Source organism: Eschscholzia californica, unplaced genomic scaffold (genome assembly GCF_041429995.1).
Source record: "Eschscholzia californica isolate CP2 unplaced genomic scaffold, dmEscCali1.0.p SCAF_3, whole genome shotgun sequence".
NCBI classification, from domain to species: domain Eukaryota; kingdom Viridiplantae; phylum Streptophyta; class Magnoliopsida; order Ranunculales; family Papaveraceae; genus Eschscholzia; species Eschscholzia californica.
In genome coordinates this window covers 55,443,837-55,725,957 of record NW_028238420.1, presented here as the reverse complement: position 1 = coordinate 55,725,957, position 282,121 = coordinate 55,443,837, and the positions used below count along the sequence as shown (strand labels likewise).

At 36.6% G+C, this 282,121-nt stretch overlaps 28 protein-coding genes, 3 long non-coding RNA genes and 3 other non-coding genes across 46 annotated transcripts; 16 read left to right on the top strand and 18 right to left on the bottom strand.

Moving 5' to 3' along the window:
- The first annotated feature begins 8,835 nt into the window (after positions 1-8,835).
- Positions 8,836-11,277, top strand: LOC147552099 (uncharacterized). The gene is made up of 3 exons (XM_086671950.1): positions 8,836-9,066; positions 9,377-9,428; positions 10,900-11,277. The coding sequence occupies exons 1-3, from the start codon at positions 8,976-8,978 to the stop codon at positions 11,057-11,059; spliced, it is 303 nt and encodes a 100-aa protein (XP_086528076.1). The 5' UTR covers positions 8,836-8,975; the 3' UTR covers positions 11,060-11,277.
- A 41,482-nt stretch (positions 11,278-52,759) lies between these two features.
- On the top strand, positions 52,760-60,247 carry LOC147552098 (B3 domain-containing protein Os07g0563300-like). 4 transcript variants are annotated; one of them, XM_086670690.1, is made up of 14 exons: positions 52,886-53,082; positions 53,358-53,483; positions 54,371-54,452; positions 54,572-54,670; positions 55,570-55,882; positions 55,973-56,399; positions 56,669-56,765; positions 56,985-57,159; positions 57,296-57,375; positions 57,594-58,004; positions 58,385-58,434; positions 58,645-58,758; positions 59,032-59,102; positions 59,196-60,247. In XM_086670690.1, exons 2-14 carry the CDS (start codon positions 53,365-53,367, stop codon positions 59,945-59,947), a joined length of 2,790 nt encoding a protein of 929 aa, XP_086526816.1. In that variant the 5' UTR covers positions 52,886-53,082; positions 53,358-53,364; the 3' UTR covers positions 59,948-60,247. The 4 variants fall into 4 exon arrangements, with proteins under 4 accessions (XP_086526814.1, XP_086526816.1, XP_086526817.1 ...); XM_086670688.1 differs by having other exon boundaries at positions 52,760-53,082; positions 55,570-56,399; XM_086670691.1 differs by lacking the exon at positions 52,886-53,082 and having other exon boundaries at positions 53,107-53,483.
- A 661-nt stretch (positions 60,248-60,908) lies between these two features.
- Positions 60,909-65,494, top strand: LOC147552096 (QWRF motif-containing protein 3-like). 2 transcript variants are annotated; one of them, XM_086670686.1, is made up of 7 exons: positions 61,207-61,425; positions 61,480-62,303; positions 62,885-63,004; positions 63,115-63,231; positions 63,321-63,410; positions 63,853-63,960; positions 65,030-65,494. In XM_086670686.1, exons 1-7 carry the CDS (start codon positions 61,218-61,220, stop codon positions 65,135-65,137), a joined length of 1,575 nt encoding a protein of 524 aa, XP_086526812.1. In that variant the 5' UTR covers positions 61,207-61,217; the 3' UTR covers positions 65,138-65,494. The 2 variants fall into 2 exon arrangements, with proteins under 2 accessions (XP_086526811.1, XP_086526812.1); XM_086670685.1 differs by having other exon boundaries at positions 60,909-62,303.
- Positions 65,238-65,395, top strand: LOC147552097 (U4 spliceosomal RNA). The gene has a single exon (XR_015239019.1). It is a non-coding gene; the product is annotated as a U4 spliceosomal RNA (small nuclear RNA).
- Positions 65,495-65,935: 441 nt separating the features above from the next.
- Positions 65,936-67,589, top strand: LOC147552095 (syntaxin-124-like). Its single transcript, XM_086670687.1, has one exon. It carries the CDS (start codon positions 66,264-66,266, stop codon positions 67,173-67,175), a length of 912 nt encoding a protein of 303 aa, XP_086526813.1. The 5' UTR covers positions 65,936-66,263; the 3' UTR covers positions 67,176-67,589.
- A 2,469-nt stretch (positions 67,590-70,058) lies between these two features.
- Positions 70,059-71,693, bottom strand: LOC147552094 (uncharacterized). Its single transcript, XM_086672082.1, has 2 exons — positions 70,735-71,693; positions 70,059-70,638 (listed from the first exon to the last, which is right to left on the bottom strand). Exons 1-2 carry the CDS (start codon positions 71,447-71,449, stop codon positions 70,265-70,267), a joined length of 1,089 nt encoding a protein of 362 aa, XP_086528208.1. The 5' UTR covers positions 71,450-71,693; the 3' UTR covers positions 70,059-70,264.
- Positions 71,694-76,040: 4,347 nt separating this feature from the next.
- LOC147552093 (uncharacterized) lies at positions 76,041-78,100 on the top strand. Its single transcript, XM_086672159.1, has 2 exons — positions 76,041-76,480; positions 77,715-78,100. Exons 1-2 carry the CDS (start codon positions 76,159-76,161, stop codon positions 77,945-77,947), a joined length of 555 nt encoding a protein of 184 aa, XP_086528285.1. The 5' UTR covers positions 76,041-76,158; the 3' UTR covers positions 77,948-78,100.
- An 800-nt stretch (positions 78,101-78,900) lies between these two features.
- Positions 78,901-80,419, top strand: LOC147552092 (uncharacterized). The gene is made up of 2 exons (XM_086672158.1): positions 78,901-79,409; positions 79,931-80,419. Exons 1-2 carry the CDS (start codon positions 79,088-79,090, stop codon positions 80,257-80,259), a joined length of 651 nt encoding a protein of 216 aa, XP_086528284.1. The 5' UTR covers positions 78,901-79,087; the 3' UTR covers positions 80,260-80,419.
- Positions 80,420-81,319: 900 nt separating this feature from the next.
- Positions 81,320-83,960, top strand: LOC147552091 (uncharacterized). The gene is made up of 4 exons (XM_086671766.1): positions 81,320-81,608; positions 82,182-82,252; positions 82,947-83,036; positions 83,651-83,960. The coding sequence occupies exons 1-4, from the start codon at positions 81,488-81,490 to the stop codon at positions 83,672-83,674; spliced, it is 306 nt and encodes a 101-aa protein (XP_086527892.1). The 5' UTR covers positions 81,320-81,487; the 3' UTR covers positions 83,675-83,960.
- Positions 83,961-86,441: 2,481 nt separating this feature from the next.
- On the top strand, positions 86,442-86,876 carry LOC147552090 (uncharacterized). The gene has a single exon (XM_086668609.1). It carries the CDS (start codon positions 86,442-86,444, stop codon positions 86,874-86,876), a length of 435 nt encoding a protein of 144 aa, XP_086524735.1.
- A 1,273-nt stretch (positions 86,877-88,149) lies between these two features.
- On the bottom strand, positions 88,150-92,613 carry LOC147552089 (beta-glucuronosyltransferase GlcAT14B-like). Of its 3 annotated transcripts, none has more exons than XM_086667171.1 (5): positions 92,311-92,613; positions 90,252-91,873; positions 89,407-89,482; positions 89,187-89,302; positions 88,150-88,770 (listed from the first exon to the last, which is right to left on the bottom strand). In XM_086667171.1, the coding sequence occupies exons 2-5, from the start codon at positions 90,853-90,855 to the stop codon at positions 88,253-88,255; spliced, it is 1,314 nt and encodes a 437-aa protein (XP_086523297.1). In that variant the 5' UTR covers positions 90,856-91,873; positions 92,311-92,613; the 3' UTR covers positions 88,150-88,252. The 3 variants fall into 3 exon arrangements, with proteins under 3 accessions (XP_086523297.1, XP_086523298.1, XP_086523299.1); XM_086667172.1 differs by lacking the exon at positions 92,311-92,613 and having other exon boundaries at positions 90,252-91,219; positions 91,543-91,873; XM_086667173.1 differs by lacking the exon at positions 92,311-92,613 and having other exon boundaries at positions 90,252-91,219; positions 91,519-91,827.
- A 385-nt stretch (positions 92,614-92,998) lies between these two features.
- On the bottom strand, positions 92,999-96,379 carry LOC147552088 (uncharacterized). The gene is made up of 7 exons (XM_086667174.1): positions 96,345-96,379; positions 95,885-96,252; positions 95,002-95,181; positions 94,489-94,570; positions 94,295-94,402; positions 93,989-94,147; positions 92,999-93,327 (listed from the first exon to the last, which is right to left on the bottom strand). The coding sequence occupies exons 2-7, from the start codon at positions 96,134-96,136 to the stop codon at positions 93,131-93,133; spliced, it is 978 nt and encodes a 325-aa protein (XP_086523300.1). The 5' UTR covers positions 96,137-96,252; positions 96,345-96,379; the 3' UTR covers positions 92,999-93,130.
- A 995-nt stretch (positions 96,380-97,374) lies between these two features.
- LOC147552087 (uncharacterized) lies at positions 97,375-98,944 on the bottom strand. The gene is made up of 2 exons (XM_086671399.1): positions 98,801-98,944; positions 97,375-98,387 (listed from the first exon to the last, which is right to left on the bottom strand). Exons 1-2 carry the CDS (start codon positions 98,868-98,870, stop codon positions 97,594-97,596), a joined length of 864 nt encoding a protein of 287 aa, XP_086527525.1. The 5' UTR covers positions 98,871-98,944; the 3' UTR covers positions 97,375-97,593.
- Positions 98,945-102,352: 3,408 nt separating this feature from the next.
- LOC147552086 (uncharacterized) lies at positions 102,353-104,557 on the bottom strand. Its single transcript, XR_015238751.1, has 3 exons — positions 104,440-104,557; positions 103,683-103,748; positions 102,353-102,616 (listed from the first exon to the last, which is right to left on the bottom strand). It is a non-coding gene; the product is annotated as an uncharacterized LOC147552086 (long non-coding RNA).
- A 1,189-nt stretch (positions 104,558-105,746) lies between these two features.
- LOC147552085 (endonuclease 4-like) lies at positions 105,747-110,672 on the top strand. Its single transcript, XM_086669952.1, has 10 exons — positions 105,747-106,166; positions 106,670-106,787; positions 107,023-107,197; positions 107,839-107,946; positions 108,060-108,115; positions 108,768-108,851; positions 109,029-109,121; positions 109,618-109,685; positions 110,013-110,086; positions 110,269-110,672. Exons 2-10 carry the CDS (start codon positions 106,674-106,676, stop codon positions 110,391-110,393), a joined length of 897 nt encoding a protein of 298 aa, XP_086526078.1. The 5' UTR covers positions 105,747-106,166; positions 106,670-106,673; the 3' UTR covers positions 110,394-110,672.
- A 937-nt stretch (positions 110,673-111,609) lies between these two features.
- On the bottom strand, positions 111,610-115,699 carry NAF1 (nuclear assembly factor 1). Its single transcript, XM_086668984.1, has 4 exons — positions 114,576-115,699; positions 113,638-113,715; positions 112,233-113,475; positions 111,610-111,881 (listed from the first exon to the last, which is right to left on the bottom strand). The coding sequence occupies exons 1-4, from the start codon at positions 115,368-115,370 to the stop codon at positions 111,874-111,876; spliced, it is 2,124 nt and encodes a 707-aa protein (XP_086525110.1). The 5' UTR covers positions 115,371-115,699; the 3' UTR covers positions 111,610-111,873.
- A 4,695-nt stretch (positions 115,700-120,394) lies between these two features.
- LOC147552083 (3',5'-bisphosphate nucleotidase AHL-like) lies at positions 120,395-123,972 on the top strand. 2 transcript variants are annotated; one of them, XM_086669913.1, is made up of 4 exons: positions 120,395-120,913; positions 121,589-122,271; positions 122,750-123,114; positions 123,643-123,972. In XM_086669913.1, exons 1-3 carry the CDS (start codon positions 120,511-120,513, stop codon positions 122,780-122,782), a joined length of 1,119 nt encoding a protein of 372 aa, XP_086526039.1. In that variant the 5' UTR covers positions 120,395-120,510; the 3' UTR covers positions 122,783-123,114; positions 123,643-123,972. The 2 variants fall into 2 exon arrangements, with proteins under 2 accessions (XP_086526039.1, XP_086526038.1); XM_086669912.1 differs by having other exon boundaries at positions 121,589-122,276.
- A 2,883-nt stretch (positions 123,973-126,855) lies between these two features.
- On the bottom strand, positions 126,856-128,575 carry LOC147552082 (uncharacterized). Its single transcript, XR_015238703.1, has 2 exons — positions 128,325-128,575; positions 126,856-127,218 (listed from the first exon to the last, which is right to left on the bottom strand). It is a non-coding gene; the product is annotated as an uncharacterized LOC147552082 (long non-coding RNA).
- A 2,498-nt stretch (positions 128,576-131,073) lies between these two features.
- LOC147552081 (uncharacterized) lies at positions 131,074-131,514 on the top strand. The gene has a single exon (XM_086668608.1). It carries the CDS (start codon positions 131,074-131,076, stop codon positions 131,512-131,514), a length of 441 nt encoding a protein of 146 aa, XP_086524734.1.
- Positions 131,515-133,088: 1,574 nt separating this feature from the next.
- On the top strand, positions 133,089-138,145 carry LOC147552080 (uncharacterized). The gene is made up of 11 exons (XM_086669370.1): positions 133,089-133,497; positions 133,583-133,705; positions 133,799-133,950; positions 134,051-134,144; positions 134,788-134,858; positions 134,938-135,044; positions 135,606-135,727; positions 136,284-136,372; positions 136,829-136,888; positions 137,088-137,192; positions 137,811-138,145. Exons 1-11 carry the CDS (start codon positions 133,320-133,322, stop codon positions 137,910-137,912), a joined length of 1,203 nt encoding a protein of 400 aa, XP_086525496.1. The 5' UTR covers positions 133,089-133,319; the 3' UTR covers positions 137,913-138,145.
- Positions 138,146-150,351: 12,206 nt separating this feature from the next.
- LOC147552079 (uncharacterized) lies at positions 150,352-152,390 on the bottom strand. The gene is made up of 2 exons (XM_086671061.1): positions 151,793-152,390; positions 150,352-150,570 (listed from the first exon to the last, which is right to left on the bottom strand). Exons 1-2 carry the CDS (start codon positions 152,102-152,104, stop codon positions 150,415-150,417), a joined length of 468 nt encoding a protein of 155 aa, XP_086527187.1. The 5' UTR covers positions 152,105-152,390; the 3' UTR covers positions 150,352-150,414.
- Positions 152,391-157,653: 5,263 nt separating this feature from the next.
- On the top strand, positions 157,654-157,725 carry TRNAQ-CUG (transfer RNA glutamine (anticodon CUG)). The gene has a single exon. It is a non-coding gene; the product is annotated as a tRNA-Gln (tRNA).
- A 793-nt stretch (positions 157,726-158,518) lies between these two features.
- On the bottom strand, positions 158,519-159,817 carry LOC147552077 (alpha/beta-Hydrolases superfamily protein). Its single transcript, XM_086666105.1, has one exon. It carries the CDS (start codon positions 159,643-159,645, stop codon positions 158,701-158,703), a length of 945 nt encoding a protein of 314 aa, XP_086522231.1. The 5' UTR covers positions 159,646-159,817; the 3' UTR covers positions 158,519-158,700.
- A 6,704-nt stretch (positions 159,818-166,521) lies between these two features.
- On the bottom strand, positions 166,522-169,724 carry LOC147552076 (cysteine-rich receptor-like protein kinase 15). The gene is made up of 7 exons (XM_086668607.1): positions 168,704-169,724; positions 167,982-168,116; positions 167,730-167,851; positions 167,438-167,648; positions 167,117-167,354; positions 166,862-167,015; positions 166,522-166,779 (listed from the first exon to the last, which is right to left on the bottom strand). The coding sequence occupies exons 1-7, from the start codon at positions 169,722-169,724 to the stop codon at positions 166,522-166,524; spliced, it is 2,139 nt and encodes a 712-aa protein (XP_086524733.1).
- A 1,648-nt stretch (positions 169,725-171,372) lies between these two features.
- Positions 171,373-175,874, bottom strand: LOC147552075 (putative protein phosphatase 2C 1). 3 transcript variants are annotated; one of them, XM_086666102.1, is made up of 6 exons: positions 175,157-175,874; positions 173,870-174,374; positions 173,443-173,787; positions 173,244-173,361; positions 172,935-173,158; positions 171,373-172,117 (listed from the first exon to the last, which is right to left on the bottom strand). In XM_086666102.1, exons 2-6 carry the CDS (start codon positions 174,110-174,112, stop codon positions 171,632-171,634), a joined length of 1,416 nt encoding a protein of 471 aa, XP_086522228.1. In that variant the 5' UTR covers positions 174,113-174,374; positions 175,157-175,874; the 3' UTR covers positions 171,373-171,631. The 3 variants fall into 3 exon arrangements, with proteins under 3 accessions (XP_086522228.1, XP_086522229.1, XP_086522230.1); XM_086666103.1 differs by having other exon boundaries at positions 175,099-175,808; XM_086666104.1 differs by having other exon boundaries at positions 174,616-175,596.
- A 29,186-nt stretch (positions 175,875-205,060) lies between these two features.
- LOC147552074 (NAC transcription factor 25-like) lies at positions 205,061-206,869 on the bottom strand. The gene is made up of 3 exons (XM_086669016.1): positions 206,565-206,869; positions 206,141-206,448; positions 205,061-206,042 (listed from the first exon to the last, which is right to left on the bottom strand). The coding sequence occupies exons 1-3, from the start codon at positions 206,749-206,751 to the stop codon at positions 205,404-205,406; spliced, it is 1,134 nt and encodes a 377-aa protein (XP_086525142.1). The 5' UTR covers positions 206,752-206,869; the 3' UTR covers positions 205,061-205,403.
- A 9,393-nt stretch (positions 206,870-216,262) lies between these two features.
- On the bottom strand, positions 216,263-217,861 carry LOC147552073 (NAC domain-containing protein 72-like). The gene is made up of 3 exons (XM_086672064.1): positions 217,570-217,861; positions 217,197-217,465; positions 216,263-217,100 (listed from the first exon to the last, which is right to left on the bottom strand). The coding sequence occupies exons 1-3, from the start codon at positions 217,748-217,750 to the stop codon at positions 216,543-216,545; spliced, it is 1,008 nt and encodes a 335-aa protein (XP_086528190.1). The 5' UTR covers positions 217,751-217,861; the 3' UTR covers positions 216,263-216,542.
- Positions 217,862-235,752: 17,891 nt separating this feature from the next.
- Positions 235,753-239,325, bottom strand: LOC147552072 (ABC transporter G family member 9-like). The gene is made up of 4 exons (XM_086669890.1): positions 238,965-239,325; positions 238,082-238,868; positions 237,672-238,003; positions 235,753-236,531 (listed from the first exon to the last, which is right to left on the bottom strand). Exons 1-4 carry the CDS (start codon positions 239,055-239,057, stop codon positions 235,878-235,880), a joined length of 1,866 nt encoding a protein of 621 aa, XP_086526016.1. The 5' UTR covers positions 239,058-239,325; the 3' UTR covers positions 235,753-235,877.
- Positions 239,326-240,482: 1,157 nt separating this feature from the next.
- LOC147552071 (ABC transporter G family member 9-like) lies at positions 240,483-245,148 on the bottom strand. 2 transcript variants are annotated; one of them, XM_086669850.1, is made up of 4 exons: positions 244,707-245,148; positions 241,795-242,584; positions 241,388-241,707; positions 240,483-241,250 (listed from the first exon to the last, which is right to left on the bottom strand). In XM_086669850.1, the coding sequence occupies exons 1-4, from the start codon at positions 244,809-244,811 to the stop codon at positions 240,597-240,599; spliced, it is 1,869 nt and encodes a 622-aa protein (XP_086525976.1). In that variant the 5' UTR covers positions 244,812-245,148; the 3' UTR covers positions 240,483-240,596. The 2 variants fall into 2 exon arrangements, with proteins under 2 accessions (XP_086525976.1, XP_086525977.1); XM_086669851.1 differs by lacking the exon at positions 244,707-245,148 and adding an exon at positions 243,171-244,009 and having other exon boundaries at positions 241,795-242,622.
- An 11,108-nt stretch (positions 245,149-256,256) lies between these two features.
- Positions 256,257-256,336, bottom strand: TRNAL-UAG (transfer RNA leucine (anticodon UAG)). Its single transcript has one exon. It is a non-coding gene; the product is annotated as a tRNA-Leu (tRNA).
- A 282-nt stretch (positions 256,337-256,618) lies between these two features.
- LOC147552069 (uncharacterized) lies at positions 256,619-261,118 on the bottom strand. Of its 2 annotated transcripts, XM_086671565.1 has the most exons (11): positions 260,901-261,117; positions 260,742-260,775; positions 259,730-259,832; positions 259,241-259,344; positions 258,592-258,660; positions 258,334-258,449; positions 258,016-258,070; positions 257,803-257,923; positions 257,671-257,718; positions 257,453-257,547; positions 256,619-257,367 (listed from the first exon to the last, which is right to left on the bottom strand). In XM_086671565.1, exons 1-11 carry the CDS (start codon positions 261,029-261,031, stop codon positions 257,266-257,268), a joined length of 978 nt encoding a protein of 325 aa, XP_086527691.1. In that variant the 5' UTR covers positions 261,032-261,117; the 3' UTR covers positions 256,619-257,265. The 2 variants fall into 2 exon arrangements, with proteins under 2 accessions (XP_086527691.1, XP_086527692.1); XM_086671566.1 differs by lacking the exon at positions 260,742-260,775 and having other exon boundaries at positions 260,901-261,118.
- Positions 261,119-261,511: 393 nt separating this feature from the next.
- Positions 261,512-262,511, bottom strand: LOC147552068 (uncharacterized). Its single transcript, XR_015238287.1, has 2 exons — positions 262,083-262,511; positions 261,512-261,967 (listed from the first exon to the last, which is right to left on the bottom strand). It is a non-coding gene; the product is annotated as an uncharacterized LOC147552068 (long non-coding RNA).
- Positions 262,512-267,232: 4,721 nt separating this feature from the next.
- On the top strand, positions 267,233-273,972 carry LOC147552067 (COP1-interacting protein 7-like). 2 transcript variants are annotated; one of them, XM_086669849.1, is made up of 10 exons: positions 267,233-267,768; positions 267,857-268,033; positions 268,164-268,294; positions 268,615-268,661; positions 268,758-268,810; positions 268,900-269,052; positions 269,715-269,941; positions 270,386-272,076; positions 272,703-273,183; positions 273,387-273,972. In XM_086669849.1, the coding sequence occupies exons 1-10, from the start codon at positions 267,710-267,712 to the stop codon at positions 273,395-273,397; spliced, it is 3,030 nt and encodes a 1,009-aa protein (XP_086525975.1). In that variant the 5' UTR covers positions 267,233-267,709; the 3' UTR covers positions 273,398-273,972. The 2 variants fall into 2 exon arrangements, with proteins under 2 accessions (XP_086525975.1, XP_086525974.1); XM_086669848.1 differs by having other exon boundaries at positions 267,302-267,768; positions 272,703-273,972.
- Positions 273,973-278,235: 4,263 nt separating this feature from the next.
- On the top strand, positions 278,236-281,708 carry LOC147552066 (NDR1/HIN1-like protein 6). Its single transcript, XM_086668606.1, has 2 exons — positions 278,236-278,641; positions 280,592-281,708. Exons 1-2 carry the CDS (start codon positions 278,236-278,238, stop codon positions 281,419-281,421), a joined length of 1,236 nt encoding a protein of 411 aa, XP_086524732.1. The 3' UTR covers positions 281,422-281,708.
- The last annotated feature ends 413 nt before the right edge of the window (positions 281,709-282,121 follow it).

Below are 282,121 nucleotides of genomic sequence, written 5' to 3'. Positions count from 1 at the left end.
AGAAGAGAGATCATCTAAACTGAGCTCAGTCCCTTTAAACAAAAATTTCATGAAGAGAATATCAATGACGTGGAAGGTCTGATAGAGCCAAATATCTAATTTTCATACATGAATTGTTATGTGTCAGAGGACATGTTAACGTCACAAAATACACACTCAATAGATATTATCCTCCAAAAGACCATAAATATGTGGATATCATCAAAATCGATGCCTTACCACCGCATCATCACAGTGTGCTCTATTACGATCATTCAAATCTATATAAGCATATCGGATTTGTCCTAAAATTGGATCGGATGACATATTCTAGATCGGGACTTTGAATTTTCAAAAGAAAAAAACCTTACTAAATTGATCCTCATCAAATATTTGGGGAAAAATTCACAATCTTATCGTTGACCTTGATCATTAGAAAGATAACCGAGAACTAACTTTTTGATATCAGTAAATACCTTATGAGGAATAATACTTCGCCTTGATGATGAAGATTCAATGAGCCAAACAGTGAACTATTTTCCGTGATTCTAGAACAGAGTCTGCAAGAAATCCAAAAACCCCTCTCGCAACCAAGTCAGTAAGTTATTTTTTGCAATTTAAAAATTAAAATTTAAAGTCTGAATTTAGAAATAGACTTGCATGATTTGATTAAGGGGAACTAGTTGCTTTATATGGGATCGGTTGGCTGATTGTTGATGAACTTTTGAAATGAGGCGCTCCGTGATTTTGGGACATAGCTAGAACATGTACAATATACATTAAATAGCTATCCTACATACACCTAAAAGATATATAATATCCAATAAATAATAAACACCACATATTAAGTATTGAATAATAATCCTTCATAAAAAAAAAAGTATTGAATAATAAAATATTTGTAGTGGTGTGCACTGTACAAAGATCTAAGGGTCTGTTTGATACGTTAACATGTTTGCGTAAGAAAATCAACCTTTTTCTGGTGGGAAAGAAAATTAATTCTTTCACATGTGAAATTAAACTTTTAAGTGTTTGGTAGGTTAATATGAAAATCTCGGTGCCTTTTAGAAGTAATGGATATTGGACTTCCGGGATTGTTTTAGACTGGTCACTTCATCTCTTGCCAAAATCGGATGATAGAGAAAGAGATGAACAACCATTCTTATGTTCTTCTCCCTAGTGCTGGAGAAGGAAGTATTGTGTATGGTGAATCAAAATCACCAAATTCATACTCAAGTCATTACTCAGGTTTTCCTCTAAAACCCATATGATTTTGTCAATCATTCATTCTTATCTCTCTCCAAAACACCTCATTGTCACCCATGTATTATTCTATAGGTATCCATCTCAATCCTCAATCCCCATCCTCTCTCTTGTGTAATCTTGGATCAAAATCATAAATTCGTCTAAGTAAGTACTTAGATTCATTTGTAGATAAGTCAAGCCATAATGGTTTAGGAGATAGATCAAGAGATTTGGAATTAAAGTAATAGGAAAAGAGAAACAATTTTCTACTACTAGATTATCTTCATCTAATGGATTCATTAACTCCCAGGCATTGATGTTCTCTTGGTTCACCTGGTTCATCGGTGTTTTAGGTTATGGTGTTTGAGTACTTCTCTTCTAGCTTAAGTTTGAGAAATCACTGTCTTGCAGAGGCGAAGCCAGGAATTAATTAAGGGACGGGCTGAAAACTAGTAATAAAGAAATAATCTCACAAAATAATGTGGTCGGGCTCGAACTTGTGACCACCAAGTTTCAAGCTAATTTTTTCAAAGCTTTTACAACTAGACTAAAGATCTTCATGTGAACAAAACTACCACTTACCTTTATTGTCATAATCTCACTCGGGCTGCAGCCCGACGGAGCCCACTAGTGGCTCCGCCCATGCTGCCATGGTTGTGATTTGTGTTATAATCATCAAGCTTCCTTTTTCTTGTGATCATGATTGGATCTGATATTCTTTTTCTTTTTTAATTTTGATTTGGTCTTTGATAGAGATATGGAGAAAGAAGATCTAAACGTTTCTCACCAACAAAGAAAGAAATTGTGAAAAGTAAAATTATGGAATTACCCTTATAGGAGGGGAGAGATTGCATGATCTAGCTAGAGTAAGAAATGGATTTTCCCATCTAATAGGTGGTAAAAAATTTTGAGGCGATTTTCCCACTTTTTTTCCATATGAATTCCATTTTCTCACTCTGAAGGACCAATCAAACAACAGAAAATTGATTTTCTTACGAAAATCAGTTTTCTTACCCATTTTTCCCACGTATCAAACGAACCCTAAAGTCTAAACCATCCAAGAAAATAAATAAATACCTGCACTCTTTTCTTTCTAAGGCTTAGGTCATTCTTGATTTCTTGAAAAAAAGGGAGAAAGAGAATATCAAGATGACCAACCTATCATCTTCTCTCCCAAAATGGCAACCCATTATGACTGAAAATCCAACTTCTTCATTTCTCAATAACCTCACTCATGGTCACAGATTCATGTTTGGGTTTAGTCTAACAACTCCCACCATGGTTGTTCTTGTTCTTGCTATATTCCTCTGTGTTCTCCTAGAGATAAGTAGAAAAATCCAAGCATCATCTTCTTCTCCACCTCCTTCATCAGATCTCGCCGGTACCGACTTAATTACAGATCGAAAAGTGGTGGTTGACCGAAAATCGAAGTATTGGGTTGAATCGAACTTGAATCTTTGGAAGAAAAGCAATAGCTCTAAGAATTATCAACAATGGAGGGAGTTCTTCACACAATTGTTTATAGTTTATAATGTAATTAGGTCTCTTGTAGTTAAAGGAGTTGTAGAATTTGAGAAAGAAGGAAAGTTTATATGATGATATTGATTCATAATAATAGTTTAAGAAGTCAATTTGAGTTTTGAGCAAGAAATGTTAACTTTTGGCCACGGTTAGAATATTAAAGGCGACGGTTTTCTAAGACCATGGTTAAATAGGTTATCTTTGGGAATTTCCTCTTGTGTAATACTTTTTTTCCCCTTTTTCTTGTCTTTAACTCTCTTTGTGGTCCAATGAATGAGAAAATTGAGAATGGAGAATTAAATATTTCGAAACTGTGTGAGATATGATTATGGTTAAGTAGTAAACTAGGTTTTATCTCATCGGCGTTTGAGGGGTTGACGTTAATGTAGAGGGTTTATTTACATGTAATTGTGTGAGATATGATTATTGTTTTTTTCAATTTTGATATTAGTTGACTGTTTCACCTTTTTCTAGATCTAGTGCTTATTTGTATGTAACTTCATTGCTCATATATAGTGTAATTGTGTTTGTAATTAAGCTTGATTAACTCCTTACTTGCTAATCTAGATCTAGGTTGTTCTGATCCAAGACTTGTTTGGGAAAACTAAACCTAAAATATAACTACTTTCCACCCAAATGCTTAAAAGAGATTCTCCCTTATTTTATTATTAAAAAAATCTCCATTTTGAGATAAACAATTTTTTGTAGGGAAATTTTAAAAGCCCCCCCGTTTTTGTTAAAAGGCCTCCCCGCTAAAAGCGCCCCTCATTATAACCCATTTGGTTATAGGGCCCCCTCTACAAAAGAGCACCTCCTTCATCAATATTTGACCTAATGGCAAAGTTAACGCCGTTAGGTCAAACTTAACCCAAGACCGGTGATGTTGACCACGCCACATCATCATCTTCTCCGGTAGGGTCGCCGGCCGGCCAAACTTCCGGCCGGCGACCTTCAAAAAATTTTTTTTTTTTTTTTTTATTCTCTCTCTTCTCTCTCTCTCTAAAAAAAACAAAAAGTTTTTTTTTTTTTTTTAAACTCTCTCTCTCTCTAGATCTAGAGATAGAGAGAGAGAAGACAAAGGGTCTGTTTCGCAGACCCTTTGGATATGCGAACAGACCCTTTGAAGGTCTGTTCGCAGACCCTTTGGATCTGCGAACAGACCCTTTGAAGGTCTGCGAACAGACCTCTAATGGGGTCTGCGAACAGACCTTCAAAGGGTCTGTTTCGCAGACCCTTTGTCTTCTCTCTCTCTCTCTAGATCTAGAGAGAGAGAGAGTTTAAAAAAAAAAAAGTTTTTTTTGTTTTTAGAGAGAGAGAGAGAAGAGAGAGAAAAAAAAAAATTTTTGAAGGTCGCCGGCCGGAAGTTTGGCCGGCCGGCGACTCTGCCGGAGAAGATGATGATGTGGCGTTGTCAAATGATGTGGGTGAAATACACCTTTAAAGGAGGTTTTTTTCACCCATTCAAAGAGGGGGGCCCTTTAACCAAGCTAAGTCAAAGGTTTTTTACTAAGTCAACGAAACCATGGGGAGGCCTTTTAACAAAAACGGGGAGGCCTTTTAAAATCTCCCTTTTTTGTAATGTATAATTACGAGGGATTAGATGTTATTCATGTCCACATAGCACAAACATTAGCAAATTACACCAAGAGTATTTACTGAGGTTTTGTAAGTTCTAAGTTGGTGCATATAATCTGTCTTAAGTGTTAAGAAAGTGTGCAACGGTCTCGACCGATCGCACGAGACTTACAAAAAGGAAAATAGAGGAAAGAAAAAAGATAAAATAACTTGTCGACAGATGGTTGGTCGGTCCTTCCCTGTTGGCTATTCAATTTCAGATGAATTTTGAAGAACAAAAATATAGGGAGAAAAGTTGTTATAAAAGAAGGAGAAACACACTACAATTTACCAACAACCTTTGGGTTCGAGGTGTTACGGGTTCATACTCTATTACTCTCTTGTAACTTGTAAGTATGTTTTTTTTGTTGTTTTTTGGAAGTAACTTGTAAGTATGTTGACTTGTAAAAAAAATGATACAAGTTAAAGGGAAATACTAAAGGGTTTAATTCCGTTTTGGCCCCCGATTTGTGACCAACTGGCCGTTTTAGCCCCCATAAGTGTCCGGCAGTTCGTTTTGGCCCCAAGGGCCAAATTTTTGACGAAATTATCCTCGGGGGCCAAAACAGAATTATTTCTGAAAAAGGGTAAAAACAAAAAAAAGTCACATCACCCCTTTCTTTATCATCCACTTCACCTTATCTCTCCTCCATCTCACCACCTCCTCTCCACCTCACCCTTCTTCTCCGGCAATAGGTTGCCGGCCGGAATAAAAAATTCCGGCCGGCCACCTTTAAAAAAAAAATAAAAAATTTCTCTTTCTCTCTCTTCTTCTTCTTTCTCTCTCTTACTCTTCTTCTTCTTTCTCTCTCTTTTCTTCTTCTTCTTCTTTCTCTCTCTCTTCCTCTTCTTTACTCTCTCCCTCTCTCTTTACAAGTCCGGCGAAGGGGAGGACCCCCTTCGCCGGACGTCTGGTTTCCAGACCTTCACGGTCTGGAAACCAGACTTTGAAGGCCTGGAAACCAGGCCGTGAAGGTCTGGTTTCCAGACCTTCGTCTGGATCTGGAACTCCAGATCCAGACGAAGGTCTGGAAACCAGACTTTGAAGGCCTGGAAACCAGACCTTCACGGCCTGGTTTCCAGGCCTTCAAAGTCTGGTTTCCAGACCGTGAAGGTCTGGAAACCAGACGTCTGGCGAAGGGGATCCTCCCCTTCGCCGGACTTGTAAAGAGAGAGGGAGAGAGTAAAGAAGAGGAAGAGAGAGAGAAAGAAGAAGAAGAAGAAAAGAGAGAGAAAGAAGAAGAAGAAAAGAGAGAGAAAGAAGAAGAAGAAGAAGAGTAAGAGAGAGAAAGAAAGAGAATTTTTTTTTTTTTTTTTTTAAAGGTGGCCGGCCGGAATAAAAATTCCGGCCGGCAACCTTTCGCCGGAGAAGAAGGGTGAGGTGGACAGAGGTGAGGTGGACAGAGGTGAGGTGGACAGAGGTGATGTAATAATTGTTATATGAGGTGGACAAAGAAAAAGAAAAAAAATAAATTACAGAAATGCCATGGGGGTAGAATTGGGAGGTTGGAAAAAATTTGGGGCCAATTAGGAAATTTTTGGGGCCAAAACGAACTGCCGGACACTTATGGGGGCTAAAACGGCTAGTTGGTCACAAATCGGGGGCTAAAACGGAATTAACCCAATACTAAATGTACAAAGAATCTTTGGTAAGATTCTTGACAAAATGTTAAGTGAACGGTCCCGATCAAAGCCAAACTTTGGTCAACTTTTGTCTTTTAGTGAAAATGAGTCGTTAAGTCAAGAATTTTGTCAAAGACTTTGAACATGTAGCACTCCCGCCGACATTCAATCCAAGGGTAATTTTGGGTAGTTGGCCATATTTGGACAGCCGTTAATGAAGAGAGATCCTTCCTGTTCCATTTAGGGCAAATAACTTCCAGTTTCTCATTTATGAATCCCAGAATCTCCAAAAGAAACATTAAAATTCTCAAAAAAATGAATTTAAACACACAAATTACAACTATTTGTATAGGCCCAAATAAATCTCAATCACTTTCTGGTTCGTGACTCTAAGAAAAGAAAGTCTAAGATAATAAGTATCAAACATTAGAGTCCTAATCTCGTTTTTCATGTAAAACTGAAATTGAATTCAATAAATTCAACTACTAGTTTAGAATTTGTTGGCATTTTAGAGTTTCAACGCGACGATTGAAACATTTGGAAGCAGGCCGGCCCAATCATTATTGAGGCCTAAAGCCAAAGCAAGAAATGAGACCCTTTTACTAAAACAAAAAATGAACAAAAAAATACTTTATAATATTTGCGGGAGGGATCGAACACTTAACCTCTACCTTATAACCAAACTTCTAACCACGGGGCCATTGCTCATCTCTTGTCAACATTTTAGTTATAATTTTATTTATTTACAAACAAATTACCCCATCATAAACTTCATGAGAGAGACCCTCAGGTAGGTTGGGGCCCAAAGCAGCCGCTTTGGTTGCTTTGGGCCTGGGCCGCCATTGTCTGGAAGATTTTGAATCGATTATGAAATTCGAATTTTACTTAGATATAATCTTTTTATATCTTTATTTGACAACATGAAATTGGACCGAAGATCCAATTTGAAACTTTTTAAGTTAAAATATTTTTTTAGTATTTTGTTTGGTTAAAAAACTCATATTCTTTGCAAAGTTGTTGTAAGGCGTTCCAAAACTGCTGCAAGGTGTTACAAAGTGTTGCAAAGCTCTCGTAAGGTGTTGCATAGCTCTTGCAAGTTGTTGTAAAAAGAGTACCTAGAGAGCCGAAAATTTAAAAAATGACAGATTCAATTTTTGTGTTCGATTTTACGAAAAATTGTCTTTTTGGTAATTTCGCCTCTAATGGACTAAACAATCATTTTGAAATTACAGTGAGTTTTTCTGTTATTTCTGAAATATTGTTGGACCAAATAGTTATGATCCCTTAAGTACTCAATTTGAGGAAAGATGAAAGTGAATCTTTAACCTATATTGGAGTCGGATTAATTCCAATTTGGGGTTGAATTTGTAATTAGTCGGAATGAACTTTATATTTGTCCCTCATTCTAATTTAGGGCCCCAAGATCATTATTTCTTTAATCAAACTTTACTGTTGACAAATTCGTTTCCATCTCACCTTTCATTTAATAGGTTTATTTCTTCGTCCTTTGTTTTTGCTATCGTTGAAAAGGTCGTCAATAGTCGCCACCAACAACCGCTGGAGTATCATTAGCGACGATCTTACACAAATTCTTTTTTTGGTCTATCATTTTCTTCTTTCTCTCACCATCACCACCACCACCACCTCATTATCGTCTTTCTTGCTAACATTTCTTTCTCCTTAAAACTTTAGAGAGAAAGCCTAAGAGAAAAAGTGATGATGATGATGTTGGTGATGATAATGGTGGTGGTTGTAGTGGTGGACGTGACAAGAACAAGAAGAGATATATTAAAAAAAATATAGTTAAAAATCACTAACAATGGCATCCCAATCCTTTCAACAAAAAAAAAACAATGGCATCCCAATCGTTGCCCTCACCATTTCCAACGATAAGAGAAAAAAAAAGATAGGGAATGAAACCTTTTGAATGAAGGGTGAAAAAGGAAAAAATTATTGTATGTTAAGCTTGACTGACAGAATCATTGTCTAGGTGGTTAAATTGAAACGTTGGACAGTAAAGGGTCTAATTTTGCAGTTGGTCACAACATGGAGGCCAACTTTGAATTAACCCAAAAAACATGACCCATTAAAAAAGTGCAAAGAAGAAAAACTGCTGTTTAGGGGTGAGCAAAAACCGAACCAATTGGCCGAACCAAACCAATTCGAACCGCACCGATCGATTTTTGGGCCGAACCGATTACCGTTCAACTTGGTTCGGCCGAAAAACCGAACAACCCAAAATCGGTCTGGTTTGGCCTCGACTTGAGTTTCTAGAAACCGCTCAGACCGAGCCGACCGAACTCCAAAGAAAAATTAAATAAAAATCTTGTACAGTTAGAAAGTGTTAAACTAAAAAAGGAAAAAAAAAATAAAAAACCCTAATCTAAGTCTTCCATACTATTATCCATCCTCCTTCCTAGTATTTGTTGTTGCCTTCATCAACCACCTATTCAACTTGATTGAAAAGTTTTAAAGGTAAGTCTTCACTGATTTTCTATTTACCACAACCTATTCTTAATTAGTAACTTAAAATTATAAATTTTTAATTTTCATTCTCGGCATATGTAATGGCAGAAAAGTATGTAATGGCAGAAAAGTATGATGGGTTCTTAATTTTTATTTTCGGCATATGTAATGAAATGAATAACATTAGTCTACAATTTTATCTAAATTGTGTTCGGCTAAACCGATCAATCGAACTCAACCGAGCCAAACCAAACCGAATCGAACCATGTCGGTCGACCGAATGATCGGCTCGACTTCGGCCGACGATTTAGTCAAACCGTCACTTATTGGTTCGGCTTCGGCTCGAGCCAAAACCGAAAAAAACCGATCGATGCTCACCCCTACTGCTGTTTATTTAGTAAGTCATCGAGTGTCTCGACGGACCGACCCAAATCGAGTCCGCCAAACATCACTTTATATAAACCCTAAATCGATCTTCAGTTCTATCTAAATACCTAGAACAGAAGAACTCTCTTCCTATTGAAACCATGGCAAAGAACAGAAACAAAAAGAAGAGCAAAACCGGGCCCGCTCCTATGGATACTTCCACACAGAAAACCCAGGAAGATCTTCCACAAGGTTTGTTCTATCTTTGTTATTCCTGATTTCTCATTGTTCTTACCACGGATTATGTGATAATAGTCAAAATTAGGTCTCTGGTATCAAACACTTATAGATGCCTAACGTTTCTAAGCTTAATGGGTGGTGGAGAGAAGAAACAAAGGGGAGGGTTTTAGGTATTGAAGTTATGTTCGAATTCTTCCAAACCCTAAAACCAGAACAACACTGAAATAAGTTGTATTCTCATATTTGTCATGTCATTTGGCTATACTGTTCTTGACTTGTTTCTATAAAATGTTTAACTTCAATTTCTGACTTGTTTTTGCAGCTATGGACACATCAGAAACAACAGCTCCTAAGGTTCTTGGTGTTATAGACAGGTGTGTACCCTAGCTAGATAATTATTTTATTTAGTGCCAATGTTATTTAACTAACCTTGGTTGTTCGAGATGGCGCTGCCACTACTCTAAAACGCTCTGCTTTATATTTTGGTGACCGGCTCTTAGATTTATCGCCTTTGATTGTACAAATGAATGTAGTAGATCATCTGTTTATTTGATTGTATGCCTAATTTATATGTAAAATGTAAGATCAAATTGACATTTCCTATCATGTGAGTTGTCATCTAAGAATATATTCATACGTCCCGGCGTCCCTCCTTCGGTAGCTTGCGTCCGTGCTAATTTTAGACTCCTCTAACTCAGTCAGGATTTGACCTATGACAACCTTGTGATAAACTTTAATACGAAACTGAGAAGACTACTGAAAAATGTGTGAGAAGAGTCCAAGACAACAAAGGTATTGTAAAGTTTTAGTTCTGCTTGAATTAGATTAGTATAAGTTAACTGAATACGATAATTCAGTGTCGATACTTTTTATGCTAATGAAATTGTACTGTCATAAATACTAGCGATGCTAAGTATTATGATGTAACTCTTGTTTTTTCGTAAGATTTAAAGTGCGTAGGCATTTGATACTATCGAGAATTCTTCATCAGGCGTGTCTAAGCTCTGAAGCCCAAACTCCGAACACATCAACAATAAGCTCGTTTATTTTTTATTTGAGTACTACTTGATCAACGATTGTCAAAAAACTATGTGAGCGGAACTTGAGTATATTGATTAACTGATGGTAATGTAATAAGATCAAACATAACCTTATAGTAACAATGTAAAATAAAGTGGAAATGATAAATGGCACCAACCGAAAGGTTTAGTACCCTAGACATAAACATCCAAGGTCCAAAATATTGCCACACAGCGGGTTCCTTACGGGCTATGATGTCAAACCGGAGCCCGAGGCTAGTTGTTGATTGGGGACTAACTATTAGAACTGAGTAGGTAGGGTATACTGGAGTGGGCACTATCCGTTGATAATGATATACTAGGTATAAACTGCTCCTTGCGGTTGTGGACAATATTGTAGTGGTAATTTTCAGACGACATGGTATATCACATTCATCAAGATGGTCAACTAGGATGACTCGGACGCCTACTCTGAGAATCAATCACTTCCAGAAATGGGTAATTGGGTATATATAAACCTCTCTTTCTTAACTCAGTAAATTAACAAGAATTAGTTTTAAGCATTGATATGTTTACTGCATTTGTACTTTGTCCTGCTTCATATAACCTTGTCGCCTCGTTTGTATTTGTTTCTCGTATACCTTGTTTACACTTGCTTGTGAAGTACATGAATGTAATCCAATGACCGATTCTTTTCCTTGATTGGATAGACAGTATGTAGATGAAACTTATTTTGCATGATTTTTATGTTTCACCTTTTCTTTTACAACCTGAAGTGGACATGCAGAAGTTTTACTGTTTCTTTTTATTTCTTCTGTTTTAATAGGAAGATCAAAAAAGGTGTTTCAGTGAGGAGATCAAAGAATATCCGAAAGATTAAAGCAATCAACAAAGCTATATCTAGAGAAGAAAAAAGTGAGACGAAAATGTCGAAGCAAGAAAAGAAAAAATTGAGAACACAGTCTGCTAAAACATTGTACGAGTAGATTTTTCATCTTAATGTCAAATAGCAGAAGATACAGATTCATATATGAGAATTTCGATTGAAATTTTGATCTTGAGGAAAACCAAGTGGTCTTTTTATTTTTATGTTCGGTTTTTCTATTATGCGCATTACAGAGAAGTTGGAAATTTTGGAATATGTACATTCAGTGATGGGAGATGAACTTGACTTGTTTGAAATTTAACTGATTTAATGACTTAATTGTGTGCTCTTTGAAGGACATATAAATGGCTATGGTTATGGCAGTGCCAAGTTAGTCTCCATAATGGTTCCGTTACCCAAGGAGAACTCTAGGATTCTGGTTCTAATTTAGGGACTCCAATCCAATATGCACCGAGGAGATTTCAGTTCATTCCATTGTTTTGGACGTTCATATTAGTCTTAAAGGCACCAATGGCAGGCTTCTTCTTTTCCTTTGGGCCCCTTAATTTGTGACCTGTTCTTTTTCTAGCCTCTAATGTTCATCAATTCAAAAATGGCCTTCTTTTAGAACCGTCAGTCAATTTTGACGGTTGATTGTTTTATTTGCTATTTTACTCTTCTTCTGAAACTTTATTCTCGTTGCCCATTTTCTCTTCTCTGACATTTGAGAAGTGGTTGCTGGCGGCAAGGGCGGAGCCAAGATACAAAATTACCCTGGACTAGCCTAAAAGTACTTAGAGAGTAAATATTTCATTTCTAACGAATATGCACTTAGAAGTAATATTTGAAAAGCAATTTTTTACCAAATATGTAACATTTCTTTAACCGTTCAAACATAAACACCTTGAGAAGAATTAACCTTAAAAATTTATAATGTGCGTGATCATTGATAATTTGGGGACAAATAAATAACTAAAAGGTAACTTGGATGACACATATAAAAGGGGTAAAACTTGACTTTAGTTACAAAAAAATGACCAAAAAAGAATTAGGTTCGTAACCAGGGGGCATGACTTGGGACTTTTAAGGGAAAATACATATAAATAAGGTCCGATGGAGAACTATTTATCAAAAAGAAATTAAAATTGGAAATGTGGGTCTTGAGGTATGAACTTGTGACCGGTTGGCTGTTAGAGCATGAACTCAACCACCTGGCTATCTCCCCAATCCTATTAATCCTTTCCCTTTACCAACTAAATAACACCCTAACTACAGCCAGGGGTAGCCTACCCCTGGCTCCGCCCTTGGCTGGCGGTCGACCGACCAACTACTAGCTACGTTTATGAAAATTTTTCTTTTTATTCTTCAGAAAGAAAAACTCATGAAGGACATCAAAGAAGAAAAAAAATATTCTCTCTTCTATTTCTTTCTGCATTTCTTTTTTAATAAATTGTCTGGTGGAAGGCGTTGGAGAAAAGAAAACAATTCATGAATGGTCGGTAGTTGACTGGTTGCTGGCTTCTGACACGTCACAGATGAGAGAAGGGATGAATGAAAATTACGAAACCAAAAAGGAAACTGGTTATAAAGGAGGGGGCCAAAATAAAGTAACATTTTTTTTGTCGAAAGAATTTACCAAATTTACAAGAGATTGGTAGTTACCTGGTTGGCGGCCACTTCTCAAACGTCGGATAAGGGAGAAGGGACGGATGAAGATCAATTTTTTGAGGAAGAGTCTTGTGGGAAAATGAAAATAAACCAAGTGTTAAAGTTAACTGATGGTTCTAAAAAATATTTATTTTAATTAATGAATAGAAAACCGAAAATGGCCACAAATCAGGAAGTCAAATAAAGAATAATCTTCTTTTGTTGGAAGAATCTGCCAAATTTACAAGAAGTTGTCACAAGGATAAATCCATTTAATTGTAACTTGCATCAAAAAAGAAAAACATATTTGGCTACACCGTGGTATATAAAGACGTTGAAAATGGAAGTAACATTAAAAATGTATTTTCTCAACAAAAATAAAGTTTGAGTCGTCATATATACATCTCCCTAAACAGCTTAATAACTATTATTTTGTATGATCAAGTGTGTTACTTCAAAAACTATTGAATACTTTCACAAAAGAAAAATGAATTAGATATTCTGTTACAGGACGAAAAGTATTGTCCCCAGCCTTCTTAAACTAAACATTTTAAACTTAATCATTTTAAAACCAACCACCCACCAACAACTCATCACATTTTTGAGTATAATTAAGCTGGTTGTATTAGTTAAATCTTTATTATCTTTCTCTAATGTGAACTTTATAAACTAGATGAGTTCATTGGTTGATGCCAACTAATAAGTTTTCAATCTCATAAAAAAAAAGGAAAATGATGCTCTTCCCGGCACGGAACCCGACCGGATGACGTGTCGGGAAGTCTATCACGGTTGAAAAAAAAAAATTAATAAGTTTTCAAACATACATGTGATGTGGCTGCTAATATAAACCAAATGTGATCGAATTTGTAATTTACTATATGTTGTGTAAATTGTTTAAATATCTAAAAAAAATTATCTTCATACTGTATATAACTACATGTGGAATAAGATTCCAATTTGTAGTTTATTTATATTGTTTATTTATGTAAAGTGTAAACTAGGGTAAATCGGGATTTTCTATAAGCATGTTGCATAAGGTTGTAGTGGTAGAATTTTGTTTGAGACAGGGCTGACTTAAGTGAACTTTTAATATAAAATATTTATCCAGAAGGTTGCTTGCACAAGATGAGGATTGGTCAGTCTGAAGGGTGAGCCATGGCTGACTTAAGTGAACTTTTTATATACAATATTTATCTAGAAGGTTGCTTGCACAAGACGAAGATCCGTCAGTTTGAAGAGAGGTGCCTAAAATTATCGGGATTTGACCACGGTCAAACCCCTTTGAAAGGCATCTTTAGCAAATTTAGGAGGCGCCTTTAGACGCTCCCTGCCTCGCCATGAATAAATCATCCCTCAAGATGTTGACAAAACACAATATTATCTAATTTGACAACAGTTATATAAACCGTAGCCCCATGATGACTCTTTGATATAACTAGGTTTTGTTTGTTTTCTCCATGCACTCTATCTAGATGAGCTCACTCCATGGCAAAATTGGCAACAATGCATAATTGAAGTCTGGTTATCTATGTATTTTTTTTTTGCTGAATAACTTATGTATTTCTTTTTTGCTGAATAACTTATGTATTTTTTTTAATAAATTTATATTGTGATATGATCCACCAGGCTTCCAATGGGCTCTTTATTCTCTTACCCGACTTAGGCGGAATTACAAACTCTTCCAGGTGTTGTTGTCCTGTAGAGAAAGAAAGAGATTTTTTTTAACTACAACGAACGAAATGTTTAAAATAAAAAAAAAATAACTTGAGCCAAAATTCCTATTGGGAGAAAATTTGGAGAACTATGGGAGATCATAATTATAAGGTTATTTTCTAAATGACCCCCAACTTTGTGACCAGCTTCCTACCTAGCCTCCTACTTTGTCAAAAATACCCAGATGACTCCCTTTTTGAGATTTCGTTATAACACCGTTAACCAGTCATCATTTCTCTCTCCTCCATCTCATAACCTCTCTCTGCCACCTCAACTTCTCACCACTTCATCATCTTCTCCGGCGAAGGTCGGTGGAGGCCAATTTTCCGACCGACAATCTTCAAACATTTAAATTTTTTTTTATCTCTCCTCTCTCTCTAAACTCCGGCGAAGGGGGTTTCCCTTCGTCGGAGGTCGGGCAGAAAAATCTGCTCGAGCAGACCTTCAAGGTCTGTTCCAGCAGACCTTGAGACCTCCGGCGAAGGGAATCCCCCTTCGCGGGAGTTTAGAGAGAGAGATAGGAGAGATAAAATTTTTAAAAAAAAAATAGAGAGAGAGAGAGAGAGAAGAGATAAAAAAAAAAATTAATGTTTGAAGGTCATCGGCCGGAAAATTGGTCGGCCGACGACCTTCGCCGGAGAAGATGATGAAGTGGCGAGAAGTTGAGGTGGCAGAAAGAGGTTATCAGATGGAGGAGAGAGAAATGATAACTGGCTAACGATGTTATAACGAAATCTCAAAAAGAGGGCCATCTGAGTATTTTTGACAAAGTAGGAGGCTAGGTAGGAAGCTGGTCACAAAATTGGGGGCCATTTGGTAAATAACTCTAATTATAACTTCCCCATCCTAAACATACAACTTCATGGTTGTTAACCATGCAAATATTTTTATATTAATATTTATTTTTATCAATTTATGTACAATTATTAGTTGATTTTCTTTATTAGTTGATACAAATTGATGAAATCTAACATAATATAGAAACAAGCAAAGCAACTAAAGTGCGTCTCAGAGTTGTATTGTTACGTATATAATTTTTAACCGATTATATTTAAGACGTTTTAGACTTAAAATATGACTTATTTGAATTTAAATGTAATAATATTTTGCGAGAAAACTCATGAGAAGTTTTGCTAAAAAAAACTAAGATAAGTTTCTGACGTGACAATAACATACATAAATTAATTAATGTATATTTTGTTGTCCCATCAAAAACTCGTGACTCATGATGATGAGTCGAAAAAATATATCCCTAACAAGATTCACATTTTTTTTCAACTAGATCTACTCACACGAGACGTACAACAATTGGAGAAACATCCTTAAATATAACACGACAATAGAAATAATAGAGTAAACCTATGGGGGACCAAAACTAGGACCCATCTAAGAAAACTATATTATGATTTCAACGGAAAAAAAAACTACATTATGACATATCCTTAATTCATAAGTTCACTTTTTTCAGTGTATTGATTATCAATTATCACAATAATATTATCTTAAACTAGTGTACCTTGACAAGTATATTTTACCTGTTATTTCCTTATACTAGGTTCCCACCGCGCCCGTAGGGCGCGGTAGATCCCTTTTGGCTAACGCCGTTAAGATAGAATGTAGCGAAACAATTTATTTATCGCGGTCGACTACATCTAAGAGGTACACATATATCGGGTCAATGGATATACCAAGATGTCAATACATCACAAAATTTATTTTCACGCCATCTATTATTATATAGAGACCTTTAATTCGCATATTCTATGCAAATTACAGTTCTCTTTGTAATCATAGATGTCCCAAAAATGAATTTTAAGATGTATGGACATCTTGGTATATGCATTGACCCGATATATCTGTACCTCTTAGATGTAGTCGACCGCGATAAATAAATTGTTTCGCTACATTCTATCTTAACGGTGTTAGCCAAAAGGGATCTACCGCGCCCGTAGGACGCGGTGGGAACCTAGTTGAAGAGAGAAAACTCATACGGAGTACTATATATGAAACAACTTCATAATATCGGTAAATCTTTTATAATAGAAAAAATATTCTAAGTTCACTATTCACTAAATTTGGAATGATGTCTCATCCTTTATTTCTGAATTTTAGTCGGTTTGTAATAGACTCTTTTGTTTAATGGTGTATGGGCAAATATCCGCCCCACGAGGTGCCCGCAGAATTTATGAACAACCGCTTCGTAAGGATAAAATCCGCGAAGCATGATAAGGAGGCCCGGTAACGGCCCAAGACGCTAGCATGATCACTAGATCCATACCCGCTTAACACTAAGCGTATCTGACAGGTGTCACGCGATAACCACCTCCTAGTACTAAGCTATCTGACGGCTAGAAGGTTATCGCGCAATCCATAACCGCACTAATGGTGAATATTCCGTATCTTCCACTTGAAGACGGACGTTACCGGCCAGTAGCTTATCGCACACGCGGTAACATCCTGACCGTCCCCCAAGAGATTCGAATACTCATCTGACGGTCGATACGTCAGATCCTCTATCTCTTAACGTACTTCCATGAGTAATGTCACAGAATAATTACGTCGGTTACGAGCTGACCGTAATCAAGACAACCCTCCTCTACCACTATAAATAGAAGAGGCTATAACCAGACCAAGGCATCCAATATTCGACAAGAATACCAAAGTAATCCTATCCATCTTCTCAAGCATTCACTCCGATAAGCCTCTCAAAGAGCTCTCTGGTCTGATATATCCCCCAACCAACGGTAACAAGCTGACGGTAACACCCATCCAGCAGTAGCTAGCTGGCCGTATCACCTTCCAAGTACCGCCACCTCCTTACTGCATCATTCATCTAGCGATAAGACGCTTGACGTATCACCGTCATTCATCCAACGATCCTCACCGTCCGATCCACTTACGACCAGCACCTTATTGCTAACCCCTTTACGACCAGCACCTTATTGCAAGTATCCTTTACGACCAGTGAGTTAACGACAACACTTCATTACCGTCACCCTCTTAATTACCGTAAGAAAATCACTACCGTGGAGATCTGTTCCGACAACTCCACGAGCCGTGACACCTAAGCACTCCGACGACGGTGACCTCCTTATCGACCACTTTCTTTTTATTTATATTTGATCGAGTGTCTGACTTGACCGTCGGAGCCCCCTTAGGCCGGCACCATCCCGGTGTCCCCGAGGCTTCACGATCTTTTCTCTCTTTTTGTGTGCAGGTTCTTTTCGACACGTAGCCGGTCCCCGAAGCATCCGACCCGACCCGACAAGACTTTTGACCGTCGACCCGTTGACTGTCAGACTTTCCGACCCGTAGACATTTTACCGTCTACAATTTGGCGCTAGAAGGAGGGGGCCAGCCACTAACTACCGAAAAGACAAGTACCATGGAAGGAGACATGTCCAACGTTTCTGTGGATTTCTCATCACAACTCGCTGCACTCACTGCCCAGATGCAAGAAAACGCCGAAAGATTGAGAGCTTTGGAGGAGGAGAACTCTACTGTCCGGGCAGAGAACATGCTACTGCAAGAAAGAATTACCGAGTTGGTGGTTCCAAGAAGACAAAGTTTGGGGGACAATCGACCACCTCCCAACGGTTCTGAAGTAGGAGGACCATCTAATCGCCCAACACCCCCTCACAACACTACCGCAGGCTTCACCACCAGCCAAGTAGGGACAGGATCCGCAAGTGCTCCATTCATAGCTCCAACACATACCTTTCAACAACCTCTCCCTCCACAGCAGACCATGGCTGCTCCTCTTTACTCATCTTCTACTATTGCTATGCCTACTATCTTCCCTATGCCTACTCAACCCACCATGGCTTCTAATCCCTTATTATTTTCACATACAGGTACCCCTTTAGAGCAAGCTTTAGCAAAGAGGCTAGCTGAAATGGAGGCTCTGATCACTAGAATTCCAGGAGTCCCGACCCCCTTCAAGAAGAGTCTTCCTCAAAGCTACGCCGATTCTCCGTTCGTCGATGCAATTGCTCTGGTAGAGATGCCCAGAAAGTTCACTTTTCCCAACATGAAGATGTATGACGGCACCTCTGACCCGGACGATCACATAGCCTCTTACAAACAGAGGATGTTTACTGCTGCGATTCCAAGGGACTTGCGGGAAGCGTGTATGTGCAAGAGTTTTGGGTCTAGTCTGATTGGCCCAGCTCTGCAATGGTACACTAACCTCCCCCATAACTCAATCGCTTCATTTGCCCAGCTGACAGACACCTTTGTCGAGCAATTTGCAAGCAGCAAGAAGCTGGAGAAACTCTCTGGTGATCTCTACCGAATCCAACAACGAAGAGGTGAACCACTCAGAGAGTATGTGGGAAGATTCAATCGGGAGAAGATGTCAATTCCTTACTGCAACCAGGAGACAGCAGTTGATGCATTCAGGAAAGGTCTACTGCCAGATGGGGAGTTGTACAAAGAACTCACCAAGTTCAATTGCACAACGATGGAGGATGTTCTTTCCAGAGCTTGGGTTGAAATTTGGTGGGAGGAAGACGAAGCCCACAGGAACAGATACTATTCACAGGAAGATAGGTCAAGAGACCGTCACTCCAGAAGATACGAACGACGGTCAGAAGCCAGGAGCAATGATCCGTACCCAACCAGACGACCAATTCCAAGGGATAACAGGAGGCCATTCAACCCTCCACCTAATCGTCAGAACGAGAAACCGCAAGGACCCATAAATACCAAGATTCCAAAATACAACCTCAACATTGAACCAAGTGAGGTGATTGCTGTAATGAAGGGGATGGGTAACACGGTAAGGTGGCTAGGGAAGACAAAGACGCCAAGCGACAAGAGGGATACTTCCAAGTGGTGTGAATTCCACTCGGACCATGGGCACACTACTGCAGATTGCATTGCCCTCAGGCTCGAAGTTGCTGAGCTCCTAAAGAGGGGGCACCTCACCGACTTACTGACAGATAAAGGCAAGAAAACCATGTCCCAAGGAGATGCCCGACCCAAAGAGCCAAAGGAGCCGATTCCAACATTGACTTGCAACATGATCACAGGTGGCTCGGAAGTAAGTGGAGTAAGCCACTCAGCAGCCAAAAGAAGTGCACGAATCATAGCAAATCCAACTGCCCACTCGACAGAGGCGTCAACCCTATCTTTCACCAACCAAACCATCAGCTTCGTTGACAACGAAGTCTCAGGGCTCGTCAACCCTCATCATGACGCTCTTGTCCTCTCTCTCACTATTGCGAATGTGTTAGTTAAACGTATACTTATTGATAACGGATCCTCCACTAATGTCTTGTTTCCTCATGCCTTGCTAGGAATGGGACTAGAGGAATCGAGCATCCGCCGACGTTCTACTGTCCTTATAGGATTTAGTGGAGAACAGAAGTATACCTTGGGAGAAATCGTATTACCGGTATATGCAGGAGGAATTAACCTTAGCACCACTTTTGTGGTACTGGACTGCCCATCAGCTTATAACATGATCCTTGGAAGACCTTGGATCCATGAGATGAGGGCAGTACCATCAACATACCACCAAGTATTGAGGTTTCCAACACCTTGGGGAGTACGAGAAATCAAAGGAGACCAAGGAGCTTCCAGGAACTGCTACAAGAACACGATGAAGGCTCCCAAGAAACCCTTGTAGCAATTACAGAACAAAGTGCCCCTTAACTCGAACCTTAACCAACCGAACATGGAGGAGTTAGACGAAGTCCAAATTAACCCCAACATCCCAGAGCACAAAGTTCAAATTGGAGCACAGCTAGCTCCTACTCTCAGAGAAAAACTCATTGAATTCCTAACCGATAACTCTGATTGTTTTGCTTGGTCTCATGCAGATATGACAGGGATAGATCCCTCTATAATAGTTCATGAATTACAGGTAGACCCTTCCCATACCCCGGTCAGACAGAAAATAAGGAAATTCGCACCAGAACGCAACAAGGTAATCAACGAGGAGATCCAGAAGCTACTTGACATCGGATCTGTAAGAGAAGTGTACTATCCAGATTGGCTCGCTAATGTGGTGGTCGTTAAAAAGAAGAATGGTAAGTGGCGGGTATGTATTGACTTTACAGACTTGAACAAAGCATGCCCGAAGGATTCCTTCCCACTACCTCACATCGACATGCTAGTAGACGCCACGGCCGGACATGAACTCTTGAGCTTCATGGATGCATTCTCGGGCTACAATCAGATCCTTATGCACCCAAACGACCAGGAGAAAACCGCCTTCGTCACGGAGAGAGGTATATTCTGTTACAAAGTCATGCCTTTTGGACTAAAAAATGCAGGTGCCACCAACCAGAGGCTCGTGAACAAAATGTTCGCCAACATGCTAGGCGACACTATGGAGGTCTACATCGATGATATGTTGGTCAAGTCATTAGTAGCAGAACAACACTTGGAACACCTCAAACAAGCATTTGAGGTACTCAGGAGGTATAATATGAAACTAAACCCCGCTAAGTGTTCTTTTGGTGTGTCCTCTGGAAAATTTTTAGGATATATGGTGACTCAAAGGGGGATCGAAGCTAACCCAGATCAGATCAATTCGGTGATGGGTATTCCTTCCCCGAAATGCATCAAGGACGTCCAGAAGCTTGCAGGTAGGGTGGCGGCACTTAGCCGATTCATTTCTAAATCTTCCGAGAGATGCTATCTGTTCTTCACCACTCTGCGAAAGGGGAAAAATTTCGAGTGGTCACCCGCATGTGAAGAAGCTCTACAACAGCTGAAGAGATACCTCACATCCCCACCACTGCTCTCTGATGGGTCATGAAAATGTCCAATCTAAGTCGTTTAATTTAGTCGAGTTAGTTCGTTTCGAGTCTTTATTATAATAAAGTGGTTGGTTTTCTTGATTAGGTGTCTTTTGGAGAGTTAGGTGTGAAAAACGGTTAAAAACGAGGTAAAGATGCATGAAGGGTATTTTGGTCATTTGGAGTCAAGGACAATCTGGAAATTTGGTCAAGGTCAGTGCATGTTTGGAAAGTAGAGGTCGAGACGAGTTCGTAGGAGAAAACGGAAGTCAAATCGGAGTCCGGATGGAGAAATAAATCAAGGTCAAAGTTTTGTCAAAGAGGGTTGACCAGGTGGGATATATTCGGTAGAAATTCGGGTACGCGGGATTTGGTGGGACACGTGGCGCGCTCTAAGGACCGGTGTATCCAATTCCCGTGTTTCCGCCTAGCAACGAAATGGGCCGTTAGAGCATTATTCCGTGCATCCCGAAGTAGCTTGAGGCACCCGAAAAGGTTGCACACCCAAGCGGAGGTATCAAGTAGTAATCCGGCAAAGCCGGGGTCGATCCAAGGATAGGAAGGTAATCCGGATATCGAAGGTCTTGTCCGTCGGTTTTAGTATTATTAGCTACTTAGACTAAAACGGAAAGAAATAAAGATAAAGATGGGGGGGTTTGATTGATTTAAGAAATAAAAGAATGAAGCAAACAAGTAAAATAAGCTAAACTAAACAATAAAAGTAAACGGGCGAGAGAGATTCGAGAGAAGAGTCGAAGGAACAAGAGTCGGGAGACGGTAAGACTCGATTCGGGCAAACATCGATCGAGAGGGATACTTCGATCCACAAGATTTAAAGTGGCAATTACTAATAATCTATTCACATGAAAATGCAATTAACTTCACCCACATTGACAATCCTAAGCATCATGTGTCTAACTAAGCATAATCGATCAAACGTCACTAAGCATCGACTATCAAACTTATACACACTATCTAATGAATTACAAATGAACAAATATGACACTAATAAGCATAATACGTCAAACTAAGCATAATCGATCAAACGTCACTAAGTATCGATTATCAAACTAAGTACGCATTATCAGACTTTGTGTCAATAGGCGATTAAGGTCAAGGCTTCTAGTTTATAAAACTAGACGAAGTCAATTAAACTCACATGTAAACAAATAATAAGTCATTCATCACATTCAAATCATGTTTCAAGAGTAAGGTGTCGAATTCGGGGAATCCATAATGATAAACCTACGACTATGTGTAGTCCGATTTGATGTGTCGAGGTACAATCGATATTCGACTCCTAAAGTAGATGTCTCTAAGTACTATGTATATCCGGAGATCATACTTAGTCAAACAAACGTCTAAATCGGTTAATCCCGAGTCATCGAAAGTGTCGTCTAGTCGCCTAACTATGTGAAGTGCATGACAAGACACATGAAATTATGACTTAGACTACGATCGATATCGAATACTTCGTTTCGTCTATTAACTATGCGAAGTGCTTGACAAGACACATGAAAATACGATCAAAACGATAATCGAAATAAATGAACATCAATTTATAATCAAAACATCAAATCATATTAGACATAGTCACGAATTCATCACATTTCATCTCATATAATCGACAAACTAAAGTTAGCTAAACATGGTGATTGAATAAGAAATGGAGAGGAAATGGTGAGAGAATCTCCCTTTTTCGATGTGGTTCGAGGCTAAGATCGTCGGAAAATATGAGTTTTTAGTTGCAGCCGATCTCCCCTTAGCAATTTCTGGGTTCCCCATAGCGACCACCATCATCTTCTCCATTTAGAACACAACCTCCATTAAAGCTAACCCTAGCTTTCTCTCTCTAGAAATTTCTTGCCCAAAATCAAATCAAACTACATGGGAAGCTAGCCAAGATGATGGGGAGCAAAAGCCCTAAGGTTTCGAACCAAGAAGGTTGCCGGAAAACTCATATAAGTCCGGCCAAAATATGAAGAAATCCGGTCAAAATCCATGGAATCCGGCCATAAGGTGTTGTCCCGGCCAAAAAACCACTGTCCCGAGCCGTGAGCTGCTTGTCCTTGCACGTCCGAGCCGTGAGCAGCTACCCGAGTGTCGTCCCGAGCTGCAGCCGTGCATCCCGTGCCGGCATGTTGAAGACCCGAGCTGCTGTGCGTGCTGTTGCTGCTGGAGCATCCCGTGTTCCGGTCGGAGCTTCTGTGCGCGTCCCGGGAAGGGTACTGTCTCGTGCTCTCCCGTGCTCCCGTGCAGCTCTCCCGTGCTCCCGTGCAGCTCTCCCGAGCAGCAGCTCGTGTGCAGCCCGAGCTGCTGCTCGGCCGGCCAAAGCTAGGCCGGCCTAGTGTGCTGGCCGGCCTATGCTTTGGCCGGATCCTCCTTCTTCTTGCTCTCTTGTTCTCTCTCTATCAAACCTTAGTGATGAAGAACAAAACCCTAGCCTCTTTTTCTCTCTCTCTCTCTCACTCTTTTCCAAGGTTGAAGATGATGAATAAGAAGATGAATAGTGTATTTGACTCAAACCCTAGACTTAGTCAACCTTGACTTTGACTCAAACTTGAGTCCATTGGGTGCCACCAAAATCTCTTCCTTCTTTCATCTTCTTTGGGCTTGGGTTTTAGACTTCACTTGGAAATCAAGAGGGTGCCTTCTAGAATTATAACCAAAGGAGGGTGCCTTCATAGAATCCTTGTTTTAAGACCGAACCTCGACTTCTTTCTTTCACAACTTCCCCGTCCGAACTCGGAATTGACTTCCGTTTTCACCGTTGGGCTCGTCTTTGACTCCTCTTCTCATATGATTTGCTTGAAGTCTTTTTCTCTCATTTTGGGCACATGAAATGATAGTGATAATTCGCCCCCTTTATTCCGAATTCCATGTTTAGCTCCAAATATGGTACCTAAACAAGAAAAACACATAAAATATTATTGATAACACTCGAAAATGACTAATTAGTCTAAGTTAGGCTCTCCAAATGTGACATTTTCGTGTCACATCAACATCCCCAAACTTAAACTTTGCTAGTCCTCGAGCAAACAAATTAAAATGAAAGCCTAACTCACTTTCGGAGGAATCCCGGTTGCATTTAGCATATGCAACAAGCCGTTAAACCCCTAGGTTACCCCTAGTGGACGAGTGTGGTCTCGTGAGGGTTTCCATTGATGATACCCACAAACATCGAGTTCAAATGCATAAGGGTTCAAAATCCAAATCATAGATAAGCATGGTTCAAATAGTAAAGGGTTTAAGCATGTCAAAACATAATGAATCAAGTAAACAAGTTCATGTGAAAGCTAAAGACCTCTTCACTAATGAACTTACCCTAAAGTGCAAGTGTTAAACCATAATAAGCAACATCTATGTTCCGAAGTCACAAAGCCTTGATCCCTAGTTTAGTACATTTCGCCTCGACTTTGGCCTCACGGACATACACTCCAAATATGAAATCACTCAAGAATGGTTCGCTCGTATGTGTGAGTGTGATCACTAAACATGGACTCAACACATAAAAAGGGGTGAGGACAACATTTTGGAACGAATGATCTCCTAGAAGGAATTAGCCACTAAATGGAGTGGGGAAGCTCACTCGCCCTTCTCACCTATTCTACCCTCTAAGGATGCCTTCCAAAGGTTGACGGATACAAAAGATGGATGAGATGGTGGATTCCCGAGAATGTCGACCTCTTCATGATGAACCTCTCAAGCATCTTCACATTTGTTTCTTGCTTCGAATACTTATTCATGAAAACAAACACCAACACATATATACACTCACATCACAACACATAAGAGCTAACACATGCTCAAACATACTCATATACAACTTTATTTCATTCATTCTTTCTTTCTCTTTTCCTTCTTTTTTTTCACTTTTTTTTTTTCTTTATTCTATTTCTTCATTCCTTTTTTTTCTTTTCTTTTTCTCATAACAAAAAATCACACAAAACAAAATAATTTCAACTCACACAATACCATATTCTTGCAATCAACTTTCTTTTCGTATTTGCTTTGGAAATTCTTCGTTATTTTCTTCTCATGTCTTCATTCTCGGGATATAAGATGATAGATGGTGATAGAGTATCCGCCTTCCTCTAGTTAGCATTCTCATTGGGTTTCATAGACTACAAGGGCAAGGTTAATTCGCTATCCTAATGTCACTCCTAATGGCTAAGGAAGTTGAGCACACGAGATCAAATGAGCTCTTTTATAAGTTACGAGGTTGAGTAGCTCTTCATTCTACTCGGAGTTAGCGCGGAAGAGTACACTCGAAGGACATTTTAGGCTTTGAGCTCTCACATGGGTTAAGTCTCCACTAATGACTACTCTAGGTCTCTTAGAGTTGTTTCTTCTTCACTAAGATGTTACTCCCATAGCATAACACAAACACTCAAGGACTCGACTTTCATGCAAAGACCATTAGCAATCACAAAACTCATCAACTCGACACATATGCATCAACATTCTTAAAACTATCACTATAATCACATGCAAATCTACTCAAAATGTTCAAAAATTTTCAAATTTTGGCTAATTGAACCCTTTTGTCTTTGAAACCCATGGTCATGCATTGGTTATGGTCATATCCCGCATCCCCAAACTTAAAACTAACATTGTCCTCAATGTTCTAAGCATACACTCACCAAAAGATAAAGAGGCACATCAATTTAAAGAGAAGAGTGGAGAGATATTACCATAACCGAAGGAGATAAAAATGGATACTACCAAGGCTCATGTATAAAGAGGTTCCAAGTTGATGCCAAGCTCGCGTCATCCCCAAACTTGGAACAAACCATGCCTTAGAAGTAAAACATATAAGAAATGCTCCTAAAGTATCCAAAAATATAATGAGAATGAAGCACAAAAGAAGACATGACCATATAAAGTCTACCACTAACGCGGGTATAGACGATTGCATCGAGCTATGCAATTAGCCTTTGATTCTCCTGTTTTCACACAAGAGCACGAGTTATGTCTCGTGGAGGGTTTCCAGAGATGATACCCACAAACATCAAAGGCCAATCTTAGTCGGCTAACGATCATATAGTAAAAGCCGGAAGATTCGGGGGTCAACCCAAAGAAAGCTATATACAAATGCTAAAAGTCTCACAATAATATCGAACCATATAATTGCACGTGAGACTAAAAGCGAAAAGAGACCATCCCCAAACTTAATGGATGCACGGTCCACTAAGTACGCATAAATGCTAGGGGCGACGACTAAAAAGTCGTCAAAAGGGTCGACATATAAGGGAAGTGGGAGGAGGTCAGTCCGAGGCAAATAATCAAACTCAAGCTTAGTGGATAAAACATCCACTAAGTCCCTAGACATGCTAGGAAAGACATCCGAAGTGTCCCATAAGGGGTCAACAACCGAGTCTGAGATCACGTGGAAGGTCGAACTAGACTCTAAGGGTAAGGCAATAGGCTCGGGGACCAAGTCAAGGTCCATAAGTTCCTTAGGTAAGTAATCCAACAAGCTATCCGTTATCTCTTCAACTACTATGTTATCGACATCCTTAAAGGCATCGGGAGCCTCAAAGTTAGGCATAACACCTTCCATTCTACATAATCCATCCAGATAATCACAAGTGGTAAAAGTTGGAAAGTTCAACATCGTGTGATCCCCAAACTTGCTCGTAGAGCTATCATCCTGAACATTCAAATTTAATGTAGTCGGATCATGGTGAGATGACAATGGTCGAGGGATTGAGCAATAAGGTTTATCGGTCAGTTCATGCTCTAAGGGTCTATCAAGAGCTTCTTCGACATTTAACTTAAGACTAGAGTTAGGTGTATTACCCTCACCATCATTCATAGTCTCCTCTTGAGTTTGGGGTGCGCGAACCCCTTCCTCGTCGATGATAGGCTCCGACTCAATTCTATCAACAATATTGAGAATCCATTTCGTGATCTCTTTTATATCTCGATTGAATCTAGTTTGATACTCTAACAATGCTTGGAGAGTTCCTTCAGACATCTCCTCGTAATAAGGCACATGAGTATAACTAGACGAAGACTCTCGCGAAATACCGATCATGGGACAATACTCGGTCAAGTGGTCTAAGCTCGCACAAATAGCACAAACCGGGCTAATGGTCTCCATGGTCCTTTCTCCACTACCTTCATGTAGATACCTAGCCTCGACTCTTTGAGTGGAATCATCGAGTCGAGAATTGTCATCAGTGAGTGAACCGTTCATATATGCTTGTCGATAGTCACGAAGACTTCGACGTGGTCGATCAATACTAATAGCACTACGGTCCTCAACAAATGACGAATTCATACATGAAGGTGTGGTCATCCCAAATTCTTGTCGATAGTCTCGAAGACTCTTACGGGGTTGATTACCCTCATGCTCATAATCCCTAAAACCATGTTCATGACGAGTCTGACCGACTCCATACATCCGTCGATATTCACCCATGGTCATCCTAGGTCGGTCAGACTCAACTCGCCTATTCCTATCACTAGTCGTAACATTCCTATATAAATTTGAGTAGTCCTGATGACTTGTAGATGGTCGACTAGTGTTGGAAAGGGTTCGCATAAGGTCATTCTCATCAAATGACCAACTTGCCATGATCTCACAATGTTCAAGGATACTAACACACAATTACAAAATGGGAGCTAACACTTAAAGAACGAAACAATCACACACAAGTAAAAAAAGGAAGAGATAGAATGTGATACTATCGAGTGCTCCTCTCGTTTCGTTCGTCTTTCTTCTTAACTTCTCGATTCCTTCCTTTTCCCTCGCCTTTATGTCGCTTTTGGCTCTTTTCTCGAAAACGATACCTAAAAAGAAGATAAAAAACTACAAAAATAAATAAAGAGAAAACGTCTAAGAAAGCAACTAACACAAGACTAATGAACAAAACAACAAACGCTATCCTAACTACTAAATCTATCCCCGGCAGCGGCGCCAAAAACTTGATGCACCCGAAAAGGTTGCACACCCAAGCGGAGGTATCAAGTAGTAATCCGGCAAAGCCGGGGTCGATCCAAGGATAGGAAGGTAATCCGGATATCGAAGGTCTTGTCCGTCGGTTTTAGTATTATTAGCTACTTAGACTAAAACGGAAAGAAATAAAGATAAAGATGGGGGGGTTTGATTGATTTAAGAAATAAAAGAATGAAGCAAACAAGTAAAATAAGCTAAACTAAACAATAAAAGTAAACGGGCGAGAGAGATTCGAGAGAAGAGTCGAAGGAACAAGAGTCGGGAGACGGTAAGACTCGATTCGGGCAAACATCGATCGAGAGGGATACTTCGATCCACAAGATTTAAAGTGACAATTACTAATAATCTATTCACATGAAAATGCAATTAACTTCACCCACATTGACAATCCTAAGCATCATGTGTCTAACTAAGCATAATCGATCAAACGTCACTAAGCATCGACTATCAAACTTATACACACTATCTAATGAATTACAAATGAACAAATATGACACTAATAAGCATAATACGTCAAACTAAGCATAATCGATCAAATGTCACTAAGTATCGATTATCAAACTAAGTACGCATTATCAGACTTTGTGTCAATAGGCGATTAAGGTCAAGGCTTCTAGTTTATAAAACTAGACGAAGTCAATTAAACTCACATGTAAACAAATAATAAGTCATTCATCACATTCAAATCATGTTTCAAGAGTAAGGTGTCGAATTCGGGGAATCCATAATGATAAACCTACGACTATGTGTAGTCCGATTTGATGTGTCGAGGTACAATCGATATTCGACTCCTAAAGTAGATGTCTCTAAGTACTATGTATATCCGGAGATCATACTTAGTCAAACAAACGTCTAAATCGGTTAATCCCGAGTCATCGAAAGTGTCGTCTAGTCGCCTAACTATGTGAAGTGCATGACAAGACACATGAAATTATGACTTACACTACGATCGATATCGAATACTTCGTTTCGTCTATTAACTATGCGAAGTGCTTGACAAGACACATGAAAATACGATCAAAACGATAATCGAAATAAATGAACATCAATTTATAATCAAAACATCAAATCATATTAGACATAGTCACGAATTCATCACATTTCATCTCATATAATCGACAAACTAAAGTTAGCTAAACATGGTGATTGAATAAGAAATGGAGAGGAAATGGTGAGAGAATCTCCCTTTTTCGATGTGGTTCGAGGCTAAGATCGTCGGAAAATATGAGTTTTTAGTTGCAGCCGATCTCCCCTTAGCAATTTCTGGGTTCCCCATAGCGACCACCATCATCTTCTCCATTTAGAACACAACCTCCATTAAAGCTAACCCTAGCTTTCTCTCTCTAGAAATTTCTTGCCCAAAATCAAATCAAACTACATGGGAAGCTAGCCAAGATGATGGGGAGCAAAAGCCCTAAGGTTTCGAACCAAGAAGGTTGCCGGAAAACTCATATAAGTCCGGCCAAAATATGAAGAAATCCGGTCAAAATCCATGGAATCCGGCCATAAGGTGTTGTCCCGGCCAAAAGACCACTGTCCCGAGCCGTGAGCTGCTTGTCCTTGCACGTCCGAGCCGTGAGCAGCTACCCGAGTGTCGTCCCGAGCTGCAGCCGTGCATCCCGTGCCGGCATGTTGAAGACCCGAGCTGCTGTGCGTGCTGTTGCTGCTGGAGCATCCCGTGTTCCGGTCGGAGCTTCTGTGCGCGTCCCGGGAAGGGTACTGTCTCGTGCTCTCCCGTGCTCCCGTGCAGCTCTCCCGTTCTCCCGTGCAGCTCTCCCGAGCAGCAGCTCGTGTGCAGCCCGAGCTGCTGCTCGGCCGGCCTAGTGTGCTGGCCGGCCTATGCTTTGGCCGGATCCTCCTTCTTCTTGCTCTCTTGTTCTCTCTCTATCAAACCTTAGTGATGAAGAACAAAACCCTAGCCTCCTTTTCTCTCTCTCTCACTCTTTTCCAAGGTTGAAGATGATGAATAAGAAGATGAATAGTGTATTTGACTCAAACCCTAGACTTAGTCAACCTTGACTTTGACTCAAACTTGAGTCCATTGGGTGCCTCCAAAATCTCTTCCTTCTTTCATCTTCTTTGGGCTTGGGTTTTAGACTTCACTTGGAAATCAAGAGGGTGCCTTCTAGAATTATAACCAAAGGAGGGTGCCTTCATAGAATCCTTGTTTTAAGACCGAACCTCGACTTCTTTCTTTCACAACTTCCCCGTCCGAACTCGGAATTGACTTCCGTTTTCACCGTTGGGCTCGTCTTTGACTCCTCTTCTCATATGATTTGCTTGAAGTCTTTTTATCTCATTTTGGGCACATGAAATGATAGTGATAATTCGCCCCCTTTATTCCGAATTCCATGTTTAGCTCCAAATATGGTACCTAAACAAGAAAAACACATAAAATATTATTGATAACACTCGAAAATGACTAATTAGTCTAAGTTAGGCTCTCCAAATGTGACATTTTCGTGTCACATCACAGCTTACTTCGGTAAATTAATCTCAGCCGCAACCTTCCGCGCAAATCAGATCCAACGGCTCCTGTGCATCTGCACCTTTAAGCTTGATTCCATAGTTCGGATGCATTTTAGTTCCGTGAACCCAGATCTTGCGTTTTAATCCTGACCGCTTCCTCCCGCGTTTTCAAGATCCGACGGCTTCGGATGGTCCCGTCGTTAATCTGTTCCCGTGTTACCCGTAACAGCTTAGCTGCCGTGCTCCCAGCCACGCGTCCCTTCCCGAACCATCCAGATCCGCGTACTGCTTTGATCCGACGGATGCTGCTGCTGCCGCACGTCAACTGCCTAGCCGCGAAGCACTGTTGCCGCGTGAACACAGACCCTAACGGCCAGATTGCTTAACCCTCTCTCCAGCCGACACATGCCCCAGTTTCAAACCCTAGCCACATGGGTTTTGTCCTTTAAACCCCCATAATTCCAAATATAACCCCCTCTTTTATTCCCTTTTACCACTTTAACCCAACAAAACCCTAATTTCACCTAAACCATCTTTCCCATTTTATCCCTTTTGTACCAAAACCCACCTATAAATAAATCATTTTCTCCTCCATTAAAACCTAGACTTCAATAACCCTCTCAAATGGCTTCCTTATCTAATTTCTAAGCCACTTCTTTTTCTATCTTCTAACCCTAATCCCCCATTTTTTTCTTCTACTTCCTCTTACCTAATCTTTCTTCTCTACTACTAAATCCATTTCTTTTCCATTTTTTTTCCATCTTCTTCTCTACTACTATTCTTTCTTCCATTAATAGTCTTCTCCTTCTTTCTTCCATATTCTTCTATCATCTTTATCCCCTTTCATCTCTTCTTTCTAACTTCTATCTACATCTAATTTCTTCCTTTTCTTTCTTTTTCTTATTTGAGTGGCAATAAAATAGCTATTACTTGGATTTTTTGGAGCAACATTCTTGAGCATAAATGGAGCAAATCTTGGACAAATTGGAGATAAATGGGGATATGGAATTTGAGCATTCTTGGTGATTTCTTTCCATTAATTTCTTAGTATTTTCATTTACTTTACAATGTCAATGAATGTTATTCTAGATTCCATGTATAGTTAATTTAGCAATCTAAGGTTGTGAATGAAACCCATTTTAGATCTTTATAATACTTGTTCTTGATTAATTAAATCCTTTGATGTGCTTTAATGCCTATTGATTGTCATTTCATGTTGATTCTATAACCTTATTATCATTCATGTATTATAATTAGATATTTCATGCTTTTATTGATTTATTAGATGAGATATGCCTTTTAGATCTTGAATGATAGTGTAGGAAATTAGTTTTATATGGTAGTCAATCATACATTCTTAATTATAAAATTGTTTTATCTAGAATATCATCCGGAATCCAAATAGTTCATTATATTGGATCCCGAGTAAATACAAAAGAGATTTAAGTAATTAAGTGCTTGTTTTATAAAGTGAAATTGTGCGGTGGATTTCATAATCTTAGATATCTTCTCACCTCTTTCTTATAGATAGTTTAGTTACTTTTATTCATTTTCTTATTTCTTTACAAATCAATCATCAAATCAATGAGTGGGGTGTGTGTGTGTGTTAGTCTAAGTTAGCTATTGACATTTTGATTATTGGGCTAAACTCGCCTTTAATATCTGAAGTTACCTACCTATCCCTTGGGACGATACTCGACTTATTATAAATACTATAACTTGACCCCGTATACTTGCGGGAATAGACCCTTTTTGGGCCTATCAAGTTTTTGGCGCCGCTGCCGGGGACAGGTTTAGTAGTTAGGATATTGTTTGCGTGTTTTGTTCATTAGTTTAGTGTTATTTGTTAACTTAGACGTTTTTCTTTCTTTATTTTCGTACTTTCTTATCTTTTCTTTTTTTTCAGGTACCACCTTAAGAGAAAAGCCAAAAAACAGGAACATAGGAGCGAAGGGGAACAAAAGAATCAGAAAGGAATCAGAAGGAAGAACGAAAAGAGAGGAGCATCCGCTAGTATCGTATTCTATCTCTTTCTTTCTTACTTTTGTGTGATTGGTTGGATGAGTTTTGATTTGCATTGATAGCTTGTTTGTTAGTTCCTTGAGCATTGTGAGATCATGACCCGTTCTTATAACTCATCAACTTGACACATATGCATCAAAATTCTTAAAACTAACACTATAATAACATGCAAATCTACTCAAAATTTTAAAAATTTTCAAATTTTGGCTAATTTGAACCCTTTTGTCTTTGAAACCCATGGTCATGCATTGGTTATGGTCATATCCCGCATCCCCAAACTTAAAACTAACATTGTCCTCAATGTTCTAAGCATATACTCACCAAAAGATAAAGAGGTACATCAATCTAAAGAGAAGAGTGGAGAGATATTACCATAACCGAAGGAGATAAAAGATGATACTACCAAGGCCCATGTATAAAGAGGTTACAAGTTGATGCCAAGCTCGCGCCATCCCCAAACTTGGAACAAACCACGCCTCGGAAGTAAAACATATAAGAAATGCTCCTAAAATATCAACAAATATCATGAGAATGAAGCACATAAAACATATGACCATATAAAACTTACCACTAACGCGGGTATACACGATTGCATTGAGCTATGCAATTAGCCTTTAGTTCTCTTGATTTCACACAAGAACACGAGTTATGTCTCGTGGAGGGTTTCCAGAGATGATACCCACAAACATCAAGACCCATTAATCGGCCTAACGATCATAAAGCAAAAGACGAAAAATTTGGGGGTCAACCCAAAGAAAGCTGTATGCAGGTGCTAATCGTCTCAAAAAAAGATAAAGAATACGAAGTGCACATGAGACGATAAAAGAAAACAAGCCATCCCCAAACTTAGTGGGTGCACAGTCCACTAAGTAGGTATAAATAGAAGGAACGACAACAAAGAAATCATCAAAAGGATCGACATACATGTGAAGAGTCAAAATATCAGTCGAAGGCAAAAAATCATCTGGAAGCTTAGCGGACAGAATATCCACTATGTCCATAGACGTCTTTGGAAAGACGTCTGAAATGTCCCAAAAGGGATCAACAACCGAGTTTGAGATCATGTGGAAAGTCGAACTAGACTCTAAGGGTAAGGCAGTATGCTCGGAGACCAAGTCAAGGTCCATGGTTTCCTTAGGTAAATAGTCTGACAAACTATCCAACATGTCTCTAACTACTACGTCATCAATATCCTCAAAGACATCTAGGGCCTCGCAGTCAGTTATAATATCATGCCTTCCTAGCATTGCATCTAAGACTGACTCCTTACAAGTGTCAAAAATTAGATAGTTCGGAATCGTGTCATCCTCAAACTTGCTCGTAGAGCCATCACCCTGAACATCAACGTCTAATGTAGTCCTATCATGGTGAGACGACAAATGGTGAGGAAACGAGACAACAAGGTTATCAGTTTGTTCAAGCTCTTGGGCCCTCTCAGTTGATTCGTCGACATTTAACTTAGTACTAGGGTATGACGTATTACCCTCGCCATCGGACCTAGTACCCTCTTGAGTTTGGGGTGGTAAAACCCCTTCCTCGTCGGCTAATAACTGTGATATCATCATCTCTAATGGACGATTTAGAGATTCTAATTGATGATTTAGAGACTCAAACCTCTGATGTAACTCTTGTTGCAGTTGAGTCTGCAGTTGAGACAGAAGGAAAGCGCTACTTCTCTCGGGGTCACGTCGTTCGAGCAGTTGGGAGATCCTCTCTTTCCAGCCACGAAGCTTCGCAACGTTCTGATTATTGAACGTACAATCTGTCAAGAAGGTGATACAACATTAGGCAACAACATACATGGCATACTCAAAATAAATGGTAACATACTTACGGGCGTCTTGCCAACGGGAAGGAATTTGACCTATCCCCCGGTCACCGAACACCAGGTCACCACGTGCAAGAAAATAATTGGTTTTCCACTTTCGATCGGTATCCGGTAAACCAGTGATCAAAAGAACATCAGGTTTTCGCGGCTTGATGCCATACCGACCCTTGTCCCTAGAGTGACTCGCCAAGTGGAAGAAGCAGAGGACATCGTTCGCTGAGAGATCTACGCTTTGTAGATAGGCCAACACTTCCAGACACAACAAAAGCCTCCACGCGCCAGGCATGAGCTGTGAAGGAGCTATCTCGTAATGATCTAAGACCCCGTGAACCAAGCGGGGGATGGGGAATCTAAATCCCATGGAGAAAGGAGTCGTGTACAGCGCGGTCCAGCCGCCATGATCTTCATCAATTAGCTCGTCGGGTTGAGGAAGCCTGAGCTCTATAGAGTCGGGAATGTTATACATGAATCTTACTTGCTGAAGTCCCTCCTCCGTAATAGTGGAGGTCGGGTTTTCAGATAAGCGCTTCAAGGATGCGCGTTTTTGCGCCAACACCCGTCTAAATTCAGAAGGTTCTGGCGCATGAGTCGGATCAGAGGAACTACCGTCCTGACGGTGACTCATCTCAGAAGGCAAGGTCTGTATGGAAAATGGACAAGGTTTCAGATCCTACAACGACTAAATGAGACTAAGGAAGTGAGCAATAGTTAGCTTGGTGTGTGCAGTCAGTTAAACGAGCTTAGTGATAACCCACTCAAGGTATCAAACCTAGCAGTAACCTACTCAAGGTATCAAACCTAGCAGTAACTCACTCAAGGTATCAAGCCTAGCACTAACTTGGTCAAAGTATCGAACATACCAACTGTAGGGATTTACACCCTTCTACTAGTGTTTATAGCGGAAATATGACATCTAATGTCTACACTAGTATTCCCAGGATCACATGCAAAACTAGTAATTAATCTAATGGAGATAGTAGATTACCTTAATCGCTTTTCCCTCGAACTAGTTGAATTGATTGAAGAAGACCAAGAGCTTCAAGTGTAGCTCCTCTACTTGGGACACGAGCAATCAATTTGATCTCCCACCTTGTTGTATAGCTAGCACACCAATGGTGGTTGGAAAAGAAGAACACCTTCTTCTTTGACTAGATTGATAGTTAATGGGAATTAGCTCACTTTCTCCTCTCTACTTGATGTGGTAGAGTAAGAAAGCTTAGAGAGAAATTCAACACCTTATTCTCTGCCCTAAGAGTGTTTATATAGAACCCTAATAAGAATCCACCTCATTTTAGGTTTCCTAAAACACCCTTTAGAATAAGATTTAGGGAAATAGTCGAAAATAGCAACTATTGGTATTTTCTCAATTTCCTAAGGAGGAGGTGTCCAAACACCACGAAAATTGGCAGATATAATGTTTATTATATCAGCAACTAACCCTCCAAATTTCAGCCCAATCCGAGTCCTAGAAGTACCCGAACCGGTCTAGGCCCAAAAACCCTGTTTTTGGCCTTTTTGTACTATCTTTGCCTAATTCCTTTTTAGGCCTATGAGATATGTTTATGGGACACTCCCATGATTATATCTCACTCCCACTAGTCATATCCTAGATCAATTTGTCACTCTTATGTGTAACCCGTTGTAGGATCCGATCGAAGTTAGCCGCGAATTACTTCGTAATTCGACGATCGTAGTTGGTCTCTAGCTACAACTCTACGATCCCTAAATCAATCGGACTTGATGATCTTCCACATCAATTGTCCTATCCGACAAATTGTTCGCATTGTCACCTTGGTCGAAGGACATCTCCTTCAACTCCTTCAGACTCCCACTTGGACTTAGAACAAGTGCAATGCCTCGATTCCCGTGTCAATTTAGTATCCCATCTGATACGTCACATCATTCAGACTTTCTTGATATCCGAGTACAACTGTAAAAGACAAACGATTAACTTTTAATCCGTTTGAGCGCGGCCACGCATTTTCAGTTGCTACTCATCAAGTGGCCTTGAGACACTTTGTACCTAATGTGATTAGGGTGACACAATCCATTCTTGCGCTCTCACTTAACTTCATGTCTATCCTGTCCTTCCCAGTATCCGCCTTTATAACCTCCTTTTACGGCGCGGCGTTTAACGGAACCAAAGTCGGGCATTCCTTACATAAGATGAGTGGAGCACTCATGTTTTGAGGAATCTCTCCAATTGTCTTTATGAGAAGTATTGACGTTCATCACGAGTGATGTACTTCTCATTTGAGGGTTATCCAGTGTATAAACCTTTTACACACCCACGTAGTCGAATAGAGTATACTATTCATATAGCCCATGAAACTGCGCTACCCCATCGACTCCCGTGCTAGTCTTCGTGAGTCATTGTTGTCCATGCAATGACCTGGACCAGGGATTTTTGATAATAATTATTCCAAGTTCACTTAATAGGGTTTCATTCATCAGATCACGTATCTGACAAACCTATTCGGAACGTTTTATTATCGATGGACTGTCGTTTAAACACTAAACCAAGTTTAGACGACTGGTGAAATAATTCTTATTATTTCTGATAACGAGAGTTGTAAATCTGAGCCTCTTCCGTAAAACTCCTTTTACCCACTCAGTTTTACTTGTCGAGGTTTAAAATTTATACCTCATGCCTTAGACTGTGTATGAATCTCATACTATGTCTTAGGTGACAGTTTAGTTTGACTACCGTGGTAGTCGGTTTTAAACTTTGCTTATTATCAATTAATTTGAAGATTACTATCTTCAACCTTGATAATATCTAGTAATCTTTACTAGAGTTAAGGCCTTTAATTCTTTGTGTAGTATTTGCAACAGTTCCCGGCTTAAAACACTTTTAGCCTACTTTCCTTCCATGTCTGGAAGTTTGCTACGATGACATGTTCAACTTTGTACTACTTCATCCTTTAGCCTTCTAGGATGTACTAAGTAGTGTTTCGGTTTTCCAATCCGAATTCGGATGTTTAAATGCTAATCATGTCCAACATGATTGACTTTATGTTTTCGAACATAAATGTCTCTCTCATGCGTGCTAGCTCATCGGTGTTTTTTAGACTCCGAGTTTTGCAACGCCCTCTGTCATGAGTTTTTGGGTCGAAATTCTTTTAGACTTTCCGAGTCTTAGATTTTCTGTTTCGGATCTCAAGCATCTCAGCGTACTGAGTCTCTCGAATCCTATCATCCTTTTGATCTATGCTTATAGATCTTCAGATGCCCAAAATGGCATTTTATCCTTTTGTGTGTGGTCCTTTATTGAGTCAGTTCGTTACTGTTATACAACACCTTATGTCGTACTCAATCTTTTGTATGTACTCTGCATACGGACCCGGAAGGTTTGTTTACTCCCACTTACCTTCTTGAAACTCGTGATTCAAGATTTTCTTCATTCTCCAGGAATCAAATTTCTCTGATTGCCTTTTGAATCGAAGATTCTAACTCTTGCGTGCTTTTAATCCGTCGATAGATTTCTGAAGCATGCTTGTGGACATAACTTGATTGGAAGAATCTTTATTCTTCTTGTCTCGTTTCGGGAAACACGAATGTTTCCATCCTTCTCAGTTTTTTATTTTGGAAAACCAATTTAGGTCTTTTGTTGACTTAAATTATCAAGCTTCATGTCTTGACGAGATATGGATTCCACGATGATTTTGGGTTCTAGCCAAAATCTAGAGTCAGTTTCCGTTTCTGCGCAGGTCTTTTATCTCTTCAGAAATAACCTTTATTTTCTGTGTCTTTGAGATTTGACCTTTTAGGGCTTTTGAACAACAATTTGGAATTTTCTCAATTACTTTAAGATATTCCTTTAGAGACACTTTCACTTGTTTTGAGAGTTCTCCGGCGAATGACATTCGCTTTTGTGCGGTGGGTTTATAAGATCATGTCTTTAACCTTTCCTTTTCCGAGGAGCCGCAGTTTGTTGCTCTTGGTCGACTTTAATCGTCTTGTACAAGTTTCATGATTGTTCTTCATGACCCTCCATGATTTTTCTCATGATCGAATTAAATCGACTTGTACTTTTCTCCCACTTATTCTTGTAATAATTAGTGTTTTTCTCCCAGACGACCAGGTGTGCTAATTATTAGAAGAATACTATCATGAGCAACAAACACTTTGTTCTCTTGATTGGTTGTGGAAGAAGCCCAAATTTCTTTCAAAAGAAATTGCGTCAGATATTAGCTAGTTTTGTAATGCTTTTACAAATTTAGCTTTAGACGGAATTTTGGTAAGTGTGAAAACAATCGTTTATAGAATATGTCCCAAAATATTCGGAAGACTGGCTTAAACCCATCTTTGATCGAATTATGCATAGCAATGTTCGATTGCTCCCACTGAATCCACCATCCGTCGGATGTGTTCCATGGAGCAGAGTTGGGAAACTGTTTCTCAACTCCTTTGATGGTTATCAAGTGTTTGACTCAAGTTTTCACTATCTTGTCAAAGTGATTCTTTACTTCGGTTTGTACTTTGTTTGAACCTTTCAAACATTCTGACTTATACTTTATGATTTGTACGTTTCCATACTTCATGAAGTTGTCAGAGTACGTATTTGAAGTTTCTCTCGTTAGCTTCTGCAAGTAAACTTATAGGTCTGCATAACACCGTATTAGTCCTAATAGATTACTAGTCTTTATGCCTTTTGAAAAGGGTGACTTTGTCAATTAGTCCTTAAGACCCAATTGACAATGCTGAAGTTTAATGAGTTTGAATCTCTTGATTTTAGCCATTATCAATGTTAACCTTCAGTTAATTTTATCACTGGTTTAAAACATCAGACGTTTCTAGAAGAACAAAATAATCACTATTAAGTTCTAAGCTAGATCAGTGTCTAAAAGAAGACTTCGATCCCTTTCAGCATCCCTAGCATTACTGCTTCTGCTCCCTCTTGGATCTTTACTTCTTTTAGTCAAGTATGTGATTTCCTTGAGCTCCCACTGAGCCGCTCATCTGGTCTTAAATACCTGATGAAGGAATTTTACGATACTTGTTTTTAACTTTGTTAACAAGGATACGGAATCGGAATTCATAATTCCATTCCTTTTGTCCTCCAGGTGCTAAAGGTAGTTTCCTTTTAAATGGTCTAGCCATTGTTCAGAAACATTCACAGTAATGAGAAATACTCTTGATCATGTACTCGGTAGCTGCTTTTCTTTGATCAAATGTTTGTCTCACTTGACTGATCCTTTTGCCCTTTTGAATCTATTTCTTAGATTCTTTGTACCAAATCTCAAGAACCTTTCTTAGACTGGATATTCCCCCGTTGCGCCCGACGCCCGAAAACGTACTGCCAGCGTCCGAAATCTCTGATTTCTTTTCCAAACGACCAATTTTCCATCAAACGAATCTTCTCGCGATTCTGTCAGACCAAGTATCTAAAACCTACCGGCACCTCAATAATACGAGAAAGACACTCAACCTCGAAACAACCATCGCTACGATGCAAAGTGGCACTCCCACTAGTAAAATATGATCGAGACGCACACTCCTCCGCTGACACGGTCGTACCTCACTACTCTCTAACTCCGCATCCGGACTTAGAGAGTGGGGGGCAAATTGTATGGGCAAATATCCGCCCCACGAGGTGCCCGCAGAATTTATGAACAACCGCTTCGTAAGGATAAAATCCGCGAAGCATGATAAGGAGGCCCGGTAACGGCCCAAGACGCTAGCATGATCACCAGATCCATACCCGCTTAACACTAAGCGTATCTGACACGTGTCACGCGATAACCACCTCCTAGTACTAAGCTATCTGACGGCTAGAAGGTTATCGCGCAATCCATAACCGCACTAATGGTGAATATTCCGTATCTTCCACTTGAAGACGGACGTTACCGGCCAGTAGCTTATCGCACACGCGGTAACATCCTGACCGTCCCCCAAGAGATTCGAATACTCATCTGACGGTCGATACGTCAGATCCTCTATCTCTTAACATACTTCCATGAGTAATGTCACAGAATAATTACGTCGGTTACGAGCTGACCGTAATCAAGACGACCCTCCTCTACCACTATAAATAGAAGAGGCTATAACCAGACCAAGGCATCCAATATTCGACAAGAATACCAAAGTAATCCTATCCATCTTCTCAAGCATTCACTCCGATAAGCCTCTCAAAGAGCTCTCTGGTCTGATATATCCCCCAACCAACGGTAACAAGCTGACGGTAACACCCATCCAGCAGTAGCTAGCTGGCCGTATCACCTTCCAAGTACCGCCACCTCCTTACCGCATCATTCATCTAGCGATAAGACGCTTGACGTATCACCGTCATTCATCCAACGATCCTCACCGTCCGATCCACTTACGACCAGCACCTTATTGCTAACCCCTTTACGACCAGCACCTTATTGCAAGTATCCTTTACGACCAGTGAGTTAACGGCAACACTTCATTACCGTCACCCTCTTAATTACCGTAAGAAAATCACTACCGTGGAGATCTGTTCCGACAACTCCACGAGCCGTGACACCTAAGCACTCCGACGACGGTGACCTCCTTATCGACTACTTTCTTTTTATTTATATTTGATCGAGTGTCTGACTTGACCGTCGGAGCCCCCTTAGGCCGGCACCATCCCGGTGTCCCCGAGGCTTCACGATCTTTTCTCTCTTTTTGTGTGCAGGTTCTTTTCGACACGTAGCCGGTCCCCGAAGCATCCGACCCGACCCGACAAGACTTTTGACCGTCGACCCGTTGACTGTCAGACTTTCCGACCCGTAGACATTTTACCGTCTACAAATGGTATTTCTCTTCATCAAAAAAAAAAATATTCACTATTCACTTTGATGTGAAATAAAAATTATTAGATTGGATGCTTGTAAGTACATTTGAGTGTGGTTTAGATAAAATTAGATTGAATGCTTATAAGTACATTTGATTGTGGTTTAGATAAATGATCAAACCAAATGAATAATAGAACAAAGAGATATAAAAAAAAATACAACAAGGAGAAAACCACAAAGAAAATTCGTGAAAAAAACACAATCTTTAAAGAGAGGAATCATTTCACTCTTTAAAGACCAAAAAACATAGTTAAATGAGAAGGTGAGACATAATAGAAATATCATTCCACTAAAAACATACAACATAAGAGAAATTAATCTAACTGTTAGGATATATGGACCAAGATCAACCGTCCAAGATATATGAAGATGAGGAGGATCGACATCAAGAGATCCGATGACCAAGATGAGTCCAAGATATTGAAGATATGAAAGATATCGAAGATATATTTAGGATATCTCTTGTAACTATTTAATAGTAATATTGAGTGGAGATTATATTGTTTCCTAGTTTAGTTAGGAGAAACTAGGAAACCCTAAACCCTATAAATAAGAGATGGGTTCTAGGAGTTTAAGCATTCGATTACTAATCAATCATTGTAACGAATTACCACAATTGTGGATAATAAAGTATGTAGCCGTTCTGGCTTTCTCCGAGGATGTAGGTCGTGATCCTCCGACCGAACCTCGTTATATATTGTGTTCTTTATTTTAGTTTATGTCTTATAGTCTATCAACTAACATAAACTTTCACATGGTATCTGAGCAGGTTTCGATTTCAGTCTTGCTTCATATTTCGCTTCCGCAATCTACGATTTTTTTTTTCGTTGTAATTAATAACGGTTCAATCTCTTAGCCGATTATTTTCAAGTATCCAAATTTTTTTTGTCATCTTCTTTTGGATTTTGAAGAAGAAATTTTATTCAAGACAGTAGCATTGTTTGGGTCGTTTAAACCTAATAATCCTTTTTCCTTCTCATGCTTCCATCAATCAAGCGGAGGGTTGCACTATACTCAAATCAAAGAGAAGCATGATTTTCATAAAATCTTTTCTGACCCTCATTCGTCAATCCGAATCACAATCCAAGTTTTTGGAATGTTCATTCCGCACTCTTCCGACGTATTTTTCTAATCGTTGTGATTCCAAGTTTCTGAAATCATATTCTTAACACCGTTATCTTGTTCACTCAAGTAATCAAGTAAGCTCTATCTCTTACTTCAATAATCTTTTTCCTTCAATGGACTTCCTATTCCAATTCAAAGAATTAGAGTTTCTGCTTCATCAACATCATCTCCTACGGTTCCGTCAACCGATTCATCAAAGTACTTTCCCGAGCAAGTTAATCATTCATCATTCAAGTTTCCGCCAATTCCAACGTTTTTCCATTCTTTCGTATCAAGAAACTGAAATTACATATTTCATTCAAACGTTTTATGTCCATTATGGAATGACAGAGAACATTATAACAACATCAAGATTGGTTCCTGACCTTTTTGCATGCGTCTTTGTATCATCAGTTCCTTGTTAATTGTCCACGTGATTCAATCATCATTCCCGTCTATTGAATTTCTTTCAAAACTCATAACAACTATCACTTCCTCTTCACATGGTTACAGGAAATTGTATCCATTTTCGGCCACTGTTAACTCCATTAATATCCCATCAGTTTTTTTCCACTTTTTAGTATACCTATCACAATATACTAGTTATTCCAGAATATTGAAGATTGGGAAAGTTCTAGTAGTTAATAAATTGAATCGATATCCCATCAAAATCTCTACTTTCTCTCTCTCTCATTAATACAAAGATGAAGATTAATTTTGTTCTAATGGCAGCAATTTCAATTGGATTTATGTTCATCATAAAACCTAGTTCCTCTTCACATGGTTTTGGGAGGCACTTCCATCTCAGGCATGGTTCATGTCCACGTGATCTAAGGAGGCACTAATAACTTCTCCCATTCAGGGGGAGCCTACTTCTAAAGCACTTGGGCATGTTTTGTCAATTTTACCTCTTTTTCTATAATCGATTTTTCCGGTCTTCACTTTCACCAACCGACCGTTCCCATCGTTTTGGACAATATCTACTAAACCACCACTGACTTTCTTTCAGTTGGGTGATGAATCAACAATCTTTTTTTTTTCTCGCTCTCAATATCGGTTGAGTTCTCTATTTGGTTGGATTTTTATCTCCATTCAAACTTTCACAATTTCCAAACATCTTTCCCAGCGATGTGCCAAGATTCCTTCAGTCGAAGAATTTTAAGTCTTCAAGCCTCTTCATATTACCAAGTTGGAAAGTCTTCAAGTTCAAGTTCAAGCTTTGAATCCGACCGTATGCAAGTAAAATCCAATTGTACACGAGCAAAGTTCATCTTTTCCAAGTTCTATCTTCAAGTTGGATACTTCACATGTTCCGCAGTCCAACTTGAGGGGGAGTGTTAGGATATATGGACCAAGATCAACCGTCCAAGATATATGAAGATGAGGAGGATCGACATCAAGAGATCCAATGACCAAGATGAGTCCAAGATATTGAAGATATGAAAGATATCGAAGATATATTTAGGATATCTCTTGTAACTATTTAATAGTAATATTGAGTGGAGATTATATTGTTTCCTAGTTTAGTTAGGAGAAACTAGGAAACCCTAAACCCTATAAATAAGAGATGGGTTCTAGGAGTTTAAGCATTCGATTACTAATCAATCATTGTAACGAATTACCACAATTGTGGATAATAAAGTATGTAGCCGTTCTGGCTTTCTCCGAGGATGTAGGTCGTGATCCTCCGACCGAACCTCGTTATATATTGTGTTCTTTATTGTGTTCTTTATTTTAGTTTATGTCTTATAGTCTATCAACTAACATAAACTTTCACACTAACTTCTAAAGGAAACACGACAATCTATTAAATAGAGAGAGAAATTATGTGAGGAGGAGATTATTTAAATTTAAAGTTACATGTAAAAGATAAAGAATATAAAAACAATAAAAAAAATTGACAAATTGTAATTGTAAAATTTCTAAAGGAGAGTAAACTTGCTAAAATTTGGTTTTTTGTTGTTCTTTCTTTGATAATGTAATACCTGTAAAAAGTAAATAAAAATCTATCAGCATAATTAACACTAACAGTGTGAGAGCATTGAAAACTAATGAGTTAAATTTAGAAAGATTTTTTTCTTATAAGAAGGAGTAAGATAATTTAAATAAGTTTCAATGTGATTCAAAATGTGGGACAAATTAAGAGATTTTGCTTCTTCATCTCAATAGGCTACTGTCCATTACTTTAAACCTCCTACACACTGAAAATTAAGCAAAATTAGCCCCAAACTATATAATTTGCGGAACCTGAAAATATAACCTGAAATCAGAAAATGAAACTTGATATCAAAAAACTTAGAAAGACACTAAATTTGCAACAAAACATTAAATTTCAAACAGTAGAAATATACATAACCTAGAGAAAAGATCCCTAAGAGAAGAGTCTTGCTTGGGTGGAGATTTTTGGATACTACTTTTTTACTTTGGGTATTGAAAGATTTTGTTGATGAAAAAATGGACGTTTGTATTTGAGAGAAAAAGAGGAGTTGCTAAAACTAATTTAGAAAGGAAGTGGGTGTAATGGGACATTATGGGAGATACAGGTGGGAGGAGAGATAGAGAGAAATGCTTGGAAAGGAATTTGGAAAGGAAGAGCCTTTAGTGGTAGTTCGTAACTTCTTATTAGTATCTAAAAACATGGGATGTAACTCCACGGTTAGATAAGAAAAAGTCAAGTTCTCTCACATTTATTATCTCAATTATAAATCATGGGAGAAAGGAATTATAAATCGTGGGAGAAAGGAGAGAAAAAATATGAGTTGTTATTGTTAGGTAAATGACTAAAATAACCTATGTTGTGGACTTAATTACACAAATTTTAAATCTCATAGATTTTGAAATAATTTCACCCGTCGGATACACAATCCACACAAAGAATGGACGGTCAGACTTATCCCTTAGATAACCGACTGACATGTTTTAATATAATAGATAGATTACTTTTATAACAAAGTCAGGAAGCTAATTTAATTTGTATAAAGAAGAAGTTGAAAATAAAATGTGAACATAAGTTGTCATTTGTATAAAAAAACAAAAAAAGATATTAACTAACCATTCTTGTAATTAGTCAAAATATAATTATTTAATTTCAGACCAAGTTTCATCCCAAAGGGTAAAACTGTCCATGCGTGTACATAAGATGTGTAAGGTTGGAAAAGTATGACTTTTCTTAAAGGGGCCGTTATTATAAGGCCCAAAAGTTGGGACCCGAGAGAGGATCAGGCCCAGTCTAAAATAATATTGAGAAAAAAACCCACTTAGTAAAAGTACGTAACTACCCTCACTTACATAAACAAGGGACATGACTATCCTGGCCCAAAATTTCCTCCCAAATTTCCCGCCCAATTTTAGAGCCAATTTTTTACCCATCCCATCAAGTTAGACTCCAGGTTAATAACCCAAGACCCACCCTTTACCCTTTCAACCAATTTCTCTTTCAGCCAAGAGATTCACTTCTCCTTTTCTCTCTCTCTCTAAAAAAATCTTCACTCTCTCTTTCCTTTTCGATTTTAAGCTCAACTCTCCATCTTCTCTCTCAAAAAACCAAATGAAATAGAGAAAAACTTAGATTATCTAACAAATTTTGTTAGGGTTCCGGATCGAAAAGGCAAACTTCATCGATTCTAACATGAAAAAACTAGGGTTTTGTCGGTTCCGGTGAGAATCACCTTTGTACTTGCCGCCGGTTGAGAAGCAACTCTCTGAAAGGTATAAAAGAGTTGTTTATATATGTTGAAATTGACAAGATTTTTGTTCGCATTTAAACCCCCAAATGTTTCGTTTCGTGTAAGTAACTTCATAGTTAGGGTTTTTTACTCGATTTTTAGGAGAAAAATAAATATTTGTTGTTGAATATTTAAGAACTTCATCATGTTTTGCTGTGTTTTTTGTGTAAACTTATCAGAGATGTATCTTTGATTTTGTATTCCTTTGTTTTTTAAATCAAGATTTTGTTCTTCAAAAGTATTTGATATGTAGAAATATTTAGGTGTTCCCAAAACACATTTGATATGTTTTAACAAATTTTTGTTTATTTTGGATGGTTTGTTCTTCAGATCTACATATAAAAATCCCTGTGATGTAAACATTTCTAGTTTTTGTGTAACTTTGTTGTAAACATTTCTGGTTTGTTGTTCAGATCTACAAATTTTGTTTCTTTTGGCTGGTTTGTTCTTCAAAACCACTATACATGTGTACACAAGTTTTACATGTGTGAACATATAAGTTGTTTACATGAAGAAAAGTCATATTTTCTAGAACACACAGAGATGTGTTATAAACAATTTCAGATTTGTTTAGACGTATGGTTTTGTGCATGTTGTTTTCTTAAGTGTTTGTAACATCTAGTTTTATGCAGAATCTTAAAAAAGATGTTTCGTTTCGTGTAAGTAACTTCATAGTTAGGGTTTTTTACTCGATTTTTAGGAGAAAAATAAATATTTGTTGTTGAATATTTAAGATCTTCATCATGTTTTGCTGTGCTTTTTGTGTAAACTTATCAGAGATGTATCTTTGATTTTGTATTCCTTTGTTTTTTAAATCTAGATTTTGTTCTACAGAAGTATTTGATATGTAGAAATATTTAGGTGTTTCCAGAACACATTTGATATGTTTTAACAAATTCTTGTTTATTTTGGATGATTTGTTCTTCAGATCTACATATAAAAATCCCTGTGATGTAAACATTTCTGGTTTTTGTGTTACTTTATGTTAGATTTATTCTTATTCTTTGTTTTCAAAACTTGAGGGTTTGTTTTTCAGAAACCACAATACATTTATAAACAAGTTTACATGTTGAAGATATTTTGGGTTCTGTATCAAACATTCCTAGTTTTGTTCATTTTGGGTTCCTTTTCAGACATTTTGGGTTATGTTAAAGACATTTTGGGTTCCGTTTCAAACATTTATGATTTCGTTGTAGTTATTTCGGGTACTGTCCCAGACATTCAGGGGTTTGTTGGTGAATTTTGGGTTCTGTCCCAGACATTTAGGTGTTTGCTGGGGAATTTTGGGTGTTTTACTGGGTAAAAAAGATTTTGTTATTCGTTTAGAATTTTGGGGGTTTTGGAAACAATTAAAATTATGTTGAAGATATTTTGGGCCCTGTTTCAGACATTTATGATTTTGTTGACGACATTTTGGGTTGTTTTTTAGATATTCGGGAGAATGTTGATGATTGTTGAGTGTTTTACTTAGTAAAAAAACTTGTGTTCTTCGTTTAACATTTTGTTTGGAAACATTTACAGTTATGTTAAAACATTTTAGGTTCTGTTTCAAACATTTACGGGTTTGTTGTTGTTATTTTGGGTTCTGTTCCAGACATTCAGTGGTTTGTTGAAGAATTTTGGATTTTTACTGTGTAAAAAAACTTTTCTTCTTCGTTTAGCATTTTGGGGGCTTTGGGAAACATTTAAAAATATGTTGAAGATATTATGGTTTCGGTTTCAAACATTTATTGGTTTTGTTGACGATTTTTTGGATTCGTTTTCAGACATTCGGGGGAATATTGATGATTTTTTAGTGTTTTACTTGGTAAAAAAAACTTTATTTATTCGTTTAGCATTTTGGGGGATTTTGGAAACATTTACAGTTATGTTAAAGACATTTTGGGTTCTGTTTCAAAGATTTACGGTTTTGTCGTACTAATCTTGGGTTATGTCCATGACATTCAGGGGTTTTATCGTACAAATGATTATATGCAGTAGGATTACGGAAAAATGCTCCAGAAATTAAAACGAATATTATCAGCATTTCTAAAAATGTTTAGAAGAAGTGGAAAATGTTGAAGATATTCTCATTCAGAATGAATCCCGAATATGAAGAGCAAAAATATACATTTAACCATTGATAAGTAAAAAAAGAATCTAAACAAACATGTTTGTGTTTGGAAAAGTGAATTCATGTTGCATGAAAAACTTAATATTTGGTTGGAGCATATACTGAAGTTGTAAATTGAGGAACTCTATTTTGAAGTTGCCAATTTGCTTCAAGCCAAAACTAATTTGTTCGGAAACATTTGTGAGGTTGTAAATTTGCTTGAAGCATATATGAATTTGTTCAGAATTAGAAAATTATTGAGAACAACCAAAGATTTGTTCAAACACATTTTTGAAGTTGTAAATTTTCTTCATGCAAAAACTAATTTGTTCGGAAATATTTCTGAGGTTGTAAATTTCCTTGGAGCATATATGAATTTGTTCGGAAATAAATAAATTATTGAGAACAAACAAAGATTTGTTGAAACAAATCTTTGAAGTTGTAAATTTTCTTCATGCAAAAAAATAATTTGTTCTGAAATATGTTTGAGGTTGAGAACTTCCTTGGAGCATATATGAATTTGTTCGGAAGTACAAAATTATTGAGAACAACCAAAGATTTGTTCCAACACATTTTTGATGTTGAAAATTTGGTTGGAACAAAACCTAATTTGTAGGGAAATAACTTTGACGTTATAATAATATACTCGAACACAAAACTAAATGTTAGAGAGTTCAGAAATAAAAGTTAAAACATCTAAAAATTAGGTAGAAGGCAAAATAGATAATATTCATAACAAAATATTGTGGACAATCACAAAGGATAATTTGTCTTCCATATTCACTTGAAGAACCAACTTTTCACTGAATTGTAACAATCTTGTCTCCTCTTCACTCTCTGGTTCCAGCTCCTCCTTAACCTTGAAGAACATATAAACGATTTTATTATCTGAACAAAGTAAAATATTTTACAAAATATATGTCATATTATCTGAACATATTAAAATATGCTTTATGCACAACAGGACAAATACTGACTAATGCAGACAAAGTTTCGTATGCAAGTAACATATTTTAGGTATTTCAAACCATATATGAATATGTTTACATCCAAAAAGAAATTGGCTCATCCAAATGGAAACATATCTGAATTTGTTGAAATCCAAAAAGAAATTGTTTCTGAAATTACCTGATTTGCTTTCAGCACATCAATTTCTTTCTTCAAACCTGCAAAGAAGTAAAATAAAACATGAAATCTGAAAAACATGAAACATCAACGAAAACATACAGATGAACAAGAAAGTTTTATCAAAACGAAATTTCAGGAAGAGATAGTTCAAAAAAAAAATGGAAAAGGTTCAATGAAAGGAAGGTGCAATGAAGATGATAGTATGAAAGGAAGGTGCAATGAAGATGAAAATGAATCTAGAAAGAGAAAGTTTAAAGAAAATATGATGAAGATGAGATGAAGAAAGAAACCAAAGAAACTTTATGTTTTCGAAAATGTGGTTGTGGAAAGAATAAACCTAACTAAGTGACAAAAACCCCACTGATTCAAATACAGTGTCCTTAAAAAGAAGAATTTTTAAGTGAAAACCCCACTGAATATTTTCTAATTCTTAACACAACAATATATGCTTCGGAAAGCATAAAAGAATCTGAACAAAAAAGTTTGTGTTTGTAGAAATGAAAATATGTTTCGTGTAATTTATGCAAAACAATAAGCAACTTTCTGAGTTCCTTAAAAAATATAAAGAAAAGTAATGTGTTTAAACTGGACACACAAAACATATATATTAGGTTTTTCTTAGGACATAACTTGGTGTGTAACGAAAGATGAGCTTAAAAACCAAACAAATATTATGAAAACAGAAAACATGAATTCACAAAAAGGAAAATGAAACATGAAATCTGAAGAAACAAAATTTTAGAGAGAGAAAGTTTAAAGAAAAAAAAATGGAAAAGAAATGAAGAACAAAGAAGGTTCAATGAACAAAACATGGTTTTGATGATAAAGATGATGAAGATGAACACAAAATGGTGTTGATGATAAAGATGATGAAGATGAACAAAAAATAATGTTGATGATGAAGATGAACAAAAAATGATTTTGATGATAAAGGTGCAATGAAGATGATAGTATGAAAGGAAAGTGCAATGAAGATGAAGATGCTTAAAATGGTTTCTACAACAAATTTAAAATGCTTAAAACATATATCAATCTTTGTAAGGCACAAAATCTAAATTTTTGTCGTAATATCTATAAAAATAAGTAAATATTTTTTAGTTTGCTCACTGTAATAACAACGTACTGACGATATATTTAAAAATGCTTAGAACAAAAGTCAATCTGTTTGTTGAAAATCAACATGTGCTAAAAACGTAATTTTTAGAGAGAGAAACTGAAAAGTAGATCTAAAAGTGTACATTTGTTTTCTTAGAAAAAAAATTTGTGGACCTTTTTCACTATGTTAGAAGAAAATTAGACAAAAAACTAAATATGTAGATAGTTTGTAGAAAGTTTAAAAAAAAAACTTTGAAAAATGATTTTGAATGCAAAAAAAATGAATAATATAGAAATTTGAAGAAGATAGATTGAAAAGAGAGAAATAGAAAAAGATGGATGATGCACAATACATCTGTTGCTTGTATGATGATGAAGATTAAAGAAGAAGAAGAAGATGAATATTAAGAAAGATGGAGATGAAGATTAAAGAAGATGGAGATTAGAGATGAGTACATCAAAGAAGATGAAACATTAAAGAAGATGAAGATGAAATCATACCGGTAGTTCAACGGTCGGACATCGTTTCCGACAAAACCAATTTCATGTCCGATCACCCAATTCCGGTAGAGAGAGAGAGTACACTGTTGAGTGTAGAGAGAGAAAGGAGAAAATAAAATTTTGGTTGAATAATAGAAAGAGAGTGAAAGAGGTTATATATATATAAGGGTAAAAGAGGGATTATCTAAATATGTGGCTTCCTAGAGATGGGAAAAAGCACATTGGGATCCGAAATTGGGTTTGATTAGGATTTATTTTTGAAAAAATGGGTTTTATAAGTAATAATAATCTATGGTGGGCCAAATCCTAGTTAGAGGCCCATTTTTTGGACTTTTGAGTAAAAAATTCTTTCTTAAATAAAGAAAGAGTTCAAAATTGGTTTTTTCTTGTTTTTTGTAAGATTAAAATATTTGAAACCTAAACTTAATTGAAAATAATTGATACATACAAATATTCCTTTTTTTTCTTTAACATAGTAGAATCCCTTTTGACTTGGGTGGTGATTGAATTATCTGAATCCTCAATAATAATGAAATGATAACAACTGTGTTCTAAATTTTGTGTAAATAGAAATTTTAAAATTGAATGTTTGAAAGAATAGTTGAACCTAAGAATATATAAAAAGAATTACTTTAAGAGTAATTTTAAAGAGACTCTTCTAAAGTGTTATTGAGGCCCCTTCGAAGCACAAAATTTAAAAGTTGTGAGAAAATGAGGTGCGGAATAACATCTCTGGGAGGCGCTTTTGAAAACGTCCCATAATTTAAAGATTAGCAACAAATAAAAGATCATTATACATTCAGAAAGATATTATGTTACAAACTAGGGGTGAGCAACGGTCGTTTTTTTTTTTGTTTTGACTCGAGCTGAAGCCGAACCAACAAGTGGCGGTTTGACTAATCATCGGCCGAAGTCGAGCCGATCATTCGGCGGGGCGACATGGTTCGACTCGGTTTGGTTTGGTTCGGTTGATCGGTTTAACCGAGCACAACTTAGAGAAAATGGTTAACTAATGTTATTCATATCTTTGCATATATCGAAAATAAAAATTAAAAATCCATCGTACTTTTCCACCATTACATATACCGAAAATTAAAATTGAAAGTTCATCGTACTTTTGCACCATTACAAACAAAAAAAGAAGTAGAATGGCGAATGCAAAATCTATAATATTAAGTTACTAACTAAGAATAGGTAGTGTTACATAGAAATCAGTGAATACTTACCTCTAAAACTTTTCAATCAAGTTGAATAGGTTGTGGTTGATAAAGCCAACAACAACTAGGAAGGAGGACAAACAGTAGTATGGAAGAGTTGATTAGGGGTATTATATTTTTTTTTTCTTTTTTGTTTAACACTTTCGAACTTTACAAAATTATTATTTCATTTTTCCTTAGGGTTCGGTCGGTTCGGTTTGGGCGGTTTCTAGAAACTCAAGTCGAAGCCAAACCAGACCGATTTAGGTTTGATCGGTTTTTTGGCCGAACCGAGTCGAACGGTGATCGGTTCGGCCCAAAAACTGATCGGTGCGGTTCGACTTAGTTTGGTTCGGCCAATTTGTTCGATTTTTGCTCACCCCTATTACAAACTATAGTCGCTTTCAACTATATTTGCATATTCATGGAAGATTACTGTACATCTTAGAATTTCAACTAAAATAGTTAATCAATAGTATTTCTTACTAAATGAATTTATTTAATGATTAATTAATGCAAAATTGAAAATTTATGAACGTCATACGCCCCTTTTAATAGTTGGGTTGTGGACATCGTCCCACAAATATATTCAAATATATTGAATGACCAAGATTCATCAAATTGATGTCATATGTATATTTCACCCTACCATCACCATAGTGGGATACAAAATTACTGAAGAAACTAGGGTAAATACCTCAAAGGCCGCCGTCGACTACATACTTCTTGAATTTAATACTTTGTTATAGTTAAAATAGAATTTGACTTCACAAATGGAATCCCTCAACCAAAAAATACACATAAAATTGATGTAACCCGTATTGACAAAAATTTAATATTAGTTTTAAAATGCATCAAAAGATATCTTAGCTTTTAATGAAATCCTACTTACCAAATATTTGACCATAAATTTGGGTTATGTTTTAATTGCGTAATCAAACCTATAGATTATTTATCTATCATCAAATGAAAACCAGAGGCAGGCTCTTGAGCTATAAAAAGTGGAATCTTATGCTACTACAACAACCACCAAGAGAGAGAGAGAGAGAAGAGGTATAAGCAAGAAAAGTAGTGAGAGAAAGTAGAGAGAGAGAGAACCAAAATTAAGGTACGCCCTCATCGTGTTTTAGAAGCCTTGATTTTATTTCTTTATTCTCTTACTACTATTATTATTTGCTAATTACTCTCTCTCTCTCTCTAAAACCCCCATTTCCGATCTTCTTCTCTCTCTAATAAAATTGCAAAGATTTCAGATCAAGACATCGTTCGTTACTATCTCCTTTTCACTTCCTCCTTCTCCCTTCCCCATTTCTCATCTTCTACTTGGTTCATCTTTAAAGCCCTATTTAGGGTTTATCTAATTGTTTTGCATCTTCATAATAGAGGTTTGATGTCGTCCTCGACAAAGATCTGCTTCAATCCAGATTGTAAGGATGCTAAACCTGAGAGGTTCAGGAAAGGATGGCGCCTTCGAACTGGAGATTCTGCTGAACTTTGTGACCGATGCGCGTATGCAATCTCTCTCTCTCTCTCTCTCTCTCTCTCTCTCTCTCTCTCTCTCTCTCTCTCTCTATCTATCTTTTTTGATGATTTAAAGCTTGGAGCTTTGACTGTGAAATTTCTGCTTTCTTATATGTGTGATTGATGTATTTGGAAGTTTGAAGAAAAATTGAACATTTTTTGTGTTCCTAGTGCTTGTTATGGAGAAACTGACTCTTTGTTGATTGTTGTCATTTTAGTGTGTTTTTTATCTGGTTCTCAATAGATGATTAGGGTTATTTATCTGGGGAGGATTTTAAATTTAGATTGGGCAAGGAGGAAAAAGGAAGAAGACATGCTTTCCATTTTTTGGTGGTTTTTAGGTTGTGGGCGCTTAAAAGGCTACTACTTGATTAGTTATTATGTTTCTCTTTCTAGTCTCATGAATAGGGATTGAAACCCCTAGATTAATTTGAACTTGTTGTGATGATTTATCAGGTCAATCTGAAATACCTAACTTGGGCACTTAGGTTCTTTACTCGCTACTAAATTTGCTTTATTCTTAATTGATTAAGCTGAGTAAATAAGGAATTATGTAATTAGATGAGTACGATTTTTTTTTTTTTTTTTCTGTATTTGTTTTGTTATTGCAAGCAAAAAACTTGAGCTCGTATTTTAGGTTATCTTCTACTGATGAGACTCACACAACGTACTGAAAAGCTCAAGTTTTACTACACGAAAATTGTGTCACTTCAAACGAGCTGAAGTCATAACTAAAACTTCGGTGCATCCATACATTATTGCATGTTTTCCTGTCCTCTGTTAGTGCCTAGGTAAATCTAAGATTAAGCATGTTTAATTGCTACAGTCACTCAGTGGTTTATTTGAAATGTGATAGTAATTTTACGTGACTATAGTTGTGCATACGAAGAAGGGAGGTTCTGCGATACGTTTCATACAGGTGCTGCAGGTTGGAGAAGTTGTGAGTCTTGTGGAAAGGTGAGGCGGAATTTTGATACATACTTCCCCTGTTTCAATCTCTAGTTTTTGTGTGTTTATTTTTATCTTTTTATTATTTGTTAATCCGGTAGTTTCTGAGATGAAATTTTCCTTTTCAGCGAGTACATTGTGGATGTATTGTTTCAGTCCATGCATTTGTACTCTTAGATGCTGGAGGAGTTGATTGCATGGGATGTGCTAGGAAGAACATTATGATGGTAAGTGTCTTTCCCAAAAAATAAATTTCGATGATAAATCAGTCTCTTAGTGGTTAGATTCTCAGATTTCCACGTTTGATTTTCCTATATGTTGATATTCCATTTATTGGTGGAAGTCAAACATTCCATTTTCTTGCTTTGTGGCCTTTCGTGCAAGATGGGCATGCTTAATTCTTATTCAGCTAAAAGTAACTATTATTTATTGGGCATGGACCATGCCTCCAGTATCATTCTATGGACTATAGAGAGATCAATGTTAAGTTGTTAATGAAACTATTAGTTTTCGAACAATCTGAAATTTAAAGATATTGAGTTATAATGGACAGTGGATGAACTTAGAGGGTTCAAATTAAGAAACTGATTTTAGATTTTTTGTTACCATTAAGACTATAGAGAGACCAATGTTAAGTTGTTCATGAATCTTTTAGTTTTCGAACAATTCATCTGAAATTTAAAGATATCGAGTTATAATGAATAGTGGATTAACTTAGAGGGTTCAAGTTAATAAACTGATTGGTTACTTTCAAGGGTTGAAGTTCTATCTAGCCAGCTGATAAGAATGAAACTTTTATGTTATTTTTAGTAACTATGTTCTTTTCCTTGTCACTTAAATCTGTTCTTGGTAGTTTGTTTTACTGGATACCAACAACAGCATGACACTTAGTACTGCCACGACCTGCGTTCATAGCTTGAGTTAATTTACTAGTCAATGTGATTGAATAAATAAAATCTGTATTTGGTGTTGGACTGGTTTGACTCACAACTTTTTCTGTTTATAAGTTACCTGATGTTCATTATAAAGTTCCTTGAGAACCCTAATGTTCACCTGCCCCCTTATTAACTCACAGCTCTACAACATTTTATACCTTCACTAACAGATATCAAGTCTTTCTGTTTAGGCTTCAAACCAGATGTGGCAATCCTCGTTAATGGCGCCCCTGCAAGAGAGACTTAAAGACTTCTCTGCAAAAAACTGGAATCCAGCAGCTGGCCCGAGTGCAGTTAACGGACAGTGGCATCAACGTCACAACATATGGACTGCTGCTGCTGCTGTTGCTTCTGCTCAGTCTGAATTGCATTCACGGAGTCCCTATGAAGTTAATAGCGAAAAAATTGGTTCTGTGGAGCACTCTACTTCTGTCGTAGAAAAGAAGAAAATTGAAGAACCATCTGAAAGAGTGACTTCTGGCAGTCTCAACCCTGCTGCATTAGGTAAGTTCGGAAATGGAAATGCTGGAATTGACACTATCAATGCATTTCATGCTTTTCATAATGGAGAAGGGAATTTTGATGGCTTGCAAGGTTCACGCCACCTCTCAGTAGCTAATCCAATGGACACAAGAAAAGGACCGATTTCTGAATCTGTCTTGAAGTCTTCTATTCTAGGAATGAACTTTGAAGCACATCCAAATTCCTGTGCAAACGTTTTACTACAGTCATCTAAGTCAAAGGACGATCCGCCTGGTCCACATTTTGGCCCGACTCTACCTGTTCCACCTAACGAGACAAATGCTCCAAATTGGATATCTGGTACTCAGCCACAACGACAACCACCACTACCTCTGCCTGTCAAGCAGTTGTTCCCTAATATGCACAACGGAGTGGAGTCATCTACTGAAACTCAAATGCGGAATGGAAGACCTCGATTGGATGCCCGTGGAAGAAATCAGCTACATTCTCGATATTGGCCAAGGATAACTGATCAAGAGCTACAACAGATCTCCGGAGAGTATCCACTAAATTTTCCTTCTCCTTTTTATAGTATTTTGATTTTTTAGTTTAAAAAGGAGCTAATTGCGTATTTGTTTTTTCAAAAAAAATATAGTAAATAATTTTACTAAGGGGAGATTTCTTATTTTTCTCCCATCTTGTTTTCCAGAAAATATTTATGAGCTAATCAGAGGTGCTTTATATTAATTTTAATTTCTTACAGAATATCTTTCTCTACTCTTCTTTTTGATTTCTAGTTAGCAGTTGAAAATCCTTGACCATTCTAAGTTCAAATGCTGTCATCACTCCTTTGTTTGAGAAGATTTTAAGTGCTAGTGATGCGGGTCGGATAGGGCGTCTGGTGCTGCCAAAAAAGTGTGCAGAGGTGATTTCGACATTCATTTGTTATACTCTTTGGTGGTCACGTCCTTATGCTGTTTCGATAGTTATTGATTTCTTGTCTTGTTTTTCTCGCTTCTTGTTCGGTGTCTAGACGAATATGGACGTTTTGTTGCATGAACATTTTATGATGATGTCCTATGCTTTTCTTCACAATTTTTTTAAGGTTCAGTGTTGTACTCATATGCACTTCTGGACTGAACAGGCTTATTTCCCTACAATATCTTCCCCCGAAGGATTACCTCTTAGAGTACAGGATGCAAAAGGCAAAGAGTGGATATTTCAGTTCCGCTTCTGGCCAAACAATAACAGCAGGATGTATGTCTTAGAAGGGGTCACACCTTGCATTCAATCGATGCAATTGCAAGCGGGTGATATAGGTAGTCCATTAGCTTATCTTTGCTTCTTCTTATTTCCCCCCCCCCCCCCCCCCCCCCCCCTGTTGGTGTTCGTTTAATTTTCCCTGAATGCAACTTTCAAATCTGAAAGTTAATTAATTTACTGTTGTTGCTTCAGTGACATTCAGTCGGATAGATCCTGAAGGGAAGCTGGTCATGGGATTCAGAAAGGCTTCAAACCTAATGCAGTCTGACCAGGTTTGGCATAGCAAAGTTATTTTCCTCAGATTTTGTTGATTAGCTCTTAATCTCGGAAGGTGCTTTCATGATTTTGTCTCTACCTATATTTTGAACGTCGAACAAATTACTCTTTCAGTGACCCAGCTGTTTCAAGATATCTGTCAACTGATCTAACTGAATAAATTTGAATCATTCACAAGGCTTATGTACAATGTTGCTAATTTCTATATGAACAGGACAACCAGGCACCTAAAGTTGGTAATGGTGTTTCAAGAAATGGGGAGGTTACAAAAAAATCTAAGACTGGTGATCTTCTTTCAACTCCTCGCCCAGTAAAGGGTAATGCAGAATCAACTAGCAACTTGCCAAATAACCTGGTTAATTCAGCAGACCCAGCAAGTGTTTGGGCTAATGTTGATAAGTCAGGCTATATCGCAAAAGAAGTGCAAGGATCTAAGTCTTCCCTCCTTCCTGGTAAAAGGAAAAGCAACGTTCTTGGTTCAAAGAGTAAACGGCTGCGGGTAGAAAATGAGGATTTAATAGAGCTCAAGCTTACCTGGGAAGAAGCTCAAGGACTGCTTCGTCCACCAAGCAACCATGTTCCCAATGTTATGGTAATTGAAGGCCATGAATTTGAGGAATACGAGGTTAGCTATCTCTGCTTGTTCATCAGAATCACTTAAATTGCTTATGACTTGTTGATACATTTGTAATAGAGACATAGGTTCCTGTTCAATACTTTTGAGTTTTGAAATGTGCTGAGGTTTATAAATCACTCAAACGTTGGAGGAAATGAAATGAGTAGAAGCTGTAGTTCATACAAATTACAACTAAAGAAACTAAATTATTGTTTCTAGAGATAATTACTTCAAATTTTCGACGTGAGTTCAGTATATTACTACTCTTTTGGAAAAAAAAAATCTTATCTTTAAAGGTCACTATTTGACTGACAACCCTACTTTATTTTTTAGTATGGTATTCACAAGTAATATTTCTTTGGGTTCTCTGACACCTTATTGTCCTACAGGAAGCACCAATACTTGGGAGGCCAACAATTTTCACTACAAACAATGTGGGGTACACACCTTTTCTTTTCTCTTAATTATCGTTGTTTTATACTTCAATTTTTTATATCAATTGAATATTTTGTGTTCAGCATGATTATATTAGGCCTGAAATGACCATATTCGTTCAAATTGTTGCAGTTTCTCCTAAGGGTTCTTTAACGTGGCTGTGTGGGTTGGATTAGAATGATGTTCTTCTAAGATTTATTTTCTCATGTTGCAGTGAAAAGATTCAGTGGGTTCAGTGTGAAGATTGTTCCAAGTGGCGTAAACTCCCTGCTGATGCACTTCTTCCATCAAAATGGACCTGTTCTGATAACTTACAGGATCCAAAAAGGTAAATTGGTTCTCAACATTTGGTTTTAGAACTCTCAATTCTTCCCACAGTTGCACAACTTTTCATATTTGAAACCAATTCCTTTTAACTTTTCCCTCGCATACTTGTTTCTCCCCCGTACTTGTTTCTTTCCCGTACTTGTTTCTCTCATTCATTTATATGTATGGTACCCTCGCTAAATGTTTCACTTCGATTAACCATAACAGTGCTTACTTAAAAAGGCAAACATAAAAATTTGTAGTTCGTGACCAATTTTCATTATCTGGTATGTAGGTCTTCTTGTTCGGCAGCTGAGGAATTGAAAATGGAACAACTTCAAGAATTGCTTTCATCAAGTAATACTGGTATGCTGCAAAATGAAGCATGAACTACGTGTAGCACCATTTAAACCTCTAACTTTTGTTTCTTCATTTAAACTACATCCGCTTTGTATGCAGTAAAAGCTTCAGAAACCAAGGCCATGGAAAAGGATAAAGATTCCCTTGAAGCATCTGATGGGCTTGATACTCTTGCCGATCTTGCGATTCTTGAAGACAAAGATGTTATCGCTCCAACCCAACAAACAACAAGGCACCCTCGCCATCGACCAGGTTGCACATGCATTGTCTGCATTCAGCCACCTAGCGGCAAAGGACCAAAGCACAAAGACTCATGCATGTGCACTCTCTGCCTTACTGTTAGACGTCGGTTCAAAACCCTCATGGAGCGACGTGAGAAGCGTCAGTTAGAGAAAGAAACAGAGACTGCACAAAAGAAGCAACAGCTATCCCAACCCTCGGAGATACTAAAACAGGAGAATGATCAACTAATGAACAGCAATAACACTTCCCCAAATTCAAAATCAGGGATGGTCAGTGATAATGTTGTTGATGATAGCGAGAAGAAAATCTCGAATTCATCACCATTTAAAGGTGGGATTGACTTGAATATGCAGCCAGAGCGAGAAGATGAACCCTCACCTTACAGAGAGGCAAGAGAGATGAACTCTCATGGGAAGCGGATGCTGGTAAGTTTGGATGGTCATATAGAACTGGTAGACAAGTGGGAGTTAGACCATCTTAAACTAAAAGTCCCAAAAACAGAGGCAGAAGAAGAGAACCATGAGAATGGTGTTCTAAAGGGGGATGGGCATATGGATGTCAATACGAGCGATCCTCCTAAACTATTGACAGCATCTGCATCGTCCTGAATCAGGGCTGAGCCTAGCCGGAATCAGGCTCAGCAGTTTAGGTTTCAGTGTAGATTCAAATGAACACCATCGTAGAAATGATAGAAGCAGTCAAATTTTGCTTGTACATAGAGAAAAGAAGATAAGTAACTAGTTCAAAGACCTGTCAACACCGAAGCAGAGAATGCATCTTTGAGTTGGAATCTGATATAGAAATTGTTGGTTAGGTGCTGATTTTTGTTGTTGCCCCCACAAAAAATGAAATGTAAGACTGTTTATCTGATAATTTATACTTATAGTTTATTCAGTTCCAATTAAAAACTTGGTAGTCTCTTATTTCAGTTTGACTATGTACCTGTTCCTGGTTGGAAAGTTATCTTTTGTTGTTGTCGTCTTAGTAACCGAATTTCAGTTAATAAACTTAATATGCTAAATGATCGATATTTATGAACGTTTCCTGATCTCTTTATTGTTTTGGTATTTCTCTTTGATCATAATTTCATATTAGAAGCTACTCGGGATTCCTTTGTAGCCAAAAGTTGTTGGGAAGTTTTATTAGCAATGCCCTTCTTTCTTGTTAGCTATGTGAATTTCAGTAACGAATCAACCAACTTCGAAACGAAACCACCAATTTGAATTCCAGCAACTAAGTGAGGTTGCTAGAGTTACAATCGGTGGCTTCATATCAAGTTTCATGATAATTTTCCACATTACCTTACCGTATTGAACTCTACTAACCAGGTGAGGTTACTGGATTTATATACGGTGGCCTCATTCCAGAATACCCTAAAATATTTTTGGCACGAGACCACCAACTTGCTAGCAAACTCACTCAACTTACTGGAACTCAAATAGGTGAGAAGCAATGTTCGATTACCTCAAAGCGGCTTTCTTCCGCTATGTCCTAAATGGCACTTCACTAGACGTAAATGACCGACATAGTCTATAAGTAGAAGATTGGAGTTGGAACGAAGAAAAAATTAACAAAATTTAGATTTTTGAAAATATAGGATTAAAGGGGTTTTACCTCTGAATCTGAGTCGAGAAATTATATAGTCATATAAAGCCAGCGAATCTTTAAATTTGTATTTGCCGCCAAATTCGTTACGTTTTCTTGTCAACGAGGTCAAATATCTTCAACAAAACAAACTCAATCTCGAAAACCTAGGGTTCATCTCCTGATCTATCGAACCGTTAAGATCCTCTGTTTCTCTCTCTCTCTCTCTCTACAATTTCTTTTTCTGTTTTCACTTTGAAAACAAAAAAAGAGAAGCAACTAAACGAATTGAATATGATCAAGAAGAATGAAACAGCTTCATCATCAGAACAATCTCCAAAACATCGAAGATCAAAATCTCGTGAAGTAAATTCTCGATTTCTTTCTCCAGCTTCATCACAACCAAGAATTTCATCTCCAAATCAAAAAACTCTCTCCTCTCCTCCTATTAGACGAAAATCTACTTCAACTACTACTAATGATGTTCTTGATAAACCTCGAGGTATATTCCCTTCTTCTTCTTCAATTTATCACTCTTCTAACAAGAAATTAGCAGATCATCTTGGAAATATGGAGCGAAAAACAGAGGAAAAACGATCTTGGAGTAATAAGTTTTTTAGCAGACAAAAAAGCTATTCTGAATTTAGTAGATTTGGAAGTAAAGAAAAAGATAACCTAAAAGAGAATCATCGTCCTATTATTGGTGGATCAATGAGATATACTCCAAATTTTAGGTTTTCAGACAAGACTAGTACTATTTCATCCAAATCGTCAATTCCTGGAAGATTATCATCTCCAAGTTCAGAATTATTGTCTGATCTTCTAGGTTTAGAATCTGAAGGTAGTAGTGAAACATTTTCTAATAGTACTGATTTCAGTTCTCCTTCAATTGGAAAAATCAATTCTAATTCAACTTCAAAGGTTGGAATTGAAGTATCTTCAAGATACTTAAATGATTCATTTTCGAAACTTGGTCGTGTTTCTTCTTCAGATTCAAATATTCAAACACCAATGGCAATGTCAGATAACTTGTCGAATTCAAATAATTCGATACGAAAGAATGTGATGAATAGAGGAAATTCATTAAAAACTTCTCAATGGGGATTATCTCCAGGGAGATCATCATTTTCTTCATCAGGTTTGAAACCTCCAAATAGTCATTCGAAATCGAAAGGTGTTGGAAATTTTTTTAGTTTAGGATTGGAGATGTTTAAGGGAAAGAAATCTTCATCTTCTTCTACTCCGACATCATCTCCGTTAGGGCGTGGGATTACTGATAATGCCCATCAACTTCGACTTCTTTATAATCGATTAATTCAATGGAGATACATCAATGCCAGAACTGTTGCCCTAAATGCTAACAAGATAACTCAAGCTGAGGTACGTAAGTTGTCCGTGTTATATACGTGTACCATGTGGTTTGTACTTTTTGCCATATTTGGGGAATACCTATTTGACTATATATGTACACAGTAGTGGTTCACAACGGGGCGGGTTGGCATGAAAATGGCATGACCTAAGTCATGTAGAAGCAACGTTAAAATGACACGGACGTTTGGTCATGGTGTGCTAAGATTTTGGCCACACTAGCCCGTCTAGCCGCGTGCCATTATTAAATTTGTGAAAAGGCCCACCACTGAACGTGCTAATGTGTTGAATTTCAGCATGGAAATGACATAAATACGTAAATAAGTTTGGATAGTTCTCCACTAGATAATCTTAGAGTGGATTTAGTTGAGTTCTTATGGAAAAAGTACAAATTTCACTTGGGCAACTGAGAGTCTGGGATAACAAATTTGGTAATATTCAAATAGTCCATTGATTAGGTTATAACGGTTAAGTTTTGTGAATTTGAAACTCTTACTTTGGACTAAAAGAGATTTTTTCCTCGACTAATATGGTGTACTTGAAAACAAAAGGTGTTTAGTGGTTAAAAATTTCATAAATATGGTGAAATGCAGAGTAGCTTGTTCGAGGTTTGGACTAGTCTGTCCGAGCTACAATCTTCTGTGGTGCGTAAGAGAATTCAGTATGAGAAAGAGAAGCTTGAGTTCAAGTTGAACTCTATCCTCCATTCTGAGGTTAGTACCGATTATTGAACCTCTTATATATGTATATATACATATATAGAAGTCTTTTAAGTTCCTAAATTTTTGGGTGTGCCTTATGGGGATATTGATATATATCATAGGTTAAGCCATTGGAAGATTGGGGAGACATGGAAAGACAACATATCTTAGCAGTTTCCATGATAAAAGATTGCTTACATTCGGTTGTATGCAAAGTTCCTTTAGTAGAAGGTGCAAAGGTAATCTATCTCTCTCATAAGGTAGGTAACTCAACACCACATTATTCACTACTTGATTGATATTTACAAGTTGAAGAGGTTATTTGCAGGTTAACCCACAGTTAGCTTCAGTTGAACTAAGACACTCCGTTGATCTTACGACATCGATTGAGACAATGTTATCAGATCTCTTTCCTACTGTGAGTCTTGGTTTCATTTTTCTTGTTGTTAAAGTGTACATGTAAACTGTATATTATGGATGTGCAAGGCATTTTAGGAAATGTTCTTGGGCTATAACATGAGACCTAGATTGTTCAGCTTGGGTGATCTGGATTCTGGGGGTAGGCCCTGTAAGGAAAATTCGTCGAACGGGAAATCCTATGGACACCCTTGTCTTGCCTATGACACCTCCAACCGTCTTTGAACTGAGGCCATGTGAGCACCCAAGTGAAGTAAGTGCCGATGTTTCACCATATGTAGCCAAGGCTCTGTTCAAATTAGAATAGGGAGCCTGAGCTCCGGAGACAAATGTTCTTCGGTGTCTTTAGTCTAGCCGTCTAAGTGGTGCCTGAACTGGAGGTGAATGGTTAGTATTGAGACCGTTGTTATATTAAATTATATGTGAATTGATTTAAATAATAGGCGGAGAAGACAGGTTCGTTGCTTTCGGAGCTAGCAGAGGTGGTGTCAAGAGAGAAGTTACTCTTGGAAGAGTGTTCTGAATATGTTGGATTAGTTTCAGCCCTTGAGGTATATAGTTCATTAAACTCATAATCATCATATGTTCAATTTTTTCTGAAAACACAAAAAGTTTATGAGATATGAACATCAATGGGAATACCATAAAATGTATTTATAGACGATAACGAACTGTTAGAAGATACGCCTCTGATATGGGAAATTTTTTTTTTTTTTTGCTTACATGAGTTTATTGTCATGGAGAAGAGAAACCTAAAACCACCTTTTCATTAATTAAAAATATTTAAAAAGTGATAAAACCTAGTTGAAGGAAATTGTAAATTATTCGAATCTTACAGAATCTAAAGAAGAGGTTCATGCTTGCCACATTGAGAGTCAATTGGTTTATTTGTTTAATTAACAAACCAATTGATAAAACCATAGAATCCCAAATTATTATGATAGAGCCGGCCTACATGGGCTTCACTTCTTAAGAGGTTGAACTAGCTATCTGTGTTTTCTTCAACAAAAAAAAAAAAAGCTATCTGTGTTTTCTTAATCTTTTTCGCTTTTCTAAATTGTTATACTTAATTAGTATTACTACTAATTATCATTGTTATATTCCCAAATACAACATTTTATGTTGGTGAGCACATAAATATCACCAAGAGGCACACATATAACATATTAGCAGGCATACCCAGACTGTACTAATGGTTCCCTTTGTAGAAGTTTACCTCGCTAGGTTTTTCGGGACATTTACTATCCATCCATTAGAGTAGCTTCTATAGACTAATTTCCTCCAAATAAATTCCTAGTTCAGTCTTCGATTACAATAGCATAAAAGAAACAGATAACGGCATAGAGAAGGGGCGAAATATGGTAGAAATAGTTGAAGGAGTACGAGTAACCATTTTTTTAAAGTAATTCTTTAGAATCCTATGTGGAAACCGTCTAGGATACCCGTCGAAATAGGACACAGTTGGGAATCATGGATATAATAGACTTTTAAAGATTGGCAGTTCGTGGTTCGTTGCTCCCACTAACTATAGACTGAAAAGCTAAATTTCATCCTCCTTTCAATTGAGTATTACACTTTTTTGTGATTGAGTCTAACATGAGTCTGGATTTTGAATGGCAGATACAAGAGAGAAGTTTGAAATGCAACATTGTTCAATTGAAATCACAACTTCAACGGCTAAATACGCAGCAGCAGTTAGAAGGTAAAGAAGAAGCTTCAGGGGAGTGATGATATCCAGTTTGGAGTTGTTTAGTCCCACATAGGTGGTTAAAGAGGAAATGAAGTGGAAGAGAGTGTATAGAAGGGCAGACGAGGGTGGAGTAAGACTATCTTTGCGCTTGGGGCAATGACGTAGCTAGTGAGGTAATAACCGAGGCGCGTCAATTGCTGGTTGAAAACTATTTCCAAACCCCCTCCTCAGCCTTGGGTTCAACCTCGGGCTGTCGAGAATTTCTGGAAGGACTCCCTCTAAACAAGGGTAAAGTCCTACAATTCCTAATTCTTTAAGAGTTTAGTATTTTAAATAAGCAGATTTGAACTTTTCAAATAAATTGAAGTATAGTCTAGTTAGTTCTTACCTAAAAATTCTGGTGGTCTCGGATATGCCATATACGAAGATTATCATATGGGAAATGTCAAAAAAATACAATAAAAGTATGAAAATTTTAGAAATATAAAATGTACGAAATTAAATGACCTAAACCCACAGAAACTACTTTATTTATACCCAAGTTCAATATTCCTGGATTTGTACTTCAACGAGATCGAACTTGGGACCTCCGCATTGCGGAGTAGATGCACTGACCGGGGCTTCCTGTTGTTGGCCAAGGGTGAAGATTTGAAGAGAGAAAAAATGGACTAGGAGGGAAAAGACAGTTATTATTGTTAGAAAAAGATGAAGACCAAGTCAAACACACTCTCAAAACTTCTCCTTTGTGGATGGTTTCTAATGGATTAGCTTTACAACTTTTTAGGTTAGTATGGTTGGTTATAATTTCTTAATTACTACAAACCTCTAACAACTCAAACCCAAATTAAAAACACTTAAACATTACCCCAAATTTCCATTTATTGAATTCAAACAATTTTCTATTGTCACCTTCTCTTTCTCTCTCTCTACATTCCTTCTCCTCCTCTAAAAACCCCAAATTCAAAAAAGAGAAGAAAAAAAATCAGGAGGAGAATTGAAAGCTGGGTTTTAGTTTCAGCTTTTGCATACCCAAAAAACAAAACAAAAAAGAAGAAAAAAATAGGAAGTAAAGAAGAAGAAAGGAGAGAAAGGAAGGAAGTAGGAAAGAAACAGAGAAAGAAAACCCCATTAAAGAAGAAAAACTCGATAAACAAGGCGGTCAAGATGAACGATCTTTTCTCAAGCTCGTTCAAAAAGTATACAGATCTGAAACAACAAACCTACCTCGATGATATGGAGGCTGGAAATGAGAGCATAAATTTGGACAAATTCTTCGAAGATGTCGAAAATGTCAAGGAAGAGATGAAGATGGTTGAGAAACTCCATAAGAAGTTACAAGATTCTAACGAGGAAACCAAAACAGCTCATAATGCTAAAACCATGAAAGAACTAAGAGCTCGAATGGATGCAGATGTTTCACAGGTCTTGAAACGGGTTAAAGTCATTAAAGGGAAGCTCGAAGCACTCGAACGATCCAACATTGCTCATCGAAATCTTCCTGGGTGTGGGCCCGGAAGCTCTGCTGATCGAACACGGACTTCTGTTGTGGGAGGATTAGGAAAGAAACTCAAGGATATGATGGATGATTTCCAATCGTTTCGAGCCAAAATGAATGCCGAATATAAAGAAACGGTGGGAAGAAGGTATTTTACCGTGACAGGAGAGAATGCGAATGAAGATTTGATTGAGAATTTAATATCAAGTGGAGAGAGTGAATCGTTCCTGCAAAAAGCAATACAAGATCAGGGTCGAGGTCAGATTCTTGATACAATATCGGAAATTCAAGAACGACATGATGCAGTTAAAGACATAGAGAAGAACCTAATTGAGCTTCACCAAGTGTTTTTAGATATGGCAGCACTGGTAGAATCACAAGGTCAACAGCTAAATGACATTGAGAGTCATGTTGCTCATGCTAGTTCTTTTGTTAGACGAGGAACCGATAACCTTCAAGAAGCAAGGGAATACCAAAAGAATTCAAGGAAATGGACCTGCATTGCCGTATTACTCGGTCTGGCTCTCATTGTTTTGCTTCTAATACCCATTTTTATTCAACTAATGCCTTATCTTTGGTAGGAAAGAAAAGAGAAAGGCATGGAAGCAATGCCCAAGCTCTATAAATCTCTCTCTAGACACGATATCATAAGCGAAGTACGCTAGAGAGTTTTCATCATTTGAAGTACATCTTTCAAGCAGATAATCATCGAGCCATAAAACACTATCAGAAGTCATCGAAGACGGAATTTCTTGAAGAATAGGAGATTTTAGGAGCTTGGATTATGTCTTTCCAATTATTCATGTAGTTATTGAGTTAACTCAAAATTGGGAAGCATTGATAGCAACAACATTGTGAGGTTGGTTAAGCCGAGTGAGGGCCGCTTGTTTTCTTTTTCGTTTCTGCATTTTTCGGGTTTAAGCTTCTTGGCTAAAAACTGTACTTGTAATTACCCATTTCTCAAATCTCAATATATTCATTTCATTCCTTTAAAACTACAAATTTTCTTCATCTTTTTTATTTCAATAAAACAGTATGAAGTTTCATATATCAAGGATCTAGTAGCCTAGTTCAACAAAAAAAAGGAGCTACTAGCCCCCCAATCACCAAATGCAGCTGCCACCACAACCACTTTCACCACCATCTATCTACTCTCTCTCATCTCAATTTTCTTTCTCTCTAACTATCTTTGGGTCCCCAATATATCTCTTCGATTTGTTGCTAATAGTGGTGATGGTATGAAGATGAAGAAGATTGAAAATCATAGAGTAATGGTTGGAAAGGTCATATGTGATATTTAGACCGAAGATCTTGACCTTAATTTTGCTGATAAAGTTTATACATGAAAAACTTTAGATCAACAACCTCATAACATCCAATTAAACTTAAAATCATGAGAGAGATGAGAGAGAAAGAAGAATCTCATGAAGGTCGCAGACGATCACTTTTCAAACGCCACATAAAAGAGATAAGATCAATGAGAAATAATTTTTTGAAGAAGGGTAATTATAGAAACCAAACAAATATCAGTTAAAGTTAACTGGCGGTTAAGAAAAAGGAGTCAGTTTTGAATCTATAAAAACTAGAGGGCTGAAAAAGAAACTGGTCACAAACTAGGCCTAGACATTATATTCTTGGTTTCTTGATACCTCTTCTCCCATGCGGGACTATTCTCACAATAACACTATATGAGTGAGATTAACTTTTAAACTCCATAAAATTCTTCACGTGAAATTCGCTCGGGAAAAACATAAATGAAGAGAAAATCAAGCCACTGTTATTAGTAACATATACCAGGACAACAATTGCTTGATATCATGGTGTCATGCCCAGCATAACTGCAAGTTCTATAGGCGCCCACACAAAGCCGGCCACAAAGGTATGTGGATCGAGCCCGAACTTTATCGGGGATAAATTGTGGTTACAACAAATACTATACAACAATCGAGCATCAACCAGCTTTCAACAAGTACTATACAAAAATCGAGCAACAACTCAGTGGTTGAGATGCATTGTGTGTGCCCATGTTGTAGCAAGACCAAAACAACTTCATGCAAGTTTTGATTATCTTTTCCTTCTACTTGTTACTTTTCCCAAGTACTATTTTTATTTAGATTTCCATCCACGGTCAGAAACCCGTCAAGTACAAACTTGAAACAAGTAGTGTTTGCAAGTTATATTGTTTTCAAGTTTTCGGCAAATAACATTTGCAAGCAAAGTTGAAAAAACTATAAAAAAGAAAAAGGACATCAATTTTCATGTTTTTTCTTTGATATACATTGTGGATCTCGTTGGGAACATAATGAGAAATTATTCTTTCTAATTATATATATATTTCGTTGAACTCCAACGGTATGGGAGAGTTAAATGTATTTAAAATAATCAACTTTTTAATATATCTAGATACTTTAATTACAGTTATATCAAATTTACCTCATTAATTCGTTTTGGATCTTATTTGTCGCTGCCCTAACTCTCTGGATAAATTATTCGCACTAAAATGACATAATTCTATATTACAAAGACCGATTAAAATTCGGGTATCAATCTTTGCTCAAGTTACGACGGTGACAGATTTTTCGTAACTAATAAAAAAAAAACTTATTAAGTCGTAAACAGAAGTGTAAGAAAATGTCCATATAGTTTAGTTAAAAATTGGATGTACCTTGCAACAAATTTGGAGTTATCATGAGCTTTCTATTTGGTCATTTGTGGGGTGATACGGCTATTCTCTAGCCTAACATGGTTCATTTAGTTTTCCATCAACACTTTAAACGCTTTTAATAGCTAATCTAGTTTTAAGTTCCAACTTCCTCCAATGACTTTAATTTTCATTTTTGCTAAATATGCTCCCTACAGATAGCTCCATTTTCCACTTTCTTACATCCATTTGGGACCCCAATTATTCATTTTCTTGATAACATATACACTATTAGGAAGACCTAATTCATTGCTTCTACCAAATCCATATTCAATTTGATCCAACCAACTCTTTCCTATTACTTCTCTTTTTCGCCCAAATTTCACTTAAAGTTGGTCAATTTAGGTGCTCTGGAGTCTCAACTTCTAGTGGCTCAAACACAAACTAGTAAATTTAACATAATTTTTTTTAAAGAGTACTTGGTAGTTTGATTCAGCCTATATCACTTTGAAGAGGGTTTGCTTTGCCCTCCTCAAACTTATAAATATCTAATGCTAACACTCAATACAATTTTTGCATTTGTCTAGTCAAATAAGCAAAATGTAGAGTTTAATCTATTCTAACCTCTAATTTGTAACCAGTCGTTTTGACTCCTATAAGTGTATGATAGTTCGTTTTAGATCCAAAAGACCGATGTTTGCAGTAGATTTGCAATATGTTTGGATTACAATTTGATTTCTTTTCGCTAGATCTGTAGTTAATTGTTTTTTCATCACTTAGTCACAAAGTTAGAGGCGAAAACAGAATTAACCCACTCCATAAATGTCACCAAAAATATCAAATTATACTCACTCCAATCCTCCATAATTAAATTGGTTTGCCCATCCACTTGGGTTTATATGTAAATACCATAATATACATCTATATATATATAAAAAAAAAAATAGCATCAAAATTAATACAAATTAAACAACCATTATATAACACACAAAAACTAAATAAAAAAAAGAATTTGTAAGTAATTCCTGATTAATAGGTTCCAGGGTTAACGATTTCCTTGTACTGATTCAAAGATTCTTGTCTTTGCAATCTCATTTCTTCATTAAATTTCTTAATAAAAGCTTCAACTCGACGATTCAAATCATCTTGACTCAGTGATGGTTCTTTCCTTAGCTTACCTGAACTTGGTGATGATTGATTGGTATGTCTTTCTTTGAATGTTTCTGATTTTTTCATTTGTTCTTCTTGATTGGGATGATGATTATGGCGACCATGAGTTTCCCATGTATCAGATTTCTTCAAATGTCTTGTTAATGGCATTCCTCTTCCTTCTGTTATTGTCTTCCATGTACTTTCTAGGGTTTCATGTTTTTTTGGTTTTGTTACTCCTAATGTCCTTGATCCTGAAATTTCACCACAAAACATCAATAAAAACTTAAAATCTAGAAAGAGAAAAAGAAACAGAAATAGAAAGAGAATTGGAGTATGCATGATAATACCTTCAGGATTTGCTTTGACGGGTTTCCGGTGATTAAACCTAGTAGAAGCCGGTGGTTTCTCCGGTGAATACGGTGGAATCTCCATTAAATCCGGTCGAATTGAAGTCCATGTTGATTTTGAAATGACAAATCCGTCATTTTCTTCACTAGAAGCAGGAATTTCTGTAATTTTACTCTCATAACCACTAGATTCTTCGTTTTCGTATAATTTTGGCCCCAAATCCTGAAATTTTATCTGATTATCCACCGGATTCTTCACAATTTCATCATAATTTCCAAAACCCAGTTTTACTTCAACCGGATTCTTAATCGGAACTACATCATAACTACCCATACCTTTAATCTGAGATTTCACCTCAATTGGGATCGAATTATTCAACATAACTGAATCATATTCCGGCGAGATTTCAAAACGAGCAGCCGCAATCTTAGCTGGAATTGGAGATTCGGATTGTTGTTCTTCGATCTTGTGATGAAATCTAGAGGAAGCAGCGATTGTGATAATGATAAAGTTAAGTACTATATAAAGATATGGAGGAGTAAGCCATGAAAGCAGAGATTTCCAAAACAGAGGAACACCAGACCTCATAAATTCTAATAAAACTGGTATAGATATCTTTAAGATCATCGCCATAGATAAAACACCACTTGATGTAAGTAAGATTTTGACAGAGAAAATCCAATTATTTGAATTGCTCCGATTGAAAGACGCCATTTTTTTTTTGTGTTGAAAGGTTTTCAAAGAGAGAAAGTGAGAAGTTCAATAGTTGAAGAGAGAGAAGTGAGAATATGAACTATATAGAGAGAGAGATTTGGGGGATGAGTTCTGAGATGATATTTTATTCGTCGATTTGAAATGGAATAACTTGTTCCGAACTTATCTTCTTCAAGGAGGAGAAGAGAAGGTGTGGGGTTAACTACTCCATTCCTTCTCAAGCTTTTTAAAGCTAGACCATACCTCTCAAAATTCCTTTTTACCCCTATGTGTAATTCACAATGACTAAAAAAACCTCATTGTTTTTCATATTCCCTAGATATCAAACGTTGTTTGACGGAGAGACTTGTCGACTTCAGGCCGAAAGTTGATGTGGTCGGCTCCTATTGATCTGGGCAGATGGAGAGAAAAACGTCTTGACTAAAGGAAGACAGCTACACTAGCTTTCGGACTGTGTTCAGTCCCTATTTTCTTGTTAAATAGCATTTATCTCCAAATATTTTGATTCAACTGTTTGACAAAATCCACGAAAAAAAAAATTAAGGTTGTTCACCAAAATAACCTCATTCTTTGGTCCGACGATCATTTTCGTTTTCGTTTTCGTTCTTGAATGTTCAAATATTTGCGAGAAAAACTCGTTTCATCTTCAAATGAAAATGTAAACCTTTTGACAAAAAATATATTATACTTTACGTTATTTTGTTTGACCGCATTATTGATAAAAAGTTTCGAAATATAATTGTTAGGTTAATTCTTCGTCAATAGAGCCTATGGTCCACAAGAAATTCGACATATGGATAGAATGATAAAGACTGCACCTAAAATGTTAATTCAATAGGATTTGTCTAGATCAGGTTCTAACCCAAAGGCTAAACTAAAGACTCTGTAAGTTTTGTTGTCCTACTAGTGAAATGAACCTGTCTCCGACACTTCCTTTGGTTACTCTTTGGCGAAAATGAACAAGTGTAACGTGCACATGGTAAATACTGACGAGAGACGTTTGTATCTCTTTCACAAGTGAAATATTATTGTATTTCACCCCTAATAAGATTCTATCCAGTTACACGAGCTTAGTTGACAAGTTTAATGATCAAGTAAGTTTTTCTGAAGTTCTACCTGACTAACCTACTATTACTAAAGAAACACAAGTTTCCTAATTGTAATGGGGAAACAACCCATATCTAAAATTATTGGGGACAACCTCATTCATAAGCCAAATTTGGATATCAAACAAGAAATTTTAAATAGAAAAAAGAAATTTTTAAATAAAAGTTAAAGAATCTTCAAACAACTAATCAATTGAGCTCTAGAACTTCAATAGAGAATATATGCATGGTGTGAGTAAGTGTGTGGCGGGTGGGAAGAGTTGTTAGAAAATTTCAAATATTTAAATACTTTTTCAACGGTCATATAATGTACCGTTAAATGAGGGATAAGTTAATACAACCTACGACTGTGGCGCCCTAGTACGTGTCTGTGGCAGCCACTGGTTGCTAGTGGTGGTGGGTGAGGGTCCACCCCATCAGCCGACCACGCTTCAAACTTTTTCTAGTCGTTTTTTTTCAATAGTGAAAAGTGAATATTACGGTACCACTGTCCCACCATTTTATAAAGTAGGAGCCAATTGAAAAGCTGAAATTATAAGGGTCTCATATTTTTTATATGGTCCCACCTGAGTCAAACACCCATCTACACGTTTCTGCTTTATCCCTCTTCATCCAAGTGATGATGATTTGCCTTTCTATGGGGAACCTGCTGGATTTCTTTTCCTAGTTTATTGATGACCTCGACCATCTCCTTACCCGTGGTAGATAAGGGTGGGAAAACGGCCCAAAGGTCCGACACCCGCTTGGGTCTGTCCAAGATGGACTGCGTACCCGATACCCGTTACAGAAATGTGCGCCACATCAAATGGGTATTTTATGGGGGAAGTAGTCGGAGGACATTGCTCGGGTAATCATATTGTTTAACCCGGGTGATAATGGTCCAATATCGAGTAGTACATGAAATATCTGTTCCAATAATACTCGATTAGATTGACTCACCTTAATCCAGTTTTTTAAAGTTAATAACTATCTTGTCAAACTTTTGATAATTTTTTTCTTACTTTATTGAAACAAAAGAACTTATGCTAGAAGTAGAATAACTTCACTTTTACTCGTCAAGTGAAATCTTAGAGTCGATCTGGCTATTCGATAATGTTTCAACTAAATTATCATGGAAGGATGTTAGTACGATAATGGTTAAAGCCATTACTACTTACTAGCACAACAACTGATATATTTTGGCAACTCCATCTAATTTATAAGCTATATTAATACAAAATTCGACATATTTAGTCATTGGTTTCTGGGAATCCTACTCCCCAACCTAACTGAGCATCCTTTGCTCTTTCATGCAACCTCTTGGGTTTCTCAGATTCTTTCCATAATTCCCCCAACACATTTTATCTCGTTATTTAGTGGGACAAATTAATGAAGTATTTTCGTCTTTGTCAAAATAAAATAAATTAGTTTAATATTTATATTATATTATTTCCATAAGATTATAAAATTTAGATAAATTCTGCCCATCAAAGAGGCAGAAGCAAGTGCATTTTCCGAGAAACAAGGAAAAAAGGAAGCAAATTAGTCGGCATGAAATTCAATAATATTACTACCTCAAAGGAGAAGGATTTTTTTAAATAGAGGTGGTTGATCAGCCCATATCTTGAACATGCATGTATTGGTATCAACTCTCTCTTTGACTTCTCCATCCTAACAAAATAATTTAAAAATACCAGAATTTTAAAATAATCTCTTACTAACTGCATAACCAACTGTTTTGATTTACCTCATCCAAGTGTCTACACAGTCAAATTAATACCACCCAATAGTGAGTTGACATGAGAGAGAAAGAAAGAGGTCAGAGAAAGAAAGAGGTCAAAATCCGAGGAGGAAAAAGAGGTGACGACTTGAGGTAAGAAGAAGGATAATGTAACTGATGACAGAAAGTCAAAAGTTTGTTATCAGTTCATCTATTTCCTAAAAATCAAAGTTCCAAGTCAAATGCATGGATGAATGCCAAATATCCACCACGTAGGACTAGTTAACTTTCTCATCTCACCTCATATATTAATAAGAGATCTTGTGACGCCAAATACTTCAACTTAAAAACTGGATAAGTTTTTCTTTATTACAGAGAGCATTTTCAATCATACTATAACAAGAATGTCACTATTGCTGAAAACATTTTTCAAGAATATAAGAATAGTCAATACAAAGATTTCAAGTTTAGGGAAGTTCTATGAAAATTCCAGAGATCAGCCTTGTTAACTTATTAGTTAGCCCACTTCTTTGGTTGTCCAAGTGGTTTAAAGTTTTGACATATACTCCAAAAATCCCTGAAGGACCCGAGTTCGATCTCCAGAGGAGGTGGAATTTTTGGGTTATTAGATTTGGGATTATTAGGATATAAGTAATGTAGTTGGGCTTTTAGGTCATAGTTTAGTTGGACTTTAGGCTTGTTTTTGTTGAAATTTGGCAGTATCGTGTTTATCACATCTTTGATGTATCAACGCATTGTAATGACTATCGTACATCGTAGTCAATTTTCAAAAATAAAAGAGTTAGCCCACTTTCTTTTCCCACACACCGGAGGGGGTCAGACGCCCTATTAAATTATCCTAAGATCTACCGTTCATGGATTTTACTTCCAATGAAAACCAAATAGAACTTCTGAGTTTCGGTGTGAGTGACCCACCACTACACTAAATAGTACTGCCCAGAAGATGATTTATAGGCTTACTTTGTTGGTGCCTATAGACCTTCCCTCAATAATGAGGTTAGTCAACTACTCCGGTTCTTCCTATCATCCATTAGTACCATAATCTATACAATAAGGGCGGAAGGTAACTTGTTCAGAGTATACCTCCATCTTCGATGACGAAAATTACACCTCCTAAACTTGTTTCTAATGGTTGAGATCTTTTCAAACTTTTTTTCAAAGTTCCTTCAATAATTAAGATTACACCTCTCAAACTTATCTCAAACAATTGAGATTATATCATTCCCTTTTAATGATTAACTTAGTGATTTAAGTTAAATTTATTTTTCACATGCACGCACTTCGTGCAACACATTTGATAGAACCGTCTGTGTCGGCGGACATGAGATATACCCTTGTAATAATAAGGGGCAAGAAATATTATATACGATTTTACAGAATTGTTATAAGCGCCCGAACAGCTACATTTTGTGGTTGGGGGTGGGGGAGGGGGGGTGTTTGTCGTGGAATAAGTCTCATTAGCTGAATCATGTAAATCTCATGTGTTTGTGTTATTGCTAACTTCCACTATTACTTTTCTTGGTTTGCTCGTTCTTAGTCATAACAGTTAGTCATAATAGTTAGTTTATAGAACTAGTACATGTGTGATGTACGTGTGCAGAATTGGTTTTTCAATCAATAAAATATTTTAAGAAAATTAATTTAAAACAAATAATTTTAAAAAAAAAAATTAAATTAAAAACATAAAACAAAAAGTAAAATAGAGTGGATCCCCTCAGCCCGGATTCCCAAATGAGAGCCCAAAAGGGTGGGGCTCCCAGCACTTGTAATAGAGCCTTTTCTTCAAAAAATTCTTCTCCTTCTCTTGTTCTGTGCAAGTGTGCAACTCTCTACCTACTTCTTCTGCAACACTCTGTAGTACTAGAAAGTTAGAGAGAGAGAAGATGGGATTTAAAGATGTGTTAGATTCAGCTGTTAATGGATTGAAACCCTCAGCTACTAACGCATGGGAAGGTTCTTGCAATCTTGGATCAGCTGCCATTAATGGAATCAAAACATCTGCAACATACGCTTGGGGAAGTTCCTGCAATATTGGATCGGCTGCCGTTAAGAAGATCGATGACACAGTCAGAGGAAACAACGGGGTTGAGAAGCTAAAGGGGTACGTTCGGATCGGTCCTGAAAGCCAAGAGAAGATCGGTCAAGCCCGTTCCGTCCTTACCCATCCTGTCAGTAAGGAACTCATCAAGGTCCTAGCACCACCAGGTCTTAATCTCTCTAACTTCTTATTTATTTTAGTTACTGTTAATAAGATCATCCCAATTTAGTGAATTAATTTTGACATCCATCACAATTTATTTTATCAATCTATACATGCAAATTTAAGCTATGGGTTTTGATCTATTTGACAAATTAGAGATAAAAAGGCATAATTTAGTGCTAAATATCTTTTTTAAGCTGCAATTTTATGACAACTAGGTGTTCTAGCACAAATTGTAATACCATTTTGTTCCATGGGTATCTCTATTGATTAATGGGATAATCTCATAGAATAGGGGTGTGTTGTCCATTATAAGTCTCGCATCTTTAGATAGCTTTGGGAGTGAGATAGGTCCAAGACCACGCAACACTGGTATGAGATCCCAAAAAATAACAAGTCTCGATCCAATAATATATGGAAGTTAAATTCCTACTTCAGAAGGGAGATTATTGGGTTAATCACGCATGAGTTGTGTTAGGGGCATGACATTAGTTTATGGGTCTAAGGGGGTATCCTCACTGCTTGAGCTAGCTTTTGGGGTGAGAGAGGAGGCTCACACCACTCGACACGTTTTAACTATTGAAGATATTAATCTTGTTTATTCTGCATCACATTCTTCACCCCTTTGTGTAACTTGTGAACACCATTACCTGGTTATTAACTTTAATAAGCTTTAGAAATGTTTGAATCCCCTATTCCCTAAAGCATTGTTTTGGGAATTCCTATCACGTTCTTTTAGCAAGAGTATTTCTTTAGGCAAGAGTGAAGTAAATAGCTAATATTGCCCGACTTCATCCGTGATCTTCTCTTAACTCTTCCATGATTTATGGTAGTTTGACTTCGTTTTGTGATCTTCTTTCAACTCTTCCTCCATGATTTGGTGCAGTTTATTTTGTCATTGAATACTTGAATGTCTATATATCATGAAGCTTTGGATTTTTTGAAACGATTGAGTTAATATCTTTAATTATTGGATTGAAGTCTAACTTAATTCACATATAGCTAGAGAGTAGAGATAAGACATTTATTCTTCCTGATGGTCACGGGCAGGGATGGGATTTGTAGCCGTGAACCCACAATCCTATCGGTTTGTCCATAACCATTGCGATTATAATCTCACAAATTTGATCATTAAACATGGCATAAATTTATATTGAGAATTTAGGTTTTCAAGTTAACTCCTAACTCATCTTTCATGAAAAAATTAAGCAATATCTCCTTCTGTCCCTGCATTTCTAGGTGGAGCGCAAGCCCTCAACATCGTATCCGCATTACTAAATAACCCACCAAGTACAACAGCTACTCAGTCTTTTTCCGACAATAAGAGGTATGAACAAGTTATGGAACAGCTGAAAGTGTTGAGAGATGAGAATGAGCGGATTCGTGCAGATCTCGAAAGCATTAAGGAATCAGATCCTCCAAACAAACTAAGAAGTGATCCAATTAGATTAAAGATGAGAAGTAAGTTGTAGCTTCACTTGTATAGCTCCAATGCTTTGTATCAATAGAGAGTAACACTGAATCATTTCCTTGTATGGTTGTTAAGTGTAACACTGTAACTAACTTTTCTAACTCTATAAATACAGTTGCAATACCTAATTTCAGTAATGAATTCTTTCACTTCTGATATGGTATCAGAGCCATGACTCTTCTCCTCGAAAAACCCTAAAGTTCTTCTACTACTACTACTACTACGACTTTCTCTCTCTAGAATTCTTTCAAAACCACTCTAAATTCTCTCAAAATGGAAGTATCTAGCTGCGTATCTAGCTGCGATCAAGAAGATCGGTAATGCTTTTGCAGCAGTTGGAAGTCCAACAACAAAGAAAGAGATCAGTGTAACAATTCTGAGAGGATTACCTCCTGAATTCGAATCCTTTGTCACTGCTATAAGAGTAAGAAATCCTCCTGTTACAGTTAATGAATTACGTAGTTTACTTACGAGTAAGAATAAACAGAAAGCAACAGATTCTCATGTTTTCTTAGCACCTCAAATTTCTCAATTCAAGAATAAGTCAAATCAGAATTTCTACCAGAATTCCCAGTTTAATGGAGGTCGGGGACAATATTATGGGTGAGGAAGAACTTCCCATAATCAACACTATACTAACAACAACAGTTACAATAATCAATCAATTTGTCAACAAGGCAGGAAAATTTTCCCTCAACAAAAAAAAAAAAAAACAAGGCAGGAAAATTTGCCTATTTGGGCCTGATAAACATGAACCAATAGTTTGAAATAGTGACTACAATGGTCACTACAAACGATGTGACTGTCGAATTACTACTGGTCTAAAACCCTCCGAAACTAACAACATAAAGTCCGGCGAAATTAATAGCCTAAAGCCCAAAGATATTATTTAATATATACCCAAGAAAATGTTCATTGTGGGTTAACAATCTTTCCTAGACATGGTAGTTAACAAAGTTGGCAAGGCCTTTTTGAATTACAAACAGTGATTGACGAGCCTAACTGGTTGTTAATTGGGTCAATTAGTAAAGAGCATTTTTTTCTCCAAAAAGTTATTCTCCCCCTCTTGTTCACTCCAACTCTCTACCTACTTCTTTCTTCTGCAACACTCTGTAATACTAGAAAGTTAGAGAGAGAGAAGATGGGATTTAAAGATGTGTTAGATTCAGCTGTTAATGGATTGAAACCCTCAGCTACTAACGCATGGGAAGGTTCTTACAATCTGGGATCAGCTGCCATTAATGGAATCAAAACATCTGCTTCAGACGCTTGGGGAAGTTCCTACGATATTGGATCGGCTGCCGTCAAGAAGATCGATGACACAGTCAGAGGAAATAACGGAATCGAGAAGCTGAAGGGGTATGTTCAGATAGGTCCTGAAAGCCAAGTGAAGATCGGTCAAGCTCGTTCCATCCTTACCCATCCTGCCAGTAAGGAACTCTTCAAGGCCCTCGCACCACCAGGTCTTCATCTCTCTCTAACTTCTTATTTCTTTTAGTAACTGTTAAGACCATCATCATAATTTAGTGAATTAAATATCTTTTTTAAGCTGCAATTTTATGGCAATTAATCAGGTGTTCAGTGTTCTAGCACAATTTTGTTCCATGGATATATCAGTTGTTTTGGAATTTAACCCTCTACTATGTTGGAATAATCTCAAATAAGTGGTGGTAGGGGTGGGTGGTCCGTTATAAGTTTCACTTCTTTAGATAGCTTTTGGAGTGAGAGAGGTCCAAGACCAGCCAACAACCCTTGGTTAGAGAGTGGTAAGAGGTATAATCTTCCATCTTAGAGGTCAAAGGTTCGAGTCACACGCTGAACAATTCGAAAAAAAAGGTCCAAGACCATCCAACACTGGTATCATATCCATGAAATAACTAGTGTCAGTTTTATAATCTATTGAAGTTAAATACCGACTTGTGAAGGGAGATTATTGTTCCATGAAAAAATTAAGCAATATCTTCTCCTGTCCCTGCATTTCTAGGTGGAGCGCAAGCATTCAACATCGTATCCACATTACTAAATAACCCACCTAGTACGGAAGCTACTCAGTCTTTTTCCGACAATAGGAGGTATGAACAAGTTATGGAACAGCTGAAAGTGTTGAGAGATGAGAATGAGCGGATTCGTGCAGATCTCAAAAGCTTTAAGGAAACTGAGTCTCCTAACAAACTAACAAGTACGCCATTGACAGATGAAGAAAAGCCGGAGAATGTCATAAGTGTTTTCATGATGAAGGGTCTGAAAGTTACAGATTTCATGGATGATCAAGTAGTTCCTCTTCCTGTAACAGGACAGTTCCACAAGTCATAAATAACCAATGAAAGTTGTGAATGGGAGGATGCATTGTCTGTTTGTATTTTGCAAAATTACTACTACATTGTGATGCTTGAAACTTGGGAGGTGTCTTACATATGCAATTAAATTATGTACCGTTTGAATATGTATAAGGAGTTTGGGTAGGTTTGGTTAAGTTTGTGTATTTCAAAACTATCAGTATACACCATTGTAAAATTTGAAACAACTAGAATTTTCTAATCCGGAACACAAAGAGAAAGGGGCGCCACTCAGTTGTGAGAAAAACTGCGAAAAAACCAATCAATTCTGCCAAAAACTGTGAAAAAAACCAAAATAATCTTGTAACTGTGAGGAGGAGTACACCTGGGAGTATGCCCAGAGAGTCCCCCTATCATCATTGTTATTCAAATTTGAGCCCCATGACCATGAAGTCATTAGTCAAACAATGGATATCTTATTTCTCTTTATATTTTTTGTTTCCAAAAGGTTTCTCTCCCTGATTCTTTTCTTTCTTAGTCATCCGAAAAAAAAAAACTTGTCTTGATCATTGATGAGTTGTTGGCAACAGTCGGTTGTTGCCCGCGACTTTTAACAAAAAAATGTTATTAAATTCTTTTCTTACTCTCGTCACCCATCACCACCACCATCATCAAGACCATCACATCCCTCTCTCTCTCTCTCTCTTATTTCCGTTGATTGAAGCTTCCATCTTAAACTTCAAAGGAAGCTAGAAAAAGAGATGATGCTGGATTGCTGGTGGTGGTGGGTTGGTTGGTGAAAAGAAGAAGAGAGAGACTTAAAAAAAATTTGTTGAAGGTCGTTGGCAACAACCGACCGATTACTCATTTCGACAAGTTTTTTCGACTAAAAAAGACAAAAGTCAGGATGGAAAATCTTTTGAAAGGAAGAGTAAGAAGGAAAATAATATTGAATTATAAATTTAACTAATGAAATCACGGTCTTGTGAAGAAATTAAAACAAGAAATTAGAACAACAAAAAAAAAAAAGAACGATGGACAAATATGAAGGCACGATTTGGGCCCGATAAATCTAACTGTCACATTACCTAGTACCTACAGTCCCGGCCCAATCGAAGGCTTACGTATCCACGGGCTTCGACCCGGCCCTATTCTGGTATGATCGCCGCCGCCGATGAAGGCGATTGGAGGTAATTGGGGCGCCTCAATTTCTTCCCTGGCGTCTACTCTCAAGTTATTCCAGTTTCTCACTCTAACCTGTAAAAATGGCAGCATGGATGGCAGTTGCTCGTCAAGCAGCATCTGTAACTAGAGTTTCATCTCGAACCCTAGCAGCAAATCAAGCTTCAAAGCTCATCCAGAGACGTGGTCTTGCCGGTGGTGGAGGTGAAAACAAATCCAAACCCCCCATTCTTTTTTTAGAAAAATATTTCACTTTCACGTGGTTCTTGAATTTCCCTGATGTTTTCCCGCAAAAAAAAATGGATTCATGTTTCTTAATGTTTGAATTATCATATCATAGAAGCAGAAAGTTGAATCTAAATCAGGAATGTTGGGTTCAGATCTAGGGTTTCATTTTCTGGTACAATCAGTAAATGGTACAACTTTAGGAAGGATTTTGTTAGTAGCCAAATCAGAAAAAAAAAAGTGGGTTTTAAGGCTAATCCGGATGCTGAATTATTTGCCATGATTGGTCATTGAGCAAATGAAAAGAATTATGACCCCCAAATTATAATGCCCCTCTCAAATTACTTAATGAACTTGGCCAAGATTGTAATAATTCATGGTGTTCGAAAATGAGTTCAATGGAATCATAATACCTTGTTGACATGGATTTTGTAATGAATTTAACCATAGATTTGCTCCTCTTGGCTATTAGCTTACCGGAATATCATATATCGGAATGTTAGCTTAAAAATATTTGGTTATGAATCATGGACTTGAACATTTACATTACAGATCATCATGGACCACCAAAGGTGAACTTCTGGCAGGACCCGATGAGCCCATCTAAATGGAAGGAAGAGCATGTAAGTCATACTTCAGAGTTCCAATTTCGAACAGGCTAATCATTCATCTTATACACATAGTTATATTGAAACCCCTTTATTTTTCTTAGGATATAAAAATCTATTTTATTAGCAACATTATTGAGCTGTATTTTCGAAATTTGCGTGAGTCTATTTATCCGAAACACAACTCGTTCTGATTTTTGTTTATTAGTTGCATAATTGTATCACTAAAGTAATGGTAAAAGTTGGTTGCCTCTGGATTCCCGTGAACGTATTTTTCATTCATTGAATTGGAAATGGTCTAGGATTAATGTACTTGCTGAAAGATCATTACGAGTGGCTTGCACTGGAAAGATCTACGAAGTGCTGGGGTGGATAAATTATATTGTTGATCTCTTCTATCATAAAATATACGACTTCTAACCCTTACAAAGATTTCAAATGATATATTAATACAATATAATAGTTAGTAAAAGAATAAAAAATTGTCATGAGCTAAACAAATATGAAATATCAATGGACAGTGTAGTTCTTACGTACTTTGGGGACGTAGAAACTTGTAGCATTTTCTTTACAGTTCTTAGTTTCTTGTGGAATTGCCCCTTCATTTGCGAATGAGTAATGTTCATACCAAGTGATTTATCTCATACTACTACTGTGTTGATTTGGAGCCATTGGGACCTGGAAGTTGAGCAATTGTTTGTATTTGCAGTTTGTGATTGTTTCATTAACTGGGTGGGGAGTACTCTTCTATAGTGGCTACAAATTCTTCACTGGGGGCAAGAAAGAGAAGAAGGAAGAGGTATGTGAACAATTAGCTCCGTTACTAAATGCTTATTGGCTTTAACTTAATTCATAAATAACATCAGGATAAAGACATCGCTTTAAAGTATGTTAGTGGTTACTCGAAGTGCCTTGATCATACTCATCTAACTTAATTCCCGTTTCAATATAATAACCGAGTGGAGTTGTTTCTTATTTATTTGTTGGCCCGTTTGAGGCCTCTTTTTCATCCTTTTCTCACAATTGACAAAGATAAACTCTAGCATGATCAGCAATCACTTGTCTCTTCTACCAACGGGTATTTGAGTAACAGAGTTGATAACTGTGATACTGTCTAAATATGTTTGACAATTCTACCTCTCCAATGAACTCTTTAACTTCTCTCATCTTTGAGTGGTTAGGATTGTCCAATAAGGAATCACTACAATGTACAACCCAAGTAATTCTATCGTTAGCATCTGATTTTTGCGTTCATTTCTCTCTCTCTCTTTTTGTTTGCTTGACCATTTTATGTGCAGATGGTTTACATATTGTAATCTTGTGTATATAACGGAGTTTTTCTCTTAGTTCTCAATTTGGGCATCATCCATACTTGGTTAATTCTGATACTACGGGTACTCTTATTCTCTGCAGAAATCAGCCGAAACATCTCACTAAGGTTGAGTTTTGAGAGTGGTTTTTAATCTCTTGATGCCGCTGGAAATAAAGCAATTGAGAACTTCACAACTCTAGTAGAGGATAGGTTTTTTCTTTCTTTATTTTCTTTTGTTGAGACAACAGAAGTTTGGGTATTTCTTCCCCGAGGCCTGCTTTGCGGTGATTATGAGTGAAAATATTATTGATGATCACTTTGCTATGATGAACTACTTCTTTGCTGTATTCTGATGGTAAATATTTTGCTCAGTTAACCAAGTAAAGAGGGCTGGCTTCATTTGTGTGCTCAGACGGATTTTATGGATTATAGAATTTCTTTCAACAGATTTTGGATAGTTATAATTGGGGAAGGTAAGGTAGACAGGCTTTTGAACTTCTGAAAAAGCATTACTATAATGCGTATGTTAAGGTGGCATAAGAAGCCAAGACTTTCTCAACAAACAAAAAACAAAAGCCAAGTTCTATCACCAAACTAGGGTTGGGAATATAAATCTAGATGTATTTACCTATCTAGGAAAATTAGATCTTAAATAATTTTCTTCTCAAATTTGAAAGTTATAGCTCACAGTTGCACTTTAGTGGGTGATAAGATGGGGGCTTAGGGAATACAGGTATGGCTTGGCCGTGCAGACTTTGGTCAAATTTATCTTCTACCCAGTAATCTTTATGTTCACCAACACCTCCTACTACGAGTCTACGTCCAACACTTTCTACCATCACCACGATGAGACGATTCTTCGTCTGGAAAACTAGACGAGGGTTCTGGCAAAGGGCCCTCCCCTTCCCCGTAACATAGAGGAAAGAGAAGTAGAAGGAGAGAGAGATCACTCGACAACTCTCGAAGAACTCGTTCGAATTTAAAAAATCACAGTATTGGCTAAGGAGAACTACGGAAAAGACATCCTCAATACAAAATGATTTAGCCACAGGTATGCCCTTATGAACTTAGGGTAACTATTGCAAATTGTTTACTCATTTTGAACAGGAAAGAGACAACAAACTCTTCTACTCTTAAGTCTTTCACTATTCGACTACGGAGGTGGGGGAGTCCTGAAGATCCAAATATTTGTTATCTGTGATCGGGTCAAGAAGTCAACGAAACGACTAAGAAGCAAGCGATTCAACTGGTATTCAATCATTAGGGAGGTGAACCCGAAAGGGTTGTCACCTAAACGAAGAACTAGGGGTAGGAACGAGTGAGTCTCTTAGGAACCTTAAGCCATGCTCTGGCTCTAAAACCAACGAGATCAGCCTTGATCAGAACTCTGCTCTGGGTCCTGGAGCAGTAAGGAGCGGAAGTCATCTCGACCCTTAAGCCCATCTTGCCTCAAAAAAACGGGAAGGCGAATCCAAGTCAAGGTTTGCCCAACCTAGCCCCGACCTGAACTAAGGTCTGTGGCAGAGAAATTAACATATCTAGGTAACTTGAAAGGCTAAAACGCGTTCAAAAGCCAACTTTATGTATACAATTACAAAACCTGCAGAAGATCTATCGAATACGAAGGATAAACAAACGAGAAAACTTATCCTTTTTACAGTCGTCAGAGCATGGTCTCATCTAAGTCGGTGTTTCACTACTACATCATCTCTGCCGCTACAATTGGTCAACTGAGTCTATCTGAAGACAACAAGTTCGCCCAAATCAATCATGCAAGTTTTTACTTCTAAAATCATACTTCAAATTCAATTCTTTCACTCCAAAAACACCTTACTAACTTGATCGTCTAAAAAGTTTCGTAGTTTTTTTTGCAGGTTTTGTCCCTAGAATTACAAAGAAAAGTTCACCGTTTGGTTCATTGAGTTTTCATTACTTGAGTGATAATCTAAAGTCAATTTTAAACATCATCAAGATTCTGTTTGATCGAAAACATTAGAATATTGAGATGTGTTCGATCAAACAGATCGAAGACATATCTGCTAAATAAAAGAAACAGATTCAGAAGAATATAACATTGTTTTTAAAATAGATGGTCTGATTTGTTTGATCATAGACCCAAGGTCATATCTATTTGATCAAACAGATCAACAAACACATTTGTTGTTTCAACAAAAAAAAAAAAAAAAAAAAAAACAAACACATTTGTTTGAATGGACACATTACAAGATAAAGATGCATTTGATCAAATACATCAAAGACAGATTTGTTCGATAAAAGTTTTTTTTTTTTTAGAAAAATGACAGTTTTTTAAAAAAAATAGAAAGAAAACTAAATAGAAATTTTTTATTTAATTGGTTGAACTTTAAAATTCTTTAAACGAATCACTTGATCTAACGATTATCGACGTTTAGATTAGAAGCTTCAAATTTGTGTTAGAGTTTGAAACAGATAAACCCAACGACAAAGACGAGAGGTGATAGGAGAGATACCATTTCTGAAAATGGATTAATAGCGGAAGGGTCTTTGGTTGAGGATTTGAAGAGAATATGACGGCTTGCAGAGGCTCGTTGCAACAGATTATTCATAGATTATATCCAAGTCGTTGGATGGATATGTCGGGCAGGTCCGTAGTCGGGCAAGTAGTAAATGGGTGTCACACGGTGGGAGCCGAACGTGAGATCCTATCCGTCTCCCGGCTATGAATTGCCAACCTCACGAGACAGCCTTGCGTGAGTCTGGTATCGGGCACCCACGAACCCCTTTAGGGACGGGAGGGTCTGTGCAGGTTGGGGGCTCTAGTGCCCTTTTCTCAGCCCGGTACATATAGGCTTGTTCACTAAATCTACTGAAGAACTGCCGTTCTCTCCCTGTCTCTAACCTCATTGTGTAGCTATGGAAAATCTATCTCTGAATCCAACTCATATAGAAGACATATTCGATTCTTCACTAAATCTAGAAGAATCCCACTTTCAGGAAGGTTTTAACGAAGGATATAATGATGGTTTGGTTTCAGGAAAAGAAGAGGGAAAAGAAGTGGGTCTAAAACTAGGGTTTGAGGTTGGTGAGGAACTAGGGTTTTATAAGGGTTGTATAGACGTTTGGAATTCGGCAATTAAATTTGAACCAAACTATTTCTCTTCTAGGGTTCAGAAAAGCATCAAACAGATGGAAGAACTAATAGAAAAATACCCAATTTTGGATCCTGAGAATGAGTCTGTACAAGAAATTATGGGTGGTTTGAGATTGAAATTTAGAGCTATATCTGCCACTCTATCAATGAAATTGGAGTATGATGGATATCCCAAATCATCTGAGGTTGAATTTTGAAGAGATTATCTTTTTTGTTCTTTTATGACATCTAATTCTTTTTCTTGTCTGTAACTTGAGAAGGAACTGCATCTTTTATGCAAGTCATTTTGATTCCATATTCTTACTTAGATATGAATTGTGACTTTAATAGGTTGGTCATTTAGCTGCAATGGTTTATGTATGAAATTTTGCAGATTCTTTATTGTTCTTGAATTTTTTTTCTGCATTACTAATTCTTGAACTGATAATGGCATCCTTCACAAGGATATTTAGGGAAGAAGAAGACCAATTATTTCATTTAGAATGTACCACATCCCATCGGGAATGCTCATACTGATCAAGTCCACCAATGTCTCAAAGAATGATCACATAGAATGTACCTGATCATGTCCACCAATGTGTCAACCACATGAAGGATCACTTGTACCATTCATGTTCATTAATGTCTCAACCCATGAAGGGTCACCTATAATGTCTGTTAATGTCTCAACCACATAGAGGAATGGTGAGTTCCTGAGGTTGTCGACTGCCCACAGTCCACAAACCCTATGTCTTGTTCACGACCAAACTCACCTGAAATCACTTGAATGCTTATCAAACAAATTGAACTTCTCGGAGCTAAGGAGATAATACTGACTATTTATCAATAAAGCGACATTGTTTACGAGGGTACTTATGAAAGCGCAATCCAAAAGTTCGAGCAGCAGCGCCAGATTGGTTTTGACCTTGCTCCAAAGCTAAGCTCACCCATTACACTCCCCTTCTTGAGAGCATCTCCAATGCAAAACTCAAAAAAAACTCTAATTGGCTTATGTGTTGAGTCTCAATTGAGATTCTCTTTTCTATGTGGCTAACTTGAGTGTTTCTAATCCAAGTTATTCTCCAATGCAACACTCTAAAAAACTCTAATAGATACACATGTCACACATACATTTAATAGGAAAAAGTGGTTGAGAAAGAAAGGCTTTCCATTAGTCTAAAAATTAAATTTGATGACTAGGACACTTAAGACTCTTAAAAGAGATCTCAAAAATAGAGTTTCTAGTTGAGACATCTTAAAACTTAATGCTTCCACATCATCTTAAGATCTCAATTGAGTTTTGCATTGGAGAGGTTTTTTCACAAAAAAAACTCTTAAGTCCTAGGTGGCACTTAAGATTTTAAGATTGAGTCTTGCATTGGAGATGCTCTGATGCTTGTTGATGTTGAACTTTTAAACTCCTATAGGCGGCTGTTACTTTTTTCGCAGACGGGTGGGGAGAACAATATATTTTATACAAGGAAACAACAATCAAAAATCAACTTATGCTGGAAATCATATGAAATACTCAACATTTTACATCTAGTAGTTGATCCCTTTTCGGTCAAATTCGTAGAACTTTGTACATCAAATATCAATTAGACATGCATCGTTTGTCATCAGAATTTTCAGATAAGATTTCCTGAACCAGGCCCTTCAGTCTTTCAGCACCCGGGCCTGGTTGAAACATTGATACATTCCCTCGCAAAGAACAACTATCTTCCCCATTGTTTAACCTTCCAATGCACCAAGCACCAGGAACAAATCCTTCTTCAGTTCGACCCAGTAGTTCTCGATCTATCTTGTCTAGTACTGGATCGTTTTTGGCGAATTTCCTAGCAAAAGGGGCCCCACTTTTAACCATGTTGTTAAAATCTTTTATTGTTAACATACGTGGGTGCTGCTTTGGAGGAATATCCCAGGCTATATAATGAAGGTCATGGCTAACAGCGGTTTTCTGGAATTCTTCAGTGTTGCAGATAACAGTATGGAAGTAGCCTTCTGGCGACGATATAAAGTTTGTGTAATACATTAGAAGTGTCCGAGGAAGGTTATCCCATCCCCATATACAGAATTCAAGAAAATGTCGTGTGAGCATTACCCATGCTGAACCTATATAGAGAAAGAGAAAAAAGATCAAACATCGCAAATTCAAACACATTTGAACTGCGGCCAAAAATAGTTGGGAGGATTGCTTCTGAAATTCAGGAACACCAATGTGTTCCTTATTAAATTCGGGTCTAGCGTGATCCAGCTTAATACAGGTCTATACTTAGATGGGCTGGGTGGGTATTACCCACCTTCAGAGTTCGGGTGCCCATGAGCTTGTTCATACTGGAGTGAATGGTTTGGCCTTCGGGTGTTACTCCCACCCTAACTAACCTTGAGCTATGATATTCCACTAGAGTCACGTTGGAAACCACGTTATAGGCATCTCAACATACAACATAAATTTCGGAAGCTTAAAGTGAATTACATTTTAATTTAGATTAGAGAATAATAAAAGACACAAAATTAAGAAAATGTACCTGTGAATAACTTGAAAGACGTTGGAACCGCTCTACGTTGAGTAGTGAAAAATATATCGGCCTTCTTGGATAAATAAAGACCCGGATCAACGATGATTTGTTTGGCTCTTAGATTACTGTATTAGCATTTTTAATTAGTTTATGCAGAGAATAATTTTAAAGGTGATATTTACAGATCACTAGCAGCAGTAAATGTCTGGCTTTCATACAATGAACTTACACTTTCCAACCCTTAAGTTCGCTATGCTCAATAAAATTGATATCTCTTGATAAATTTGAAAAAACATGAAGCAGATCTGCATCAAAATCAGTCATATTTTCAGTGTGCAGAAAAAAAATATAATGGAGCCATTGAGCATAATAACAGAATTACCCAGGCAAATAGAATGAGCAACCTAGGTTTTACACTTGAGACTACTGGAAATGACTGTTAAAATCGACAATATCTATAATCAAATATCATTATACACCCAAGTTCAATTCCTGGTGAGTATGCAGCTAATACAGTTGTGCATGGCTTGGGCCAAAAGTAAGAGGGCAGGTTCTGAAATCAATTGGATTCGGTTCCTAGTCTACGATGTCAACAATAGCATTACCATCCATTTAACAATGTCATCTTGGTCTGGCGTGCAATTAAAACACTTATCAAATATAACAACAAAGTCACTCACAGAACACAATGAAGAAGTTATGTAGTGTTTTGTATTTGGTCTTAACTCCTAAGTCACGGTCTTCAAAAAAATAATAGTACATAGTAAAGAATCTAAAGATGATATACGTTTTCCTCAGTAGGGCATCATATAGCCAATTCTGAAGTCGGAACAAAGTGATATACAAGGAATCTACATATCTATTTCTATATTCCAGTGGAAAATAAGAAACAGGCTGAAGAACAACAAAATGCAATGAAAACAGTCAACTTATGGGCAACTTCCTACTCGAACCATTTTTAAGTTTCATTTTAAAGGTGAGTTTGTTCTCTAAAACATATAAAAAAAATTAACAGAATGAAAGATATACCATTTAAAGCATAATGCTATACAAATCACCTGTTCAATTACTTACCATCTTGTGTGACAAGAGGATAATCCGAAGCACTGAGATTTATAAACCAGTCCCACTCTGCACTTTCCTTCAATAGAAGTGAAACAGCTTGAAGAGTAGAAGCAATCATAGTAGGTCCCCTATATGTAACCAAGTTTGATTGTGCCATCACACGCACATTTTCCATTTCCCGAAACATAGGATCAACCTTAATGGACATTGTCAAATTTATTCGCTCACGAGGAGGAGCTTCAAGATCCAAATGCAAAATATATTGATTCCTAGGATGGTATACCGCCTTCAAGGTCCTTTTCATTCTCTGGCTATCCCCCTTCGTCCCCGAAATAAGATAAGCTATCTTTGGAGCTTCCTTTCTTGAATCTTCGTTTGACTTAAATGATGACTTAAAATCCGATTCTACAAAATAATCACTAGAATCCTCTCTTCTACCAAATTGGGAATACTCGGCGGACATTGGGTCCCCACTATATGGCGATGAGAAAATACCAAAAAAGACCGCGAAAAACAGAGACACTGAAACGAGCAAGCTCCCAAAAAATGGAAGAATCCACCTTCTATCACTAAAAGGCCTTACTGGATGAGGATAATATCCATTTCTCCTCATCTTATTTTTCTTTTCTAATTACTCAATATCAAGGTTTTCCCCGGTCAACAGAAAAGAAGCAAGGAGCTTCGGTAACAAAACCAAAGCCGCTTCTTTTTAGGGATAAATAACATTTATAAGCCAATAGGCTGAATTGCTTTTACGAAAAGAAACAAGTTTTCGGTAAATTCAACATATCAGAATAAAATTCTTGAGATCAAAATGACTTCAATCAAGTACTATAGATGCCCTAACTCAAAAGCAGATAAAGCAACAAAATGCCCAAACCATCAAATTCATTAAACAAACACCCAAGACCAAATTTCAAATCTTCCAGATCTAGAACAGTACCTTATTGAAAAAAGTTGCAGAACAAGAACATGACCTAAAACAGGAAGGAAGAAATTCAGATATCGAGAATAGACAAACAGTTTCGATTCTAATCTTGAAAATACTTAAAGCAACAGCAACAATTAACAACTAATGCTTGCATTACAAGCTATTAAACTCTTAATTTAATACTAGTATTTAACTACAAAAACAAAAGCAGTTAGGTCAAATAAAAGACATTATCTACATTAAAATCCTTCCATGTGGAGTTTCAGATCTCATTCGTATAACTGAAGATTTCAAATGACACAAACAAATTTCTTAATACTAAAACATTAAGAATTTGATGAAAACCTTTACTAAAAAGAGGGGGGAAACCTGCTGATCTTCAAGAAACGAGATAATCAATGGTGATAATTTAGGAAAATCGATGCAATTTGTTCATATTGAATCCAGAGTAGTACTAAAATGAAAAATTAGGGCAACAGAAGGTTGAGTTTTGGTGGAGAAACTTGGGTTGAGTTCATAAATGATGAAGAAGGAGAAAAGGAAGTTGATAATGACATAAATTTAGTACTAAAAAGAGATAGCTTTTAATGAGTATTTTATTACAGTTGAGTTTTCTAGGGTTCACTGTGAACCTGATGAACACTTTTGACTTCTGAAAAATACTGTCTGTTTTGTTTCTCTCCATTATGTATAGTTCCAACTCCTGAGAGCATCTCCAATACAAAACTCAATCTTAGAAACTCGGGCCACATAGGATTTTCTGAGTTTTCTTAAAAAATCATCTCCAATGCAAAACTCAACTAAGATCTCAAAGATGATGTGTCGAGAGTGGAATAGAGATATCTCAAGAGGACACTCTATTTTCAGAGTGTCCTCTTGAGATATCTCTAATTGTCCAACTCATCAATATTTAAATTTCAACCAATAGAAATCAAGTCTTCGTATATTTCTAAAATAACTAATTATTTTTTTACAAAAATAACCATGACACGTAAGTAAAATAAAAGAGTTTAGAGTGTTGCATTGGAGACATACAAGAATTGAGGATCTCTATTTTCGACACATATGAGTGAAAATCTCAATTGGAACTCGACAAATAGGACGAATAGAGATTTTTTTGAGTTTTGCATTGGAGACGCTCTAACGGGTTCTCTCTCTCTGGTGATTTTAGTTGACAGCTACTGAGGTTTTAATTGCCCTTCTTGTAAAAATAAAAGGGGGTAAGTTGTTGATTTTATCAAACTTTTTGAGTCAACAAATTTTTTTCTTATTTGGGTTACAAAAGTGTTAACATAAACTCAAAAAATCTTGGATATTTCAGGTTTTATTCTCAAAGAAGGTGGAATCCACGGTTTAATCATATTTATCACATCTAATGATGTATCAGTAAATTGTAGCGACTAACGTAGATCGAAGTCGATTTCTCAAAAGAAAAAAAAATTCTTATTTCTCATTTCCACCCATTTTCTACACCTACCTCCGACCACTACCCTCAACCTCTAACCACCACTATTGTTTCTCTCTTTTGTCACTCCATTAGGCGCCCACTGATGAACTTTTAACCCATAATTTCAAATTATCTTTCAAGTTAGGCTACTATTAATTTTTAGCCCATAAATCTTTCAGTTGATTCAAATTGACTAGAGTCAGAAAATGTAGTCGATAGGTCTCTAGCACTTCCTTACTAATACAATACGGTTATTCTTTTCCCGTCTAACTCTAAGAGGACCCCCATAATTATAAAGTACATGAAGCAAAATAAAGACGATCACTCTGGTCAACATCAATTCCACCATCTATATAAACAGACAAAAAAAAAATGGAATTTGTTCAAACAGCAGCAGATGCATTTCTGTTTTATGAAGGTACATTTTCTGTTAAAATATATGTTTATTAGAAAGAAAGCAGTTGACATACCCAAGCCTATATCGAAACTAATGCTATTATAAGTGTGGGCTTAAGCATCGAGAAGTATCTTTCCGATATGGTTGCTACTTTCCATCAATTGATGAGCTTCAGCTGCTTTAGACATGGGAAAGGATTTGTAAATCACAGGCTTCACTTTTCCTGCAGCAATTGCTGGCCAAACATTCTTTTCAACTTCGCTCACAATTGCTGCTTTGTTCTCAGCGCTTCTGGATCGCAAGCCCGCTCCTATATAAACAGAATTTCATTGACAAAATGTCTAAATCAGCTAATTATACATGCTCTTTTCTTTAGCTAATTTTTATGGTGTTGATTATGAAAGGAAGATGGTACAATCTTGTCATTTACCCACTTCATAATTCACATGCTTTTTATCGCGGATCGGTGCTTCTCTATTTCAGCTAGGCGTGTAATGTTAACTTTGTCGAAATTGAACTCAAAACTAATTGGCAATGACTCACCTAAATATTAATATATTTTTTGTTACAAGTGTACCGTGTGTGCATGTGGGATTGTTCTTATATGCCTCTTCATGTTTGTCGTTCTTTGAGCCTAACACATGTCTTTTGTCGGGTTATGTGGATCACACTTGGCCGTTGAAACTGTCACATGTGGACCTAGCTCAGGTACCTTGTTAAGTTTGTGGACATTTAACTCAAAAGTAATTGGCAATGAGTGGATAGAAACTAGATATTACATACTTGGGTAAAATGACAAAATGTGGTTATTATTTATTAAATGAGTGAATAGAACCTAGATGTTCATGTGGGACTATTTTTATCAGCCTTAGACTGAACACAGAACCTCATTTGTTCTGATAGAAGATGTGAACTCGTTTAATATGAGATATTTGATTTAGTGCGAAAACTGAAGTTCCAGATATGCATACCAAGCACTGTAAGACGTCTTACGAGCACAGATGCAAGATTGACCTCTGTAACTGTACCACCCTGGAATCCGAGGAGAAAGAGTCGGCCATCAACATTTAAGCTATTAAGATTTCGTTGGAAGTAAGGTGCTCCAATACTATCCAGTATAACATCAACTCCTGCCATTGATCATTTTCAAGTTTGAGCATAGCTACTAGAAGTAGTAAAAAAATGAGAAACATTCTGCATAAGCTCCACAAAATGTGTTATTTGAGATAAATCCTCATTCAAGGGTTATTTTTAAAAACTAAATATCTGGAGTACACCTTTGCCTCCCGTTTCCTCCTTCACCCGAGTAACGAAGTCTTCGGTCTTATAATTGATGCAAACATCAGCTCCAAGGTCCCTGCAAAAAGCTAACTTCTCCTCGCTCCCTGAATTAATTTTATAAACTAAATCAGTATGAAGATTCAGGTGGGTAGCAAAGACTGTTGTTATGCAGCAGTAGAGCTAAGCGAACCTGCTGTGACAAATACTTTTACTCCTTGATGTTTAGCTATCTGAATAGCAAAGGTGCCAATTCCACTAGATCCACCATGAACCTACATTCAGTAGTTTTTAGTTCAACTTGTTTAGCTTTCCACTTATACATCACCCCATGTTATAAACCACGATTTGATAAACTTTGAAGCAACTACGGATTGTAGAAACTATAAATAAATGAGTAATGACACATAAATACATGCAAGTCCAGCATCATTTGATGCTCAGGAAAAATATTTTTCAAACAACAGCTTTCAAGCATACTGATTGTTTATATACATTCACTGTAAACAGTTGATGGCATAAGAGAGAAGGCAGGGTGAATTATAAAGTTCGGTCTTTTCTGAAATTCAATTAGCTAAACGAAATAGTAATACCGTTTACTGTTATAGCATTAGGTAGGAAACTATTGGATTCATTCTCTTTTTAAGTGGTGGGATTATCACAATCAAAATAAGGAGAGAAGTCAGAGACAGCAAGAAGGTTTTACAAGGAAAGTTTCTCCTGGAGATAGCTTGCTCATCATGAAAACGGTGGACCAAACAGTACATGTAACCTCAGGAAAGCTAGCTGCATCCTTCAGAGAAATACCAGGTGGAACAGGAAGAACTTGCCCGGCCGGAACAGCTACTTTTTCAGCATACCCTCCTCCACTAAGAAGAGCACACACCTGAAAATACCATAATCTTTCAGGAATAAACAGATAGCAGACTTAGACCTAGAATCAAAGTGGGGAATCAGGAAAACACAGATAAACGTAAAAGAGCATCGTGGGTATCTGCAGAAAGCAAGCCTGATGGTGATTTCTTGCTCTGGAATTGAAGTATTTTTTTCCTTTTAACGAAGTGGTCTAGATTTATTCAGTGCTTTCAAGCCTCATCCAAGTACAAATCCATCCATGAAGTTTGCCCTAATTGATCATCTAATCAAATAATCCAATCTTGTCTATATCCTTGGTTGTTAGACCCCCTTCTCCCATGCGGGACTATTCTCACGCGGTTAGGTTCGTTGAGCCTAACACGTGACTTTTTTCTTTTTCGGGTGACATGGAGCACGTGTGGCGTTTAAGCCGATAACGTGGAGGACATAGACATTATGTTCTCCATTGTCGGATGGCCCTTCTCCCATGTGGGACTACTCTCACAATTTATTCTATAATTTCGATACGTACACCTAGTTTCTATCTACTAAATTGAAGTAATTAATGAACAACTTAAGGTAATTTCCCCATTCCTGACCTCTAAATAATACTCCTATTAAACAAAATTTCAGAAAAGAACATCAAACAAATCAGATTTTCTCCCCAAAAACTACTTTGAAAAGCTCAGAATCAAAATTCAATTATAACACAAATTTAACAAATGTTATATCACCTGATCTCCAACTTTCCACCTGGTAACATCTTTTCCAACTTGTTCTATGATTCCAGAACATTCTAAACCAGGATACGGACTTGCACCTTGAGGTGGTGGATACGATCCTTTCCTCTGAAGTGTATCGGCTCTGTTAAGTGCCGATGCTTCGATCTTTATCAGAACTTCATCATCTTTGATTTTAGGGTTTTCAACTTCTTGAAGCTGAAGTACTTCCGGACCACCGGGACTAGTGATTACTACTGCTTTCATTGTTGCCGGAAATTCGAAAACAGCCGGGTATTCTGCCGGAAAAGGGTTTTGGTACTCTGAAGTAGACAAAGTCCTTGGTGAAATGGTTAGTTATGGGAACTGTGAATTCGGATTAACTCATGGGAGTTTTTTTTTTTAGAAAACTCATGGGAGTTGAATTCGGATTAACTCATGGGAGTTTTTTTTTTTTTTTTTTTGTTGAGAAAACTCATGGGAGTTGGGTGCATAGAAATTGTAAACGGGTACTTTAGAGTCCAGAGACCACTTACCAATATAGGAGTCCGGATCCCTCATATAAATCAGAACTGTAGGCTCTGTGATTCGGGTACTTTAGAGTCCAGAGACCACCTCTTTGGAGAGTGTCCTTTGTATCATCGATTACTCCAGAAATTAGCCATAGAGGACCTACAGTTTATCAAACAAGATCCTGTAAATACTCTTAAAGTAATACTTAATGATAAAAATTCTAGAATGGAAAATTGGTACAAGGTTACTTACATGATGTGGTTCTGGTGGAAATTAAGAAATAACCTTCATTTTCAAAGTATATCACCAGATCTGAACAGATGTTGCTGGAGTATTCGAGAAGAATTAAGGTATGTTCATCTACAAACTCCTCCTTCTTCTACTAACCAGCAGGAACAAGATGATAGATGGAGGCCTCCTCCGGTAGGTGTCCTGAAGATCAACTTTGATGGATCTTTCAAAGAAGATCATGCTTCTTGTGCTGCCTTGCTAAGAAACTCGGATGGAGTTATCTTGAGTTCCAGAGCGAGCTTGATCGAACCAATATCACCTATTCACAGTGAAATTGCAGGGTTTGAGATGGGATTAACCCTAGCGAATGAACGGCAGCTTACCTCTTTTATAATCGAAGGGGATTGTAGGGTTTTATTGGAGTTAATCGGGGCCGCTGATCCGGAAATCCCATGGAGAATCTCGGACAAAATCAACGGCATTCGGTCAAGTATACAAAATCTACGGTTGGATATTAGCTTTTGCCCCAGAATCAATAATAAGGACGCGCACATGTTGGCGGCATCAGTTTTACCCTCCGTTAGTTAAAATTTATGTTTTAGCCCTTCTCAGTTGATAATTAGTTACATTTCACCCTTTATTGAACTTTTTAAGTTTGTATTGGATCTGAATATTGTAACCTGGTTTATTTATAGAGAAATTCAAAAAAAAAAAAAAAAAAAAAAGAAATTGTAAACGGGGTGTATGAAGAAATCACAATATATATGTACACATTTTCATAACACTTTTTTTTTTTTTTTTTTTTTTTTTTACGGTGGGGCTTGTGGCCCAATTACAATTTACAGATAAACAAAGACGTAAAATAACATTGCCAAAATTGGCATATGAAAAAAAAACGTCGAATATACATCTACGAGTTACGAAATGTGCTATAAATGATGCGAGGTACTAGAGAACCAACTTTCGAAATGGAACAATATTCACTTTTTGCAAACTATACCATTCCCGCCGTTGGCACCACGAGAGCAATCCAATGTGCCATAATCCATCACTAATAAGTCATCTTTCGCAGGCAGAACTACCCCGGCAGGAGAAAATATACAAGACTTACAGTCTGATGAAAGAAGCGACGTCGTCCTGTATTTTTCCTCACCATCAACTACTGGCATTGCAACTCCTGGTTTGGCTGGATTCTTGAAATCTGGCCTGTAAGTTCTTCCAATAACACCTTCAACATCAGGTGAAAGACTAAAGAACTTGAATTGTACTTCCAAATGAGCAAAACAGTCATTTGAAGGTAACTTATAGTTATGAATCTTGTTATCTTCTTTACTGATTGGGACCAACTTAATCGATATCTCCGCGAATTCTGGCAGTGTTACTTTAATGTTGTTCTTGTTGGAAATTCTTTCTACTTTAAGATCTTGCTCTGGTGATTTCCATTCAGAGAGATGACCTTCTGGTATGATCAATGGATTCCCATTGTAATTGAGTTCGAGTTGATCTACTTCGTTATCCCATTTGGCGAGTCCTTTCTTGGCTTCAAGAGTGAAGGTATGAGAATCAAACATGATTCCTAAAGCTTGAATCCATGTATAGTCACGATTTCTTCCATCGGGTCGATGGCCAATGAACCGAGCATTGATTTGAAGGTTGGGATCAGAGAGTAAACTAAAATGCTCGTTGCTTTTACCATGAAAATAGAAGACCATATTATCTCCACCGATAAACCGAGGATCTAAACAAGCAGCTCCATTGCAATCTGGCATCCTTTCTGCAAGTAACAAGTAAAATTGAAAGTTCATTAGTACTATAGCCTTACAAAAACGTCGATCTCTCTACTTTAGTGTCACTTGGTGTATGCTTCTGTCACGTGGTGGTTTTGTTCTTGGCGAAGGCTTCACGAGCCCACCTCAAAAGGCGTCGACACAAATTTGAGTTACAAAATGTAAAGCAAGATTTAGATTAACTCGATGCCATTTTTAGAACGACTATTTTTTATTCTACTCGTTTGAATGACTGACTAAATCTGATTTTGAGTCCATTTGAGAAAAACGTAAAATAAATCTAAATTAAGAGTCGATCGTATGAAATAACAATGACTAATGTGGTCTTACCAAAGTAAGTGCTATACAGACTAATCGTATTCAAACGAAAAAACACAAAAGTTATTTTTCAATTACTTACTTCTACAAACAACCCCAGACACAATAAATAATAGATAGATCACCATGAATTGGTTTCTGAAAAGCTTCATATTTCTGATATCTCTGTTTCTTTAGGGAGAACTCAAAAGAATTAGCTAGATGATGAAGCTAAAAAAAAAGTGGTGAATGAAAATGAACATCTCTAAATCAATTTATATTAGTTTGGAAGAGTGGGTTTGTTTCATTTTGATTTGTTAATGAAGGTTTAGATTTGAACACTGATTTGAAGGTATAAATCACATGGGAGAGTTTGATGTTTACTGAATCTTTATCGTTGCTTTCGGATTAATGGAAGAAGAGGTAACATTTGAAAAAGCAGAAACAAAAAAGTAGCCGTTGACTGTAATTTAGCATTCTGGTTTCCAAATAGGAGGAAATAGATAGTAGGAATTACTTGTTACTTTTGTAAGTCTTATTAAAAGAATGTTTACTTGTAAATGTTGTTTGGTGGGCTGCCTCTACCTTTTGAAGACTTCTTGCTGGTCTAGTTGTCCTTGGTAGAGAATACTAATGTGATTATGTGAAGTAGTTTGATTGATTCATGTGTAATTAATCTAATTAGAATGTTAATTGCAATTAGAGCATCTATAATGCAACACTAATTTGTTTTTAAATCGTAGGTGTCAAGTGTGAGAAGTAGATTTTTAAATTGTGTATTTCCTATTTTATTATTTAGTTCTATTTGAAAGATTTCTTCAATGAGACATTCATCAAAACCCCTCAAATTTATATTTTGACTAAAGAATTAATTGAATAACCTTGTTGGCACATACAGACCCTCAAGAGAACTCTTCAGATTTTCAAGAGAACTCTTCAGATTTAGAAATAATGTCCTTGTAATCATCTCTATAACGAATGTTGCTACACAATTTAAGAGATTCAAATTGAGTTTTGCATTGGAGAAGATTTTAAAGAAATTTTTTTAAAAAAATCCGTATTCTAAAGTTTGGAGGTAGTGTTGCATTGAAGATGCTCTTAGGGATGTAGTTAGCATCTCCAATGCAATACTCAAATTCTAAGTGCCACTTTAGATTTTTTTAGTTTTAAATCAAAAATTCCAACCCCTCAAATTTTTTGCAAGAACTTCTAAGTATTTTTTAAAGTTTTTAGAGCGTAATGTATGAGATGTCTTTTGAATTGAAGATCAGGATAGCGTCATCTGCGAGGAAGAATTGAAGATCACGATAGCGTCATCTGCGAGGAAGAATCTCAACTAAGATTTGACACATAAGACAAAAACCGCATCATATTTGAATAATAGATGGAAAATCAAGTGATGTTCAAATAACAATTGGGAAATTTTAAAAGGCCCCCCCGTTTTTGTTAAAAGGCCTCCCCGCTAAATGCGCCCCTCATTATAACCCATTTGGTTATAGGGCCCCCTCTACAAAAGAGCACCTCCTTCATCAATATTTGACCTAACGGCAAAGTTAACGCCGTTAGGTCAAACTTAACCCAAGACCAGAGATGTTGACCACGCCACATCATCATCTTCTCCGGTAGGTCGCCGGCCGGCCAAACTTCCGGCCGGCGACCTTCAATTTTTTTTTTTTTTTATTCTCTCTCTTCTCTCTCTCTCTCCAAAAATTTTTTTTTTTTTTTTTTTTTTTATTCTCTTCTCTTTCCCTCTCTCAGACTCTCTCCTCTTTGTTTCTAAGTTGACAAGAACATAGGCTGGAGGTAAGGCAATTAATCAGCAAAGACCAGCAAAGAGTCTTCTAAAACCAAACTCAACCCACCACCACTACTCAACATTAATAATTGTAGCAGGAATAAGCACTTGAAAGGTGAAAGCTACAAATCCCTATGAGCTCTGACCAAGCTTTAGAAAACAGCAAAGAATTACCTTAACCTGACCCAAGTACAGTATTATATTTCAAAATCAAAACAAAATTCAAACCCACTCTTTGAAATCTATAAATTGCATTAGAAGATCGTTCGTTTTCATCTGCCACGACTAAAATGAAACCAATTTTTATTTCTTGTTTTACCAGACCGAGGTTTCCTTAGTATCAGAACTCCTATCATCTCATCCTTAAACGCCGACCGAGATCTTACTATTTTCCCAGGGAGAAATCCCTTCAGATGGTGATGCTAATTAGAGTTGTCTAATTATCTAAATTAATCATAACTGCTGCATTATAATCGCCTTCTTCATTGTCACCATCTTCTAAACTTTCATCCATACTTTCTCCTCCTCCTCCTCTCAATCTACACCCATGAATTCTTTTTGTTTTTACTCTATCTCTATGAGGAAAAAAAAAATTGACCATTACATATTTAACGGTATGATACAAATAGATATCTTTAAAATGTGAATAGAATATAAACGTGGGCAATGGGATTTGAACCCAGAACGGCTGATGCGCGAAACGCAACTTCATACCAACTTGACAGCTTCTACGACTTGTTATAGATATACACTTACGCCTATTTGACTATTTCTTAATGTTACTAAAAAGGACCCCACGTGGTCGCACCTGTGACACTTCCTCACCCACGCAGCCTGTAGTGGAAGTCAGGAGAAGAGATAGACAGATGAAAAAAAGTAGATGATGATAGAGAAGAAAGATGGAGAAGAAAGTTAGAAATAAAATAAACAAGAGTATCTTTGGAAATAAGCAAAAGGTTAACAGTCGACTAATAGGCAATCACCGAAAACATTAAAAAGAGGGTCATATCGGTATTTGTATAAATCAGGGGACTAGACGGGAGACTTCCCATAAATTAAGGGACCATTTGAAAAATGACCATTCTTTGTTCTATACTAGGTTCCCACCGCGTCCGTAGGACGCGGTAGATCCCTTTTGGCTGCGCCGTCGTGTTAAGAATATCGTAACAGTTGAATAGCCATTTTACATTTAGAGAAAACAATAATTATACATTAAACAACCAAGAGGAGCAATCAAATACTAAGCTATTTACATTTAAAAAAAAGAGAATTACATTTAAAAAAGAAAAATAATATTTCATTGTACATTTAATAAAAGAGAATTACATTTAAAAAAGAAAAAAATATTTCAGTGAAGCCTGAACTATAAAATAGATGTGAGAGATTGTTTTTTTCTTACAGTGAAAAGATACCAGTCTGGCAAGAGTCCTATTTATATATTTTTCGAAGTAGTTACTTTGGAAAGTTTTTCATAAAAAAACCGATCAAGAATGTGTATTAGAGAATTTCTCCCCACTAATTTCTCAACCTCCCACGTTTTTCTACTGAATAGGAAAAAAAGGGGAGAAATATATGGGTAGTAGTTACTCTAACCAATTTTAGTTGATTTACATAGATACCCTTCTTTTTGTAGTCTATTTACATAAAAAAAAAATTATACCATCCGTCGGATGTGTTCCCTGTGACGCCCCGTGTCCCAAAATAGACACGACCACGCCCCGGCAATTCACAGACGAGACAGAAATCCGACAGAGTCTCCTCTGTAAATCGAACCGGTCGCACCTGTAAACCTGTCATGCAAACCATACATTCGCATAAACAAGAAAAAATAAACTAAAGCGGAAGCTAAACAAACTCAACTCAGTTTCGGGTCGAAACCCGAACCACAAAAAGAACTATAAAAGCCTCTTACACAACGATACAACCTATAAACAACTCTAAGTGTTATATATATACATTTTAGAGTTTGGTTTCTGCAATAAATACATAACTTGGAAATAACGAAAAACCATATAAGCAAAAACCAAAGAAAACGACGCAACACCTCTAGCCTCGTTAGACAAGATCACTGGCTGGAAAACAACTCCGCCTCGAGGCTACAACCAAGAACCTGCACACTAACAACTGGTAGGGGGTCAGAATACTCACCGACACGAGTTATTCTGGTAGAAGACCAATCCAAAACCCATCACGTTTTCAAAAGTTCACTTAATAAGTTGTAAACATCATGACAAATCGAGTTATCAAACCAGTTACCATATATACTATATACAAAACCATTTTCCTTAATCTAGCAAGCAATAGCAGTGATTAGCTGCCCACCCATGGTGCCCTCCCAATAAGAGGAGAGTTCCTCAGGAGAACCTAGAGTGCGTTAGATAGTACCAGCCCATTTATGGCACTAGCTAATGCACTACGTCTCCTCGAGAAAGAGACTTACCCCTAGCCGGTAAGTCCCTCTCCCACTAAGGGACTCCGCAATCATTGAAGAGTTTACCTCATGATACATATATACCTTAAGTATCTAAATACGTTTTTGATCACCGAGTTCGAATAAGAGAGCCGTCCCCCAATACCCATGGAAGGACCTGAACCTCATTCTCTTCGGTACCCTGTCATGCATCTAATGCGATCTTTCAAAATCAGTTTCATTCGTATATCAAAACCAATATTCATATTCAATTCATTATCTTATCAAACACGGAAGTGGAACAACCAATAGCCATATCACACACAAAGCAGAGGGATTCCCAATCAATGTCACCTCCCAGACGAGCGGTCAGGAGTACGTCCCTGAGCCTCGAACTGGAGGCACGAGCACCAATGGCCAGCAAGTGAAGCACTCTACTCCCACAGGTCTCATGACTAGTGTCGCCCACCTCACCGGTCTCACACGGGTCACACCCGTGTCCACATGTCCTCCTACCCTCAATGGCTACATGCCCGTAGGTTGACATAATCCGCAGTCGGGTACATACAAGAAAATCCCAAGTAGTTTGCAATCACAGTAAAAACAGTTCAAAAACATTTCTCGTATCACAGCAAACCATTTCAAGCATATTTCAGTTCATCACATAAATCGAGTTTCATGCTACCTGAACTCTAGTTATAATGGTGCATATATAACTATGGAATCTAGCATATTCATTATCTATAAAACCATGCTGGATAAAGGATTCAGAACCCCTACCTCAGTCCTTGCTCACCAAAGACCTCCCGCCTACCAGACGACCTTATTCCTCCTCATTCGCATACTCTGGGATAAGGAAGAATAACCAAAAACACCGAATAGAAACATTAGGTTCTAAACGAAGAACCTTGCACGACAAAAACGATAAATAAAACAAAACAATGAAAACTCATAACATAAAAACAAAACGATAACTTTGGAAGACTTCGACTTAACCGAATCTCGATCGATCTTCTATCTTTCATACCATGCCCACTTAAGGTCCACCAATCAGTGTTTGAACTTACTTATGTCCCTAACATTTAGTTATTAAATGTATTCCTCAAAATCCAAGTGAGTCACCTTTGAAATTCATAAAAATACGAACAACAACAAAGCAGAATTTTCCTAACTGCGCATTGTTCGTTAAAATAGCCATAACTCTCTCGTCCGAGATCGAAACGACTTGTACCATACCTTTCTGGAAAGCTAAGATCCTAAGCTACGACTCTCGTGTTTCGGGAAAACACATCCGAGTGCTGTACAAGGCCAGTTTATCTGACAACAGTAGACTAAATTTCAGTCTCCCGAATCGTTGTTCGATCGATAAATTATATTAACTAATCTCTCTATAGTTGCTTAAATACCAAAATTACTTAATTCCCATCAACATAAACCCTAGGATTTCATGAACTACAAAAATCCCCAAATTTCACAATCATAAACCCTAGAATTTAGAACAAGTTAATTAAATCATGAAGATTGTTGAATTTCTTACCTTGATTTAGATGTTTGGCTTCTCCTATAATGAAACCCATTCCAATTCCTCTAAATTCGAAAGCAAAGACTCCATTAAACCATTTACAAAATTCGTTCTAGAGAGAAAAACCAAAATCTCTTACCACAAAATTAACAAACCCTAGGTTGAATCATTCCTTCATGCTCGAATTAGACCAAAAACAAGATTTCCCCTTGAAACCACTCGAAACTCTCTCTCCAATCGATCTTTTGTTGAAATAAACCCTAACCCTTGTTCTGTCGAGCAAACCAGACATAGAAAATCTGATTTTCTTTCTTCTTATCCATTCTCACGAAATTCTTGTTTAGTCCCTAGTTTTGGAAGGATTGCAAAATACCCCCTATTTTGCACTCTTTGCTGATTTAGCCCCTCCTTTGATTTGACCCAAATGTCAAATAGTCCCTCAACTAACCTTAAAAGCACGGGATGTTACATTCCCAACCAAATTTCTAAAATAAAATGGACGGTCAGACTTATCCCCTGGATAACCGACTGTCCTGTTTTAATATAATAGATTTTTTTTTAACATAAACTAGGTTTCGTCTTGATGCGACTGACCCCTCTTAACTAACGTAGGTTGATCACATTTTAATTCTGATCTACGCCAAAAGAAGAAGATGAGGACGATGACGATTATTAGTTCCCTCGTAAAAAATAAAAAACATAATATAAATTATTAAGGAAGTCGTGTGACATATTCTTATAAATATTTTGAAGAAATCAGGTGGTTAACAAAGTGAAATTGAACTTAAACTACCGTTTACGAAAAGTTGATGACGATTTTCATTGTCGTTGAGTATGAAATCTATGAAGTCAAATTTTTTTGCACAAACAATTCATGAAACCGTTGTATATATTCTTTTAAATAGCGACTACAAGTCTACAATGGTCATTACAAAGGCATTGGTACATCGATACGATGTGATAACACATAAATGTCGAATTACGACTGGCCTAAAGCCTGACGAAAAAATGGTCTAAAGCTCGCATAAACTATTTTATTTATACCAAAAATTCAATATTCTCAGATTTGCATTTTGATCGAATTTGAAACTCCGCATTGCGAAGTAAATGCACTTATTAGCAATTCTTGTATATATTTAGTTAAATAAGAAACCAAGAGAAATTTGACCAAAACTCTTTACGGACTTTGGTTTAAAAGAATCAGTCAATTTTTTTTAGTATTCAGCTCTCTGAGTACTTTTTTAATTTGCAACACCTTGCAATAGCTTTGCAGCATCTCGCGACAGCTTTGCAATGCCTTGTGACAATTTTACAATTGATTTGGAGCGCATTGCAGCACTTTACAATAGCTTTGCGACACCTTCCAACACCTTACAATAACTTCGCAACCCCTTTGTAAAAGATAATGAATTTTTAGCCAAATTCTTAACAATAAAAAATAATAATAATCTTTTGTCTTTTTAACTCAAAAAAAGGTTTGAAATTTTCACCCCAATTTCATGACAAAGAAAACTAGCTGACCGTTAGTTTACCAGCATGAAATGAAACTACCAACTTTGCCAGATCAGGTCAACGATCTTCTCTTGCACTGGCAGTATGCCTCCTTAAGCAACCAGGGACGGGGAGAGAGAGAAAGAGAGAGGGAGAGCGAGAAAATTACCTGGTCGTTTCGAACCCTAGATGTTGCATCAATTCATTCATTGTTTCTGAATTTGTATCCATTTATTATTATTATTTCTCTGGTAAGTTCAGCGTATCAGTTTTTGTTACCGTCATGATGTGTAGGTAGTCAACTTCTCGTCACTGAAATTTCTTTAGGTTTAGTATTTGATTTTGTAGTAATAATTACATGAGTGAATGTTTTCATTTATTCTGAGCTCTTAGTTGCTGAAGGATTACCAATCAGCCCTAAAACCTTTTTTTAGGGTTTCTATCTTTATTACCAATCTAGCAGCCTAAAACCACTTTTGAAACTGAAACTAATTGTTTTATTTGAATGGACCAATTCAGAATGTTGGGTACTTGGGTATCAAATTTCTTCTTGCTTCTTCCAGAAATTAGTGAAGAAGAATCCTAATTACTGATTTGTTAGAGTTTTCCATATTGTCTGAATAGGAGTTACGGTAATACTAATAAGAGTTGATAGAATGATAGGGCAGTAGTGCTTGATCTTTCCTAGTAATTTAGAAATTTCTTTTGGGTTTGGGGTTTTAATTTTTAATTTTAGATTTGGATTTTTTGCCAGTGAAATGGTTCGTCCAGGATTGTTCGTTATCTGGACGACATTTATTTTACTACAGTTGCTTCCAGGAATTTCGGGTTGGGGAAAGGAAGGGCATTATGCAGTTTGTAAGATAGCAGAGGTGAGTATTTTGTATCATAAGATACATTGATCGAGTAACAATGAAAGCAGTAACCATTATGTTTGAACTATTAGTTATATTAACTTCTGGCCTATATAATGTCCGCATGTTTAACTTTATACTCTTTTTTGATCGTCCGAAGCAGACCACTTAAATGAAGATGGGAGAGACCATTAGTTGTAAGTCATTTGTCTAGTGAATCGATCTTGATGAAAAATTGATTGTGCTGATACAGGGGTTACTTACTGAAGATGCTGCAGCTGCCGTGAAAGTGTTGCTGCCAGAGACTGCTGAAGGTGAGCTTGCTGCTGTGTGTTCCTGGCCTGATCAGGTTCGCTTCCATTACCATTGGAGTGGGCCTCTGCACTACGTTGACACACCAGATTTCAGGTGTAACTATGAGTACTGCCGTAAGTTTGTTGTTTCTATTGTCTTTCTATTTTCTCTTGTTATCTTGTGCTCTATTTATGCAATCTTCTGATTCTTAAAGTACCCATCAGCATGTCTAAGCCTTTGGTCTAAGTAGTTGGTATTGGTCGATCCACTAGAGTACCTCAGAGATTAGGATTAGGATGGGGTGGCCCGAGTCAGTCCTATGTCGAACCTCCGAGTTAGTTGTTAGATATGAAATTTTGAATCATTGGAGTTTATCATTAGAGTGGAGTTTGTGGCCATTGCATAGAAAAGTGTCATATATGTGCATATTTTATGTGTACATGTACATAAGAATTAGCAAAAACATGGCCAAGCTAATCGGTACTGATTGCTGGGGATCGAAATTTGGGCATGTCCGATCCAAGCCGATCGCGTTCCCAACTTCTTAGCTTGGGGTAACATTTTGCACCATCCCCTGATACATTAAATTGACATGTTTTTCTGAAGAATATGAGAAATATTATTGTTATTCTTCTTCACGTAATGACTTTTGCATATTATCCGTGCATTGAAACCTGATAAAGAATGAACTCTTCTTACCTTTTGCTGTTCATCCTTCTGTGAGAGGATTCTGTCTTTCTCGAAACATGAAAAGTGATACTATTACTTTATACAGGAGACTGCCATGATTCAGGTGGACATAAAGACAGGTGTGTCACTGGAGCAATTTACAACTATTCAATGCAGCTCGAGACATATCAGAGTTCTGTGTCAGAATGGAAATGTACTGATCATTTTGTCACTGTCATTTATATAATTAGTTCTCAACTGTTACAATTCTTGTATCTCTTCTGTTTGACTGCAATTTAAACAGAAGACTTCTCTTATTGAATACAGATAATTTGACGGAAGCACTCATGTTCATATCACATTTCATTGGAGATGTTCATCAGGTTTGGTAAAGAGAAATATTTGTTATTTGCTATTCAATTCAGCAGCTGAGTCATTTTGTATTTTCTCGGTTTAGAAACTGTGTTCTTGGAAATAACGTTAACCTCTTAGCAGGCCTATGTGCCTGCATTTCTGAAATCTTAGCACATAGTTGGTGAGCACAGGCAAAAAATATCAATCAGTATGATTAATCCTCCGATAGTTGAGGAATAACATCTAAAATTATGAGGTGGTAACTTTTCAAGAAACCCGGTACTTTGGAGAATATTGATATTAGCCTATCTCTTTGTCCATCATTTTATACACCTGAAACCTGTTATTTTGTAGTATTTGTCTCTATAAATTTTAAAGTAATCTTGGCACGCAATTATAGTTCTTTTTATATTTAATGGCATGAAAATACCCATGGCTTTAGTTCTGTCTAAAACGTTCTGTTTCGTGCAATAATCCTTTAGCTATAATACCAGTTGTGTATCTGTTTTAGTGGTAATTTTTTGGTCCATATATGACATGATGCTTAGTTTTTGCTTCAAGATTGTGTTCTAGAAGTACGGTGACATAATAAGCTTGCTTTAACCTTCAATTGCATATCCGAACGTGCTCTAGTTAACTAAAAACATTTCTATCATTGTACTTGTTGCTTTGTGATGACAGCCTCTACATTGTGGTTTCATTGGGGATTTAGGTGGGAACACAATACCAATTCGTTGGTTTCGTCGGAAAACCAACTTACACCATGTAAGTTTTCAGCATTTTCTTTTATCACGGATCTATTATTTATTCCTGTATTTCCTGGTTTTTAGTGTACAAAAACGGTTTAACTTCATGATTGGGCACTAAAATTATGAACGGCGATAATCACTTTTGTATTTGGATTTATTTCCTTATTCACTTGGATTACCGTTTTCTTTCCAGATCTGGGATACGATGATTATTGAGTCTGCCATGAAAACATTCTACAATCATGATCTTCATACCATGATACAAGCTATTCAAAGGAACATCACGGTACAATTAGTTTTTCTCATTTTGTGAGATAGTTATTAATATCATTACAGAACTTGAAAATGCTGCCGTGCAATAGTTTGAGACTGAGCTACTGATGACTTATTATAATCGATAACACAATCTCCAATATCATGGGAGAGAATCAACACATAAATTTCAGGTTCTAGGTATCCATTTCAATCTCTTAATCTAGCCTAGGTATCTCCGGAAATATAAAATTTTGGATCCGTTTGAAAGTTCTGACACTGGAAGAAAGATCTGGTCTTCTAAGAACGATACATTTACCCCGGGAGAGTAGATATTACTGCCAACCAATAGGTGGGAAGAACAGAGGGTGTCATTAGCGTAGTTCTTGATACTTAAAATAGCCTGAAACTATTTTTAAAATAGGAGTTGGTCAAATGCTAGAAATCGTCGAAATCTTTTTGGATATTTCTTTACATGTTGTATGTTTGTCTTATTCTTGGTTGTTGTTCTCTTGACATCTTATAAACAGGATAATTGGTCCGCGGACGTCGCAGCATGGGAAAATTGTGCCTCAGCTAAGATTGTTTGTCCGGACCCGTAAGCATTTTCTTGTTTTTCTGTATCTAAATTTTGTTCATGATTAAAAATATTTAGATGCTACTTGACGGCATAGTATTAGAAGATAAACAGAACCCAAGATATAGAAGTGAAACAATGAAAACCGCTATAAAGGTGCTTATTTTTGGTTTTCGGGTTACTAACTTGTGCTTCTAAAGCTTCATGCAAGAAATAAAATTGTCTTATGGATCAAGTTTCCCAGATTCCTTCTCTAATTTGAAACTGTATCCGAAGGTTATGGGTCGATCTGAATTGGAAATATTCTAGAGATTGAATGAATAATCAAGTAAGCTGATGATGTTTCAGGTATGCTTCGGAAAGTATTAACTTGGCTTGTAAATATGCATATAGAAATGCAACACCAGGAAGCACTTTAACAGGTAATGCTTTTAGTTTACCTTCTCATGAATAAAACACTTCTCTTTCTCTCTTTCTCATAATGTTATTCGGGGTAAACATTGACACCGCTAGGTGTAGCCAACTGAGATAGTAGTCGTGACTGAAATGATTCTCTAAAGAGAAAATAATGCTGATGTTTTTCTACTCCGGTTACCTTTTGTAGACGATTACTTCCTATCGAGGTTACCGATTGTAGAAAGAAGACTAGCTCAAGCTGGGGTACGATTAGCAAGCACACTTAATCGTATCTTCAAGTTCAAATCCCAGTCATCAATATCATCGATCTGAAACATAAGGATCATTCAAATGCGGGAGCGAATTAGAGGCGTCACTGTTGATAAATAAGAGAAGAATCTGCATTAGGTTGAACTTCCTCAAACGCCAAACTCACAAACCTAAGACTGTAATCCATTGACTGTTTGTTTATTTGAAGAGAAAGCATTTGACGTTGTAATATATGTATAGTATCTTTGTCATTTGTTATGCTTCCAAAGTTTGATGTTTCAAGTATCTTCTTGTATATCGAGTACATATTCTTGGGTTATTTGAAACAGTGGGTTTTCCTTATTCCATTCTTTAGAAAAGCTCGGATCTTATATTAAAGATAGTGAAAAACTTGTGTGATTTGGTGCATAAACTCCATTATATGTAATATATACCCAATTGCTACGTACTGTTAGCTGGATTATGCATCGACATTATGCGCTTTACACTGTAAACAATCTTGTTTATAGACAATATGGTCAACATTTTCTACTTTTTGTTTTTCAAAAGCTGTCGGTTGTGCATAAAAGTGGATGGACAAGCGAGAAATGTCATTGCATTCGGACAAACTGAATGGAGTCGTGTGGTATTGTTTTGTTTGACAAACCCATATGCGCCTAATTAAAACACATTAACTAGCTCCCGAGATGATAATTATAACACATCAGCTAGCGCCCCAGATGTGACATTTTTACACCCAGACCCTACCTTAACCACCATTTTCTCGTCTCAAACTTGGACTAATTTTGCTTCTTCTTGCCTTCGGATTAATTTCAGATTAGTAAAATAAAAGCACTTCTAGGCGAATTTATATTTTTGATATTTTCTTTCTGGCTCAAGTATCCCTAATTTATCTAATGTTACTGCCCATCGGTCTTTCTTTTTTTTGTTTGACTACGATCTACGATAGTTCATCACAATGGCATTAATACATCAAAGATGTGATAAGCACGATAACGTCATTCAAACTCTTACAAGAACATACCTATAGTCCAACTAAACTATGACCTAAAGCTTTCAAAAAAAAAACTATGGCCTAAAGCCCAACAACATAATAATCCAAATTCAATAAATCATACAATCCACCTCCTCTGGAAAACGAACCTAGAACCTCCAGAGATTTGGAGTTTATGTCAACATTATCCACCACTTGGGCAACCAAATATTGACCCACCCAATCTTTATAACCTCACAAAAATTATGAAATCTTCTAACAAAAGGGGCCAAAATACACCAAAAAGACAAATTAACTTCCGAGTTTTCATTAGTTTAAACTTTAAAGTAAACCAAAAAATCGTCACATATAAAAAGGTAATATTAAAATACAAAACTCCCCCAAGTTTATTTGACCACAGTATCTAAAATTTGTATAAATTACAGAAACTGATAGAGTATGTCCACATTGTGGAGGTTGTGATTTTCCATCCTAGTCCCAGTTGAAGCTTCCCCTTCTGCTTTTGTTTTCTCCACCGCACCCTATTAGCTCAGCTGTAGCTTCGCCCTCTTAGTTTTCTGAAACAAAAAAGGGGACATACAAAGGTTGCACTATATTAGGCATTGATACGTTATTACATTGCTAAACGAGTAAAGGAGTCGGCTAATAATGTAAAACGTCATATAGGAAGTTCGAAGGTGATTCAACTAGGGTTCTAGTATAGTATGAATACTCCTAAAATGCTCGGATGGAATAGAGTAAATCAGGGCAATAGTTTTTCGTATGGACAGGTTACTCTTTGCACCGAGTAAGACCAAAGGTGCGGTGTTGTGCTTCTTCGCTTAGTTGTGCAATTTCAGACCTATATCATGATTAAATTAGATGAGGGAGCATAGCTAAGATGAGTACTATAACAAGTGAGAAAATACCTTGATTACCACGACCCCTTCCACCATTTGGATGACGACCTCCTCGATTGAATGATCTTCCTCCTCGCGTTGGTATTCCTCCCCTATTAAATCGATTCTGAGCTGAAAAATTGACGCGAGGAGTAGGTGGACGCTGTGTTCCGTGACTCTGTTCATTAAAATGTCCTTGAAATTGAACTCCATGCCCTCCTTCGTTCAAGTGAGTTGGGTTCAATGGCCCAGGGTTCAGAATTCCTTGCTCTCCTGGATTGATTTGTGGGTGTGAATGAAAACCCTGAAAACCCATCCCATATGGTCCAGGGTTGAATCCTGGCTGGCCCATGAACATTGGCATAGCTGCAGGTATTCCGGGAGGAAAATTTGGCTGTCCATATGGCATAGTTGGTGGCTCTAACATTGCTCTTTGACTAGGATCAAATGGCTGTGGCATTGGCATTCCAGTGAAACCGCCAAACACCTGATGTGGATACTGATATAATGATGGAGGTTGCTGAAATGGCATCCCATTCATTGGAAATCCATTCGGAAAAGCCATGTTCTGTTGAAATTGGGGGCCGTTTGTCCAACCCATGTTGGAAGGAATTGGAAACGGTGGTGGTGCAGGACCGCTGTGGGCCTGTGGAACCTGAGAAGCAGATGGGCGAAAGGGTGAACCACCGGAGCCGCTTTGGGCCTGTGGAACCTGCAAACTAGATGGGCCGAAAGTAGAACTACCAGAACCAGAGTGGGCTGCAACAGGTGGTGGTGATACATGGGGCTGGTTAGGAGGAACCTTTGATGGTGGGACTGAAGACTGATTGTTGTTCCTTGCTCTAGACTTATGCTGGAACTTCTTATCGAAACTTTCTCGATTTTCCTTCTTACCATCTGAAGATCCCCTCTTTGCCAGTTTCTGCATCCGCTTGTACTCAGCTTCTTTCTCGTCATCCGAAAATTCAGCCTCAGTGTCTGCCTCCTCGTCATTCTCACCAGATGCATCATATCCTTTCTTGTAAACATTCTTGTCATTAAGAACATGCTCCGCAAACTTCGCGACAAAGGAGATAGGTGTACCTTGACTAATTCCAGCTGGAACTTCCTCCTCAGAATTGTATCGGACAATATAGTAAGGGTTCTTAACGGGCCCAAAGATTTCATCGATCAAACCCAGCACTGATCTGGTTTCTGTTATCCAGAGAATAGAGCCTTCATTGAGAGGATTGTGCTTCTCAACTCCTTCTACAATAACTTTATTATCCATAATCTGGAATTTGAAAAGAGAATCATTGGTAAGAAAGTGAGCCAAATTGAGAACGAATTCATTCTCTCACAAATGGAACCAAAACTCTTTCCTGTGAATTTTGACGAACGTTCAAGATATACCACATTCACAAGACCAAAGGTTTTTATGAATCTACGAACTTACAGAAAGAACAACTCCCACAGGCAAAGTCTGATGATGTGGCTCCAATGCAACATCCACTTTAGGAACTGGAGGAAGATTCTGCAAGATAGTACCACCATGAATTCAATTGTAGTTTTAAATTTAATATCCACTTATCTAATTAATCTAGACACAAAATCAGCTACTAACAACATAAAGAAACATATTCAATCAAGAAAGAAACTACATACAAATAAGAAGTTTACGAGGTATTAAAACACAAGACACTGCAAGTTACTAATACCTAGTTCTTTGTCATCATATACATATATATCCATACGCGGAAAACTACATGTAGATCATCCAGGGCTATAGCCCAGGCTGGTCTACTGTCATTTGAAAAGAGAAATTAGGTTGGTATGTTATCTAAATTACGCATCGTGGGTGGCAAGTTCGAGTCACGCTTTCTTGTTTTTGTCTATCAATAAGTTTTTGCCATTTTCTATAAGTTCCCTACCTACGGATCTTGCATTAGATCCATGGTTCAACTACCTCTATAACATTTTTTATGTTTCTTCTATTCGATTCTAGTAGAGTCTATAAACCTTCTCAACTAGTATAATAATATTGTTTAGACCCACGTAGCGCGTTATACAGAATATATTATACTCGCTAAAAATTAGGAGTATACATATATAGGAGTTAATAAATAAGATACTATATTTGAAAAAATTGTCTTCAAACCATAGTTCGCAAGTACTAAATGCGTTCTACGTAGAAATTTAGTTTCTAGTCATTTTTGGCTAGCCCGGCTCAATTAAACTCATGCTTCCGCCCCCGTACACATCTAACTAGTCGATATCTAAATGCAGCAAAATCACGATAAAACTAACTACTCAAAGATCATAATTAGAAAAACCTAAAACTAGAAAACCAAGAACGATATAACGATAAAGACCAAGTATAACACAATAGTTTACCTGAACCTCATTTTTGGACTTAATGGGTCCTTTAGGCTCTTCATCATCACTATCGCCAAAATCCTGTATTTCCCCTTCTTCTATTTCTGCAGCCTCACCCAACTCCTCTTCCTCCTCATCTTCATCACTAGACTCTGAAGATGACGACTCCGACGAAGAAGTTGAAGAGTCGTCTTTTTCATTACCATCCTCAGACTCTGAATCACTACTATCCTCATCTTTGTTACCTTTTACAATCTCAGTACTTTCTTTCTCTCCCCTATCCTCAACAATGTCATTCTTTTCTGAATTCATTGGCAAATCAACCCCTTTTTCCTTTTCTTCCTCCATCTTGGGACTCAACTCACCAAGATCACAACCTTCAGAACCTTCTTCCAAACTAACTTTCTCCATTGCTTCAGTAACTTCAACTTTTGTTGTATCTTCCACTACCTTAGAACCCAAACCTGATTCTTTCGTAACTTTCACATTTTGGATCTCAATACCAACTTCACTACTAGTTTCTTGATCAAGAACCTCACCAGAAGATAAAAGTTCAATCCTTTCCGAGTTAGAACAATCCAAAACTGGTGTTACATCAATGGGTCTTCCATCACCGGCTGCTTCCTTGCAATTTTCTTGAGAAGTTTGCATAATCCACTTGTCGATGAAGTCAAAATCGGGAATAGAAAGTGATGGTAGTGAGAAATCGGGGATACCAGGGACTGGTGAAGAATCAGAAAAATCGTCTGGGTTGATTGTGTTCTTGGAAGACTTACGTTGGTTTTCTTTAATGGCAGGATCAAACCCCACCATTTCACAACAAATAAATGAGGGGATTGTGTTTTGGGTTTGCAAATAGGGTTTAATGAGAGAAGATAATGAGATGATACATCGGAGGGTTTATATTGGCTTTGTTTTCCGGAAAGAGGCTTTGCTTAAACCCTAGCAGGTTGACGTTAGTTAGGGTTTTGAAGTTTAAGTGAATGGCAAAATGGAAAATTTGATAGTCAATATCGGTTCGGGCAATCGGGCAACAGGCAACAGGCAACCCCATTGGGTATCCGGTTTGTTGGTATTTCTTTTCTTTTTTGAATATTGACTACATTGTTCATTACAGAGGCATTGCTACATCTATAGGATGTGCTAAGCACGACAACTGTCAAATTACTAATGATCTAAAGTCCGGCAAAATTAAATGGTCTAAAACTCACATAAATTACTTTATTTTTACCCATGTTCAATATTCATGGATTTGTACTTTCATATGATCGAACGTGCGACCTCTGCATTGCGAAGTAGATGTACTTACCAACTGGGCTACCAGTTGTTGGATTTCTTGGTGTTTCTAACAGGTAGAGTTTTCGATGAGGAGGCATCGAGACTTTGGTGAGTCATATTCGACCTCTAACCTGATTTTGAGTCCAAAAAATTCAACTTTGGGTTTTCTCCCTTGTCAAAAAGAAGAAGAAAGAAAAGGGGATAAGGGAGCCGACCGAGCGAAGAGCAAATCCAATAGGAACTCCCAAATGAGGGGCTCACCATCCCATTTTGGGACCCTCTAAACTTTTGAGAGCATCTAAAATTTTCACTCCCAATAGAGGTTCCTATTCCAAATTTAATTTGTTTTGTGTGGGTGATATACGTCTGTGAGATTTTAATTATAATTTTCAACTATAAATTTATTATTCAAAATTTTAAATTTAATCTAATTCTGGAGTTGGAGAATTTAAAAAAGATAAATAACAAAAAAAAAACTTAAAAAGATTTAAGCAATAAGTTAAAAAAGTCGAATGACTAGTTGGATCAATAGAGTTTGGGGTCGGGCCCAACCCTTGCCATATTGAGTTCGCTCTAAGCAGAAGGTGTCTCGCAGGATTGGTACAAGAGTTTGGTTAGAAAACACAGGATTTAGGAGGCGTCTGACTTCATGTGTGCAACAACATGAACAACCGAAACTAGATGACTCCACATTGTCAGCAGTTGCTCCTGCTCGGGCCAGGAAGGCAACTGCCACTTTTGGTCGATCCCTAGGGTATGTGTTATGGCAAAATTTCGTCTAGATCTCAAGGGTCTATCTAGGTGGTCTTCTTAGGGTAATAGGCTTGGTTTTACTTTGTCTGGTTGATACTTCAGCAAGAAAAAGCTTAATTGGAGTTTTCATGGTGGTTTCACTTTGAGAGGAGGAAAAAGAAGCTTCATTGTGGAGAAATCAATTTCAGTCATTGGCAGAGCATCTACTCGTTGTTAAAGGGACTCTAAGACTTGGGGGATGGGCGGGTACTACCCGAGATAAGCATCAACATCCATGGTCTCTTCTGGGCTCGGGTACTCGTGGACAGGTTCGGGCTCACGAGCACAATTCCTACCCTAATAGAAATCAAGGAATTTGTTGATGTCAAAAATTTCTTATTGAAATCAATCAGAACCATGAGACTGCTATGCTGAATCTTGCTTTTGTTTCTCTCGATCTGGGGGCGAAACTTGCAAAAAACTTTCGACGCTCAAAACAATCAGATTGTTCTTGCAGTTAAATATTGAGTATTTATAGTGACCCCGAGTTTATGGAGTTGAAAGTTACTCATAAATTGAGATAATTGGTCCGCTCGTTGTGATTGTGTCTTGTTCCAGACTATTAGATTGCCTTTTATAGGTTGCTTTGACCGGCTGCAGAGAGGCGATGATGATGAGGCGGTTAAGATCCACCGTGTTGGATTGAAACTACTATTTCGTAGTTTGATGATATTAGGATTCTTCTTTGGGATTACCCTGTAACTTTGATATATAAACGTTACCTTGTTCAAGAATACTTGATAGATTATGTTTCCGAGCTTGTAAATTCTTTACAAGAAGTTTCCTCCTTGAGGGACTCTTCAAGCCAAGTTTAATAAATACTTAAGATCCTCACCGACTGAGATCTTTGATAGGATTTTGGGATTAAGTCGGTAAGCATTAGGCATGCTTCTACCTCCATGTTTCGAGATTGAGGTATTGGCCCCACTTACGCAGATCCTTTTAGTCTTTTCTTAAATCCCAAAGCAGACCTGGTTGTACTTAAGTCAAGGCAGAGCTTAAGGTGCTTAAGACAATCGTATCGACCTCCTAATTCTGGGCTTACGTGGCAGACCTCCTTTCGGATGCAACCTCCATGTTGACTTGATACGGGTTGACCCACTGAATTTTTTGTCATTTCTTGACTTATTGACCGTAGTCAACTAATGGTCATTTTTTGGATCATCAGAATCGATCAGTGGTCTTGAATATACGATGATCAGCATTAGGGCATACTAACTCGAACGTCAGGTCCACGGAACGACGTCCATGAAATCAAGAACATGACATGGAGGATTGGGAAAAAAGCTTTAACAAGGACTCGCCCGAAGATGGAGCCTCAGTCGGAGAAAATTCGAATGATCAAGATAATGAGAAAGAACTAAAGCAGAGTGCTCGAGTACAAAAAGTGGTTGTGATGATGGTGGCAGTCTGGGAACAATGAAGCAAGAACAACTGAGAAAATCATAATTGGGGTGCATGAGGCGTGTTATCTGTCGTCGATGGTAACTTTGAAATCTTAGAGAGACATAACGACTATTTTTGAGAATAAGAACACCGACGAGTAGCAGGCCAGCCACAATGAGTAACTGGCCAGCCACGACGAGAAGATGGAGAAACCTGACCACAAAAACTCGAATCAGAGTTGAATGTTCCCCGCAAAACCAATAAAGAAGAGGATAAAAAGGAACACCATACATAAAATGTAAAAAAGCCGGAAGGGCGTGGAAGAAGATTTTTGAAAAATATTATGCATAAAAAGAAAGAATGGGAAATCAGGAGAATACTTATAAGTGAGAAGAATAGAGGATCTGTTGCAATAATGAGTACGGATCTCAATCACATACAACTACTGAGTCATATGACCCTTTTGGATACGTATTAACTTCAAAATCACCTAATCTCCACAAAATATTCTCGATAACATAACATTTCTTCTTAATACTACATACTTTTGCCACACGTCGTTCTATGCTTTTTTAAGAAACCTAGTCCTTGGCTGCTCTAACTGAGGAAGAAGAATATGATATGATTTTTTTTTTTTGAGAAATCGACTATGATCTACGTTAGTCGTTACAAGACATTGATACATCATGAAGAATATGATATGATTGTAAGGTTTTTACCCCTAATTTTTCTAATTCTTTTCCAATGACAAGAACCCCCTCTGTCCATCATTTTTCTTCGAAGTATGTCCAACTGTCTTGGTAGACCCCTTATTTCGAATCTCATTAGACCTTCATAAGTACCTACTATGGATCTCATAAGACCCATCCTTTCTTGCCTTTTACTTTTTTTTTTTTTTTTGATGAGACTTGCCTTTTACTTTTTATCTATAGAAATAGACTTTCCCTTGAAAATTATCTTAGTCGGACACGAAAAACCTCATGTATTAACCTAATGACCTATCCTTACTTTTTTTTTTTGTTGAAATAATGACCTATCCTTACTTGCCTTCTACCGCTCACAATCTTCAAATCTTTATCATCTTCTCTTTCCCTTTCTTTCTCTTTTATTCTCCTTCTCCATCTCTCACTCTCTATCTCGATCTTTCTTTATCATTGCGGGAGGGAATCCCCCTACAAATGACAAGTACGGTTCTTTTTTTTTTTTTTTCTCTTTTCTATTTGATAGTCCAATTTTAGACTTATTTTAGTTGTAAAAATGAAGAGGCTGCCGTTTGTAAAAAATTTGTCCCTTTATAATATTCCTTCGGATTTTTATTTGTTTATTGTGTGTCTTCGTCCCAAAATCATGAGAATCATAACCATTACAAATTAATAATGAGAAAGACAAATGCTAAACGAAGCTGCATAATTGCTTCATAAAGCTATTTGCTAGACACAACCATTTATTTTTTGTTAAATTGCTAAACAACACCAAAGATCGATTTATTGGTTTTATATAGCAAATAATTTTTTGAATCTTAGATTGCTAAATACAACTATGTTTTAACTTCCCAAAATTATTTACTAGACACCATTTTTTCTTTTATTAACTTATTACACAAAAATAAAATTGGTTGTATTAATGTTATCTAATATTTTTTTTAAAAAAAATACTTAAACGTGTTATAGGTTTTAAAAAGTATACATTATTTTTATGTAGTATGATTTTATGTAATATGATTTTATGAAATATACATTATTAAGGTTTAAACGAAGCTTAAAAATATACATAGTGATTTTATGTAATATGATTTTTACAACATGAAATGCTCTGATTGGAATATAATATTTTTTAGTTATTTGTTTATATTTGGTTAACTTTTTAGTTTAATGTTCGAATAAATTTTATTTATGCATAATTAATTATGGTAATAGAAATTTGAACCCAAGTTTTTTGAGAAAAAATTCGGTTATATTTGATTTTTTTTTCTTTGGATTTTACCTCAAATTACAGCATGGAATGCTCTGATTGGAATATAATATTTTTTTTATTTGTTAATATTTGGTTAACTTTTTAGTTTAATGCTCGAATAAAATTTATTTATGAATTATCAATTATGGTAATAGAAATTTGAATTTTGAGAAAAAATTCGATTACATTTGATATTTTTTCTTTTAGTGTTGGATTTAGCAATTTAAGACAAAATTCAATTAATTTTATTTAGTTATTTTGTGTAATAATTTTTTTAAAGTTGTGTATAGTATGGAGGAGAGATTCAATTATACTTGATTTTTGGTGTTGGTTAGCAATTTAGGACATAATTTTAGTTTGTTTTATTTAGTTATTTTTGTCTAATAGTTGTCCTTAGCAAAACTGAAGTTGCATATAGTAACATCCACGAGAAATGCGAATTGACCGGAAAACTGATAGAGAGAAACTAGAGAGAGAGAGTGTGTGTGTGTGAGGTTTGTTTTTGCCCAAAAAGGGAAAAGAAAAAAAAAAACTAGAGGCTTTAATGCCTTCGATTTGTTCAATTCACGCGACCCAATTCCCACATACATTGGGTAGGAATTCTAAATCAATGAGTGTACGAGTTTTTCCCATCTTCTCCTCCATTACTACTCTTAAAAGTTTAAACTCTCAATTTAAGACGGTGGTGGGTCTCACTCTCAACTCTGTTTCTTCCCCTCCTTCACTCTCACGGTGTACTCGAAAACCTTGTTCGTCGGTAATGGCGGACAAGAACATCGGAACTTTTAAACCATTAGAATCCGATAAATACTGTAAAGAATTAGATGTTGCTGTTAGAGTTGTTCAGATGGCTTGTTTACTCTGTCAAAGGGTACAAGAAAACTTGGTTTGTAAGACTAATGATCAGGTTAGATCAAAAGACGATGATTCACCTGTTACTGTTGCAGGTATTTAGATTTCTTCATTAAAAACATTTGTGGGTTTTTCTTCAATTTGATAATGGATAGTGATTTTGCTTTGCTTTTGTGGGTTTTGATTCTTTCCTAATTGGGGAAATGGGTAATTTAGGTTTTTTGTTCTCTACTGATGGTTAAATGCATTTCTTTTGATTTCATTTGAAAATCGAATTAATTGAATTGGGTGCATTTTGTTGTTGCTTATGAAGAAGAACATAAATTGGAGCTTATCCAAATAACAAAAACTATATTGAAATGCTTGAATTCTAGGGCAGGAAATAACCTTTCAGGTTGGTTTCTTGGTATCTAGGCTATGAAGAAGTTGCATTTAAGAAAGATTAATCTCCTCCTTTCAATTTACAGATTTTATTCATTTTCTCTTACCTCATCAAGCACTTGATTAAGTGAAATACTAATTTCATTCTCTCATTGTTATGGGTGTAAAGCTTTGGTATGCATTCAAGTTGTTTTCTAATTTTAAGTTGGTTGGTAAATGGGATTTGGAATGACTACGAAAATTTGATTTTCGAGAAACAAGCAATTAAGCAGTATGTCTTTTTAACATCTGAGGGTATCGGTGTTGGTAAAGAGAGACTTTATCCCTTCGATGAAGTTTGTTTCTTATGTGCTTGTTTTGCTGATTACCTTGATTTTGTTGTCTAACAGATTGGAGTGTGCAAGCAATTGTTAGCTGGGTATTGTCCGAGTGCTTTGGGAGAGAAAACTTATCAATTATTGCCGAAGAAGATGTTCTCGCTCTTTCCCGGTCTGATTCAGTTGGCTTATTAGAATCTGTAGTGAAAGCTGTGAATGAATCCTTAGCTGAAGCACCAAAATTTGGACTTAAGGGCCTCGATAAAGTTCTCGACACTTCAGAGGTTCTTGAGTCTATTAGCCGATGCAACTCAAAAGGTGCTTCTATAGGAAGGCATTGGGTATTGGATCCTGTTGATGGCACACTAGGATTTGTTCGTGGTGATCAATATGCTGTAGCACTAGCCATGATTGAGGACGGAGAAGTTGTCCTTGGAGTTCTGGGGTGCCCTAATTACCCGATGAAGAAAGAGTGGCTAAAGTATCATAATAGTGATTATCAGAAGATGTCTAAGTTGTCCCCTTCTACTTCTGAATCTTGGCACAAGGGTTGCGTGATTTATGCAAAGAGAGGTAGTGGGAAATCATGGATGCAACCATTAGTTCACAGTAATGAGGGTCTTGTATGGCCAAACTCAGCAAGGGAAATTAGGGTTTCGTCTATTGATGATCCAGCATTGGCAACCTTCTGTGAACCAGTTGAGAAGGCTAATTCAAGTCACTCGTTTACAGCAGGATTGGCACACGCCGTTGGAGTTAGGTGCATTTACAATTTATTATGTTCTTTTTTTCAATCTCCATTTTGGTTTATTTCATGTTCTCTCTACTATTGACATCGTCTGTGTCGATGTTTTCGTTGAACATTTAGGACCCAAAACCTAGTGAAATATATAAACACATAGTAAGTGTGAGATTTCACTTTAATGACATCCATAGAGTAAGTTGATAATAGTGAACTGATACAAGATCAGAGAAGCTACGGTAATAGTGAACATGTATGCCCATTGGGCCTATCACGTATTGATCTAGCTCAGACACCATATTAAGTTTGTAGATATCCAACTAAAAATCAAATGGCAATGAGAGTAGGACCTCTAAACATTATACCGGTTGGCCGTGAGATTTCCTTGGTTTCATGTTGGACAATTCCCAAACTGTGCTTTAACATTTTCTTTTCAAATCATATTAGTGGATTTTCGTAGATTGTTTCTCACTCTGTCACTTAAATGGCAGAAAGCAACCATTACGTGTCTACAGCATGGTTAAATATGCAGCCATAGCTCGAGGAGATGCTGAGATATTCATGAAGTTTGCTAGAGCTGGTTACAAAGAAAAAATTTGGGATCATGCAGCTGGTGTTCTCATCATACAAGAAGCTGGAGGCGTGGTAACTGATGCCGGGGGACGCCCATTAGACTTTTCAAAAGGTATATTCCTGGAGGGTCTTGATCGAGGCATAATTGCCTGCTCCGGAGCCACTCTTCTTGACAAGATTGTTAGAGCAGTTGATGCTAGTTGGGACTCTTCAAGTCTATGACAAATTTTTATCTCATACCAAGCCCATCGGTGGAAGACTTAACAACTTACAAATTATCCGGGTAAGGAAGATCTTGGGGATGTCTTTTCTTTTTCCTTTTTTCATTTAATCATGGAAGTCATAAAATTTGCGTATGAAAAATATTATGTAAAGCTTTAACTTGACTAGACTTGAAAAACTTGCTTACCATATTCACGTTCTTGTTTATGGTCGGCTGCCCGCAATGACTTCTCTATGTGGTCGGAGATACACCACATTAATTTTTTAATAAATTGTCTTGGGTTATTATTTTTTTGACTTCTTGAGTGTCAATATGAAGAGGCACGGATAAACAGAAAGTCGATGTTCACATCTGGTCAATCTACTCGCCTTTCAATTAAGAGAAAAAAAGGATGGGGCACAAGCCAAGCGTTCTGTTTTCTCGAAATAGAAATTGAAGAATCTTTCTGCAGATATTTCCATTATAAGTTATATACGTTTTTTCACTAAAAAAAAAGTTATATACGTTTTCTGTGCTTTTAGCTTATCCAGTACCTACATCTACTGCTCAACATTGTCAAAATGTTCTGAACTTCTAGTGTTCTTACAGAATTGCAGGAAAAAGAGAAGCAGGTGAAAAGGGGGTTGCAGATGAAGTTCGGTAGCATCTCATCTCCCATGGCACTCTTCATGTACTTGAAAAGGAGTGAGAAAGATAGATGATCTAATCATGGATTCGGCTCATCTTCGCGAGAAAGAAATATGTTGCTTCTTGGATATACTCTCCTCTTATTTGTGAGAAGAGTATCATTGCAGTGCAAAGTTACCCCTACTCATTAATAACAAAATTGGCACGATACCATTGTCTATGCTCTTTAATCATGAAGTTCATGTATGTTTCACATGCTTTGATAACTATAATCTATTAGTATTTGACATCTAAGATACGGTTACTAGAGTGACAGTAAAGGTGACTTATCTGATGTCCTCGCCTGATGTTTAGGGCGTCAATCAGGAAATGCCATGTCAAGAATATTTTACCAAACTTATGTCAAGATATGAATACAAAGAATGCATAATATACTAGGTGCAAACTTTTGGTCACCCATTTGTTCAAGTAAAGGTTCATAATAATGGGTAATGTGAAGCCAATCCAAGGGCTGGTAATGGACTAGCACAATGGGTCACTGATTCAGTAGATGTTCCCTAAATCTATGGTACAAATATAATGAAGAATTTTTTATTTAAAAGCCCAAAAAATGGGATCAAATACCAAATTTGGCCCACCATAGATTAATGATACTTACAAAACCCATTTTTTAAAAAATAAACCAATATCAAACCCAATTTCGAATCCCTAGGTGCATTTTCCCATCTTTAGGAACCCATTATTTTAAGTAATCCCTAATTTACCCTTTATATATAAAGTCTAAGTTTCCCTCAAAATATCATTATAAATTTTATTTCCCTCCACACAAAATTAGGTTCCTTCCTCTCTCATCTCTCTCTGGAATTTTAAGGCAATCGGGAATATTTGCTTTCGCCGGAAATCGTACCCTTTCATTTCGCCGGAAATCTCTCACCTTCCATCTACAGGTAATTTTTTCCTTTCCATCTCAATCTCTCTTCCATTGTTCTTTTATTGTCATTTGGCTTCATGTTTATGTTCATTCATTACTCTGTTTTTATCTTCATGATTTCTTTTTATCTTTTAGCTTCATCATGAACACCAACATAATCTCTGTTGGTTCATAAAATTTCTTCATCATCCAATATAATTTCAAAGTTCTAAGAAACCAAAAAAGTACAAACTTAGATCTCTCTTGGTTCATAAAATTTATTCATCAAGCAACATAATTTCAAAGTTCTAAGCAACAAAATCTTTTAGCTTTAACAAGGTGAAAACCCATTACACAGTTTTTTGTTCTAATAAACCAAAAAGTACAAACTTAGATCTATTTTTCGGTTTCTCTCTCTAGAAATTACGTTTTAGCAGATGTTGATGTTTAACAGACAAATTGTCATGTGTTTTAAGCATTTTAGAATGTGTTGTTAGCACGATGTTAATACAACGAGCAAACTGAAAAATGTTTTATTTATTTTTATAGATGTTACCACTAAACCCCAGATTTTTCCCTTCTACTAATTGATTGGTGTTTTAAGCTTTCTTAAATTTGTTGTAGAAACAATGTTTATGCAACGAGCAAACTGGAAAATGCTTCCTTTCAACAAAAATAAAAATAAATGGAAAATGCTTTATATATTTCGTCATTTTTATTGACATTTTTTATTTTGTGCGGATTAGTCGTAAACCCGGACAAATAGAAACATTCGTAAGCATAATTGCTCGTGTTTGCTGCACAAATCACACCTTCGTGACTACTATTACTTATGTTGTAAGCATAAACGAAATTGTTCAACGTAACTTTAACCACGATACTGTTCTTTTTATTAATGTTTACATTACGTTTAATGTTTCAAGCAGATCTTCTTTGTTCACTGCATAAATCACTATTGGTATGACATATTCGTACTAGTTTATGGTAATAATATAAATTTCCTTTATGTTCAAAAAGTTTTTGACATTTTGTTGCAACAAAATTCTTTGTTCGTGCAATTCTAATATATATGAGAAAACGTACATAATTGTTCTGAGATCAACCATTATATTTTATAGCATTCACAATATTGGTATTGACATGCATACATATGTTTAGTACATTTTTCTTACTTCTCTGCATATAATGATTTGTAATCAAAATCATTTTCTTTTTTGTTACTGAGTTTCTTTTTTGTTACTGATTTTTAACCAGCGGTAGTGAAAGCTTTTCGAGAGGCTCACGGGCTATATATACAATAGCTACAAAGAATAATAATAAATTTATCAAGAACGAACCATTCCGTGTAATAACCATATGCCAAAAATTCCGTTGTAATTAGAAAGTTCATGGACGCACACCAATTATCCAGTATGGTTTGTATATTTTTTGTTTGGTCTCGACAATTATTTTTTGTTTGGGGACATTCTATCTTTTGTAATAGATACAAAGCTTTTGTTATTAATACTTGAATTTTTGTTGTTTACTCAACTCATCTATGTTGTCAACACTAACGAAGTTGTAGATAACATTAAATGAAATGCTACGAGAAAAACAACGCTTCTTATATTCATATACTAAATTTCATCAAAAAGTTGTTTTCACAATAAATATTGATTATATATAAAACATATCGAAATAATTCAGACAAATATCAAATTGCTCTAAGCAAAATATAAATTACAAAACAAAATAGTTTTTTTTGTTTTTATGGAACAAATTCTTGTAGACAATTTGATATTCTTTTTTTGGTTTCTCTCTCATCTCTCCGTTTTAGCCACATTTTCAGTTATATGGTTGCACAAATCAATGTTTTTAAAGAAGAATATGACGTGCAAAAAACACAATTGAATAATTTTGAACATAAACTTTTATGTTCCCAAATTCATACATTTGTTAACAATCTTTAGAGAAAAAGATATTTACTATGTTTCAAAATTTAACTGTTGGAAACATAATGTCACATATAACAACATTTACACATGTATTTGCCGCAGTAACTTTTTTTTCCTTTGCATAACCTTTTATGTTTGGAGAATTTATTGTTGTGTCATATTCAGACTTTATTAAGATTAGACATATTTCTATATGTTCATATGGGTTTCTCAAATTTTGTTATTATAATTTTCAATATTTTTCCCAATTTTTTTATATTCATATATCTACTTTTCTTTCAAACATCATAGTAAAAGTCATTGGCAATAATTTCTCGACATTCCTATATATGTTGAAAGAACTTTTCAAAATTTTCTAAACAAACCATTTATTGTTATGCCCCAAAATGATTTTAGAATTCCCATACAACACATTGTCAAATACTTACGACAATACACAAAATGCTTTAAGCAAATTCAAAATTGCTCTGTTAATTTTTAGTTACGTAAAGAACAGTAGCAATATTCTTCAGAGCACTTTCAAATTTTCTTAAGGTAACATAAAAAATCTCCTTACATGTAGCATTAACACAGTTTTCTGAACAAAAGTACAAGAACATGGTTACTTCTCGAAATTATTGCTCCAATCTCCATTGAATCGAATTGCATATCATTTCTTCCGTGCGAAGAATGACAAAGAGTCCACAGTCAAGACTGTCAAGGAGAAAAACAAATAATATCAGAACATTCATACGTATGTCTCAGACACATTTTAAAATTTTGTAAACATACTAAGAAATATCCTGATAATAATAGATAATTCTTATGTATTGAAGATGCAAAGTTCAGAATACTTACTTGGGACCTACTTAACAGAGTACTCAAATAGCATTTCGGTAGAGATATAAACACATCAAAGCATGGAGACAACACATGTTGATATGTTTAGAACAAATGAAATTATGTGTTTTAGAAAAATTGTTGATTACATATCATTGAATATATAAAGCAAATCAACCATGGTCATAAATCCGTCTTAAATGTAGAAAAAAAAGTGTTTCAAACACAAATAATCTTCAACAGAACCATAAAAATCCATATTTAAAATATATTTTCCACTTTTATAGAATAAGAAACCCTAGCTTTTTTTCCAAACAAAAACCTAAAAATCTTCAAGATATTGCACCTTTTAACTAAAAACCCCTAATAATTCTTCTCTTACCTAAAACCAAACATTTACTAGCAAACCCCTAACTATTATATACTTACATAAAACCAAATATTTGGGGAATTGTTTATAACACATCTCAATGTGTTCTAGAGAAGATGACATAAAACCAACTTTTTTTTTATGATCCAACTTTTCCTTTTCCCATCTTTGTTAATCTTTTGCATAAAATCAGATGTTAAAAACACTCGAGAAAACAACAAGCACAAACCCATATATCTAAATAAATCTCAAATTGTTTATAACACATCTCGATGTGTTCTAGAAAAGATGTATGTTCTACTTATAAATAACTTAAATGTTTACACATGTAAACTTGTTTACAAATGTATTGTGGTTTTGAAAAACAAACCCTCAAGTTTTGAAAACAAAGAATAGGAAATAAATCACACATAAAGTTACACAAAAACCAGAAATGTTTACAACACATGAATATTTTAGGTAAATCTGAAGAACAAACCATCCAAAATAAACAAAATTTGTTAAAACATATCAAAATGTGTTCTGGTAAGACCTAAATGTTTCTACATATCAAATTTTTCTGAAGAACAAAATCTCATTTTTTGAAAACAACGAACAAGACATTTCTTACCTTCTCAATTGGTTCTTCTCCATATGAAATAATGTCAAGTCTTTGGTTTTTTTGCCCTTTTGGAGGCAATTCCGTTGAAGCCGAGGATGCCCTTTTCCTTGGGCTAGCTCTAATTTTATCTTCCTTGACTTTGGAAGAACCCACCTTTTTTGGAGGATTGTTAACTGGACTTTTTTCCTTTCCCCATCCTAGTTACGCTTCTGCATAAAACCTGATGTTAAAAACACTCAAGAAACAACATACACGAAACCAGTTGTCTAAAAAAATATGAAAATTGTTTATAACAAATCTCAATGTGTTCAAGAAGAGATGACTGTGTTTTACCTATAAATAACTTAGATATTTACACATGTAAAATTTTTTACAAATGTATATAAATGTTTGTGGTTTTGAAGAACAAACCCTCGTTTGAAAACAAACAATAGGAAATGAAATCTCACATATGGTTACACAAATACCAGAAATGTTTACAACACATGAAAAATGTATGTACATCTGAAGAAAACCATTCAATACTAACAAAAATTGTTTAAAACACATCAAAATGTGTTCTGGAAAGATATAAATGTTTCTAAACATAAGAAACTTAAAGGTTCACACATGTAGATGTTTATATATATATATATATATATATATATATATGTTTTTGGTTCTGAAGAACAAACCCTCAATTTTTGAAAACCAAGAATACAAAATCAAACATACATCAAGTTTGCCCAAAAACACAGAAATGTTTAAAACACATCAAAACATGATGAAGCTTTAAGAACCACCCACATGAAATCGTGGTGTATTCAACAACAAAACTTTATTTTTCACCTAAAAATCGACTAACAAAACCCTAACTATTATCTTACTTACATGAAACCAAACATTTGAGGGTTTAAAAGCCAACAAAAATCTTTTCTTTTTTCTTGAATATAAGCATCTCTTTTATACCTTTCCAACAGGTGTTTCTCAACCGGCGGTAAGTAACGATTATTTCTTTCACCGGAATCAACACAACCTAGCTTTTTCAAGAGAAATTTGTCTTTTCAAACAAAAACCCTAACAAAAGAAGTGAGATGCCCTAACTTCCTATGGATTTCACTCGAAATTTTAAAGAGAAGGACTAACCTAAAGAAAGATTTGCAGAGAGATTTAGTTTTTGTAGAGAGAGAGAGAGAGAGAGAGAGAGAATGAGAATATGAATGGGTTTTTCGGCTGCTTAATGAAGGAGTAATTTTGGGTCTTGGGTTATTAACCCACCTGACTTGATGGGATGGATTGGAATCTCTTTGGGCGGGAAAGTATGGGAGGATAGGATTGTCTCTAGTTTGATTAAGGGAGGGTAATAAGGTATTTTCATAGAGTGGGTTTTTTTTGAAATAATATTCATGAATGGGCCTGGATTCCTATTATCACCCATATTTTGGGCTTGATAATTACCGCCCCAATAATGAATGTGGAGAGGTTATGGAAGTCTTCAACTTTCTCCCTATTTGAGGATAGAAAGGGGTGCTCTTTTGACTTTTTAGTGACTGATGTTAACGCGTCCCTTGCACTTGCCCTCCAAGTGGATATTATTTAAGACTATTAATTAGCATAATATACCCTCTAATAAATGGTCCACATCATCATAGAGTGTCTAGTTAAATGTATCATTGTAGAAGGTTTTTTAACAACTCTCTATAAATCCTAAGTGACACTCTAAGGTTTAGAGTTTGAGTGTCCCATTAGAGATGCTATAAAGGACCGAGGAAGTATGTGTTCGCGGACTACCCGTCCGACCTGTTTCCCGCGCCTTACTTTAGAGTGTCTCCAATCAGACACTGGAGAAAGATTCTAAAAATCGTTGTTGTCACTCTTTCTTAAGTGGTAAAATAAAGACACTCTAAAAAAATTTTGCGATGAAATTTTTAACTCTATTTGATACGCATGACACTTTTATTTTCTTTTGCATTAATATAAATTTCAGAGTGTCATGATGTCGCACTTAGAAAACTTAAGAAGACACCCCCCTAATTTTATAATGTCTCTATAATAAATCTCTCTACATCATCATGGGTGTCTAATAGAGTGTCTCAGCCAAAAATAACAAAAATTCTAAAAATTTAAAGTGACACTCTAAATTTTAGAATTTTGAGTGTTTTATTGGAGATGTTCTTATTACACGGAGAGAGTATCATCATACAAACCATTGAAAGTTCAATTATGTCAACATATACTTACTAGTTAATTTACATATTGTACATAATTCACATGCCTAAATCATCTCCTTAATTTGCGGAGTCCAACATTTTCCTCAACTGTCATCCAACCCTGCCTCCCTAATTACTTTTCCCACTATAACTGTCCACCCAAAGGACATACCCTCTACAGTCTACAACCATGGCAAGTAGATCTCAACCGTTAGATTTCAAATCTCTTCACCATATCACAAGCAAAGTTTTCCTAGGGGATATGAAAAATTCTAGGAACAAGAAAAACCAAACTCTAAGCAGAAATTGTATGTAGATTGTCGTGATTCGCGCTTCGATAACTCTGATTCACTAAACAACGAAATCACAACAAACCACCTAAGATTTCGACTTAGAGTCAGCCCTGTTTTTTTTGTTCTTTAGCATTACTCCTCGGGAGGAGTCAGGCATACACCAAAGTTGCTTCCTACCTTCAAATCCCAACTAGGCAACAACTATACTTATAAATACCCCATCAACCATATTTCACTCTTTACTCTAAAACCCACACATATTAGTTTGAAAAAGACATGAACACTAATAGTGGTTTTCTGATAGGAGTTTTACTCACAACCATAGTCTTCTCCACCACCTTGGGCCTGGGTGGTAGGATAGAGCCTGAAACAACTTCTAACCCCAAATGGGTTAGCAACTCGAAAGATAGTAGTAATGGCGGTGGGATGGGTGGTTTCTTTAGTCCAGGAGGGGGTTTTGGAATACCAGGGTTAGGAAATGGTTGGGAAGGTGGATACGGTGGTGGTTATGGTGGTCCTTCAGGTGGGTACTCTAAAGGTGGAACTATAAAACCATCTGTTGTTTGTCAGGAAAAAGGTCCTTGTTACAAGAAGAAGCTGACATGTCCGGCTAAGTGCTTCAGTTCTTACAGTAATTCCGGCAAGAATTTTGGTGGAGGTGGTGGTGGTGGAGGCTGTACTATAGATTGTATGAAGAACTGTAATGCTTACTGTTAGAGCGAGAGAGAGAGAGAGAATGAGTAGCACTATTGCAATAGTGATCATGAAATTCTCTGTAATGGCATTCCATTTCCGCTTGTGGTTTCAATTGTGTGTTCGGAACGGGTTCATATGAGTAAGCAATAGTAAATCATATGAGTAAGCAATAGTAAAGTTTTAGAGCATGTATTGTTTTGCTTTATTTTTCTTTATAAATTATGTACTAATCTATCGTTTAATGTTAATAATAATCGATATTATGATGTGATGATATTAAAAATAATGTTGAGAATTTTCCTTTCTTTGTTCAAAAGTTACTAATCTGTTAAGATGCAAGAACTTCTCATAATAGAAGAGTGTTAGATTAATCCCACATTGGTTGTGGAAGGGGCAGGGGGTGCGTTAGTAAGTGTGTGAGAAGCCTTACCTCTTGAGCTAGTTTTTTGGGTAAGAGAGACCCAAGAGTCCAAGACCACCCAACACCCACATTGGTTGTGGAAGGGGTAGGGGATGTGTCAATAAGTGTGAGAGACATCATTTTTATGCTGAATCAAACCCTAACTGAGCCTTGTTCTCTTCTAAAGAAGTCAAAGTTGATGATGCCCCAAAATGGGTGTTTTAAGAATTACCTATTTAAAATTACCTACTCTACATAGTGTTATGAACCCAACGTGAATCCAACTAAAGCAAATGCAACCACTACTATTGAGAGCCAAGATGCACATCCCAACCATCCCAACAATCGCAAAAGAAAATGCAAACAACAAAAAATTGGGGAAACAGATTACAGGAAAACCAATATCACAAAAGTATTGTATCTCTAATACGAACTTTGAAGTTAGAAAAATGATAGAAGAAGCTACAAAATATACCTACTCCGGGACTAAATAGGAATCTACCGTCTATCTAGAGCGAAAAAAGTCTATTAAGATAGGGAAAGAGAGTAGATTCAGAAATAGGGACCGTTGTTTAAGTGTAGGTCTAAAGTAAGCCTGGGAGTTATTTCACCGTTGTGTTGATGGTTAAGGGTGAAAATAGCTTAATCTATTGGTATTGTATGTTACGCTTGAATGTGATTAATATGCAGCCTTTACGACTCCCCTACCCACATCATGTTTCATCTCGACAACTTTACCACTACCTCGGAAGTACATGTTTGTTTGCCGTATACACCACAACCAACAAGAATTACGATGAGAGAGGGATATTATAAAAATGAGATTGAAAGTAATGAGAAAGATTAAACTAAAATTGGATTTGTTGATAGAGAAATTAAAGAGATTGAGCAAGGGAGACACCTTTGTTGTTAAATGCGCCCCCAAACGCTTAAGAAGCCAGGTTTCGAAGGGGGTCACCTCTTTTGGAGACGGATTCCTCTCATTTCTTCGGTTGGCGACTTGGCGCCCCTAGCCGAGGGGAACTCCAACGCCAAGAAAAGCGGCTAGGTTGTGCCTTGGTAATATTTGAGAAGTTAACTCCATCCCCCAGCCCAGCTGGATCAAAAGATAAAAATCAGTCTTTCTCTTTACTACTGCCCTAGTGGCAATTCTAAAGGCGCCCATATACAATTGCTCTTGGTGTCCCAATAATACATAAATGAAATTTGCCTGTGAAGGGCGCCAAAAGCAATAATTGGGGGCGCTATAGAGCCACCCTTGCCCTAATCGTTCAAAGAGTAGAGAGGGAGATCTTCAACGACCAGTATCAAGTATCAAAGCTCCCAAATCAATTCTCCAACTTCACTGGTAATTGTTCTTCGTTTTCTTCAAGGAAGAGGTGGTATCATCAAGGAGTGATAAAAATTTCCTCCATTTGCAGCGGAAATGCAAGTCGTTTCAAATGCTGGAAAAATTTCTAGGGTTTTAAGAACTCCACTATTTCTCTACTCAGATAGAGTTATCGCTTCTGATATTGAAGAAATTAATCATTCACATAGGAACTCTTCTCAATGGCAGAATCAGAGAAACTTCTCCTCAAATCTCTCTAACACTCTAGCTTCAGGTACTACTACTACTACTAGTCTCTTCAATCTTAAAACATTTTCCTTTGATTAGTTCATTACTTAATACTGGAAATATGAATACAGGGAATAGTAATGGAACTGGATTCTCCGTCAAACCAAGTAATCAACATCTAGGGCATCATTTTTTGATTCATAAAGCTAGTTATGCTACCGAAGTAAATGCACAGGATGTTGTTTTACCTACAGGTCATTTTCTTTAGGGTTGTTTGATTTTATTAGGTTTTAATTTGTTTAAATGTTGTTGATGAATGCTTTTTTTATTGAAATTTCGAATTGCAGAGGCTGTTAAAGAGATTTATGATAAAATGGCTAAGTCTGTTGAAGGACAAACAATGCCTCCAAATGCTTGGATGTGGTCATTGGTTGAGAATTGTTCGAATCGAGAAGACATTAAGCTTCTATTTCAAATATTGCAAAACCTTCGAAGATTTGTTAGTTAAACTCTTCATAATAATAGATCATTATTTTGGTTTAGAACTATGATTTTTTAGTTTTTGATGACTAAAAAATGTATCGTTCAATTGGTTGCAGAGGCTGTCTAACCTTCGAATTCATGCAAATTTTAATAATAATCTTTGCCTTAAAGTTACAGAGGCATGTACACGTGTAGGAGCTATTGATTTTGGTATGTATTTCGAAGTCTTTTATATTTGGGTTTTCGTTGTTTACCTTCAAATATCTGGTAAAAGGTTTTTATAATGGGAGAATGATTGGTTATGAAGGTCTTATATGGGGATATTGTATTAATAGTTCTTTAGCATCAGCACTGACCAACTGTTTTACCTGTACCCAAATTCTTTTTTTTATAGAACATTAAAACTTGCGTATGATGAAATAATACATGCATAGAAAGCCTATTTTCGTTGAACATATAGTTTATGTGAGCGCCAAAGATCCGTAGGAATATAGGATTACCTCACCAAGGCAACAAATTTCAGTATTCACATTGGTTTATTCACACACCTCTTCCTTGAGATCTACCTTTCAATCTAAGTCATTTCTTGACATTAAAAAAAGCTTGAAGATGCCAGGATCCCGTTAATATGGTTACGTTATTGTTTCAGTTCATTCGTGGCTACTGTTTAATTTTTGTTTGCAAATGCATTCATATTGATAGGCATCCTGCTACTCTTGCAGCCAAATATTTCATTGTTGCAGCATAGCCTTTAAATTTGACTCTCTCTCTCAAAAACATATCCACTAGGACCTATTACAATGGAAAGAAAAACCTTTCATCTGAGGTTCTTAAATTTGTGTCGCGTATGCAGGCAAGAAGACACTATGGGAACATAATGTATATGGATTGACTCCAACCGTTGCATGTGCTCATAATATGCTGGTAGAAAAGACTTTGAGCTTTTTTATTTCAATTACTGGCAAAATGTTTATGTTAAATCTTTTCATTTATCAAACTGCAGTTGTACGCCAAGGAGCAAAATAATGCTACACTCATGGTCGAAATCATGAAGCTCCTTAAAAAGAATCATTTTCCAATGCAACCTGGCACTGCAGATATTGTATTCAGGTGATAGAGCTGCTCCATGCTCGTTTTTGCTTGGCCCTGTTTCCGTTAGGGAAGGTATCTTATTGCTGTAGAGTGTAGATGGATAATCAAAAATATCTGTCTGGTAGTACATATAAGTAGAATAGTTTGTCCTTCCAAAAGTTGACTTAATATTAATGAGTTATTCGAGATCTGAATCAATTTGCAGAACCCTTTCCCTTCTCCACAAGCTCTGACAAATCCCAGCTTTCATATTAAGTGCAAAATTAGCGATCCCCTTGCTGATGTATATCATCAAATTGTAGAGTTGCATTTCGGGTGGTCCTATCTTTCAATTCTTTAGAGATATGTACCGACTACTTTTTAGTTTTGATCATTCATTGCTTATAGTAATAAACATCAGCTTTTTCTTTGCAATTGGCTTGGTTACCTCTAGGACTTTCTATTTTTCTTCTTTTAGTGATTTTCCTGCTTGTGCTCCTTTTTCTGTTCTTCCTTTTAATAATATAATCTTCAGCTTTTGTTTTATAACTTCTATATTGTACAATAATTAGATTTGTATTTTGCCTTTATGAATGGCAGTATATGTTACAATACTGATAACTGGGAGCTGATATCGAAATACTCAAAAAAGTTTCTCAAGGCTGGAATTAAACTTCGTAGGACTACGTTCGGTACTTGGATGGAATTTGCTGCCAAGAGAGGTATCTACATCCTTCTATTTCCTTATTACGATTGTAATGATACACTAGAATAATAAAACGACAAAATTCCTTTGGAGATTTCATTGGAATGGCTATACACTTGGTTCTCTTGGGCATTTTAGTCAATAGGTGTAATAAATTTCTAGTACTGTTTAGACATTTGAGCAGACATGGAATTTTATGCCTTTATCATTCTTTGAGCAGTTCATTCCCCACCTTGACTTTTATCTGCTTTGTCTGGTTCACTTCACTGTTATTTTGTTGGACACTGCATCGTTCAGTTTTTTCTCACATTCTTTTCAAGTAGGAAACAAATGTTTTGGGCAAAAAAAAATTGGTATCTTTTTAGATCTATTTCATATCTAGATGTTATAGTCAATTGGGAGGCTTGGATATCGTAAGAGATTCCATGACCTAACCAATCCTCTTATTTACATATTCTTTTCTTCAATATATTCATTCTAAGTTTTCAAAAAACAAAAAAAAAAATCTGATGATAGGCACATTTCCTATCTCATATAACTTGGCGCAAGTTGTAAACATGTTCAATTTTTAGGAGATGTTGAATCACTATGGAAGATAGAAAAGCTGAGATCGGGTGTGACAAACAAGCACAATCTTGCAACTGCATTTTCATGTGCAAAGGTAACTTCTATCATCAATCAATAATATTTTTAATGTAATCACATGTCTTCAAGTCGCATGAGGTTTAAACACTAGTTGTCAGTTTATAGACCATGAGTGAAGTTATTGAAAAAAGGAAATTTAGCTTTGATGTGTCACTGCAGTTCTAAATTCAAATTAATTAATAGTAGTTTAATCATAACGAGATCTCAAATCTTTCAGCTCATAAGCTATATTCTTGAATCTTGATTAGTTGGAAAACTTAGAAGTGGTCTCTGTACAGTAGCAGTACAACTAAAGCTATTGGTTGGTGAAACACAGTGATCGATACTTTAACTCCCACAAAAGTTAGTAGAGCATTTCTTACTTGGCTAAGGTGGTGAACTAGTGAGATAGAGGAAGGAAAAAATCCTGGTTTTCTTCTCAAATGTTAGTGTTCTGAATATAAAATTTCTCTTTTCTGTGTTTCCTCATCAGGGGTTTCTGCTTGAAGGCAAGCCCGAGAATTCTGCGGCCGTCATTCATGCTCTCTATCAGGTGCAGATTATTTATTTTGTTACCTCAGTTTAACATGTGATTTATTTCTTCTTCTTGATCAAAATGCAGTAACCTTCATTTGAACCTAAGCTTGAATAAGAAATTTGCCAGAAGAATCCCTAACTCTGAACTTGTCCATATCTTATAGTAATGTTGTTGGTTGTCAACCTTAAACCGATATGTTTTATACTTGGAACAGAATCTGCCAGATGAGAAGAGACAGGGTATCAAGGTTGAACTTGAGAAATTGGTCAGCGAGTGGCCTGCTGAAGTTGTAAAGCATCAAAAAGAAGAAGACAGAAAGGTAACCTGTTTAGCTTGTATTGTTTTTGCAGTTTTAGAACAAATTTCAGAACGAAAGTTTAAATGGTAAATGGCTTAGTGGTGCAACCTATTATGCCCAAGTTATCATTATTTGTTTATACTTGATTTGAAACACTTTTCATCTGGTTATTTCCCGATTAGTCATTGAGCGAACAAAATTTCTCATTCAAATGTTGGCCTACTGCTTTTCTGATACGAAAAATCCTGAGATTTATTTCCAATTTTTGGAGTTCTCATGAAGGCAGTCGGTATAACTCTATGATCAAAATTGTTGTGGGATGAAATTGCTCTATATATTTCATTATTTCACTGTTCTTCCATTTTGAACAGTCCTGTAAACAATACTTTCAGGCTAAGCTAGTGTATTTTTTTCTTAGTTCTGAAATCTGATCCAAGGTCTGAATTGTCTCATGTCAGATTATAGGACGGTAGTTCTTGTTTTACTCGCCTGGATGGCTGATTTGGGCTGACTTTCGGTTCATATGAGTTAGACAAGTTGGATAAAGACAACGAGAAATAGAGAAACACCCCCAAGATTACTTTAGTATTTGGTTACTTTTACTAGACTTCAACACTAATTTCTGCTGCTTTTGTTCAGGCACTGGCTAGTTCCTTGAAGAATGGGATTCCCACAATGGTTAGCAACTTATTGAATATGGGTTTGAAGGTCAGTGTTGATTTAGAAGCAATCCCATGCTGATGTATTAAACCAGAAAATGCTGAATCCGAACAAGTAAAGAACATCAGAGCTGTACGTTAAACATAAAACCTAAGAACCATAAAGCAACAAAGGTGATTGCTACTTTCACAATTTTTTCAGCTGATCTACTTTTTTATTACTATAAAATTTTGTTAGTTGTAAGACTTAAAGCTATAAACATGTAAAATAATTAATTTAAATTTGATCGCTTTTGACAGCGAGTTTTTGGATCATCTGTCTTGTTAAAGATTTGTTTGTGCTTATTTGTCCAAGACGGAGTGATCCTTGTTGCAGCAATTCTATTAAGCCCAAGCAAACAATAACTTGTATGAATGGTGTATGTGGGACAGTGGGAGGATTATAGCTGTCCTAGTCTAAGTATTGGAAGAAATGGAACTGACCACTGCCATTTGGATGATTCTAATGAATTAGATATCACGAGTCAGACAAACATTTTGCGTTTAACAAGAGTTACATTTTAGGGAAATTTAATTCTAAGTCAAGTTTCACCCACACTCACTACTTGGTCAATAGAGTCAAACTGATAAAAACCCATCAAAATCTTTAACCACTCTAAGGACCTAGGAATTCATCCCATAACCAAACTCCACACTTCAAATATCTAAGTTGGTAGGAATACCAAGGTCACTCTAATCTTCATTTTATATCATTTATTAGTTTTAAGTTTTGTTTCAGTGTTTTAATGGGTAAAAATTGTGGGAAAAAGAAACAATTCAAATTATTAAATTGAGGAGGAAGGGTTTGAAAGTTGGGAGAAACTTGAAACACAGTGTGGAAAATTGGTGGACAACACAAGTTCGTCCTTTGTTTATCAATAATAAAAAGTCTGGACTAAAACGTAGTTATGGAAGCAGTCGTTCCTCCACCCATATGCTCTAGCTTTTTTAAAATGGTGAGACTTCATTTGTTGCCCAAATCGTCAAAAGAAAATGTGAACCTTTTTGTGTTCTTTTGTCTATATCAACCTTATATATAGACAAATGTTCTACTACTAACTAACCAATATGAATGGAAAGTTTACACATTTTGAACTGCACTTTTTTTTTTCTTCTCACATTGCTCTCGCTTTTCTGACGATACGAGTAGCGACGAACAAAAACATAATCGAAGGCATCTTTCCAATTTAGTTCAACTTGCGTTGGTAATCATTTTACCCACGGAAATCAACAACTACCCATATAGAATTTCTTTTGAATTGTAGCGTGACTCGAACCCTTAACCTCTAATGAGGAAGACTGTAACTCTTATCTTTCCAACTAAGGATTGTTGGCTGGCTACCCATACAGAGTTGACTGTGTGAGAATAGTCCCACATGGGAGAATGAGTAACTAGCAACCAAGAATATAAAGTATAGGTCCTCTCCACTCATTGCCAATTGGTTTTGAGTTGGATGGCCACAAACTTAACATGGTATCAGAGCTAGGCCCACACGTGATAGGCTTAAAAGCCACTCGTGCTCCACGTCACCCGTAAGGAAAAAAAAACACACGTGTTAGGCTCAAAGAACGCCACACGTGAGGGGGCGTGTGAGAATAGTCCCACATGGGAGAATGAGTAACTAGCAACCAAGAATATAAAGTATAGGTCCTCTCCACTCATTGCCAATTGGTTTTGAGTTGGATGGCCACAAACTTAACAGACTGGCCATACATGGTATGTCACGATTCTTTTAATTTTGCATAATCAAAACTTCAAAAGCATCGGGCAGTTACCCGCCATTTTAGAATTTAATTTGAACTCTCGATCCTTATCTCCTCCTTTTTCCTACGAAAGGAACTCAAAAATAGAAGTAAGGTCCCGCGTGGCAACTATCATGTATGCGTAGACGGTAGACGCAAATAGAATTCTTCCTCATTCTTAACAGTATGTGTTTGTAATTGTATACAAATATAAATAATGAGTTTTACATACCGATATTTTAGATTAAATGTTACAAGAAGGTACAATTTTGTTGGACCGCGTTGATCAATAGTTTCGCTTCAATTGTCAAATCAATTTATAGCGACAGACCGACAGTTGACATGAATGTTTAGACTAATAGTTTACTCGAAAATTGTATGTTATGGATTGTTTAGTTGAATCAGAATGACTGCTGATTAAACTATGTTCTATTACGTAGCATCGGTCGCCATTAATCCCTATTTCTTTGTAAATTATGACTAGGGTTTTTATTAGGTAGCATCGGTCCGGTGGTTAGATCTTCATACGAATATGGAGAATTGTACATCAAATCCGTTATAGATGCAGATCGATCGAGCCAAATCTTCATCTCCACTCCTCACTCCATAAAGGAAAAAAAGGAGATGAGGTTCTTAATTACCTAACATTACCATGATATCTGATTTTTCTGTTATCTATCTACCTCTGCTCTGTTCCAATTTTACATTCAATTCAAATGTTTTTAATTTTTCTTGGATGTGTCTCATTTAATTGAGAAAATGCCAATTGAGTTAGATCATCTCCAACTTCTCCATCACCTTTTACCATTCCTATGTAAAATTGTTTCGTTTTTCGTGTATATTGATTACATTTAATTAGTATTAAATAGTTAGATCCAAATCTAGCATCAAAATGTATGTGCTTTTCCTTACCAACTATTAATATAATTTGTTGCAACAGGAAACAAATTCTATTATCAAACAAAGAATAATCCCATTTCATTTATGTCTTCTGTCTTGTTTATCCACATGCGGGCTTTCTTGTGTTTTTTTTTTTGTTCTTTATTTGTTAGACCATTTGCTGTTTGGACTCCCTTTCGTATAATTAATTTGCTGTTTGGACCCACTTTTTCCAAAGTTGCATTTTGGACTCCCTTTTGACGGAATCTGCCGAGAATATTCCATCTCTAACATTATACTGATAAAAATACCAACTCTACCCTTACCTAATTAATTGCAATTTGGAACCCTATGTCCCTCTCTCTCTCTCCCGTTCACTTTCTCTCTAAAAAAATGTCCCTCTCTCTCCTGTTCACTTTCTCTCTTTAAAACCACCATTTCAATCATGATTGAATGGTGAGTTTGGATGCTTCTTAAGGTGTTTTGGGAGAGAGGTTTATTGTATCAATATATATATATATATATATATATATATATATATATATATATATATAAGTGGCGTTCTCTGATCGAAAGTCTGAAACTATTAATAAAAATCCATCACTTTTCCTTCATAGCAATTCACTGTTAACTAAATTGTCTTCTTACAGAAGAACTGTTGCAAGCACCTCAAACCACTTAAGGTGTCACTTTGAAATCACCTCTCACATTGCTTTTTGAAATCAAACCAGTGAGTAACCATCTCAATTAATTGGTATACCAAATCAGTGGGTGTCAATCAAGTTAAATTGGAGTCAATAGTAGGTACCTTAGAACCAAGAGGAAACTCGGTCTTTAGAGGCCAAAGTCCAGCACGAGTAAAACGATCCGCCGATGAGATTCGTCTGAGAACGTCAATCAAAAGACCAACAGCCAAATCAGCTACGTTTTCAGAGTGAACATTCCCGGCATTACGGACAATATGTCTCCCATGACACTCATTCAAATTAATATGATCAACACCAGAACTAATTGTCAAAACGCAACCTAAAAACGGCAAACAATTTAGGATTTCGACCGTGACTGGTAAATTTGGACTGCAAATTAGGGCTTTTACAGCTTCCCCTCCTCTGTCTTTAGGAATTGATTCATGGCCAAATCGTTTTCATTTCTCTTCTTGACTTTGAATTTCTTGGAAAATTGTTCTTCAAATCTCTCTCTCTCTCTCTCTCTCTCTCCCATCATCTCCCTCTCTCTCTCTCCCATCATCTCCCTCTCTCTCTCTACACACTCTCTGTCTGCACTGTTTATGGCAAACTAAAAAAAACTTGGGAGGCTTAATTGTATTAATCGTTATTAAGATGAAGAACACCCATGGGAAGGAAGATTTAGGGAGTCTAAATTGCAATTAATTTGGGGAGTCTAAATTTTTAGTCGAAGAACTCCAAACTAGTTGAAATAAATAATTTGGGAGTCTAAATTGCAATTAATTAGGTAAGGGTAGAGTTGGTATTTTTATAAGTATAATGTTAGAGATGGAATATTCTCGGTAGATTCCGTCAAAAGGGAGTCCAAAATGCAACTTTAGAAAAAGGGAGTCCAAACAGCAAGTCAATTATACGAAAAGGAGTCCAAACAGCAAATCTCCCTTATTTGTTTACTCTTTTATAGTTTCAGTATTAACTTAATCCTCTACTAGACTTCTTACTTAATTGTTTTGAATAATCTTATCGTCGTCCTTGAGTTCGGATCTATAAAGAAGCAAGTAACCATACTGATGTAAGTAATACTGGTTTTAGCATTATAGTGCTCTGGAATATTGGAACCCATATGTTGTTCGATAATTATATCGCGTCTAGAACTCGACCCCTTATTTGACCCTGAAATTTGATCTAGCGACAAGTGTGATGAGTTTTTTATAAGCATTATTCAAATTCTGGTCTCCCCTGTCGAGATACCTATTACCACCCAAATGAGACATAGGATTAAATTGTATGTTGTATTCTTCAATTGTTCTCTTAATCAGGCACAAGCTGGAAGATTGTACCAAAACCCAAAATTGCAAGTAAAAGCAGATCTGACAATACATTTGAGCACTCCACCATCTATCTAACTTCTGAATATTATCACCCAAAAAAGGACCAAACTTTATAACCATGAAAGAGTGAGTATTTAAAATCTTCTTGTAGTGATTTTATAATGCACATGTTTGAGTAGTACATTTTGTCATAGACTCATGGACCATTAGGCTCTCAATAAGCAAAATTAATTGAGTTTTTTTTTACTTCAAACTGACCTCCATCACTAATAGAGTTTGATGGTTGTGTCAATTGTATTTGTTTGATGATCCACATGTCTTTTATCTTTTATGTTCTCAAATATGGAAAAGGTTGGGTTCAATATATATATTGTTATTAGATGATGTGGACAGTGGCGAAGCCAGAAATTTTCTTCTGTGGGGGCACTTTTAAAAAGAGAAACTCACATAAAATAATAAATCAAACAATATGTATTAGCCCGTTACATTTTAATTTACTATATTGAATACTTTTTGGATCAACTTAGTATAAAAGTGGTCCGTCCTGCACTATAGTTATCATATTTAGAAAACGACAAACTCTGGCGAATTTTTTTTCCAATCAACCTATTGCTATTTAATCTTCTTTGAGTGATATAAGAAATACGTCGGTGAATTACATTATATTCTTAATTATATTTTTAGGGTAATTTAGTTCAATTTTTTAAGAAAAAAGAATTACACAATTTAATTTAGAAATATATACAAAGGAAACCAAAAAAACAACACTTGTTTTTTCGTGGAAGAACTTTACACGCAATCAAAATTCTGAAAGTAAATAAATTATATATATTCATGTTTTTATCTTATTTGATTTCTAAGGAAACTGATTATATACGGTCACGTTTTTTACTAAAATATTTTACGATTTATTTTGATTGTAATTTAATGGTTACACTTTTATTTATGTAAATAGTCAAACTAGGTAATTAATCTAACACACTAAAAGAAAATGTATATTTTATGCCAAAAAATAATTTTATTGTGAAAGAGGAGATGATTAGGAAAAAATCGTGTTACTCATTAGACTAGGTTTACCAAGAAATTAAATTACAAAATAATCGATATATTTCACTTCACGGCTAAAGAATCATATTATAGTGCGATGGGTTTTACACTATTTTTCCGTAGAGTTGAAATAAACAACGGGTTTGCTACCTAGAAAAGAAATACAAAAAATCATTTAAGAATAAATCTTTTTGTTTAGGGATAGTGTTAAGGGGAGGTCTTGGGAGCATGTGGGGGCATGCGCCCCCACATGCCCCTTACTAGCCCCGCCCCTGGATGTGGACCAATCTTCAGGCTTGTAATAATATTGTCTGCTTTGTATTTTTGGATCTCACGATTTTTGAAAGGTCTGATTAAGGAATGATGCTTAACCTCTTAAGAGGAGCACCACACTTCGTCTCACTATCGATATGATTATATACAAAACACCCTCCCAAAACCATATCATAGTAGAGGGAATTGAACTGATAACATGTTATGGAGTGATGTAGACCAGCCTTTTGAGTTGTTAATGATTCTGTCAACTTTGGTACTTCTGGACCTCACGATTTTAGAGGACCTCATTAAAAAAAAAGTGTTTAATCTCGTAAAGGGGAACATCATACTTCGTCTCACTAACAATACGAAGTTATACGGTTAGGTTATATACCACATGTATCATTTTTTGTAACAAAATTGTGTGTTTTTATACATGGACAGTCTTTCCCAAGGCATTAATAATTAGGTAGGTGTCTATTGTTGAAGAAGAATTGGACCAAATGATGGAACCATAAAGATGAGTCTCACAACAAGGAGATGGTACACTAACATGTTGATGTATAAATGTTAGAGGGGGTGTATTTGGACCCACCCAGTTTGACTTTGACTGGACTTAATAAATTAATTTCTTGACTGACTAAACCTGCTAGCTACTAAGATGAAGAAAGTATGGGTGGTAATTTTGTTAGGTTTGTTTGATGGGAAGATCCCACAGATATAGCCAATATGGTACCCCATATCACATGTTATGCCAGGTAGAGGGATTCATCACATTACTGAAAATCCTATAATATTAAGTCCTTCTGATAAAGCTTATTAATCAATTGGTTGGTCCCACATGTAAAACCATTAATTAACTCCAAGAACTTCTAAACTAAGTACCTATTCCTCTCTCTCTCTCTCTCTCTCTCTCTCTCTATCTATCTACATTGGATTCTCTCTGATGTAGTTATCAAATTTTAAATGTTTAAGCTTATTAGAGCCCCACTTCATAACTGTGGATCTCATTGGTTATCCACCAGCCAATGGAACAAAGAAATAGAAAAGAACATGTTGTGTTTATCTCATTGCTAAATTTTAGGTGCTGTTGTTCCAAGTCATAGTACAACAAATCTACTAATAATTGAATGTCTTTTTGGTGCTTAAAATATTATATCCTCATGTTATATAAATGACTAATGTGTTAGTGTTTGTTTTAGGGGTACGAGGATACAGATACTTGTGACATATTAGCAAATGAAAAGTCAAATGTCTTCAACAAAAAAAAAAATGAAAAGTCAAATGACTATGTGTGAAGTGGTGTTATATGATCAATTGTTGGCTATCGTCAATAAGTCAAAGAAAAATCAAAAGTCTGAAGGTTCAACTCGTCTCAAAGCAACATGATCGCTGAGCCCAAACAGGTCTGCCACCTAAGCCGGAATCGGGAGGTCGGCAAGATCATTTAAGGAGTTTCAGTCTTGTCTTGCCTCAAACACAACCAAGTATGTTTTGGTTCGAAAGAAGTACAGGGGGATCCACGTAAACAAAGGCGATGCCTTACACCCTGACCATGGGAAAGTAGAAGCGTGCCGCACGCTTACCGACTTAATTCTGAATCTTCCTAAAGATCCCAATCGGTCAAGATCTTAAGTGTTTGATTAACTTGGGTTTCAAGAGTCTCAAAGGAGGAAACATCTTCTAAAAGATCTAGCAACTCAGCAAGATATTTAACAAGGATCCTTAAATATAGGAACTTCTAAGTATCTAAGATACGAGATAAACACAAAGAGAAAATCCTAACTACGAAATAATAGTTTTAATACAACACGGTGGATCTCAACCGCCTCAATCCACCGTCTATCACAGTCGGTCCAAAACAACCTATAAAAGGGCATCTCACCGCCTTCAACAAGGTACGTTCCGAAAGGTTCAATCAATACTCAATACTTCAACTGCAAAAGGAAATCTGACTTTCTTGAGCGTTAGAGAGGTTCCCGAACTCTCTGTAGGTATTTTTCCCTAGATTTCCAGGAGCATGAGCGGGAATCGAAGGAACAGTATCGTTCATTCAAACGTAATCCATCATGAAGTCTCATTATTTCAGACTGATAACAAGATTGTCATTTTTTTGACATTAATAGTTATCTAAGACCAGCTAATAGGACTGTCATGTCTCGTTAGGTCAAAGCAAGTAGGAATTATCATCTTAGTGGTTAGTTAACAATTTTAAGCGATAATTACAAGATTAGTACATTTCGATCATTTTGTGTTGGTCTCTCTGCCCTGTCATAGTTATGTGAAAAGAACACGATATAGAATAGTTACTGTTAAATTAGAGAAACTAATAATAATGTTGACTGTTTTCTGATCTTATTTGCTACCATTGAACAACCGCCTCTTTAAAACATGTCAACAAAAGAAAAAATCATTTGATGTGTGCCTTAGTAATTAGTTTTTTTTTTTACTTATACTGTGGGAGTATTTTTCCATAGAAAGTGTCTAAAATGGAAAGATAAATCTTCTATTTCCCCAATTCATTCACTCTGAACATCAAATTTGTTCTGAATGGGAAGCTCCCAAAAGAACAGAGAGAGCAATGGCAAGTCTGTAATAACTTCCCAACTAAATTCTTTACTTTTTTCTCTTTTTCTCTCTAGCTCTGAAGAGCCACACAGTGTTGTTAAAAGGTACCTTACATGTAACTCTCTCTGTACCAGATCTCCATCTTCCCCTCTTAAATACTCTCTCTCTCTACTCATTCATCCCCAAAAATCTTCCATCAGCTCACCTCCTCCTCCTCTTACCCACCCACCTCTCTCTCTCTCTCTCTCTCTCTCTCTCTCTCTAGAGCCTAGAGACTCCCACTGAATCCATGGTGACGCCTCTCCAAATCACTCCCCATTTTCTTATTTAAGGGTTTATTTGAAAATTAACACCACCCATTAACACACTATCATCCAACAAACAAAAATCTCCCAAATGGGTTGTTGTTTCAGCCAAATGAATGAATCTGGCCGGAACCACCCATCTCTTTCTCTTCCTCCGGTACCGGATTCTGACTTTCCACCTCAACTTGAAGAAGAAACTGTTAAAGAAGTCCTCTCTGAAACACCCACACTACTAAAGCAAAATCAACCCACTTTTCCCAACAAAATTGAAGAACAGAGGAAGTCGAATCGTTACCCGATTCTACATTTATTTCCAAAGGTTGAAGAAGAACCTAATAAGAAGATGAAAAAGGAAGTTCCTTCTTAAATGTAGCAGCAACCCAGGAAGTTTCTGAAGTTTCAGACACCACTGATTCAACAGCTACATTTACAGAGAAGAAAGAAAATGAAGAAGGTGAAGTTCGTCAGAGAATCAATAGATCTCCGTCTAAAATCCATGGAAGACGATCAACAAATACTCGTGATTTAAGTTACGGAACACCTGATAGAGAAAGGAAATCACCGGCGCGTAGATCAGAACAACCGTCACCTAACCGGAGAAATGATAATTTCGGCAGAGTGGGGTATAATAATGGTCACCATAATAATAACACGGAAGTGGGTCAGGTTGGAAGAAGACGGACGACGGTAGCGGGTAATAACAGAACATGGCGAGATCCAGGTGAGAGTTCGGGTCGGAGGTCAAGGTCACCATCAACCCGGATAGAAATGGGTCAAAATAATTCGGGTTTGGGTCGTAGCCCGTCAACGAGGAATTCCCGAAGGTCTCCTGCCCGTATTCCTTCTGTGGCACCAGAGAATAGCCCTAAGTCAGATGATGAAAATGGGTTGACAAATGAATCTCTTGAAAACCCACTTGTTTCTTTAGAATGTTTCATCTTTCTCTAATCGATTCAAATCACAAATTATGGAGTATATATATTTGTACTACTAAGAAATGGGTAAGATGTCATAATCGAAAAGTTAGATAGAATTACATCTACCACAATTTAGTTGGTTAATTTCGCTTTATTGTTGTCATTGTCTGTAAATAATTAGATGAGTTAATGCCGAGAAGATAGAGATGCGACTTTGTGGTTTAGTAATCATATATAGTGACCTCTTGAATCCGTAAAGAAAAATCAAAAGGGGCCTATTTTACCTGGCCCAACCTCCAAGCTCTCTTGACTTGGTTGACTCTAGCGTTAGCCGCATAACTATTTCGAAATAATGAGAAGCACCATTAGAGGCACAACAAACAAAATCAAATTTTACAAAAACATGCATTACCTGCAAGAGCATTAATCGCCGACCACGGCTTTTCTCTTGCTCAGTTGTCCCTTAATGAGCTGATGTCCAGGGCTGAAAATCCTTTTTTTTTTTTTTATCCCCCTCTGTCTCATGTCCCTCCCGTGGCTCCATCACCTTTTCCCCGTAGCCCCCTCGTGTTTTGACCTCCACACAGACGAGAGAATGTCAAATAGAGATGGTGTGGGGAGATGGTGGCGCAGAGAAAGAGGTGCGAGAGGAATAGAAGAAAAAAATGATGGTGGTGATCGGGTTACCGTGGTGATGGTGGTGGTGAAGATGAAGATTGGGGTACTTGTTAGAAAAGATTGGGTAGCGCCTTTCTAATTTCCCTTGACAGACAAGTGGGCTAACCTCTTGGGTTTTGGGCTTTGTGATTCTGTTGGTGTTTATAAATGGAAGTTAAATAGGCACTCCAAATTACTACATTGCATTAGGGGTGGGAAAAAGATCCGGAAGACCGTTATCCGACCCGTTCGACCGAGATAAAAAGTGTCCATGGACACCCGATGGTCATAACGGTCAGTGTCCGACCGGCCCGAAAGAATTGGCGGACGGTCACGATCAAAATTCTATGTCGAAGGACCGACCGCTGACCGACCGGTACGAGTGACCGAATAGGTTGACCGACTAAACTGTCCTCATTTTTAGAAGTTGACCGTTGAATTTTATAGACATATGAATATATGATGATCGTTGGCTATAGTCATATAGTCCTCTGGAAGACTAAACATTAGTGCATGGCTTAATTATATCTTGTCAAATGATAATCCACTGTGTTTTTTCTTTTTTATATTTACTTTTGATTTCTTGGCTAAACATCTTCATTTGTAAGTAATTTTGTTTGTGGTAATAAAAATAAAGTTCTGAATTAAAGTAAATTTATTGGAAAGTCCGGACCGAGACCGTCCGGTGTCCGACTGGACCGGTAAAATAAACGGTCTTGGACGGTCAATGGACAAAGAATTCTTGAGAGTGACCGTCCGAGTCCGCCCGAGTAAATAGGTGGTCACCAACAGTTTATGTCCGAGTCGACCGGTTCGATGAAGTTAGAGTCCGATACCGATCGGTCCGAACCGATTCCCACCCCTAGGAATTAGGACCTATTGCTAAGCTATTTGTTAGAGGCAATGCCCAATTTTCTCACCTCTTCTTTTTCTCTTCTGCGGACAAAAGGTCGCTGATCGAAGTTTGGCGGGCAACTCCAACATGCGACCTTAATTTGTTTTAGTTCCTTCCCTCCGCCCGAGAGTATAGACAGAGAGAGTAAAGAGAAGAGGAGAAGGAAGAACAGTAGAAGAAGAAAAAATTAAGGTTGTTAACCGTATACGGGCCGGCGACTTTTGCCGAAAGAAGAGAGAAGAAGGAAGAAATGTTTTTTTGTATGGTCGCCCGCCAGAGATCGCCGGTTGACGACGTCCTAACGGCGTCATTTGTGCAGCTAGGTCAAACATTGACCGAGGCATTGCCTTCAACCATTTTAGAAATTGCCTTTAGCAAGTTTGTCTTCAACAACTTTGGGCATTTTCTACAAAATCATAACTTAAGCTTCCTTCTATAGGACCCGGATAAATCAGGACTATTGAACTAATTGAAATATTTGAATTTATCATATTCCATTTAATTTGATGACATATTAAATAAATCAACAAGTTGGCCTGAAACATTTAGTGTATTAACATATTTTACGTTTTACTTCTAAACATATTTTAGGTTTTGGCATTAACTTATGTAAAGGTTGAATGAAGAAAGCTCAAGAATCCAAAGTTAAAAAAAATAAGTTTAATTAAGTTTAATGTAATCTGTTTTGAACTAATCTGTACATTATGAGGGATTGTGGAGTTAATGTCGTCTGTATAGCTCGGCTTTTCAAGTAAAAAATGAAGCACCAAATGTTAAGTTTGGTGTAATCTGTGTCTAAATGAGTACTACGTTGCTATTTAGTGAATGGTGTCTGATTAAGTTCGAATGATGGTAAAAGGATGATTCGGATAGGGGATGTTGGGGTTTAATTTGGATCGTTTTTGTTTTGACCATTAATCTATTTCAACAACCTAGATAAAAAAGAACAGGAGGACCGACGTGCAAATTGAGGTTTGCTGGAGGACCCAAAAATAATACAACTTTCCTTCCAACAAGGCGCCATCTCACGTACAAAGCAGACGTGGGCTGCCATTTGCGTTTTACGTGAGGGTAAGCTTACTTTTTTGCCCTTTGAAGATCAGATGTTCCCAACTGATGATGCCTAATCTTATTGTAGTAGATCTCCATTGGAGACAAAAAAACAGATCTTTGCTGGGATGGAATTTATACACAAATCATGAAATCAAACTTGATCTTTGTGTAAACATAAAAATGGGATTCAATTAAACAGAATAGAATGGTTAGTTCGAGCTTGAACTTGATCGAGGATGATGTTGGTGTAGAGGAAATACCATGGGTTCAGGAGGGCAAGGTGAAGGAGGAGCCGGATATGCAATGTAGGTTGGTATCTCATCTCCGGGCATCAGTACCGACACACCTCTCGAGTATATAGGTATCTGCATAAACAACAATGTATCAATTACGGGCCATATTGCATTAGCTAACCACTGCGTGACAAAGAAAAGGTAAATGTTACTACTCAACCAAACTAAATTTCACATATTCATCAATCAGGAGTTAATAATTTGAGTTAATATCATTTGAATCTAGTTGTGTATGATCAAGTGCAAGCTTTGTGATAAATTCAACAAATTTGGTATGGGTATTCGTAACCTCGAGTTCAAGGTTTTGATTACATAAAGAAGTAAAAATATTGAAAAAGGGAATTGTGGATTATTTTAAATAAAGAACACCAAAATTAGTCGTTGAGTAAGAAAGAGGAAAATTAGAATCCTATCAAAAAGTAGAAATACTTTTCTAGTAATCTATGCTTTTTCACTTATAAGGATGTTAGATTTGTGGTTTATTTCAACTTACAAATCCACAAAATTAAGGATTTGACTTTACCTTCTACTAGGAATAATGTTAATTAATTACTCCTTATTAAGAACTGAATGTTCTCATTATGAGTAGAAATTACTACCCTCCTTGTCTTTACTTGTCTATGATCCCTAAGATAAGGGATTTGCTAAAAATATCTTGTGAGTAAATTGTACACATAACTTCTCCATTTTCCTAACTATGCTTTATATAATTGTTCAACTATGACCCATCACTACTTTCCAAGTGGTAAGTGTATGAACTGCCAAGTGGCAAACACTAAGGCATGACTGTGATTACTACTGGTCATCAAGCTCACCAAAAGATTAAGACAGTCTATTACATGGGATAAAATGAAAATAACCCAAAAACGAGAGGGTCCTCTTGCTTAGTCCCTCTCTTGGGACTCTCTGTGGGCCTCGGACCGAGTTGTCCAAAGTCCACAGATCAGGGCAGACCGAGGCCCACGCCCCAGACTGGTTTGAATCTGTACTGTTCAAGTCCAGCACATTAGGTCCAGTCTGATTTGCCCTCGGACAGTCCCAGTCCGGGGCGAAGAGGGAGATGGGGCCTATAGACGCTCCTAAAGAAAATTAAGGTTAGATAATCCTATTTGAGTCAAGAACTCATTAGAAATCTAAGATTAACGGATTAATAAACCTAAATTTAGAACTTTTTTCTAAGTAATTGAGATTCTAGAGAGATAACCTAAAAGTACAGATATTGAAGAGAGAGACAAACAAAATAATGTAATTGATCTGTATTTCAGAAAAGAGAGAGAGAGAGAGAGATTATTACTTTGTGAGAAGGGTAATCGATTTTTCCACTGAAACCCATCTGAGCTTCAAGATTATGATGAGTTTGGGTAACAGAGGAAGAAGAAAGAGGAGAAGATCTGGGTCTGATTAGGAATCTCTCAAAGATAGCCATAATGAAGAACATTGATATAAGAATAGCAGTAGCAACAAACCCAAATGAAACTTCATTTACAGAGTCATTAAAATGTCTCCAATGTTCTTCTCTCTCTATAAACAACTGTGTTGATCCTGATCCTCCATTATTCACTATCAGTGATGATGGTGGCATACCCCAGTCACTTCCTCTTCCCATTTAATAACTTAATTAATGGCTCCACTTGAAATTTGACACCAATCTGCTTTTACAAACAAATTGGAGAACTACCACAATGACCCAACAATGGTAGAGCAAGAGAGAGAGAGAGAGAAAAAAAAACCTTGTTTATGATGTTTTAGTTTTGGGTTAGTTGAAGAGAAAGAGTCATGGCTGATTTTGACTGAAACAGATTAACAGAGTTTAGAGAGAGACTGTGAAGAAATGATGACTTCTTTCCGAGGCTTTTTCATGGCATTACCGAGGATTTATAAAGCACAATATCTTCTCTAGAGAGAGAGAGAGATTTCATCCTTTTCAAGGTGGTTCACTAGGTTATTGGGCTCTTAACTCAAGTGGACCACTTTCAAGATTTAGCCCATATTGGTGAGGCCCATTTTACCATTTCATTTGCAAATATTTTTTTTTTTTTGAAACCAAGCGAGACCATTTTTCATTTATAAGTGATACAATCACAATGTTACATGCATGATAATTCTTAATTCTCTGAGAACTACATGAGACTTACATACCTTCAAATGTAAAGTGCCTCATAAATGGAGAGAAATTGACTAGACACAAACTCGGTGAAATGACCTTAGACACAAACTCGGTGAAATGACCCTAGAGGTCGAAAGATGAAACGATCCTTCAGATCAAGAATGAAAAGACCCTAAAGGTCAACAAAAATATAACTAAGACTAAAAGTACCACAACCGAGTGAACCACCACCGCCATTACCAGGAAGTCGTCGCCGCCACTGAAGAACCGTCAATTTTATTTTACTAAATATATAGAATTACTAAATACTCTCTCTTTTCCATTGTAGGTTGTTTCTTATAAGTTCTTCGGATCTAAAAGTTTGCATTCATGGAGAAATCAGTTGTCAACCCCCATTTAGATTCAAGACCTACAAAATCCAATCCCTCACCCGATCTGTGACTTATCGTTGGATAAGTTGCATAAATCATGTCCTAGACAGAAATAGTAAGCAGCAAAGACAAGATCAAGAAGAAACTTAGTAGAAACCCTCTTGAAGGTTGGACATACCATTTCCTCCAAACAAAAGATCAAGACACAGAAGTCCACTGGAACCAAACTTGAAACAGAAACAATCTTGATAATGAAGAAGTATGAAACGATTGTTGAGAAAGATGAGTCAGAACCATCAACGAGATGCACCCTTTCACCGTCGATTGCTTCCAAAAATTGATTTTCCAGGAAGAGCAATCTAGATATACTTTTTCTCTCTAGAAGTTAGAGAAAGAAAAGTTTCTCTGATAGTTCAAACTCGGTCCGTTATGGATGTCTTTTTCATTTGCAACTTTAATCCATCACTTAAAGTCGAGGGGCTTGTGCTGTATACCATTCAGACGAGAGCTTGGTTGTTTAACAAGAAAAAGGAAAGATGAAAGCTTGTTGTTATATTAGATGGATACTAGGTTTCCTCCCCGTCCTACGGACGGGGAAGATCCCTCTTGGCTAACGCCTGAGAAAATAAATAAATTTAGATTACAACATTCTTGGAAAGAGAATAAAGAAGATAATGGAGAATAAATTTAGATTACAACATTCTTGGAAAGAGAATAAAGAAGATAATGGAGAATAAATAGGGAGAAATACGTGGGAAGGAAGTTAAATGGTGAGGGAGAGAAATACGTGGGTAGTTATGTAGGGATATCCTAACCACTTTTGGTCGTTTTATACTATTACCCTTCTATTTTGAAGGGATTTACACGAAAAGGGATTTTATAACAACCATTAAATGTGATCTTTATGAAAATCCCAATAAAAATAGACGGTCAGACTTATCCCCTGGATAACCGACTTAGCTGTTTTAATATAATAAATTTATTAATAGCATTTAAGTATATTGATATATTGTATTTTGTTACATAAGATAATTGTATGAAAGTGATTAGAGTTGCAACACAACAAATAAGATATATTGAAGATGAGATATACCTATACGTAAGAATTAAGAAAAAAAAAGACTTAAATAAGTAGACAACACCGAGTCGTTACTAGGAACAATGTGATGTATTGCCTCAAGTGATTTTAAATTTCGTCGATGAAAAAGGAAACAATTTATTTATCATTTTGAAGTAAGTTGGGAGAAATCAGGTTCATTAATTTTTTTACAAAAATTTTGAATGATTTTTCATTCAGTTGAATATTTGCATCTCTTTTGTACCTTACTTACCTTCTCCCGATTTTATACTGGCAGACAACATGTAGTGGTGTGTCGAGACAATAAGGATACAGTAAGAAATTGTATCGTTTTGAGCCGTGTTGCGTGTCTAGAGAGATGAGTTGGTTGCCCAGTCATATATCTTTTTCACAGAAAATTGTCTCTATTTTTTTACAGAGAAATGAGCATTATGGAACTTTAGACGTGTAAGGTTATGTATGCAGTATGCGTATACAAGTTTATAAATTTTACTTAATGATTCCTGAGGTAGATAAATCATTTACAAGAAGACACACCTAGAGTGATTTACTTTTTGGCTCTTAGGTGTCGTTTGGCAACACTAAAATAAGTTACTTTTTTGCTTATTTAAGAAGAAAAGTCGAAAAGTTAGTTTGGTACGCAAAAATTGTCGACTTCATTTAAGTTAAAATTTGACTTTCTTTTAAAGTTAAAATTTTTAGCTTTTGACTTCAAAGTAAAGTAACTTTTTTTTGAGACATGCATGAATTTTACTTGACGATTTTTTTTTGTCTATCTCCGTTCCACTACCACAACTAAACTTCTACCATACCATTATACCCCCACCACCACCACCATACACCACCATACCTCGACAACAACCACCTCGTAGCTCCACCACCACCACCACCGTACCTTCACCACCACCATACCTCCATCATTACCACCTATATATCTTATCCACCACTTTTACCACCATCACCATACCACCACCACCATAACCATACCACCACCACCACAATCACCATATCACCACCGCCATAACTGCGTCAATATCACTCGCACACCTTATCCGCCACCACCGTACTTCCACCACCACTATTCCACCACCAGCGCCACCATCATACCTCCACCACAATCACCACCGCTCCCACCATCATACCTCTACCACCACCACCATCAAATCTCAACCACCACACACCCCATAACCATACCTTGATGGAACCACCACTACCACCAATATCACCACTACTTCGTATACGAGAGTAGCCGTGGAAATCATAAACAAATTCAATTTAAATGAAGTATCTATATGAGAAAGAAAAATAAAATTATCGAAAGTAAATTGAGTTACCAAACTAATTTTTTGACTTTTTTACTTATAAGTAACATTTTTGCCAAATATACTTTTGAATTTTTTTTACTTTTTTTAAAGCAAAAGAACTTATACTGCAAGCAAAAGTACTTCTATTTTTGGTTGCCAAACGACACCTTAATGTTACTTTTAGTGGGTGAAATTTGGGTTATTTAATTACTCATTGAGTTTGATAATTCTTGTGTATACCGGAACAACTTATGAAGAATTGGAGATATAATCCTGTCCCCAAGGACCAAGACCTTGTTTAGCTTGTGTCTTATGTAAATGGGCACATGGGCTGATTTTTGGGCTTAGGAGAAGCCCAATAGAGTTCACAATTTTCCCCTTTCTCAGAATGAGTACGTAGAGGAACACCAGAGCTTGACGTGACTCTGTGTCATTAATCTGTACCCATTTTATTACTGGTCAAAAAAGGTCCCCACAATCCAACGTCTGAGATGTTTCTCAGTAGGAAATTCACTGTTAACCGTCAGATCACACTGAAAAGCAAGCATAAGTCAAAAGAAGTCATCAAAGAAAGAAAATGAGAAATGTCAGGTATTCGGAATGTGTCATGCGTGCAGGTGCAGGTGCAGCAGGCAGCAAATCAACTCAAATTCATAAAAACAGAGGGTTGGTTGCGTGTTTCAGACAAGAGATTTTAGAGAGAGAGAGAAAGAGACGGGAGAGAGAAGAGATGGTTGTGGGTCAATGACTCGTGTGAGCCAAGTGGGGCACGTGAATTGAGAGAGAAGAGGAGCTTTCCTTTCCTTGTTCATCACTTTCTCTTCTTTTTATGGGGGGTTTTTAGTGTTAAATCATTGTACAAGTTAGAACGTTTCAACAGGCGTGGGGAGCCTTCTTCAATCTACCTGAAATGTGACCATCACACCCTACTCCATTGCCCTATTTGTCTCAAATTTTGGGTGATGAAGTAATGGACTAGGCTCCTCCTATATGAGACTCAAGTAAAGTTACATATAAAAACAACAGACTGCCGGGAGGGGAGCGGAGGCGAGTAGAATTAGCATAGCCCCGTAACGGATAGATAGTCCAACGCTAATCATTTATACCTTCCATCTTAGACATTTAAATGTACCCACAAATGACTTTCTTCTACCCATTCAATATTGTGTTATTGTGTTGATGGTTTGGCTAGCAACAATTCTACTCCACTAGAATTTTAGGTCCGAGTCTCACTCGACTAACTCAAAAGTGCACCTAACTTCTACACCGAACACCTGCGTATATATATGCCTTCTCATCACTCGGGCCAAACTCGCTCCAAGTAACAATTTTCTTTGGATAATTTAGACGTGATAAAAATGGGATGTGTATTCGCTCTCTCTCTCCAGACTATGCAATATACTTTTGGAGAAACTCTCATTGGAAAAATCCCTCTCTAGATTTGTACGACAATCACGATTAGTTTTTAAGTTATCAGTTACTAATTTTTCACGAGTACTGAAATTTATATCATACTGTAAAAGGTTTTGGATCAACGTGAATTAATTTAGGTGTATGTAAACTAGTCTTAGTTACCGTGATTGTAAATCATATATTTTATCCTTAATGTGGATACAGACAAGAGCACGAGCTTTTCCAATGTAGAGCACCAATTCCAATTTCAACAACCTTGGAGTAGGTTTTAAAGAATGATGTAGTTTCCAAGGGCGGACCTATTTGGAGACCATCCCCTAACGTAGTTGGGGATAGATTTTACAAGTACTTTGAACGATAACAAGAAGAAAACAACATATCAAAGAAGAGGAATCAAGAAAAATTGTTCTTAGCAACACGTCAATGACGCAGAAGAGAGAAAGAGAGAATGGAGTCGGCCGGTAGAGCTTTGCCCAAACGAGAAAATGACAACAAATACCTTAGTTTTACTACATTATATAAAAATGTATTTATACCATACCGAGAGAAAGATTTTGTTCACTCATATGGATGGACAAAATAATAGCTCAAAGTCTCAAACTACCATTTAGTATAGGCTTAAACTTCAATTTTATACAACTATTTACGCCTAACTGCTTTTTAATCATATTACTTTGGATGTAATAACAATATTGATATCGTAGTGTTTCTTTTTTTGCAACTAAGCCTAATTATTTTAGACTAAACAACCATTTTACCATATTGATAATTTGAAATCCTTTACTCACCTTCTTTCTCACTTTTAGGGCGAAATGAGGCTATAAGTGCAATACAGTCTTAAATACGACTAAATGTCCCTGCGTCAGTCTTTGTTCACAACACGGTCCTATGGTCTAGTGGTCAGGACATTGGACTCTGAATCCAGTAACCCGAGTTCAAGTCTCGGTAGGACCTAAAATTTTAGTTTTTACTGCTTTTCTATTTTTGGGCTTTTACTTGGGTGGAAGTTCATTTCTTGTTGCATACGAGTTTTGTTTTTACACAAATAGTTCACAGGACTTCAATCATTAATGTCGTTTGATGATCTAGAACTCTGGCCTTACCCATGTGCTGCTGTTATCCGAAATAATTGCATCTGGAAGAGTTGATCGTGATCGATGGTATAAAACAACCCTCAGCCTGTAAGTTAGCTTATGGTTGGCCTATATGCAAAGAAATTTTCTGGCACGAGCGAAACAATATATACAAATAACGAAGGAACAGAGCAATAACAAGCCAAATAGGGCTCTAACGCAAGAGACTTATTACTTCACGAGAAAGTAGGCAACTAAACAGCAAAAAGATAATACAAAAGTCAAAAGGAATGAAAGAAAAACAAACTTAGATGTGAAGATGAGAGCCTCCCGAGTAGAAGTACAGTCCCAATAAGTCAAGGTGTGAAGGATTTAGCCCACTCCTTCCTTCTATGCAGCTGAGAGATTCATGACTCCGAGTTGAGTTTACCAAGCTGATTGGCTATCTAGTTTGTTTCACAGAAACTATGAGAACTCTAAAGTTGCATGTTTCGAAGCAGTTTGAGGCGAAATGAGCTCTCGATCCTTTTAAGAGAAACGAGCTCGGGATCGAATACGGGTGAATCCCGATTCCTATCGAGCCAAGGTGAGTAACTCGGCCGAGTTCTCGACTAGTTAGGCATGTTATCAAGCCGAAACACATAAAATTATAGACAATTGAGATAACAAAATGATTTACAGTGACAAACAATATCTGCTTCATAAATAACTAATTCTTCCTTTAAACTAATTAGAAACAAGAACACCGACAACTACAAAGTTCAACGTATACTATTGCAGTTATAACCACAACGATACCAATAGAGCAATCATTCATACATACTTCTAAAGAAAAAGAAACAAGATATTACTCTCTTTAGCACCTTTCTTTCAACCACGAAATGATATCACTTCGAATAATTTCAACATTTTCATCAGTTTCTCCAAACAATAGCGAATGCATCATCCCATCATATATCTTTAAACTCTTGTCTTCACTTTTAGACTCTTTATAAAGTGTTCTACTAACATCTGGATCAGTAACAACATCGGCACTTCCATGTAACACAATAAACGGAAGACTCACGTCACATAACTTACTATTCAGATAATCAGTAACCCTTAAAAGTTCAACTACAGTACCTAATCTTGGTTTCCCCCTATATCTCAATGGATTCTTGCCTCCTATAATCTTCTTCTCATCAACCTTAATAGATTTATCTAAAAGATCAGCAGTAGGAACAATGGGTAAAGTAGGCAAGAATTTTGAAAAAAATGTAAGAACTTCAGGAATTGGCCATCTAGGTTTAACATTATCAGATATTTTGCACATTGGGGCAACCAAAATTGCACCATTAAATGCATTTGGATCTTTAAAATGGATCAAAAGACAAATTGCTCCACCCATTGATTCCCCATAAAGAAAACAAGGTAATCCCTTAAATTCAGGTTTTTGTTTAATTGAATTGAAGAAAGAGAAACAATCATCAACAACTAGGTCAACATTTGGGACAAAAGCTCTGGTACCTTGAGAAAGACCATGACCTTCAAGATCTAGGGCAAAACAAGCAAAACCCATTTGAGCAAAGAAGATTGCTGTATATTGGAAAGTCCAGCTGATGTCGTTTCCATATCCATGGATCATAAAGATGATGCCTTGTAGAGGAGAAGAGAGAGGAACCCATGATCTAGTAAAGAGAGAGAGACCTCTAGGAGAGACGTAGAAGGATTTTGAGGATTTGATGTTTTGGGTTTTGTGGAAATCTTCCTCTGAATCAGGTGAGTTTCCCCAAAAATTGAGGCGTTCGTCAGAGCCCCTCATTTTTTGGAGAAGAAGCAAAGTTTGCTTTGGTACTGTTTTCAGTTGTCTATGTGGTTGAGGAACTGTGAGGTGTGTGGGTTTACACCTCCATTTATTTTGGGGGTTGGGAAATGATGGATCGAAATAAGAATCCAATCCAACTAATCGGTCTATATTTTGTTTTGTTTCTTTCAAGTCTAAACATTACTCACTTTTAATGTTTTTATTTCCTTCTTCCTCCATCTTCTTTCCCACCAGTCCACCACTATCACCTCGGGCGACACTAACTCCAACCATAATGTTAGGTTAATTGTACTTACTCGATTTGGTCCCTTGCTTTGACCAAATTTTTGTTTGCTCTCTTTGTAACTTCTTGCTGTACTCATTTGCGTTCCTTGGCTTTAATGAAGTTACGAGATTCCAAGAAAAACTCCAGCATCCTTTCTCTCTATTCCCCCCCCCCCCCCCCTCTCTCTCTCTCTCTCTCTCGTCTCTTCTCTTTCCCTCTCTTTCTACTATCTTCAATGGTTCTGGCGAAGGGGAGGTCTCTTCGTCAAAACCCTCGTCTGGTAGATACAGACTGCTTCACAGAACTTAGAGAGAAGGGAGAAAGAGAGAGGAGAGGGAGAAGACAACGATTTGTCGCCCGTAGTCGCCCATTTCTGACTAACGACTGTAGGGTGTTTTTTTTTTTTTAAAGTTTTCCACCTTTTCCCCGTAATTTTTTCTTGTTTCTTCGAAACACCAACGTTGACATTTTAGTCGAACCAAACCAAGTAAAACAAAAATTGGTTTGATTTCAACTTAGATACATAGTAACTGTGAAACTAAACTGACAGATCTTACGTCGAATTTTCATAAAAACAGGCATAGTTTTGGCTTGAGGGTAGAAGCTCAGTTGAATTAACACTTCGCTAAAAGTAAACGACTCTTCGCTCACACAAATTCTGCTTTGGCTTACCGTAGTTTAACTGCACCTTCCCTTTAGCCTAATTTACCCTCTCAATTAAGAGAGGATCAACGGGAAAAACGTCTCTCCAATTGATATCTCTTATTGAAATAGTTATAAGATGTCCCTATTTTTTTTAAGAAGAAGATGGTATGTTTATTAGTTTAAGGAGTACTGGACAATCCAGCATTTTCAACCTAGTACGCGGACAAGTACAACTGAAGCACAAAATGCACGACCTAGATTCTTACAAGTTTTCATTTCTTTTTCCAAGTGTGTTCCAGTTGTACTTGTCCACTTACTGGGTTGAAAATGTTGAATTATCTAGCATTTCTGATTAGTTTATAATATAGGCTCTAAGGGCAATTTCAAGATGACATTCCAATGTCTATTTGAAAAGCTAACATCTTTTCTTAAACAGAAGATAAATACACCATGAGAATTACAAAGTGGAACGCTCACAATAATCAAAAAGCAGAAACACATAATCAAAAGCCCAAACACAAATCCATGCGCAAACAGAAAACCCAAGCTCAAATCTAAGGCGAAAAGGCGAAAACGCAGGAGTAGGAAGACCGAGGTCGATAGTAAACTTTAAATCCCAACAGGATATAAATCAGACTTCTCTGAGTCTATTGCAGTTGAACTGAGTGGGAGGGTCGACTTAGTTCCATCATAAAATGCAGGTGTAAGAGGCAGTTTCTAAAAATTGAAGAGGAGGTTTAAGAGGCAGCAATAGGCAGTTTCCAAATTGGGATGGTTTCCAATTTTTTGGCTCAATAGGCAGTTTCCAATTTTTTGGCTTATAATATATATAAATAGGGGTTGAGTGCTTTGTAATCAACACACCAATACAAGCAACAACAACTCTTCTTTAGAGAGCTAGAGAGAGAGCAAGAGTGAGAAAAATTTTTCATAGTTTTTTAGCGGTGTTAAATTTCTCGGTCGTCGAAGATTTAGTATAGAAGGTTATTACTATGCGGTACCATCTTGGGACGAACTTGCGGATTGTGTTAGTCGTCTTCATCTATCCTTCAATAAAGATTTCTTGTTCACCCGAGGACGTAGGCTTTAAAGCCGAACCTCGTTAAATTCTGTTCGCATATTTGATTTTGACTTAGCTTTTCGATTAATCTTCATAATCGGATCAATTTCTAGGATAGGTTCGATAGCTTCCGCGACTTTTAGTTCTAACAATTGGTACCAGAGCCTTGTTGAGATTGAACGAAGAGAAGATGGGATCGAGAAGTGGTACGGTCAAATCAGGGAAATATGAGATAGAGAAGTTCAATGGGAAAAACGATTTTTCTTATTGGCGGATGCAGATGAAGAATCTGTTAATCTCGCAGAAATTACACAAGACGTTGACGGGAAAGAAACCAGGAGATATGTCAGATGAGGATTGGGAGGAGTTAGATCTCGAAGCACGGGCTACCATTATGTTGTGTCTTGAGAGGGACGTGGCGTTCCTAGTAGACGGAGAAACAACGGCGGCGGGTGTGTGGTTAAAGCTGGAAAGCAGTTTCATGACGAAAACTTTAACGAATCGGGTCTACTTAAAATCCAAATTATTCACATGTAGAATGGAAGAGGGTTCTTCTATTCAGGAATATGTGAATAGGTTTGACAGGATTATCTCAGATTTGAAGGATATTGATGTTAAGGTTGAGGATGAGGACCAAGCCCTCATATTGTTACTTTCATTGCCTAAATCCTATGAGAACCTTGTTCAAACTTTGATGCTTGTTGGTGATAGTCTAAGCATGGAAGAGACGAGAAATTCGCTATTAGCGGATGACCTTCGTAAGGTTGCTACTAGCAGTATGGCGTCGGGTGGAGTAGACAAAGAACAAGCACAAGGGTTGTTTGTAACGAGGGGGAGGAGTAATGAAAGGGGAAAGGGAAAGGGCGGGAAATCTAGATCCAAATCTAGAGGCTCTTTCAAGAAAACGTGCTTTAGTTGTGGTGAGCTTGGCCACTTTAAAGCGGCTTGTCCAAAGAGAAAGTTGAAGCAAAAGAACGAAGGCTACAAGGAGAAACAAGAGATGCAAGAGGCGGGATATGTGTCAGAAGAAGCGGATGAATGTTTCTCGGTGACAGAGGTGTCTGAGAAAATCTTCGATAAGTGGATGCTTGATTCAGGGGCGTCACACCATATGTGTCCAAATAGGGAGTTGTTTACTACCTATAGGAGTATAGATGGTGGTACAGTTATACTGGGTGATGATAGTATATGTAAAACTGTGGGACTCGGAACAATACGTATCAAGATGCACGATGGAGTGGTGAGAACATTGACGGACGTAAGACACATACCCGATTTGCGGAAAAATCTAATTTCCCTTGGTGTGTTGGAGCGAAACGGCTGTAAGATAATTATAGAGAATGGCTCCATAAAAGTCGTTAAGGGTTCTTTGGTGGTAATGAGAGGTACTCGTTACGGTAATTTATACAAACTTTTGGGGACAACAATTACGGGAGATGTAACAGTAGGAATCAATGGAAGGGATCCAACGGCTAGTACGAGGCTTTGGCATATGCGCCTTGGGCATATGTCAGAAAAGGGTCTATCTTTGATGTGCGGGAAAGGCTTGTTGAAGGACATGAAGAAGCCTTGCATGGAGTTTTGTGAGCATTGTGTGTTCGGGAAGGCACACAGGGTGACGTTCTCTACAAGCAAGCACAGGAGCAAAGAGGTGTTAGACTACGTACATACCGATGTCTGGGGACCGGCAAAGTTACCTTCCAAGGGTGGTTCCAGGTATTTTGTTACATTCGTTGATGATCATTCGAGATTTGTCTGGCTTTATTTTCTGAAGCATAAGAATGAGGTATTCAACACATTCCTGGTGTGGAAAGCAATGGTTGAGAACAAAACTGGTCGAAAGCTGAAGACGTTAAGGTCGGATAATGGGACCGAGTACACGGATGGGGCATTCAAGGAGTTTTGTAATCAGGAAGGCATTGTGAGGCACTGGACAGTAGTAAACACACCTCAACAGAATGGAGTCGTAGAGAGATTGAACCTTACACTACTTGAGAAGGCTAGATGTATGCGCTCCAATTCGGGACTAGGCGTAGAATGGTGGGCAGAATCTGTTGCTACAGCTTGTTATATTGTGAACAGGTCTCCACATTCTTCTTTAGATGGCGGCATACCTTACGAGGTGTGGTCAGGTGAACATGCAGATTACGAGAGACTTAAGGTTTTCGGTTGTACGGCCTATTACCATGTTAAAGGTAACAAACTTGACAATAGAGCAAAGAAGGCAATTTTCTTAGGATATGCTACAGGAGTCAAGGGTTATCGGCTATGGTGTACGGAAGACAAGAAGTTTGTAATCAGCAGAGATGTGGTGTTTGATGAGTCATCTATGGTAGCTATGGCGAAAGCTACGGTGCCTAGTTGTGGTGATGTTGGGTCTACTAAAGCTCAAGTAGTGGAAGTAGAAGCCGAAGACCAACGGGTTTCTAGGAATCATGATCAGGTGGAGCATCAGGATAATACTCAGGATGAGGAAATTGATGAACCCGATCATGAGGAGGTTCAAGGGGAAGGTACACAAGTTTTACAACAACAACAGCAGGATGTTTCGGTACACACTAGGCCGAAACGGTTACATAAGCCGGTACAGAGGTTAGGGTCAGACAAACCTCTTAGGCATTACGGGCAGGCAAATCTGGTTGAATATGCACTCTCGGTGGAAGACGACGAGCCGGTCACCTTCAAACAAGCTATTACCGCGGCAGAAAGAGAGAGTTGGTTGGTTGCTATGCAAGAAGAGATGGAGTCTCTTCACAAGAACAAGACATGGGAGGTTGTCCCATTGCCCGAAGGTAAGTCTGTTATTGGTTGTAAATGGGTGTACAAGAAGAAAGAGGATTCTTCCCAGATCAAGGGTACAAGGTATAAGGCAAGACTAGTGGCCAAGGGTTATGCACAGAAAGAAGGGGTCGACTACAATGAGATTTTCTCACCGGTCGTGAAACATACTTCTATTCGGGTGCTATTGAGTATTGTTGCTCATAGTGATCTTGAGCTGGAACAACTCGATGTTAAAACCGCCTTCTTGCACGGTGATTTGGAAGAAGAAATTTATATGGCTCAACCTGAGGGATACAAGGTTGAGGGCAAAGAAAATCAAGTATGTCGTTTGAGGAAATCTCTTTACGGATTGAAACAATCCCCTCGCCAATGGTACAAACGATTTGATTTTTTCATGCTAAAGCATGGTTTTCGCAGAAGTGACTACGATTGTTGTGTATACATCAAGAAGCTTCGCGAAGGTGACTTTATTTATCTCCTTTTGTATGTGGATGACATGCTTATTGCTTCTCGAAGCATGGTGGAGATAAATAAGTTGAAATCTCAACTCAGTCAAGAGTTTGAGATGAAAGACATGGGCGCTGCAAAGAAGATACTGGGAATGGAGATTAAGAGAGAGCGGTCAAGTAAGAAACTGTACTTGAATCAGAAAGGTTACATCGAACGAGTAGTTTCTCGGTTCGGGATGCAGAATGCGAAGGCGGTGTCAACACCTTTGGCACCACACTTCAGGCTCTCGGGAAAACAATCTCCCACTACTACGGTGGAGAAGGATCATATGGATCGTATACCGTATGCTAGTGCAGTTGACAGTTTGATGTACGCTATGGTGTGTACTCGTCCGGATATTTCACAAGCGGTCAGTGTGGTTAGTAGGTTTATGGCGAATCCGGGGAAGACACATTGGGAAGCTGTGAAGTGGGTCTTGATGTACTTGAAGGGTACCGTTGATACGGGTTTGTGCTTTGGTGGAGACACATGTCAGGTAAGCGGTTATGTTGACTCGGATTATGCTGGCGATCTAGATAGAAGACGATCTACTACTGGTTATGTATTTAGGGTACATGGTGCTCCAGTTAGTTGGCGATCGATGTTACAATCTACAGTTGCGTTATTTACTACGGAGGCCGAGTATATGGCTATGGTCGAGGGTGTGAAGGAAGCATTGTGGTTGTGGGGTCTTCTGGATGATCTAGGGATTAAGCAGGAGTGCGTGGATGTATGGTGTGATAGTCAAAGTGCGATCCACTTGGCGAAGAATCAGGTCCATCATGCTCGTACTAAGCATATCGATGTCAGGTATCACTTTGTACGAGATGTCATAGAGGAAGGTGATGTTTCTCTCATGAAGGTACACACAGATGAGAATCCCGCGGACATGTTGACTAAAGTGGTGACGTGTAGCAAGTTTCAGCATTGTCTGGAATTGCTGCAAATCGGCTCGTGTTAAGTTGCCCGAAAGGGCGTAATGGCGACAAGGTTTTCTTTATGTGAAGGGTTGGTAGAACTACGGTAGGCTTGATCCTGTAAAAGGGTACGTAGGCAGCCATGGTCATGTGGCGCAGCCGGATGAAGTCACAAAAAGAAGATATATCTTACAAGGAGTATCCTGGTGTTCGTCCAAAATTTGAAGTATATCAAATTGTGTACGAGGTGGAGAATTGTAAGAGGCAGTTTCTAAAAATTGAAGAGGAGGTTTAAGAGGCAGCAATAGGCAGTTTCCAAATTGGGATGGTTTCCAATTTTTTGGCTCAATAGGCAGTTTCCAATTTTTTGGCTTATAATATATATAAATAGGGGTTGAGTGCTTTGTAATCAACACACCAATACAAGCAACAACAACTCTTCTTTAGAGAGCTAGAGAGAGAGCAAGAGTGAGAGAAATTTTTCATAGTTTTTTAGCGGTGTTAAATTTCTCGGTCGTCGAAGATTTAGTATAGAAGGTTATTACTATACGGTACCATCTTGGGACGAACTTGCGGATTGTGTTAGTCGTCTTCATCTATCCTTCAATAAAGATTTCTTGTTCACCCGAGGACGTAGGCTTTAAAGCCGAACCTCGTTAAATTCTGTTCGCATATTTGATTTTGACTTAGCTTTTCGATTAATCTTCATAATCGGATCAATTTCTAGGATAGGTTCGATAGCTTCCGCGACTTTTAGTTCTAACAGCAGGTTTAGAAGGAAGTGGGAGAGTGAGGGAGTAACTGTTAAGCATTAAAACAACAGAAGACATTGAGGGCCTATCTTCAACCTTGTCTTGAACACTTAGTAATCCTATGTGGATGCTTCTCATTACTTCATTTCTTTGAATTCTATCTCCTAAACTCTGATCCATCAAGTACTCTAATGCACTACCTTCTCTCCAATGTTGCCATGCCTGCAATATACATATTATGTATATATCATAGTTTTAATTAGATCGAAAAAAAACTTTTCTAATGTTTAATTTTTATACTTACATAGGTTAAAAAGTTTTGGGATGGAGAAGAGGGATCATGAAAGTTGTTAATCTTCCGACCACTTATAATCTCCAAAAGCAACACTCCAAAACTATACACATCCGATTTCGCTGAGAATTCACCATTCATTGCATACTTTGGAGCCATATAACCGCTGCATTATTCCACAATCAATATATTGTTTAGCAACAGGAGGAAAACATCTCAGTGAATTTGTTGTTAAGCAACTACAATAGTGTGAAAATATTGACTTACAATGTACCAGCTATTCTACTTGTATTTCCTCGTGTTTGGTCATCTCCAAAGAGTTTAGCCGTGCCAAAATCTGAAATTTTAGGGTTCATCTCTTCATCTAACAAAATATTTCCGGCTTTGAGATCCCTGTGAATAATTGTAAGCCGAGAATCTTCATGAAGATAAAGAAGACCGCGAGCAATCCCCTTAATGATTTTGTAGCGTATCACCCAATCCAACTCCGCTCTTCTAGTGGCATCTATGCATAAAAAGACTAAATATAATAAGACTCTATTTCGCAGCTTTGATTATTCGAAAAATAATATAAAGAGAAGTATGAACCAAATATGTAGCGATCAAGGCTTCCACATGACAAATATTCATAGATGAGTATCCTTTCTTCGCCTTCTAGACAGAAACCCAGAAGCCTAACAAGATTTCTATGTTGAAGCTTGTTCAATAACACCACTTCATTTTTAAATTCTTGAGAACCTTGTATAGAACTCGTTGATAGCCGCTTCACAGCTATTTCTTGCCCACTTAGAAGTTGACCCTGTAAAACGAAGTCGCTTAATTAATTATTAACATCTTTGAAGTATTTTTTTTAAAGATTATTGACATTTATGCAGCTTACCTTGTAAACTCCACCAAATCCACCTTCACCAAGTTTATTAGAATCACAGAAATTTTCAGTTGCATTTTTTATTGTGACAGAGTCAAACTGCAATGGCTGATCCTCTTCAATGTTGTCCACATCTAACAAAAGAAAAGTAATTATTAGAGAGATAGTTCTAAAGCCGTGGTCAACCTAAATATTTAGCGACAGTTTCCTAATGTGACAACAGACAGTTAAAGAGTAGGCGATTGTTCTCTATTGTGTTCCAACCTGTACCAGATTTAGTAGTCTTCTTCCTCAGGAAATAACCAAATACTGCTGTCAATAATAACAGGGCTCCCAAAATGGTAGGAACAGCTATTTTGAGGATCTTTGGAGAAGATGATGCTGAACCTTTAGTGCTTCCTGTAAATATGAAGTCCAAAAAAACCCTCAGTTATACTTCACCACAAATATGAAAAACCTTAAAAAATAGTATAAGGTATAGGCCAATTCGTGATCGACCCAGTGCCAACATGTGTTGTGACGCCCAAGCCCTAACAGTTGTCGATATTGTCCCCGCTTTAACCACCTCACACAGGTACGAGGTTTTGTTCTTGGCGAAGGCTCCACGAGCCCCCCCAAAAGGTCTCCGTACTTACCAAACTTGAGCGTACACCTATAGTCCAGGTTGCGGACACTCTCGTGAGTAATGTGGGACTATCACATGTCGAGGCCTCCACTGTGTGGAACAAAACCTCATACTACGGTAGGTGATGACTAAAGTGAGGACAAAGTTGTGCATGTGGGGAGGGGGGGGGGGGTCCACGATGTCGCTGCAGACTCTAATGGTCGGGCGAATCGTGTGTCGTCGCCAATCGAGGCCTCCTCTGGGAAACAAAACCTCATATCACGGTGGGTGGTGGCTAAAGTGAGGACAATATTGTTGTGGGAGGTCCATGGTATCGTTGCGTACTCTGATGGTCGGGCGAATCGTGTGTCGTCGTCCATACCGAGGCCTTTTTTAGGGGCTCGTTGAGCCTTCGTCAAGAACAAAATCTCGTACCGGTGTGAGGTGGTTAAAGCAAGGACAATATTGACAACTGCTAGGGCTTGGGTCGTCACAAGTGCGCCAGGTTGATCTAACAAAAAAACAGGTGGTAGGCTTAAAAGAACCTTTTTCATACCGCGAGTATTCTCCGTAGGTGGTGGAAGTGTGGGTGATGGTGGAAACAGTAGAGAAGATGATGACATTCCATAGAATTGTGTCTCTTCAAATCTAATATTACAACTTATTCTAAATACCCATGCTCCTGTATTTCCACTACAACAACTATTGAGTTGCTTGATCAAGCTCTGTAAACAAGATGAACAATCAAAACTTGATAAATCTTGAGTGCATTCCACCAAACCATATATAGTATTAAAGTCATTAAACTTGGTATTCCCCGTCTCAAACCTCGACGATTTTGCTTTAGCAGAAGAAGAAAGATTGTTAAAAAGAACTTCTAATTTAAGTAGAAACTTTACAGGATCGATCGAACTGTTCTTAGTAAACCAAACTGATCCAATATCTCCTTTATCAACTTGAGAGAAGAATCTAAGGTTGGAGTAATATAAAAGGCATTGATCCAAAATGAGTTTGATTTCGTTACTATTGGGACAGAGTCTCTCAGTTACCATAACCCTGGAAACATTTAAGCAAGATAGGCATTCACTAATTAAAACATCAGGTCTGCATTGAACAAGACCATAAATAGTATTTGGGTCGAACCCGACAGAGGTATTATAAAAACCGTTACGAATAGAAACATTAGAAATGAGAGAAGGGAGGAGGAGGTTCTTGAGGTTGTAATCATATGTGCTGCCGGAAGGGAAGGTACCATCAGAACAGGAGTAGAGGGGACGAGTATTAATTTGATTAGCTAAACAAGTAGTAGTAATATTGGGGTAGGTTTCATGAACAATTATCGTCAACATAAGAAGAAATGTAAGCAAAACCTCTACATAATACTGAAACACAAAGATACCCATATCTCAAGATTGCTAATGAATATGCAAACACACACACACACACAGATATATATACACGAATGCGTGTGGGTTTCAACAAAAAAAGAAAAAAAAAAAAAAAGAAAATGTGTGTGGGTGGGCTTTTGTGTCTGGAAGAGCTAGGGCTACTCAGAAATATTGTTTAAACGGGTGGTTTTCCAAACTAATAAAGCTAAAGCATCTACTCGACTTAACTGAACCTTAGATCGCCATAGCACCATTTCGGTATTTCTTTTTCTTAGATTGAACATGCTCATATATAAAACAAAAAGTATACTCAACTCGCTTTCCGGGACTTCCACTTGAACTGCATGTGAGAGAAACATAGATTTCTCTCCCCTCTCACATGTTCAGTCACGTAGAGAACAAATGGTACCGTGACCCCACACGTCTAATCGGATGATGGGACAAAACTTATCACTAACTTTTGTTGACGGGGCATCTGATTGGTGAAAATATATTAATACAGTGGATAATTGGTTATTCTTAAAAAATTTATTTTTAATCTGGTTATCATGTAGGGTCTTATTGCATCACAATGAAGGGTTTACTCCTATTTACTTTCATTTCTTATTATTATATGAACTGGTCGCCTAGTTGTATAGCTACAATTCTACAAAGATGAAGCAGTTTTGGTCGAGAAAATGAAATGGACTTGTTAGTTGACCTATATGGTGATATTGACAATGAGGAATTCATGTTTAGTGATATCATAAATAATTTCCACCCAAAAATAATGTGACGATAAACACAATTTTTCTTATAGGAAATTACTTTTCTAATGATCCCTGCTCTATGTTTTTAGATGTGAAAATATACTATCAGTTAATACTCATTTATCAATGTGATTATTTGATTTTCTATTCTACTTTAGTAATTTTATTCTACATATTCTACACATTGTAAGGGTATAAATATATTGCTGATCATTTCAACAAACCTAACTTTTACTTTAGTAAAACTTTATTGGGCAAGATCTTGCGGCTCATTGAAGCCTATTTGCTCCATTGTCGACCCACAATTTACCTGAGGCATTAACTCATGAACTAATACACAGTCGTCTCCTGTTCCACATAGCCCGTGCTTTACGCACAAAATAAGAGAAAATATGTTTTACATGTGGCCAATGGAAAGCTCACACCCAAGGCATGAGGGCAAGAAGTTTGTCCTGCACTTGACACGCCGCGTGGGGCTAAGACCTGTGTAGATCATAACATCAGTGCGAACAAATATCACAGAGTTTTGGTAGCTCATTCATTGTTGGGCTTGCAAGCGTGGCGAGAACATAGACGTCACCAAGAATCCAAGATTACTTTAAATCGTAGCTTTAATACACTTGAAATCCAGGTTTGGATGTTTGACACGTCGCAATAAACATCTGAATTGTTTGGTACTAACTCCAATCCTAGAGTGTAAGGGAGCATGTCCCTGACCGGATCAATGCCACCCGTGAAACTGACTTGACCAGAGCATCTCCAAAATAACTACTAGATATTTATCTAAAAAAAAAATAATCATTTCGCATAAGTAAATAAAACGAGTGTAGAATTTTGCACCGGAGACACAAAAAGATTTGAGTATCTCTATTTTTGCCTCCTAAGAATGAAAATCTCAACTAAAACTTCACACATAGGACGAACCAAGATTTTTTTGAGTTTTGCATTGGAGATGCTCTTAGAAGCAACCCTAAGTAAAAAAGAGAATCATCAAAACAATGCCTATACAAGGAAAAAGTTTCAAAAAGTGAAAATCCCAAACAAGAGTAATGAGAACACGGAGTTGGATTAAAAGCAATACAGAACGATTCTCACACTTAACTCTGAATTCAGCTGCTCCCAATACTATCACAACAAGAACAACAACAATTCCCCCATAAGAACGACTCAATATTATGAATCCTTTTGTTTCTCACCAGAAAATCTGGGAAGTTGAACTAGTGAATTGACTCGGGTTACACCTTCTAAACCAGACCAGTTTTGATCTTCACCAGTTCCTGCACTATTTCTTTTCTCTTCGATTTCAATTTGTACATTACTATCTAGATCACCTTCCTCTTCAGACGGACCAGACCTGACAGTGTAGTTTCTTCGTAAAGATGGTTCTGGGTTTTGGTTTTCATCAGATTCTGCAGCAGTGCTAGAATTGTAGTTCTGATTCGTAGCCGTGGATGAACCTAGATCTTCTGGATCTGATTCTGCATCTATTTTTCCATCCAAATATAGGCAAACTACGGCACAGTCGTCCATTTTTGATGTTGGGTATTTCAGTTTCCACTCTCGAGCAGCTGTATCGACAAGGATTCGTGCAGCTGAAGATCGCGTTGGAGCGGCTGAAACAATCTCGACAACTTCTTCATTACTTAGTACATCCCAAACCTACAAATGGACAATAACAAGTTTAATAACAATTGCATATATAAACTTTTGTTTAGCTAGGAAGTAATTAAGCAACTGAGTAAGGCTAGATTCAAAGCAATAACATCTAAAAATATCGATGAAAAGTTACTCTTGCGTTAAGCTAATCTATGGAGTTTTAGGTTGTTCCTCCCAACTCAAGAGTTCTAGGTCAGGAAAAGTCGGAGGTACAAAATCGTGAGTTTTGTGATGAAGGTTCTAGAATGACATGCACATTTTACAAGGAGGTTAAATACTTAAATGGTTGGGGACTTGGGAGCTTCTAAATCTTCATTATCCCCAATGACAAAATTGATGCATACCCTTTTCCATAAGTATTAAATGCACCAAAATGGCATATGTATCATATTAACACAAACCCCTCTCTGGGTAATACTCTGAGCTTAATTTTCAGAAAACTCAGATTGAAACTCTCCTCCATGCAATAAGAAATGTTACAAATAAATATAAAATGCAACATTTATTAACTCTGAGATGGATGTTTTCTTAACTTCTTATAAATAAATCATCTCATCATCTTCTTTCTAACATTTTAATTGACAACCAGAAGCACAAGTTTGTCTAAATTCGGCATTTCTTCGGTCTCATGGACTAGGGACAAAACCACGACTAACTAATTAAATAACAAGTCAATATAGAATGACTGTAGGAGCATAGGACAAGTTGCAATTAAGGTAAGGGGATTCAACATTGAATATTTCCTAGACATGGTTCTGTGCGCATCAAACATTTTATGGTTGGATATTTATGCATGCTATAACCAGATACAGAAACGTACCCCGTCTGATGCTAGAACAATGAATTGATCCATTTCTGTGAGAACCCTATGGGAGAACTCAGGCATAGAAATCACCCCGTAATCCTTCAAACAGAAGTCTCCAAATGCTCTAGCCATTGCTAATCCTGGGGCATCATCAAACGGCAACCAAACCCTAGGCACTTCAGGTTCATCTTGTAGTGCAAAAACCCTTCCTTTGCACTTTTTAATTCGTTCAGCTTCCTCTGAAATAGATTATGATAGCAATAGGTAAGTTTGAAATACATACATTACGACATTAAAAAGAAACTGCCTCAAATCAAGATATACTTGGCAAATCAGGCTTCAGATCAACTGTCAATTGTACTGCAACCATGTCGTTGTTGCTATCCCTAGATCCCAAAATTGCCCTAGAATCCCCGATACTTCCCATGAAAAGATTTAACCCCTACAATCACCAAAGCAGAAGTAAGAAAGGGCAAGTGTTGGAAGAATAGGAAGAAATTTGGAGGATGGTTATGTTGAAAACCTGTTTTACAATAGTGACAGCGGTACTGCCACTGCAGAAGCAATCCAAGGTAGGATGAGACCTGAGCTCCTTGTCCATGGATTTGTACGATTTAAGAAAGGATTCTCTCCACAGATTACTCAATTGATCCTCAGATGAGCTAAACTTGTTTGAATCTACTTCACTCAGTTTACTTTTCCTACTAAAACAGTTAAAATTCGATCCATTTCGTTTTGACTCTTGAGATTGCAACGATGAAAGCAACTTCAATGGCAATGTATCTCTCACTTTTCGAGAGACGAGATGACCGTGTGGTCCATGTCCATCAAAAACACCACAAAATATTGCATCTTCTGCATCGAAATCCTATACGGATCATATACATATTATTTACAAAACAAAAATAGCATCGATTAGAGTAAAAGCTTGATAGATTTAGAAAACTTACTTCCCACACCAACATAGCATCCTGGTTTATGCCTTTTCGCCCTTGCTGTGTGAAGATACAAGAAGTTCTGCTCTTCCCATTAGTGAAAATCCGGTTAGGTATATAAGGTAAATGCTGTAACGTGGTAACTCGTCCTGAGAGTGATCCCTTCTTTCTCCTAGACCCATCTGATCTAGAACCCAAACACGAGGAAGAAATCTTCTCTTCAGTACTCCTACTACTGATTGAAACACAGCCCCCCATTTGCTTAGTCCCAATTCAAAGACATCCGGGAGATAAGAGAGGATAATGTTCCTATTTAATTATCAAAACAGATCTCAAACTTCCAAACTGGTGGCGGAGTAGTCAACCACCCAAGTTCTGGTTGGGGAGATTCTCACAACACATGAATCAATGTACTTCAAATCTGGGTATCTATATAAAAGAAAATCCTTAATTGGTGTTGGATTATAATAGTCAAATGTGGATCCAGCACACGATTCGCAAAGACCGACAAGAAAACCAGCTGACCAAGAAAACATCAGATCATTAGTGAATCTTAAATTAAGGTAAACATATCAAGTAGATGATAATTTATAAGGAAGAAACCCAAAACAGAAAAAGTGACATATGAAGATAGAGGAATAAAATATTGTCAACAAGTGAGACATTTTAAAATGGTAGTACTAGAAAATGGAGAATACACAACAAAGCAGGGAATATCATAATAAATCTTCCAAGAATCAACCAGAAAAATGAGACATTACTTTTCTTCCAAGACTTGATGGATTTGAATGAACTTAGAGCTAAACCCTAATTTAGGAATAGAACTGGTCGAATCAAGCTCATATAACAACTAAATCAACAAATCTTCACACAGAAACTAAAAAAAAATGAACGGAAGGTAACGGATTTGAAGAAAGGGAAAGTGCAGGTAATCCCTTAAATCTCATCCAACGAATCGGACACAAAGAAGGTAAAACTGGTTTTTAGGGTTTGGGAGAAGCATATCTGTTGCACTTGGTAATAATCATAAAAGGGGGGGATTGATGAGAAAAGTGAAACAAAAAAGCGAATTGGAGGACAGACAAGCATGATTTCAGCGATCCACTATCACATAAACCGATAAAGGTTTGAATTTATCAGTCAAATAAACTCAATTTTGTTTTGAGAAAGAAAAGCGAAACGAGAAATGACTAATAAAAAGAGGAGTCGACAGAACGAATCTGAATCAAAACCTTGAAAATTACCAATATTAAGTTCAAATGAAAGGGGAGAAGTAGAGAGAGATATAGAGAGAGAGTAAACCTGATGACTTGATCTGTGAAGAGAAAGGGGAAGTAGAACAGTATGAAGAGGTGGAAATAACAGATCACGTAGATAATTCGTCTGCTTCAACTACTCTAATAGAGTATCCAAGTTGAAACTCATAAATGAGATGGAAATGGCGGTGGGTCACGTTATTCTACACGGGGAAACAACTTAACAAGTTGCAGAAGAAGAAGAGTGAAAAAATCTTGGAAGATGATTATTTAATAAGAAGATGGAGAAGATGACTTGTGCATTTAATTTCAAAAACAAGGTAAACCAAAACCGGTAAGTTCCGTAAGGTAGAGAGAATAGCCAGAGAAAGAGAGACGTAGGAAAGAGATATGAAGTGGAAGTTAATTTCCCAAGGAACCACCAATTTTAGAGCATATCCATCACTCAAACTCTAAAACTTAAAGAGAGTATGTTTAGTAGTTTAATATCCAAACCGACTAAACCATTTACATTCAAATATATTTGGGCACTTTGGATACCGATCCAATTGTTATCTTAAGGTTCAGATGCTAAAAGTTCAAAATCAAGAGGTTTTATTAGGTTCATGAATTTGTTTGACGGATAAGCGAAAAAATCAAACGAACTCTTTATTACTCCCTTCGTCCCATTCTATTTGTAGTTTTGGGAAATTCAACTTATTAAGGATATGTTATTTATTGTTGACAAATATAATTTTTTTTCCTACACTACCTTATTTAATATAGAGTATTTCATTGAATACAACATTGGTATAGGTGTAGACCCAATTAAATTTTTTTAATAGTATCTAACTATAAGGTAGTTTTAAAAGTTTCATCATGTTTGGAAGCTCAACCCCAACCCTCCAACCCGGGAGCCCTGAGGCTGGGCTCCTGGTGGGACTGAGAGCTCCATACTCCCAGGCTTCCAGCCCCCAACATATCCGTTGGGAGCTCGCATCGGCCAGGTTAAATGGGGGTGGTCCCCTATCCCATTTAATATATTTATTTATTTTTTGTAATCTTTTATTTTAGTTTAAAGTTTAATTATTTTGACTTTTTTTTAAAAGTTTTTTTCCATTATCCATCTTTTTCTAATCTTTTCAAAATTCTCCATTTCTCTCTAAAATAATATCAAATCTAATAATTTCAATTAATAATTTATAGTTGAAAATTGAAATCTAAATTTCACATACACACGTTACACACGCATGTTGCACACGTTCATAATGGGAGCCCGACGTTAGAGTTGAGAAAAATCTCGGGGCTCCCAAAATTAGGAGCCCGAGCCCCACGTTGGATTTGTCCTTAGTAATTAAATAAATGTTATAAAAAATAAGTGAACACACATTTTGGGACATCCATATAAGGAATAACAACCAAACAAAATGGGACGGAAAGAGTATGTAAGAATATATGATTGGACATGATGAATGTTGGAGATTCAATTTTTATCATTTTTATCTTATTCGAAAGTTTATAAACGATGTCGAAACAATCACGTACATGTAGACTTAATGGATTGCGAGATAATACTAATTTTTAGCACGTTCTAAATATAGTTGTAGCAGGTTTTATATTCGAAAACTCGAAATTTTGTTCTTGGCAAAATTTTAACCTTTGGTTCGGTTATCCAATCGAACCAAACCGTTCATGCAGAGTTTGCTCCGGTTTCCCATGAACAGATTAGTTCGGATTGAGATTTACAATAACCGAACCCTTTGGATCGAACTAAATATAGTTGTAGCAGGTTTTATATTCGAAAACTCGAAATTTTGTTATTGGCAAAATTTTAACCTTTGGTTCGGTTATCCAATCGAACCAAACCGTTCATGCAGAGTTTGCTCCGGTTTCCCATGAACAGATTAGTTCGGATTGAGATTTACAATAACCGAACCCTTTGGATCGAACTACGGAGAGGCTCAAAAAGTCGATTATCTAACCGATGTTCACCCCTACTAGTAAAACTTAGAGTGCCAGATGAGATTTTTTTAATTTTTTTTGTTTAAAATCCATCTCTGTACAAAACTAACACGAATCTCTAAAATGATGGGACAAGATTTATTTTATAGATCTTTATGAGGACACTCTAAATTTAAAACGTCTTCTTGAGGGTCTCTAAGTGCCACTTTAACATATCTCATCATCTCCATTAACAACCTAAGATGGAAGATCAAAGAGAGAGACGGTTGAGAGAGAGAGAGTGTTAACAGCGACATGATGGTGTAGTTCCTCCAAGTTTATTTTATGTAACTGTAATGGTGTAGTTCCTCCAGGTTTATTTTATGTAACTGTAATGGTGTAGTTCCTCCATGTTTATGTTATTTTATGAAGAAGAAGAAGAAGAAGAAGAAGAAGAAGAAGAAGAAGAAGAAGAAGAAGAAGAACAGGAAGAAGAAGAAGAAGAAGAAGAAGAAGAAGAATCAGTAGAAGCCAAAAGATCCGAAGGAAGCGTAGAAGAACGAAACGAAGAGAAGAAGAACAAAAGGACGATTGATGGGGCAGAAGATGAAGAAAATCATCAGGAAGACCAATATGATGATGATCCTACTGAAGAAGAAGAAGAAGAACAGGAAGAAGAAGAAGAAGAAGAACCAGTGGATGCCAATCCCATCGGTGAAGTCATCAAGGTTTTTAGTTATTTTCGTCGGATCTTTAGGATCCTTTTGTCAGATCTTTAGGGTCTCTTTTCTCGGATCTTTAGGATCCCAATAGTGTCTGTGTCTAGTCCAATTTCTCCCCCTTTAGGAGGCATTTGCATTTACAGGTTTGTAAATAGCATGACGCATCCGACAGAGAGAAATAATTATTGTTATCCTTGTATCATTGTGATTTTATCACTATTAATGGATATGTTTCCCTTGGATTCAAAAAAAAACATATCTCATCAAAAAAAAAAAAAAAAAAAAGTGCCACTTTAACAAATCAATTAATTTCGTTGTCAAAATATAAGTTTTAGGTTTTCTAATATAATATCTCAAAATGAACATGTAGAAAATAGATCATTTAAATATCCACTTTTAACACTTGACACCTAAAGTTTTTAGAGCTTTTGTTGAGTCTTGCATTGAAGATGCTCTAAAGGAGTGCCCGTTAGTTTTCCTCGTAGTACCTCTCTCCTATTGAATAAGTTGAATAACTACCATCATTTATTACTTTATTACTCCACAACTTTTAACAAAAGCAATAAATGATAAATTCTACTTCTACCGTGATTTCAGGATTTTCAGAGTAGATGCACAACTAACTGACCAAACAGTTATCAACCATATTAATTGATTTGAACGAGTCAAAATATTGTACATAATTATAAAAGTAAAAGGGAAATATTAGTCAAGTGAGCACAACTCTTCAAAGACAATTATTTCTTTACAAAAAAACTATGTAATATAAGTAAACAAAACAAGTTTAGGGTTTTACATTGAAGACACAAAAGAATTGAAGATCTCTATCTTCATCACGTAGGAGTGAGAATCTCAATCGAACATATAAGACACAAATGGAAATTTTCTTGAGTTTTGCATTGGAGATGCTTTAGACTATTCAATTTCTAAAATAGTATGACTATTATTTGGGTTGTTATTCACAAACAACTGAATTTGTGCGTGTGTACGGGGAAGGGGCTGCGAGTGCGAGTAGATTATTTGAGGTCTACCTTTTATGATAGGAGCATACCTTATTCCCCTGGCAGGAAAGTTTTGTGAGCACGAGATGTTGGTAGTGCAATTAACAATGCACGAGAAAAAAGTTTTTTTTTTTTTGGAAAATACACGAGAAAAAAGTTGATTCCATCAATTCTTTCAATTGGTTTTCTTCTTTACCATGTTACTTTATTAGTCAGTTTAAACAACTTGTCAGTAATTGGTTTTATTCTTTCAGTCTTTCTCCCTGGCTATCATTTCAGTTCTCATTGTAAACATATTTATCGAGGTATGCAACCTGTGGGTGTAGTTCATATGCTCGAGCCCAAGAAAGTAGTGGTGACCTAGCATCTTACAATTTGTCGATGTCGTCATCAACCAGAAGTAGAAAGGTATCAACTGTAATTAGTTTAGAGAATTGAGTTGGTGCTAATTTTGTACTATTCTTTATGTTAAGAGAAAGGAATGACTTGGAATTACCCATTATTATTTTCTTTCTTTTGGAACGTGTGATGTTCATTCCGTCATCATAAGGATTAAGGTTGACCACACTTACCTAGCTTAATTTGTTTACTGTGAAAGAGGAAAGAAATAAGGCAATGATTCAAAGTTGGATCAATAGAAAACCCATTTTTTCTCATCTTTTATATTGCATTATTTCTTCCCCCTTTTTTTCTCTCTTTATTTTCCTTTTCATCTTTCTCCTGCTCGAGGGAGTGGACGCGAAGAGATCTTTAGCCACGGATTTTAGCTATTTGAATCTAAGTAATGCTCTAAAAGGTAAAAGACAACAAACATTTCATAATTAATATTTAGGTCAACATATTTATAAGGACTAAACTACTTTTTTGTGCAACCACTTTCTTAAATTTTAAATATATATAATTCTCATTACATGTCTGATTCGATAAAATTTATGTATTTAGAAAGGATTTTAAAATATCTTCCTCACAAGATGCACTTCCAATATTTTTTTTTTCAAAAAAGAAAATTAAAAAAGGAAGGCCATTTTTTTTCTATTTGGTTTGCAAACTGGATTTGCAAATCTTGCAAACTCTCTTTGCAGAATGCAAACTCAATTTGGAGGTCTTGCAGACTCGGTTTCAAAGATGCAAACTCGACCTACTAATCTTGCAAACTGGGCTTGTAGAGTGCAAATTCGGTTGTAGATATTGCAAACTCTGTTTGCACAAACGCAAACTACAGTTTATAGATCTTGTAAATTCGGTTTGCATAGTGCAAATAAGCTTTGCAGATTTCACAAACTCGGTTTGCAAAATTTGCCACGTGTCCAATTGAGTTTCTTCTCTTAATCTTCTCTTCTCACTCGATATATTGTAACTTGTATCTTACTGAGTTTGTTATCTGATTTTTTTGCAAATTTCGTTGGATTTGATGAGTCCAAGTGATTTTGATATGTAATTACGAGAGATTAGTGATGAATGAGTTTTTCTAGTTCATTAATGGAGTTTCAGAGTGAGACAAAAGTTTGATCTTTGGATTAATGGAGTTTAAGCTTTAATGACAGGTTTTGAATTGTTGATCCTAACTACTCTTTGTACTTGTTTATGCACATTTAGAGTGATTTTGAAGAATGAATTCCTAACATAATTTTGATAAAATTTGAAGAACTTTGCTTCACTGCTCGATCTTCTTCTCTTTACATTTTACAAAAGCTTTTTACGATATTTGACTTTTTTCTTTTGCTTTCCTTCTTTTACTGTGTATTTCAATGGCAAACAATACTGTGATTGCTGCATCTCTATTCTTCCCTTGTGGATTACAGATAACATAACTCTATCAGAAAATCAAAGAGAAAAAAATTGAAAAAGAAAAGAAGAATAACCCTAAGATTTCAAAAAAATTTAAGAGAGAAAATATTAAATTTTAACGGGTAAGGATATTTAGAAATAAAAAATATAGAACAATTTGATTACTTGATGGAGACCATCCAGATGGGCCTCATGGCCGAACCAGTTAGAGGGCCTCATGGCCGAGCCCATTAGGGTTAGAGTTTAGGAGTTTCCATGTTTTAGTATTTCCTACTAAGTCTAGGTTTAGAAGTTTCTATGTTTGAGTATCTTTGATATTTAGGAATCCTAATTTGAGTCTATCTAGAAGTTTCTAAGTTCCTATAAAAGGAAGTCAGGTCTGTCCTTGTTATTCAGATCAGAGAATATTATGAATCAAGTTTATTGTTAATCAAGTTTATCGTTTTGTTCTTTACTTTATCAGTTTATTTACATATTTTATCAGTTTATTTACGTATTTTATCATTGTTATAATGGTGGATTCCATTACTTTTACGCTTCCGAAACAATCTACATCAGCTGGTATTCAGAGCTTTAAGAATCTGGGAACAGATAATTTTTTTTTAAATACTTCTCATCTTGAATGTTGGAATAATCTTCCGCGTTTAGGTTGGGATCCTTTAAGAGATGCACAACAACTCTATGTTAATCGAAAAGATCAAAACAAAATTAATGTCGATTCCAAAATTCCTATGTTTGATTATCAATATCATATAGATTTTTGGATTCAACAGATGGAAGATTGGTTTATAAACCAAGAAGTCCATGACGAAGATAAGGTTTTTGTCATTGAACAACACTTGTCTAAAAGAGTCTATGAAAAATTCAACGAGATGCAATGGAGACTCATTGATCAAGAAAAAAAATTCGTCGACGATTGGACTACACTGAAAAGCATCTTTAGGTATGTTTTTCTTCCTTTAGATGAATATTTTTCATATGTGGAGACAAAGATTGAATCCAGTAGACAGTTCTCGAATGTTACTTCGGTCACCGTGTTCGATGGTATTGAAGAAGTTCTTGACAAAAAAAATAAAATTTTCTCAATGACGGAGGAACAAGAAGAACAAAGTGAATTATCCTCTTTTAGCTTGAAAAGGTCAGTTCATTCTAGTTTAGATTTGATTAAGCCATATTCGAGTTTGGTTTATAAGCAACACGAAGATGCACGTGGGAAGATCGTTCAAGTGAAGCAATTCAAAGTTGATTTTTCCATAAAATATTATGTGGTGTTTGTGGTCTTCTTCATCAAATTAAAAGATGATGGGAGATGTTGCAATTTGTTGGAAGTTTCTTTCATACATTTATTTTTGCAAGATTCTTTGCACTATGAGATTGAAGCTAGTGATTTCATCCAAGTGGGTGTCCTTCAACCCCAATGCACTGTTCGCTCGAAGTGGGAATTAAGGATTGCATTGTTGAGTCTCACTTGAGGGCAAGTTCGTTCTCGGTCGGGGAGTATGATGGAGACCATCCAGATGGGCCTCATGGCCGAACCAGTTAGAGGGCCTCATGGCCGAGCCCATTAGGGTTAGAGTTTAGGAGTTTCCATGTTTTAGTATTTCCTACTAAGTCTAGGTTTAGAAGTTTCTATGTTTGAGTATCTTTGATATTTAGGAATCCTAATTTGAGTCTATCTAGAAGTTTCTAAGTTCCTATAAAAGGAAGTCAGGTCTGTCCTTGTTATTCAGATCAGAGAATATTATGAACCAAGTTTATTGTTAATCAAGTTTATCGTTTTGTTCTTTACTTTATCAGTTTATTTACATATTTTATCAGTTTATTTACGTATTTTATCATTGTTATAATGGTGGATTCCATTACTTTTACGCTTCCGAAACAATCTACATCATTACTAATCAGTGATATTAGTATTATTAAATGATACGGAAGTGCTAAAATCACAAACGATTTTGACAATAGAAGTTACACAACTGATATGACGGTTGTGATATGAGAATGTTGAAGGCAAGATGCCTTAATGAGGGCAAATCACTTGTATTTATAGAGAGGTCTCATGTACATAATTACAATACTAGACATTGAGAAAGAAGATAATTACAAGTATAAAATGTATGTTTACACCCCCCCCTCAAGCCGAACCACGGGTACCGAGTGAAAGCTTGAAACATAAATCTTGAAATCTTGATGTTGAAAGGCCCTTAGTAAAGATATCCTCTAGTTGAGACTCGCTTGGAAGATATTGCACACGTAATTTGCCATCATTTACTTGTTCACGTACAAAGTGAAAATCAATAGCCGAGTGACGAGTTTTTGAATGTAATATAGGATTTACCGCCAAGTATGTGGTGCTTAAGTTATCGCAATGAATAATAGGTGAACTAGAAGACACATAACCCAATTCACCCAACAAATTTCGTAGCCAAATGATGTCAGCAGCCGTGTGAGCCACGACCCGATACTCGGCCTCAGTCGACGACCGAGCCACGGTTGGCTGAGTCTTTGAGGTCCACATTATTAAATTAGGGCCAAGAAAGATACACGAGCCGGTAATGGATCGTCTGTCATCGGGTGACCCGGCCCAGTCCGCATCCGAGAAGCCTAACAATGGCAGAGAAGAAGATGATCGAAGTCTAATACCAGTTGTAATTGATCCTTTAAGAAATCAAAGGATTCGTTTAGCTGCTTTCCAGTGAATTGTGGTGGGATGATGCATAAATTTAGAAACCTGATTGACTGAATAAGCTATGTCCGGCCGAGTGAGAGTGAGGTATTGTAATGCTCCGACGAGACTTCGATATTCTTGGGGATTTGACAGAGGTTCACCATCAAGCTTAGATAACTTCTTACCAGTTAGAGATGGTGTAGACACAGACTTCGAATGTAATAGACCAAACTTATTTAACAAATCAAGTGTATATTTCTGCTGAGTAAGAAGAAGAGAGGAGGAATCACGAATTGCCTCCATACCCAAGAAGTAACTTAATGATCCCAAATCAGTAATATCAAATTGGGACTTTCATTTTGAAATCAGAGACTGTAAAATTTCAGATGAAGAACCAGTGACAATAATGTCATCCACATAAAGCAATAAAATGGTAATACTTGAAGAAGATCGAATGGAGAACATTGAGGGATCTGAAATCGACTGATTGAACCCTAATTCAAACAAAAACGAACTAAAACGATGATGCCAAGCCCTTGGTGCTTGCTTGAGACCATAAATCGCTTTTTGGAGTTTACAAACATAATCAAGATGACATTGATCTTCAAAACCCTTTGGCTGAGACATAAAAACAGTTTCTTGAAGATCCCCATTCAAAAAAGCACTCTTAACATCCAATTGACGAATTAACCAATTTCCATTAACAACAAGAGAAAGAACTGTTCGAATTGTGGCCGGACGAACAACTGGACTAAAAGTTTCGTTGTAATCAATTCCTTGCTGTTGAGTGAACCCACGAGCAACAAGCCGAGCCTTATGACGAGCTATTGATGCATCCGAATTTTGTTTGACTCGAAAAACCCACTTGCAATCAACCAAGTTCATATCTGAATTTTTAGGAACCAATTTCCATGTTTTGTTTTTATGAAGAACATTAATTTCTTCTGCCATAGCTGCACGCCAATGTTCATGCTTTGAGGCTTGAAGTAACGTCGAGGGTTCTTCAAGCAATGATGAATTTGTCGAAAGAGGATACTGATACAGACTGTTTGTAAAAAGGACTTTTGCCTTTCTTGTGCCATCACGACTGCGAGTGATCATGTGGTGCTTAAAGGAAGAAACAAAGATGTCGGTGATTGAGGAAGGAGGTGGTAAAGGATTTGCAGTGGAGAGAGAAGGTGGTGCAGATGTATGGTCCTCTGAATTAGGGCTGAGAGACGAAGGAGAATCAAAGGAGTGGGAGGTAGGAGACGACAACCGTTGGACCACAGGGACAGGTGGAAGAGAGACAGAAGAAGGAGCAGACGAACGATCAGGATTTGATAATCGTTGAACCACAGGAACAGATGAAGGGTTGATAGATTATATAAGAGATGAACGGCTAAGATTAAAAGAAGAAACAATTTGTCGCTGAAGGGATGAGATGGATGATGGGATGGACCCATCAGAGGTGGGACAGACACGGTGGAAAGGGATAAGGGGTACAACTCGGCGTGTGACCGTTGGAGTGATAGAATTTGAATTAACAGTCCAATTTAGGTTACAGGAAGAGAAGAAGACGAACAAATTGGGGATTTCTGATTTTGAAGTAGAAATGGGAAAATTGATTCATCAAAAATCACATTTCGAGAAATATAAACCCTACTAGAAGATTCATCTAAGCAACGATAGCCTTTATGGTCCGGACTGTAACCTATGAAGATACAAGGTTTCGTTTTCGATTCAAGCTTAGAAGATCGATAGGGAGTAAGAAGAGGATAGCATCGACATCCGAACACACGAAGAAACGAATAATTTGGAGATTTTCCTGTAAGCTTCTGATATGGAGAGATATTGCCAAGAACACGAGATGGAAGTCTGTTAATGGTGTAAATTACAGTGGAGAATGTATCAGGCCAAAGAGTGAGAGAGGAACAGAGGCACGGTTAATTAAACAGAGAGAAGTTTCTACTAGATGACGAATCTTTCTCTCAGCCACCCCATTTTGTTGGGGTGTATGAGGACAAGATTTCCTATGAATAATGCCATGATTGTGAAGGAAGGAAGAAAAGGAGTTGCTAATGAATTCACCTCCACCATCTGTTTGAAAAATTTTAATGGGCTTAGAAAATTGCTTTTCAACCATGGCTTTGAAATTTTTAAAATGATATTCAACTTCGGATTTGTTTTTAAGAAAATACAACCATGTAAATCTTGAATAATCATCCACAAGAAGAAGAACATAACGAAAATTAGAGATAGAAGAGACAGGAGATGGTCCCCATAAGTCAGCATGTATTAATTCATTTGGAGAAGAAGAAAGATGATGAACAGTACCAAAGGGAAATTGATGATGTTTTCCATTAATACAACTAACACATTTAGTTTTGGACATTGAAGAAGTTGTTAATGGTAACAATTGATTGTTAACTAAGAAATTTAAAAATTGCAGATGAGGATGACCCAGACGAGTATGCCATGTATCTGCAGATGTACGAACACCAGGAGAAAGTGATTGAGCAAAGAGAGTGAAAGGTGGAGTTGATACTGGGGATAGGCGAAACAATCCATCTCTAATCGTTCCTTGAAGAAGTATCTTCCCTGTGGGAAGATCCTGAATGACAAAACCATATCGATGGAAGATAACAAGACAGTCAAAATCATGAAGAAGTCTAGAAACAGAGATTAAGTTCTTTTTGAAGGAGGGTACAATTAAGACATTTTTTAGAGTAATAGAAGAAGAAAGAGGAAGATTACCAACTCCAGAGACTGAAGCAGTATGACCATTGCCCACCATTACTTGATCTGGAGCTTGAGTATCAGTTCTTGAAGCAATAGAAACATTATCAGAAGCAATGTGAGAGGTAGCACCAGAGTCTATATACCAATTTGGATCAGAAGAGACAGAATCAATTCCCAAAGCAGCAAAGGATTGAGAGATTTCTTGTTGTCATTGGAGAGAGAAGCATTGCCTAGCTGTATGCCCTGGACGACCACAATATTGACATATGATGACAGAACGATCAGGAGGAGGACCAAGAACAGAGTGAGAGTTTGAAAAAGATCGAGAAGAACCCCCTCTGTTTGAATATGAACCACGACCACCTCTGTGACCTCCTCTGTTTCTGGGAGAATAAGACCCTCGACCACCTCTGGAAGAGTAATTCGAAAAACGAGGAGGTGGAGAAGGCATTTGGGTGAGAAGAGCAGAGGGTTGAGGAGCTGGGGGTTGAAGAAGCTGAAGACGACATTCATGAGTTAAGAGGTGAGAATGTAATTCAGAGGAGGTTGGTGGAGTGAGTCTGGTGGTCATGGAGGTTACAAAACCTTCATAAGAGGGACCAAGACCAGAGAGAGTGATTAAGACCAATTCATCATCAGCCACTGGATGACCAATGGCAGCTAGGGAGTCAGATAGGGTTTTGAGACGAAGGAGATACTCAGAGACAACCCTTTCTTGGTTGTTTGTAGCTGAAGCTTGAGGTTCATAAGACGAGCTGAGTTTAGAGAAGAAAAGGTATGCTCAAGGGACTCCCAAACAACTCGAGAAGAAGTGAGACCTAGTACCTGAAGAAGGATAGGTTCTGTGAGAGTTGCATTTAACCATGAGAGTAGCATTTGATCTACTCGATACCAATAAACATAGTCTGGATTGGGAGTTAGCTCAGAAGAGCCTTCAGCTGAAGCAGGAAGAAACTCATTGGGAGGAGGAAAGCTGCCATTAACAAACTTGTAGAGGTCCTGGGAATGAAGAATAGGGAGAAGTTGGCTGCGCCAAAGGAGATAGGTCGAAGCATCCAATCTAATGGAGATAAGATTGGAGATATTTGTTAGAGAAGGAAGAGTGGAGACAAAGTGAGTAGTGAGAGAAGGAGATGCAGGTTGAGAGGTAGGAGAAGGAGGGATTTGAGTTTGTGGTTGATGAGTTGGATCTGCCATTGGAGAGGAAATGAAGAAGAAGATGACGCTGAAAACTAGGGAGGGAGGGAGGGAAAGATTTTTAGAAGTTAGTGGCTGGCTCTGATACCATGAGAATGTTGAAGGCAAGATGCCCTAATGAGGGCAAATCACTTGTATTTATAGAGAGGTCTCATGTTCATAATTACAATACTAGACATTGAGAAAGAAGATAATTACAAGTATAAAATGTATGTTTACATGATATTCATCTCTCAACGACTCAGATTTAGTAAAACTTTCAAACCATAACCGCCACATCAACTCGGTAATTTTTTTTGTCAAAATCCTTTAGGATTTTAGTATTTCCCTAAATAAATGATAAATACATAGTAATTATCTTTACACTCTTAGGGATATAAAAAAGTATCTTATTTGTTTCCTTATTAAGTATCACAATTTTGACTCATTTAACCATTTTCTACTTTTTTTTTTTTTTTGTTGAAAGTTGAAAGGCCATTTTCTACTTGTTAATATCACATTTTCATTCCTCCTAGGCACATACATATCATATTTATTGAGTAAAACTTCCATTTATGAAAAAAAGTGATTTTCACATGCTATTGGCCCCATTTACAGAAGTAGCTAGCATGAAGTAGGTCCTTTAATATTAAAACCCATAAAGTACATATGTGCCCAAACAATAACTTCTAACCATTTCAAACGGCATAATCAGTGTCGGGTCCTATTTTCTTTTCTTATCTTGTATGATCTGTAGAAAATGATACTCCAACAACCGAGACAAGAAGATATTGTCTAAAAGGTGGGCCTTTAGGAATAAGGATGCCAAACCAAATAAAAGGATTAAATGTTGGAGAGTTCTTAGAATTCATGGTGTTAGTTTTCACATTGAGGTGGTCAAGTTCACCAAAGTTTTATTGAAGTCCCTTGTAGAGAAGAAGAAAGCTTTCCATGTCTAATGTGTGAGTGTCAGTCTCATACAGGCCGTGTCTTGCCCAGTGCGGGTTGGGCACTCACACAACCCACACCACGTAGGGGTCCACTCCCCACACCACGTAGGGGCCGGTCATGTTAACCAACATGATTGGCTATAATAGCTAGTAACTGTAAGATGAATAGCAGTGTTGTATATGGCACAACAGAGACACTCTTAACCCAAACACCAAAGATCACGGGTTCAATTCCCACATGTGACAGTTTCTTTTAACTTCCTATCGTGCATAATGTGATTTCAGTATTGTAAGGGTTAGATGGTTTTTGAACATGAATCACTCCTTTAATTTTCGGATATTTCCTATCTTATTTTTAAATTAGTATAAATCAGATTTGGATAGCAAATTAGACTTTGTGAACATGAATCACTCCTTTAATTTTCCATTTTTTATATCGAAGTATTTATATAATTTTCAGTTTTATGTTAAAATAATTTTTCTATTTATTGAATTTTCAAATCAGTCCTAATTGAGCTATTCTGGTTTGAAGTTAATTAAATTCCAAATTAACTTTGATTTAACAAAGTTGGTTAACTAGTAATTTGAAGAACCAAACCTCCAAAGTTCAATTCACATTTTTTAGTTTGTTCTATCTCAATTGTTATATTTTTAGAGATATTTGAATTTTAAGATAAAGTGAAAAGTTGTATTCTTATAATTAAAAATGGAAAGATATCAAGATTAATAATTCTGTAATGATTTCTATAACGTTAGAATTAATTTCTAAATTTTAACTTTCTAACAGTTTCATTGACGATTGAAGAATAAAAAAAAAAATATGTAAGGGTATATCTTTAGCTCTGACTGACCTTCTGAGTCATTGGCGTGCTTTTCATGCAGATATAAGCTTAAGTTGTCGAGTTGACTTCTGCCGTCCTCGTAATGTTATCTTTCTGATTAAAGCAAAGCTTAGGCTAGAGTTGGATCTACCTTCCCTTTTGCCTTCAGTCAGTACAACGGTCAAGGTGTCGAGTTGACTGTTGCAGACTCCCTACCTTGTTTCGAGAGTCAAGCAATACTTATTGACAAACCTTACTTGGATCCGCCTATTTGTGTTCATCTCTTCCAGCGTATGGTTCAAGGTGCCTGAGAGACTCATGCCGACCTCCTATCTCAGGACCAGGGGCGGTCCGGTCCAAAAGCAACCAAAGCGGTCGCTTTGGGCTCCAACGCAAGGACCTCAAATTTCGAATTTTGTATGATATTTTCGAAATAATAATTATGTTTCAACTAGATTTAAGACATAAGTTAAGTTGTAACTTAGTGGATAAGAGCATGAGTTTTATGTAAGAGGTCAAGAGTTCGTTCCCTCTTCGAAACATAATTGTAGCTTAGTGAATTTATTTATTTTTTCAAATATGCACTATATTAGAGCCCCAAATTATAATTTCGCTCGGGGCCTCCAAATGTTTGGGCCGACCTTGATCAGGACTCACCTGGTAAGGTTCTACCACATCCACCTCATTGATGGTTTCTGCGAGGGTCTGCTCTTATTCAATCTTGGTCAATTTGTTACCTTTTTGATTTGGTCAAAGCTGGACAATATTTGGCTCAACACATTCAACAATGAAAACCGAATTGTTCATCCAAAAACCAATTCAACTTATTTCAATATTATGTGACAGGAAAGCCACATTAGCATGTGCACATAGTGGAGATTCTAATGAAGCATCTAGACATATTACTCTACAATATAAATATGGGAAACACTTCATAACGAAAATATTCTATCACATTAGTGAGCGCAATCCAAAACTTAGTGTCGAAGACTCAATTTTAAACTTTTTTAAAGTTAAAAAGACAAGTTATATTTTTTTTTTGTCAAAAATTCAAATTTTGTATTTTTTTTTTATTAAAAACTCAAACATTTGTATTTTTTCTTGTTAAAAACCCAAATATTTATATTTTGTGTGGTTAAAAACCCAATATTTTTTACAAAGGTGTTGCAAGGTGTTTGCAAGGCATTGCAAAGTTATTGCAAGGCGTTGCAAAGCTGTTGCAAAGTGCTCTAAAGCTGTTGCAGAGCAGTTGTAAAGTTGTTGCAAGACGTTACAAAGCTGTCGCAAAGCGTTCCAAAGCTGCCGCAAGGCGTTGCAAAGTTGTCGCAAGACATTACAAAGTTGTCGCAAGGCATTATAAAGCTTTCGCAAGGTGTTACAAAGTCAAAAAGTACTCTATCTATAACGTAAACACTAAAGGACAGTCAAAGTCAGTTGGAAGTTCATATAGTACCTTAGACATTATTCCAAAAATCAAGCTATTTCTTAGGGAAATTTTGTAGTGGGGCCTTGTTTGTTCTGAAAAGAATAACTAATACATTGGTAAGCCCTTCAACAAAAAAAAAAAATACATTTGTAAGCCGAATTTATGTTCAATAGCTACAAGGACATAGAATCAACCGAACATGCGTTGCTCCATTGGGATTATGCTGATTAGTAACAAATAGCTATTTAACAAGTCAAAGTTGTAAGAATAAGTGTTAAGTTTGGCATTAGCTGTGCCTGCTATTGGAACACACATGTTATTGCTAACCAGGACAGAATCAGATCCTTTGTATTCTTGTTGATTTGTAATAGTAGATGCATCATTAGTCATATGACTGGTAACACCAGTGTCTGCCAACCGAACTTTTGTTTTAATGTTGTTATTCTTCGTGCGGTTAGACTCTTTGTCCAAGTAAACACCTTCATTCTCTTGTGTTTGAATGACTAGAACCAGGGACAGGTGTGAGGGGGCACGACCACACCCCGTGTATCCTCAAAAAAATAAAAATAAATATATAGCAGTTGGCGTTAAAAAAAATTTGAATGGTTGTTATTACGGTCGACATCCATAGCAAATTCATAGAAGTCAATTGCGTTTATAATCCTTGATGTATTAATATAATTAATGAGTACAAGTATTTTGTTAGTTACTGTATTTGCAAAAAAAATATCTGGGTGTATAATTTCACACCTTAAGTCCAAATTCTGAATCTGTCTCTTCCTAGAATCATATTTACTACTTCAAAGTCATATATTCTTCTGAAGTGAAACCAAAATTCCTTTCATAAAGGTCTTCTTCTGAGAGAGGAGTTATATCAGTTTGTCTTCTTTTTCTTCTTCTTCAGTTTCTTCATAAAGATGCAAACCTACAAATATCTATCTGAATTGTTTGTACTGTTGGTTGTATTTCCTTGTATAATTGTTACTGCTATTTGAATTAGCTTGAATTCTATTGTTTTCATCAGAAAAAAAAGAAAGCACATTCGCTCTTACCAAGTTAGAAACTGAATTTCAAGAGAGAAAGCTTCATTTCATTAAGAGAAGAATTTGGAAATACGCATCATTCAAGCTATTTATAGCTTGATGTAGTTAGTTATATAGAGAGAAAGAGATTTAACAAAAAAAATGTTACAACTAACATTAGTTATAAAAAGAAAAATCTCAGGGGCATAAAGACTTTGGTCAACAATACTTAAGCAAATCTTTATTTTTAGTACAAAAATTGTTTTTTTTTTTCACCCCTTAATCTTCATTTCCTCTTTCTCTCACGATCTCTCTCTCTCTTACTGTCTTCGTTGTTGATTCATTCCTGATGGTTCTGCAACTAACCGGCACCTACCCGTTTCTAACTGTTTTTCATCGATGGTGCGTTTGGTTGCAGAATTCCTAAGTAGGATTCTTATTAAAAGTGGGATTTGATAGGAATCAAGAATCCTTGGTCTATTTGGCTACAAAAAATCCTAGGACTCTTGAATCCTAAGAATTCCTAATTCTAAAATTTGTATTGGAACAAAATCCCACCCTACCCCGTAGGATTTGCTAGGATTTTGGATTAATAAACCTAAATTTCAAACTTAAAATCAACAAAAATAGATTTCCTTCTACAAAATAATTTTTTTCAAAAATCGTTTTTTTTTCCACCAAAAAATGTTTTTCGCGAAAATCCTTATTTTCTTCAAAAAATCGTTTTTTCTCCCCGAAAATCGTTTTTTCGCAAAACCCGATTTTTCCGACAACCGTATTTTCCGCAAAACCTGATTTTTCCAACAACCGTTTGATTCCCTCTGAAAACCAATTCTGCCCCAAATATCTTTTTTTTTCTTGAAAACAATTTTTTGTCCAAACCCCTTCTTTTTGTTACCGGGAAATAATTTTTTTGTCGAAAACCGTTTTTCCAATAAATAAAATTTTCTAGAAACTTTTTTGCTTTATGAAGACCGTTTTTTCCTTGGTTTTCGAAAATAAAAAAAATTTAGTGGAAAAAAAGTTTCATGAAATTTCGGTTACCGAAAAAAATGAAAAAATTAGTTTCGGGAAAAAAATTATGAAGAAATAGAGGGTTTTCGAGTAAAAAGATATTTGAAAAAACGAGTTGCGAGAACAAAGTTTCTTCAATAATTTTCAAAGAAGTGTTTAAAAATACTCAAATAACAATAAATCATAGGATAATTACTTGCCAAACAAACCAAAAATTATTTCTTGAATTCATGAATCCGCGGATTCATGATTCCGTCAACCAAACAAACCATGAGTTCCTTCAACCCTAAACGTTGTCCACTTGATGATTTTATGAACCCCAATCTTAGAAATTTAACTTCACGATTGACATATCTCACTATCATGAACTTCTTGTTCTTCCTCTACTTCTACTCGTGAAATCCAACACAACTTGTTTCTTATTATAGTAATACTTCTCTTCAAAACTCTAATTTTGATTCATCAAACCCAATCCACTCTTTTATCTTCGGGATATTTGCTGTTTGGATTCCCTTTCATATAATGCACTTGCTGTTTGGACTCCCTTTTTTCAGAGTTGCGCTTTGGACTTTCTTTTTTAAAAAAAAAGTGTTAAATATAATATTTAAAAACCCATGACAGGAGAAAATACTGTTTTACCCTTTACTTGACCAACCAACCTAAGTGTTATGCCCACGGGTTAGAACCCTAAGAGGTGACCCGTTTCATTTTCTTGACATCAGAGTTGAGAGAAAGAAATAGAAATTAGAGAGAGAAAGTGAAAAAAAAACGAATAGATCAAAGTGAAAGAGAAAGGCATCACGGATCAACTGTGATTGTGATCCCTGATAAAAAAAGATTACGGCGATGACGGTGATGAAATTAGGATGGTGGAGAAGAAGAAAAAGAAGAAAGAGAATGGCATCTGATGTGAAATCTAGTGAACCTAAATACTAGGCTAACTAGACTAAATTAAAACTCGCAAGTGCACGAACCGTATGTGAATATGGTATGTGTTACGAAGTCGATCCCACGAGGATTTGTTTGGAATTAAACCTAAACCTAAACCTAAAATTAACTAATAAAGTAGGAAAAATAATAGTTGGTTTTTGAGAAATTATTTGAAGACTTAAAAAGTAAACTTAAAGAAACAAGATAAAATTGTTGGAAAACTATTAGGTTGTAAATCTAGGATATTAGAATTCACCACTAACAATCCTATTCGAATTTAATATCTAATTCAAATTATTATCCCTCTTTGATAACTCAAAAATTGTTAGAAATCTATCTTCAATTTTCGGAAGATAAAACAATAAAAGACCTTTCTCAATTAACTAAACCCATAACCCACTTCACTTAAAATATATTGCAATTCAAATCCAAGTTGTTAGTTTATTAGACTAACCGAAGTACGATTAATTATGAAATATTAAGGCACATTAAAAGAGATAATAAAATAAATATGATACTAGAATTCCAATACTCTTGTTAGGGTTTCATCCTCTATCCTAGTGGAAGAGTTAGAAACCCATGGATATTAAATACATGGTTCAATTAATGATAAACAAGTAAAGGAAAAGAGTGAATAAGATAAAACCGAATTGATATTTGATGAAGGCCCGTTACTCCCGTCTTTCTTCAAAACTTGTCTTCGATATAGCCCTTGAATCTCCCAAATTCTTGCACCCAAAGAAGCTAATTTATCTCTAATGTTGCTCCTCTAAACTTGCTCTTTTCACTAATGTGTGGAGGTGTGTTTTTCTTCATTGATATTTGATGGGTCATGAAAATGTCCCATCTAAGTCGTTTAATTTAGACAAGTTAGTCGGTTTCGAGTCTTTATTATAATAAAATGGTTGGTTTTCTTGATTAGGTGTCTTTTGCGGAGTTAGATGTGAAAATCGGTTAAAAACGAGGAAAAGATGCATGAAGGGTATTTTGGTCATTTGGAGTCAAGGACATTCTGGAAATTTGGCCAAGGTCAGTGCGTGGTTGAAAAGTAGAGGTCGAGACGAGTCCGTAGGAGAAAACGGAAGTCAAATCGGAGTCCGGACGAAGGAATTAGCCAAAGTCAAAGTTGGGTCAAATGTTGTTGACCAAGTGGGACACCTTCGGGCATGGTTCTGGAGCGCGGTATACATGAAGACACGTGGCGGGACGTGGAAGCTGTCCTATCTAAGTTATGTAGACCCGCTGAGCATCGAAGTGAAGCTAAAGAGCATGATCCGGTGGATCCCGTTTCAATTTAATCCGGTAGTTCCTTCCAACGTTTTAATCTGGTACGTTGGCTTCCGCGTTTTCAAGATCGCACGGCTGCTGTGAGTCCCGACCCTTATTCTTGTTCTGTGTTGCCCGAAGCTTCTTAGCTTCCGTGCTCCCGACTACGTGGCCTAGTATTAGCTGTCCAGATCCGTGCTCCCTCTCATCTGACGGATTTTGTTGCTGCCGGTCACCTCTTTATACGCCGCGAAGCATTTTAGCCGCAGGCTCCCAAGCATCAACAACCAAATTGCCTTGCGATATACCGGATCATGCTCGTAGGGTCCATTTCGTTGCTAAGCGGAAACACGGGAATTGGATACACCGGTCCTTAGAGCGCGCCACGTGTTCCACCGAATCCCGCGTACCCGAATGTCCACCGAATGTGTCCCACCTAGTCAACAACAATTGACTAAACTTTGACTTTGCATATTTCACTCATCCGAACTCCGATTTGACTTCCGTTTTCTCCTACGGGCTCGTCTCGACCTCTACTTTTCAACCACGCACTAACCTTGGCCAAATTACCAGAATGTCCTTGACTCCAAATGACCAAAATACCCTTCATGCATCTTTTCCTCGTTTTTAACCGTTTTTCACATCTAACTCCGCAAAAGACACCTAATCAAGAAAACCAACCATTTTATTATAATAAAGACTCGAAACCGACTAACTTGGCTAAATTAAACGACTTAGATGGGACATTTTCATGACCCATCAATATTGGTTGGCTTTTATAATGTCCTAGTAGCTAAAAATTTGGAAACAATTAAAAAGAATAGGAAATCATTGAATTTAGGAAACTTGTCAAATTCCGGAAACAACACCACCGCCTATGTAATTTTAGTTGTTAGTGGATGCTGACATCATGCTGCGTCATGCTGACGTCATCGTCACTTTTAATTTAATTCTCACGTGGGCAGCAATGCCATTTCTACTTAATTCAAATTTCAGTCCCTCGAAATCCAAAATTGACCCCTATAATCTGACTGTCTGCAAAATCCCCCTATATCAACTTTGAACTATTCCTTCAATCTTCCATACAATCCAAGACCAAATATATATTTTTGCCAACTTCGCCCAATTAATAGCTTCCTTGTATTTTTTGAGAATTCCTGCAAGAACCATGTAAATTTAAATATTTACCAAAATTTATACGTAAAGACTATAAAATAAAACCCCAAAATAGAGTACTTAACATACTCATCAGCATCACGGATCAACTGTAAATTTTAACCCACGAGCTAGAAGCGTGGAAGAAGCTGGTGATTGTGAATAGCAATGCTTGGGTCTGATTATACCTAGATGAATAGGATATTGAAAGAAGAAAAAAACTTCATTTTTAGTATGAGAAAATTGAACCTAAGGGTTGTAATGTTCTATTGCTTCAAAAGAGAATCTTAAGAGATGAAGTTACTGATATTTCATTATAATATCTTTCCAAAGCTAAGATTTTGGTGGTTCAAGATGTCCAACCGGATGAAATTGAGTTCACTACTAATACAAACCATTGCTTACAAATTGCGAATATTGAGCATTTTCTTGAGCAGAATTTAGGGCGAGCGGATCTCTGACGAGGTTTCTCGTGGTGATGGGGGCAAACTAGTGAAGATAACATGAATTAAAGATATGTGTAGGACCACAAATCTACTAGTTCGTGGTTCGAAACAGTCGGTTCTTCACGAGGTTGAAAAGAGTTCGCACGATGCCCTTTGTGTTAGATGTTTAGTGTTCTATAGTGTGTGTTTTTGGTTATTATTCTGAGTAAGAAATAAAATTCAACCATCCTCATTGTCGGCGTGAGGAGCTTCACCAGCAACAGTAACAGGTGGAGTAGGGTTCGTCATTCTGCAGTTACGCTCTGCCATTAAAACGAGAAAAGAGAGAGTTGGAGGAGTGTCTATGGTCCAGGGAGCTTCAAGAGGACTTGGTCTTGAATTTGTTGAGTATTATTATTCTCCTCAATCTCTTACCTATACTCATTGTAAGAAATTCTCCAACCCTAATTTTATTTCAATCAATCTAAAATGTTGATTATAACTTGTATTTATACTAGTAAAGAAGAAAAAGAAGAAGAAGAAGAGAAAGAGAAGATCTGTTATTATAACAGAATTAGTTATAATAACAGATTTAGTTTTAACAAACTAATTCAGTTTAGTAACTAATCTTTATTATTTGTATTTCAGCTGACTCGTGAGTGCCTTCAGACAATTGTGACTTGCTGACTTGTGGCTGCCTTCAGACATGGATTGACTTGACCAAGAAGACCATGACCAGTGTTTGACTAATAGTCAAAATGTCTTGACTGGTCCACATATAAAAGGATAGTAGAGAAAACCCTAACTCATTTTCTCTCTATGCGAAACCCTAGCCTCTCTTCTGTTCGAAACCCTTCTTTTCTTCTGTTCGAAAACCTAGCATCTTCTTCATGTAATACATTCTGTTAACAGCCCCCCTCAAACTGATGGAGAAGATGAAAGATGATCCATGAGTTTGTCACGTAGACGAGCAAAAACCTCGAGTGATAATCCTTTGTAAAAATATCCGCAAGTTGATCAGTAGTGGAGATGTGAAGAACTTGAACCGATCCATCAGCCACTAGATCTCGAACATAATGGAAGTCAACCTCAATATGCTTGGTGCGAGCATGGAAAATGGGATTCGAAGCGAGGTATTTTGCACTTATGTTGTCACAGAACAACTGAAAGGGCTTTAGTAATGAACACTGTAGTTCATTCATCAGGTATGAAATCCAGACCAATTCTGTTGCTGTTGTAGATAGAGATTTATACTCTGCTTCTGTAGATGATTTTTCAACAGTTTCTTGTTTCTTAGAACTCCAAGATATTAGACTAGAATCAAGGAAAACACAGAACCCACCTGTAGACTTTCGAGAGTCTGGACATCCAGCCCAGTCTGAGTCTGAGTAAGCAATGAGTTGAGTAATATTACCAGGAGACAATCGAATACCTGAACCCATAGACCCTTTTAAGTATCTCAAAATCTTTTTGACTAGAACCATATGAGATGAAGTGGGTTTATGCATAAACTGAGCTGTGTAGTTTACTGCATAGGAAATATCAGGTCTTGTTAAAGTAAGGTATTGAAGAGCTCCAACTAAGCTCCTATACTCAGTAGGGCTAGGTAGCTCATCACCATCTGAGATTGAGAGCCTTTGACCACTAGAAACAGGTAGCTTAGATGATTTTGAATCCAGTAAAGATGCTTTTTGGAGTAGTTGTAATGTGTATTTCTGTTGTGTTAATAGTATACCTGGTTTAGCAGAACCTTGAGTGACCTCAATTCCCAAAAAATAAGCCAGAGGTCCTAAGTCCTTCATTTTGAATGAAACACTAAGATCACTGATTAACTTGTTGATGAGAGGCAGTGAGCTGCCTGTAAGAATAATGTCATCAACATATAGTAATAGTACTAGCATCTCTGAATCTTTATGAAGTATGAACATGGAATGGTCTGTTTTACTCTTATGAAAGCCATAATGATAGAGAAAAGAGGCAAATCTATTGAACCATGCCCTAGGAGCCTGCTTAAGTCCATATAAGGCTTTGTGAAGATGACAAACATAAGATTCTTTATCTGGTTGTACAAAACCAGGAGGCTGAACCATAAACACTGCTTCATCCAAAATTCCATGCAGGAATGCATTTGACACATCTAACTGTCTGATATGCCATGATTTTGTTACTGCCAAAGTGAGAATCAATCTTATAGTAGTAGCCTTGACAACAGGGCTAAATGTCTCTGAGACATCCACACCTTCTTGTTGATGGAATCCTTTTGCAACTAATCTTGCTTTATATCTCTAAATAGTACCATCACTTTTCTGTTTGAGTTTGTATACCCATTTGCAGCCTAATACATTCATTGAACTTTGATAGGGAACTAATGACCAAGTCTTATTTTCCTGCAATGCCAAGTATTCTTCCTGCATAGCCTCACACCATTCTTTCTGTTTTGCTGCCTCTTTATATGTAGTTGGTTCAGTAGGTAGTTTTAGAATGGAAAGATAGGCTACATTAAGAATGTGAGATGATGAGTAGTGAGCCACAAAGTCAGTGGGTAGGTGTTTGCTTGATAATACCATTTCTACCTCTAGTTATTATCTGCTCAGTTTGTGGTTGAACTTGAGAGATAGCTGGTGTACTAACAGTAATGTTAGGTGTCCATGTCTCAGAAACAGACAACTCCCTTGAGTTTGAATTAGCTGGTGAGCTAGTACTAGGACTAGATGTACCTAATTCAGGCTGTAAGGACTGAGTAGTCATAGGAGAGGGCAGAGGTAATGAAATGAAAGGCTCTGAACTCTGATCACAACTAGACTTGTTCTTATGGATGTTGGTGTATGGAAAACTACCTTCATCAAAAGTAACATGTCTAGAAATGTATAATCTTTTGGTGGTAGGATCAAAGCACCTATAACCCTTGTGCTCATGGCTATACCCCAAAAAGACACATCTGACACTCTTAGGACTGAGCTTATCTTTTCTAAGCTCACCTAAATGAGGGTAACAAGCACACCCAAAGATTCTCAAGTTGGAATAATCAGGAACAACATGAAATAATACTTCAAATGGTGACGCACCTTGAAGAGTTGGTGTTGGTAGTCTGTTTATGATGTAAACAGCAGTGTTGAATGCATCAAACCAAAGAGATTTAGGTAAAGAACAATGAAAAGACAGAGTATTACCTAACTCTGTTATGTGTCTATGTTTTCTTTCTGCTTTCCCATTCTGTTGGGGAGTGTAAGGACAGGAGCTCCTAAAGATAATACCATTGGAATCTAAGAAAGATCTGAAATCCCCTTTCTGTAATTCAGGGGCTCCATCAGATTGAAAGTAAACAATCTTTACCTTAAGTAGATTCTCATTTGTGGATTTGAAGTGTTGAAAACACTTGATACTGTCAGATCTTAGTTTCATAGCATAAATCCAACTATACTTGCTGAAATCATCCAAGAATAATATATAATATCTAGCACCATTTGGAGTAGTAATAGGAGAAGGCCCCCAAATATCACAATGAACTAAATGAAGAGGTGTATTAGTGGTGGTATGAGATGTGTCAAAGGGTAAACACTTACTCTTTCCTAGTTCACATGAGTTACAATATGTCTTGTCACTATTTGTAGATAGCTGAATTTTGTTTTCCTTATGAAGTTGTTTCACAATACCATGATGAGAATGGCCTAATCTAGCAGGCCAGGTATCAAAAGTTGTGGCAGTTTGAGCCATATGTGCCTCTATTGACTTATGTTGAATCATATTCTGTTGGGCCTCTATAGGATATATACTATTTTTAACTGGCCCTTCAGCTAGAATTTTCTTTGACCAAATGTCCTTAATACTATACCCCCAAGGCATAAATTCCACTGAAACAGAATTATCCTTAGTGAATTTTGAGATGGATAGAAGATTTCTTTTGAGGTTAGGCACACATAGAACTTTATTTAGGTCAAAAACACAATTAGAAGTTGATAATTTTAATGTACCTGTACTTGCAATTGGTAAGAATTTACCACTACCCACCATAACTGCTTCAGTTCCTTGATAAAGTTGAGGAGATAAGATATTTTCAGAAGTATGGGTCATATGACTACTAGCTCCTGTGTCAGCTAGCCAAGACTGTTCTTTGATAGCAGTAGTGTTGGTCAAATTACTAGTTGTATAGCATGTTTCAGAAGATAATTCCATGTCTATATCAAAATTTTCACAATCATGAAATTCATCTGCATTCTCATCAGAAACTATAGCTGTATGACATTCTTGGAACTCATCATCTTCATCACTGAAAATATGATTTTGGACTGCTGCATTATTACATTCTAGCAATGATTCTTCCTCATATGGATAGGACTTAGAATCAGTTTGTATATTTTCAGCATCCTGAGTTATTTGTTGATTTTCTTACTCAGAAAATCAAATTCATATATATAATTTTTATTCCTTCATTAAATTTTGGTTAATAAGATGAATTTGGAATATTGTGTTCTATAGTGTGTTTTTTTCCTGTTGAAAGCTATGGTATGTGTTGGTAAATGGAGGAAAAAAGATGAATTTAATAGAAGAAGAAGATAATGGATCCAAACAACTTAAATTAGATAAATTAGGAGTCCTAAGTGCAATATCAATTATATAAGGTTAATCTGGGAATTATTTAAAATCTAACTACAAAGACGGAATATTCTTTTTTGATTCCGTCAAAAGGGAGTCCAAAGTGCAACTCTGGAAAAAGGGAGTCCAAACAGCAAGTGTATTATACGAAAGGGGATCCAAACAACAAATCTCCCTTTATCTTCTTCCTCATTTGATATCCCAATGTCAAAAGTTGCAATTTTGGGTACTGCCAAGGTAAAACTCATAATGAACCTTCATAGTCAAGTACCCAAATTAATGAAATGGAGTTCTTTCAAATTGTGTTGAGTACTGATTCGGGGTATCTGGGTGAAGTGATTCATGAGTACATTCCAAAACCCAGTTCTACCAATCCCTTATCTTCTATTATTACTAAGGTTAGGTCACAGGAGTTTGCTTTAGGGAATGCACCATTTTTGGCTAATCAAAGCTTGTTGAGTGAGATTGATGATTTTACCAGAGCTTATACTTTGATATTCATCAGACAAGAGAGATAGAGAGAGATATCTAGGGAGAAGGAGTAGGGAAAAACAGTGAGAGAGAGAGAGAGAGAGAGAGATAGAGAGAAGTGGTGGTGGTCGGAATGGTAGTGGTGGGAAGTTGTGGTGGTGAAGGTGATAGAGAAGATGAAAATTTGGGGACAATGTTTGATCAATTGACCTTTTGGACTAAAATAAAATATGCCCTCGAAAATGTACAAAAAAACATGGATTCTCTGGAGAATTTATTCTCCGCAAATTATTCTTCATGCTCCAAAGCCGCGACCAACATTAACTAACTTTTCTGTTAGGTATGTTACAGAAGTCTGTAGGCATCTCCCTTGGAACCTTAAAGGCACCACTCCTTATTTCATTACACCTCTGTTACACCACCTTCTATATTCTCTGTCAGTATTATTTTTATGTCACTACTTGTTCGATAAAATGTCTCTCAGGAAATTTTGTTATATTGTTGATTTCATCCAGCTTCATTTCAGGATAAATGAAATATTACTAAAATAAGATCCTGATATTGTATTAACAGAATTAGGTAATCAAATACAATTTTAGGAAACAGTAAAGGAATCTAGAATCTGTAAGAAAAGAGAATTTGTATTGATTGTATTTATTTCCTAAGCTATTACATAAGTCTTTATAAGGAGTTACATAAGAGAGAAGTTTTATCTATTGGCCAATGTGGTACTAAATATTCTAACACTCATATATTCGAACATTCCCCCTCAAACTAATGACTTTTGCTAGTGAAAAATTCATGAGTTTGCTAAAATTTGTAGATGTTGACTTGGTATTGATATGGAGACATCATTGTGAGGTTGCTAAGTTGTTGTTCTTTGTTGTTGTTGTTGTTGTTGTTGTTCTTTGTTGTTGTTCTTTGTTGTTGTTGTTGTTGTTGTTGTTGTTGTTCTTTGTTGTTGTTCTTTGTTGTTGTTCTTTGTTGTTGTTTTTCTTTTCTCCATTGGAAGACCATTTGAAGAAAAGTTGGCGCCATTGCCAGGTATTTTCCCTTTTTAAAGAGAAAGCGGACAATTATAACCCATTGTCCGGTTGTGGGCGGAGATATACTCCTTGCTATCTTGTTTGTTTTGAATATTGTTGAATGTTGTTGTTGAATGTCTTTTCTCCCTTCTCCATTTGAGGAAAAGTTGGCACCATTGCCTAGGTATGTTCTCTTTTTAAAGAGAAAGTTGACAATTATAAACCATTGTCAAGGTTTTGTTTGGAGTTCTTACTCCATTGATTTTAATAGCCCTCACACATGATTATTACTCCAACATCATCAATGTAATATAATGCAAACCCTTGATCTTATGATTTTATCATTTTTCAACCCCTTGATCTTATGATTTTATCATTTTTCAACCACTAGCAATTACCATTCTTGATTTTTCCCACTTCAATTATTCTTTATAATCTTCTCTTATCTCCTCTTCATTTGATCTTATGAAAAAACTAAGGAACAATAGTTTGAGAGTTCTCAACTTTGATATAAGAAGTATGAGCAAATCAACTAAGAGAATAAACTCTTTGCCATAAAGGAACCCACAAACATGTTTTCAAACATCAAAAGAAAACCATCTTTGAGAATAAGCATGATTTCTTTGATACATTCTATCAAACACTTCATGTGCATCATATTGGAAATCAAGATTTTGGACAACTATAAGTATAGTTTCAAGATAAACATGGGGTATATAACTATTCTAACAAGAAATCCATGAATTATTTTCCCCCTCTCTAATAGCTTTCCAATGTCTCTCAAAATATAACTTCATGGACCATGGATACACATAGATTTGATGTTGTGGAGGACTTGACATTTGAAATGCTTGAGATCATTGAAGAGTATATCATGTGATTTCTTCAACAAATCACTCTTGTTTGGATCTTTCATCTTCTTGTTAATCTTCATCATCTTCAAATACTATTGAGAAAAGTATTGAAGAATGATTAGATCTCAACAATAGAAAAGAACTACTCTTATTGGAAAGGAAAAAAAAACACTAAACTTGAACTAAAAACCGATAAAAGCCCGGCGAACGGTAGCCATTAATGGGACTACCGCCGCCGGCAAGCGGAAGACTCTATTGACTAACCCAAGAAAGAAACCTAGAAGCTCTGATACCATGTAAGAAAAGAGAATTTGTATTGATTGTATTTATTTCCTAAGCTATTACATAAGTCTTTATAAGGAGTTACATAAGAGAGAAGTTTTATCTATTGGCCAATGTGGTACTAAATATTCTAACACTCATATATTCTAACAGAATCATAGATAAAGAATTACAATCCTAAATATATTTGTTTTTTTTCTCAAAAACAAAAGATAATAAAACAAGAGATCTTATAAAACAACATAGAATCCTAAATCAGAAAGATCCAAAATCTTAAGGGGACAAAAACTAGGATAAATAGATTCTTCACTACCCTTTTGTCGGTTATCGATACTGATAACATTATAACAGAACAAATCCATCAGCATAAATTAAATACTTCAATCAATCAAAACACCTATATTTTCTAATATTAGTTCTAAATTTAATTTTTAAAGAAGATAAGATAAGAATCAAAATGAATGAAAGCAAATTTAGACCATTAATTTCTTTGACACTGTTAGTTTAACTAAGCTAAAAATATTTTTTTTGTATCCAACAAGTAAATCCCACTCTTTCATCAAAAAAAAAAAAAACAAGTAAATCCCACTAGAGATTTTTGAGTTGTGATGATAATACTTTCCTTTTGAATCCAATCTAATGTTCCAAAATCTAGTAATTCAAAAAAGATTTTATGTGTGAATTCATGTGAAAAAAGTCATTTTGTTCATTTCTTTGAAAAGGAAAGTGATTAAGAGGGCATTGGGATTCCTTTTGATGGAGAGATTGGGTCCCAAAATCACAAATGGACAACGTTGTTGATGTAAACTTTGTTGTTATATATGTGACCTAGGTCTTGGAATATACTATGTGAGGTTCTTTCACTCTATTTAGTGTCTTAGTGATATGACAACCCTCAGAAATATGTGAAATATTTTAGATAACAAACAGCATCAATGCTTTTATATTGGTGGAGATTATTATTTAAAGACCTCTACGACATATTATATATGGGTGCTGGCAAGCGAATGTCTCATGCACGTGACGGGGTTGGCCAGACCTGACAGGGTGACACTTTTTAGAGGTCTTGGTTTAGGCGCCTACCAAAACTTTGGTGTTGATCATCCATGGGCTATATATATAATAATTCTTACGACAAAGAACTTGTATGGTTTATCAAAAGGATTAGTGAGGAAAATGGATTAGATGTCAATAAATAGTGCTTATGCTTATCTAGTCTTTTTGTATCCTTTTCTTTTATAATGAAAAGGTTGTAAAAAATTTTAAAGATAATTAAACTTTATTAGTGTCAAAAAGGAATAAAGGAATGGTTACGTGGGCGAAAATCAACCGAAAATAAAGACATTAGTCTTTGATAGAACCAATAGTAATACGACACGTTTTAATCGATAATGTTGACAAAACATAACGATTAGGTTTAACGTATTATCAAACTCCATTTGCATAACAATACTAATGCCAGGTGAAGATGACTATTCATCATTCATTAGCATCCATATTCGTTGTGCCGATACTTTTTATGACTTGATACCCTTTTTGTGTGGGACAAAAAATAATGTAAGATAGAAGATCTAATCCAATAGTATTAATAAGAAATACGTCTCTTATCCGTTTTCCTATAATGATAATACATCTTTTAAGATCAAGTTAATAGACCTAATTAAATAATAATTAAAATTAACTATACTAGTATAAGTTTAATTACTCACTACAATAATCTAAGTTGATAAAAGAAAAAAAAATGTATATATAATCAAATCGAACGATTAACAATATTATTTGTATCAATTCTATAGAATTATAATGACTAAAACAATATAATATTTGCCAGTAACTACAAAGCTTCATCTATATTTTGACACTAAATATATTAACAAATATATATAACTAAAAATAAACTAATGCAAATCTTAACTATCTAAACAGATATTGAAATCTCACCTGAAATAATTGCTTTAATTCCTTTCATTTGATTATTCTTCCCTGCACTTTTTCTTTAATAAGCAGAATATCTTGTACTTAAACCATATATCCTTGAAAGAAGGTACCCATGGTTTGATGATTGATTAAGGATTCCAATTCATGCCAGATATATGATATGGTTGGCGGAAAAAGCCATCGCCATCGCCGAGTGACCCAAGAAGTGGGTGGTGGTGCATAGGAGTAGCCTGAGTTGGTGTCTGAGTAAACAAAGTTTCCATTGTACTACTAAGACATCCATCATTCAAGATATTGTTACATCCACTTATACTACTATCATTTTCAGGACTAGCATGGAATTTCTTTGCCGATTGAGGCGATATAATTCCGGGTTCTGACCAATGATAAGGTGATGAAAGTCCGCGTTTATGTGTGTGGGTACTCTCAGTAGTAGAAGTTGGAAGCATAGATGAGAATAATGGCTTTAAGCTAGAAGAACTTGGGTAACAAGAAGAAGAAGACGGTTGAGGTCCGAAGTTGCCCACGTTAATACCATTTGTAGAACTACTTAGAAACCCGTCGAATAAAAATTCGTTATTTTGAAGCATGGAACCATCACAAGTTATTGATTTTGATGCAAGCTTTGGCTCTAAATCTCTTTGGAAGTAGAATTTTGAAGGAGTTGGTTGCATGGATCCAAGCATATCATCCATGGAATCATCCTTATCGACTGATCTCTGGGAGTTATTCTTCTTGTAAATTCGGCATAAAACCCAATCATCTAACTGCATATTATTAGTACACAAATTTGAAAATTTAAACGGGACGAGTCTGAAGTAAGAAACATAAATATATATATAATATAAAGATCTTCATTACTTACTCGTAACGATGTATTCTTAGCTGCAGGATTGATAAATGGATGTTTATTGATTGTATCATTATCGACGAGTCGATATTCATGCATGATCCAATTTGTTTTAACTCCTTTTGGGGGTTTTCCTCCATAAAAAACTAGTGCTTTCTTCACTCCAACCTTTTGACTTCCATCAGAACTTAAGATTGGTTTATCAGTTCCAGTTGCTTTCCAATACCCAGATGTTGCAGCTCGATTAGGCCGAGCACCGTTCGGATATTTCCGATCTCTTGGACTAAAGAAATACCATTCTTGGTCGCCGAAATTCGCCTTACCTAAAAATTCAACAATAAACTAAACTCAGACTTGCATGCATGCATGCACACTTAACTAACTAGATATACATGCCTGTCTATATAAATTTACAGGATATATATGTTATCTGCCCTACCTGGGAGCTCCCATGGGTCGAACTTGTACAGATCAATTTCTGCGATAATCGTAACAGGAAGTGGGGATGAGGAAGCTTTCTTTTTGAGGTAGTGAACCACGAGTTCTTCGACGGTTGGGTGGAAACGAAAACCCGGAGGAAGTTGAGGGTGTTGTGAGGTAGAAGATGAATCTGTATTAACCTCCATGAATTTGTTTCTTGACTCAAAATCTTTTTCTTTCTATCTTTTTTAAGTTCTCTTTATTTTTAGGGGTTCTTAGTATGAGAGTTGAATTGATCCTAAATGTATGGTAGAATTGAAGTTAGAAGATTTGGGTAATGAAATTTTTGGGCTTTAATAAGTTTCTGAGTTGAAAAGGAATGGGTGAGGGAGGTTGGTAGAATGTTGACATACTATTGGGTGTGGATAAAGTTGAAGTATGGAATCTGAACCGTTTGTAGAACACCACGTGTTAGTAAACGGGTCATCCTGAGGCCAACACATGTGGAGGCACTGTACCAGGCTAATAGACCCTACCATAAAATTGATTGTTGTTACGAGAGAATAAGCAACCAAGAAAAATAATAAACGGTCACACAAAACAGAAGAGATTTACGTGATTCGATTTTTTAGACTTACTTGACGGCGAGATAATTTTTACAATGAACGAAGGACAAATTACATAGATATCTCTAGAGTTTGAGTTTATATAACTCACTTACAAACTATAATCTCACTGTTCCCACCACCCCTCTTTGTAATACCGAAATACATGGAAACGTTTTACTTTGATACCCTCTCTATAAGACTAGGGCAAACATAAGTTAAGCGGGTCGGGCCAAAAAATTTTGGCGGGGTCTTGAAAGCAGTTTCACGAGTCGCAAACTGGATTGCATATCAATCCATATTCAAGACACTTTAACAACCACTATATCTGGCTTTATTCAGTTTCTTCGAACTGTACAATTCAACTGCTTTATCACATCCCAACTGCTAATTGGACTTGTTCTGGTATCTGAAAAATATTAATGTTATAGAACTAAAGTTGGAAAATTATCCCTAGTAGATCACTCTGTTGTTTAGGGTTTACCGACTGAAGTGAGTTAATTTCTCCCAGAGATCGACTATTTATTTTACTCGAGGCCGCATATTATATTAAATTTGACATACTTTATTTTGCATGTTTTTATTGAATTATAAAGCCAATGTTATATAGTCTATGGGTTGGATTAGGGCATCAAAGTAAAGCCAATTTTACTTCTCTAAAAAGAAGACACCCAAATTAACATCAAGGGCGCCCGAAGTAAAATTAGGCCATTTTATTGGTGGGCAAATGGGGTCGCCACTAAAATCCAGGACAAGACAAGACAGCAGTCCACCCGTTATTTCAAGTTAGATGATGACATGGTAACTCAACATGAAACTGTAATAACAACTTGCTTAATCCTCAGCATGAAATGACAAACGGGAGATGCTACTATTACTTACAAGAATAGTTAGATGATGACATGGTGACTCATTTTCACCAAACATAAATTTGATTACGATCTGGATCGTTCTTTTACCCGGATGACTCAACAAGTCATCCTCAGAAATTCTAACTAACTCTATCATTTTCCCATGACAATAATGAACCCTTAGGAGACTCTATCAACCTAGTAGGCGACCTGCAAAATCTCCCTTGTATTGTGCCAGTCTTCTATTTCTTTGGAGGGGTGAGTCTGTTTTAGTATGAGACCATCAATTTGATGTGAAGAAATGCAAAAATAGAACATAAACAATAAAAAGAGGAGACCCGTGCAATTAGTTAAGCTTCAGACGGATACACAAAATTTCATTCTCATTCGTGAAAACCCTAACTCCTAAAAAACGTTTTTGACTTAGACACCATAAGGTACTTATTTTTGGTTCAAGTATCCTTAACTATCACTATCAAATGGGACCCTTCCTAAAAAAATAAGCTTGCCATTTCAAGGCGATTACACAGATACAATGCACTCAGATATTCATCTAAAGATTATGTATTTCGTATTCAAATTTCATTCACATTAGACTCTCTCGTCTCAATTTTGAACTTATTTGACGTACACAAGGTGCCCTTAGAGAAGAGCACCACTGAAGTCGCCCCAACCGGCCACAAGAGAGGGTAATCATCAGTCCAGATCCAACGGTCTAGACCCTAACTATTAAAAAAAGTTTTTGACTTAGACACCATATGGTACTTATGCTTGGTTCATATCTTCTTAACTATCACAATCAAATGAGATCCTTCCTGAAAAAAAAATAAGCTTACCATTCTAAGGTGAGTACACAGATACAATGCACTCAGATATTCATCTGAAAATTTTGTATTTTGTATTTCGAATTTGAATTTCATTCGCATCAGACTCTCTAGTTTTGGTTTTAACTTTATTAGGCGTGCACAAGTTGTCCTTAGACAAGGGCACCACCGAAGTCGCCCCAACCTGCCACAAGAGAGGGTAACCCTGGTCCAAACAACTGCTCAATATCCGGTGGTTAAGATATAATATAATTAGGTTCAGTTTTTTTTTTGGAATTTGACTTCGATGTACGGTAGTCATTACAATGGCGTTGGTACATCAAAGATGTGATAAGCTCGGTAACTGCCAGATTAAACAAGAACAGACCTAAAGCCCAACTACACTATGGCCTAAAGCCCAACTAACAATGGCCTAAAACCCATCTACATTGTTTATGTCCTAATAATCTCAAATTCAATAATCCAGAGATTCCACCTCCTCTAGGGATCGAACCCGTGACCTCCAGAGACCTTTGGAGTATATGTGCTGTATTTTTAACACATCTAAGGAGAGACGAACTACTAGTTGGCTACCTACAAGCTATCATTCGGATCGGTAGTAACATATGAAATTCATTCAACAATCTGGTCTCAGGTCTGAATGTAAAACACATACATGCACGAGTATCGTGGTATCTACGTATCTAATTTCTATTGGGATATGTATATATCACACTAATATTTTATAAATTTTGAATGGTAACGGTAACATGATGTCATTATCCAGATACTAGTTAGGTGTAACAAACTTAGCTTGATCATGCTTTTAATTAACTAGAAAAACTTAGTTTCAAAATTTTGGTTATTTCCCAAATTAACAAATTCTTATCCATTTACTCTGAATAGTTATGATGGTAATGGCTATGATTAAGTTTTTGCTCGTGGTTAATTGCAGGGGCAGAACCAATGAATCTTCTTCTTTTACGCTAAACTCCATATTAGCAATAATTAATTACATGTCAATTTCTTTTAATTAGGATTTGTAACAAAGGGCTTAACTATTCACTTCGTAGTTTATGTTATTATGTAAATTTAAATTTGGTTCAAACACGTATGCTTTGCCGAAGTAAATTTTCAGTCAAATGCGTAATCTTTTAGACATTGTGATTGTTGTTTTTGTCATTGTTATCGTCATGATTACGAAAGTTATTATCTGTTTTAATTTATCTAACATATGACTAAGAACTGTAAAAGTGTAGTATATTAGTCCTTGAGACCTTCATTAGTTGTGTGGAGGTGCACATACGTAATTATATCAAACAAAAGCATAGTAGAAAACCATTTCTTCAATTTAACCTAGCTATTTCTTAGATTGAGACGAAGTGAACAGATTCGTAGAAAGTTGAGTAGGTAAGCCCTTAATTTCTTTCGATGTACGGCACAAGCGCATTAGTAGAGATCCACGTTTATAACTGCACTAAAAGGCTGCCCATATTATTGGACGCGAGAGACATGAGAGTGCGAAAGAACGAGCAGGAGAGAGAGAGAGAGAGAAACACACGAAGAGATGAAGATGAAGAGACAAAAATAAAAAAATTGAAGTTTTGGACGCAAAATAAAGATACCTTACATGTCAAATCTTGTTGACCAAAGAACGAGTGAGAGACAACAACAAGAGAGAGAGAGAGAGAGAGAGAGAGAGAGAGAGAGAGAGAAAGAGAGAAACGCACGAAGAGATGAAGATGAAGAGGCAAAAGACAAAAAAATCAAGTTCGGCGCAAAATAAAGATATCCTACATGTCAAATCTTGTTGACCAAAGTCTTTATGCTCCATAGACTTTTCTTTATGTCTCAATGTCGTAACCTTTTCATTTTTTTTTGATGAGAGATCGTAACCTTTTCATTTGGATGCTAAAATTTCTTAATAACTAACTTGCACAAAGTTTAACAAAGAAAAAGAAAACTAACTTGCACTAAGTTTAACAAAAAAGAAACTAACTTGCACTAATAGACGGCCCATATGTCCACCATTCTTTTGAGAAGTGGCTGGGCACCCCTCTTAAACTTGAGATACTAGAATCAAATTTTGATAGAAAGGATTTATCATTAAGATTTATCTCATGTAATTAAGACAATAAATAAGGTAAAAGTAGAAATAAATGAGTTTTCGGTCCCATACGATAATTTTACGACGCAATAAGGTGAGGAACATTTTAGAGTTCATTATTTTATTTTATTACTTGATCAAGCTAATAGTTATTTGGAGAAAAGATTTGAACAGTATATTGAATATAAGAAAAATTGTAGATTTTTTTGAGTCCGAAAAAGTTAAGTAGATATAATGGCGATGACTTATAAGATTGTTGTCATAATCTTTCGAATAGTCTGGGAAAATGCGAACAATCTGATATTGAAGGAGATGAATTATTTGAAGAGTTGAAACTCTTGCAAAATATTTCGCCAGATAAAATTGTAAATGCCATTGTTGTAATGAATTTCTTGAAGATATTAATTGTTTTCCAGCTACTAGCATTGGTTATAGAGCTCTATTGACTATACCCGTTGCATCGGAAGAAAGAAGTTTTTCGATGTTAAAATATTTTAAAATCATACTTGAGATCAACTACGTTGTAGGACAAGCTAAATGGATTAGTTTTGGTATTATTAAAAGTGAACTTTTAGACAAACTATGAAGGTTTAATTGGCGATTGTAATTCAAAAATGGAAATTTGGTCAAAACTTCCTATAAATTTTTTTGTTTTGGTGAAAAAGGATCACCTGTTCCTTTTTAGTCTTCAACTCCCTATGCACTTTCGGAATTTGCACCAACTGTGCAATAGGTTAGCAACGACTTGCTACAAATTTGCAGTTCATCAAAAAAAAAAATTTGCAGTTGCAAGAGCTTTACAACAACTTGCGAAAAAGTTTCAAAAGATACTGAGTTTTAGCTAAACAAATTACGAGTTTTTAACCAAACAAAATACAAATTTTGGATTTTTAACTCAAACAAAATATAACATGTCGTGTTCACCTACCTGAAATGAGCACCAGGGTAGAGGGGGACTCGGTGTAGCGACCTTTTCACCTACGCCTATGGGTGGCCATAGAGAAGAAGAAGAACCAGTCGGGCGCATTTTATCTGAAAGGACACTAGTCGACTAAGGCCGTTATGGTTCCCAATAGATAGGGGGGCTTGGTTATTTAGTAGGATGCCTACAGAGAAAGTTGAAATGGGTCGGCCCCTCCCCCTTCACGAAGAGCCACTAAGCCCGGTGCCAAAAGCAGCTCCCCTTTAAAATATGATGGATGACTTAAATATGACTTGACAATCTCAATTTTACACCTCATCATACTTGTGAAGTCATTGCATGCGTTATGTTTTCGTCCCTAAAGATCTTGTGGACGTTTTGGAGCTCCAAATAAAGTTAGAATTAAAGTGGTCAAAATGAAAAGTCACTGAATTTGTAGAACTTGGCCAAAGAAGAATGATTTTCTAGGTTTAAGGAATAATCTGTCTAAAATATAGACACGAATAGAATGAAATGAACCATGATGACGACCTAAAGTAGGTTTAGATCATTATTAAGTGTGATTAATTAATTAATTAATTAGGTTTTTACTTATTGGGTAAGTTAAATATGTATTTGAAAGAGGAGATAAACATGGTGACTAATCTAATCTACATAGATTTACCTGTGCTTATCCCTGAATCTTGAGTGGATCCTAATCTAATTAATAAGCTAGTACATATCCCTTAATCTTGGATCCATCACAATCTAATTACTATAGCATCTCCCAATCTCCAATGAGACACACAAATTGTACATCTTAGATTGTCACATATGTTTTTTAGGATTTTTGTTAAAAAACTATCTCTAGTAAGACACAAATGATGATGTGAAGGTGGTTATTTTAGAGATCCGACATTCGAAATTTAGAGTAACTTCTTCGGTGTCTCTAAATGCCCATTCATCTAGTTTTTTTTGTCTAAACCAATAGAAAAATCTTATTTTATAACTACTTTTTCCTACTAGATTTAGGATTTGTCACATGTATATTAATTAGATTTATCTTAGAGATCTTTATGAAGTTAAATATTTTGTAATACATTGCAAACAGGGCCGTGCCTGAGAATTTGGGGGCCCTGTGCCAAATTTGAATACAGACTTTTCGTACAATAAAAAACTACAAGTAGAAGTTAATGAGAGTGCAAGATAATTTATCATCTATATGAAAACTATAGATGACTCCAAATATATTTCGAAAAAAGATTTACAAGGAAAAAATTCTTTCAATTTCTTTTATATAGAAAATCTAGTCTAAAAATCGACAAACACTTGTGAACAAAAAAGAAATCAGTGTATTATATATTAAATTAAACGTTTATAACTACATATAACACAATGAAATTTCATACTCTTATAGATTGTTTGCACTTTAATGTAATATCATATTAAATATTTTGTGTTATTAAATATGACTAGGGTGAAAACAATTTATTCACAAAAAAAAGTGTTATTGAGCAGAAATTAGGAGTTAGTTAATAATCATATTACCAAAAAAAAAAGGAACTCGGAGATGACGGGAATTGAACCCGAGCTACTAACAAGGAATTGAGAATGACCTTCCAATTGATCTAAGAGATTTAAACATGTCACCTTCATAGCTCTGCCCCTACCATGTTATATTATTCAGAACTCTAATACAAATGGGCCATTAATGGTGGGGGGCCCAGTGCGGCCGCCCTGTCCGCACTGGGCCTTGCACGGGCCTGATTGCAAATAGTTGTGAAAGCATGTATTTATAGACTTAAAAGAATGTAATTTTATGTGCTGAATTGAGATAAAGTGTGTAAGATATCGGGGTACGTTTTTCTTGAAGACTGTAATTTTATGTGTTGAATTGAGATAAAGTGTGTAAGTGGGTAAGGAATCTGTCAAACTGAAAGACATCGGGAAACGTTTTCTTGAAGTCTGTAATTTTATGTGCTTAAAATCCATCACAACTTGTAGAGTAAAATCACATACTTCTTCAACACCTTATTTGCAGTAAAATAATGCATTCTTACACAGGCTCATCAAGTTACCATAACTCGGATTCCAAACTCGAAGAATTAGAAAACCAGCAAAATATGGCCGCATTTATGCCCATCAACGACTACATGATAATACATCATTTATCAGATGAAGATGATGAACCACATCATAAGGGTTAAGTTCCTGGACATATAACGATTAATCGTAAAAGAGAAAAAGGACACAAGCAAATCTGGAACGACCATTCGAAAAAAATCCATCATTCACTGATTCTCAGTTTCGTAGACATTTTAGAATGGGGAAGAATCTCTTCCTACGGATTTACAATGTTGTCGAAGCGCATGATAAGTATTTTGTTCAATCCAGAAATGCAGCAAAGAAACTTGGATTATCTCTTTTGCAAAAATGACAACTGTTATGCGGATGTTAGCATATGGAGTAGCGGCAGATGCAATCACGAATTATGTAAGAATTGCTGAATCAACTGTTATAGATTATTTAAAAAGATTTTGTCGTGCAATCGTCAAAAATTTTGGTACGGAATATCTGGGAACTTTAATGCTAATGATATTGCAAGATTCTTACAAAACAGAGAAGAAATAAATTTTTCTCACATGTTGGGGAGGCTTGATTGCATGCACTGGGTTTGCAAGAATTGTCTTGCGGCTTGGACATGACACTAGACATAATGGCCATCCAACTATAATTTTAGAGGCAGTTGCCTCTTACGATCTCTGGATGTGGCATACATACTTTAGACTAACGGTTCTAACAATGATATTAATGTGCTACAATCTTCTAATTTATTTGCAGATTTAGCAGAAGGTAACACTCGCCGAGCAAAATATAATATCACAGGAAAAGAATATGATACATGATATTATCTGGCTGATAGTATATATCCGAAATGGTCGACTCTTGTTCACACTATATCCTAGCCTCGGGTTTGAAGAAACAACATTTTGCAATGATGCAATAAGCATGTCGCAAAGATGTTGAACATGAATTTGGAGTTCTTTAAGCTCAATTCAAAATTATTAAGGGTCCAACGCGTTTTGGGATACACATGTCCTCCGTAATATAATGTTTGTTTGCATTATAATGCATAACATCATTGTAGAGGATGAATATAGCGATCGTACAATACCCAACATTTTCTCTGAAATTCCAACTGTAGAAATTGCTGAAAATGAAGCAGAACATTTCAAACAAGTCTTATCTAGATACAAGCAAATTAAAGATAAACAAGCTCATTTTGCACAACGAGATGCTCTCTGTTTGGTCATCTATGAGAAAAAAAGGTAATGATGGACATTATTGATTCTTCAATAAGTTGTTCACTTGGGATTAATAGTACTATAATTAAGGGTGTACATTTAGTATCTGAACTGACCAAACCAATGGTTATCCAGATTAATTTGAATGCTAAAAGATCAAAACCAAGCGATTTGGTTAGGTTCATGTATATGTTTGAAAAAACCCGAACCAAACCATTTATTATTATCTTTTATATATTATATATGTAAGAATTTATAATTAGGCATGATGGACGGTGGAGATTCAATTGTTTATCGTTTTTTATCTATGTCAAATTAATTAATTACATATAGACTTAACGATTTGCGAAATAATACTAATTTTTAACACGTTCGAAGTATAATTGTAGCAGGTTTTAAAGTAGAAAACTCGAAATTTTGTTCTTGGTAAAATTTTAATCTTTGGTTCGGTTATCTAACTGAACTTCATGCATAGACAAAATTTTATTGAGTTGCTAACATAAGATTGAGTTAGCAATGTTGCATGCTTGAATAAAATAAGAAAATAAGAAATTTACGATCAATATACAATGGATAATGACGAAGAGAAAATTAAAACAAGACTAATATGAAATGATAAGTGCAGACGCTAAAATATATTGAGCGACTACACGCAAATAGATATCTACTTTCTTCTTTTCAATAAGTCTCTCTCTCAATGTCACTTTCTCCTTCACTGCAGGTTTGAAGAGTCCAATGATACCCTGTATTTTTTGTATAACATATTGGAGGAGACTGGAGATGAATGATTTCCCTTTTTGTGGGAAAGCAGTTCAATCCACATTTGGTACTCCACTGTGCTCAACTTAATTCGACCATGAGAACTTCGCCATCGATGGAGACACCCAAGTGATAGTCCAATACTCTTAACTACTTGGAGGGAGATTTTCCCATGGTGGAACCATTCCATAATCTCATATGTCAAAGCTCTGGCGTTTCTCATTTTATAATCGATAATGTAATGATGTAGCTCATAAGTTTGTAATATTTCAGTACAACAAAATGTGCGACGAATTTGGCATTAATGGAATTATTAGTTAATGGAATAACGTTTGTTGCAATTTTTCTTTTTTAGTTTTATCTGCATCCTGAATAGCAGAAGTCAATGCACGGAACGTTCAAATTGATTTACACCACGTCTGCGTGGATATAAATGAACATTAACATGATCACACATTACTAATAATCTAACTCCAAAGATATAGCCCATTTTGACATTGAATTCTCTTTACACCCAAAACTAACCCTAGAAAATATAATTTCTAGGCTTCTATCTTCCTATCATTTGGATCACGTCAAAGAGTTAAAGAATTTGCCCCCAAAGATTTGCAAATATTTACAGAGTACTAACTACCCTGTCACCATACCAATGTTGATCTTCGTCTCTCACATATTGTACCCAAACATCCCGGGTACCGACAAATTATTGTGCCTTATACCAAACGAGTCAAGCGACTCGTTATGCAGAGTTAAGAACGAGTTTGTGTTGAAGTAAGTCGTCGAGTTAGTATCAACTCCTAGTTCAGTTTCAACTCCGCTTTCCACTTCTTCTTCAATCCAACTACCAAATTTCTCTGAATATAATGATGGAACTGAATTGTTGAATGATTGATTTTGATTGTTTGTGCGCTGTTTGATTTTATGGGATTCTTCTGATGATGAAGTCATAGCAGCTAAACTACTCCAATCAAATTTCTCAGTATCAAGATTTTGGAAATTGATTAGTTTCCCTTCTTGAAGATTCTTTATAGAATTTATTCGTGGTAGAGCGAAAACTTGATTGTCGATATCTGGGAAATAATCAAGAATATCTTCATCAAACTGAGACGAAGATGAAGATGATGAAGTTGCATTGAAACTATTTTCTTTTGTTGATGTATTTGAAATTGTCTTTTCTGCACTTGAATGTTTCTTATAGATTCGACATAATACCCAATCATCCAACTGCATAAATCAAATTCACCCATTAATAAAAAATGTCTAATCAAAATTATATGTTGATTAACTACATACGTGTAATATTAATGGTTATATACTTACACGAGAGCTTCCGTTTTTCTTAGAATTCCCCAAAAGGCGGTATTCGTGCATAATCCAGTTGGTTTTAGTTCCTTTAGGGGCTTTTCCGACATAAAACACTAAAGCTTTTTTAATTCCAACTTTTCGTCCATCATTTGTTATAATTTTATCAGTTCCAGTAGCTTTCCAATAACCAGAACCGGCAACTCTGTTTGGCCTTGAACCATTTGGATACTTTCTTTCTCTAGGACTAAAGAAATACCATTCTTTCTCCCCAAATATTGCTTTACCTACACATTTAATTATAATCCAATAAGCTCAAATTAACACTAAATACTTAATTACTAAACACTTTAATTATGAAAAAAGATAAACAAAACTTCCAAGTACTTACTTGGAAGAATCCATGGATCAAACTTGTAAAGATCAATTTCTCCAATAATTTGTAGAGAAAATTGATATCCTGCAACTTTTTTGCATAAATACTTAACCAACAATTCTTCATCAGTTGGATAAAATCGAAACCCAGGAGGTAATTCTAGTTGAGAAATAAGATCTTGATTAACAATACCCATAATCTAGTTTTGATATCTTTTGAGTTAGGAGATAAGAAAAGTTAGATCAAATTGAGGAGGAGGGATGAGAAAAAACTCTTTTTTTTTTCAAACTTTAATCTCGGAATGTGTATTTATAGAGAGAGAAAATAACGGTGGTGGGTTTGAGTGATGAGCTGACATCAGATGGTCCAAACTGAAATTTGTTAGTTAGCCGTTTATTGAGTGACACGTGCAGCAATGGGTTTGTATTTATCATTGTCGCCGACCTTATCCATATCAGCTTTGATTCATGAACCCTAGGAGAGTAGGAGATATAGGTGCTGAGTCAGCAAATCATTGGAGACACGTAGTAGGTATGGGGACAAAGATTCTAGAAAGTATGGTAAAACGAAGATGTTTTAATGCGTGTTTATGTGGATTTAAACACGTGGTTAAATTGTGTAGACCAAATTGTGGTACAGTTGTCTCACAGGGTGACACGTACGTGTGTTTACTAAATAAAAAAGTCGGCATTTCTGCCGAACTTTCTTCTTTTAAATGTACGAGAGATAAAGTTTGTAGTTCTTTCCGAGCCAAAATACTTTACTGTTTGAATCCACTTGGATCGAGTTTTACCACGCATTATTTGGAGGTATTGATGAACCATCAATCAAAACGAAAATTACAGTGCTTGCAACATTGACACATGAGTATCTTTACTTTTTGTTGCAAGTGACACATGAGTCTTTGATAATTGATATAATTACGGCAAAAGAAGGTGATCTTTAAGAATAACAATCTCACCATGTAAAATGTGATAAATGATAAATCGAAAAAATTTAATTTGTTGGTTCTGGAAACTACTAGCTTGAGATTGTATCTCCCTCCCTCCCTCTCTCTCTCTCTCTCTCTCTCTCTCCCTCTCTCTCTCTGTCTCTCGCCAAGGTAAGACGGATGAAACAAAGAAAATGGGGATTCTAATGGCGAACATGTAAAGCAACTAATGTTTTAAGAGATTTAGGTTTGGTGATGAATTTTAGAGATGGGAAGAAAAAAGAATGATTGGAACAAGATAAGTGGAGACTGTTGGTGGGGAAGCAGGGGATTGTGATTTGTGGATGGTGGAAGGAATTGACTAAATGAGGGGAAGAGACCTGTAAATTCCATCCTTTCCATAGCCAGATTTCTTCATTAATGTCGCAAGAATGTGGAAGAACAAGAATGTTTTAAAGAATCAAGACATTTTAGGAGCACAGGTCTAAAAATTATTCCTAAGCAATGTGACACAAAGCAACACACAGTTCTGGCTCATGTTAGTATTTACTATTACTACAAATATATTGTTTTCACATATTAAACTAGTTTGCTGGTAGAAGTCCAAACTCGGACTCATATTTTTCTCTGCAATGTCTGATAAGGAGAGATGAGAGGAAAGAAGAAGGAATGAGAAGAAGATGAAGAAAGAAGGAAGAAGAGAGAGAAACAAAAAAAAAAATCAATCGTTAGATCAAACATTCGATGAGACATTGCCTTTAACCAAATTAGGGATTGCCTCTAGCAAGATTGCTTATTGTAACTTTGGGCATTGCCTATAAAATCACCGAAGTTTTATGCCCTACAACCATTTATGTAAGGTGCGACTCTGGGGATCTAAAATAGTCTTCCGGAGCATAAAGATTTGGTCAATAAAAAAAGAAGATTTGGTCAATAAAGCTTAACTTTAGGCACCATTTTTTTAGTCAAAAAAATACTTGATTGTGTGGTTACCTCGTAAGCTCCATCTTCACCTCACCTCCACTACCACAACTTTTGACTACCGCCATCATTTTTGACTATAGACTCTATTGTTTCTCTCTTTCACTGTCTCTCACTTTCTCTCTCAGACAAAATAGAGGAACACAGAAGGTCTGTTGTCGTACTGTAGCGATGAAGGTGAACGGGTGTTCCCTTCGTCTTCATCAGCTCCCAACAGATATTTGTTGGGGTTCTATAGAAGGAGAGAGAGGGAGAGGAAGGTAAGAAGCAGGGCCGGTCCTGAGATTTCGGAGACCCGAAGCGAGTTTTAAGAATGTGGCCTACACGCGTTTTACAAGAAAAATTTTGTGTATCGGACCTTTATACATTATTTTTTGCACATACGTGAAGTTCACGCATGAAACTTGTGTCCATAAATTAGTTTGAATAGAACGATCAGATTGAGTTACTCGGAAAGCGGTTCGAGTTCAGGAAAACCTTCGTTAGTCCTTAGTCGATCTCCCAATCAAGTGGTTCAGCGAGTTCGGAACTCGACGAGTCATAACTTGTTCAGTTTCTTTCTTTTTTAAACCAAAAAAGAAAATTATTAGAAAATGATTCTCTGAGAAAAGAACCACATAAATTTCAACCTTATTTTTTTTTTTGCTTATGGTGATAGGCTGGTTGTGTTGACTGTGGTGGTACTAGTAGTGGTGGAGGTTTAGTAAAGGTGGTGGTAGTGATGTTGAGGTTTAGTATTGTTGGTGGTCGTGGTGATGATGGTGGTGGTAGTGGAGGAGCAAAGATAAAAGTTTAGTAATTATAGTGGTGGTATTGGAGGTAAAACGGTGGAGGTCTAGTAATCGTGGCGGTGGTAGAATTGTAAACTAAAGTAACTAATGGTGGTGGTTGTGGTGTTGAAGTTTAGTAATCGTGGTGGTAGTGTAGGTACAGTGTGGAATTTGAAAAAAAAAGTAAAATAAAAAAAAAACACTTGTTGGTGAGGTCGAACTTGAGTTGTTTGGTCTCTTGAATATGCTTACTACCAATTGAACTAAATTAGATCACAAGTTACTATTGGTAATTTTTTTATATAGATAAAATAAATCGGGACCCTCTTGATTCTTTATTTGTCATCTTTGTGAGGCCCTAGGGGCCGAAGCGAGGCTTTGTCTGCTTTCCCCTCAAGGCCGGTCCTGGTAAGAAGAAGAGGAAAAAGAAAAAGAAAGAAAAAAGATGAGAGATCGAGGAGAAAAAATGGTGATAGTGGTGTTCGATGGTCAGAAGTTATAGCAGTCTAGGTGTGGTAAACATGCAAATTAAAAAGTAAAATACTGTAAACAACTGGTAACCCAGTTGGTCAGTGCATCTATTCGCATTGCGGAGGTTCCAGGTTTGATCTCATGAAAGTGCAATTCCAGGAGTATTTAACTTGGGTATAACTATAATAGTTTCTGTGGGTTTTAGAGGCCATTTTATTTCGTCGGCTTTAAGCCAGTGTATTTCGGCAGTTATTGTGTTTATCACATCGTATCGATGTATCAATGCCTTTATAATGACAATTGTAGTCAATACTAAAAAAAAACTATCACGTTAAATTTCGGACCCAAAACAAAGATGTTCCCAAATCAATCTTGGTTAACCATGTGGCAGCAAAAACTATTTGGATGCCTCTAAGGGCAACTCCAATGTGGGGCTCGGGCTCCCAATTTTGGGAGCCCCTGAATTTTGGGAGCCCCGGGGCTTAGAGCAACTCCAATGTTGGGCTCCCAAATCTAAATTTTGTACATGTGTGGTGTAAGTGTGTGAGGTTTGTGTTTTAATTTTCACCCATTAAATTTTGGCTCTAATATTTGAAATTTCAAATTTTACCAAAATTTTGGGGGAAATTTGAATTTCAAATTTTACCAAAATTTAGGGGGGAATTTGAATTTCAAATTTTACAAAAATTTTGGGGGGAATTTGAATTTCGATTTTTTTTACTTTTTGTTCACCTATAAATACAACAACTTATCCATTAAGTTTTCTACATCTTGTTTCTATATTCTCTACATTTTCTTTCTACATTCTTTCCATCTTCTCTTTCCCTTCAATGGATGATAGTTATGAGTTAGCAAATTTGATCATTCAACAAGAGTTAGAAGATAGGGAAGATGATGAATTTTTATTTGGAGTGTATCTAGAAGAGTTACAAGAAAGGGATCAACGACCACGTTCTCGTCATGTTGGTTCTATTCCGGGTCATCGTACGATAAATCGTAACAGAAAAGAGGGTCATGAACGACTGATGCGTGACTATTTTGTTGAGAATCCACTTTATGATGCTGCTACATTCCGAAATCGATATCGCATGAGTCGTGATTTATTTCTTCATATCCTAAATACGTTGGTTGCTCATAATCACTATTTTGCACAAGAGCCAGACGCCTTCGGCAGAATGTGTTTATCGCCACATCAAAAGATAACTGCGGCTTTGAGAATGCTTGCTTATGCGACACCAGCAGATGCAATTGACGAATACCTTCGATTTGGAAAGACGACTACAATCGATTCACTACGAGAATTTGTATCAACGATCGTCAATGTGTTTGGCCCTCGTTACTTAAGGTCTCCTAATGAATCTGATATTTGTAGGCTTTTAACACTTGGTGAAAAACAAGGATTTCCTGGAATGCTCGGTAGTATAAATTGTATGCATTGGGCGTGGAAAAATTGTCCGACCTCATGGCACGGATAGTATACTGGCCATTGCCATAATCCAACAGTCATACTAGAAGCTGTTGCATCGTCGGATCTTTGGATTTGGCATGCATTTTTTGGGTTGCCTGGATCATTGAATGACATCAATGTGTTGGAGCGTTCTCCGGTGTTCGATGCAATTGCCACAGGTAAGGCTCCAACTGTTAATTTTGAGATTAATGGTAATCAACATGATACGGGTTATTATCTCGCTGATGGGATATATCCACAATGGGGTTGTTTTGTTAAAAGCATACAAAATCCGTTAGCTCCGCAAAAACAATATTTTACGAGACGTCAAGAATCGGTAAGAAAAGATGTTGAACGAGCCTTTGGTGTATTGCAAGCTCGTTTTGCTATCATCCGAGAACCGGCACGTCTTTGGGATGTAGAAACACTAGGTGATATCATGAAGGCATGTATTATATTGCATAACATGATAATCGAAGATGAAGGACCTAATGCGACTAATGATTTTGACGGAAGAATTCCAGAAGAAGTGGTTGTTGGGGGAAATGAAGAAATGTTCAATCGTCTTGGTCGAGTTACAAGCAAAGATTTGCATACACGATTAAGGGCAGATCTTGTACAACACTTGTGGAATACTAAAGATCGCAACGACTAAACGGAACTATTTCCGTTATTTTACTTGTTTTTATGTATTTCGATTATGTGTTTGTAGGGAGTTATTATGTATTTCGATTATGTGTTTGTAGGGAGTTATTATGTATTTCGATTATGTGTTTGTAGGGAGTTATTATGTATTTCGATTATGTGTTTGTAGGAAGTTATTATGTATTTGGTTTTCAATCAATAAAGTGCTATTTAAAAAAAATACATAAATTCCGGGTTTAATAAAAAACAACTAAAATTCATACATAATCAAAACAACTAAAATTCATACATAATCAAAACAACTAAAATTCAAACATAATCAAAACAACTAAAAATCATACATAATCAAATCAACTAAAATTCATAGATTTTCCTTTTGCCAATTTGAGAGCAATATCCTATGAATAGCAAGTTGTTCGGGATCCATTTTTGAAGTATCTTTGCCCGCCAAGTCTATCCCCATTTTCATCCGTTCAACCTTGTTGTTATCTAGTTGCACGTCTAATTTTTTTGCTTCCACCTCTAATTCTTTATGTTTGTAGTCTATTTGTTTCTCTTGAAGGAGCATACTTCCATTGATAAGTTTATCTCTACTATCTTGTTTCTCCATTTTCTCTTTCCAAAATTCAAGCACCGCGGAAATTTCACTACCTTTGGATTTATCTCTAGCCTCCTTGCTTGCTTTTCTTCCAAGTGGTCTTTGTTGGGTTATTGAGGGAGATCCTTCGTCTTGGTCAAAAGAATTTTTTCTTTTGTGTGACGAAGATTGAGATAAATTTAATGACCATTTGGGATGGTCTTTCAAAATTTTATAACAATGTTCGAACTTAAATTCTTTGTTGTCGTTTTGTTTAAACATCGCCATTGCGGATTTTATCTACAAAAATAAAATTTTAAAATTTCAAATATGTGTCAAAAATAAATCATAATGTTCTCAAATGTAATAAGAGTAATTACCCGATCATTATCATTTTCTCCGCTTTTTGGGTTCCTTTGCAACAATGCCAAATACCCACAAAACTTCGCGCATTGCTTGTTAATTTCGCCCCAACGACATTTAAGACCTTTTGGTACACGATTTTGATTTGTACGTTCGTTGAAGTGTTCGGCAATTTTGCTCCAAAAAGTACCCGCTCTTTGATCATTACCAATAATCGCATCGGTGGCAATATGAAAATAAGCATGAACGAGCACAATATCATCATCATTAGTATAACGCTTACTAGAAACCGACAACATTGGCGTTTCATTACAATCAAGACTTTCTCCGACCCTTTCTTCGATCCCATCATTGGATAAATTTACTTCATCGACATAATTGGAATCGGAGTTCAACATTTCCATATAGCCTAAAATTATGCAAATTGGCATTTGGATCCATTGAAAAAAAAATTAATGGAGGAGAAATTGATAGAGAGAGAGAGGAGATGAAATAGAGAGAGAGAGATAAAAGAGAAAGAGAGAGATAAAATAGAGAGAGAGAAAGAGAGGGAATGAGATTAAAAAAAAAATTGGGGTGGATCCCCTTTAACCCCAATATTGCCGTTGGGAGCTCCCAACGGTAATTTTATTGGGGCTGGGATCCCCCAGCCCGGGCTAGGGCGGGGAAAACGGTCCGGGAACCCGGGGTCCGGCCCGGACCGTTTTGACCCGCAGCCCGAGTCCTACCCGAGCCGGGCATACCCGACCCGATGGCTCGGGCTTATTGGGTCGGGACTCGGACAGACCCTCAATTCCGAGTCCCGTCCCGTTAGGTCCGTCCGCCACCCGCCCGCGTCAACCCGCCCGCGTGAACCCGCCCGCGTCAACCCGCCCGCGTCAACCCGCCCGAATCTATTATAAAAACCCTCTTCTCTTCAACAAAGAAACCCTAATATTAACCTAATTTTCTCTCTGCCTCTCTCTCTTAGCCGCCTCCTCTCTCTACTCTCTCTCCCCTTCTCATCTATTCAACACCATATAGTGATGTTGGTTGATGAAGTTGATAAAATTCATGAAACCCTTGTTCTTGTTGATGAAGGTGAAGATGTGGGTGTTGATGAGTTAGATCTTCTTCTTCTTCTTCGTTTTCTTCTTGATGGGGATGGGTCTGATGATGATGATGATGAAGCTGATGATGATATTGATGATTCCTCTGAGGATCCAGACTCAGATTTTTGTTGTCCTCTTCCAGTTTTTGATGATTTCTTAATGAGAATAAATTTTCTCTCTCTTCTTCTCTTTCCTTTGTTGTTGTCCTTGTTGATTGTTGTTCTTTGTCTTCTGTTGTTTTTGAAACCATACTGAAACTTGTTCTGAAAAGACCTTGCCATTCAAGTCTTCCCCAAATTCCATTACTCATAAAAACCTAATAAACACTAAAACCTAATCAAGAGATGAAGAAGGTAAACATGTAATGTATGATGGGTAGGGGTGGGAATCTAGGGTTTCAGAAATATTTAGGTTAATTAATAAAAAATCTTCTCAAAAAAAAAAAGAAAGGAAAAAAAAAAAGAAATCTCAAAAACCCGAGCCCGTCCGACCCGAGCCCGTTGGAACCCGCTCGGGCAGCCGGGCTCGGACGGGCTACGGGCACTTCAATTCCATGATTCGCCCGACCCGATCCGCCCGGCTCACTACCTCGAGCTCGGCTTATCCGAGCCCGATCCGCCCGAGCCCGGCACTTTGTAGCCCGAGCCCGACCGCGCCCGCCCGATTCCCACCCCTAGCCCGGGCTCCCATTTGGGAGCCAGGGAGCATGGGGATCCCAGCCCCACCGGGAGCCCAGCCCCGGGGCTGGGGCTCCCAAATTTTGAATTTGGGAACCCCATCCCCCCCACATTGGAATTGCTCTAAGCTAGTGACTTCATGTATTCCCAAAACAGCAGATGGGTGGGTACACAGAATTTTTTTTTTTTTTTTTGAACTAATTGGGTTTGTTTCAACAAAAAAAAAAGTAATTGGGTTTGTTTGGAAATGTTGTTAAAGCGAGAAGAAACAATTAAATATTTCCAAGAGTACTACACGTAGCACACCTTATTGTTTGTGTATGGAAGGTAGCGATTTCACTAATTTAAAATATTTTAGATGGTAAACACATGTATTCCTTATATTAGTTCGGTTTTGCTTTATAATAAAAAGTGTATTTCATCATTAAAATACTATTTAATTATAATATAATGTTCTATTATTGGTAGCTTATTAAATTATTAAGCGTACGTGTTGTCATTCTTCTTAAGGTAACATGCTGGCATAAATTTATTTTAAAACAAGAAGTGAAGTACAAGTCATTCTTTAAATGGATAATTAATTAACACAGTCATTATAAAAATTGAATTGTTTAAGTCGATTACCAGAAAGGGGCAATAAATCATAGATAATTAATGAGTTAATTCCTATATGGCCCCCTACTTTCTGACCAGCTTCCTTTATGGTCCCCAAATTTCTGTAAATTCAAATATGACCCCTATTTTCATGGAAATGTCATAACTATCCTTCCCAATTAATATATTTTCAAAATAAAATTAAAAACAAAATCCTAAATTTTCCGGCCGGCGACCTTCAAACTTAAATTTTTTTTTTTTCACTCATCTCTCTCTCTCTCTAAAAATTCCGGCGAAGGGGGTTTCCCTTCGCCGGAATCTGGTCTGTTCTTCAACAGACCAGATCGGCCTGTTCTTCAACAGACCAGTTCGGTCTGTTCTGTTGAAGAACAGACGGTCTGTTCTTCAACAGAACAGACCGGATCTGTTGAAGAACAGACCGAACTGGTCTGTTGAAGAACAGGCCGATCTGGTCTGTTCTTCAATAGACCAGATTCCGGCGAAGGGAAACCCCCTTCGCCGGAATTTTTAGAGAGAGAGAGATGAGTGAAAAAAAAAAAAAAAAAATTTAAGTTTGAAGGTCGCCGGCCGGAAAATTTTCCGGCCGGCGACCTTCATGTGAGTGCTGACTTGGAGAGAGAGAGAGAGAGGTGAGTGAAATTTTTTTTTTTTAAGTTTGAAGGTCGCTGCCGGAAAATTTTCCGGCCGGCGACCTTCATGAGAGTGCTGAATTGGAGAGAGAGAGAGGTGAGTTGGAGAGATAGGTGACGTGGAGAGAGATGAGTGGTGGAGAGGGAAGTGAGGCGGAATTTAGGATTTTGTTTTTAATTTTATTTTGAAAATATATTAATTGGGAAGGGTAGTTATGACATTTCCATGAAAATAGGGGGCCATATTTGAATTTACAGAAATTTGGGGGCCATAAAGGAAGCTGGTCACAAAATAGGGGGCCATATAGGAATTAACTCATAATTAATTAACTCGAAGTCATTATAAAGTTGAATTATTTTAGGGGGGGGGGGGGGGCGATAAGGGTTTAGGCCATCACTATTTATAGAATGGTGGAGAAAACCACTGCAATTGTAAAATAGCAAAACAAATCACTAGGAGTCAATACAAAAATGGAGACTTTTAGCGTCGGCTTAAAACCGTCGGTAATGTAAAAAAACCATCGCAGAAACTATTTAGTGACGGATCGGAATCAGTCATGGAAGCCTCCACAGAGATACTTTTCGCGACAGTTGGTAGCGACGGAGTTGTGAACCGCCGCTTAAGGGATTATTAGCGACGGTTTGTGTACAGAAAAACCGTCGCTACTGCAGAGTAGCGACGAAATGAAAACCGTCGGTGATATGTTTTGATTCTCCTAAAAAAAAAAATTGTATTTCAAAACAATAAATTGACCCTTCGATTTGGAATCAATATCTAAATCATTTACAAATCTGTCAAAATACTATAATACCATTAAATATATCATTTTGTTGTTTGAGTTGATTTTTCAGTCGAACGACCTCTTGTCTTAGTTCAACAACCTCAGCTTTAGTTTTCTGACCAGAATTTTATGTCTCTCCGATCCAACATCGTTTTGGCTTTACCGGACCATAACCTCGCACTCTACCTGCTCGATCAGGTCTCATTACTTGGGAGAAAATATCGTTTGGACCTAAATCGATAAATTTTTCATCGGGTTGAATATCTTGAGTCAGTTGTCTTTCCAATTTTTTCATTTGATCCTGGCAAATACCATTAAATTGAGTTCAATATTTATTAAGACTTCAAACAGTTCCCAAAACAGTTTATACCAATCAAACCTAACCTCCTTCAAACTTCTTTATCCACTTCAATCACTAGCAACACAATCACCATAAAAAATACAGTAAGGAAAACATAAAAGAAATTGATAAGTTAATTATATACCATCTTTTCCCCAACTAATGAATTCACCGGAGCAAGATTTTTGCGTGTATAAGTCTTTCTATACAACATCTTACGAGAGGGGGACTTGTTATGCTCTTTCCTCAACTATGAAGGAAAAGTACAGTAAGGTCTAAGCACATAGCAAATTTAATCATTCGTATTAAACATGGGAAAAGACAAAAGTAACCTCTTCCGCATGGTTAGCAAACGACTTTGAACCACCTGTGTGTGGAATCTGGTTACAAGCCCTATTTCGTGCATTTTTAAGGCTTTCTTCTTACATTATAAGTATCAAATTTTTTACAAAATATAATTTAATAGATATAGTATGTAAGTTCTTAGCATCAGTACCTTCACTATATCTTTGTTCCAGTAATTGACCATCTCCACCCATTGACTTGGGACAACTCCGTCAGGTCGATTAGCGTATTGATCTTCTATTTTGTTAAATGGAGTGAACCCTTCTCTTTTAATCTTACATTAAAAATCTCTCCATCTAGAACTTAGCCTCTCAGATAACCATTCGTCGAAATTAGGAGGAGTCTCGAATATTTCCTTGTAAAAAAAAAGACCAATTAGAATTGATATCATGTAAACTTTGATAGAAGGTATTCATATATATACCTAGATTTGGGTTATTGCATTATCTATGAGATCCCTATGCAACTTCTCCATATCCTTCCAATTATATATAGTAAGCGGAAACATATTTCTATCCTTCGCTAAATATCTGATATAGCTCGATAAGTGGATCGCATTGACCCCTAAAGGCTGCAATTTATTATCAAGTTCTATTTTGAATTTTCCCTCAATTGGTAGTTGATCTATTCATGTAAGCTTAGTTGACCCCCTTCTTTTCTTTCTACGCACTTGGTTATCTTCATCCATTACCCTGCAATTACAATGCCCAAACTTTGTTGAGTCAAGAGAATGTATAGTAATAAGTGATGAATGCAATAAGTGACCTGATCCACATATAAAAAGTTATATAAGAAGGAACAAACATATAAAAAGTTATATAAGAATACAAGGAACAAACAATGCGTGACAACCACAATAATAATAATAATAATAATATTTCAACATAAGAACGATGCAAAATAAAATGCTCAACTTGAGATCGTACAGAAACTTTAATGTGGCAGAAATGGTTAAACAAAACATAAGAGACATTGCAAAATATCGTGTCATATAGGACTTAGATTTAGAATTCAACGTAACATTTTCACACTTAATGTATCTAATAGCCTAAGATTCACCGTCTTCCATTTCACTATTGCTTCTAGAGAAGATCATGCCTTATTTTGTTTACTTTTCGAAATCATCCATTTGAAATTTATAATATAAAGTCGAGTATATGTGGGTCGAATGACTCAATAACTCTTTTGTTCTCCGAAAAATTGAATAAAAGGCACCCAAGAATGCATGAAACACAATCCATATTTCCTCGAAGCTCGAGCATATATACTGACTTCATTTCATCATTTGCATATAAAAGGGAGTAACTACTAAGGAATAATAGGGCAATTGCGCAAAAAGAAAACACAATGCACGAAGAACATAAAGTGCTAAATAAGTTTGTTTCTATATAGACGTAAACATAAGCATTAGCTGCCCCATTTTCCCCAATAATACCCAAAACCCTAAAAGCACTAACCCCATTAAAATTTACCCCAGACCTTGTTCCTAAATTCCCAACTAAATGCTGCTTAACTCAAACATAAGACGAATAAAATTAAGGGTAAAGTCAACTTTGTGTGGTTATTACCGGAACGTGGCGAAATTTCTTCCGAGGAGGCTCCGACGGTGAATTATAGCCCTTGAGGGAAGTCTTTATACAAAACTAAAATCAACACTTTCTAAAGCAAAAAACAACATAGTCGATTTCTCAACAAATAAGAAATCGAAGAATAAGAAAAAAAAACTGAAACCATCTTAATGCCCCGTTTTCTAAAGCAAAGCAACATTACATACCATAGTAAGAGAAAGAACACTAGCAACAAAAGATACACCAAGTTTACCCAACAGTGTTGTGATTTCTATTAGAAACTAAACTAAACTAATAGAGAGTTTAAAGTTCTGCAAGTCAGAGAACTACTACATAATTCCATCCAAGTAATTGAAATTTTGAACAAAAAAGAAACCTAACTAAAACCAAGAGGATTTGGAACTTTCTCTTATCATATTTGATAGTAATAAACAACTTGGAAAATTCAAACTCAGATTCAATCTAATATGATTCATTTGATACAAAGAGTAAATGGTTTTATATAAATTTAAACTCAGATTCTAGCTAACACAGTCACATTAGATACAAAGAGGAATGAAGAATCTAGAGTGAGAAACAACAAACTTCGGTTGCTTTTCTAGGGTTTACATTGTTGAAAGGTGGCTTTTATACCAAATTTGAGTTTGGGCCAACATAAAATGTGGGCTTGACTAAATGGTTTTATCAAACTACAAGGAGTAAATAAGTAAAATTACCTCATGATATTAATTAAAAGGGTGTAGAGTCTTTTGTTTGACAAGGTAAAGAACAATCTAGAGAGAGAAAGTAAAATGACAATAGTATAGAAGAAACTTGAAGAAGAAGTAGAAATAGATCTAGTATGAATATTGTGTTTGAGGTAAGAACTAACTTCAAATCTAGTTAAATATTGTGACAAAACTTTGTGTGTTATGTTTATGAGATTGTGTAGATCTAAAGAAACTTTATTATATGAAAGTATGTTGATGTGAATCTCTTGAGTTTATTTGAGTTTATCGAAGTATCTATACCTCTAATCTCCAACAAATGTTATCAGAGCCATATTAGTTTATCATTTCAAGCTTTTATTCAACATTTTGAGATCTAGGATTTATGATTTTTTTTTGAGAATCTTGTAAGAAAATGTCAAATATGATACAACCTCAAGTACCTAGGTTAACTAAAGAGAACTATGAACATTGGTGTATCCAAATGAGTGTAATATTAGGCTCTCAAGACTTATGGGATTTGTTCAAAATGGCTATGTAGAACCAACTCAACAAGAAGAGATTGTTATGAATGATGTACAAAAGTGTGTTCTTAAACACTCAAGAAAAATGGATAAAAAAGCTTTATTTCTTATCTATCAAGGAATTGATGGCCCTACATTTGAAAAAGTGTCCGAAGCAAAATCATCGAAAGAGGCTTGAAATATTCTCAAGAATTCATTTAGAGGAGTTGATAAAGTGGTAAAGGTTCGTCTCCAAATTTGCGTGGTGAATTTGAAAAGTTGAGCATGAATGAAGGGGAACTTATCTCCGATTATATTTCAAGAGTATTGTCGAATGTTAAAGAAATGAAAAGGTGTGGTGAAAAATGTGATGAAGTTAGGGTGATGGAGAAGATTCTACGTTCTTTGACACCTAAATTTGATAATGTGGTTATTGTTATTGAAGAGTCAAAAGATTTGGAATCTATGACGGTGGATGAGTTGACGGGAACATTGCAAATTCACGAACAAAGGGTTAGTAGAAATAGTGGAAGCACTTCAAATTATTCGGTGAATCAAGTACTTCAAGCAAAACTCACTCTAGAAGAAAAACAATACGCACCCCAAAGAGAAAGAGACTATAAGAGCTATGGTAGAGATTATGATAATAGTAAAAGTGGCTTTGAAAGCCAAAGAAGAAGAAATTTCTTTAATAAAGGAAGAACAAATGAACCAAGAGAAAGGGAAAACTTTACTAGACCTTATAATAGGCAAGGTAGAGATAAAAGGGATATTGAATGCTATAATTGTCACAAACTTGGACATTATAGTAATGAATGTTGGTATAACAAAAGAAATGAGGTGCGTGAAGATGCAAATCTTGTTGAGAATGATGTAGAAATTAATGTAGATCCTACATTGCTTTTTTCTTGTGATGGACTTGAAGAATCACAAACAAATACTTGGTATTTCGACACCGGTGCAAGTAATCATATTGGTGGGAAAAGAGAATTATTTGTCGAAGTGAATCGATTCCGGGAAGATGAGAAAATCGTGTTCCTTTAGGGTCTGTTTGGTTTGTCGATAAAATTATTTTTCCGTCTGCTGGAAAATACTTCCCTAAGACCCTGTTTGGTTGCAAATCATCAAGAAAGTTAATTCTCTTCCCACTTTACTCTCGTACTTTAAATTGTTTAAATATTTATCTCTCCCACCATGAATAACTAAAATATCTTGCTAGGATTTGTGATGAAGTTTTGACATATAATTTTGATATCTTCTTTATGCTTTAATATCTTGATGTGGTTTAAATGTAGAAATATTGAATTCTTAGTTTCGATAGATGACGATTTCTTCATTGACTATGCTTTCGATTTGATACACTATACTTACGTTTAGTTCTTTGATAGTGTATGCTTATAGATTGATAGTCAATAGTTGAAACTTTAATATATCAAGACTTTAGAATTTAGACTTTAATTATTTTCGGCGTTAATTAGACTATTTTCCGGGGATCGGTACATTCGGTTACCAAAACTCGAGTGATAAAAAGATATGCATGATTAGGTTTTCATGAGAATGTGTTAAAATGGATTCTAAAATCCTAGGCTCTCTCTAACCATTTAACTTCTCCCCATTTGAGTTCACCTTTTTAATCGTTTTAATATTTTATTTATTTTATTTCAAACACCGAAAACCAATTTTGAAAAGAAAAACCGTGATACTTCCAAGTCTTAGAAGAGGTTTAACTAGTCTCTGAGGAACGAACCGGTCTTACCGGAATTTATTACAACTTGACACCCGTGCACTTGCGGGTGTAGACCTATTTAGGAAACTTTCTAGGCTCATCACCTATCTATTCTAATCTTCTTCTTACCTTTCTATTCTAACCCTAAAATCAATCTTCTTCTATTTTCTCTAGCCACCTTCATCTCTTCTTCCTAATTTCTTTCTACTTCTAATTTCTACATCTAATTTATATTTCTAAACTATTTTTTCTCGCATTTCTTTTCTATAACCTATTTCGCTATAATTTCTCTTCTAAATCTCTCTTCTCTCATCTCCTCGAAGAGGTTACTACTTGGATTTTGGAGGTATTCTTGAGCATAATTGGAGCAAACATTGGACAATATGGAGGCACATGGAGCTATGAAATGAAATACACTTTGGTGATTTCTTTTCCTTTCTCATTTGTAATTTCATTTATTTTGTAATTTGAATTTATATTTCCTTAAATTCCGTGTATAACTAATTTAAATCTAGGGGTATAAACCCTTTTTGGCTTATCAGGCGGCCGCCATAAGTCTCCTGGGCATATTGAACCCTGAGTTGGACACGAGGCAAACAAAGAGGTGGATCAGAGTCAACTTTCCCTTGAGCCCTACTTTAGTCTTGAGATAGAGTGGGAAGGTTTGCAGAAGTCTGATTGGCACGTTAATCTCTGCTTTGTCTCGAGGCAAGTAAAAAGGTAGATTTGAATCAGGTGGGCATCTGGGCCCTTCTTTAATTAGAGAGATAAAGTAAGGAGGACGGAAGAAGTCAACTCGACACCTTAAATTTTTGCCCCGGCTGAAGAAAACGATAGTTATGTTGAAGGCCATATGACGTCAAAGATTCGCCTTTTGTCCACAAATCGTTGGTGTAAGGAGATTTGTCAGTGTCAGAAGTACGCACTCGACTAAGATAATATCTTCTAACGACCATAACACGTTGTTCACATAAAGTCGGTGTCTTACCGCCACATCATGTTAGTCATGTCCTGCCACCGCTCTCCAAACCAACATTAGCTTATCAAGTTTGTTCTAAAAATTGATGATTCTTCAACACTCTTAATAAATTACTTCATTACATAAAGCAATCGACTGAATTGAGCGTCAGAGTGTTTGTTATGAAAGTTCTGACCATTTTCGATTACATTTAGCAAAGCAACGACGTTCAATAAAGTGTATAAGGATCAATTTTCTAGGAGATACTCAAAAAGTCTCTTACCGACATCATCAGTTTGGAACAAACACTTGTATCTATCAATCAAACACTTGTTTATATCAAAACACTAGGGCCAAATGTCGGCAAACATTGACCAATTCAAGAAGTCAAAAGACTGACCGAGACCGCACAAAAGCAAACCCTCTTTAAAGTGATTAGGGAGGTGGATACGACAAAACCCCACCACCTGAAATCGCAAGCATCCTAAGCACCTTGAACCACACAGTGGCTTAGAGGCAGACAAAAAGGTGAATCAGAGCTAACTGTAGTAAGAGTGTTACTTTATTCTCTGAACAGTGGAGGGAGGTCTACAGAAGTCGGCTCGACACCTTGAGCCCTACTTTGCCTCTAGGCCAGAGGGAAGGTGGATCCGAGTCAGATTTGTAACCTCAACCCTACTTTGGTCAGAGCCACAAACTTAGATCTCCTTATAGAAATAATAGTGACACAAAGGCCAAATAAAGCCAAAGGTTCTCTTTTCACACACGATCCGTCATGTGTTAAAAGATCTGTCAGTGTTAAAAGATGCGTACTCAATAGACATTAAAGGCGGCGCCTTACACCGCATCATCTATGTTGTCGATCGCCTCAACTCTTCAAACCTATATAAGCATATCAACTTTTCCATAAAAAGAGATCAAATGTCATTTTCTCCACTCCCACTCATTGAATTATCTTCTTAAACTGCAAAAATATTCCACTGGCTTGGGCGTTGAAGTGTTTTTTCTTATTCTTGTTCCATCTGAGTCAAATTTGAGCAAGGAAAAAGTTCACTAATGAAATCAAGATGACGGTTTCTCAGGATGATACCTTGAAAACCACTTTCCGACATCATCAGAAACAAATGTTGTATTTATTAATTTCTGACCTTCCAAAATGTTGTTACTATTTATTTCTGGAATGTTTTATCTTCATATAAAATCAAACTACATTTTATCACCCCCAAACACTTGTTTGTATCGAACATTTCGGTCATCTTTTTCAACTACAAGTTAAACAAAATCAGATTAGAACTGAACCTAATTGATGAAGATCGAATAACTCTATCCGATAAAAAAAAACTTGAACAAATAAGAAGAAATCATTGAAATAATATATAAAAAAATCCCCATAGATCTGGATTCATCAAAACACATGGAGCACCGGAAAATAAATCGTCATCAGAAAGCAAATCTGGTTTTTGGATTTGAAAATTGATTGTCATTAATTGTCATCAAAACCCACAAATAGATAAAAGTTATTTCAAATAAAAAACTCAAAAATAAACTCAAACAATACCTACAAAATATATTGAAACATATATCAACGAACCGAAAATAGGATCGAGCTAGAATCTGATTGTTTTATTCTACATGCTCATCGTTTTGTGTGAGAATGGTCCTACACAACAGAAATGTGATCTAGCAACCAAGAACATAATGTCTAGGTTCTTTTCACTCATTACCAATTGGTTTTGAGTTGGATGGCTACAAAGTTAACGTGGTATCAGAGCTAGGACTACGCGTGATAGGCTTAAAAGCCACACGTGCTCCATTTCAGCCGTAAAAAACAAAAACAAGTATTGGACTAAAAAAACCTCACAAGTGAGGGGGCGTGTGGGAATGTTCACCCATGGGAGAAAAACGATCTAGCAACCAAAAAGATAACGCCTAGATCTTCTCCACTCATTGCCAGTTGATTTTGAGTCGGATGACCACAAACTTAACATCTCATCTCTTTTTGCATTTGAGATTTTCTTTTTGTAATCTTTATTATCCACTAAAAACTGAGAGAAAAAGAGGGTGAGATGGAATTTTAGAGAGAAAATGAAGAATTCATTCATGGATCCCTTATAAAAAGGAAATCTGAATATCACCTTTATAGCTACAATATTTCTATTTTCAATCAACTCCATATGGATCCCTGAATCTTTGCATATCAACGAACAACCCCAACCTTCATAAGAGAAACATAAGCTATAATTCTATAAACCAAAATCATTATGGTAAGAGCACCAAATGACAATGCTTCATCTCCAAGTCCCATCTTCCCTATAGTAGGGTTACTCTCAACTCTACAACTAACACCTTCACGACACCGATATATTTCGTCTTTCTTGTATTGTGAGCTCAACAACAACTTGAAGCTATAATGAGTAGGAGAAATGTACTTGGCCCATGAGATAAAACTTGGTACGCGTCGAACGTAAAACCCACCGACGAGAAGGGAAGATTGAATAAGTACTGCTGCAACTGTTGTTCCAGACCTAATGTTCATGATAACAGCACCAATTGAGAGTCCAATCCCATGAAAAACTAGTACAGAATATAGGACAACAATTAGGGTTTTGAAGAAGTGTAGTGGTGTTGGTTTTAATCCTCCCATCCAATAAGTAATGGTTACAGATAAGGTTGGAAGTGTGAGCTCTAATGGAAGATCACCTAAGGTTTTTGCCATGAAGTAGGATGAAAGTCTGTACATACTTGAAGATCTTTCCTTACCAAGGATTAGACGTTCTTGAGGGAAGGTAAAGACTGCTTGGAATAGTGGAAGTAGACCCCAAAACATGCAGTAGTAAAACAATAAACCTACCTGCAAAAAAACAAAATTTACCATTTAACAAGAAGTTAAAGTTATAAAGATACATTCAATTATACCAAAGTTATAGTGCTCATTCAATTTTTGATTTTTTATGTTTCTTTGTATTGTCATTTCATACTGTATCAGTTTCTTATAATGATGATTCTCGTAGTCCATTTCAAAAAGAATATTAGCTCTATTGCGGTCATATACTTTTTTCGTTGTATATATGCACTTAAATCGAATGTGTTTTTTGTTTAAGAAATGTAAGTGCATATAACAAAAATCGTGAGTGCACATAACATTTTCCTTGATTGAACCCTGTTCTAGTCCATGACCTGAGCAGACCTGTAAGCCCATTGGTTGAATAGTTTACTCTTTTTTTTTTTTTTTGAAAGGGTTGAATCGTTTCCTTGATCTAGAAAATAAATATTTGACTAAGGAAATGTGGAAAGATAACTCTCAATTTATAAATAATTGGATCGGGACATGTTATTTTTTTTTTTGTTGCAATAAGGACATGTTATTTTATTAGTTAACAAATAACAACTTTGTCGGTACAACACTTAAAATAATCAAAATTCATGACTCTTTTCGAAAAATTCATAAAATTAAAGTAAAGACTTTGGAGTCTTCCCAATTGACATTAAGTATGCTAATATTTTATATAAGAAATTATCTCCAAGACTTTTGAAAAAAAAAGTACAACCAAAAATATGACTTCGGGAACAAGAAGACTAGCATAAAACAACAATAGATGATGAAAATGGAGATAATCACTCAATTATATGAAAATGGAGATAATCACTCAATTATATGAAAGTCTTGTTTTTTTGTTTTCGAAGTTCCACCTTATTTTATAAATGCTTATGAGGCACCAATTGCATATGAGGCACCAATTGTGCATTTGTGAAAAAGAAGAAAAATGACTCTCTCCCGAATGGCCCGACACATACCCCAGCAGAGGATATGTCATATGTCCGCAAAATAAACACTGCGAAAGTTGCACAATAAGATCTAATTCCCGTAAATTCACTTAATAGGGAGCGCACCCGTAATTTAGCACATTATTTTTGGAATGGGTCGTATACTGTAAGATAGAAGCAAGTAAAGATAGGTAAGACCGTAAGAGAAATATCCATGAAATAATACCTGGTCTTGTATGTTAGCAATACTAGAATGCCACCAAAGGATTCCCGAAATGGATGAAATCGTAAGAACTTGAATAATCTTAATCTGGGAAAATGATTCACTCCTTCTTGCTTTAAGATCTCTTCTAAGCAAAACTTTAAATTGTTCAAACCAACTTGTGCTCCATTTACCAAATAGTTTGTCATCCATTTTAGAATCTTCAATTAATCGACCATTATCGATATCTCTAATCTCCTCCTTCAATCTATCAGCAAGATTGTTCTTATAAGCAGACACAAGATCTAGCTTCACTTCTTTTCTTCTTTCCATGTCTAAATCATCCATATTTACACCTACTCAAACATGAAAATATACAACCAACTTTAACATTTTATCAAACTTGAAAATGACCAATATATCGAAAGACTTACCATTTGCAAGATCGACAAGAAAATCTGAAGGATTCATAGCGACGGATGGAGTATAACCAATGCTTGAGAAGTAGTCCATGATAGTTTCTTCTCCCTTTCCAAAATACAAAGGATGTCCATCTGATAATAACAAAACCTTATGAAACATGTAAAATAGTCTACTTGAAGGTTGGTGAATCGACATTAAAATCGTTTTTCCACCGTTAGCTAACTCCCATAACATAGACACAACTTGTTGAGCCGATGTTGAATCGAGACCAGAAGTGGGTTCATCAAGAAATAGTAAACTTGGGTTTATTATTATTTCTTGTCCAATACTAACTCTCTTCCTTTCTCCTCCTGAAACCCCTCTAAGAAATGGGCCTCCCATAATAGAGTTTTTACACTTTGTTAGCCCTAGTTGAGTTATAATTGTTTCTGCCTCCATGATCTTCTCTTGTTTGGATAGAGTTCTGGGTAACCGAAGAAGTGCCGTAAAGGTTAGTGTTTCGGTTACTGTAAGGTAAGAATGAAACTTATCATCTTGAGTAACGAAACCAGTGTTTCGGTTCATGGCGTTTGAGAAAGATTTTCCATTATATGTGATGCTTCCATTTAGATCTCCGCCAAGACGGCCACCCAAAGCACTCAAGAGAGTTGTTTTGCCACTACCAGATGGGCCTAATAGGGCTAGTATCTCACCAGGCAATACTGCACCTGTGATCCCCTTCAGGATGACTCGTTCGTCGATTTTTAAGCTACCAGATCCACTGTTCTTGTTTTTTATCTTGTAAACAACATCATGAAACTGCATCGAAGACCACAAACAGTTACATTATAAAAGAGAGGGGGAGATCTAGAGAAGAGAGAGTAGAGTAAGCATAGAATATGGATCTTAATATACCTTTAATGTTACAGGACGTTTAGATTTCTTAAAGATGGCTGAAACTTGATCTTCTTGACGATCCAAGCTCCCAATATCAATACTCTTCACCATTGAGCTACAACTAATAATTACTAAGATATGGTGTAAGAGAGAGCCTGAAATTCTGGCTATGTACTTAACTGGAGCTGAGATTTATATTTGTTAGAACTAAAAGGGTCAGGTAAAGGAGATACTGAAAACTCTTTTTATTTACTATTAGATTTCTCACTTCTTGCTTTAGAAAAATAAAAATTTGGTCCCAAACCTGTATTTGTAAGTTATCACTGTAATTATTAATCAAAAATTTTATTTCTCCCTCCAATTTCTCTCTTCCCCCGCCAACTGACAACACCTAACTTAAGTATTTTTCTCTCCATTTGCTCGACTTTTTTTGTGGTGTTGCCAGATCAGTTGGAGGGACGGGGGAGGGAGCAAATGGAGGGAGGAATAGAATTTCTCTTTTTTATTGCAAATTCTCATTATAGATTAGGGCTAATTGTAATTTGTGACTGATTGACCGACCGATTTGGCTCCCAACTATGTCTTCGAATTCAATTTGGCCCCAATTGTGGTCTTGAGTTCATTTGACCCCCAATCTTTATCAACCCTTCCAATTCTACCCTCATCGCATTTTTGTAATTATAAATTTTCTTTTATATATCCCACTCATGTTTATTCTTTTTCCACCTCATCCTTCTCTTTCCTCCACCTCACCATCTTCAACCTAAGAAGATCCGCAGTAGAAGGTCTTTGGTCGGTGACTTTCTCTTAAAATGCTTTCTTTAATCCATCTTCCCTCTATTGTTATCTTCTCCTTAATTTCTCTGTAATTTCTCCACTAATCTAGTTGATCTCTTACTTTCTCTTAAAATGCTTTCTTTAATTCATCTTCTTCTTCACTCAAATGTGATCTCAGCTCAAAGTAGCTAAAGTAGTTGTGCTCCAATTTAATTAAGATTGTATACTTTAAATTTTATATGTCATTTTTAAAATAATTATATTCTAAAAAGATTTATGACATAATCTACGTTGTAGTTTAGTAGTTAAGACTTCAGATCTTCAACAAAAAAAAAAAAAGTTAAGACTTCACATCATTTGGGGAGCATCCAAAATGTTTGGGTCCAGTCTTCACTCAAAAATAACAATTGGTAATGATAAAAATTTGGGAGGGAGAAGATGACATTTTTTTTGGAAACAAAAAATCTAGATATAGCGAACCGCACATAATTTTTTAGGGAAATTTTAAAGGCACCTCCCTCAATGTAAATTGGGGATGTTGAATTCAAGATACAATTCATTATTTGAAAACTATGGTAAAATGCTTGTACACGAGTATACCATGATACCATCTTTTAGGTGATTTAATTTTGCACCCTAAAAGAAGTATGTACCATTGTGAAGCTTAGTTCAAACTCGAATTTTTGCACTTAGCATAATAATTCAAACTAAACATAAACCAACATAATTGTCAATTTTTGTGTTAAAAAGACACCAAAATTATTGAAGCTCACTGAACTTGTAAAACTATATTTTATATATTTCTATGAGCATCAAAACATTAGCTCGCTACAAGTTTAAACTCTTAATTCCACAAACTACAAAAGCTAGTCTTTAAGGAGTTACTCCAACCCTCATGAGAGCTACATAAGCAATTAGTCTATAACCAACAACCATGATACCTAAAGCAATGATAGATAAGGTTTTATGATCGAGACCAACCATCGCCACCATCGGGAAGTCACCAACCTTGCAACTTACGTTTTCTCCACATGGGTATATCTCATCAATGTCATATTGTGAACCCAGTAAAAGCTTGTAAGCGTAATGGCTAAGAGAGATGTACTTAATCCAAGATATGAAAGCCGGAACATGTTGCACATAGTACCCACCAGCGAGAAGGAATGTCAACATGATGACCGATCCAAATGTGGTTGCGGATTTGAGATCCATGACTAAAGCACCAACGGCGAGACCAAGGCCTTGAGAAACTAGAACACTATAAAGGAGAACAAATAGGGTTTCGAAGAAGTGCCCAGCCGTGGCCTTCAGACCTCCCATCCAATAGGCTATAGTCACAAAGATTGTGGGAAGAACAAGTTCCATTGGAAGATCACCCATAACTCTAGCCATGAAATAAGATGAGAGTCTGTACATTCCGGATGATCGTTCTTTTATGAGCATCAATCGTTCCTGTGGGAAGGTGAAAATAGCTTGAAATAGAGGGAAGAAGCCCCAAAATCCAGAGATGAAGAATAGTAGTCCAACCTGCAGCACAAGTATAGAAAACAACATGATGATATATTCTAGTCATGTATAATGTATATATTGAACTCGTAACTAACAAGAATTTCTATTTGTATCATCTATCGATCTAGTCGTTTTAGTTATTAGAGGAAATATACCTGATCTTGAATGTGAGAGATACTAGATTGCCACCATAGAAGTCCAGCAAGAATAGAAACAACAAACACTTGACCTATCTTCAAACCCGAAAATGAATCGTGCCTCCTTTCTTTGACACCTCTTTGAAGTAACACCATAAATTGTTGTCCCCAAGTTGTGCTCCATCTCCCAAACCTCTTGTCTTCTCCACCATCTACAAATTGATCACCATTTTCCTGCAATTGTTCCTTCAATCTGCAAGCTAGGTTTGTCTTGTATGCTGAGACTAATTCTTGCTTCACAGTTGCTTGGTCCTCGTCAGAGTCATCCGTATATATACCTACAAACATATTGATAGTCAGTTCAACAAGAAGCGACAAAATTCATGAGTAGGCCAATAACAACTGGTATATATGAATTTTTTTACCGTTTGCAAGGTCCAAAAGGAAATCAGAAGGATTCATGGCAACTGAAGGAGTATAACCGATGCTCCCGAAGTAATCCATGGCATCTGCTCCCTTACCAAAATATAAAGGGTTTCCGTCTGATAAGAGTATGACCTTATGAAACATGTAAAATAGTTTGCTTGAAGGTTGGTGAATTGTCATCGCAATTGTCCGTCCACCATTAGCTAACCCCCACAACAAGGAGACTATCCGTTGGGCTGTAGTTGAGTCAAGGCCCGACGTGGGTTCGTCGAGAAAGAGTAGACTTGGATTAATAAGCATTTCTTGTCCAATACTAACCCTCTTCCTTTCTCCACCTGAGACTCCCCTAAGTAAACCACCACCTATAATACTATTCTTGCATTTCGCTAAACCAAGTTGAGTAATCACTGCTTCAGCTTGCATTATCTTCTGTTCTTTAGTGAAAGTGTTTGGTAATCGTAATAAAGCTGTATATACTAGGGTTTCAGTGACAGTAAGGTGAGGGTAGAGGACATCGTCTTGAGTAACAAACCCCGTATTTCGTTTCATTCGGTTAGAAAAGGGTTTCCCATTGTAAGTTATTTTTCCTTTAAGCTTACCACCGAGTCGTCCTCCTAATGCTGTTAAGAGAGTTGTTTTTCCACTTCCTGATGGACCTAGCATAGCTAGTATCTCACCAGGAAAAACTGCACCTGTAACTCCTTTCAAGATAGTTCTCTCCTCAGTTTTTGAGTTGCTACCGAAAAATCCACTCTTAGTGGTCTTGATTTTGTAGACAACTTCCTCAAACTGCATCCAATATCAACACAAGTTTAGTTAGTAAATTCCTAGTTAGGGGTGTACTCGAGTCGAGCCGAGCCGAGTAGTAAGATGTTCAAGCTCGGTTCGTGTATTTGACTGTCGAGCTCGAGCTCGAGCTCGAGCTCGTTCGAGTAGTTGTCCACTTGTTCAAGCTCGGTTCGTATAAGTTTGACGAGCTCGAGCTCGAACTCGAGCTCGCATTGTTTTAAGCTCGTTTATCAAAATACTTCAAATTAAAACTTTCTAAATCATCAAAATACTTCAATGATCATTTGTCACATACAATAATAATGATTAATGATTCATATTCCGATAATTTTTTAATGGTTGATATTTCATGTACAAGTTTCAATACTAATACGTAATTATGTACTATACTATTATAAGAGTATGTTAAACGAGCTGTTCACGAGTAGCTCGTGATACACTAAAGAATGTTCAAGCTCGGCTCGTTTATGTAAACGAGCTTGATTTTGAGCTCGTGTTAAGCTCGGGCTCGTTAATATTCGAGTCGAGCACGAGCAATAGTCAAGCCGAGCTCGAGCAGCTCGTGAAGAGCTCTGCTCGTGGACACCCCTATTCCTAGTTAATTAGCTAGCAATAATGGAGTACAATGGATTTCAAGATTTGGGAAGCTTTAAGCCCCTCTCATCACATCAACAACAGTACTAGTACACAATCAATCTCCCAACTCTTGATGGAATGAAACCCAAGAAGGTTACAAATAGGAAGTCCTTCCTTCACCTTTGTACCCCTCCTGCAATCATATGGTTAGAGCGCAATAACAGAGTTATGGAGAACGACCGTTATAAAGAATAAGTTTTTCATAAAATAAGTCCCCATATCATGGGAATGATCTTTACCAAATAATATCATTTTAAATTGTGTAAGCACATAGATTATCAAGTGATAAATTAGAGGATAAATAAAAATTTAGGGCATTAGACGAAAATGATGATTTTCCGTAAATGAGTCCTAAACATAAGAGAGTCCCATACATACTACCAACATTAATTTCTCCTGAAGTGATAAAGACTCTTGACAAAAAGTGTTGAAGGGACTAATTACTCTTAGACGTGATTTTATGAAACGACACCAACTAGTGGTTCGTGTACGTCTCTCTTCAAACCATATCATTTGGCCCCAATATGTTTGACTCTTTTTCAGATACGCCAACGAAATCTTTTCTATGGAAAAGTAACATACGAAAATTCCACCCTCGACAGGACATTAAAAAAAAAATGCTAGATTAAGGTACACATCACTAGTACGGACTCCTAGTGGGCTCCTCCAGGTGGATTTGTCTCTTTCCATGTATTTTTTTTCTTTTTGGACTCTAACGGATTTATAGTCAAACCTTTAAAATTCCTAATTCATAATGTGTAACGCTCAGATTTTACAAATATTCTATCTGAGGGTTGAATCTCAACAAACAAAATATTAATTAATTTATGTGGCCCGCTGAAATTTAGGGAGAAAAGGCTAAGTACTTTCTCTCTCTAAATCTAAGCCAGCCACATACCCGGGCCGGGATTGGACCGGAATTATGGCAGGGTATTTGATCATTTTCCAAAAATAAAATGTAAAAGAGCTCCAAACAAAACCAAAAAACTAAATATTATCTTCTTTTTCTTGTTACCACATTAGTTGAAACATTTTCAAACTTCAAACCCTAATAAATTCATCCAACAGAAAAAAAAAAATTGTGAAGTGTGAATACAACATTTCTTTCTTGAGAAAGACAAAATAAATCTCAAATGATATGAATAATGTAAAGGAAACAAACAGATAAGATGATAATCCAAACCCTAAATCTAATAAAGCTGATTAAATACAAATCAGGAGAATTTTTGACATTTCAGATTAATATGGTACCATGCGACCTTTCTAAACTATCAATATTAGGGTTGGATTCTTAGTGGGGGAAACTTATTGGCAAAAAGGAGGTGGGCGCAGGAGGTGGTGGTGGCCATAGTAGATCATGGCGGTTGTCTCTATGCTACCCAAATTCTTGATTTTGATTAGCTTTAAGGATAAATAATAATTAAAAATTAAATATTGTTATAAATATATTAAGAAAATAAAATACTTAAAAAGAATTGAATATTACCTTCAAAGTGACAGGATTATTTGCTTTCTTGAAGATGGATGTTGTTTCTTGATTATTTTCATCATTATTACCTTGACATTCCAAATCATTCATCTCTCTCTCCATTTTCTTTTATATCTTCTCTCTCTTCCTCTATACTTAGCTAGCTTCCCCAAACACAAACACACACTCTCTGTCTCTCTCTCTCTCTCTCTCTCTCTCTCGATATATATCTCTTTCTTGTTCTCTCTACTTATGTAATCTCTGTCTCTCTCTCTCTCCCTAGGGTAAGAAGAAGAAACAGAAGGAGGTGATGGAATTTATTAAGAAGAAGAAGAAGACTATATTAATTAATGAGAAAGTAAAGGAAGAAAGAAGGAATAGGGTTGTAGTTTGACATGAGAATAAGGTGAGCGAGTATGTTGGGTGATTTTGTTTTTATAGAGTTTGAGATTTACTAAAACTAGAGTAGTTTTAAAATACTCAAATAAAATTAACAAAAAAATATTTCCTTCTACAAAATATTTTTTTTAAAAAAATATCAATTTTTTTCCCAAAAATTATATTTTTTTCGAAAATAATTTTTTTCTTCAAAAAATCGTATTTTCTCAAAACCCTATTTTTCCAACAACCGTTTTTTTCTTAAAGAAATGTTTAAAAATACTCAAATAATAATAAATCATAGGATTTTTATGATTTGCCAAAAAAACCAAAAAATAATACTTGGATTCATGAATCCGCGGAATCATGAATCCCAAAGACTCATGAATCCACGGATTCATGATTCCGTCATCCAAACACACCATAACTTTTAGCCTTTTTCAAAAGATTTTTTGTTTTTGTTTTTTTGTTAAAAGAGATTTTATCATTTTTTTTTTTTTTTGTTATTTAGCTACCCTTTTTTTACTAGTTTCATTTAACTTGGTCACTCCCCCCGCTTTCACCTTACACGTAATTCTACTCTCCCCCTACATTTGTTTTAGGCCTATGTATTCATCCTTTCTTCCATTCACACCATTGTGATTTATGATAGTGTGTCAACTTTATTTGACACCTCTTTCCAATACATTATACATGTCAAGAGACAGAATCAAAGAATTTCATAACTTTTCTTTATGATCGACAGAGTCAACATCTTTTTAAAAAGTTTTGTTGGATTACGCTATCTGCCATATGGAGAAAATCTGCATCGGATCTAGTTGGTTGTGGCTTGACTACAATGGCATATGGAGGAAATCTGCATTGGGTTCTATTTGGTTGTGTCTCAGACTAGAATAATAGTCATGGCTAGACAACCCAAACCTTTCGTCTCTAGCTAACCAGTCGTAGTCCTGACTTATTTGATCATTGTGGAAAACTAGTTCGTGTTGTGGGCGACAATACCCACGGGTTATCTATGATTGTCGGGAACTCATTGTGAACATCTATAAAGTAGTTAAATACCCTAAGAGCGTGTAATATGGCTTGGTAATCCACCAATAATTTACGACCTACGCCTTTATTTTTCAACTCATCACATCATCTGAATTTGTCTTTTAGACCGCGGAAAAATCTCGACAGTTGATTTGTGTTTTTCTCTATCACTACTGCTACCACGTCTTCACTCATTGCTAATTAGTGTTGAATTGGGTGATTACAAATAAGTTACTTATTGCAACCTTAGTTTAGGGAGATGGCTATAACTCCCAAAGGTACGATGGGATTGCCTTTTGTTTGGATATTTTCACAGTTGAGAAAGACACTTGTCCACAAAAGGTAAGAAACACCATAAAGTTTTTAGAAGTGCAAATTTCGATACAAGGTATATTAATTCTCTCTGCTCTTTCCCTGCATTTTGATCTTTAAATTCGATTTTGCTTTCTCCTGTTTTGTTCTGGTCTAAGGGTACCCTAATTACTAGGGGGGCTCATTTATCTATATGCTTGAAAAAAAGGAGCAAACAATTTCCAATGCAATAAATATTAAACACCCCATGGTCCTAACTTGGTAATAAAATAAAATATTGGATAACAAATAAACATTTTTTACAAACAAATAGAACTAGGAAATTAGATGTAGGAATTGACTTTATCTGGTAATGCGGATCACGAGGATCTAACGCCTTGTGAATTGACATTGTTAGTGGTTGTGAGTGGCGACAGAACAAAACAAAGAGTTTGTCGTTTGTCATATTCTTTTGTGTGTTGAGATCAAAGATTGAACGGACTATAGTTAATTGGGTTCTTGTTTTCTTTGGTACTTAATTAGAAGCTTTTTATTTTTCACTAAAAGTTCAATGATAGTATTTATGTCAAGTGACTATTTCAAGTAATAAAAGTGTGGCATGAGACACCAAAAAGAGAGATGGGAAAAAAAAAAGTTGCACGATCTAGTGGTAGGAGAGATAGTGGTGGGATCAATAGTATTATTGGTGTAAATGCTTTCCAAATTGGACAAATTTGTATTGAGTTTACATATCAACAAAATCTTAAAGCTTAAAGTTGTAAAGTGTTAAAGTTTGGACTCATCCAAACTCAAAACTAATTGCTTATAGGGTTATAATTATTTTCTTGATTATTAGAGTATATCTTTTTTATAGTCGAGTTGACTTACACGCCCTTTCAAGTATGGTGTTATTTGAGTCAAACATATCTCTTGTTTGTGACTTAGAACATATGTACCTGTTTTTTTTTTTTTTTTAAACGGAAATAACATTAAACCCAAAGAGATTACAGCGTTATCCATACAAGAATAAAAAACATAAATGGGATCAAACTGTAAAAAAGTTAACATCAGGGACTAATCAAAGAAGCTATATTCTCGGGGGATCAAACCAAGAAGCAGCCAAGTCATGGGCCAGCTGGTTATGTAAACGTGGGCAGTGCCTAATTTCCACGTGCTCTGCAGAGAAAGATTCTCTTAACTTCATCACAGCCGTCCACATTCGCCAAGGGATCGTCGGATCATCGGTGGATATTAGTTCCACCATAACCCTAGAATCCGTCTCCACTATATATTCCTCTAATCTCATCTCGGCTGCTACTTCCAACCCTAGAAAGATGGCCTCCATTTCGCTTTCTAAGGCAGTTAATGGTGTGATTAGCTTTGATTTTTGCTTGAGGATGTTGCCTGTACTATCCCTAGCCACCGCTGCGCATGATCCACCATTGAAACGAAAAGATCCATCACAGTTGATCTTTATTTCGTTTTCTGGTGGTGGGATCCATTGCGAATCCTGCAAAACTTGATTAGGGTTAGTTGAAACAGGGGTATAAGTAACATACCTCAGAGATTCCTTCGTTCGGTTCCAGCATCCTATTATATCAATGGTGTTATCGTTGAAGATGACATCATTCCTGGTTTTCCACCATGTCCAAAGAAGGTAAGTTGCCTCTATCCACAATTTATTTTCATTAGCCTTCAGTAGGAACTTCTTAAGAGTACCGAGGAGATCATTAGTGAGATTCATAAGATCTGGATTGTTGATGTAGCTTATAAGTTCTTTAAATCTGCTGCAGGTGCTAAATAAATGATCCCTAGTCTCTATTTCCTGTCTATCACAAAGTTGGCAGTAATTAGGTATGTTGTCAACCCTACTGCTAATGTTTGTTAAGGTTGGGAGCCCATCATGAACCAATTTCCATATAAACAGTTGGATATTAGGAGCCATGTTATTTTGTTTCCAGAAAATAGACCAAGGAAAATTATATGCTTCTTCTGAGATAATCGGATTCGATTTAATTTGCTGATAGTAAGACTTTGTAGAAAATTTTCCACTCTCAACACAGCTCCATATTAGTTTATCATTTTGTTGATGGTTTGGTATGATAATAGTCAAGATAGCCTGAACTGTTTCATTATCAAAATATGTTTTCAGAATGTCTTCATCCCACTTATATATGCCTGAATTAGTGATGATAAGATCCGCAACCCAAAAGATATTAGCAGGTAGCTCCTGAATGCAATGTGGTTTATGGCCTTGAATATTAGGAATCCAAGGATCCTTCATTATTTTAACCTTTGTACCATCGCCTATAATCCACATAACATTATTATACATAACTTCTCTTGTGCTCAAAATACCTTTCCAAAAATTTGAAGTTGATTTTGGGCATTGAGAGTCCCAAAAGTTATCTTCTTGTACATATTTTGATTTTACTAATTTAACCCAAGTACTTCCTGGTTTGTTAATTAGATTCCAAGTCATCTTTGCAAGTAGAGATTCATTTACATCTCTAAGTGATCTGAAACCAAGTCCTCCCTTCTTCTTTGGACTGCATAATATATCCCATCTTATGAAATGGAGCTTCCTCTCATTTATGTCGTGGCCCCACCAAAAATTTCTTTCCACTTTTTCTAGTCTATTTAAAACTGTTTGGGGCACAATTTGGAAACTAAAAGGGTATGTACAAAAGGAAGAGAGGATAGATTTTATAAGTACCGTTCTTCCCGCTTGAGTGATGAACTTTTGTTTCCAATTTGATAATGAGTTGATATATTTATCTTCTAACCATTGATGACTCTTGATTTTGTTTCCTGGCTTGAGTATAAAGGATCCAAGGTATTTGGATTGATCATTCATTTGAGGTGCCTGGAGCCGAGATGTGTACACGTTTCTCACATTTATAGGCACTCCTTTACTGAAGTGGATGGAGGATTTACTGAAGTTGACACTCTGACCCGAAAATTTGGAGTAAGTCTCCATGATATGTAATATAGCTTCCAAATTTTCATTATTTGCTTTCCCGAAAATAATCAGGTCATCTGCAAATAAGAGATGAGAAATAGTAGGGGATGCCTGATTAACCTTGTATCCTGTAAATGTACCTTCTGATTCATAATGAGAAATCAAGAGAGAGAGGGATTGGGAGGCTAGGATGAAAAGATAGGGGGAAAGAGGGCATCCTTGCCTAAGGCCTCTAGAGGCCGTAAAATCCCCAACCAGATTACCATTAAGCTGGATCTTAAAATGTGTGGAAGTAACACACGACAGTATAAGAGACAAGATGGTGCCATTAAAGCCCGTAGCTCTAAGGACGGACTCCAGAAAAGTCCAACTAATCCTATCATAGGCTTTAGCCATATCCATCTTGAGGGAGAAGATACCATTTTTAGCAGTAGATTTATTCATGGAATGGAGCAGTTCTTGGGTAATAATTATATTCTCCATAATTTGCCTACCCGGAACGAAGGCATTTTGAGTCCACATAATACACTCTTCTAAAAAAGGACCGATTCTATTGGCAATGATTTTTGTGATGAATTTGTAGACCGAATTACAAAGAGAAATCGGTCTATAGTCAGAGGCCATACTCGGGTTTCTGATTTTGGGAATTAAAGCAATAGTAGTAAAATTTAGAGAAGGAGAGATATGACTTGATTGGAAAACTGATTGAATGTATGCCACCACCTCCGACCCTATCGTGTCCCAGTTATGCTGAAAAAAGAAATGTGGCAAACCATCAGGTCCTGGGCTCTTAATCGAAGCCATGTCCATAACTACTTGCTTTATTTCTTCCTCTGACGGAACCCTTAAGATGTAGCCCAACTGTTCGACCGTTAGTATCTTGTAAGAGTTGAGAATCTCATTTGGTGGCGACTCAACTAGTTCCGCCTTAAACAAATTCTGAAAATAGCCAATAAATTCTTTTTCGATCTCTTCTTGAGAAACTGTTCTATTACCATTTGCTAGAGTAAGATGCTGTATTTTATTTTTGTGCCTCCTAGTTGACATTGCCAAATGGAATGCCTTTGTATTCCGATCTCCATTATGTACCCATTTTGACCTAGCTCTTTGTTCTGCTCTTATTCTCTGAATTTCTTCCAAGTGAATAATTTGTTCTTGTATCTCGCTTTCAGTAGTTAAAGAGGCTTCGGTTGGAGTAATTGTCTGAATATCACTAAGCCTTTTCTTAAGGATGATAAGTCTGTTTTTGATGATGCCAAAAGCTTTCTTGCTCCATCTATGAATGTTAGAGTTAACTTGGTCCAGTTTCTCTAAAAGCGACCCCGAACTATGTTCCCAAGAGGTCTTGAAAGTGTCATTATATTCTTCATGTTTTGTCCAAAAGTTTTCAAACTTTGCAATCGTTTTTAGAACTTGACCCTGGACTTTGAATTTAAGAAGGATTGGGGCATGGTCACTATTATATCGAGGCAAGTGAAAAACCCCGGAGTCCGGAAATTGAATAAGCCAGTCCGAGTTACATAGTACTCTGTCCAAACGTTCCTTTGTAAGGTGATGTGTTGACTGGTTATTTGTCCATGTGTACCCGGGACCATTAAACCCTAGATCAATCAAATTAGCATTCCGGATGAAGAACTGAAATTGAGACAAGAAAGGAATATTAGTAGTACCTCCCCACTTATCAACCCGTGAGGATAGGGCATTGAGATCGCCAATGCAAATAAAAGGACGACTAATAAGTTGGATTCTATTAAGAATATTATTCCAAAAAGGGGTTCTATCGTGCACCCTAGGTGGTCCATAAATACAAAGGATATCCCAATAATCTATATCGGTTGGTCTCTTAATAGAGATGTGAATCAAATTATTGTCAGAAAAATTAACAATAACATCAATAGAGGTAGACCAATGAAGGAGAAGTCCTCCACTTCTACCAATGGCAGGAACATGGTGGTAGTGATCAAGATCAAACGTACTAAATAAATGAGAAAAATCATAATTAATAATACGAGTTTCAGAAAGGAAAACCAAGTCTGGTTTGGTGGAAATGAGGAACTGTTTTAGAGTTTCTTTTGTCGGGGTGTTCCTAATTCCCCGACAATTCCACGCCAAGATACTCATTGAGTGGGCGGCATTTGGGTTGTCGGGACCCTTTCATCATTGTTGTTCAAAAAATCTTGTTTACTCGATCTCTTGTAATGGCGTTTTGGACGACCATCTCTGTCATCGGTCATGGTATGATCCCCGTCCGACTGCTCCCCCATGATAATGTTAGCAGGGTGAGTTTCCTGTTGAGTAATCTTTATACTTCCTGTGTTAACCGACTTCGTAGTTCCATCCAAACTTGTAACTTTACTGCGTTTTGCCTGTGTCAAACTGGTTAGTAAAATACCAAAATTTGTTGAGATAGGATGCTTACCCGGATTCTTCCCTACAAATGTGGACTGATCTTGTTCATTATTAACTTCAATTCCCAGAGAAATTGCTCTGTCTAAACCAAAAGAGTTTACTTCTCGACCTTGATTACGGAGATTGATAGGAACCTTGTAGTGTTCCTTGTAATTTGGCGTCATAGCCTTAATGACCTTGAATCTTTGCGCGTCGGATAGATGATGCTTTAATAGATCTCCTAGCGCAAGCATTGCAGGACAAAATTTCACCGTGTGCCCCAAAAAACCACAATTTATGCAAAACCGTGGTAATTTCTCTACCCTAACCTCGATAGTAATAAGTTGTGTATTAGAAAGTTTAAGGTTGACTCTAGGAGTCATACGTTCCAGAAGTGAATGTTCAACCCTAACCCTGCCGTAGGTGCTCCATTTCATTGAGTCTTCTATTGTTGTAGGGACGTAATTTCCAATTGAAGCCGCTAACCTGTTGACTACTACATTGTTCATGTGACTAAGTGGGATACCATGGAATTGGGTCCAAAACCATGCCTTTTCGAATTTATGATCAGCGGGAGATATATCCCTCTGACATGATTGAAGAACGACCAATTCTTCTTGGATAACCCACGGTTGGCTTTTCATAGCCAAATCCAACTCGGTAGAAGTCATAAATTTAATAAGAAAAACATTATCTTGTACTTCTGTCAACGTAAAACGGTTAGGACCGTGTATAACTCGTGATAATCGAAGCATGGCTTGACCAATCTCTATTTTCTTTGAACTCTGAATCCATGCCACCCCTGTTTTTATCACGTCATTACCCCACGGTTGTAAGTCCTCTCCTTCCACAGTGATGGGCGTTTGATCTTCGGTGGTAAGAGAGGCAAATTGTTGCAAAAAGCTATCGTCTGATGAATCCATTAGAACAGTGAATGAAATAAAACTGAAGAAGAGATAAAACTCTTGACGTAAGGAATCCCTAAAGGAAAGAGAAGGGAGATAACAGCCTATACAAAGACTTTATCTGAGAAAATTAGGATAAAATGGGAAGGGAACCGACGAAAACCGTCAGTAACCGTCCAATAAAGTAGCCGAAACTACCTAAAACCGTTAAAGTAGCCGGAATAAAGTGGTGGCGCCACCAGCACAAAAAAATCTCCGCTCCAGAGCAATAGGTAACTGTTGGAATCGGTACCTAGCTCAAAAGTAGCTGGACCGGTTTTTTGGTTAATTTGATGTACCTATATTCGTTAGAATTTCGAGCAAGATGTCTCGTTGGATTCGTCTCGTCGAGCTCTTGAATTTAGACTCAAATTTTGTCCAAATCCGATTCCTTATGAGTGAGTTATTACAAAATTCGTTTGGTATGGAAACCATTAACTCAAAACCGAGATTTTGATTTAGTACCACATTTATGAAAGAGGAAATGATTTATTTCCTTTTATAGAACCTTCCATATATTTATGGTATGTTCTTTAGAATAGAAAGGTGACTCACGTGGTTTGCACCACGCAAACCGCGCGGCGTGGGCGAATGGGCGTTTAGGGCGCATTGGGCGCTTTTGAGGCGCCCGCACGCACTTTGCACTTCGCACGTACGCATCGTCGCGAGGAGCGTTAAGATCTTAACGGTGGGCGTTCAATGCGCGAGATCTTAATAGATCCGTTAAGATCTGACGGTCAACATGGCACCCGAAAACCAACAGACAAATATGACTGTTGGGAAGCATCCATTCTTTTCAAGGCACCTGTCTGAAGTGTCACCAATACTTCTATAAATACCAAACAAAATCCAGCAAACAAAACACGAAAATTTTTAGCATTTAGAGTTTAAGAAGTCAATTCATCTGTCGTTCTTACTGCTTGTTCTAAGTTCGCACGCTTTCAGAGAAACGAAGTACTCTCGTCGTCATGCATACTGAAAGGTACAGCCGTTGTATCCTGGGAGACAAACATCTTATTGGTTCTAGTACTAATACCAGGGTGTTCACTGTCTTAAGGAAAGAGACAACTCGACTCGGTTTTTTTCTCTCTAACCTTTTTTTTTTTTTATTAATCTTTGTTTGATTATACTGGTTTTACTTTTTAAGTTTTAGACATAAAAGTGTTATCTCTGAATTTATTTCAGAAAGAACACATGAAGGTATATCCGTGTTTTTATTAAAACAGGAAGACATAACCCTGGTTTTTCATAATACCAGAGAAACAACAGTAACTTGACTTTATTAGAGAAGACCTCAATGATAAATTCATGGCACAAAAAAGTGAAGAAGAAATCAAACCGTGAACAAATGAAAAGGAATAGATCAAACTTCCTTCAACTTAACTATCCATGAGTGTTGTAGTTTAGGGTTTTTAACTAATGTACACATTATATATGTAATCTCTATAATACAATGTTAATAAATCAATATGATCAACACCGGAACTAATTGTCAAAACGCAACCTAAAGACGGCAAACAATTTAGGATTTCGACGGTGACAGGTAAATTTGGACTCCAAATTAGGGCTTTTATAGACTTTCCCTCCTCTGTCTTTAGGAATTGATTCATGGGCAAATCGTTTTCGTTTCTCTTCAGGACTTTGAATTTCTTGGAAAATTGTTCTTCAAATCTCTTACTCTCTCTAGACTCCATATCTCTCTACTCTCTCTCCAATGGAGGAAAATTCGAGTAAACAATTTTTAGTCGAAGATGTTACTCGGGTTCACTTGTAGTAGTTCACGTCTCTTTTCTCTCTCTAGCAACCTACGACTCTCTCTCTCCCATCATCTCCCTCTCTCTCTCTCTCTCTACACACACTCTCTGTCTACACTGTTTATGGCAAACTAAAAAAACTTGGGAGACTTAATTGTATTAATCGTTATTAGGATGAATTTAGATTATTGTTTGTGTGGCGAGTGTTGTTAAATGAAAGAAAAAGATGAGTTAAGAAGAAAGTGACTCCAAACTAGTTGAGATAAATAATTTGGGGAGTCTAAATTGCAATTACTTAGATAAGGGTAGGGTTGGTATATTTATAAGTATAATGTTAGAGATGGAATATTCTGGGCAGATTCCGTTAAAAGAGAGTCCAAAATGCAACTCTGGAAAAAGGGAGTCCAAACAACAAGTCAATTATACGAAAGGGGGTCCAAACAACAAATCTCCCATTCTTGTACAAGCTTTTGAAATGTTACCATTACTCTAACTAATTTATTTTATTTTTATTCTTTATAATTATTTCTCAAAAGTGATTCTCCTTTATATTGAACCTTTGCTTCAATCTCCCTCATGCTTGACCTCACATGTCATTTTTACCTAGTACACAGGGTGATTTGGTTTGTTTTTCTACAATTTACATCAAGGAATCTCAAACAGATCTCACAAGTCTATTCTTCTTCGGACTGAGAGACACGTGTTTGTATCTAATAGTGGTGTGGCCGAGATTTTGGAGGTCCGGAGTGAACTTATAATTGGGCCCATGCATATGATAATTTAAAAGTAAAAATTTGCTTGATCAATATTCAAACTAAATTGCTTGTTGATATTATTCAATAGAACATTATCACGTGAATTTGTTATGTAAAGGTATATCTATACATACATTATTTACCGAACTAATTTTACTGGAGCATACTTCATATCTATAAATAGAAAAACAAATTTATTAAATATTTAAATACTGTAATTCAATAAATCCAAAAATCATAACAAAATTGGTATGTGAGAACAAAAACACGTACCATAAAAATAATTACGTTTTTCATAAAATGGCTTTATTTGATTTTTTTTTTTTATGAAATAGCCTTATTGGATGAATAAAACATGTGAAACTTGGGGGCACTTGAAGTTGAGGGTCTCACAAGGGCAACCTAAGTTGGGAACCAGTTGATCTATTGCTATTTCATTGATTTTCAATAAAGCTCTCTCAAGTCTTTCAATCTGTCTTCATCAAAAAAAAAAAAAGTCTTTCAATCTGTAACAAGAAGGGGCCCTTAGGAGAGGGGGCTAGTGTGGTGGCACCCCCAGCACGGTAGCACCCTTCTGCCACGGCCCTGGTATCTTAAAGCGTGGGGGACAAACCCACGTGATATGATTCTGGTGTTAGTAACGATTTTCTGATATGATCGCGAGTATCTCTATGCGCATACCTGTCATCTCGGTGAAACTGAGCTTTGATGTCCCGAGGTCGTCCTTGTCACTTGTCGCCCTCTAAACTCTACTTTCGGAGCTGATATTAAGAACAGGATAGCTCACATCCACCTTGTTCTTTTCTCTCAGCCATAGCAAAGCTCAAATGTCCAAGAGACTCGGAGTCAATCTCCCTCCAGTCTTTTGGGTGAGGCCTAGGTGCAGTCACGGATTCATTTTTAATAGTGTAGAATAATGACAAAAAAAAAAACCTAAAATAAAACTTCATTGCTTCCACATGGTGTGACCCAATGCTTAATAAAACTGTAATCTTTTAAGCCATCTTTTAATAGAGAGTAACAAATAATGAAAACAAAGAAAGTAAAAAAAATAAAAAAATAATTGACAGCTGTGGGATTTGAACCCACGCCCTTTCGGACCAGAGCCTAAATCTGGCGCCTTAGACCACTCGGCCAAACTGTCTCAAGTGCTATATTATGAATTGATAAGATATATGAAACCGATTATTCCTTCCACAATTGAGGTAAAATATATATGTAACAAGGTATGGAAATTGATACAGATTAAGCTTCTCTCTCATATATTTTGTGACATCTCATGCATATTATGTCGGATGAACCTTCAAGATTATAGCTAATAAAGCGATTGTTATGAAGATATCGCATAAGCATAACAGAAGGTGTGCAAAAGATCAGTAGAAAAGCCTCACAATGCGTTGTCCCAAAATGATTATGAAAATGTGGGTACTAAAAAAGCGTATCATTTGTATATATTCTCCTTACTTGAGCCTTCTTCAAAGTATATATATCATCTAACCAAGAACTCTAACAGTACACTTGGTGATGGCGATGATGATAAATATCATAATTCTTTACCTCCTTTACAAGAACAAAGAAAAAAGTTCTGATTACAAGTACATTTGTGTGTCGAAACTACCCAATAAGAACTGACCTGGGTCCAGACACAGACACATTATCGGCCGGCCTCCTGATCTTGTCGAGCTGAGGTGATTACAAGCTGTAGAGTTTTTGCCATCTCCAATTGCTAACAACATGATTTTAAAATAACAACAATTTCACGCCTTCTATTGCTGGTTTTGCTCCCATTGATCAAGTTCACTGTGTTCTTCACTTGACTAATAACCAGAAAGCTAAGCGCAGCAGAGTAATCCTGATATCTAGTGATAAGTAGGTTTACTTCAGTCAAGTAATTTGACTATTAGGTCATATCCCATATCCTCTTATCTTGAATCGATAATCAGGATGTCCCTCGCGTTGGTAGAAATCTACTGTCATAATAGCTAGTGTTGGCACCAGAGTTTTTCGTATTGTTTGCATAAACGGGGCACTGATGAGGAACTCACCGAGTTTACATCCTGAGGATATTCATCTCTACTGGTATAAGAGATTATAGGCTGGTATGTCTCGAATTTTATGTATATCTTCCAAGGAAAGTTCTCTTTCCAATTGAGCGCGGGTTACTTGTAACACCTCCTGAACCAAATAGAACGACAGAACCGAATCAAAATCCCGATTTTGAACGCATAAGGTGAGCAAGAGAGAGAGAAAGAGAGCATACATTAAATTCCATATAAGAAGCATGCATTGCAAGCCATTGAGCATCCATCATTTCAAACGCTATGCAGTACAACACGTCGAAAGCCTCTTCATCTTCTGCAATCAGATTCATATCTCATACGAACCGTTTTTAACATAAACATTGGAAAGTTGATTTGGTATCTCTACTTCATATGTCTAAGTAGGCATTCGTGTTCAATAGTTTACAAGTGAGTTTACCCGATAAGAGTTTAATGAAGTTCACTCCCGGAAGACATTTTGGTTTTGCTGCAAATAACGGACAACTGAAAAATCATTGAGGAAATAAAGAGATTACTTAACTAACAATCTAAAAGCATAGATGCTTCTAACCTGAATACAAATCAAGCATTTGAATCAACATAAATGATACATTAATGCCTGCAACAGCAAAAGGATATTCCCAATTGGCTCTCTTACCGTATCGCTTGAATAATAACCTATTAAAAGAAGCCTTCATTTGAATTTCAAGTTCAATCAGTATAAATCATTATCCACCATACCCTCTAAGGGTAGTAACTTAATAAGTAAACGAATCGAACATACCGGATAAGTCCTGGCGAAGAAAAGTAGATTTTCGAGTGAAATAAATCCGCAACCCCTATGAAAAGAAAAATACTTACTGTGAAACATCGTATCTTGTATACTGAGCAAAAAGGACAAGTTGATCTTAGATAAATACAATTCCATCTTTCACTTAAACAAATCGAGAAGAATCTTAAAAGAAATGTTCATCCCGAGTCCGGACCTAATCAAATCTCTATAACTTCCTCAACAGAGAGTACGATTCATCTTTAAAACAATTTGCCTTACTTCTAATGGGATAAAATAAAGTTCTAGTAGCATTGAAAATGAGAAGCACACCTAAAATCAGTTGACGGATTCGGACCTTGCCATCCCATGTCTTTCCACTGCTCCGATATCAAACCTGTAAGTTCAACATCTGGAAAAGAAGCACGCCATAATTCTCTTAAAGCTTCCTGTCAATGAGAATAGTAAACTGAGAAAAGATCATTTATCCTACATTTATGGTAAGATATATAGATTGATGCTTTGCTAAGGTATTTATCACCTTATCAAAACTCCAAAAAAGTAGGACAGTATTCTGATTTTTGGAGTTACCTGATGGTCTGGCCGAGTCTCATCGAAAGGTATTTGTAATCGTTCTTGGAGCTTTTGCAGTCTTTGTTCCTTATGGATAAAAAGACTTTGTCAACAGTTCTATGAGATAGAGACCAACATACAGTATTGTCTGAATTCTAATACAAACTAAAGGACACTAGGCAGAAGAACAAATTTCATGTTAGTTTTTTTTTCTAAGACGTGTGCAAACCTCTACAAACCAATTACCAATGCAAACCTTACTAGGGAGTTGAAGCCTAAAAAGATTGTCCTTTTTAATTTAGAGGTTTAAGCATTTTGGCTAGAGTTAATCAATTCTTCGAGTTATAGCCGAAGTTGTAAAACTTTCCTTAAGTTTTGCGCTGTGTCACTTTTTGGCTAGAGTTAATCAATTCTTCGAGTTATAGCCGAAGTTGTAAAACTTTCCTTAAGTTTTGCGCTGTGTCACTTTTTGGCTAGAGTTAATCAATTCTTCGAGTTATAGCCGAAGTTGTAAAACTTTCCTTAAGTTCTGCGCTGTGTCACTTTTTGACAAAAAAAACTTGGCCTAGGAGTTTTGACCAATACTCTCAAACAAAATATCATATAGAAGCACCAAGACAAAGGAATATTTTTCAAGATTTCAGATGGGTACTGATTATCTATCTACCTGAAGAGGGCTCATATTAAAGTTAAGAATCTTGTCATTTTGCCGTTTATTGCTATTACGAAATAGTGATCCTATCCATGACCGTGATCCAACCATAGCATTACCTGCAATCACCAATTACCCAAGAGTCGCTTGAGTGGTTTGCTATCTAAAACATATTATTCATCCTACCAGGTATTTGTGACTTAAGATTTGAAAAACATAATGGGTTACTTCTATATATTTGTAGGTAGATATTGTTCACAATTGACATCTTAAAGGTGTAGTTTCAAAAGAAAACAACTTCTATTTGTTTCCAAATAAACTAATAAATTCGACGAAGAAAGTGAATATGGGTGATTGTAGCTTCTACTTGTTCCTAAAAAAAAAATTTGTACGTGGAATACTGAAGAGACAACATCGAACATAATACCGTTCAAAAGACGATTTTTTTCAGAACGGAGGACTTCAAAATATTTGTAAGTGAAAGTGAAAGAAAGGGTGACTCACTACAAGTTCGAGTCCATTGAGATATTACATCAGTAAAATTGTTCGCCCATGCTGATTCTTCACTTGCATTCTCTTGCTTCCAGTCAGTCTCATTATCAGTAATCTGCTATGAGTTATCAACCACTAATTACCAAAATACAGCAATGTGAACTTGGGACAGTACTATAATTTGAACAACTGCCAAGAAATGAACCGAAAACTTAAGATTTCAGCCATGTTTTCAAATCACATTCTACAAGTTCAATGTGCTTCTCTGAAAAATAGACGTGACGAAGTGAGGATCAGAATGAGATTCAGCCCAAGAAACATAATACCAATACTTGGCCGTTTTCTTCTACAATGTTCAAAGCAAGAAATAGAAAAGGTGAATTTCCATACTAATTAGAAAAAAATATTGAAGATTTGGGGAAGAACAATGTATGATTTTCTAATTGAATTTGTTACCCTGTTTACAATGAGCAAGAAGGATTACATGGGTAAGCTCTTGTTAAGTTTGTGGTCACTGGTCACCGAACTTAAAACTAATTGGCAACGAGCAGAGAGAACCTAAACATTATATTTTTAGTTGCTAGATAGCCCTTCTCTCATGTGGGATTATTCTCACTCACCTCCTCACGTGCGGTGTGGTTAGCCTAACCCGTATTTTTTTGTTTGTTTGTGGTGACGTGGAGCACGTGTGGCTTTTAAACCTATCACCTCATTCCAACTCAAAACCAATTGACAATAAGTGGAGAGGACCCAGATATTACATTCTTGGTTGCTACGTAGCGTTTCTCCCATGTGGGGCCATTCTCACAGCTCTTACTCAGACAAGTAACCAATATAATGAGATTCATTATATTATCTATCTAACCTACAAACCCTAAATTTTGAAAAAAAAGAAAAGAAAGAAGATAGAAGGAATTGGAATAGTAAAAAATTTAACAAATACTAGTAATTAACAGTAAGACACGCTAATCCTCCTCTTTAAAACAGAATTTGTATATATATATACAGAGAGAGAGAGAGGTACGTAAGTAGGTAGATCTCTGGTCCATCTCCAGTACCTAAAATTCCCGACAATCAATTAAAGGGGGTTTTTTTTTAATGATTTAACTAGTTGACATTTAGAAAACAAAAGAACAGAGATTGTAGAGAGAGAGAGAGAGAAAAAGTTAGAAAGAGAGATTACCCAAAAGCTGATCCGATTTTACGAGTAGTTGAAGAGAGGAGACGAGTAGAAAGGAATTCTTTACGATGAATAGTTTGACGAAGGTGGCGACGGTGGTGGTGGTGGTGGCGGGAAAGAAGGTGGTGGAGCATCTGAGTTCTTTCCCTCCTCCCCCTGGTAACATCCCTTTAGAGAGAGACACGAGAGGAAAGAAGCTTTGGTGACTCATGCTTTACCACGCATTTAAGTTTAACCGTTGGAAACGGATCAAAAATCAACTTCCATTTACTAGTATTTCTTTTGCAACATCCAAATCCTACTTTCACCAATAGTTTAGTCCCACATTTTATGTAAACACAAATGTCATTTAGTCTGATTTTTTAATTCGATCCAAGGTTGATCGGTGATAGGGCGGACTCTAATTAGTCAATCTATGTTGAGAGAGCAATGAGTTGACCAATCGGAGTCGGCTACATGACCATTCGGTTTTCTCGGCTCAAAATAGTAATTCATATAGGTAATTCAAATAGTAAGTCTTATAAACAATTGGCATAGTGTTTTGTGTCATTTTGATTACTTTGCTTTCGACAAGATTCGATAAACAATAATGTAGTATTAAGAATCACATAAAATTAGCACTTAACACATTTTCAATTAATATTAAGGATCGATCAAAAGGAATAAAAAAAACTCTCACAGACAAAAGATACTAAGAAAAATCTCTAGTACTATAATACAATATGGTTGGTATAATGGTGAAGGAGGCAAAAAGAGTGTGACATTTAGGTTATAACAACATTATGGGACAGGGTAAGATTTGTTATTACACATACACTTATATGCCATAGGACATGTTTCTGCCTCCTCAAGTGTTGCACATACAAAGCTCACCATTACTAATCTACATGGTCTACATGAACCACAAGCATGGGAACAATCCGGTAAGCTTGATCCTGCCATTTGTAGTGTGTCTGGTCTACGATGAATGGTTTTCTTTGCCACCCTTTTCTTCTCGACCGAAAAATCAGGCTTTATCGTCATGATACTGTTTCCTGTTCTTGATTGTGTAAGATGATGATGACCGTGATCTACAACATTTCAAATAATAATATTTAGAACGAAATAATAGCTCCCCTTTATCGTGTTAATGCTTTCAAGTGATAATTTAACAAGTATATATAACTATGTAGAAATAAGACGTACATGATCTTCCGATGCGCCTAGCCAATATGATTGATGGTGCAATGAGTAGAAAAGTAACAAACACGACCAAAAGAGATAGAGAAATCTTCTTCATGTCTTTAGATTACAAACTAGAGGTAGAATAAAAGTAAGGTAATTGCAAGTGCAGTTAATGAAGATTGTGTGTAATGGAGAGGAAAGATTTGTTTGGTTGGGAAAAAGAGAAAAAAAGATGGTTTATATTTGAAGGGAGAGAAGATGAAAAGAAAGTGGGTATTGAAGCAAATCACAGACAGAGTAAGGTAAGAAGTCATAAATTACAAAAATCACATGATAGAGAAGGGGGGAAGGGAAATAGGGAAGGAGGAAGATTCACAAAATTGGGCATGGGATTATTTAGATTTTTTTTTTCTAGAGATAGGAAAATGTTGTAGCAAATGGGGTTTGTGTGTGTTTTTGTGGTACTAGGGCATGCTTTTTAGGTTGTTGGGGATGATGGGAAGAGGGTAGTAAAATGTGAGGAATTTGAAAGCTGAATTTCAGACTAAATTTTGCTTTAAATTTACTTGTTTAGTTGGCATGAGTGATGTGATATTATGATGAGGTCTCATGAGGATACTACTTCAAGGTTTAACTTGTGACATAAGTTGGCAACTGAAAATTTAATGTGACCATTCATAAATGCTCTCTCTCTCTCTCTCTCTCTCTCTCTCTCTCTCGCTGGGGTGCCTATAAAACTTCCACACGAAAATCTCATTGGACCATTACTTGTCATTGCAAGTTCTGTGACAGTCCTATTACTGCTAAAACCGCCCCCAGACCGCCTTCACTCCAGTCAATCTGGTTTGACCCCTAAAGTCTATTAGCCCCCCTTTATGTGATTTTTCTTTCACCCCAAGTTTGAAGAACAAGAAGAAAGAGGTTATTCAATTGGTGATCTATTTTTGTATTATGAGTTTGTGGTGTAGTGGTTGAACACTGGTTTTGAATATCCCGTAGCCATAGTTTCGACTCACGATATAAATAGAAATTCATCATTCATTGAAGAAGATATCAATGAACTAGAGATGTGAATAAAGTGTGCTTTAGTAAGGCCTCATAGGATGACCTACAGGGTTTACATGACTTTTAAAGCTCAAAATGTCTTTCAAGATAACAATTATAGGGCTAATTCAATTCATGATCTATCTCTATACATTATATTAATTACGTCTCTATGTCATGTAATGAATGTAATACCTCTTATAGTCCATGTCCGAAAGAGAAAGAAGAAAAAATAGACGATCAAGATGATGAAAACGATGAACAATTAAGAAGAGGAAAAGAAGAAGACTAGAATAATTATATCTAGGAAAATTTTATAGGCAATGCAGTTTTAAAGACAATGTATTTCACAATGCCCTTTATTGTTAAAAGAAGAACAAGCGGGTTTTTTTTTTGTTAAGATAAAGAACAAGCGGGTTGGAACTAGGAAGAAGACACCTCTAAGATTGCGTCGTTACTTGCAAGAATAGCAATGGAGAAAATGGATTTATAGATATCTTTAGGATGTATTTACAATAGAGCACTTTAGGGTTACAAGAGATAGTTAGACTATTAGAGTACTTACAAATAAGGAAACATAGGAATTTAGGAAACTAAACCTAAAATAAATCAGGATCATCATCTTGATCCTCCTTTGGCCGGCTAGGAGCCTCACAGTCACGGTACGTCAATAAACAAGATATGTAGAATCTTGTCTTGCAAACCCTTTCAATAATATCTGAAGTGGATTATTCAGTCCTGGAGCTAACCTAATTCGTAGTTTTATTCCAATGAAGAGTGAATTATTTTGTAAGAATGTAACAATACGAACGTGGTTACAACAATATTAATGCGCAAGCCCAGTATAGTTTTTTGTAAGAAGCAAAACTATATGAATGATAGTCTTCTTGGTATTAGGTTGGATTTGAGAAGACTAGCAATATTTGAAGAAATGGAAGGATTTATTAGGTTTGTTAAAGTTGAGTTTCAATTGGTAACAGAGTGGAGTCGGTTGTAATGTCAAATTAACTTTTTTAAACATGTCCATAACACCTTTTTTTTTAATTTTTGGAGTGGCCTACTTTGATTCCATATTGGATATGGTAAGTACCCAATCACTTTCCTAAAGTAAAATAATGTTCTTATGTTATATCTAATAAAGCAAACTAGATTGATATTAATTTCATTTAAGTTCAACCATAATCATCATCTTATCATCTTTAGTACTTTAGCCAACATATACTTGAATACAATTTCTAAAAGGTAAGGAATATATATTTTAGTCTCGTTGGAATGTTTTCTCTTATATATTTTGGAGCAACGGAAAAAGTTGAGTTGTTGATGGTTGATTTAGGTTTGCATTTGCTCATGAAATCAATCTAAACCATTGATTTTATGTGTCTTCTTCAGTATTACAAGTGACAATAGATTATAGTCAAATAACATATATTTTAAAGAAGTGCATTCAGTAGAGGGTAATAACAATAAACTTTTTCTTATCTCTCGATCTAAGTGAAAAATATATAGTTCAACAAAAAAAAAAGTGAAAAATATATCCTTATCCTAAGTACTTGTATCTTCAACAGAAAAAGAAAAGAAAAACAATAAACTCTTTTTCTTTGGATCTAAGTGAAAAATATATTCCAAGTACTTGTATTTTACAAAATATGTCCATTCATGTGGTACCAGTGGATCATCTCAGAATTTAAAACAATTTTTTAACACTGTCATTGTTTTTTTCTAAATCTATAAAAATTTATATATGGAAAACGAATACATTTTGTAATACACAATATCTACTTTTTTAGCGAGTGGATGAATAGATCTACCACAATTCATGATGTTGCTACATCAATATGCTATTATATATCTTTCACTGAAAAATCTAAAAAGGATATATGTCATGTAATGATCAGTGTCTCCAGAGTTGTCTGTTGATGATAAGCCAATTCAGAGAAATCATGTCAATGAGGTTTTTAGTAGAACTTGAATTTCAAGCCTTTTAACTTTGTTGATGAAATATAATGAAGGAAAGAAGGGTTGCTTGTGAATTACCTGTGATCCCAACCAAACTTTGAAGAAAAGGTTATGTGAGGACCCTAGAAGATCACATCTTTTCACCTACAAGATAATAAAGGCAAATATGAATGCTTGTTTGAAGTTATTTTTTCTAGTTTTTGCCCCTCATGTGATGGAGATGTGTCGATTAAGACATTGTTTTAGTGAAATTTTATGATATTTTATGCCTGAAAAAAGTTTTCACTTTAAACACTGTGAATATAAGACAATAGAAAAAATAATATCTGTAAATAGACGTAATAGGAAAAAACAAAAAAGATACTCGTATACAATATTTTTGCGGAAAAGAAGTAAAAAAGATATAATGTTAGCATATGGTTGCTCAAATCATTGATAAGTAAAGAAAATTACAAAAGAAATGTTATACATATAAAATTGAAATTTTTTGTCTAAATTCATAGAATTATTTACAAGTTTTTTTTTTTTAAAGAATTATTTACAAGTTTTCAAATCTCAAAATAGAGAAACAAAATACTTCCTAGTCAAATAATGGGATTATGGATGCAAAGGACATGTGAAGAATTAGTCAACACGATCCAACAATCAGATGAAGAACGTGGGGCTCACAAAGCTTAGGAAGCATATCAATGTTATCAGATTTGCTATAGGAACATCCAAGAACTATAAGTGTCTTCATTACTCATTGGGATATTTCCTGTTTTCCTCTCACATGTGACCACCTCGCCATATTAGCCCTCACACTGTTCAACATCTTATTTGGCTTCCTAGCTAAATGTAACTGTTAGAAGAAAGAAAGAGGGAGGGAGGGAGGGAGAAGAGGAAGACAAGGGCTTTGTCTTCAAATGGAGCGTTAACACCTCTTATTTCTTTGGGAGGGCCCATATCAGCCCTTTTCTTCACAAATAGAGAGGAGAGAAAAAACAGGAGACAAAGAAACGAAATGAGGAGACAGATGAAGGAGATTTGTCAGATAGGTGAATGATGAAGATCATCAAACCTGTTATTTTAGGAAGCACAACGTTTAGCTAGAAACCAACTACGATCTGTGGGTTACTTGGATGACTCGCGGTTAACGACGACCACATCCTACAACGGGTTACAAAAAAGAGTTTTGACTCGATTGGAAGATTTGATTAGAGGGAATAGAAAAAAAGACGCGAGTTAGATCCGCCTAAAAATATCCAAAGGGGCCCGGCTAAGAGCCGGTCAAAGGTAACCAAAAGGCGCCCAAGTGCATGCCAAAATGGTGGCATGTGCCCGGGCCATGCGAAGGCGGACCCTATGTGGCGCGATCAGAAGCATGGGTCGGGCAGGCAGTCTTGTAGGGATGTGACTCTTGGTGGACCACATAAAGAGGAGTCCCAGATGAGACAAATTCCCATATGGAGATTCTTTTTAGAATGAGATTCTGTGTCTTTCTGATTTGTAATTCTTGGAGAAATTATATTTCGAACAGGATTCTGACTTTAGAAGTCTTCGTAAAAGGACTTCATTACAACATAAATAAGTTTAGAAATTGGGAAGTTTTATAAGGCCTCCCCAATTTTGTTAAAAGGCCTCCCCATGAACCATTTTACTTGCTAAATTATCACTGAGGGGAGGCCTTTTAACAAAAATGAGGGGGCCCTTTAAAATCTCCCTTAGAAATTTATCATCAAGTTTTCTGTCTCACTGGCTACATTAAGCAGAAGATAGAAAAGAAAAAGTTCTTAGGCTATTCTCAGGCTACCTATCTAGTCTAAAGCGAAAGAGTTCTCATCTTCACTGCTCAAGAATGTTTTAGCTAACTCGAAAGGTAGAAGATCAAGTCCATTACTTGATGTCTCAAGTAGAGGAACTACACAAGCAGAGCTCTAGGTCTTCGAAAGAAAGCAATCAGTTTAGTCCGAGGGAAAACGATTTAAGACAAATCTCTAAACTTCTAGTTCATTTTTAGTTTTGACATGAGATCTGGTCATCCCAATATTAAACTTACAGACGTCTCAGATTTCGCTTTGAACATTAGGGGACACAATAATCTAACAACAAAATAGTTTGGTCAAATAAGAAAGGTAAATTTTGAACAAAAAGTATAAGATAACTTGTTTCTAACAGAATTGTTAGGTTAGGGGGGCCACATATTCGAATAGAGACAATATGGGGATGAAACATGAATTTAGTTCTTATTCTTTACCCACTAGTACACTCTACAAATGGGGAGGAGAAACAAGGAAACCATTTTCTCTCTCTAAAAAACTCCATTAAAAAGGAGTGAAAGAGTTTTTATAGATCAATCGAGAAAATAACAAATGAGTAGGAGGAAGGAAGAAGAATGGACCTTTCTTTATTAATGGTGGACCCCCATTTTTATAAATCGTCAAAAATGAGACAGCTTCACTCAATCGCATGTGCTTAGCTTCATCACCTCTGGCTGGCAAATCCACCCCCTTCTTCTTCTTCTTCCTCTCTCTCTCTCTACCCACAACAGATTTCTAGAGAGAGAAACAAGACAGATGATGATGTATTAGTGGAAATGCTGAAATCTTATTAATTTTAACAACTAAACTTTCTCTCTCTCTATCACTCATTAATCCGTTTCTTTAGTAATGGATTCAAGTGCTCGTCTTGATTATGCTCTATTTCAACTCACTCCAACCAGAACCAGGTAATTTTGGTGATGGGTTTTGTTTTTCTGATTAAATTTCTTCATATTTTGATTGAATTTCTCTGTTTGTTTGTTTGGGAATTTGAAGGTGTGAACTGGTTATCTTCACTAAAAATTCGAATGAAAAACTTGCATCTGGATTAGTCGATCCATTCATTTCTCATCTTAGATGTGCAAAAGAGCAGATTCCAAAGGGTGGGTACTCCATTACTCTTCGTCCTCCCACCTCCAATGCCTCATGGTTCACTAAAGGAACCCTAGAAAGGTAATTCTCCATTACCAATTCACTCTTTCCGACTACTTCATTAGGAATTTTAAGGAGATGATAATTTGATGGAATGGGTTTGATCTTGATTTTGTTAATCTGAGAAATTTTTGTGTGTTTCTTGGAGCAGATTTGTGAGGTTTGTTAGCACTCCTGAAGTTCTTGAGAGATTTGTCACAATTGAAAAAGAGATCTCTCAGATTGAGATCTCAATTTCGATCTCAAATCAATCCAGTGATAGCACACTTCACACAGATGAAGGTATAATTGGGATTTCATCTGACTGAAATATCTTTCTTCATTTCTTTACCAATTAACCTGAGATTCCATTAATATATGTTCTTATATCTAATAAATTCTTGTACTTCCAAATAAACTGCTTTTTTAGAAATCTTTAATTTAGTACTCTGCTGAATTTGGAAAATAATTAATTAAACCCATGAAATTGTACTTGATTTCATTGATCTTATTAATAGTACTCGTTTATGTCATGTAAAAAAAATCTTAAGCTTTAGTACTTTTTCATATCTACCGCATTGAAATTATCTGATTTATAGTCAATTTCGGCTTGGATTCAACAGGTAGTGTAGCAACAGCCAATGCTAAGACAGCAATTGTTCCCTATAAGGTGATCTACTATTTAGAAAACGTTCGAAAATATGAAGTTTAACGATGATTACTTAGAACTTCTTATTTAAATTTGATATATTTGTGGTGTTTTCAGCCAAAAGGTGAATCGAATGAAAAGAATGAGGCTCATCAAGGAGATAACTCTAAGTAAGTTATAGTTTTCTTAGCGACTTTGTTTTATTATCGAGTTAAATCGTTTTCTCAAGTGTGGGGTGTTTGTTTTTTTGGTAATGTAGGCTTAGGCTACAAAAGGTCTTGGAGACACGAAAAGTGGTGCTTCGTAAAGAACAAGCTATGGCTTATGCTCGTGCTTTTGTTGCGGGATTTGATATCCACTGTTTAGATGATCTTATATCATTCTCTGATGCCTTTGGAGCTTCCCGATTAAGGTATGAAATGTGATATTTAGATCAGGGTAAGAACCAATTCGATATGGACGGCTCTAGAAGGTTGAGAAGTTATATTAGTTATTAAGTCACTTTATGTATTGCGATATTCTTACGAAAAAAATTCATTTTCGACTGCCACATTTATCACTTCTTAGTTTGCAGTTTGCAGTTTGCTGTTCTAAGTTTTCCTTATTTCTGTTCACTCTGTATACTACACATAATGTGGTTGTTCAAGGATTTCTGTTATTTAACCTCTGAAGTTTTAGCAACAGATTCCTAATAAGGCGAATCTAACCATCTATTATTAATTTAGAATTAACTCGTCTCACGTTTTGCTAACTCATCTCTTCACTACAAAGCAATATGAGCGAGAATTAACTCGTGTCACGTTATCGAAATTACCTCTTCACGTCGCCTTCGCTAATGAATTTTTATTTGATTTCTACATTCTTTTTGTAGTATTTCACAAAATGCTGTTTTATTTTGTTATAAGCTTTTCACATGTACTTGATTTCAACTATAGTTTCAGAAACTTCATAAAAAGTAGCATCTATCAGCTTCTGCATTGTAATTCTGTATATATGTTAGAAGCTCTGGTCCAATTGAATTTCAGTCCTCAATGTTGTGTGTCTGAGTTCATCATAGCTTTGGTGTTAATGCAGGGAAGCATGCATAAATTTCAAGGAACTCTGCCATAAAAAGCACAACGATGGTCTGTGGATGGATGAGTTAGCTGCAGTACAGGCTTTCGCTCAGCCTGAGCTACCATACCTGGCAACATCGGGAATTGTACTCGCGGGTGATGGTGGTCTATCCAATGGTCAATTCGACCCAAATGCTTCTATTTCTGATTCAACTCCAAGTCCTGCAAATTCAGACAGTAACCAAGGTATTTTAAGTGTTCCCATACAACACAAAACTTATCGCTTGTTTGCCTATACTCTATTAATGGGGTAAATTATTGTCATTGTTAGAGGCCATTGGGCCTCACTCTCCGTGAACACCGGAATGCAAGGAAATGATCGCCCAAGAGTTATCTAGTTTACAAATTCTAACACCCAAGCGATGTGGGATATTGGTAATACGTCTCCTCAACGCCCCGGCGTGAGTCACTCGACACTACCCCCCCTTCATGGAAGGCTAACATTAAAAAGTGCCGAACCACCCCTGAGACGTTAGCTGGTACCATGTTAGAATCCATTGGATCTAACTCTCCTTGTAAAACAGCTTACAAGGAAAGGATTGCCCAAGACTTGCCTAGTTCACAAATTCTACTGCCCAGACAATGAGGATAGTGCTAATAGTAATGTTGATAAGTGTCTTAAAATTTCAGGTAACGTGCCACCAACAAATGCACAAGCTCAAGGGTCCATGCCATGGCCGAACCATCTTCCTCCATTTATGTACAATTTCCAACAAATGCCACCATATCAAGGCTATCCTTTTCCCGGTATGCAGGGTGTTTCTCCATATTATCCGGGAAACATGCAATGGCCTCCAAATGGGGAAGAGTCTGGTCGTGATTCAAGGGAAGTAGATAACCGCCGAAATCGGAAGTCCTCATCTCGGAAAAAAGAGAAATTGCGTAAGGAGAAAGAATCTGAGACTTCAGAAGGTGAAGATACCGACGCAAGTGATTCACCATCAAGTAGTGAGGTAGAGAATGATAAGAAGCATTCTTCAACTGATCAGCATCGGAAGAAAAGAAATGGGAAAAAATCATCACGAACAGTTGTTATCCGCAACATTAATTACATAACGTCTAACAAGAAAGATGGAGAGGAAACTGGCTTATCTAATGAATCTTCTTCAGATGAGGATGACTTTATAGATGGTACTTCCCTCAAACAGAAGGTAGAGGATGCAGTTGGATCCTTGGAGAAACATCATAAGTCACGTCGATCCAAGAAAAGAGGTGGAAACAAGAATCATACCGTTATCAATGGTGAAGCTGATCATGATTTAGAGGATGACTTAGTTTCGGTGAATGGGAAAACAAACAATAACTGGGACACTTTCCAGAACATTTTGATGAGAGATGACAAGAATGACGTAGAAAAACATCAAGCTCTGGACGTTCGGGACGAATATTTTGCAATAAAGGGTTCCGACTCCATGGAACCTGCATTCATTAATAGCCATTCAATGGACCCGGAATCAGAAAACAGGACAAAGCAACGAATGGTTGCAACTGATTCTCTTATTATGACTGAGAGAGATGAAGGTAATAATAGAAGCAACCACTTGGAAAATTTCGAAAGGAATGGAGGTTTTCGTCCAAGTATGATAAAAAGGGATTCTGGAAATGAAGAACTGTTATTCTCACACAGAACTGACAATTCTCAGAGGATTATGCACGATAGTTTTGTTGATAGCAACAGTGAATATTCTCGACTTAAGACGCAAAAAGGAGAAGATTGGTTTATTGCTAACCAATCTGATAAAACAATGGGCAGAGATTCAACCAAAGATAGCTCAATCTTTGATGCTGATCAGGGCTTAACAATAGAGAAGCACAATAAAGATTCTTTTGTCGATTATTCCATCATGGTACAATCTCGAACATTTGAGGATCAACCTGATTCCCAGTGGAAGACAGATATAAGCATGATTTCGGACCTTACTGGGCATTCTCAGATTGAAACTAACATTCCAGATGTTTCAGAAGATAAGCAAGGAGTATCTGGAAAGTATGAGGCGGATGATCTCTGTATGATGCTTGAACGAGATGTCCGCGTCGAGCCCACTGGACCATCTTGGACACCAGAAATTGACTATGCAATTGACCTTTCATTTACAGAAGCTGATAAACGTCAGTCCATTGTCGAAACATCTGAGGTAGATGACAATAAGCTTCCCTCTAATGGTAAGAACACCAAAAAGAAGGAGACTAAACCTTCAAGTAAAGATATAAAATCTAAACCACGTACACCTCTTTGGCAAAGTAAGCATGAGATAATATCAAGACCAAAGAAACCATTCACTGCAAGCCGAGCAGGAATTCAGAAGAGCAAAACGGAGAAGGTAATAATAGTTAACTTCGATCATTCATGTTTGATCTTTCGTTGTCTTTTCTTTTGGTCACACGGCACTTAAGTTTTTTAGGGTTGTAGGATTCCAACTCAAAACCAATTCGCTCTACGAGGGAGGCCTGACTCCCAGTTATTATATCCCGGGTCATGTTACCCTTTGTCCATGAGGGACTATTCTTACACGCCTTCTCTTGTACGGCGTTCTTTGAGCCTAACACGTGTCTATACTATGGCGTAACGTAGAGCACGATGGGCTTACCTCTGTTACAACATTAAATTTGTGGGCGTACAACTCAAAACTAATTAACGACCAGTTGGGACTTGGGAGACACTAAATGTTATATTTTTGTCTCGAGACTTCTCTTTGTCCATGTGGGACTATCCTTACTGGTCTCATTATGTGTGGCATTATTTGAGCATGACACGTGTCTTTTGTTGGGTGATGTGGAAGACTTCTTGGCCTATTACATGGAGACCTAGCTCTGAAACCATATTAAGTTTGAGGACATCCGACTCAAAACCAATTTGCAAAGAGTTGAGAGGCCACGGTTATTACATTCTAGTTCATTATATTACCCTTTATCCATATGGGATATTCTAAGAAGATTGTAAATACAGGAAGAAGAGACTCGAAAGAGAATGGAGGAGATAGTGATTGAACGTCAAAAGAGGATTGCTGAAAGAAGTGCTGCCAGAGGTCTTACTGCAGCAGCACCGAAAGCTTCCCCGCCTGAGAAGCAACCACCTAAATCAACAACCCAAGAGGCAAAAAGATTAAGTTTGCCTAAACCAGGAATTTCAAGCTCAACTATTGATCGTCTCGCATCTCCGCAGATAAAAAATAAGGGTCTGTCTACTCCCACACCAAAATCAACTCCACCAAAAAAACCTAGCTCAAAGATGAGCTTATCACCAAAGGTTTCGGATGATGAGAACAAAAATGTATCGAGCTCTGAAAACAAAGTAGTAGACGGGAGTCCCTCTTTGCCATCAGAAAGCACCAGTATCTCTACCGATCAGAAGGAGCTACATGATCGATCATCTATGATCATGAAGAATAACCAAGAAAAGATTCACGACGATCCATCCTTACTGGTTGGTAAGTCTTCACCCCCTGAAAAACTTCATTACATAAAGATGCAAAATGAGAATGGACAAATATCTAAAGTGACATCGACCCTTAATGAAGAGAAAACTATTGATCATGATTCACATATGAATGGATTCAGTAGTATAAAAGTGGAAGATCATTTACCAACAGAACCTGAGAAATCTTTGAATTCTACTGCTGAAAACTTTCAGGTGGTTACTGATGCAACAGTTGCACTTCCACTCACATCTGAAATCTCAGAAGAAGTACTCGAATCTGATCAAGTTGAATCTGTTTCACCTACCACAAATGAAGTGATTCCAGACTCAACCCACACGAGGAAGAAATGGAGCAGCAATGAGAGCTCTACACCAGTTGCCAAAGGTTTGAAGAAGCTTCTTATGTTTGGTCGGAAAACCAACATCTCAGCTACTAGTTGATCAAACGATTAATGTTCGATGCTTTAATACGTAAAATAATATCTCAACCTCAGAAACTGTATGATCTCGCAGTTTCCGATTATTCTAGATATCGAAAGAGCAGGAGGTGGCTGCTCTTATTGAGTGCTTTGGATTTTGCATATAGGGATTGGATCTGTGATTTTGAATAAGGCCTAGTAGAGTTTTGGCCATTTTGAATGTTGAAATCTTGTTTACTTCTCCCAGTTTAGAAAGTTACTTTTGTACACTATGAACTTCATTCTATTTAGTCCTAAAAGCTCAGTTTGTATGTATTTTTATAGCTCATTGTAACAAACATTTATCTGTTTTAATCTATTCTTTGTATTGGGGTGATTCATTTTTCTTTTTTTTGGATTTAACTACGAAGAAGATGTTCCTTTTCTTTTTTTTTTTCGTTAATTTATTTGTTAAGAAATAGTTTGGTTTGAATTTGACTCATCTAAATAAGACTTGTTTTATTCAAGAGTTCATTTTAAGTTATTTGAAAATGTGCCCTTACTCCTCACTTATTTCATGTGTGACTTGGACAGATTTAAAATCAACTCAAATCATCTATCCAGAAGAACTAGACCCACAATTCAAATAAATATATATAAATTTTTCAGAAATACCCCGAACTCTCTCCATATAAAGTTGTTGACCTTTGAGTCTTTGTTGAAGACCAATGAACTAGTTCATAGTCTTAGAAGTCTTAGATACAAAAAAGTATCGTTGCTTGAACTGGAAATTCTTAGCCGTGTCATTTATTTTCTCAGATTCTATGGAGATTAAAATATCCCGATCTTTTTGTAAAAACATCCCCTCTATCTCCATCTTTATCTTCTTTCCTTCGCCACCACCACTCGTACTGTCCCACTTCCATAGCCTCCCACCCTTCACCGCTCATAGAAGTACCACAATGAAGAAGATGAACATGCGTAAGGAAGGCGAGAGACAAAAAAATAAATCAATTTTATTTTCATATAATAAGCTTCTCTTTAATAATGTCAATTACCACTAACTAGATAAATAGACAGAGAAGAAAAAGTCTTTGAACCATTTCTAGTTGGAACATACTTACCCTAATGTCCCACACAGGACAAACATAAGTCTTAAAAACGTAAATTAGATACACCATTACGGATGCCCTAAACCTAGTTACTTTCAATTTGGTTGTCAAAATCAAAACCTTCATACACTAACCTTTTACATACGACGAAAAAATCTTCTTTAGAAAATTTCCCATCATTTCCTAATACAAAGAAAAGAAAAAGATCCTTCTCAATGATATTGACAAATCAATTTTGGGGTAAGTACATAACATTTTAGCTAAGACACAACTACCACAACTCAAATCCAACCGCTAGTTAGCAAATTTAGAAGATCAGATGGTCAAGTTTTACTTATGTACAAAATAAACAAACTATTATTCATAAAAATTCTTTTATTATTTTACTGAAAGTGTATATCTGGAAAGAAGATTCTAACAGATGTATAAATCACTTCCTTTAGTTTTTTTTTATGAAGGGATCACTTCCTTTAGTTGTGCTCAAAAAGCAATTACTAATTTAATATAGAGAAAGTAGTTATGGGCATCCTTCTTTGTTAGTCAGACACCAAAAAGTTTTATGTCCTTGGTGACACCATTAGGTGTAATTTACACATAAGAAAATGTTTCAGTTTTTTTATTTGTATTGAAAATGTTTCAGTTTTACATTTGATGAGAAAATAACTAATGAAGCCAACAACTGCTAGTTCACATGGTAGTGACATCCATCATTCATTTGATGAGTATTTTTTTTTACATAAAAAAAATGTTCTTATTTTACTCTAAAACTCCGGAAGTTACAGGTTCATTGACAGAAGAAGTGACATTCATGATTTATTAAATTTAGGTTATTAAGAGTATAAATAATAAGAGTTATTTCCTTAAAATAGCCCCTAACTTTGTGGCCGGTTTTCTGTCTAGCTCCCTACTTTGTCAAAAATACTTAAATGACCCCCTTTTTCAGATTCCGTTATAACACCGTTAACTAGTCATCCTCTCTCTCTAAAAAATTTTTTTTTAAAAAAAAAAGTCTCTCTCTCTAGATCTAGTGAACCAAATCTAGAGAGCGATTTTTTTGGGATATTTTGCAAAAGGGGCAAAGTAATGTTCCAAGTGGTGAGTTTGGAGCACAAATTTGAAATTTTTTGAGTTTTGAGAATTGACTTAATTTTCCATCCAAAGATAACAAAAACTAACATTTTAACTTAACTTTCCATCCAAAGTTAACGGAGGCTAACAGATGTTACTGTCAATTTTTCATTACTGTTAGATTATACCATCGACGACTCACATTATTTTGCATCAAATGGTCGGAATTAACTCATAGTTTAGGACCAAAACTTTTTCTTCTGTAGAAGAAGTCCACTTTTGAACCAATGCAAACTCCATTATTTTCATATAAACTTTTATAAACTAGTTAAGTTTAGTACAAAACAATAAAAAAATTACATGATTCATCCAAATGTAGCATTCATCAATTCATTAACATGAACATAACCTTCATTCAAAAATATTGAAATATTTATATAATGTTCCCAACACTTTGTTCATATTCATCCATTTAGGAATTTAGTTTTGTCAAAAAATTACAACCGTAAACCGTTAAATCAAAGTAACTTAGCTCGTCCAAAAAATAACAATCTTTAAATCAATTAAGTATCTTTATGCTATCCAAAATATCAAAAAATATAAGAGTTATTAATCTAGTTCAATCATCGATCATAACAATTTTTCTCAGCAAGTCAGGGTTGAATCCACCTTAACTACTAACTTTGGGGTCACTTCTTAATGAATTGATGAACTGATGGAGTTTGCATTGGTTTAGAAGTGGAATTCTTCTACAAAAGAAAAAGTTTTGGTCGTAAACTATGAGTTAATTCCGACCATTTGATGCAAAATAATGTGAGTCGTCGATGCTAGAACTAACAGTGATAAAAAATTGACAGTAACATCCGTTAGTCTCCGTTAACTTTGGATAGAAAGTTAAGTTAAAAAATTGGTTTTTGTGAACTTTGGATGGAAAATTAAGTCAAAGTTAGTCAATGCTCCGAACTCAAAAAAATCAAATCTGTGCTCCAAACTCATCACTTGGAACATTACTTTGCCCCTTTTGCAAAATATCAAAAAAAAAATTTTAATTTTTTTTTTTAGAGAGAGAGAGAGGAGATTTTAGATTTTTTTTTAATGTTTGAAGGTCGCCGGTGAAGATGATGATGTGACAGAGAGAGGCGATAAGTTGGATGAGAGAGAAGTGATGACTAGTTAACGATGTTATAACGGAATCTGAAAAAGGAAGATATCTGGGTATTTTTGACAAAGTACGAAGTTAGGCGGAAAACCGGTCACAAAATTGGGGGCTATTAGGGAAAAAACCCAAACAATAATAGATAGGGTAGTTCGTAACACCTTTAAGGAGTTTGGTTAAGATAGTTAATAAAAGTTACAAGCATATAAATAAATGTAAGCATGTTCTTGTTAAATTTCTTTTGGAAAGAAGTTTTTTGTTGTCTCTCTTATACAGGTAACAGGTGTACTAGTTTGAGTTGTTTCAACAAAAAAAAAAAGGTGTACTAGTTTGAGTAGCTTTCACAACCCGTCAAAAATTTTGAAGTTTCAAAATTTGATCGAAGCTCTAAACGATGGCTTGTTGGAAATTTAAGTCGATGAATTTGATTAGAAGCACAATAGTCCATCAATGCTTAGGATAGAAACCGTTCGAAACCCGAATCGTGCAGATGACGTCAAGTTTGGTAAGTGTCGAAGTCATTTTCTTTTTTGTTGAGGAAGTGTCGAAGTCATTTGGAAGACTCTATTTAGCCTTCTCTAACAAAAAGATCGGGCAAAATTGAAGTTGGTCATGGAGGCAAATTGACTGATAACATTATTAAATGTCGAGGTTTACAAATTAATGGTCTAACATCCAAGGAGGACTTGTCTCTAAAGTTGGAGTCGATGGGACAGTCCACTAGCTTGAAAATTGTCTTGTATTTGCGGACTCAAGCTCCATTGGTTAGATATTTCGATGATAACAGTCGCACATTAAGCTTTAGCCAGGATAAAGACGGTTGACTAGTTGGGCTAGGTCGCAAACATATGTACATAGATAAATGCATATTGTTCAGATATAGGCTGGTTATAAAATACTCAGAACGAAAACAAGTAGTAAACAACTAAAATGCAACTATTAAAATTTAACAATTTAGAAAAACATTGTACAAATAAGTGATTTACAAATTCCATATAAAAAAAAGTTTCAATTAGAGAGAGAGAACAAAAAAAAAAAGTCCTATATATCATGCCTATATGGCTCCACATGTTTGATGTAGCACTGTACATAAATTATTTGTGTCCCTTTAACAAAATATTATGGTACTCATCCGCCCACCAAGAAAGAATATAAGGTAGGGCAGTCAAAATGTTGATTTCTTTTAAAAACAATTCTCTTGAAGACTACTTATATACCTCAAATTACATGTCTCTTCTGAAACTAAAAACCTAACTATCTACTTCAACTACCCCTAGTTCCTTTTCCCCTAAATCTTCATCAACACTTCAAAATTTTCAGCCATGAACATGAATACCTTATTGAGAAACACAACCTTGGGATTTAGTCGTCGAAGAAGAATAGAAGATTACGCATACGAAATCTTGGATCAAAACAGTGATAAGAACAATGAGGAGAATGATATAGTTTTTCGTGTTCGAAGAGCATCCTCGAAACGAAAGAAAGATCAACCATACTTAGTCAACTCAGTTAGCTATAGAAGGGAAAGAGCAAAGAAAAGGCAAATATTTCTAAAGAGCTACCAATTATCATCTATAGGGAATAGTGAAAGTCATCCTGTCAAGTCCAAAACAACATCAAAGATATTCAAGAAAGTGTTCTTGAAAGTAAAATCAGCTGTTATAACAATGGTAGCTAATGCAAGATTTGATTCTTTAAGATCTTGTGCTGTCAGTGGGCCTCAAGCTATTTGTGGTGCCTCGCCGGGGTCAGTTATTCAGCCCGTTAATCGTCGTGTTTATGGGTCCTAATTTAGTGGTTAAATTGATCTAGAGTTTGGGTGATTGGTTAATGAAGATCAAATTGAGCTTTCTTGTATTTGGAGATGATTAAAAGCATAGTATTATTTATGAAAAGCAATGGAATTGATGACCAAATCAAGAATTTACTTTGTGAAATTTCGGTTACTTTCATTTAGTTATAAAATGAAATGTCATTATTCTCTTTGAGGTATAGACATCAAACTGAAGTTTGAATTTATCGTGAATAAATGTATTTTGGACTAATTCTCCAGAGAGACTTCGCATTTATTTATCAGAGGTGATGCTATGCTCGACATTTACCCCGGCCAGAGTACGTGTGTTAATAAGATTTAGAGAGAAAACAATTTTGCTCTCTAAATTCTGTCAGGGCAAATACCCCGATCGTCATTCAGCCGAACAGAGAGATATTTTCCTTTATTTAGAGAAGATCAAATTCTCGATAAGGCCATTCGTTCATTGGGTTGTTTTCATCCAACAGATGAGAGTAGACTTCAATCTTAATCGGCAAAAGGAGAGTTTTGATTGGGCTCAGTTAGTGGGCTTAAAACAAACTTAAGTGAGGCTGGACCATGTTTTGTGGAACTAGAGGCTCTATAAGCACCAGGTTTCGACAATTCACACAGAATGTTAAACATAACAATCAAAGACATTTTGCTACTCACACGTACCACCTCTAACTGACAGCACCTTATTTGTCTTATGAATGTCTAGACAAACACCAGACCGACGATCTTCATTACGAAAAACAGAATTTGGTGGAGGAGAGACTAAGAGGAAAAGAAAAATTTTCTTTTCTTATTTTCCTGAAGATCGCCAGCCAATTAACCAAGTCGAGTGCAATATGTGTGTCATACCAAAAAGGCGTGTCTTTAATATTTCCCTACCAAACATAGATAACTTTAAAGGCAAGTCTCCTTTCAAAGAGACCCCCAATATTTTGGAAAAGATAATTCAGAAATTTTATATCCACTCACAGTTTCCACTTGTCACACTCACACTTTGACTTGGTCAAGTTAATTTGACCGAGTCAAGTTTTATTTACACTCACCACTTGGTCTCCACCACTTCCAAAACCTAGGGATTTTCCTCCATTAACCACAATCTACACCACCATTTCAAGTTTTCAACCATTTTTGTTGGTAGAAACATCCAGCCCAAAATCACACAACTATGTTCCTCCCTATCATCTACAATGTTATAGTTTTGCATTCAGAATGTAAAGATTCGCTGCATCTAACATCACGAAAAATGGAGAAAGTTCAAATTCTTATTGATGATGTCTAAAAATGATTCTAAGTTATCATTTAGAATGTGAAGATTCGCTGCATCAAACATCCCATAGACAATCCTTGGAAGTATCTTTTGATATATAGTTTCACAAAATTTTGTTTATCTCTCGATCGAGACGATCATATTATTTTTTAGGATTTTTCTTCTCTCTGTAGAACAGTAGAAATCTCGAATTTTTCATAGCATATTATGAACTATCATACTACTTTAATAGTTTTTCAGTATACATTATGTCCCCGTAATCCATTTTTTCCCGCACGTTATCTTGAAAAGGCTGAAGGATACTTCTGTTATTTTCGCTAATTTGGATCTACGGTCTATTTTTTTCAAGCCAGGATCTCCAACCCGTTTCAAGACTATGAATCTTAAATTGTGTTACCTAAAGAAAACAAACGGTACATGTGAAATCTATATTTGGGTAATTTGGTAAAGAAAACAAACAACCACCTTAGTACCACCCACATGTAAGGAATGCCTTTCTCCTCGGACAATCTCCCTAATCCTAAACCCTAACCAACTAACATGTTAACAACCTTAGCTGTCTCACACATCACCTCCTCCTCCTCCTCCTCTATAGCCTCTGGCTGAGGAGAAAACTCCATTCCTCTCTCCTCTCTCCTCTCTCTCTATTTCTTCATTCTAATTCTCACATTTGATGGTTTAATTAATCATCACCAGTGTGTCCACCCCATGGACGTGCAAACAAATTCCGGTGGACCTCCATATGCACCCAAGTATGTTATGCTAAACGAATATGGCGACCCAAACGCCGTCCATCCACCGCCTTATCGTAGAAATATCCCTAGATATCATTCAACTCCACATACCCACAAGAAAGGAAATTGTTGTCTAAAATGCATTTGTTGTTTCTATTGTTTTCTCTTTTTCTTTATCTTCGCGGTTTCGGCTTTTGGTTACTACGTTTACGCACTTTACCAACCCAAACTCCCAACTTACAAGATACAACATATTGGTATTGGAGCTTTTGATGTTCAAGTTGATTTCTCTCTATACACGGAGATAACTGTTACTATAGTAGCTGAAAACCCTAATGAAGGAATTAGTATATTTTATGCAGATGAAAATGAAGTTGTGGTTGATTATATGGGTATGACACTTTGTTCTGGATCCATTCCTGCATTCTATCAAGGGAAAAAGAACATAACAAATATACATCTTGTTTTGAAAGGGAAGAGTGAATTTGGAACAAATCTTCAAAAATCATTAATGGACAATCAAAAATCAGGACAGATTCCATTAACTGTTAGGGTTAAGGTACCTTTTGTTGTGGAAATTATAGATATTCCATTAAAAAAAGTTACAGGTTTGGTTAATTGTTCTATTGTAATTGATAGTTTGACACCAAAGAAGAAGGTTTCCATTCTTTCGACTAAATATCGTGCAACTGTTGATCTTTCATGATCCCTTCATGTGTATATATATGGTGGATATTTGGTTTGATATGAAACATTGGGATGAAGACGAGCAAATTAATTAAGCTGGTCATGTAGTATCATTTTGGAGAGAGAAAGAGAGAGAGAGAGACCATAAACTCATGATTTATATTTCTCATTATATTGGATATATTTTAGGTGTTTAGAGTACTATTGTGAGAGAATTATGGGTAGCTTCCTTTTTTCTTGAATTTGTAAGTAGTAGTAAATATAATGTATTCTTTTTGAAGATAATATAATGTACTTTTGTTTCAAGATGCTTCAAGATCCCTTACAAACCTTTATGAAAGAAAGAAAGAAAGATTATTTATAAGAACAAGTTTGTGTTCGATCTCTTTATTTTCATGCATGATCTTCATCTTCTGTCTCACTTCTTTATTTTCCTTTCTCTAAGAGGCACAAACAAAATTGAGGTTACATCAGCCTTTTGGTAGAGAAGTCTAACAAACTTTGTAAGTAGCTCTAACAAGGAAGAGAGATAATTATTTTGTGTTACAAAGCTGGACCAAGTATATACAGCCCTAACTAACTTACCTAACTATAAGCGAGTCTGATTCAGTGAATCAGTTGTAGAATAGCTTTCATGCACCCATTCTTTAAATTTGAAGATTATACTCTGTTACCCTCCCTCAAGCTAAAAGTGTTGAAAATTGTTTTAGCTTGGACCA

Bases quoted from the DNA above. Each gene is read 5' to 3' on its own strand.
- LOC147552099 (XM_086671950.1), top strand. From the start codon at position 8,976: ATGGCAAAGAACAGAAACAAAAAGAAGAGCAAAACCGGGCCCGCTCCT. The intron at 9,067-9,376 runs GTTTGTTCTATC...TTGTTTTTGCAG, and splicing joins CCAGGAAGATCTTCCACAAG to CTATGGACACATCAGAAACA. The intron at 9,429-10,899 runs GTGTGTACCCTA...CTGTTTTAATAG, and splicing joins GTTCTTGGTGTTATAGACAG to GAAGATCAAAAAAGGTGTTT.
- LOC147552098 (XM_086670688.1), top strand. From the start codon at position 53,365: ATGTCGTCCTCGACAAAGATCTGCTTCAATCCAGATTGTAAGGATGCT. The intron at 54,671-55,569 runs GTAAGTGTCTTT...CTTTCTGTTTAG, and splicing joins CTAGGAAGAACATTATGATG to GCTTCAAACCAGATGTGGCA. The intron at 57,160-57,295 runs GTAGTCCATTAG...TTGTTGCTTCAG, and splicing joins ATTGCAAGCGGGTGATATAG to TGACATTCAGTCGGATAGAT.
- LOC147552096 (XM_086670685.1), top strand. From the start codon at position 61,218: ATGATCAAGAAGAATGAAACAGCTTCATCATCAGAACAATCTCCAAAA. The intron at 63,232-63,320 runs GTAATCTATCTC...GGTTATTTGCAG, and splicing joins CTTTAGTAGAAGGTGCAAAG to GTTAACCCACAGTTAGCTTC. The intron at 63,961-65,029 runs GTATATAGTTCA...TTTGAATGGCAG, and splicing joins GATTAGTTTCAGCCCTTGAG to ATACAAGAGAGAAGTTTGAA.
- LOC147552095 (XM_086670687.1), top strand. From the start codon at position 66,264: ATGAACGATCTTTTCTCAAGCTCGTTCAAAAAGTATACAGATCTGAAA.
- LOC147552094 (XM_086672082.1), bottom strand. From the start codon at position 71,449: ATGGCGTCTTTCAATCGGAGCAATTCAAATAATTGGATTTTCTCTGTC. The intron at 70,639-70,734 runs GTATTATCATGC...GTGAAATTTCAG, and splicing joins CGTCAAAGCAAATCCTGAAG to GATCAAGGACATTAGGAGTA.
- LOC147552093 (XM_086672159.1), top strand. From the start codon at position 76,159: ATGGGATTTAAAGATGTGTTAGATTCAGCTGTTAATGGATTGAAACCC. The intron at 76,481-77,714 runs GTCTTAATCTCT...CTGCATTTCTAG, and splicing joins CAAGGTCCTAGCACCACCAG to GTGGAGCGCAAGCCCTCAAC.
- LOC147552092 (XM_086672158.1), top strand. From the start codon at position 79,088: ATGGGATTTAAAGATGTGTTAGATTCAGCTGTTAATGGATTGAAACCC. The intron at 79,410-79,930 runs GTCTTCATCTCT...CTGCATTTCTAG, and splicing joins CAAGGCCCTCGCACCACCAG to GTGGAGCGCAAGCATTCAAC.
- LOC147552091 (XM_086671766.1), top strand. From the start codon at position 81,488: ATGGCAGCATGGATGGCAGTTGCTCGTCAAGCAGCATCTGTAACTAGA. The intron at 81,609-82,181 runs GTGAAAACAAAT...TTTACATTACAG, and splicing joins TGGTCTTGCCGGTGGTGGAG to ATCATCATGGACCACCAAAG. The intron at 83,037-83,650 runs GTATGTGAACAA...TATTCTCTGCAG, and splicing joins AGAAAGAGAAGAAGGAAGAG to AAATCAGCCGAAACATCTCA.
- LOC147552090 (XM_086668609.1), top strand. From the start codon at position 86,442: ATGGAAAATCTATCTCTGAATCCAACTCATATAGAAGACATATTCGAT.
- LOC147552089 (XM_086667171.1), bottom strand. From the start codon at position 90,855: ATGAGGAGAAATGGATATTATCCTCATCCAGTAAGGCCTTTTAGTGAT. The intron at 89,303-89,406 runs GTAAGTTCATTG...ATGCTAATACAG, and splicing joins GAACTTAAGGGTTGGAAAGT to TAATCTAAGAGCCAAACAAA. The intron at 88,771-89,186 runs GTACATTTTCTT...TTCTCTATATAG, and splicing joins GTCTTTCAAGTTATTCACAG to GTTCAGCATGGGTAATGCTC.
- LOC147552088 (XM_086667174.1), bottom strand. From the start codon at position 96,136: ATGAAAGCAGTAGTAATCACTAGTCCCGGTGGTCCGGAAGTACTTCAG. The intron at 95,182-95,884 runs GTGATATAACAT...TGGTATTTTCAG, and splicing joins GGTGGAAAGTTGGAGATCAG to GTGTGTGCTCTTCTTAGTGG. The intron at 93,328-93,988 runs GTATGCATATCT...CTGTTTATATAG, and splicing joins AAGACGTCTTACAGTGCTTG to GAGCGGGCTTGCGATCCAGA.
- LOC147552087 (XM_086671399.1), bottom strand. From the start codon at position 98,870: ATGAAGCTTTTCAGAAACCAATTCATGGTGATCTATCTATTATTTATT. The intron at 98,388-98,800 runs GTAAGTAATTGA...TGTTACTTGCAG, and splicing joins GTCTGGGGTTGTTTGTAGAA to AAAGGATGCCAGATTGCAAT.
- LOC147552085 (XM_086669952.1), top strand. From the start codon at position 106,674: ATGGTTCGTCCAGGATTGTTCGTTATCTGGACGACATTTATTTTACTA. The intron at 107,947-108,059 runs GTACTGATCATT...TATTGAATACAG, and splicing joins TTCTGTGTCAGAATGGAAAT to ATAATTTGACGGAAGCACTC. The intron at 108,116-108,767 runs GTTTGGTAAAGA...TTGTGATGACAG, and splicing joins TCATTGGAGATGTTCATCAG to CCTCTACATTGTGGTTTCAT.
- NAF1 (XM_086668984.1), bottom strand. From the start codon at position 115,370: ATGGTGGGGTTTGATCCTGCCATTAAAGAAAACCAACGTAAGTCTTCC. The intron at 113,716-114,575 runs GTAAACTATTGT...ACTATCTTGCAG, and splicing joins AGTCCAAAAATGAGGTTCAG to AATCTTCCTCCAGTTCCTAA. The intron at 113,476-113,637 runs GTAAGTTCGTAG...TTCAAATTCCAG, and splicing joins CTGTGGGAGTTGTTCTTTCT to ATTATGGATAATAAAGTTAT.
- LOC147552083 (XM_086669912.1), top strand. From the start codon at position 120,511: ATGCCTTCGATTTGTTCAATTCACGCGACCCAATTCCCACATACATTG. The intron at 120,914-121,588 runs GTATTTAGATTT...GTTGTCTAACAG, and splicing joins TTCACCTGTTACTGTTGCAG to ATTGGAGTGTGCAAGCAATT. The intron at 122,277-122,749 runs GTGCATTTACAA...CTTAAATGGCAG, and splicing joins GCACACGCCGTTGGAGTTAG to AAAGCAACCATTACGTGTCT.
- LOC147552081 (XM_086668608.1), top strand. From the start codon at position 131,074: ATGAACACTAATAGTGGTTTTCTGATAGGAGTTTTACTCACAACCATA.
- LOC147552080 (XM_086669370.1), top strand. From the start codon at position 133,320: ATGCAAGTCGTTTCAAATGCTGGAAAAATTTCTAGGGTTTTAAGAACT. The intron at 133,951-134,050 runs GTTAGTTAAACT...AATTGGTTGCAG, and splicing joins TGCAAAACCTTCGAAGATTT to AGGCTGTCTAACCTTCGAAT. The intron at 136,889-137,087 runs GTGCAGATTATT...TACTTGGAACAG, and splicing joins TCATTCATGCTCTCTATCAG to AATCTGCCAGATGAGAAGAG.
- LOC147552079 (XM_086671061.1), bottom strand. From the start codon at position 152,104: ATGGGAAGAGGAAGTGACTGGGGTATGCCACCATCATCACTGATAGTG. The intron at 150,571-151,792 runs GTAATAATCTCT...TTGTTTATGCAG, and splicing joins TCGATTACCCTTCTCACAAA to ATACCTATATACTCGAGAGG.
- LOC147552077 (XM_086666105.1), bottom strand. From the start codon at position 159,645: ATGAGGGGCTCTGACGAACGCCTCAATTTTTGGGGAAACTCACCTGAT.
- LOC147552076 (XM_086668607.1), bottom strand. From the start codon at position 169,724: ATGGGTATCTTTGTGTTTCAGTATTATGTAGAGGTTTTGCTTACATTT. The intron at 167,355-167,437 runs GTTCATACTTCT...TTTTATGCATAG, and splicing joins CCTTGATCGCTACATATTTG to ATGCCACTAGAAGAGCGGAG. The intron at 166,780-166,861 runs GTAAGTATAAAA...TGTATATTGCAG, and splicing joins CCCAAAACTTTTTAACCTAT to GCATGGCAACATTGGAGAGA.
- LOC147552075 (XM_086666102.1), bottom strand. From the start codon at position 174,112: ATGGGGGGCTGTGTTTCAATCAGTAGTAGGAGTACTGAAGAGAAGATT. The intron at 173,788-173,869 runs GTAAGTTTTCTA...TGATCCGTATAG, and splicing joins ATGCTATGTTGGTGTGGGAA to GATTTCGATGCAGAAGATGC. The intron at 172,118-172,934 runs GTACGTTTCTGT...GTCCATTTGTAG, and splicing joins TTGTTCTAGCATCAGACGGG to GTTTGGGATGTACTAAGTAA.
- LOC147552074 (XM_086669016.1), bottom strand. From the start codon at position 206,751: ATGGAGGTTAATACAGATTCATCTTCTACCTCACAACACCCTCAACTT. The intron at 206,449-206,564 runs GTAGGGCAGATA...TTGAATTTTTAG, and splicing joins CGACCCATGGGAGCTCCCAG to GTAAGGCGAATTTCGGCGAC. The intron at 206,043-206,140 runs GTAAGTAATGAA...AATAATATGCAG, and splicing joins CTAAGAATACATCGTTACGA to TTAGATGATTGGGTTTTATG.
- LOC147552073 (XM_086672064.1), bottom strand. From the start codon at position 217,750: ATGGGTATTGTTAATCAAGATCTTATTTCTCAACTAGAATTACCTCCT. The intron at 217,466-217,569 runs GTAAGTACTTGG...TTAAATGTGTAG, and splicing joins TGATCCATGGATTCTTCCAA to GTAAAGCAATATTTGGGGAG. The intron at 217,101-217,196 runs GTAAGTATATAA...TGATTTATGCAG, and splicing joins AGAAAAACGGAAGCTCTCGT to TTGGATGATTGGGTATTATG.
- LOC147552072 (XM_086669890.1), bottom strand. From the start codon at position 239,057: ATGGTGAAGAGTATTGATATTGGGAGCTTGGATCGTCAAGAAGATCAA. The intron at 238,004-238,081 runs GTAAGTCTTTCG...ATGTTTGAGTAG, and splicing joins TCTTGTCGATCTTGCAAATG to GTGTAAATATGGATGATTTA. The intron at 236,532-237,671 runs GTATTATTTCAT...GTTTTTTTGCAG, and splicing joins TTGCTAACATACAAGACCAG to GTAGGTTTATTGTTTTACTA.
- LOC147552071 (XM_086669850.1), bottom strand. From the start codon at position 244,811: ATGGAGAGAGAGATGAATGATTTGGAATGTCAAGGTAATAATGATGAA. The intron at 242,585-244,706 runs GTAATATTCAAT...TATTGGATGCAG, and splicing joins ATAATCCTGTCACTTTGAAG to TTTGAGGAAGTTGTCTACAA. The intron at 241,708-241,794 runs GTAAAAAAATTC...ATATGTTTGTAG, and splicing joins CCTTTTGGACCTTGCAAACG to GTATATATACGGATGACTCT.
- LOC147552069 (XM_086671565.1), bottom strand. From the start codon at position 261,031: ATGCTCCACCACCTTCTTTCCCGCCACCACCACCACCACCGTCGCCAC. The intron at 260,776-260,900 runs GTAATCTCTCTT...CGGGAATTTTAG, and splicing joins AAAATCGGATCAGCTTTTGG to GTACTGGAGATGGACCAGAG. The intron at 258,071-258,333 runs GTGTGCTTCTCA...TTCTTTTCATAG, and splicing joins AATCCGTCAACTGATTTTAG to GGGTTGCGGATTTATTTCAC.
- LOC147552067 (XM_086669848.1), top strand. From the start codon at position 267,710: ATGGATTCAAGTGCTCGTCTTGATTATGCTCTATTTCAACTCACTCCA. The intron at 267,769-267,856 runs GTAATTTTGGTG...GGGAATTTGAAG, and splicing joins CTCACTCCAACCAGAACCAG to GTGTGAACTGGTTATCTTCA. The intron at 268,295-268,614 runs GTATAATTGGGA...TGGATTCAACAG, and splicing joins CACACTTCACACAGATGAAG to GTAGTGTAGCAACAGCCAAT.
- LOC147552066 (XM_086668606.1), top strand. From the start codon at position 278,236: ATGAATACCTTATTGAGAAACACAACCTTGGGATTTAGTCGTCGAAGA. The intron at 278,642-280,591 runs GTGCCTCGCCGG...CTGGCTGAGGAG, and splicing joins TGGGCCTCAAGCTATTTGTG to AAAACTCCATTCCTCTCTCC.